The following is a 288,358-nucleotide window of genomic DNA, read 5'->3' on the forward strand; positions in this document are numbered from 1 at the left end:
CTATGTATTCAGAGCCATCCCCATGCGGCCTCCGGATGGGTGGATCCGTCAGACTCAGTCCGAACTGGTGCAATTCATCTGGAATGGGCGCCGCCCGCGGATGAAACTGCGCCTGGCGATGCTGCCTCCTGAGAATGGGGGTTTGGGCCTCCCCGACCTGTTGCTGTACTACCAAGCCACACAGTTAAGAACGCTAGTGGAGTGGAGTAAATGGGAGTCGGAAAAACATTGGCTCTTTCAGGACCAGGAGGTGGCGGGTCGCACGTTGCAGGAGATCCCCTTTCTGCAGCGGAAGCATCGCCCTCCCAACTCTATGCCTCGTTTATCACGAGGACCCCTCTAGAGGTATGGGACCGGGTAAGTGTGACACATGAACAGACGTCCTTCCCCTCCCCGCTGACGCCCCTGCTTAATAACCCTGATTTTAGCCCTGGCATGGACACATCTGCCTTCGCGAGATGGGCCCCAGCGGGTTGCAGGGTGCTTGCACATATGTATACGGCGGAGGGAGTCCTTCCCTTTGACGCCTTCCGACGAGAATATGACATGCCAGAGGAGGAGCGCCTACGTTATCTTCAGGTGCGCCACTGGGCCCTTCATGCGACCACGAGGGAGGGTGCAGACCGCAAACTTCGCGCCTATGAATATTGGCTGCTCTCGAGGAAGTCGGATCGTAAGCTCATCTCTGATCTCCATTGTATGCTCCTTGGGCGGTACACTCATATTCATAACTCGGGGAAGGCACGGTGGGAGAGGGAGCTGGGCCGGGAATTTGGTAATAAAGACAGGGAGGGAATTTGCTACAGAGCCCGCCACTCCGCACATCACATGGGTCTCACCGACACCCTCACGAAAATCACCTATTACTGGTACTACACCCCAGAAAAACTTCATGAGATTGATCACACACGAGAGGTGCTGTGCTGGAGAGGCTGTGGAGGGAGGGGCAAGTTGGTTCATTTGCTTTGGGACTGTCCATGCCTACAGGACTACTGGAGCAAAGTACTGGATGAGGTGGACCTACACCTGGACACTACACTTCCAAGGTTTCCCGCATACGTCCTGCTGGGTTCTCCCAATCCTGTTACCTATCCTCTGCGCTCCCACCGGGGCAGATTTATAGCGAAAGCCCTAGGATCTGCGTTGCAAAATATACTCACGTTCTGGCGCTCGGCCCACATCCCTACCTTTCAGGGTTGGTTGCACCGTCTCTGGAACGTTCTGGGGATGGAAAAACTGTCTTTGGTGGCTAGGGGGGAGGGGGATAAATACCCAGACTTGTGGCACCCCTTTTTAGCTCTCCTTGCTACAGAATTCACAGAAGTGACCTGTCCCAGGTTCCTGCGGCTGGTCCGGCTGCCGGATGATCTTGCTACAGAGTCGACAGAGTAGTCAACAGCACCTACAGTGCGTGTGGTTTGGACAGAGGGTGGAGGGTGGGCCGGGGGGGGAACTGGAGTTCGGGGGGGCAGTTTGACGGCGTTTTTTGTTTGGAAGGATCAGGGCAAGCAGCACTGGAGGGACGGGGCTGGCTCAGCTTTTGGACCGCGTTAACCCCGTAGGTCCCTTTTTCCTCATTCCGGGTTGAGCTTTATGGGCTGGGGCTGCCCAACTATTGACCTTGGCTGGGATCTCCGGTATACATATGCTGTGTTATGGCTCTCCCTCATGATTGCAATTGTTTTTGCTGTAAAAAAGCTGTATCATCACTAGTGGCCGAATGTTGACGCCGCTCAGTGGATTACGCATTATATTGTTCTTGCTCTATGTGTGCAGCACAATAAACATACTTTAAACATAAATTGGATGGCGTCTCTATTTTCTACTGACCACAATGATGTCCTTTTGGAAGGTGTTACATTCTTTTTCTACTACACTCTGATGGATTAACCAAATCAAGGGCCGGCAGGTATCATTTTGTATTTTAGATGCCTTTTCCCCAATATATATATATTTTTTAAATAGACTCTAGTTTTTGATTTTTTCCGAATTTATGGACATGCCTGTTAATCTCTGCTCACGCTTTTTTGAACTCTGGTTTTGGTCCTATGCCTACATACGATGGACTTACCAGGGAGAGAGTGTAGTATAGCTTACGGGTCCATTGTCGACATCTGTTAAGGTAGCATGAGCTTCGCTGCCATGAGGCTGCTTTTGTGCCCGACACTGCATGCATATATTTCGTAAGAGACTGTTTGTGCCCCTTTCACATGAGAACTGTCTACTTTTCGCATTGTCTGCTGTGCTCTGAGGTTTAGTCAGAACACAATGTACAAGTTCAATCAACAATGCCCCAATGACATAACATACTACCCACAGCTGCACTACTGAAAATCGTGTACTTTAATATGGTAAGCTAAACATGTTTTGGCACACTTGGAGAGACACCTTTCCAGAGAGAAAAGCTGTCCTTGTCCTGTGATGTGAACCTCTCATCTAGGCCTTGAGGTATGGGGTCTGCTGACAAAGCCCAGAGGTCTTCTTTTTTATAATAAACTATTTCTTACAACGGAGAGTGTGGTTAGGGGTCTTAGTACTATTTTTACTGTTTTTATAAAATGATATCCCCGTTTGTATTCTATGGAATTGTGACAATGCTGACTATATTGTGCTTATGCATTTTGCTGTGAGTAACGGCAGGTGTACTGTACCATGGAGCGCGTTAGTTAAAATAAACATTTTAAACTATACTGCATCTCTGATTACTCGCATTGTGGACAAGTGTGAGTGAGCGAAAGAGTTGTCTGGCTCCCGCGATTCCCTAGAGAGAGTGACATGTTCTGGGTTGTTTAATCAATGGTAGCATTGTTGTAGTCGGAGAACAAATGAGACACTATAGCTAGTCGGTTTGGGATTTTGGGTACTAATGTGGTAGGTTGGTTCACCCCTATTCACTGAGGTCCAGTTTTCCTGTGCATAGTTCTTTATATATGTAGAATCCCTGCAACAGGAGAAAGGCCTTCCCAACAAGGCAGATCACCTGCAGTTTGAGCACATTAATGTGTAGGGAATGTTCGGACATGGATCAAAAGTTCTGTGCCATCATGTCACTCAGATTAGAACCCAAGCCATGTGAGAAGGAATCTGTGACTACCAAACCCTGAGTCTGCAGATTGTTTAACACATCCCTCCAAACCGCAGAAGGTTTGGAAGCCTTTCCTTTTTTGCAGATCCTCTTGCAACAACTAGAAAATCTCAACTATTAATAATAGACTTCTGCCTCCTCTGAAATCACTAGCTAGAGTTGTACCTCATCTACCATCAACAATATGTACAAGGCGACAAGGCTAACAGGCGCAGTACCTGTAGGCCCGGAATTTGAGTTGGAGTCGGACACATCAGAATCATTGCCTGAAAATATAAGATGCTTTGAAGAGGAGGCAATGCCTTCCTAAGGGCAATGTTGACCACCATCCCAGTAAAACTGAGTCTCTCGATAGGAGAGATAGGAGTGAGGTGACATTCATATTTAAAAGGGAGGTTTTTCCCTTTCAAAAAAAGTTAATTTGACAGGTTGGGCTGCAGGTTTAAACTGCTGCCCTTGGGCTACATTTGTAGGCCTAAAGGCATGTTTTCCCTGACACACTAGTGAATGGAACATAAAGTGCCGCAGTTCATAAGTGACATTTAACTTTTAATGCCATGAGTGTATTTTCTACACCATACACTATATACTTACAGGAGAGTTAAGCATGCCAATGGGGTCTTAGAGACAATATGTACACACTTTAAAAGTCAGAGCATGATGGTAAAGCCCAAAATGTGGATCAGAGCCCTCAACTACCGGAGAGGTTTCTGTGCCAGTGTCAAAGATTCTGCATTCACCCGACAGTCAGCCAGGTATATGGGCTTCCAAACTATGGAGCAAAGCTGCTGTCATGTAGTCACCACTAATCCGTAGGATCTGCATGTTTGTTGGACCACATAAACTTTGGGTTGGGTACCTGGACTGACTCCGAGCACCCCGCAGGATATGTTGGTCTTGAGACCAGCTAGCTCTCAGTGCCACCATAAGCCCTCCTAGCCCTACCAGGGAGCCAATGGTTCAGGGATTGTGGTAACAGATGAGAACCTCTAACTCTGTCACTCAAGCTCATTTGTTCTCAGAGAAATATACAAAGAATACAGAGTGGGATGTTTTCAATATATTTATTGAACCAACGTTATTCTTGTATAAAATACATGTGCTGCGGAACTCAATGTACAGAAGCATATGAAAGTGATTACAATCACAAGAAGGAGTAGTTTCTGTCCTGTAACTCCAGTTCTGTAGTAAGGGTATCTCTGTTATAGTCATAATCTAGTGAATAGTCCCGCCCATGTGCGCGGACCCCGGAGCAATCAAAAATAATCCCTTACAGTGTCAAAAAATGCAGAAATGCATAGACACTTAAGAGAGAATTTAAAGACAGATAATGCAGCCTAAAAAGGCTACACTGTCCAGTACTTCAACTAGAAATTCCACCATAAAATCCACAAAACAGCAAAGCCTGTACAGATTTCCCTTGCTTTACCAGCAAAATCCCTCAGGAATGATAGAGAGAAGAATCTGGACAGACAAGCCCCATAGGCTGCCATTATGTGGCTCAAAACAGGATACTGTGCCTTTAAGAGAACTTTCCAGAACTTCACAGTTTCCCAGAATGCCCTGCAGGTCCCAGTTACCTTCAGTTCTTTTTGAAGGCGGAACACGCCAGACCTGCAGCATTCCCTACAAGAATACCTCTCTCCACGGGGAGGAGGGCGGGCGCTTATGACTATAACAGAGATACCCCTACTACAGAACTGGAGTTACAGGACAGAAACTACTCCTTCTGTAGTATGGGGATCTCTGTGTATAGTCATGATCTAGTGAATAGAATGGCAAGCCCATCCCCACACCAAGCGGCGGTGGAGAACAAAAATTACGCCACTATTGTGTAAACAGATTCTGCAGCGAAGCCTGTCCAACCTGCACGTCTGCCCTGGCATCAGTGTCCAGACAGTAATGCTTAGCAAAGGTATGGACTGACTTCCAAGTGGCCGCCTTGCAGATCTCTGCAATCGGCACATTACGGAGCAACGCTGTCGTGGCAGCTTTGCCCCTGGTGGAATGAGCCTTAGGCTTAGCTCCTAGGGTCTTATTAGCTTTCTGGTAACATAGTTGTATGCAGGGCACAATCCACCTAGAGATGGACTGCTTAGAGGTCGCAAAACCCGTCCTGACCGATCCGTAATTGATGAACAATTGGTCTGACCTACGAATACCTTTGGTCTTATCCAGATAAAATTTCAACACCCTCCTAACATCCAGGGAATGTAAAGACCTTTTCGCTGGAGATGAAGGATTCTGAAAAAACGTAGGCAAAGTTATAGTTTGGCTGACATGAAAGTCAGAAATAACCTTGGGAAGAAATTTAGGGTGAGTACGCATAACAACCTTAGCAGCATGAAATACAGTATAAGGTTCATTACAACACAACGCCTGAATTTCACTCACCCTGCGGGCCGATGTAATGGCCACGAGGAACGCCGCCTTCCAGGACAGGTGCTGCAACGAAGCCTTATGAATGGGTTCAAAAGGCTCCTTCATCAAACTGGACAGCACCACATTCAATTCCCATGAAGGCGAAGGAAGCCTGACAGGAGGGAACACTTTCTTCAAGCCTTCCAAAAAGTCTTTGATCACAGGGATCTGGAAGAAGGAAGTCTGTGAAGGGCTTTGCCTGTAGGCAGTCAGTGCAGCGAGAGGAACCTTAATGGAATGAACATTAAGGCCAGACCGCGCCAAATGTAGAAGGTAGGGAAGGATGACATCTTCCTTGCACGTCGAAGGGTCAAAGTTCCTGGACACACACCAGATACAAAACCTCTTCCACTTGTAAGCGTAGGACGTCCGAGTGGAAGGTCTCTTAGACTCCTTCAGTATGTCCATGCAATCTTCGGGCAGATTTAAATGACCATATTGCACTATCTCAGGAGCCATGCCGCCAAACTCAAGGACGAGAGGTTAGGGTGCACCATCTGCCCCCGAACTTCGTGAGAAGGTCCGGCCTGTACGGCAACCGTATGTGTGGAAGGAGGGACCGGTGTAGAAGGTCCGTGAACCACCACTGTCTGGGCCATTCTGGGGCAATCAGGATCATCCGTGCCCTGGACCAGGACAGCTTGATGAGCACCGCTGGAATCAGGGGAATGGGCGGAAAAGCGGAAACAAAGCTGTTCGACCAGTTGATCCAGAGTGGATTCCCCAGCGTCCCTTACTGGTAGTACCTGGAGGCGAAGTCTCAGCATTTGCTGTTTTCGGCGGTGGCGAACAGATCCACGTCTGGAGTCCCCCACCTTGCGAAGACTTCTCCTAGTACGTCATCGTTTAAGACCCACTCGTGGTTTTCCTGAATCAGTCTGCTCAGTGCGTCCGCCTGAACATTCTGCACACCTGGCAGATGGGTAGCCGTTATCGTCAATCCTCTGGCCAGAAACCAGTGCCAGATCGTCTGCGCCTCCCGAGACAGGGCGCGTGATCTCGACCCCCCCTGCTTGTTGAGGTAATACATCGTGGTCGTATTGTCCGTCTGTACAAGCAGAGAGCTGGTCCGGAAGGATGGATGAAAAGCCTTCAGCGCCAAGTGAACAGCTCTGAGTTCCAGGAAATTGATGTGATACGTGGACTCCGTCTGAGACCATGTGCCTTGGATCTGTAAGTCTCCCTAATGCGCTCCCCAGCCCTGGAGAGAAGCATCCGTCACAATAGTCTGGGTAGGAATGTCCTTGTGGAAGGGAACCCCTCTGAGGAGATTCTTCGCTGAACACCACCACTTTAGAGACTGAAGAGCATGCAGAGATAGTCGTATCCTGTCGTCCCAAGATCCTCTCCTCTGGTCCCATTGGTCCTCCAAGCACTCCTGCAGAGGTCTCATGTGTAGCCGTGCATGAGGTGTGAGGAAGATACAAGAGGCCATCTACCCCAGAAGAGAAGACACCGTCCTCACTGTTGTAGATGGAGCGGTCATAAGAGCCTGAGCCTTCCGAAGGATCGATCTCCGTCGCTCCTCCGAAGGAGACACGCTTGCTGACAGCGTATTGATGGTGGCTCCCAAGTATTGAATGCATTGGACCGGGATCGGGACAGACTTGGCCCAACTTGTTCAAGAGAATGCACGTCTTCTGGAAGTCTGCTTGAGCTTCTGAGAAGGAGGAGGCCTTGATCAACCAATCGTCCAGGTACGGGTAGACAAACTCCTTGTCTTTCCTGAGGTGTGCTGCTACCACTGCCATGCACTTCGAGAACGTCCTGGGCGCAGATTTCAGCCCGAAAGGCAGCACTGTGTATTGGTAATGGTTGGTGCCGACTTGAAATCGCAGAAACTTCCTGTGCTTGTACGCGATGGGCACGTGGAAGTACGCATCCTGTAGATCTATGGCACAAAGCCAGTCCCCCTGTTGTAACTGAGGATAAATCTGATGCAACGACAGCATGCAAAACTTTTCTCTGCAAATCCACTTGTTTGCCTGCCGCAAGTTTAGAATGGGCCTGAACTCATTCTTGTCCTTCTTGTGAACCAGAAAGAACCGGGAGTACAGGCCTCTTCCTCTTTGAGACAGAGGTACGTCTTCTATCGCCCTTTTCCATAACAGGATATCGGCCTCCGCCTGCAGCTCGCGCAGTTGATACAGCGAGCTGACCGGAGGGATCGCTGGAGGAGGGCTGGTGAATCGAAGACTGTATCCATTGCAAACAATATTCAGCACCCACTTGTCCTGAGTACTTTTTCTCCACTCTGCCAGAAAAAATTGAACGCTTCCCCCCACCGGAGCGGGTAACGGATGACGGGGAAGTAACCGCTCAGGGTCGAGACCCGGCCGGGCCCTTGTTCGCGGTAGAGGACTGCTGTCCACCTCTACCCCGCTGGTGTTTCTGGAAGGGTCTTCGGAACTGCTGTGTTGTTGCTGCTGCTGTTGTCCCGAAGACTGTCCTCTTCCTTTCCCTTGCGAGCCAAACCGCCGTTGGAACTGGCGGTAGGGTTTCTTGTCCTTGGGCTTTTCCAAGCCCACAGCCGTCAGGGTTTCTGCCTCGGCCTTCATCCGGGCCATTTCGTCATCTGCGTGTTTACCGAAGAGCGTGTCCCCGGAAAACGGCAGATTGGCCACTCGCTGTTGCACCTCAGGCTTGAGTGATGTAAGCCTGAGCCACGCATGGCGGCGTTGGTTGATACCGTGGCAGTAGCCATGTGGAGCCAACAAGGAGATATCCGCGGCGGCACTGATGGCCTGGTTCGAGACCAGCATCCCCTCCTTGACGATTTCCATGAAGTCCTCCTTCCTGTCACGCGGCACAAGTTCCGCAAACTGCTCCATGGAATCCCAAAGCACACGGTCATATCGTCCCAGTAATGCCGAGTCGCTGGAAGCCTTCATCGTGGTGGAGGAAGTCCCACATGCCTTCCTTCCCGCCGAATCAATCAAGCGGCTCTCCTTATCCGGAGGCACGGTGGAGGACGGGGATGTAGAATGTTGTTTTCTGGCCGCCGTCACTATCACTGAGTCGGGTACTGGGTCCATCCTCAAGAAGGCAGGGTCCGAGTCCGGTGCCCTGTATTTCTTCAAAAGTCTGGACGGGGCAGCTTTCACCACCGCAGGTGTAAGAAACAGCTCTTGTGCCGGTTCAACCAGTCCTGGCACCAAAGGCAACAGAGGGCGAGACAGGTGCTTCTTGTGCAAAGCCTCGAATATCACGGACGTCGTAGTTGTTGGAGCCGTCACCGTGATACCCAACTTCGCAGCCCCCCTCAGGAGAACCTCCTGCAATGTACCGATGTCGTCGATCGGAGACACCCTAGTCTCCGGGGAATCGGACAGAGTAGGTGAATATGAGCGGGTCCTAGAAGTCGTACTGGACCTGGACCTATGCCTCCTATGGCGCCGTCTAGAATGGGTGGGGGACCTGTGTCTGCTCCTCGACCGTTCTCTCCGTCTGGAGCGCGACCTCGATCTCCTGGGTCTCGGACGGTCAGCCGGAGTCTCTGGGACGGCCGACTTGGGTTTACGCGGTTCCTTAGATCTAGGAGTCTTCTTGGGAGGGTCGGTAGCCTGGGCAACGAGACCGACCTCGGCGGAACCGGTGGAGGCTTGTCAGGCGCAGGGGCCCGTGGCCCGGCTGGAAGAGCAGGCAGCAGAGGCAACGGAGGAGGGGTAGGAGCCCTCGGACGCGGAACGCTAGGCAACGGAGGAGGAGGTGTCACAGCCTTCTTCGGAGTATACACCTCCGAGTGCACCAATCCCAGTGACCCAATATCCTTCCTGGACTGAGGGGAGCCCCCCACAGCCCTAGGCCGCGCAGCACAGTCCCTCGACGCCGACGAACGGTGATAAGACGCCGAACGTCGGTCCCTCGACGTCGAACGTCCCTTCGGCATCGACCGTCTCCTCTGTCTTGGCGTCGAACGCCTGCCATGTCTCGACATCGACCCAGACCATCTTGACGACGATCCTCTGTGCCTCGACGGCGATCTCTTTCGCCTCGACGGCGACCGCGACCGCCTTGACGTCGCCTTCGAATGTCTCGACGTCGACTTCGTCTGCCTCGACGTCGACTTCGTCTGCCTCAACGTCGACCTCGACCGCCCCGACGGTGATCTCTTCCGCCTCGGCAGCGACCTCTACCGCCTCGACGGCGAACGCTTCAGTCTCGCCGGCGACCGCATCCGCTTCGACGGCGCTCTCGACGACAAGGATCCCCTCGACGACGATGATGTCTTGTCTATCGACGGTGTCGCCTTGGCGGCGTGCCGACGCCGGACCCGTCGACGCCGAAAGCTCGACGTAGAAGACAACGATGAAGATAGTGTCCTGGGGGTCGACGGCGGCCTATGCAAGTCCCTCGACGTCGACGGGCGACGTTTTCTCGACCCAGAGCCCTGGGGAGATGGGGAGCAGGCCTTGGACCTCCCTCTTGACGTCGTGGTGGGTGCCACCGACCCCGACGGAGAGTGGTAATGTGTGCTGGACTTCCTGCCCCTGGGAAGCCCCCCAGAGGCCTCAGCATGGGCAGATGAAGGCCCTCCAGACCCACCTTGCGCCTTCAGTCTTCTTTCTTCGAGCCCCTGAAGCCTGATCTTCAGTCTGTCCTTCAGGGTCCTGCCAGTGAAGCCTTGGCAGATCTCACACTCTTCAGGGATGTGGGAAGAGGGAAGGCAGAGGATACAGACCTCATGAGGGTCTGACTTGGCCTTCTTCCTGGAGCACTCCGGGCATTTGTCAAATAATGCAGGCATTATGGACAACAAAAGGGTGCAAAAAACCAAGAAGTCACCAAAAGTACTTTAAAAGTACACAAAATCGAATTTAGTGAAAAAACACTAACAAAACCCTTGAAAAGGGAGAGCTCAATGCTCCAGGGTCCTGCTTGCAGGAGCCGGAAAAAAGAACTGAAGGTAACTGGGACCTGCAGGGCATTCTGGGATACTGTGAAGTTCTGGAACGTTCTCTTAAAGGCACAGTATCCTGTTTTGAGCCACATAATGGCAGCCTCTGGGGCTTGTCTGTCCAGATTCTTCTCTCTATCATTCCTGAGGGATTTTGCTGGTAAAGCAAGGGAAATCTGTACAGGCTTTGCTGTTTTGTGGATTTTATGGTGGAATGTCTAGTTGAAGTACTGGACAGTGTAGCCTTTTTAGGCAGCATTATCTGTCTTTAAATTCTCTCTTAAGTGTCTATGCATTTCTGCATTTTTTGACACTGTAAGAGATTATTTTTGATTGCTCCGGGGTCCACGCACATGGGCGGGACTATTCACTAGATTATGACTATACACAAAGATCCCCTACTACAGAAGAGTAAATAGTAGATGCAGTTCTACCATGGTGCTAAAACAGTGCATATATGCAGGCATATAATACAAGATAGTAATCAGGCGCACTCCTACTATGTAAATCCTACTGTGTGTGTGCCTAGAGTGTGTGTAGGTGTAAAGCCAAGTATCCCCCAATGGATAATCTAACCTCTTTACCTGGCAGGAGAGAAAGTAGGCCCCCCATCTTGGTCACGATGTGAACACCCCTCATGGAGATGTCGGACCGCTGCATGGTGAAGTCTCAGCATGCAGGGACCCTCTGTGTGAGCTGAAGTGCCTCCACTGCTAATCCTATGAGATGCTGATTATTTATAATAAAAAGCATCCTAGCGATGTGTGCATAGATGAGCAATGTTATGGATATGTAGGCAGCCCTGTCACCTCATGGAGGAAGATAGAATGACATTTGTGCGTAAAAGCCTTGTATTTGGTGTTCTAAGCATCATGATAATGTTATGCGAAGCCATGTGTAAACAGTAGTTCCAGATAATCTAATCCAACATGGTCACACATGTAAATATGTACAAAAGGTCATGGCAGAAATGTAATTGTGAAAAAGAGGACAATGTAATAAATGAGCAGCTTCGCAACATGGGCCTAACCTGGGCACATAACACTACCACAACCATCAGGACTTTGGAAAAGATGAGCAATATTGTCATCAGTTTGAACGGAAGACCTGCCTGCGATCTGATATTGCTGGGACCCCACTGTGAAACTCAAGTAGAAACTATTGGCAAAGAAAACTGGAAGAAAGAAATGGGTGTCTTGGAGTTCCAGGGATATCAACCAATGTCTAGAGTAGAAGGACAACAGGACCGGCCTCAGGGACAGCATCTCAAACTTGTCCTGCTGGAAGAAGCGGTTCAGAAGATGGATATCCAGAAGAGGTCTCAGGAAACCATCCTTCTAGGATAACAAGAAGCAAAGGGAGTCGCTAGTTATATAGCTCCCTTTTCCTGTGGGCAACTAAGCACACTCTAAAAGTAGGTGGGTGGTCTGGTGGTGAAGATAAAATGGGAAGGTCATAGCCCAAGCAGATCAGTTGGAGCACCCACCCTTCCAATGTGAACACCTCCCACTTAGTGACAAAATGGGAGACCTTCCCCACACCACTAGGTGATGACATGAGGAGAGGTTAGGAGGGAGGAGAGGCAACAGAGGACAGTGGGGACTGGATATGCTGTAGATACCTTCTGGATCCATCCCTCCCTCGAGAGGAGTGGTGCATCTGCTGAGGTGTTTGAACAAGCGGAGATGGTTGCTGTTCTTGGGACTACAGTACCCTTGAGTGATTAATAAAATTCTGATGTTGGGAATTCTCAGTAGAAGAGTGCTGGCCCAAAGGGCAGGCTGAAGCTTGTTTATGTTCTTGAAGTATTTCAAGGAAGAGTCTATATTGTCTTCAAATAGCCATTCTCCATTAAAGGGCATGTCCATACATATAACCTGGAAATCCTCCAAAAACACAGTGTGTTGCAGCAGCATGACGGCTCTACCCAAATACTGGGCTACAGTTTCCGCAGAGTCTATGTCACATATCAGGATCTTTTGTGATGCATCCTGGCCATCACTCCCAGCTCAGAGAATTGCTTCTTTAAGTGCTTGGAAGACTGACAAATGGCAGTTATGCCAGTCCCAAAAAGGCATAGACATAGCGCCCCAAAAGGCAGATGCCATTAGTTCAGAATAGAACCAAGTGACCGGTAGTGAAATCTTTCTGACCCAAGGAGTTCCCTTTCTTGAACTCTATCCAGAGGTGCCATGTGAGAGGAATTTGGGTTCTGATTTGAGGACAACATCTGAACTTCTAAGGTCTTCTCTGATGGGCCGGAGGAATATTAAAAATTTGGGCCACCCAGAGCAGACCAATGGCATCTGCCGATTTGCCTAGGGACTGCCGGGCTCCATAAAGGCTTTCCCCCATGCATCTATTAAAGGGTGTACAAGAGTCTCCTTAAATGGTAGTAACAGCTCAACAGAAATTGTGGACGGTGGCAAGAATTCACTCAGAATGCTAGACTTTACTTCTGCAAAAGGTAAAATCAGTTCCAAGGACTCCACTGTCTGAATAACGGTTTTCAAAGACAATGCCTTACCTAAACTAGAGTCTTGGTAACCAGGTTTCTGAAAGGGCGTTCTTCCTCAACTATTGGCCTAAATATAAGAAAACCTCAATAATGTGTTGTGCTTCAATAAGGGTGGAAAATGGGCTGGTTACTGTGCAACCCCACTATACCCACATCGTGGGAATTAGGAGTGGTTTCTTACCTGTAACTCCAGTTCTGTAGTAGGGGTATCTCTGTTATAGTCATAATCTAGTGAATAGTCCCGCTCATGTGCAGGGACCCCGGTGCAATCAAAAATAATCTCTTAAGCGGTCTTCTTTGCAGTACTGCATAGACACTTAAGAGAAAATTAAAGACAAATAATGCAGTCTATACATGCAAGGCTACACTGTCCAGTACTTCAACTGGTGGAGAAGTGTGGCTCACTGGTTAGAGCAGGCAGACCCTGAAGCAGAGGTCAGACCCGGGACCAGGGTTCAACTCAAATGTCCACGGACTCGATAATTCTCGCTTCGGTGCCTGACCTAATCATGGGTTCACACTCTGCAACTCTGGGCATTAAGCTTGCTTAATCTCCACAACGGCCCCCCCGCGGCGGGATGCCTGGCTTTCACCTTGGGGATGCCCTGTAGGGGCTATCTCACAGGGAAAAGCCAGGACGGGTTCCCAAGGCAAGCGCGGAGATACCCCTTCGGGGGTCTATTCTGGCGCTATATAAGAATATAATAATAATAATAACTAGAAATGCAAGGATATTCCCAAAATATCCCACTTTAGACCTGTTTGCCAGGTTTTACCATGGAGAACACTTCCCCCCTTCACCAAATCCTTAGAATGATAGAGAGGAAGGACAGGACAGACAAGCCCCCATAGGCTGCCATTATGGGGCTTAAAAAGGGATACTGTGCCTTTAAGGAAACGTTCCAGAACTCTCCTGGTATCCCAGAATGCACAGCAACTCCCTCCACTTTCAGTTCTTTTTGGAGGTGTATCAGCTAGACCTGTAGCATTCATCATTTCATCACTTTCTCCACCGGGGAGGAGGCGGGCCGGGCGCTTATGATTTTAACAGAGATACCCCTACTACAGAACTGGAGTTACAAGTAAGAAACTACTCCTTGTGTAGTAGGGGATCTCTGTGTAGTCATAATCTAGTGAATAGAATGGCAAGCCCATCCAAAAACAACCCGGCGGTGGAGAAAAAGACAACACCACTATTATGCGAACAGATTTCGCAGCGAAGCCTGTCCGACCTGAGCATCTGCCCTGGCATCAGAGTCCAGACAGTAATGTTTAGTAAAGGTATGGACTGACTTCCAAGTGGCATGCTTGCAGATCTCTGCAATGGGAACATTACGAAGCAAAGCAGTTGTGGCTGCTTTGCCACTGGTGGAATGAGCCTTAGGCTTCCCCCTAAGGTCTTATTCCCTTTCTGATAACACAGCTGGATACACGACACAATCCACCTAGAGATAGATTGCTTTGAAGTAGCCAGACCAGTCCTAACCGAGCCATAGTTGACAAACAATTGGTCGGACCTGCGAATGTCTTTGGTCTTATCCAGATAGAATTTCAACACCCTTCTAACATCCAGGGAATGAAGAGACCTTTCTGCTGGAGTGGAAGGATTCTGGAAAAAAGTTGGTAAAGTTATTGTCCGATTAACATGAAAATCAGAAATCACATTGAGAAGGAACTTAGGGTGAGTACGTATAACAACCTTAGCAGCATGAAACACAGTATGAGGTTCTTGCCAACATAACGCCTGAATCTCACTCACCCTGCGGGCCGATGTAATGGCCACGAGGAACGCCGCCTTCCAAGACAGGTGCTGCAGCGAAGCCTTGTGAATAGGCTCGAAAGGTTCCTTCATCAGCCTGACAGCAAAACATTCAGTAACCATGCCGTCGAAGGAAGTCAAAGAGGAGGGAACACCTTCTTCAATCCTTCAAAAAAATCCATAATCACAGGGATCTGGAAGGAGGACGTCTGCGAAGGGCATTTTCTGTAAGCAGTCAATGCAGCCAGATGAACCTTAATGGAGTGGAAATTAAGGCCATTCTGAGCCAGATGCAGAAGGTATGGAAGGATGACATCCTCCTTGCAGGTCGTAGGATCATATTTCTTAGACATGCACCAGATGCAGAATCTCTTCCATTTGTAAGCATAAGAGGTCCTACTCGATGACCTCTTAGCCTCCTTCAATATGTCCATGCAATCCTAAGGAAGATTTAAGTGGCCATATTGCACTATCTCAGGAGCCATGCCGCCAAACTCAACGACGAGAGGTTGGGGTGCACCATCTGCCCCCCCCCGAACTTCGTGAGAAGGTCCGGCCGACACGGCAGCCGCCAATGAGGCAGAATCCAGCGATGAAGCAGGTCCGTGAACCACCACTGTCTGGGCCATTCCGGAGCAATGAGGATCATCCACGTCCAAGACTGGGCCAGCTTGATCAGCACCACCGGAATCAGGGGAATGGGTAGAAAAGCGTACAGAAAGCTGTTCAACCAGTTTCCCCAGAGTCCCCGGTTGGTAATACCTCGAGGCAAAGTCGCGGCATTTGCTGTTTTTGGCGGCGGCGAACAGATCCATGTCTGGAGTACCCCACACGGCGAAGATGTCTTCGAGCACCTCGTCGTTTATGACCCACTCGTGGTTTTCTTGCAGCAACCTGCTGTGGGCATCCGCCTGAACATTCAGTACACCGGGCAGATGAGTCACCATTATCGTCAGTCCTCTGGCTAGCAGCCAGTGCCAGATCGCCTGCGCCTCCTGTGACCTGTGACAGTGTGTGCGATCTCGAGCCCCCCTGCTTGTTGAGGTAATACATCATGGCAGTATTGTCTGTCTGTACAAGCTGGTCTGGAAGGACAGAAGAAAGGCCTTTAATGCCAAGTGAAAAGCTCTGAGTTCCAAGAAATTTATGTGATACGGGGACTCCGCCGTAGACCACTGTCCTTGGATCTGCAGATGGTCTGAATGCGCTCCCCAGACCAGGAGAGACGCAACCGTCACGATAGTCTGAGTCGGGATATCCTTGTGGAAAGGAACCCCTCTGAGTAGATTCTCTGCAGAGCACCACCATCTCAGGGACTGTTGGGTGTGAAGAGACAACTGAATACGGTCGTTCCAACACCCTTTCCTCTGGTCCCACTGGTCCTCCAAACATTCCTGTAGCGACCTCATGTGTAGGCGCGCGTGTGCAGTGAGGAAGATACAAGAGGCCATCGATCCCAGTAGAGAAGACACCGTCCTCACTGTTGTGGATGGAGCAGCTATGAGAGCCTGAGCCTTCTGAAGGATAGATAAGCGTCTCTCCTCCGAAGGAGACACGCTTGCCGACAACGTATTGATGGAGGCTCCCAAGTACTGCAGGCACTGCACAGGAATCGGGACAGACTTGGACAGATTTATGTGCAACCCCAGACTGTTCAGCAGGACGGCCGTCCTGTTGAAGTGACACTCCGCTTCCTGGAAGGTGGAGGCTTTGATCAACCAATCGTCCAGGTAGACAAACACTTTGTTCTTTCTCAGGTGCACTGCTACCACAGCCATGCATTTTGAAAAAGTCCTGGGTGCAGACTTCAGTCCAAACGGTAGTACGGTGTACTGATAGTGATTGGTGCCGACTAGGATGCGCAGGAACTTCCGATGTTTCTGTGCAATGGGCACATGGAAGCACGCATCTCGCAGATCTATCGCGCACAGCCAGGCTCCCCTCTGCAGCTGAGGATAGATCTGGTTCAAAGACAGCATGCAAAACTTTTCCCTGCGAATCCACTTGTTTGCTTGTCGCAAATCCAGTATGGGCCTTAACTCCTTCTTGTCCTTCTTCTGTACTAGGAAGAAGCGTGAGTAAAGACCCTTTCCCCTTTGAGACAGAGGAACGTCTTCTATCGCCCTTTTTCTTAACAGGGTATCAGCCTCCGCCTGGAGCTCGCGCAGTCGGAACTGCGAGCCGACCGGTGGAATTGCTGGAGGCGGGCTGGTGAAACGAAGACTGTATCCATTGCAAACAATAAACAGCACCCACTTTTCCTGTGTAATGTTTCTCCACTCTGCCAGGTAATGTTGAATGCTTCCCCCCACCGGAGCAGGTATCGGATGAAGGGGAAGTAACAGCTCAGGGCCTAGACCCAGCCGGGCCTTTCGTCGCGGATGAAGCCTGCTGACCACCACGGCCCCTCTGTCGATTTTGGAACATGTGCCGCTGAAACTGCTGCTGTTGTTGTTGTCCAGCCTGGCGACCTTGCCCTCTACCTTGCGCCCCGTACCGTCTCTGGAACGAGTGGAAGGTCTTATTCTGTTCCTTCGGCTTTTCCAATCCGACAGCCGTCAAGGTCTCCGCCTTCATACGGGCCATGTCCTCGTCTGTGTGTTTTCCAAACAGGGTCTCACCAGAGATTGGCCACCCTCTGCTGTGCCTCGGGCTTCAAGGACGTCAGATGCAGCCATGCGTGGCACCTCAGGTTGACCCCATGGCAGTATCCAGGAGGGATGAATCCGCAGCCGAACTGATCACTTGGTTGGAGACCATCAGTCCTTCATTAAGGATTTCTTGGAAATATTCCTATCCTCCCGTGGAAGACGTTCCATGAACCATGTTAGGGACTCCCAGAGGGGCCGATCATAACGTCCCAACAAGGCCGAGGCACTCGCGGCCTTCATAGACGTGGCTGCCGTCCCGCAGACCTTCCTGCCTGCCGAATCCGTCCAGCGGCTCTCCTTGTCAGGAGGCAGTGTCGATGAAGGGGTGGTTGCGTGCTGCTTCCTCGCCGCCGTCACAATCACCGAATCCGGCGCAGGGTCCTAGCGAAGAAACGCAGGGTCCGTGTCAGGGGCACCAGACTTCTTCTGCAGCCTGGAAGGCGCTGCTTTAGTAACCGCAGGGGTGAGGAAGAGCTCTATGGCGGGTTCCACCAGCCCTGGGACCAACGTCAACAATGGGCGAGACAATTGCTTCTTGTGAAGGGTCTCAAAAATACCGGAAGTCAACGACGTGGGCGTAGTGAGCGTGATGGCCAGCTTAGCCGCTCCTCGCAGCAACACCTCCTGGAAGGAGACAATGTCGTCTATCAGGGAAACCCTCGTCCGAGGGGAGTCCGACAGGGTCGGCGAGTAGTCCCTGGCACTGGACAAGTCCGTGTGGCGGGATCTAGATCTGTCTCTACTATGGCGCCGTCTGGACCTCGTAGATGAGCGATGGCGACTCCTTGCCCTATCTCTCTGCCTTGAGCGAGACCTCGATTTCCGCGGCCTTGGACGGTCTGCGGGCCGGAAATGAGGGCGCTGTGGAGGCCGAGCCGGGAGCCTAGGCTGTGGAAGCCCCGTAGGTGGCGTTGGTAAATGAGGTAGCGAGACAGACCTCGGCGGAGCCGGTGGAGGAGGGCGGTGAGGAGGAATCTGAGGTTGTGGAGGAGGAGTCGGGGTACGCGGAGGAGGATCCATGGGTAAAGGAGGAGGTGTAGGCAACCTCGGTTTGGAAGGCGAGTAGACTTGAGAGTACTCCGAGTCCCGGAGACTGTCCCACTCTCCTTTTCTTCTTCTTCTGACCAGAGGGGGGCGATCTAGAGGTCCTCCCCCTCGTGGACGAGCGACGGCGCTGCCGCGACCGCGTGCTCGCTGAAGCCAAGGACTCCGTCCTAGTCCTCCGTCCTAGTCCTAGAACGTGGAGTCTTCCTCCTCGACGCTGAGGAACGAACGTCTCAACGCCGACGAGCGCTTGCTCGCGTTGATTGCCGTCTCTTCAACGTCGACGAGCGGTGCCTAGACGTTGATCATCTCCTCAACGATGGCGATCTCCTCGGCGTCGACGACCTCCGTCTCGACGCTGATCTTCGTCTCAACGTCGCTGACATACATGTCAACGTTGATTGTGACCAGCGGTGTCACCTCGACGGCGAGCGCCGGCGTCTTGACCCCTCTCGACGTCGATGATAGCTCGACGATGAACCAGTCCTCGACGTCGACCTCGTCGGAGGTCTCGACGTCAGTCCCCTCGACGTCGAACGTTGACAGCGTTTCGACCCAGAGCCCCGGGGAACTGTGGTCATTCCTTTCGACGCCGACGTCAAGGGTATCGGCAGAGGAAGGAGCCCCTTCATGCCCAGACCCACCTTGTCCTTGCTGCCTCCTGAGCTCCAAGCCTTGGAGCCTGGTCTTCTCCCTGTCCTTGAGGGTCCTTTTAGGGAACTGCAGACAGATATCACACTCCTCAGGAACATGCGAAGAAGGCAGGCACAGGATGCACACCCTGTGGGGATCCGATTTTGCCTTTTTCCTGGAGCACTCAGGACATTTATCAAATAATGCAGGCATATGTGATAAAAGAACAGCCAAAACAGCAGAGAAATTCCATCCAGATGAGACAAGGCAAAAACACGTCGAGTGAACATACTCTAACACTTTTAAAAGTGCACACTTAGTAGAAAATAAACCCAAAAAAGGGAGAGCTCAATGCTCCAGGGTCCTGCCGAAAAAAATAACTGGAATTGGAGGGAGATGCTGTGCATTCTGGGATACCAGGAGAGTTCTGGAAAGTTTCCTTAAAGGCACGGTATCCCTTTTTAAGCCACATGATGGCAGCCTATCGGGGCTTGTCTGTCCTGTCCTTCCTCTCTTTCATTCCAAGGATTTAGTGAAGGGGGAAAGTGTTCTCCATGGTATAACCTGGCAGACAGGTCTAAAGTGGGATATTTTTGGAATACCCTTGCATTTCTTGTTGAAGTACTGGACAGTGTAGCCTTGCATGTATAGGCAGCATTATTTGTCTTTAATTGTCTCTTAAGTGTCTATGCAGTGCTGCAAAGAAGACAGCTTAAGTGATTATTTTTGATTGCTCCGGGGTCCCCGCACATGAGTAGGACTATTCACTAGATTGACTATACACAGAGATCCCCTACTACAGAATAAACATTACAATACAATTCCTCCCTGAGCACACTCCAAATCAGTATGTTGCAAAACACTTATATAGAAATTTTGATCCTTAAGCACAAAAGTACAATAAATTTTAGACACAGCCAAATACAACAGTATTCTATGATTCGATCTTTTTTACAGTTTTCTCAAATATTTTATAATTACATTACAAAACTTTCTTTCTGCTAATCCAGTATAGGTGTTGACAACTGTTCCAAATTCCAAAAAAAGTATCTTCCAAATTCCAAAATAAATCCTTTTTCATGTAGTTTTGAGTTTATCCAAAAAGAAATATAAACAAGTCCAACAGGGTCAATCCTTGGCAATTCTAATCCTGATAATGTTTCAATAAAATAGTTGAGTATTCCAAAAGTACATTTGAAAAATTCAGTGTTCCAAGTAATTCGAATAATTCAGTGTTACCAGAATACAGCCACTTCCAAAAATGCAGCCAACACATGTTTCGTCATGCACTCATTTGTGCAAACATGACTTCCTCAGGGCTGCAACCAAACCAATATAACTTTACTACACCTTTGTCTAAATGATTATATAGTACACTTCAACATCTAAACTCAAGTCAAGAAGAAGGATCAGAAAGACCCACCACAACACCAATAAGTGTCAGAAAAAGTATAGCAAGAGTAGGCCTCACTTTCCTATTCACTCAATCACCCTAGTGCACCAAGAATCCAAAGGAAAACTTAAAATAAATTTCAATCTTACTATTTACCGTTAATGAACACGTATTCCTAGTTCAGTAAATCCTGTGTGTATAGCCACGGAGGTACATATACTCATCATATTCAAGTAAAGTAAGATCATACCAATCTTTAAGTCTCTTATTAATATTATTTGTCACTGTTTGTAAAGGGTTCACTGTCCATCGTTCGTAGTATTTCTCATCATTAAGTTGAGTTAAAATGTCCTCGTCATAATCTATTTTATTCATCACAACGATGTTTCCACCCTTGTGTGCCATTCAAACAATTAGTTCAGGTTTGTCTGTCAAAGCCTTCAAGGCTTCCCTTTCTTTCCTCATAAGATTATCTTTATAATGAATTCTAGTATCTGTTAGTTCTTTAACAATCAATCTGTCTATATCGAAGTTTACCGCTTTAAAAAAAAATCTATCAAATTCCTTGATGTAAGTTGAGGAGTCCATTTAGACTTACTTTTAAGCCCACTACCTACACTGGGGCTCTGAGTAACATCCAAATCTTCAAGTAACTGTGAACTAGTCACAAGGTCTTCCTCCGTCTCTGTTAATGATAATAGTAATATTGTATCATACATTTCTTGAATTGTAAGATTGCTGAATTCTGTTCTAGCAATAACAGGTCTGACTGAAGAAGGTTGGTTTGCAAAATGTTTCTTTATTTTAAGCATTCTAACAAATTTGTATAAATCAACTTGTCATGTACCAGTCTACCTTCGAAGATGGGCAAAAATCCAAACCCTTCTTCAAAACTGAAATCATATCTGTCGATAATTCACACGAGGAAAGGTTGATAATCTCAATTTCTTTAGTGTTAATATTAAAAGTATTCAATTCTTCCATGAGCGGGTTCTCATTCCTTGTCTTATTTTTAGTTCTTCCTTTCCCTCTTGTTCCTCTCCTTGTCTTTGTCCACCTGTATCCCGAAATCTCCCTCCTGTGTCTCGATGTCCTATTCTCATCCTTCGTACCTCCTGTAAAAAACTATTCTCTACTGGTACCACCACTTGTAAATCTCCTGTATCTTCATTTTCACTACTGGAGACATTACTAGAAGAGGACTGTATATCACTCACACTAGCAGTCATACCCTTTCTAATCAGGGCCAGTTCTTTATTCATTAAGTAATCAAAACGTCGGGCAAATTTGAATATACGTCCTGTTTTGTAATCATTTTCATCACGTTTAAGTTTTCTGGCCTTTCTTCTTTTTATATCAGCTTGTAAGTTACTTAAAACCTCATCAAATATCATATAGTTTTTTACAGTAGGCTCAGGTAAGTTTAGTTGTTTAATTTCATCTTCACAAGTCTGAATTTCTAATAGAAGTTTAGCTATTTTTCTTTCTGCCTTTTCTAATAATATGTTAATCAAGTTCCTAGAACTGTTAGTCAGTTCCTTTTCCCAGAGATCAAGAAGATCTGGTTCCAAATCTTCATAAGTTGGCACAATTTGTGACCTAAGTCCCCTAAGGATTCTATTCAGTGCAAGGTATTGCTTGAGAGTTGCGGCGTCCCACTATTTGTTAAGTTCAGCTCTTTTGAGCCTTTCTAGTTTCATAAATTTAGCTCTTAATCCCTCTGTTTTAGGACTTTTACTAGTTCCAACTGCTGTGCCTATGGATGATCCAGCGCTTAAATTACTGAATAATTCTTGATCTTTCTTATCCCTATTAATCTTGGTCCTCTGTAATGTGTTGTGCTTCAATAAGGGTGGAAAATGGGCTGGTTACCTTGCAACCCCACTATACCCACATCGTGGGCATTATAAACATTACAATACAATTCCTCCCTGAGCACACTCCAAATCAGTATATTGCAAAACACTCGTACATAAATTTTTATCCTAGAGCACAAACGTACAAAATAATTTAGACACAGCCAAATACAACAGTATTCTATATTTTGATCTTTTTTACAGTTTGCTCAAAAATGTCATAATTACATTACAAAAATTTCTTTCTGCTAATCCAGTATAGGTGTTGACAACTGTTACAAATTCCAGCATTTCTAGCCTGAAGGCTTCGACGAGTGCGGATCGTTTGAACAACTAGGAATGTCTCGTTCCTATGGTGCTTTCTGGAAGAAGATCTCTTCCCTGAAAGGTGATTTAGCCATGACAGGGAGTCTGCTTGGGGTATCCTAGTAGGCTTTAGTCAAATGTAACTTGTCTCTCGGTCCTTGCTGGCCTTCAGGTGCATGGAGGCACAGGAGACTTGACATCATATTGTTACACGAGACACCAAGAACAGTTGTCATGAGGAGTTTGGGGGAATAGAACATGGAATTCTCGCAAACAAAGGCTATCACCAGATATAAAAATAGGACCTTCAGTACCTACCATCAGAACACTCTTGAATCTGTGGAAGATTCAGAAGGACTGCCCTGCTGCAAAAAAATGACTGCCTTGCTGTCTGAAGAAGGAAGAGTGGACTTGCTTGCCTTGATCACAAGCTACCCAGAGTTATTCCGAGTGCCAGTTGGCTTACTTCTTTTATGAGCTAGAGGCTCACAACAAGCTTCCAAAGACCTCCCTGCATCTGCCCAGCACCAACTGGACCTGCCTTGCTGCTAGCCTCTGGGGAGTTCTGATCCCCCCAAGAGGTCCCTCCCCAGGTCTTGGGCCCTTGACTGGCATTAGTGATAACTCCTCCTTAAGATAGAAATCCTCGTTTTAGGCTTCTCGCGACCACAAAGTAACATCTTTGTGTTGAGAATCAACCATCCGCGGCCAGTGCAGACGCAAAGCTCTAGTGGGACCAGCTCTTCATAGGGACATTGACCGTCAGCAAAGATCACGCAACGCAAAGCTCCTGCAACACCTGGCTTGTTGTACTACAGCAATGACCGCACGTGATGCTGGACATGCTCCCAGCACCAAAAGCCTCCACTTCACAGATCTCTACAACATGAATGAAACTCCTTGTGCCAACCTTTGAAGTGATCTTTTCACTAACCTGGTCCCTGTAACAGATGCATGTTTTCCTGACTTGCAAAGAAGAGCTGTGACCACTGACATCAATTTTGTGAACAACCATGTAGCCATGGTAAGAGCAAAGGGGAGGAGGGAAAACTGGAAGTGACCCAACCCCCTGACTGTGGAACTATAGGATCGGCACATGAAAATACATGTACTGCAAGTCCAAGGATACCATCCAATCTCCAGGACGCAAGACCATCAGAACTTGTGTAAACATCAGCCTTGCAAACTTGTCCTTTCCGAGGAAGGTGCTTAGAAGCATGGGATCAATGATAAGTGTCACTCCCCCTCCACTGGTCCTTATTGGAGACCAATACATATGGGGAGTAGCATCCTGTGCCCCTCTCCACCTCAGGTGCGACATAAATCACAAAGCTGATGAGCAGTGTCTGAATTTCTTTTGACAGGGTAGCAGCATGGTCCTCTGGTGTCTGGCCACAAACTGGAGAAAAGTCGGGAGGAGCCGGCAAAAAGGGCAGATCATAACCAAACTGAATACCCTGAACATCCCACTTGTGAGAAGAGACTGCATGTCAGCTGGGTAGGCACAATTGGATCCTGTCCACTACTGGTCCATATAACCTTCTGATGGGAAACTAAAGCCGCAGGGCTGCAGATGGTGAGGATGAGGAGTACTTCCTGTGTGGGTGGCCACAACCTCTGCCATCACCTCTCCCTCAGGAGCCACCCAAATGCTTGACAGGCTATGGGGGCTGCCTCTGGCAGGATGAAAGGCCCCTTGGATAGCCCTGGAAAGTCTGGTACTGCTTGCAGAGCTGGCAGGTGGGCAAAGCAACCTATACTTCTGTTATCCTTACCACACTATGGAGCCTAATTCAACTTCTTACCAAAAAGTCTGGCAGGTCCATCAATGATGTCTGGAAGCCCTTCAGATAATCTAGTAACAAGCATCCAAGCGTGTTGGAGGACAACCATGTTGGAGTACAAAGCGCTGCCAAAACAGTTCACAATGTTGAGACCAACTCTCAGTATGTATGTGGCCCCATGAAGGCATGACAGAGGGTAAGATATTAACAATGTCCTTGAGCATACTTGTGCCCAATAGGCCTTCAGAGTTTAGAAACAGTAGGGTCAAATTAGTGAAAGAGAAATATTTTCCCTAGGGGAGTCAAGCATTTTGGACTCCCTATCCAGAGGAGCAGTATGAAGAGAAGTAGGGCCCACCTTACTTGCTAAAGCACGCATCAAAAGGATTTACAGTCAGATGCTGCATCAAAAGGCAAGGTCTTCAGCAGCAGGCCTGTGGTGCCAAGAAACTAGGTGGGTTCACAGATGGTGTAGAACAAGGTTTGATCCAGGGTGCCACAAAAACCTTATCAAGGATATGCTTAATGGCAGGAAGAACTCAGTCTTTGATGGCCCAAGTTGTAAATTGCAGTCAGCAAGTAGACCTACATACAACCACTGCAGAAAATGCACTATCTTCATTAAGAGAGCCAATGGCAAATTCAATTCAGCTTCAGGGAAAGTGCCCACACCTCTGGCACTCTGAAGGTCGAGGCAGAGGCCAGCAGTGGCATATTGAGGGATGGATTATCCACCTCCTCATTTTAATTTGTTGTAGGGAACCTGCTCGAGTCCATGGCCACATGAGTCAGTCAGAAATGAAAAATGGCATCCAACCTCCAATAGCACTAGTGTCAAGACAAGCGAACAGTTTCAAGTCATAGGTTGCTCTTTATTTATTTAATAGCATATCACAGACTGCAATCTGGATGAATTCAGCTCTGAATCCAACACCTGCATTGGAACAAAGGAAGATGCTGTCCTCAACAGGTGCGGCTTGCGATGCTGAGGTGTAGTCTGGAGAAAGTGACTGGCTGCACAGGCTCAGCTGTCCCCGGGAGAGAAGCAGTTGATAGAAACCCAACTTGGAGGCCACAACAGATCCATGTGACCCCCCAAAGCACACCAGAGGGAACCAGAACAACTCAAAGCTCAAACAATGGATGTTTAAAGGCCTCAATCTTCTGCAGAGTTGACAATAGCCTTACAGATTCAGACACATCAACTCCAACCTTGGAATCGGGTCTGAACCGGACAATGTTTCAGCGCTGACTGTGCAACTTCTCCATAGACTGAGCCACTGGGACGGGGTTGAATCCGGCTTGGCCTTAATGCGTTTGCATTAAGACTTTCATTTCAACCTCATCTTGGACTTAACCAAGGCAGCAATCATGAATGGTCTTGAGGATCAGATCAGCCCCCCCCCCACCCCACCATTTCCAGTGCTCAGCAATGTAAAGCATAGTTTCAGGCTCTCCGATGGCCTCTGGAAGCATCAGAGAGCATTTGTTCCAGGACTTCAAATTGCATTTGGAGCCAAGGAACCATATACGGGCACAGTGTAGACCCTTGACTGACATCTGCTTCTTAGAGGGGTATCATGGCTTACATCCTGTGGTCTTAGGGGTGATATTCCAGCACACTGTCAGAAATATAATTTTCAAAAAAATGGTAAAACTGAAAAAGTGGGAACAGAGCTCCTGATCTGTGTGTAAGGGTGACCCTGTGCTGCCATACCTTGATATGTCGAAGTCGGTATAGAGTCCAATGGCAGTAGCTTCTGGCATGCAGGAACGAGTGCAGACGTTTTCCCAATCCAGATGGTACCTTTGGGTCGAGGGATACGAAATGAGAGTAATCTGTAATGAGAATTAGCAATCAAAAACACATAGGTTCAAATAACCTGTTGCACAAGTTACTGCTTGTGTAACAATGTATCTGTAAGAGACATTAATTAGTGACAGATTCCTAACCTTAGAATATCCCCAAGCGTCTGACTGGATCTGGAAAGTTTTACTTAGCAGTACCCCTGCACGTCAGTAGGTGGCGTCCTGCGGTTCTGCGTCCGTCGCTGGCGTCATATGCGCCGAGATGATGTCACAGAGACTACTTAGGCGCCACCATACGCGCTGATGTCAGTTCTATACACGACTTTCTGCGTCAGGAATGCAGAGCCATGCAAGAAACTGACAACTGGTGCATTGAAACTAGGGCCCTAAAAGGGATGACCTTAACCTTAGTAGTCAGTTCGCAGAACGGGGAGGATGGGTGGGATGGTAAGCAATCTATCACTAACTAATGTCTCTTACACAAGTAGTAACTTGTGCATCTGAAAGAGACATGTTAGTGATAGATTCCTTACCTTAGAATAGATACCCCAGCAATACCAATCCCAGAGGTGGGTCAGGGAACGAGATTACACCAGAAAGTCACGGAGAACAGAACGGCCAAAGAAGCTGTCTCTCCGGACTTGACTGTCAAGGCAGTAATGCTTAGTAAACGAGTGCAACGAGGCCCACGTATCTGCCTAACAAATGTCCTGCAAGGGAACGCCGCGTCTCAAGGCATTAGTAGCTGCTGTCGCCCTGGTAGAATGTTGAAACGAAGACATTGTTGACCATAACAATGTGCCAGCCGCACTCCTTTGCGAGAAGATGTCTTCGATGAGTTTAACTCGAAAAGTAAACAAATGTAATTCCAATAATTCTATTCGTACGCATCCAAGCAGTCTATGCGTTTTTATTCTCAACAAAATTCAGTCCTTTCAACTGTTACATCACAGTTTCAATTTTTCAAATGCATTATCACTGTAGTTCTGTTTGACACAACAGTGGTATCCAAATAATTGGTCTGTTCAAGTTCAATCCCTATGCATTTCATGCCACAGCACTTCTTCAGGGGATATACGTAAGATCTACAATGAAAATGAGAGTGTGTAAATGGAACGCAAGTAGACTGGCATGGTTTCACTTAAAGTATAAAAATCACAGCAGGTACTCATGCACATCGCATGTCGTGTCGTGTCTTATGTCTGTTGCATGCTGGGTAAATGGTGAAAAATGCTACAAGCAAGTGTAAGACCGTGCAGGAAAATCCCCGGGTGAGTGAACATGATTATCGTGTGAATCAAAGGTTGGCCATACTGTCCAGTCGTGTTATAGACCCTGTGTTGTGAGCCTAATTAAAGTAAAACTCTGGAGTGGAGAACAAGGGTGAAAAAGTACATGAAGTGTGCATATAAACACCAGTGCTCATCTGCTGATTAAAAGTATTCCCGTCCGCGGTGGAATGCGTAAACATTGCAAAGTGCAGTTCAAATTATCCCGAGTGTTAAAATAAAAATCATGCTCAATGGTATCTGAGCTCTTACCGATATACGGCAATTGGTGCGGGTTCAGCGGTGCCTTCGCTGTAACACGGTAAACAGTGTGAAACGCGGCGCATGCGTATAACGCCGCAAGACTGTAAACATCAAAACTGGACTAACCCAAAAGTGTGTGCGTGGGCCAAGAAAGTAAACAACAGACTACGGTGCAGGTGGTCCCGTGTTGAAGTGGTATTGTGAAAAAAGTGATTAAAAGGAAAACGAAAAATCTGGCGATGATTTACTTTTAATATACAATATGATGATGTGATATGCTGGTGTGAATACGGTACTGTAAAATAATCGAGAGGTGGCGACCATCTTGTGTAGGGCAATACCAGGTGTATACAACGAGAAGGTAGTAAACAAGTCCTGGGAGCAGGAGTGTAAGTGTAGTTAAAAGAAAATGTGTTTAAACCACAGATGATGTCATATATTGGTTGTCTTCCTTTTTGACATGTGAGAACAGGGTAAAAATGTTATATCGATGATAACCATCTGTGAATAAAAATAATGACATAATGAGGTGAAACAAACTATAAAAAGCAACTGCGGTCATTTAACCCCTTGGGGTTACATGAGTCCAATTTTTTGATCCAATACATCTCGCGCTACAGTAATTTCTTCCTGTTATCGATGCCTTGTTTTGCAGAAACAACCTCCAATACCATGAATCTGATTTGACTAACATTGTGGTTGTTGGCGGCAAAGTGTGTGGCTACTGGTGCCTTCGTTACTTTATTCCTGATGGTGCTTTTTTGTTCAGTCATGCGGGTCTTTATTTTCCTTTCCGTTTTACCAACGTATGGGAGTCCACAGGGACATTTCAATAGGTATATTAAGTTCCTTGTGTCACAAGTAGCGTTGGTGTGGAGTTTGATCGGCCTGCCTGTGGACGGGCGGTTGAGGATGTTGCCACGTATTATGTTGTTGCAATGTCCAGAGTTCAAACAAGGGATTGTACCAGTGTAAATTACATTGTGATCACGGGGTTTAGCCTCAAGCATGTCCTTCAAATTTCTCGACCTTTGGTAAGCGAACAGTGGTTTAGTGAAAAAGCAGTTGAAATCTGGTTCATTCTCAATCATTGACCAATTTCTTAAAACGATCTTTTTAATCTGATAACTCCTGCTGGAGAATTTGGACACAAACACTGGCCTGTTCGACTTAGTATCCCTAGTGTGAATTTTCAGCTGCTTAGTCCTGTTAGTGGCCCTCATTCTCTCCTTGGCTTCATTAAGGATCATATCAGGATATTTCCTCTCTTTAAATTTCGTCACCATTTTGGTTTCATGCTTCCGGTAGGTATTATCATCAGATGATATCTGTTTGATTCTCAAAAATTGAGAATATGGCAGATGGCACTTAAGGGACATTGGATGACAGCTGTCGAATAGCAGAGAGTGATTTCTATCGGTACTTTTGGTGTACACATCAGTGTGAAACCTGTTGTTGCTGTATGATACCAAAAAATCAAAGTATGGGATTGCACTGGTACTGACTGTATGGGCAAACTGAATATGATCGTCAATATCGTTGATGAATAATATGAATTCCTCAATCTCATCCGGAGGTCCTAGCCATATGAGAAAAATGTCATCAATGTAACGCCAAAGTTTATGGCTCTTATCCTTCCATCTGGGGTTTGTTAGAATATGATCAAGTTCCAAACGGTGCATGAAAAGGTTAGCGTAGCTGGGGGCCGCACAATTCCCCATTGATGTACCAGCTATTGTTGAAAATATTGCTTGTTCAAGGTAAAGTAACTGTGGTACAGCGTGTAATGGAGCAGTTCCAAAAGGAACACTTTTAAATCCTGTCTGAGGTTGTGATTGACTAGGAATGATTCCACTGCTTCAATGCCCCTATTATGTGGGATCGAAGTGTAAAGTGCACATACGTCGATTGTGTATAGAGTGATGTCCATGGTTTTATCGAGGGATGTGTCCTCTAACTTGGTTAGAAAATCTGTGGTATCTCGTGGATAGGTGGTCATTTGTTTCACTAGTGGTTGTAAATGTTTGTCCAAATATTTGCCTGTAGGTTCATGTATTGATCCTCTCGTAGACACTATGGGACGGAATGGCAGTTTCATGTGGTCCTTGTGAATTTTGGGTAGCATGTGTGGACTCTGGCTCCTTGGGTGTTCCTGGAGTAGGAATTTCTTGTTTTTTTCTGTGATGGTTCCCATCTCCACTGCTTTATCCACAATGGTCTTTAGTGTCCTGGCGAACACCTCCGTGGGGTCCTGGGGTAATACCATGTATGTTTTACTATCATACACGTGATCCTTAACACTCTGTAGGTAGTAATCTGAGTTCATTATCACTAGTGCCCCACCTTAGTCTGCCTTGCAACATGTTATCTTGTGATTGTTGACGATTTGATTGACGGCTTGTGATTCCCTGTTAGTGAAGTTGGATCTTCTGGTTGTAGGTCTTTTAAATAGATCCCTGATTTTTTTCATGGTAATGGTCTCATAGGAGTCTAAGATCTTGTGACGACTGGTGCTAAGAAAGTGCTTTTGCTCCTTAAACTCAATAAGGTGTCTTCTGTTTCTTCCGTGGGTTTGGGAATGACGTTGGTGACAAAATGCTTTAACCCGAGGTTCCTCATGAATTTAAAGACGCTGACTTCAGTCTCCAATTCGTTTGACCGATAAGTAGGTACAAATGATGTGCCTCGTTGAAGGGTGGCTAGTTCACATTTCGTTAAAGTTTCCGAGGATATATTGATAATCAGGTTCTCTTGCTGCGTGTTGACTGAGCGATTGAGGAGACTGGTGCTCTTTGAGCCTCTGCCCCACCGGGTTCGATGTTTGGGCTCTGGCCTCTCCCTAAAAAAGGACTCTCTGATGTTGTAGTGTTGGAAACATTTGTTGTGTTGTCTCTGTTGCTGGGTGCTTCTCCCCTGCGCTTCCCATTCCTTTGTCCACCCTTGTGTGGGGAGTCAGATGATGTTGTGCTCCCTTCGTCCGAAGAGGGGTTGTTGAAAGGTCTCTGCTGTCTGCGTTGGACGTAGACTTACGCCCAATTGTACACCTCACCCAACTTGTAATCGATGGTGTCACAGTTGTATTTCCTGATTTTTCTGTCATTTATTTCTCTTGTGTATTTATCCAATTGGAGGTTGATATCCACTAGAGCTCGGTCCAGTTCCTCCTTGGACAAGTTAGAGTCTAGGTTAGGAATTATTGGAATTACATTTGTTTACGTTTTGAGTTAAACTCATCGAAGACATCTTGTCTCACAAAGGAGTGCGGCTGGCACATTGTTATGGTCAACAATGTCTTTGTTTCATAATTAAGCTCAACTCCCCCAGGTCAGAGGGAGCAACCCGCAGCACCCGAACATTTCAGTTTAATTATAATTAAAGTAATTGATCAATGTGAATACACACAGAGTGCCACACACACACTTGACATTGATGCCCTGGTAGAATGGGCACGCAGCCCCACAGGAGGCTCCTTCTTTGCCAACGAGTAACAGGCTTTGATGCAGAGAACGACCCACCGAGAGATGGTCCATTTGTGCACGGCCCAACCTTTTTTGTCACTGATGTAACCAACCAAGAGCTGGTCATCCACCCGGAACTGCAGTGTGTGCGTCAGATAGAATGAGAGCGCACGCTTTGGGTCCTGACGGTGGAGCCTCTACTCTTTCGAAGGATGCGGAAGTAGAAAGAAGGTGGGCAAAGAGATGGTCTGCCCAATGTGGAAGGGCGTGGCAACCTTTGGCAGGAAAGAAGGATGGGTCCTTATAACCACCTTCTTCGTGTGAACAGAAAGGAAAGGAGGTTTAGAATTAAGAGCCTGGAGTTCACTCACTCTTCTGGCAGAAGTGATAGCAACCAGGAAAGCAGTCTTCAAGGTGAGAAGATGAAGCAGACAGTTATGAAGGGGGTCAAAGGGAGCGCACATCAGATACGTCAAGACAAGGTTTAAGTCCCATTGAGGCATGATGAACGGCACAGGAGGAAACGTGTGCGTGATGCCTTTGGTTAACAACGAGGGACTTAAAAAGATAAGGCTGATCTGGAAGCCGTAGAAAGGCGGAGACGGCAGAAAGATAACCTTTGATATTGCCCAGAGCAGAGCCCTGCCAGGTCAAGGAAAGAAGGAACAGAAGGACTTCAGAAAGAGGGGCAGAAAGGGGATCCACATACTTGGCTGTGCACCATGCCGCAAACTTGTCCCACCTGCAGGCATATACCGTTTTCGTGGAAGGACGCCTGGCTGCCAGAATGACATCACAGACTTTGGGAGGAAGATCAAAAGCTGTCAGCTGTCGCCGCTCAATCTCCACTCATGGAGGCTGAGGCTGGGCAGGTTCGGGTGGAGGTCCGTCCCCTGCTGCTGCGACAGAAGATCCTTCGAAGAGGCTGTCGGATAGGGGGATCGATCGCCATGTGGAGTAGCTCGGGATACCAGTCTCTTTGTGCCCAATCCGGAGCCACAAGGATGACTTGTGCCCGGTTGCACTGAATCTTCTTCAGCACTCTGAGCAGAAGTGGTATAGGCGGAAGGGCGTTCAAAAGACCGCAGCTCTACTCGCGACGAAAAGCGTCGCCGAGCGAGTGCTGCCTTGAAAATTCAAATGTGCAGAACTGACGACATTGCGCGTTCTCTTCAGGGGCAAATAGATCTAACCAAGGCTCTCCCCACTGCTGAAAGAGACCTTGCGCCACGACGGAGTTCAGTGTAGAGAGTAAGGAACCCAATATGCCCTTGGAGGCTTGGGCAACTAAAATATTTTAGGTCAAAAGCACTTACAAGGGATTTTATTTCAATTCTAGAAATAACAGTACAGGTGAAAAGATAAGCACAGAGAAAAATAAATGTATACAGTTACACACAAATGCAAAGAGTCTGTGTGCTCAACTCCCTGGGGTCTACCGTTGGGACCCCCAATAATCCAACAAATCAAAAATTCAGCAGAAGGAGCACCGGTTTGTCACAAATATTTAGGTTCAAATGTTGATTTCCAAAGATTTTTTATTGTAGTAAAGTTCATCCAATATTTCATCTAGTTCAAAATCAATCCAAAGTAATGAAATATACAGAACTCAATACAGCCGACCCGTTTCGTCCGGAATGGACATCATCAGGGCTGCAAAATAAATATTTAGAAAAAACTATATCAGTCGAGCGTTATAACATGAACTTCAGATAGTATATACTGATAGCTTTGTAAATCAAAAATCGTGATATCACATCCATTGACACCTGCCTATTTACCATTCTAATAAAAACAAAGGATATTTACAGTAGAACATCGTTATTGTAGATACAAATCTTGACAAAAGATTAAAACAAAATGTAATTTTTACTTAACAAGAGAGCTTACAGACCACTTTCATGTATCTAAATAAAACACTGCAGTGGCCTACCTCAAAAAAGAACTGTAAATAGACAAAGAAAATGGTGATCTGTATTCTGTGTTAAGATCCTGTTAAATACGACCTCCCCATTGGTTGTATGATGGAACTACCACTTGAACAACTACAGTCTAAACAACTACTCCTTAACCACTCCTTAGTCTAAACCACTACAGTTTTAACAACAACTATCTTTTACAACTACTATGCCTTTACCTCGCTTGCCTTTACCCCATTAATGTATCTATTTTACTGGTAAGTATAAACGAGTGTGTGTGTGTGTGTGTGTGTGTGTGTATATGTATATTCACTGAAAAAAACATAGATTTGACACCAGTTATAGTTAGCTGGAAATGTTACTGACATAAAACCATTGAAATTCCCACGTTATAGTTAGTTTAACTGCCCCAGGAGTAAACTGCTCACCCCCCATCTTGCCCCATGATGCTAATTTTTCAGTTGCACTTTTACAGCGCCAGGATGCCCGTAGGGTTGCAGAGCACTTTATAAATAGCATAAATAAATAAATAAATACTATAACGTGCGCGCCTGCAATGCGCGCCTGCAATGTGCGCCTGCAATGCACTGCTTGTGGAGAAGTGTGGCTCAATGGTTAGAGCGGCAGACCTTGATGCAGAGCGCTGGCCAGGGACCAGGGTTGGATTCCCGCCTCGGCGGGATCGGGCTGAAATTCCTCTGACCGGATATTCTCGCCTCAGTGCCGAATCTAAGCATGGGCCCCACGCTGCAACTCTGGGCAATAGCTTGCTTAGTCTCCACAACGGCCCCCGATACACAAGGGATGTCTGGTTTCACCATGGGATGCCCAGGAGTGGACACCTCACAAGGAAAAGCCAGGAGGGGTTCCCTTGTGGTAGGAGTACAAGCGCCGGGATGCTTACGGGTTACTGTTCGCGCTATACAAATACAACACATTTACATTTACATGACGTCACATATTACATCACTCATGACATGGTCAGTGACATCACTCATGACATCACTGATGACACCATCCAGTGAATGTGTGTCTTTCTGAAAAATAAATATGTTTTATATATGTATATGTAAAGGTCGATGGAAGAATAAATGTTTAAATAAGTGTCTAAATGGATGTTTTTTTTTTAATTGATTGGTTAACTGCCTTATTAAGTGTATCTTAGTGAATACATATATTAGCGAGTAATTTTACTGAGTGATGTCACTGACAATGTAATGAGTTATGTAATATGTGACGTCATCAGCAGTGCATTGCAGGCGCGCTTGTTATAGTGAGTCCAACTAACTATAACGTTGGAATTTCTATAGTTTTATGTCAGTAAAATTTCCAGCTAACTATAACTGGTGTGAAACCTATGGTTTTTTCAGGGAATTTCATAGGTTTTTTAAATGCTAATTCCTAACTATATATAGGGCCTTAAACCTATGAAATGTAATATTTTTTATTATGAATCCTATATTGTATATTTATTTAATACTATTTTTTGCATTTTTTTTTGCCCTGGTGCGCTCCCGGTGCGCGCCCCGGTGTGCGCACCGGAAAGCGCAGTTTTCCGGCGCGCCCCGGGGCGCGCACCGGTGAGCGTCCCATTAGCGCTATTGCCGCAAACGAAAACATCATCGTGACGTATCGCGTAGCCGCGTCCGCGTGATACACATGGCGTAAGCGCACCCGGAAGCACTCGAGCGAATACGATCGCGCAACGTAAGCATCCGATGCGCTTACGCGACGTGTCCCGGGGCACGCCGCGTAAGCGAGTCGGGTCATGTGCCTGAAAATAACACTTTTTATGGGAGCAGAAAAGTTTTGGTTTCCAAATGATGAAAGACCGGGTCATGTGACCTGAAAATAACACTTTTCATTGGTTCAGGACAGTTTTTTTTCCAAATGATGAAAGCCCCCACCTTTTTTCCTTATTCTGACTTTGTCCTTTGGCTGAGGAAGACCTGTTTGGAGATCTTGGAGTAATATTTTGTACTTTAAAATGGCTACAGTAGCAGCAGCAGCTGGAGCATCTGCACCACCACCAAGAGGACCACCACAACATCACATTGGTGGTCAAGAAGAAGAAGAGGAGGAGGAGGAGGGGAGGAGGTGGCTGCCAGAAGACAATACCCCATACAGGCCAAAGCAGCACATTGTATGGGAGTTTTTTTCCATCCCAGAGGGCAAGAAGAAAGTGAATGCGCCAAAGGTGACTTCCCAAATCTGTGCCATTGAGCTTTCAAGGGGGAACCCTAATAAGAAAATATTCATTTGGTAATAACACCATGATTCGGCACATGCAGCGCAAGCATCCCAACAACTATGCTGCGGCAGAGGTGAGAGAACTGGCCAGCAACCTTCCTCAATCTTCACCCAGCATCTCCAAATGAAAGCAACCTACTCCATCGGGACCAGAAACAAGGGAGATGGTCCCAAACATTCAACAAAAGTTTGGGCAATACAAGATCTCTTGTATTTTTTGTGATAAGACCATCACCTATGGTGAGCAAAGCATAACGCTCATCAACCGTGCTGGTGACAACCACAAATGCCCCAAAAATCCTTAATTTTTTCATGATGTTTTTTTTTTGCTCCAGTAGAGCCGTTTTCAATTCCCTGTTTTTTGTTTCTCCCCATGAAAATAACAAAAAAAATATAAAATAGTTCATAAAAGCCAAAAAAAGTACAAAATGTTCAAAACAACAGTAAAAAAAATATAAAACAACCCCCCGCGCAAATCAAATTATTATTATTTTTTTTATCCCCGGGGCCCTTTTATAGCCCCCACATCAAACCTAGGAGGTCAAGGGGGGTCTACTCTGCCCCCTTATGGTCATTTCCCCCTTTGTTTTTGCCACCTCTTGTGTCTCGATCCTACCGAGACACAAGATGGCGGCCGCTCCGGACTGTTTGGAATGTTGACAGACACCCGAGAGCCAATCAGCTTTCCGAACGCGCGAACACGCGTAGCGCTCTGGTTAGCGCCCCGGTGCGCGTACCGGGGCGCGCTTATAGATATATATATTTTTTCGAACGTAAATTACTCAAAATCCACTGGAGCACATATCGTGAGACATAGCAAAGGCACATCGGGCTACCAGTCCCTACAATTTTGCCAAGTTTGGTGGAAATCCATTCAGCCGTTCGGGCTAAAAGTGAGGTCGACCGCCCTATGGAAATTAACATGGGGAAAACACGTTTTGGGACTCCCCTTTTTTCTCGGCCCCCGCTTGACAAATCCCCCCCAAGCTTTCAGGGAAGAACCGGGGTGCCGCGAGGCAAATTTGAGGAAATTTTCAGGCAGATTCCTCAACCGGCGCCAAAGTTATTCACAATAGAATGTTGAGATTTTCTATTGAAAATAATCCTAACTATCACTCCCTACTGGCGACCGCCAGTAGGTAAGTAGGTTATATATATATATATATATATATATATATATATATACATATATATATATATTACCTACTGGCGGTCGTTTCTCTATGGAACTTTTGAAAATTCTATGTCTAATAACTTTGGCGTTTGTGGACGGAATCGGCTGAAATTTTCAGAAAAATGGCACATTTTGTTTCTGAGCAGCCCCTGAAAATTTGGGAGGGTTCAGTCAAGGGGGGGCCGAGAAAAAAGGGGGGTCCCAAAACGCGTTTTTCCCATTCATTTTTCCATAGGGCGTTTGGCCTCACTTTTAGCTTGAACGGCTGAATGGATTTGCACGAAACTTGGCAAAATTGTAGGGACTGTTAGCCCGATGTGCCTTTGCTGGGTCTCAATATATGTGCTCCAGTGGATTTTGAGAAATTAATGTTTAAAAAAACAGATATATCTGTGACAGCGTCCCGGATAGCATACCAGTTCGCGTGCTTTTCGCGTAACGGAGCTTTGCGAAGCGAAGCTGATTGGCTCTCCGGTGTCTGTCAACATTCTAAACAGTCCGGAGCGGCCGCCATCTTGTCTCTCGGTAGGATCGAGAGACAAGAGGAGGCCAAAACGAAGGGGGAAATGAAGGAAAGGGGGCAAGGTAGACCCCTCCTGACCCCCTAGGATTGATGAGTGGGATATTAAAGTGCCCCGCGGGGCAAAAGAAAAATAAATTGCGATTTTTCGCGGTAGAGGCGCTTCCCGGTACGCCAACCGGGCAGCTAACCGGCAGCGTAACGGGAGTCCGACATCTTGTGTTTTTGGAGCGTCCGGTTTGCGTACCGGGTAGAGTTCCGGTAAGCGTAACAAGGGGAAAACCAAGAGAAACAGTAAAATAAAATTTAAAGGAATAGATTTCCACCAAACTTGGCAAAATGGTAGGGACTGTTTGTTTGATGTGCCTTTGCAAGGCCTCAAGATATGTGCACGTGTGGATTTTGTCTAATTAAGGTTAAAAAAAATATATAGATCTGTAAGCGTGCTCTGGCGCGCTTACGTTACGGGTTTTGTTTGCGCTGCAGAGACGATACGTCACGTTTATGCGACGCGTCATGAGGCATCTCACGTGGCTACGTGATACGTCACGTAATAAAGAATATATTTTACAGCTATAGATATTAGCTTTTAAAAAACCAATGAAATTCACTGAAAAAAAACATACGTTATAGACCATATATAGTTGGGAATTTGCATTTACAAAACCTTGAAAATTCACTGAAAAAACCATAGGTTATAGACCATATATAGTTAGGAATTAGCATTTACAAAACCTTAAAAATTCACTGAAAAAACCATAGGTTATAGACCATATATAGTTAGGGATTAGCATTTACAAAACCTTATTTTACTCGCACAAAACCATTGAAATTCGCATATATAGTTAGTTGCACTAACTATATATTGCGCACCCGCACTCCACTGCTGATGTCACATATTGTGTGAGATATCGAGTTCATTTCCATAATTGCGTATCAAAATCATTACAGTCTCCATCTCTATTGGTTCAATTATCAAGAAAAATGTGTGCAGTTAGAATTTTTTTTCTAAAGTATTTTAGCAAAACATGCCAATTCTAAAGTGCCTACCTCAAAGGGATACCAAGTGTTCAATAAATTCAATCTTCACCACTAGGGTATATAGTCTGAGAAAGAATAACGTAAAGGGGGAAAAATAAAGTATACAATATGTTATCTACCTCAAAGATTCAAATATTTAATTATTTTTAACAAAAGTTACCACCTATCCCCATATCTATATTCACCAAATCTCACTCAATCAGAAAACATGAGTTTGAACACTATCGAAAAATATTTTGATATTTCAAGATTCCCAATCCATGGTCCCTTATAACAACATACTCATATAGACCGTGGCAATTACTAGTAATCATGAAAAAGCACAAGTCTCACCTTAAATATAAAACCTATATACCTATCCAGGCTTGGATGCAACCACAAGTGTTTATTTCCCAGTATTAAATCTGTATGCAATAAGAGAGTCACTAGCCATTTGAGCTCATAAGTCTGGTTGTGGCCTTGAAACCACCCCTTAACAACCAGTCTATCTAGAAGATCAAGCTTACCTTTCAATTCAAAGTATATGGTATAACGCTCAAGGAAGTTCTCAAGCAAAATTATTAGCATTCATTTGCAAAAACAAAAGGTCAATCAATAAACCAAAGTATCATTAATTCCTAAACGGCTATGACCTTAACTAGCCCTCTCTTATCTTTACCTCAATTGGAGCAAGTAATCCTCCATGCGTGATCCAGGCCGGCAACACTGGGTATGTGAACATCCACTACGCACCAGTCTGTATATTGCTGATTCCTTATAAACAAAACACTGACCAATCCACGGCTATGTCGAATCCCTCCACAAAGAACGTATAGTTTTCAGCCCGGTCCGCAAAAGTACAAACGTTTACGAGTCTCCAATGAAAAGTTATTAGGATGTATTTCCTGTCCTATGACAACTAATCACCCTGCTCCCATATCAAAACCAACGTGGTTCCCTTTCTTGTCCTATACGTGATTTCTACTTCAGTTAGCGTGGCGGAAATACTACCTTACGCACCAATCCCTGTTCTTGGAAACCCCTCATGGTGACCCATGGCGCCTATCACATGTATGAATGATACTTACGCATTGTTATGTGCGCATTCCTATTAGAAGGGAAAAAGAAAAAACTTGGCCGTGACAAAAAGTAGCTGTAAGTCTTTGCATAAATGACAAAGCAAAAAAAGTTTTGAATATTACATGAATATAATTATAGATGGAAAGCCGCGGTTGCCAACCCATTTACCTCCACCATTATATCCCTGCAACCAGCGGCAAAGAATCTGTGTACTGATGGTCATGAATTATTAACGTAACTCCCCCGAACATTTATATATATAAAAACAAGTATGACTGTTTGTCCTTTATGCATTACTAAACCATTCATCCGATCGCCATGAAACTTTGGGAAGTTGTTGAGTACACTCCCGCGAAGGTTTCTGTCAAAATATATATTTTTTTTAATCGCCCCCAGGGCCCTCATAATCTTTCGAACACTTAAATAGACAGCGAATTTGCAAGCATTGTCGACAGTTATGACCCCGAAACGGAAATCGATTGGTCAATCTACATCAGAAGCACGAAAGAAAAAGGCATTACAAGCTTCAGAAACAGACGAGCAACGGGAAGCAAGATTAGAAACTGTTTGAATACAAACTGCTCCAGCCCGTTCTTCTCAAACGAACAAGCAACCAGAATCAAGATTGGAAGCCAATCGGGGACACACTGTTCAAGCCACACTTAGAAATGTTTTCAAAAATAAAATGAATACGTTTCAATAACAATGACACAATGTAAATTTAATGTTATCATAACGAGTTTCCTTGAATTTCCTTTTTTCTGAGATCGCAGCAACGCGTGATGGGTAAGCTAGTATTTTTATAAATAACAATCATGTAAAACGTGATGCAGTTTACTGAACGGGTTATGTTCCTCTATTATTATCACAAGTAACGGACTAAATGAAATGTAATGGGTCAGAATATTAATAAAAAACAGCATCATCAAATTATTGGAGCGTTTATAAAAGTACATGCCCAAGTAATTCTAGCACATATCTTTTTTGACAGCATTAAATTCTAATGTAATCACACTCTATATAGAATAACATGAGGCACTTATATCCAAGCACAATGATCAAAGAATATACATAATGGCTCACTCTAAATTCGTTTCCCTCTGTCACCTAAACTGACCATCTATACACTGAAATTTCCAAACATGCCGAATGACATTCCACTCACGTTTCCCTCAAGCAACTTCCAACCAGGCTTTGGACTGTCATATTTGTTTGTCATTATCTTCTCGTCTTCCGATCTAGTGTTATTAAAAAAATGTCAAAATTGAAATCTAATTCAAACTACCCCATCAAAGGCAACAAAGACAATAAACTGTCAAATAAAAAGTGAGACCGGTGAATACAAATAAAGTAAACAAGACTACACTGGACTCGGGTCAATCCAAATACGTGCATTTCAGAGTAAATGTTGTAACTCATTATCAGTGTTAAATCCAAAATGAACCATTCTGCATCTGTTAATCCATTTGGCTTCCTGTTGTCTGAGATCTAATTCCCAGTCACCACCCCTTTTCAGTGGTTTGACTTTCTGGACACCATGAAATGTAATCCTCGTTTGCAAATTATGTTCTTTAATGTGTTGATACAAAGGTGATCGCTCATCCTGATTGATGATTGATCTGTTGTGTTCCTGAATTCTAAGTTTTAACATGCATTTAGTACTGCCTATGTAAACCTTGCTGCAATCACAAATCACTGCATATACCACTCCTACACTTTTGCAATTGATAAATTCTTTGATGACGTATCTCAGATTATTGTTAAAATTGAAATCCTTGGTTCTGTTTAATCTTAAACTGCAAATTCTACAGGATCCACAGACAAAGAAGCCCATGGGTGGTTTCGGTAGCCAATTTCCATCATTGACACATTCAGGTTTCAAGTAATTACTGGTGACCATTTGTTTGATGGTAGGGCTTCTCACGAACACAACTTCTGGTTTTTCACCTATCAATGGCATAAGAGATGGAACACTCTTCAGAATGTTCCAGTTCCTGCCCAGAGCTTTGAAAATGCTCTCTTTCTGTGAATAGTACTTAGTCACGAAAGCTAGGAGTTCCCTAGATTTGTCTCTGTGTTTTTGTACTAAAGTGGACTGTCTACTTATATTCATAATTCTTGATCTTGAATATAAGTAGATCAGTAGAATTCAAGGAGTGAATGTTTTTGATCATTTGTGTCGTTTTTCCAATATATCTTAAGCCACATGGGCATTGAACACAGTATACAACGTTACTGGTATTACAGTTAGAGAAGCACGTCAACGTAATCGTGTCACCAATACGCATTTGTTTGCCACGATGTTTACAAAAAGTTCATTCCAACTTGATGAAAGGCAGTGTACCATGGATAACCAAATGCACTGGCATAACTGCTTGTTCTTGTTTGGACTTTGGAATTCATAATCACTGATAATTATGATTTAATGAATGAATGGAAGCAAGACAGCTGCTTTTAACAAGTCCAAATAGACTGGTAAAATCTCTCCACGTCCTTTGGCACTAAAACCGTTTAGTCTCTCTCAATTAGATGACCTAAATAGGGATATATGTCAACCAAATAGAAACTGTGACATTTTCATTAATCCAGTGATATATTAAGGTGGTGTCTCTCTAAACCTCTACAGAGCCCCTATCAACAATTAAACTCTTTATGAATTTTGCTACCCCTCATGGATTTGACTTAGGGTATTATTGAACTATAAGACGATTATTATCTTAGCTGTTATTTGCATGATGTTTAGCATCGAGTGGACTAAGTCCAGGATGTGTTTCTCGTAAACTACAGATATTTCACAGATTGGATGATTGAATCAATTTCCCCCGAAATTGATTGGCTCATTGAAATATCGTCACCTTTTTGACTATTTTGATCTCTTGATCAGGTATGTTCATAAATTATCTTTGAACACAATATATTTATGATATGGACGCAAGCTCACCGGATTTGATGGCATCCATATATCTCATCTTTTAGTGTGACTCTTGCCGTCACTGCATGTGGATTGGACTCCACATTCACATTCATGATAAGGCTTTATCATCGAATTATTGATTTTATAAGTAAGCATTGCTCTCTATACCCAATTGAAAGAATGTAGGTGGGTGTGGATACGCACGGAGCATGTTTTCACCTTGAAATTTCACAATGTATATGAGTGCACAAATATCTTGACATAATCTAATTGTCACATTATTTTTTTCTGCCCACGGGTATCTTATCTCAACTGTATGAATGTATGTCTACACTAAAAATCTTGTTTACTAAAATGTTGTTGTAACTCATTGTATTATGTTTGTATAGTGTTCATAAGTATATGCAATGTCTGTCTTAAAGATGGTCAGACGGATTGATGCCACCGAGACCGAAACGTCGACTTTAACATCTATTTCTGAGATATTTGTTGATATTTAGTGGCTATTATTTTCACCAGGAAATATGTCATTATCAAGTTCATTGGAATACATGTTCTTCATGATTATTTGGATTTGACCTCTTTTCATGATTTTTTGCTGATTTAATTTTCAATTTTGTACTGCTTTTTAATGAATAACTGATATATAAACAAACTGATTTTTCTAAACAAATAAGATCCTCTCGTGTTTTTGTGCTCTTGAATTTAATTCATTGTTGTGGTCATATGACACTTGGGTGGTTGTTCTTATGATACTTCCCTACAGAAATACATTTTTGAGAACAGTCACTCATTGAATTCTACTGAAATAAAATCCCTTGTAGGGACTTTTGACCTAAAATACGTCCGAGTTCAGACGCCATTCGTGATTCATCAATCACCGGCAGCTGTGTTCGTCCGCCCTGGTGTTCAGAGAACCTGCCATGTGTTGAACCACCAAGGTAATGCCTTGGTGTTTCAGCCATGTCCTGAGGCGCAGCGCCTCCTGACATAGGGCCCACGACCCCACACCGCCCTGTTTGTTGCAATACCACATGACGGTGGAGTTGTCTGTGAATACCTGCACCACACTTTCCCGTGACAGAGGGAAGGAATGCCTTCAGGGCAAGCCGGATCGCCCGCAGCTCCAAAAGATTGGATATGGAGCCCGGACTCCACCGGACCCCAGAGGCCTCTGATCTTCGCCTCTCCCAAGTGGTCTCCCCATCCCAGGAGGGACGCATCCGTCACTGTGTGCTCCGGTTGGGGAAGTAAGAGGGATCTGCCATTGACCCAATCGCGATTCGTGAGCCACCACTGCAAGTGTCGTGCAGTGCCCTCCGAGATCTGGATGTGATCAGACAGGTTGCCCCGATGCTGTGCCCAATTTGTACTTCAGGTCACACTGAAGAGCGCGCATATGCCATCTGGCATGTTGCACTAGCAGGATGCAGGCCATCAGGCCCTGGAGCCTGAAGTTCATCCTGACCGAAACCTGGGATAGAGGCTGAAAGATCGGAATCATAGGCTGAATATCCCAGACTCGCTGCTCAGGAGGATAAACCCGAAACTGTGTTGAATCCAGAACCGCTCCAATGAAGGGGAGCTTCTGAGAAGGACTCAGGTGAGACTTCGGCACGTTGATGGAAAACCCCAGAAAATGCAGGTCAGCCGTAGTCTGAAGGTGGGTGCCGACTGCACGGGGCGAGCCCGCCTTCAACAACGAGTCATCGAGGTATGGGAAGACTGACAGCCCTGACCTGACAGGTGAGCTGCAACCACCGTCATCACTTATGTGAACACCCGAGGGGCCCTGGTAAGACCGAAGGGGTGCACAGCAAACTGAAAATGCTCCTGGACTACTGTGAACCACAGGTAACGCTGGTGGTCCGGCAGGACAGGGATGTGAAAATATGGGTCCTGCAAGTCCAACGCTACCATCCAGTCTCCAGGGTCGAGGGCAGCCAAGACCTGAGCCAGAGTCAACATCTTGACCTTCTCCTTCCGGAGGAAGAGATTGACATTACTGAGGTCCAAGATGGGGCGCAAGCCCGTCTTGTTCTTCTTGGGGACCAGAAAGTAGTGGGAATAACAACCACATCCTACTTCTGGCCCAGGAACGCGCTTAACAGCCCCCTTGGTCAAGAGGGCCGTGACTTCCTACTGGAGAAGCACCAAGTGATCCCTCGACATGCAGTGGCACAGAGGTGGCATGGCTGGAGGGAAGGACTGAAAGGGAAGGGAAGGGAATAACCCCAGCGGATGATCTGCAACACCCACTTGTCCGATGTAATATCGTGCCAGTGAGGGAGGGGATGACGGATACTGCCACCCACCGGTGTAGGGTGCTCCACAAAGCTTGGATTAGGAAGGTTTGGAGGTAGAAGCAGCGGGGGTGGAAGTGGACTGACCCCCACACTGATTACCAGACCCGCCCCTGTGGAAGCCGAATCAGCGCTGAGGCTGGTTCTGCGCAGGCTTGTTGAAGGAACGTGCCTGAGCGCCCCTTCCGTTGCCACAAAAGGAACGAAAACCAGGAGTGGCTGGGCTCTTTGTGGAAAGACCTAAGGACCTGGCCGTGGCCGCGAGTCCTTAACACGCTCCAGTGCACTGTCGGCTTTATCGCCAAAGAGGTGAGTGCCATCAAAGGGCAGGTCCATGAGTGAAACCTGGACATCGGGCAAAAACCCAGTAGAACGCAACCAGGCGTGGCAACGCAGCGCCGCAGTCGTAGAAATCGCACTGCCCAACGAGTCAGCAGTGTCCAACTCACACAGAATAGTGAACTTAGCCGCATCCTTACCCTCAGCCACCGCTTGTGAAAGAACAGCCTGAACCTCCTCGGGACACTGAGGCAGCACCTGAGCCATGGTATCCCACACCGCATGGGAGTAGCAGTCTAATAAGCAGGCGGTGTTCACAGACCGCAGCCCCAAGCTGGCCGGGGAGAACAACCGCTTACCGAACTGTTCCTGCTTCTTAAGAGTCTTATCCGGCGGAGCCATGAAAAAGGCACTCAGCGACGTCGAGGCTTGGATAACCAGAGTCTCAGGCGTTGGGTGGGTGGTGAGGAAGGCAGGGTCATCAGGCACTAGACCGTGACGCCTGCCGACATTCTTGTCCACAGGGGCCCCTGTGGCCGGCCGCAAAATTACCCAACAGGATGACGGTGAGGGAGTCATTGAAGGGAAGCAGCGGCTCCGACGAGGTAGACGCCGTCTGGAGCACCTCAGTGAGGAGGTTGGTTTTGAGGGCCACCATAGGAAGGTCTAGGTTGAAGACCTCAGCAGCCGACTGAGCACCATCGAGTAGAAAGCGCCCTCCTCCATCGTGGGTGGATGAGAGGCAAACACCAGGTCAGAAGAGACATCAAGGTCGCCTGCATCCTCCAGATCGTCCACCCAGTCCTGCTCGGAGTCTGACTGACGGGCAAGAGGGCCGCAGCAGCAGAGCCAGAGGAGGGACAAACGGCGTCAGAAACGGTGCAGTGAAGAGCGCAGTCTCCCAATGCGGATCCCAGGCAGGAACAAAATGGTCCTGGAACGGGGACAGGGGCGAAATGAACAGCACCCACTGCGGCACCGACGGCGGCGCTGGAGCCGGCAGTACCGACGCCGTGGCGCCGGGCCCGAGCCAACATCATAAGATCCTGTGGAGCCAAAGTTGGAGCCACCTGCGGCGCCCACGGGCCAACAGGATCTGGACACAGGACCGCAGGCCCTGAAGGCGCACCGGCAGGAGCCCGAGACCTAAAAAGGCAGTCCATGGTGGCAAGAAACTCTTGCACCTGTTCGAGAGTCGCTGACAGACCCGGGAAAGGTGGGTAGGCCTCAACACTCCCAGGGTCCAAGGGAGCTGCAGACCCCCTGTCCCTGTCCCCCGCATCAGAGGACCGACGGGAGGACGTCGGAGAGCAAACACTCTTCTTCGACTTTTTATGTCGTCGCTTACCGGAATCCGAGGGCGAAGACTTGGAGCCCGAAGAGCGACAACTGCAGCCCCGTGAGTGGTCGCAGGAACGGTTCAAGGACTCTGAGCGGCGTCGGGACGAGTGCCGGACCTTCAGCAGCTTCCTGCGCCGCTCCCTCAAGGCCTTCGGGCCGTAGCCCGACAGGCCCGGGAGTCGTGGTCGGTCTCCAGGCATTAGAAGCAAATATCATAGGGGTCCGTCACTGACATATTGCGACGGCAGGCCCCGCAGGACTTAAATTCAGGCATCCCTACTCGCACCAGAGAAAACCACCACGAGACAAAAGACTCAAAAAATGACTAAAGTACGTGCTCAATCCAGATCTGCGCTTGCTGGTGCGAAAAAAAAAGAACTGACGTCAGTGCGCATGGGTGGCGCCTAAGTAGTCTCTGTGATGTCATCTCGGCGCATACGACGCCATTGACGGACACAGAGCCGTAGGACGCCACCTACTGACGCGCAGGGGTACTGCTAAGCAAAACTTTCCGGATCCAGTCTGACGCCTGGGGATATTATTTTTTTTATTTTCATTATTGAAGGTTTTTTCACATATAGCACAGCACAGCACAGCATATAGTGTAAGAGAAGAAAATAAATAAATAAAAAAAGGTACACACATTGTTTATTTATCCATACAGAATAAAGTGTTCCCAAGTAGAGAGAAAAGTGAAGATGATTTAGCATAATCAGTCGTAGATACCATAAAGGAAAACTCTTGCTCGCATATTCCATTAGCACAGAGCGGGATCTACCCGTATATCGTTACTAGCACCCCTCCACTATACCTCCACCCTATCCCCTTTCCACAGCATCAATGGTTTCCAAGTCTTCTTACCTAATGCCCTACCCCTTTTACCTTTCCTTTTATATATCCCTTTTTCGAGATTGTAAACCGCTAAAAGACTAGCAAGCTAATGCTGCATAGCTGGGGGAGTCTTTTCCAGCCATGTCCTAGCGAGCAACAATCTTAAAACAGCCATAGCTAAGAATAGAAATTCTTCGTACATACTATTATATTCTGTTGCTACACCTAACAACATTAACTCTGGAGTAAGGACAATGTTGGCCCCTGTGACCGGTGATAAGAATTGTTCAATAATTTTAACCAGCGTATACAATTGCGGACATGTAGAAAAGATATGTATAATGTCAGCTTCTGGTGCAGCACAACGAAAGCACGTTGTCCCTGAAGTGCCGCCCCACTGGGCTATTCTAGCCGGGGTATAGTGGAGCGAGAAGAGCGTTTCGTAATGCTGAGATTGCAGAGGGGCTGAACACAACACTGTACAACCTAACTTCAGGGAATCTTGGAATCTAGCCATCTCGATCCCCAGCTTATTCGCCCATTTACCACCATGCTTCTCCATATCATCTGGCTTAGTAGTAACTAGATTTGCGTATACACTGCGGATCGTCACCACCCCTCCCGTTCCTATCAGGTCCAATATGCAATTGTTATTAAATCCTGCCACTCCCCCGTATATTACACAAGAAGCTGCGTACCTGCAGGTATTTTCAAAAAACTGTTCCTACTTATATTAAACTTATCCAGCAGTTCCACAAATTGAACAATCCCCTGGGGGCCCATCAAATCACCTAGTTTTCTAATCCCTTTCCCTGCCCATTCTGCCATGACTGAATCTGAAAAGATTTCTAAGGGGAGGGATCTGTTTTTATAAAGCCGAGTATATCTATTATATCTTCCTAATCCCACTCTCTTCAAAAAGGCCTCCCATACTTTGTATGCAGCCTGTACAGTCTTGAATCGTGTCCTTTTAAAGTATGATGAGTCCAAACGATTAAGAAATGCGTTCTCTGCTTCAATCCCGAGAACAGTAGCATAGACCTTGGTGGAATTGGCTGTGATCCTTGGACCAAGCCCTCCCCCTCCTATCAATCCCTGAATATATTGTATTGTAGCCGCCCAATAATACAGTCTAAAATCTGGGGCCCCCCATCCTCCTCTATCCCTGGGGAGAGAAATGAATCTATATGCCCTCCTTGTCTTTCCATGGGCCCATATAAACTTATTCAGAACCGCCTCTAACTTGCTAAACCAGCTTGATTAAAAAAACAATGGGATTGCCCTAAAAAGTATAAAAACTTTGGCAAAATAATCATTTTGATCACATTCGCACATCCTACCAGAGTTAAATGTAAGTTGTTCATTCGTACCAGATCTGAGGATACTTTGGCCACTAGAGGTGACATATTGATTTTGACAAAGTCATCTAAATCTGCGGTGATCTCCACCCCCAAGTATACGGCAGATTTCACTACCCAGTGATCACTGCACACAGCATATGAGTTTTTAACAATCTGGGTCTTCTCCCTATTTATTCTGTATCCTGAAGCCTCTCCAAACCGCTGGGCTTCCGCTTCTATCGCTAGGATAGCTAGTGTGGGATTAGAGGAAACGATTGCCACGTCATCCACGTAAGCGAATGTTTTGAATTGCTTGTGGTTTATGGTCACTGCCGGTATGTTGATTTTGGCTGCTAACCTCCTAAGCAGGGGTCCATGTACAGGGCAAATAGTAAAGGTGAAGAAGGACACCCCTGTCTAGTCCCTCTGTGGATCTGCACCGAGGCTGTGCACCCCCTGTTGACCTTTATCCTGGCCGTTGGCCCTGCGTAAAGTGCCTGAATTGCTTTAACGTATCGTGCACCTAGCCCATATCGGATAAGTACTGCCCATAGATAGTCACAGAAAGCCCTATTGAACGCCTTCTCGGCATCTAAAAAGAGAGCTGAGATAGGATCCCCTGGGACCCCTGTGGCGTCAAACAGGGTGATTACCTGCATGACATGCCGCGTGGTTCCCTTCCCAGGAATGAACCCATGCTGGGTGTCACTAACCAAGCCCTCGATCGCTTTTGCTAGTCTGTTGGCTAATATCTTAGAGTACACTTTTGAGTCGGCGTTCATCAAGGTGATTGGCCTGTAAGATCCTGGGGCTGTAGCGATCTTCCCTTTTTTTTAAATGACAATGACATCTGCCCCTCCCCAAGACATTGGGATCGAGTTCCCCTGTTGGGCCTGCTTCAGCACGTGCAACATCTCACTGATAATCACCCCTTGAAATGTCTTATAAAATTCCACTGGCAGCAGATCCGGGCCTGCTGCTTTCCCAGCTGGAAGATCACCTACTGCCTTAAGCATTTGTTCTAAGCTGATCGGGGCTTCTAACGTGGCCTTATCTTCATCCGAGAGGTGCGGAACGTTTTCACCTATGCTCTGGTCAAGATATTCCATTATACCTACTCCTCCATAGCCATCTTCTAAATTATATAAGTCTGCATAGAGCTGTCTGACAACATCTCTGATTCCCTCTGTATCCCTCCTAAGGGTCCCTTGATTATCCATGATCTCCTTATTCTCCCCCGATGCCAATTGCTGTCTGGTTCGGATTGCCAGGATATGCCGACTCTTTCGCTAAGTTCAAACGCTTGCTCTTTCTTAACTAAATATTTCACTGCTGCCTTGCTGCTGATTTCCTCTACCACCTCTGCTTTCAGTTGAATGATTTTAAGTAGCTTCATCTCCAGTGGCGCATTCTGCTGTATTAAAGAGCACAGCTCTTCCTCTGCTTGTACAATTGTCCTAACTAATTGTTCCACCCTAGCTCTTTCCTGCTTCTGTTTAGACAAAGTGTAACTCAACGTTTCCCCCCCGAATTGCTGCCTTGAATGCATCCCAGACAACCCCCGCTGACGCACTCTCCCTATTAAACTCCCAGAACTCTTGTATCCATTTATTCATATGCACAATATGGAGTAGTTTCTGTCCTGTACCTCCAGTTCTGTAGTAGGGGTATCTCTGTTATAGTCATAATCTAGTGAATAGTCCCGCCCATGTGAGCGGACCCCGGAGCAATCAAAAATAATCTCTTAAACTGTCAAAACATGCAGACCTGCATAGACACTTAAGAGAGAATTTAAAGACAGATAATGCAGCCTATATCCACAGGCTACACTGTCCAATACTTCAACTAGAAATTCCACCAAAAACCACAACAGCACAGCCTGTCCAGGGTTTTCCACAGAGAAAACCTTGCCTTTAACAGCAAAACCCTCTGGAATGATAGAGAGGAAGGAGTGGACAGACAAGCCCCATAGGCTGCCATCATGTGGCTCAAAACAGGATACTGTGCCTTTAAGAGAACTTTCCAGAAGCCTCACAGTATCCCAGAATGCAGTGCAGGTCCCTTTCACCTTCAGTTCTTTTTGAAGGCGTAACACGCCAGACCTGTAGCATTTCCTACATGAATATCTCTCTCCACCGGGGAGGAGGGCGGGCGCTTATGACTATAACAGAGATACCCCTACTACAGAACTGGAGTTACAGGACAGAAACTACTCCTTCTGTAGTAGGGGATCTCTGTGTATAGTCATAATCTAGTGAATAGAATGGCAAGCCCATCCCCACACCAAAGTGGCGGTGGAGAACCGAGAAATAACACCACTACTGTGCGAACAGATTTCGCAGCGAAGCCTGCCCAACCTGAGCATCTGCCCTGGCATCATTGTCCAGACAGTAATGCTTAGTAAAGGTACGGACCGACTTCCAAGTGGCGGCCTTGCAGATTTCTGCAATCGGAACATTAAGTAGCAAAGCAGTCGTGGCAGCTTTGCCCCTGGTGGAATGAGCCTTAGGTTTACCTCCTAAGGTCGTATTAGCCTTTTGGTAACACAATTGTATACAGGACACAATCCACCTAGAGATGGACTGTTTTAAGGTAGCAAGACCGGTCCTGACTGATCCATATTTGACAAACAATTGATCTGAACCACGAATATCTCTGGTTTTATCCAGATAAAATTCCAACACCCTCCTAACATCCAGGGAATGTAGGGACCTTTCCGCTGGAGATGCAGGATGCTGAACAAACGTAGGCAAAGTTATCGTATGGTTGACATGAAAACCAGAAATAACCTTTAGAAGAAATTTAGGGTGAGTATGCGTAACAACCTTAGTAGCATGAAATACAGTATAAGGTTCTTGGCAACACAACGCCTGAATATCACTCCCCCTGCGGGCCGATGTGATGGCCACGAGGAACGCCGCCTTCCAGGACAGGTGCTGCAACGAAGCCTTATGAAAAGGTTAAAAAAAGGCTCCTTCATCAATCTGGACAGCACCACATTCAATTCCCATGAAGGCGAAGGAAGCCAGACAGGAGGGAATGCTTTCTTCCAGCCTTCCAAAAAGTCTTTGATCACAGGGATCTGGAAGAAGGAAGCCTGAAGGGCATTTCCTGTAGGCAGTCAGCGCAGCAAGATGAACCGTAATGGATTGGACATTAAGGCCCGACTGCGCCAGGTGTAGAAGATACGGAAGGAAGACATCTTCCTTACACGTCGTCAGGTCATGGTCCTTGGACTTGCACCAGATGCAAAACCTCTTCCACTTGTAAGCATAAGAAGTCCTAGTGGAAGGATGCTTAGCCTCCTTCAGTATGTCCATACAAACTTCTGGTAGATTCAAATGGCCATATTACACTATCTCAGGAGCCATGCAGCCAAACTCAAAGACGAGAGGTTGGGGTGCAACATCTGCCCCCTGAATTTTGTGAGAAGGTCCGGCCTGCAAGGCCGCCGTATGCGAGGACGGAGAGACCGGTGAAGCAGGTCCGTGAACCACCACTGTCTGGGCCATTCCGGGGCAATCAGGATCATCCGCGCCCTGGACTGGGACAGCTTGATGAACACCGCCGGAATCAAGGGAAAGGGTGGAAAAGCGTACAGAAAGCTGTTCGACCAGTTAATCCAGAACTCATTCCCCAGCTTCCCCGCAGGCAGTACCTGGAGGCGAAGTCTCTGCATTTGCTGAAGACTTCTCCTAGTACTTCGTCGTTTATGACCCATTCGTGGTTTTCCTGAATCCGTCTGCTCAGCACTTCTGCCTGAACATTCTGCACACCTGGCAGATGGGTAGCCGTTAGCGTCAGTCCTCTCGCTAAAAACCAGCGCCAGATCGCCCGCGCCTCCTGCGACAGAGTGCGCGATCTTGAACCCCCCCGCTTGTTGAGGTAATACAATGTGGTCGTATTGTCCGTCTGTACAAGCAGAGAGTTGGTCTGAAAGGACAGAAGGAACGCCTTCAGTGCCAAGTGAACAGCTCTGAGTTCCCGGAAAATGATGTGATACGTGGACTCCATCGGGGACCATGTTCCTTGTATCTGCAAGTCTCCGGAAAGCGCCCCCCCAGCCGTGGGGAGACGCACCCGTCACGACAGTCTGTGTGGAAATGTCCTTGTGAAAGGGAACCCCTCTTAGGAGATTCTCCACTGAACACTACCACTTCAGAGACTGAAGAGCACGCAGAGACAGTCGTATCTTGTCGTCCAAAGATCCTTTCCTCTAATCCCACTGATCCTCCAAGCACTCCTGCAAAGGTCTCATGAGCAGCCGTGCGTGTGGTGTGAGGAAGACACAAGAGGCCATCGACCCCAGTAGAGAAGACACCGTCTTCACTGTTGTAGATGGGGCGGTCACAAGAGCCTGAGCCTTCCTAAGGAGAGATAATCGTCTCTCCTCCGAAGGAGACACTCTTGCTGACAGCGTATTGACGGAGGCCCCCAAGTACTGTATGCACTGGACCGGAATCGGGACAGACTTGGACATGCTGATGTGCAACCCCAGCTCGTTCAAGAGAGCGCACGTCCTCTGGAAGTGTGCCTGAGCTTCCGAGAAGGAGGAGGCCTTGATCAACCAATCATCCAGGTACGGGTAGAGAAACCACCTCGTTTTTCCTCAGGCGTGCAGCCACCACTGCCATGCACTTCGAGAATGGTCTGGGCGTAGACTTCAGCCCGACAGGCAGTACTGTGTACTGATAATGATGGGCGCCGACTTGGAATCGCAGGAACTTCCTGTGTTTGTGTGCAATGAGCACATGGGAGTATGCATCCTGTAGCTCTATGGCACCGAGCCAATCTCCCTGTTGCAGCTGAGTATAAACCTGATGCAACAACAGCATGCGAAATTCCTCTTCTGCGAATCCACTTGTTTGCTTGTCGCAAATCCAGAATGGGCCTGACTCGTTCTTGTCCTTCTTGAGAACCAGAAAGAACCGGGAGTACAGACCTCTTCCCCTTTGAAACAGAGGTATGTCCTCTATCGCCCTTTTCCTAAACAGGAGATCGGCCTCTGCTTGGAGCTCGCGCAGCTGAAACCGCGAGCCGACCGGAGGAATCGCTGGAGGAGGGCCGATGAACCGAAGACCGACTTAGACCCAGCCGGCCTTTGTTCGCCGAGGAGCAACAAGCTCTCCCGCGTATGCGCACAATATACTTGTAAAGCATTAAATAGCGGCCCGGGACCACCGGCAAATCCTGGGAGGAAAAACGCCGCTAGAAAGGGCAGAATGCCTCAAGCTGTTCTCCATGCCCCAAACCTACTGCCGTCCAAAAGTCTCCGATTCAGACTTCATGCGAGCCACTCACTACTCCCATGGCAGCCCAAGGGTTGCCCAAAGAACGGGAGAGTAGAAGCACACTGCGTAGCCGCAGGCTGCAGAGACGGCAGGCGAATAAAAGTATGGCAACGTAGGACAAACCCACAATACCTGGGGGTCGGCAGGAGAGAAAACTCCACTCCGACACCGATGCTTAGATCCGAAACAATCAGGTCCATTAGACCACCTCTTGTAAGGCTTCCCTCCTGTCTCTCGGCAGAGGAACCACAAATCGGTAAAGAAAACACCCCCACAGAGGGATCTCACCACAACGGTCCAGCAACAGCGGGCCACAGCACGAGGTCTACATGCCGCCCCCCCTGCGACCAAGTCAAGAGCACGGTCGGAGCCAGAACCTCCTGTCAGTGGTAGTGGACGAAAGTTAAGACCCGCCAACCAGTAAAGATTCGGAGAGAGACACCCCGTACTCCTGGAAGACGCTTCCCTGGCATCAAGGCACGGAGGTTCGCAGACTGAGGGGCCAAAGGCCCCTGGGGTGGTAGGCGGGAGAGGGAACCGAGAGGATTCTGAACATCCCCGGTGGTCTCACCAGTGGTGGTTGAGCAGGAGGCAACCTAGCAGATGAGTAGGTATGCAAGTACTCAAAACTAAGCAAAAGGACCAACGTCCCTCGCTTACACGTGGTGAGTAACCACAAACTCCCCATCAGAAGGGTTCCTCGATGCTGATCAACTGCTCTGCGACGTGAGTGGAAGGTGCCGGGACACAAAGTCCCCTCCTACGAAGAGAGGCTCACCACGGAGCGAGGCCTGGAACAAGACCCAGGCGTCAAGAGCCGGCAGTATTCTGCGGCTGTAACTCATGACGTCGACCTCACAACGACATCACCATCACTAAGACAGTGACTGTCTCTACGACAACCAACACTCAGACGTCAAAATGTCACTACGGTGTCAAACACGGAGACGCCGAGCCATCCCTAATGGTGACGTCCGGACCCAACGGAAGAGAGCAGCCCAAGCCCATGACGTCGAGCATCACTGCCCCATGACGTCGAGCATCCCTGCTCCATGACGTCGAACATCACTGCTCCATGACGTCGAGCATCACTGCTCCATGACGTCGAGCATCCCTGCTCCATGACGTCGAGCATCCCTGCTCCATGACGTCGAGCATCCCTGCTGCATGACGTCGAGCATCGCTGCTCCATGACGTCGAGCATCGCTGCTCCATGACGTCGAGCATCGCTGCTCCATGACGTCGATGCACTCCATGACGTCGAGGCACCCCATGACGTTGAGGCACCCCATGACGTCGAGGCACCCCATGACGTCGAGGCACTCCATGACGTCGAGGCCGAGGCACTCCATGACGTCGAGGAACTCCATGACGTCGAGGAACTCCATGACGTCGAGGCACTCCATGATGTCGAGGCACTCCATGACGTCGAGGCACTCCATGACGTCGAGGCACTCCATGACGTCGACATCGGGGCACTCCATGACGTCGACGTCGAGGCACTCCATGACGTCGACGTCGAGGCACTCCATGACGTCGACGTCGAGGCACTCCATGACGTCAAGGCATTCCATGACGTCGAGGCACTCCATGACGTCGAGGCACTCCATGACGTCGAGGCACTCCATGACGTCGAGGCACTCCATGACGTCGAGGCACTCCATGACGTCGAGGCACTCCATGACGTCGAGGAACTCCATGACTTCGAGGCACCCCCATGACATCAAGGCACCCCCATGACGTCGAGGCACCCCACAACGTTGAGGCACTCGAGGCCCTTGACGGCCCAGACGCAGCCCGGAACCGCGTCATAGCTCAGACGTGCCCTTACTGGGGATAACCCCAGAGATCACAGCATGAGACTCGGTAGAGGACCTACCCTCTCCTCACCCAGAGGCTGAAGATGCCTTCAAACTCCTCTGTTTGAAACCTGGAAGCCGAAGCCCCCTGGAAAAGAAGGTACAGAGAAGACAGGTGTCAAAAGACACAGGCAAGCACAGAGTACAAACCCTGTGAGCTTCAGCTTTGGCCTTCAGTTCAGCTGCAGACAAAGCACTTGTCAGACTAGAAATAGTCTAAAGACAAGAAGACTACAGAAATTCTGCCAAAAAACACAGCAGAATGCAGATAAAGGCCAAAGACGTCGAGTGAAGCTACAAAAATCCAAAAATATCACAAAAATTGTATAGAAAAAACTCAAAAAAGAAGAGCTAATGCTCCAGGGTCCTGCTAGCAGGAGCCGGAAAAAAGAACTGAAGGTGAAAGAGACCTGCACTGCATTCTGGGATACTGTGAGGCTTCTGGAAAGTTCTCTTAAAGGCACAGTATCCTGTTTTGAGCCACATAATGGCAGCCTATGGGGCTTGTCTGTCCACTCCTTCCTCTCTATCATTCCAGAGGGTTTTGCTGTTAAAGGCAAGGTTTTCTCTGTGGAAAACCCTGGACAGGCTGTGCTGTTGTGGTTTTTGGTGGAATTTCTAGTTGAAGTATTGGACAGTGTAGCCTGTGGATATAGGCTGCATTATCTGTCTTTAAATTCTCTCTTAAGTGTCTATGCAGGTCTGCATGTTTTGACAGCTTAAGAGATTATTTTTGATTGCTCCGGGGTCCGCGCACATGGGCGGGACTATTCACTAGATTATGACTATACACAGAGATCCCCTACTACAGAAATTCTGTATCCTTCAGGAGTGCTCTTTCAAATGTCCAGGCATTATCTCTGCCTGCCACCCCCTCCAAGTTTACCGCCAGGACCAGAGGACTATGGTCTGATATAATCCTTGGATATTTCTGGATTCTAGATCTTGCCACCAGGGAGTTTGAAATTAAGATCCTATGTGGTGCGGAGTAAAACGTGGTGCCATCTACCGACGGGTGAAGCCCTGCCCACACATCGCAGAGTGAGTTATTTTGTGTCATGGCTGTGACAGCTCGAAGTACTCAACAAACAGCTGGCCACCTTCCTCGAGACGAATGGATCCCTCGACCCATCGCAGTCCGGATTCCGTGCCAACCACAGCACCGAGACCGCCCTCATCGCCGCCACCGACGACATCCGAGCCCTGATGGACAACGGGGAAACAGCGGCCCTCATCCTCCTAGACCTCTCTGCGGCCTTCGACACGGTCTGCCACCGCACCCTAGTGCAGCGCCTCAGCAACGTCGGAATCCAGGAGAAGGCGCTGGAATGGATCGTCTCCTTTCTCGACGGAAGAACACAAAGAGTCCGCCTACCACCGTACAAGTCAGAGGCCACCAAAGTCATCTGCGGCGTCCCTCAAGGATCCTCACTGAGCCCGACTCTCTTCAACGTCTACATGAGTCCCCTCGCGGCCATCGCACGCCAACACAACCTCAACATAATCTCCTACGCCGACGACACCCAGCTGATCCTCTCCCTGACCAACGACCCCGCCGCCGCCAGAGCCAACCTGCACGAAGGGATGAAAGAGGTAGCCGAGTGGATGACGACGAGCCGCCTGAAGCTGAACACAGATAAGACGGAGGTCCTCATCCTGGGCTCCTCGCCCTCCGCCTGGGACGACTCCTGGTGGCCCCCCGCCCTGGGCTCCGCACCCAGACCGACGGACCGCGCACGCAACCTGGGTTTCATCTTGGACTCCTCCCTCTCCATGACCAGGCAAGTCAACGCCGTCTCCTCGTCGTGCTTCAACATCCTGCGCATGCTTCGGAAGATCTTCTGGTGGATCCCCACAGAGACCAGGAAGACCGTCACCCAGGCCCTCGTCACCAGCCGACTGGACTACGGCAACGCACTCTACGCCGGAACCACCGCCAAGATCCAGAAGAGACTCCAGCGCATCCAGAACGCCTCAGCCAGACTCATCCTCGACATCCCACGACACAGCCACATCTCCGGACACCTAAGAGACCTGCACTGGCTCCCGGTCAACAAGAGAATCACCTTCCGCCTCCTTACCCACTCCTTACCCACGCACACAAAGCTCTCCACGATCAAGGCCCGAGCTACCTCAACAACCGCATCAACTTCTACGCTCCCAAACCCCACCTCCGATCTGCCAGCCACGCCCTCGCCGCCGTCCCACGCATCCGCAGAGCCACTACAGGAGGAAGGTCCTTCCCCTACCTGGCCGCCAAGACCTGGAACTCCCTCCCGGCCGACCTGCGCCTGACCCAAGACCTGGCTGTTCGAGCAGTAGCGGCACCCCCCCCCCCCAAGCGCCTTGAGACCCTACGGGTAGGTAGTGCGCTCTATAAATGTCTTTGATTGATTGATTGATTGATTTTCCTGCCAGCATATCCCTGCCCTAGTTGTAATCCACTGCCAGAGGGCATGCTAATATTCAAATCCCCACAGCATATAATTGGTTCTGGCCAGTGCGCTAGTTCTGCGTCAAGGTATTCAAATATCTCTGGGTCACCCTCGGTGGAGCAATAAACCGAGGCAATTGTGAACTTCACACCCTTATGCATTATTTCAACTATCACCCACCTGCCCCACTGGTCTTCAAGTTTCTTAACCACTACGCTATCCCTCCCTTTGGCCAGTATCGCAACACCCCTTGTCTTAGACCCCTGCCTTGTGCATGCCAGGAGATTGAAGCCCAACTTGTCTAACAGGAACGTCCTCCCTCCCTCGACATGAGTTTCCTGCAAGCATATCATATCTAGCTTCATTGTTTTAAGCACTGCGGTCACCCGAATCCTTTTCTGAGGATCATTCAAAGCGCAGACATTAATTGAGGCTATTCTACAACTGATCTAGAATACAACGAAATGTTCCTCTGTGTACCCGTCTATCTCTAATGCTAAACCAAGAAAAAAACATATGCCGTGCTGCTTGTGCTGTGTGCCCCCCATGCACCCCCATATCTCCCTCTTCCCCCCTGCTGCCCCCCTCCCTTGCCCTCGCGCCCCGCCCTCCAATTGCTCCCCCCTCGCCCCCACCTGTTGAGACGTCCTGGGCCATAGGGCACCCAGGTGTGTGTGTCAGTTAGGGTAGTGCGCCTCAGTCATGCCCCGTGGCTCGGTTTTTGAGTAAGTACATCTAGGGTAAATAGAATACTGATACCCTATTACTCTTTGAAAGTGAGTCATCCTTTATGCTAAAGTATATTTTCCCCCTTTGTTTGACACTCAAGACCTAGTTGATTTGATCAGATTGTTCTTTCATGCATTTGTCCCTGTATCTTCGATTGTTCGTTTTCAAGATTTTTTTATAGTTTTCCAATGTTTTGCTTAGTTCTCTCCGAGATGTCTTTCAGGTTAGACTCGGCTTGGATTTCGCTAATAAAGCTTCTAGTAGTGCCCATGTGTATTACTTTCAGGCGTGCCGGGTTTTGTAGGAATACAGTTGCTCCGATTTGCTCAAATGGGGTAATCAATTGCCTCATCCTCCACCTCCGTTCTACTGTAGCGTGTGCGAAGTCCGGGCGCACGAAGAAGGAAAAGCCTTTGAATTCTTTTTTATTTGAAGGTCTAGCGATATTGTAGATAGCCTCTCTTAGTCTAAAATTCCCAAAGTTGACCAGCATTGCTCTTGGATATTGGGGTGTCTTATGGGTGTGTTTAGGGAGTGCCAAGGGGAAGCGATGTACTCGTTGAATTTCGCTATTCATGTCCCAAGTTTCAAGTTCGGGAAAAAATGTTTTTAACAAATTGGTCATGAAGAGCCTTGGATCATTTCCCTCAGCGCCTTCGGGGATGCCAAGAAAGCGAAGATTATTTCTCCTGCCTCTATTTTCTAGATCTTCCACTTTTTGCATCAAATCTTTGATGATTCCTTCATGCTCTTCTCCTTGCGTTTGAAGTTTGCAGACGTCAGTCTCTAGGTCTTCTGCGCGAGTTTCCACAGACGCCATTCTGTTCGATATTTCAGAGCATGTTTGGTCTACTTTTTGGATAGCTCCTTGGAGTTTTTGTATGGCAGCGAGGTTCCTGTTGCTGTCATTCTTAACATCTTTGTGAAAATGCTTGATGGAGCTCAGTGATGGCTCCCTTGATTTTCCCGTTCCACCGCTATCTTCATTTAGCAGTGTGGTATTTTCTTCCAGATCCCCCATATGGTGACTGGACGATTCCGGATCTCTTGTGGTTTTTGGGGTTGAACCATTAAGTGTGTGGTTAAGCCTTGCTTTAGCATGATCCGTGTTACTTCCGGGGTATGTGGTTTCATCAAAGGATGTTTGGCAGTGCCTTCTATGCGTTATTCTTTTTTTCTCCTGTCTTTTCTTAGGAGTGGTATTTTGAGCAGGTGCCCCTGCGTCCCCAAAACTGTACTGTCAGATACCTCCAGGGTTGTTACTACTGGTTTATGGCTTGTATTTATTTCACTACCCTCACCTGCATCTGCCGCCTCATCTGTCTCACTTGCCACGCTAGAGATGGAAACCCCTGTCTCATAGATGTCCGAGTCAGACTCCTCAGAGGATATTTCGGTCTCTGGAGGTTGGTTATTTCCCGGGGAGGATGTTTGCACCATATGTGAGGTACGTTTGGGGCTCGGGGGATCGTTTGAAAGTGAGGGCGAGAATTTGCTTGGTGCCGGGGCTTTGCATTTCCAGTTGATCATTATGGCCTTTTTTGGCATCTGATGTAACCTGTTGATGTTTTTTTAGAGCTTTTCCCTGATCGTCCTTGGGAATTGGGCTGAATATATTCGATATCCGGGGTTGAAAGTCTGCCTGTTGACCAGTGTTTTTTGCTGTCGCTTTCAGGTTTTTTTTTATAGTCTGTAGCCTCTTTGCTTTTTTGGCCAATAGTTCGAGATTGTCATTATCGTTATCGAAGTCCTCCGTCGCCTTGTTCCTTTCCCTTGCTTTCTCTTTGCCTTTACCTTTGTCTTGATCAATATCTTTGTCCACCACTTTTCCCAGTTTGTGATCCAGGTTTTGGTCTGTCTCTTTCTCAGTGTTTTTATTTTTATTTGTGTCCTTGTCCTTGGCTTTAGTCTTATCATTGCAGCTTCCGTTATTTCTCTCTTCGTTGCTTTCTTTTGCTTTGGACCCTCTGGTTTCAGGCCGATGCTATAGGTCTTTTACTTTCCGCATATTGTTTGAGTTTTGTTTTTCCGAGGCTTCTCCTGGAGGTTCTCGGTGTTCTTGTTGTGTTTCCTGATCCTGATCCGTGACATGCACGGCTGGATGCACAGCTGGATGCCCAGCTGACTCTAATGTTTGATCAGATGTTTGTTCTCTAATTTGCTCAGGTATTTGTCCTGCAGCCCCACAAAAGCCAGCCATTTCGTATGGTTGAGACCGTGCCTGTACTGTGATCTGCACGTATACTTGTGCACATGTATGTGTCTGTGGCCTTTTTAGTTTTGCTGCAGGTGATGCGGCAACACCTTTAGTTTTAGTTGTAGCTGTAGTAGCTGTAGATGCCTTTGCTTTTGCCACTCGAGTTCCTTTTGCAGCTACTAATACTTCGCTCACTACTATCACTTTCACCTGCTCTATTTTCACTACTTTCCCAGAGTAGTTGTAGCCTAGATTTGGCAGGGCTTTTATTGATAAGGCCTTAGACCAGGCTGCCCGGGGCTCTATTGTTGCATACCCCTGAGTCCCGCCTGTAGGCGGATTTACCGGCTCCCCCAGCCCTACTGCGGCCCCCCTTTTCTTTAAAAACACACTCTTGCGCTCTTGCCTTCTTGCACTATTCCGTTCCTCAGGCTTTTCAAGGGCTGTCAGAAAAAATACTTGGTTTAGCTCGTGTATCACTGTGTTTTCGCCGTGTTCCGGACACCGTAATTCTGTGACTAACCTGCACTGTCTGAAAGTCCTGTGCCACTCCGTACAATTATATTATTTCTGTTCTTGTAATCTGGTGTTTAAGGAGGGTTTTTTAACAACAGGCAGCGCGTATGCGGATGTCAAGGTGCTGATTAGCTATGAGCCCCGAGATTAGGCCCTTGAGAGTGAGCCCAGAGAAAGTCGGCTGAGTGATTGACTGTTTGCCTGTCTCGGCCGCCGTCAGCGCAGGGCAGTACAGGAGCGGAGAGACGGATGACAGAGAAAGCGTGGTTGAGCGGTACTAGAGAGGTTAGTTCAATCCTTGTTACAAATCACTATTACTCTCTTAGGGCTCTTGTTGTCTCGTTCTTTTCTTAGGGATGTGTGGTGGCGCTGGAGTTGGAGCAGATGTAGCACATATAGCGAAGATATAGTGAAGCAGGCTCGCTATAGGGCTGGCAGGGGAGAGAAGTGAACCACGAGCAGAAATTACGAGAAGATGAGCGCAAAAAGCCGTACTCACAGTTTACTCATGATTGCGCTACCTATCGCCCCCTGTCTCTCCAGCCCCCCCTGGGCTCTCCGATCTTGAGTCCGAGTCCAAGTTCGAACTCCGGAGCACACACACAATCCCCCGCGCTTTCACTGCTTCCCCCGTGCCTTTTCCGATTTTCCGAGCCGCTGTAATGCTCCAGGCTCCAGGCTGCTGAACTGCTGCTCCAAACGCGCAATCGGTCTCAAATGTAACCCAGTTTGTTGCTGAGACCGACAGGCAGTTGCCAACTACCACAGTACTTCTTGCCAGTTTTGTTTTCTCTTCACGGCATCAAAAATCGTCTTCTGCTGTTTAACTAGCAGTCATAGTCTTAGATCCGACGATGCAAACATTGCCACAGGGTTTTTTTTTCCACCTTTGACTCTGACCAGGGCCCGGGCTCACGGAGCAATCACCGACACGTCTGCTCACACTGACGCCATCTTCTCAACGCCTGATTGGAGGATCTGAGAGATCCGCCAGGGGATAGCTGTCTCTAACACACTAAATACTATAGGATCCAATCAAAATAAAAATGAATGAACAAATTACCTCAGTAACGCATTATCTGGTAGAGACAATATCTAGCTGCAGATTCTTTAACTTTGAATTTTCCAGGCATCAGACTGGATCCAAAAATGTATGTGCACCGTCTGGTAGCTCGGTTCAGTTTCACGTGACATCACCGGCATCAGTTGTGATGCTGCAGTCATCTATATAGGTGCCTCCCAGGCATGCGGACGTCTGTTACTTATCACTTTCCAATGCCAGAAGAGCAGAACCATGACGCAAATTGACTTGTGGTGTGTCGAAAATAGGGCCCTGAAAAAGGGAACAAAACTACCCCTATAAATGAGTCCTTATAGCGGGGAGGCATAAATGGGTCTGTAAGGAATCTGTAGCTAGATCTTGTCTCCACAAGATAATGTGTTACGGAAGGTAAGTAACTTGTTCATCTGACAGACGTCTAGCTCCAGATTCCTTACCTTTGAATAGATACCCAAGCCATACATCCTAGCAGTGGGCTGCGGACAGAATTTCTAGACTAAAAGTCCTGTAGGACCGAACCAGCGAAATGCCCATCCCTACCAACCTGACTGTGCAGGCAGTAGTGCTTTGCAAAAAAGTGCAATGAAGCCCACGTTGCAGCATGGCAAATTTCCAGTATTGATACTCCCAGATCCAACTCCGTGGTTGCAGCCTTCCCACGTAGAATGGGCTTGTAAGCCATCTGGAAGCTGTTTTCTAGACACAGCGAAGCAGATGTTAATGCAGATAACGACCCAGTGCGAAATGGTTTGCTTCTCCGCTGCCTGACCTTTTTACGCTTCCACAAAGACTTGGTTGTCCCCCCAGAACTCTTTTGTGCAGTCAAGGTAGAACGTCAACACTCTTTTTGGGTCCAGACCATGGAGATGCGCCTCTTCCTCTTCCTTAGAGAGATGCGGGGGAGCAAAAAAGGTGGGCAACGTGATCAATTGACCCAGGTAGAATGGAGTCACCACTTTTGGAAGGAATGAGGCACGGGTGCGTGGCACCACCTTATCCAAGAGCGTCATACAGTAGGGAGACTTGGATGACAAAGTCTGCAATTTACTCACCATCCGGGCAGATGTTACTGCCACTAGAAAGGCTGTCTTGATGGTAAGAATCCAGAGGGGACAATTATGTAAAGGCTCAAAGGGAGCACAGATAAGATATGTGAAAACCAGACTGAGCTCCCATTGTGGCATGTTACAGGTGTAAGTGGAAACATGCACAAGCCCATTTAAGAGCCCATTTACAATAGGGGATTTGAACAAGGAGGGTTGGTCCGGCAGTTCCAAGACAGCAGAGAGAGCAGAAAGATAACCATTAGGAGTACCCAAAGCAGAGCCCTGCTGGGCAAGTTTAAGTATAAAAATAATATTAGACAAAAAAGCAGAAACAGAGTCAATAGACCTTGCAGTACAATAATTTACAAACTTTTGGTAATGGCAGGCGTATATCTTCTTAGTGGAGGGCCACTCGGCAGTCAAGATTACATGACATACTTCGGGAGGAAGGTCGAATGCTATCAACTATCACCGCTCACGCCACGCAAGAAGAGTAGAGTTCAAAGGTTTTGGTGGAGGACCCTCCCCTGCTGCGACGACAGATGATCCTCCTGAAGAGGTAACCTCCTGATGAATAAGCTCTGGATACCAGACACTCTGTGCCCAGTCTGGAGCCGCAAGAATAACTCTACTTGAGAACTCTGGGCAGAAGTGGTATGGGCTGAAAGGCATACAGATGGCCTGAGCTCCACTTGTGAGAAAAGCGACGTCGAGATAGCCGCCTTGGAAACTCCAGAGCGCAATACTGCTGACATTGCATGTTCTTCTTCGGCGGCGTACAGATCTAACCAAAGCTCTCTCTAGTGCTAAAAGAGACCTTGTGCTAACTCTGACTGGAGACACCATTCGTGATCCGCTAGGTATAGACAGCTGAGATCGTCCGCCCTGGCGTTCAGAGAATCTGCCAGGTGTTGAACCACCAGGGTCATGCCCTGCTGTTCCAGCCATAGCCAGAGGCCTAGGGCCTCTTGACAAAGGGTCCATGACCCCATTCTGCCTTGCTTGCTGCAGTACCACATGGTGGTAGTGTTGCCCATGAACACCTGCACCAGCTTTTTTTTGTGTTCTAGCTTTCCCTTGGCAGAGGGAAGAAATGCTTTAAATGCTAGCCACATCCTTGAAACACTAAGTTTATGTGGAGCCCCGACTACGTCGGAGACCAGTGTCACCTGATTTCCACTTTTCCCAGATGGCCACCCCATCCCAGGAGTGATGTATATATCACTAATGTGAGATCTGGTTGAAAAAGGGAGACCGGTTTGCCTCTGACCCACTTGCGGTTCATCAACTACCACTGCTGGTCATTTGCATTACCCTCGGAGATCTGAACCACATTTGAGATTCCCCTGATGCTGATCCCACTGGAACTTCAGATTCCACTGCAGAGCCCACCTACGCCATCTAGGATGATTTACCAACAGGATGCAGGCAGCCATGAGCCCCAAAATCATTCTCACAAAAATCCAGGATAGAGGCTGAAACACCGGTATCATAACCTGAATATCCAGGACTTGCTGTTTGGGAGGATAAGCCTGAAACTGCAATGTGTTCAGCACAGCTCAGATAACAGGTAGCGTCTAAAAAGGAGTCTGGTGTGATTTTGCCACGTTTATAGAGAACCCTTGCAAATGCAGGAAGTCCACCACAGTCTGGAGTTGGGAGACGCCAACCGAGGGTGAAGGTGCCTTTAACAGCTAGTCGTCGAGGTAGGGTAAGACTGATACCCCTAACCTGTGCAGGTTAGCTGTGACCACCGCTATCACTTTGGTAAACACCCAAGGGGCACTGGTAAGGCTAGAGGGAAAGCACGGGGAACTGAAAGTGCTAGTGACCTACCTTGAAAAGTGAGTAGCGCCTGTGGCCCGGCATGATGGGGATGTTAAAATACACACCCAGAGCGAACGTGAGCATCTTGAACTTCTCCTTTTTTAGGAAGAGACGGACATTCTGGAGTTCCAGAATAGGATCTAGACCTTAGTTCTTTTTCGGTATAAGGAAGTAGCGGGAGACGACTACCTATTTCTGAAATTGGAACCTTCTCTATAGCTCCCTTCTCCAGGGGAGCTGAATTTCCCTCTCAGAGTAATAACAGATGATCCTCTGCTAGCCGTTCTTGAGTTGGTGGTAAAGGGGGAGAAAAAGAAAGAAAGGGAAGATAATAGCCATCCTGAATGATCTGCAAGACCCCTTGTCAGATGTTATGGATCTCCAAAGATGTTTTTGCATTCTCCCTCCAACTGGAGTGGCATGGTCTTGCAGAACCAAACTAGGGGGCCTATTATGATTGCGGAATTTCCGCATCCTCCGGGCCGGCAGAAGCCACCGCCGGCCCGGAGGATGCGGAAATTCCGCAGCGGACCCACCACCACATTAGGATGGCTGGTGGGTCATGGTTTCAGTCCGCAGCTTTTCCGCCGCGGTCGGCTTACAACCGCGGCGGAAAAGCCCTAATATGGTGGCGGTGTCTTCCAGACACCGCCAGCCATATTAGGATTGCTGCCAAGATATGCTTTTCCGCTGCGGGTTTTCCGCCGTAGAAAAGCATATGGATCTTCACTGCGGAGGCCCGTTGCGGGCCTCCTAGGTGAAGGGGGGTGGGGAGTGCACATGGGGGGTACCTATGGTACCCCCTGCAATTGTATGCAGAAAGCGGCAGGCACCGCGCGGTGCCTGCCACTTTCTACATACAAATGCAATGCGTGCATTTTTAACATTGCTGCAGGTGCAGCTTGAAGCCGCACCCGCCGCAATGTTAAAAATAGAGGATGTGACCGCCAGGGTAGCGGTCACATCCTAATTCCACAGGAGGGAACGCCGCAGCCCATGCAGACGTTCCCTCATCCTTGGTGATCGCGGACGGACTCAAGTCCGTCCGCGATCATAATCGGCCCCTAGGAATGCTTGGACCCTGCAGCTACCAGGGGTGAGGGGGGCTGGGTGGCAGACAACTTCTGGCTACCATTCCCACTAGGCCAAAATGCACTGCGCCCACGTCCCCAAACAACTTGGGGTGTCTGTGCAGGATGGGAGCTGGGATATGACACTGTTGATAACCCCTTCCATTGCCACAAAAGGGGCAAAAAGTAGACTGGCCACAAGGTGTAATTTAGAGGCCCAAGGATCAGGCCAAGATTCCTTGAAGTGCTCCAAAGCTGAATCCACCTTCTCACCAAAGAGAAGAGCCTAGTCAAAAAGCATGTCCATGAGGTTAGCCTGGACATCACATGAGAACCCAGATGTTCTCAGCCAGGCGTGATGCCATAAGGTCACCATAGACGAAAATGCTCTACCCATCAAGTCAGTCGTTTCTAAACCACACCTAATGGTCAACTTTGCTGCATCTCTCCCATCTTTGACTGCCTGAGAGAGCACGGCCCGGGCCTCACCTGGGATCTGTGGTAACACTTAAGCATTCGTTTCCCTTTAGGTGTGCGCTCAATAAGCATGCGGTCTTTACCGACTACAATGCAAAGCTGGTGGAAGAAAACCTACTCTTCCGCTGTTGGTATGCTATTGTCCTGTTAACAGGAGCCCTTGTTCTAGGCTTGGACAATGTGCCTAGAAGGACATCAGTCAGAGCTTCATTAAAAGACAAAAGAAGTTTGAATGATGATCGCCAGGTTGAACCACTTCGGTCAAGAGATTAGTCTTGACCTGCACCGATGGGAGCTCAAAGTTGAGGACCTCTGCTGCACTCCTCACCACCATGGCATAAGATGCCGCCGCCTCCTCCATAGGCACACTAGGAGTAGAGAGCATGCCAGGATCTGGAGATGTGTCAAGTGCACTGGCTTCTCCAAGGTCCTCATACCAGTCCAACTGTTCACATGGGGCATTCAACTGGTTTTACAAAGGATCCAAGGACCCCTCCCATGCGTGAAACGTCTTGAAAATTAACAGGCAACAACATAGAACCTCTGGGCTCCTGACACTGCTGATGGACGTTGATCCGACTCAGAGTTGTCCATTTGGACTTCTTCTTATGCCCCCCCCAAGTGTTCAGAGGACCTCGAATGTTAAGAAGAGGTCTTTGGGCTCCTGGTGCGGTTCCACAAACTTCTCTCCCTTGATCGGGACCTCAGAGGAGTCATGCTTAACTGTGTCAACTGCCGGGCCTCAAGGAGCTTCATGGAAAGGTCCCGCAGGGCCTTTGGCTCCATGGCCCGACAGACCGAGCACAACTCCGTGTGGGAGGCAAAACAGCTTGAAACTTACCTGTCTAGAGGTCATCCGTGACAACAAGAAAAATCTCTTGACAAAATGTTGAAACCAGTCTGTCAAAAAGAGACTGAGGGGTAGCTCTTCTCCGAATCAGAACTCAACTGGTGCGGAAAGAAAAGAACAGACATTACCGCGTCTGAGTGGTGCCTTCATAGGTGACTGCGACATCACAACAGACGTCAGACGTCACGTGGAGCCAAATGGACGGCACGCAGGAGTACTGCTCACACAAAAGTTTCTGGATCCAGTGTGATGCGTGGGAAATCAAAGATAAGAAATCTGCAGCTGGAAATCTCTATCAAATAGAGATGTTTATACCTATTGCCAAAGGTGTAGAAATCTACATTGAGTTCAACTGTAAAAGCACGTGTGTAGTAAAGTGCCTGAACTTGTCCTGCAAGAGACCGAATGTCACTAGTGGGACTCCCATTGACAGCAACATTCTCATTTTGCAAGATTGAAATGCACTGTTTTTTTCTTCATTTAAAACTCCATATCTCTAGATATATTTATCAGTTTGTCTTTGTTTTGGTGACAAAATTATATAAAAATCTGTTTTAATATTTATAAATTGGTGTCGGATTTCTTTTGAGTCCTGTCAATTACTTATTGTCCATGTTGGCGCTCTGAAATGCTAAACAAATGTTCCTTAAGTAAAACAGGACTGCTCTGTGCCACGCTACCAGGACTGAGCTAGGGATTTATTTGTGTTAATCCAAAGGACCTAAAGGGGGCATTGTGAGATTATTACAAGGTAAAGTCGAACCAGCCTCCCTAATAATAACCAAAGTTCCTAGAATGTGAAATGATGATTCAATCATTATTTTATAAAGAATAGAACATGGTACAATTCTAATTACATGTGTTCTGCAAATGACATGATAAAAATCAGTTTTATAGCTTTGTAATGCAAACTTATTTTGAAATCCAGAGTGATTTATGGGACAGCATATATAAACCTAGATAGTAACTTTCAGAAGTTAAATGTATTGGTTACTACAAGTGTATCAGACATTATATGACAATGCGTTTTGGAGTTTACAGTCCCCATATTATCAGAATATGTTGGTGTGTTTCTATAATAAACTTGTAGGACTTTAGCATGACTGGCCACAGTGAGAAACATTCATCTACAAACACTATTGATGCATTAGATCCTTAGTAAAACAAGCTTGTCAATGGGTCTAACGTTGTTGGCCACTGACCCAGATTTAAACACACAAAACAACCAAGAAGCACTATGGTTTAGTCACATTTCACTCTTAAACAATTAGGAGCCCAAGGGGGAGTAAAGGGATATGTGCAGGTCGCCCCCACTCTATACCATATCAACAACAGAAGACCTGTCCCTATATTATGTAGAAACAACTGTTTCCCATATATCTTAACAGACCCCTTTCGTAAAGTGTCAGTCAACAGTGAGTAAATATTACCCTCCTGCTTAATTATGCCATTATAGTCATGAGCTCAAATCTAAAAATTGTCTATAACTGTGTGTGGTACTGCTAACAACTAGGCACTCATCACCAATTCGAAAGAAACAACTTTAAAAAAAAAGGGGGAGTGGGAGTTGGCACTGCCTCACGGGAGCAACACCCACGGAGGAATAAACAGACTGATACTCGTCTGTGTCCTCACGTTATCATCAGCATCTGCCAACTATAACAAAGGAAGGGATAACAAACAGTGCAGACAACATAAACCAAATCTGTGCTCTGTGTAAGTGACCCAATGCGGTGCGACCACTCTGATCTCAAAGTGTGACACCACCACCGTTTAAAAAGGGCAGAGCTCCACTAGCTAAATTACTTTTATTCAGTGCTGTGTGCCCGCTCTATTCAAACTAAACGCACATGTTTAATTGCCGTGATAGATTTGCCAGCAATTTCATCAGGGTTTTGGGTCTCCGCGTTCTCTGCACGTCAATTCTCTATTTATTGTACCAGGTAGCAGCTGTATGCAGGTACTGAACAACTGCCCTCGGTCAGTGCGGTATTTGTGCAGGTAATTGGCATCCGCTCAACCCCGACACAGGGGTTGAGCGGAGGCCAATTACCTGCACAAATACCGCACTGGCCGAGGGCAGTTGTTCGGTACCTGCAACAAGGCTACAGGCACCAGTTTGTGCTGATTTTTCTACGGGGGCGCTGGTACATAAGCATACAGCTGCTACCTGGTACAATAAATGGAAAATTGACATGCAGAGAACGCTAATATAGGGACAGGTCTTCTGTTGTTGATATTAGTCACATTTCAGCCTGTCCAAACTGAGAACGTACCATTGTTGTCATTTCAATATTTGAAAAATGATGGTTATGTAAACATTCGCATGCGAAATGTAAACTGAGATTTATCAAACTTATTTGTTGTTCTCAGTTACAAGTCCTTTTTCTGTTATTACTATTTACAGTTTGGTGTTCAGTACAACACAATTCCAAACTTTAAACAGAACTGTCATTTTTCACACTCAACATTGAATTACACGCAGCAAAATCAACCTCTGTTGCCTTTGAACCTGGTTCTAGTTATCAATAATGCTCTCAAAAAAGACTCATGCAGGATGTAATTAAAGCTACTAAATAGTAGCTGGATTTTTATTGTAGGATTAAAGGCAATACAAGAAAAAACTGAAAGAATGAAAATCATCTTCAATTTGTACAAACAAGAGGTATGAAATATGTACAAGTAGCACTAAAATGGAATGGTTAAAGCACGTGCCAGAATAGTTTTGACTGAAATTAGAACAGTGAGCTTCTGTAGATAACACAATTAATACATTCAGTATCATGAAAACGAGTAAAAACAAATAAATTAACCAATTTACAAACGATGCATTACAGATTATATTAATATATAATATATAATATATAATTATATTATATATAAGAACCTCTTTCAATCTTTCATTTTTATGCATAAAACATTGTCTTGGAGAGACCCTGAAGATGATCAAAAGACAAAACAAGAGGTACTGCAGTACAAATAAATTAAATAAGGCATATTAGTGTAATTACTTCTTTCAAATAAATATGTTTTCCCTAACACCCCTCAATAACAGATGTTTGGTCTCTCTCTCTAATGTGAACAAAACAGTCTGGTACCAGAATAACTCTGCCTAAACATCATTTAACAAAAAGATTGCTAAATTTGACTTAATAATAAAAAAATGAACACAGAATGGGGTGATATTTTTGTAAATGAGATTTAGTTTAGGCCACAATATTTTTGTGAACAATATTCTGATAGGCAACCCAATAAAAAAAAAAGAGTATTCCTAATTGTAACCTAATACAGGTTGCCACAAACGGTTCATATCTCATGAGATCATTCAACTTTTGTGTGCTCTTGATACCATCTATCCAACAACCAGTATTTTCCAATTCAAAAACTTACATTTCGAAAATCTGTTTTCACATTTAGTTTTAGTTTTTGAGAGTCCATTCGATAGGCAATGCTGTAATTAGGTACTTTATCAAATGACAACTGTTTCTAGGTACTGGATTACAAAAAGTAATCAGCACCTCCAGCGATTTTATGACTGTGTGTTATTATTAACAAATTGCTAATTCTATGCTGAAATCCTAGAACTACACAGGTCCCTGACATGTCGAGATGATATTACAGTGAATAATGAAATTACAAGATGATGGAAGTAAAACATGGAAAGAGGCTTCTTTAAAAATGGACAGAAATCATTCCAACTACTGTGTTAGAACTAGAATTGTTACCCAGAACATTCTGCTTGCAGAATGCTTACACAAAATTAATTTTCTAGCTGTAAAGTCTGGCATCTTCTGGATGCTTTGTGCAGGTGCATCAGAAAGTAGTCCACTCTAAGCATCAACAACATTAAACATTGTGCAAGCTAAGAGTCAAGCGTAAAAGGATTAATAAGCCTAAACAACATACTGCTAAAATCTGGCTAGGGTGCAGACTTCCTTCTCCTGAAATGAAAGATAACAACACAAGGTCTATAAAATTATTGCAGAAATATATAGAAAAAATTAATATTGCAAGCACCAACGCATCGAAACTCAAAAAAGCGACTCAGACGAAAATGCTGATTAGCATTTTCTCCATCGAATATCCAGAGAATCGAATACTTTGTGTAATAATGCTACACATATAGTTACATTAAATTGCACATCACTTCGGAGGCAGTCGGAACTCTAAAGTAGGAAAGTAGGAGATTCTGAGAAGGTTCATATGATCTGGAACAACACTAAAAATAAAAAGCAAGAAGCCACCAGATTCATGCTACAACTCTCACTCAAGGTACAACTCTGAAAAACGGTTGGTGATGAAACCAACTGAACAAATAGGACTTCGACTTAAGGGGTTCACTTGAACTGAACATGGCTTAGAAGATAAAACATGTGACAGAAATTTGCACATCTAAGTTCTTTGAACTTCGGATACTTCAAGTTCTACAATACTGAGTGGTTGTTTCGCATCACAAGAATAGTAGGTGAAACCATTTTTGGACACACTGGGCGAGGGACAGACTTCCTACTGGTGTCCGACTTCAATATCAAAGTTTCTTGTCATTTTAACCTGTAACCCACTTGTTCCCATCAGCATTACTACTGCACATAAAGTCAGAGCGAAGAAGAGGGCAAACAACATGAATGGATATGTCCCCTCCCCGAATCAAAAACTAAGCACAGCTGTCTCCTTGGACAAGGGTGGTTGGCTACATGAAATGTATTTAAATTGCGACAAACAGTACTAATCGTTCTAAAAGAAAAGTTTTCACAACATTTTAAAAAAAAGGTATAGTCTAACATTCTGAAGTCTAAGACTAGATGAAAAGGAAAACTGAATAGGCCATCCTTTGTTATGGTTTGATGGTAAGGATACAAGTAACAGGACGTATTGGAGGAAGTCTACAGTCACCACATCATCAGGCAAAAAAAAAAAGAGGGCAGCATATTGCTCAAGTAATGATGCGTAGACTAGAAAAATATGACTTTAGAAACTTACAAGGTGTCTCAAGTACAAAGCTAGATTTATATCAGTGAGCAACCCAAAATACTCTTGAGGGCTTGGGTAAATATATGGAAAGGTAAGGAGTGCCTTCAAGGGAATTTATTTTCACAGATAACTTGGAAGTGATTTAAAGAAACGTAATCAATGGTCCTCTGATGGAATTAATCCCAAATGTAACTTTGTACTGATTATATAAAAGGTACACACTGTTATACAACATAAAACAAACACAAAAGAACAAACACTAGGCGGGTGTATAGAAAAATATTGAATTTATCGTTCAGTTAAAAGGTAATCAATTTGAAATACGCCTTTTCCTTATCTGTCCATCAAATTGAGAATTAGGAAAGGTGTCATCTGGACCTACAGAGTCATATATTTGTTTATTTTCAATGTACCTGTAGGCCTGCATATATATATATTTGTATTTCAAATTGATTACCTTTTAACTGAACGATAAATTCAATATTTTTCTTTACACCCGCCTAGTGTTTGTTCTTTTGTGTTTGTTTTATGCTGTATAACAGTGTGTACCTTTCATATAATCAGTACAAAGTTACATTTGGGATTGATTCCATCAGAGGACCATTGAATTGTCCTTTTAAGTTTCTTTAAATCACTCCAAGTTATTTGTGAAAATAAATTCCCTTGTAGGCACTCCTTACCTTTTTAAGTACAAAGCATCCTTCAAATGGACAATAAAAACATCTGAAACACAGACGTTTCTCTTTCAGTGAGCTGTCAACCATCTAGCAGAGAGAGTAGAAAACACATGTAGGCATTTGTAAGCAGGATCTATTAAGGACGCTGACAGGCTAACTTTTTCTTCACCCTTTTAATTTCTAGACCCTCAATGAGACTAATGAAAAATCGAAAATGGTGAGTAATAACATTCTCAATTACTTTGATTTAAGAAAAATAGGCACACATTTAGCTTTATTGACTATGGAATTGTTTAACTAAGAAGGCTTAAATAGAATGAGCTACAGCATAAACATTTAAATAAACCACAACCAAGAAAAAAGTAATACCCTGTTGTGTTTTTGGCATGGCAACCCACAGATGAAAAAAATATATTTTCCAGAATATAGCATCTAAACCTTCAGTTGATACATTTAGAAAATAAATTAAGGAAATATAGATAATTAACTGTGACAAACAGGTGCAAAGGCAGCCACATATTCCCATTAAAAACCAACAGTTTCATAGTGTCTATCGACACATGGGAAACGGTTTATGAAATTTTGTCAAGAAATATTTATACTAGAATACATTGTTAGGTGAGGTTTGAAACTCACAAAAAATCTGCTTCAGAATAATTGTTTTAGAAAATTTAGTTGTGCACAACACTTGTCAATACAAGAACTCAGTTTACCAAATGAAAGGAGGAACTCTTAACCTAAGAGAGCAATGAAAGGAGAATTCAATAATCCAGAGTTGTATTTATTTAGTTAGCATGTCTCATTTAGGAAGTAGCAGTTTAATTGGAATATTTTTTGTGATCCATTGCATGCGAAATTTGAAAACTCTGCGTGTGACTTACACTAACTGCAGCTTCTAGTTCCTTTTGTCTTGCAACAAATACAATAAGTTAGGGAGCACTTAACACTCACTGTAGCTTTTAATTTCCACATTTGTACATACTACATTTTACTGAAGTCCAAAAACTGCAGTTGAAGCAAAACAGTGTTTGGTTTAACTTATCTATTAAGGGAGATACTGAATTATAACACCGGATTAGACTTGGTTGGGCAAATTATTCAAATTCATTAACAAATGGCTCAGTGAATTATAAAGTTCGAATTTACAGCTATTGGCACGTTTTATTTTACTGTCTACAAATGCATCATTAACACATCAGTTATTTCCCTTAACATAAACCCTGTTCCTGCAGACTAACGATCTTCGTTTAATATTTTAGGATCACTAAAAAAAAATGAGGTTTATTTCACAGTTAGCAATCAGGTATAAAAATAAGTGCAGGCTCTGGAGACACTGTACTTTCTTTCCAGGTGTGACAAAATTGCAACAAATAAATATATGAAAATTGTTTAATCATCGAGTTGTATCTATTTTATATTCCATATTTATGTACAATATATTCTACCTTAAATTACATTACAGAGGGGATATAGATAAATACATACTGTGGAGAACATGCAACACAAATACAACAATACTGCAATTTGATTGCACTTATGCAATCAAAATGCAAGCAAAAATGACAAAAGCAGATTAAAGGTGTAGGATAGCATTTCCCCTTTTCTTTGCCTCTCATGCAATGATAGTACTGCACTGCAAATTTCTTTGTGTATATACAAAAAGCAGCTACTCAAGTGTTTCTGTGACCCCTTACAGTTGTATTACCATTTGAAGATGTACATTCTATGCCTTTGAACGGGTTTTCAACATTCCATCTTTCCATATAAATTACAGCAAAGAAAAAACATAATTCCAGGCAAAGAATATTTTAGATTTTTTGAATAATTTACCAATGCACGTGTACCATCTGCATTTGTGAAGTAAAATGCGAAAAAAACATCTTAAAGTCCAAGCTAAAAAATAAGGCACAATAAAAATGTAGTTTATAGATTAATGGGATTACATTTCAATGTATTCCAAGTAGATTAAAACAGGTCACTTCCAATGAGAGCTGCAAACCTGTTTCAGAATGCCAATAGTTAAAACATAAAATTGGATATCGTATTCTATATAAAGCATGTACTCAAACCCCATTTTGAGTCCTTTAACTTGATGTATCAAATGTAAATTTTTGATAAAGAACTTTGACCAAACGTAGCACTTAAGTCTAAACGAAACTGTGAAAACGATATTACATATATCATACTTTGAAATGATATTGCATTGATTATTATTGTGTTACCTAAAATGGTGCCTAAGAAATCTTAAGAGTATTAACAGATGAAAAACCAAATACATAAAATCTAGGATCCATTGACCATTTAACCTATTAAAATGTAAAAAAGGCTTTAGCTTGCTTTACAGATAGACTTCTGAGTTTTAACTTGGAGGCGATACATTAGAAAATGAACAGGTTCATTGTTTGACAGATGTTCCATTAGCAGGTCTCTAGGATACAAATGATGTTTAGGTTAGACAAAGAATTTTTAGTGGTTATTATATGGTTATGAGATGCAAGAAATGTATGAATGTTTACTGACATTACTTTAATTTTTACTTTCAAATTATCTGCATGATCATTTTTAAACAATCATGTTCATTCTATATTACTGTTTGTTACTGAATAGAAAAATCCCCATTTTGGGAAACCTTTGAAATGAAAAGGTCCTTAAATTATAATCTGACAAATTACGTAATGTAAAATGAATGGCCACAATAGCAGGAGATACCTACTTCTACACAAATCTTGGTTTATAATCTATCTAAAACTCCACTCTGGGTGTATAAGATTAGGAAGCACCCTTTTTAATAAGCTGAAGAAAAAGACTCAAGTAAATATTCAAGGAATGACATCCAACAAAAAAATACTCTGGACTTCAGATGCTCATTTACACAATAATGATCAGTAAGCTAAAACTCCTGATCCGAAATCAATGTGTGAAAATGTATATCTGATATTAAAAGTTATTGCAAATATGTCTTAGCAAGCAGTTTTGAGGACTTAACATTGGAGATATTTGCATGTGTCTTCGGAAAGCAATATTTAGTTATAAGAATATACAGGCACAGAAAACTTTGAATAGCCTTCCAATTATACTGTCGGTAAGCTTTGAAAGCTTACCTCAGTTCCATTTATACTTTAGCCTCCAGGTTAACCACTTAACATAAGCGAAGTTCTATCACTTAGTAGAAGCAGATGTAAAATACACCATACAACCTGCCTTTCCAAACCGGACAAGAGAAAACTGAGGCAAAATATGACTTGTGGTTTGTCCCAGATGTGGCTCAAAATGTGCCTATGAAGTATTAAAATTAGTTATTGGGTTTAAACTCCTATGTGGCACTGCATCTCCAGTCCAAATTCTGTATGAAGTTGCCTCAAATGTTTCCTTTTCCCCTTCTGTACGTTACTCCTTGGTTTCTTCATAAACCAAACAACGAGTTTTATAAGTGTTAGTTTGTCCCTACATAATTTCAATGCAGCACAAACAGGATAGTTAGAACAGATGAAACTTCGAAGTGTACTTGTGTGCTAGCTGGATAGGAATACTAAAAGAGATGTATTCTTGATAGTGTTATGTCCAATGCCTTAAAAAAAAAGCCTTCAGCAGCGACACAAAAATACATGAACAAAGTATTTATCCGGGGGGTTGGGGGGGGGGGTTGTTCTTTCATGTAATAGAGGTGTTACATTACCAGTTTGTGAACTAAAAGATATAGGGTGCTTACAATTATAAAGGCATAATCGATGTGCAAGTACAGTGTGTTTCAATATACAGATAAGACATGTATTATTACATAGTTTGCTATCTAAACAATAAAAAAAAATACAGTGACATCACAGTAAACATATGTTCAGGTATTGTTATGTTAGCCTAACAATAACTTGAAGTATAGGCAAAGGTAAGAAATACCTTTTGTAGTACCACAGTACACCTGCGATTGTGGCTTCCAAGCTGAAGAATAGCAACCGCTATTGTTATTCAAGATAAAAAGTCAGTTTCAAAATGCTGCCAGGAGAAGGCCGAATTGCTCAGGTTTAGATCAGTTGCAGAGTGGTGCCAAAATGAGGCATCTTGCAGTAAATAAATAGAGGAAATAGATCTTTACTTGGGGACATGCGATGCCCAATGCAAGTTGTGGAAGGCAGTTTCCAAAACCTTTTCACAAGACAAAGCATGAGAATAAGTAAACTGTTTCGGAATAGTTCAGCAACAGCACAGTTAAACTCCAAAGAGCAACATTACAAAAATGTTCCACCATGAAATAACAATCAACACCTCAGTAGAGCATTGCAAAGAAAGCTATGTGGTTTTGGACGGTTTCTCCAAGCTCAACTTCCAGTTAATGCTTAAGGTGCTCAAAGATGAAGATACTGTCCAGCTTCTTACTTTGGCTTCACAGGTGTCTTCTTTCATGCAGCATCTCAAATATTTTAATGCATTTGCAATATTATGAACATTACATTGTACAAATTCCATTAAATATATACCCCAATACTTTAATCTGAAGGGCACAGTCGGTGTTAAAAATACTGTTGTGCAACACTGCATATGGAACTCAACTAATGATATCCATAAACTAATTAATAGCTAGGAAAAGTAGAGATGAGCACCGGTGAGAGAATACAATGAATTCCTTTGCTGAGGAAACCTCAACAGCTTCAAGTTAAATCCTGTATAGGTTGGACTGGCGTACTAATTGTATTAAGGATGAAAGTAGTACAACTAACACATCTTCAACATTCCACTCGCTAAAACACATCTTTAAACACTAGTCCTATTTAAATGCTGTGCAATTTTCCTTTACAGTCCAGCTTTAAAAGAAAATATACTAGATGCGCTCCAAACAAGCCTGAAGTATATCATTTGACTACCCAGAATAAACATAAAACTAGAGGGGATATTTAGCGCTGGTGTTTTCCCAAAAATTTTGTACGACTAAACAGGAATAATACCTTGCCCCTTAATACTATTTTTTAATTAAGTACAATTTCCTCCAGAAGCGTTAAAGCATTGAAAGAATCAAGGGCATTCTGCAGATGACATATTTCAGGAGAAAGTGTAGGGTATACGTTTTCTCTAGTCGGCGGTCTCATTAGGAGAATAGTAGACCTCCAAGTTTTCAAGCACGGCAATTTTCATGAGTTTAACCACAATTTTCATAAGAGAAGAATTTACAGCATTTAAAAGCTGGCGATCCTCTTTGGTTCCCTTTAACATACACAAGGATATTTCTATCAGGGATATGCAATTATTCTGCCAAGGACATCTGGTGCTCTAGGAGAAGTTTGGCAACCCGAGCAGAGCACCTACAGCTCCAAAGTAGCCCTGTAATTAAGAAAAAAAACAAAATGAAGATATAATTTTATTGCAAAAGCCAATCCCACATGGAACAGATATTTATTTTTATCCATCAAAGCCACTATCAAAGGTCTAAAAGCAGACCAAACATATGAATCAGAAGAACAGAGCAAATCATGCAAATCAATATTAATGGAGAAATGGCAGATTTTAAGCCATTGAACGAGAATCTATAGGAATGTATGTATTTTGTTTAAACTTTGTACTTTAGAACATTTGTGATCAGGGCATATTTTATCAGTAATGGTTGTAGGCTAGTATCCGGGTGGGGCTATAAAGGGGAAGAACTGATCTACTGAGAATAAACTGAAGCCACATATTGGGGTTTCATACACAATTTGTGCAATTAATTATTTGTGGTGCAAAAACACAAATCCAGCTAGTGTGCAAGGTGAGAATCGCAAACTGCTACATCATTACAGTGTAGGGAAAAGATTTTTCTATTTGTTTGCTTGTTTAAATATGGGGTGAGGGAGACTTAGGAACTTCTGAATTTCCACTAGAGAAAATATGCAGATTTACAATTAGGTGAGTGCATGTAAATCTGAGTTTTCTAGATTTCCACGTTCAGGCTCTATGAATACCAATAAACAGTTTGTTTATTAAAATCACACGTAGAAGCATACAAATCTGGAAGTCACTGTTTTGTTATTTGGTAGCTGAGGCACAAATCTTCTCAAGTTCACATTTTTAGTCTAATAGGGAAAGCAGTATGAGAATTCTGGTCAGTAAGTGACTAAGAGACTTAATTTAATCACTTGAAGCACCACTTTTCCACTCAAATTGTCATGAAAAATCAGTCATTTGCAGACTTATTCAAGTGTAAGTGGTTGGATATTTTAGATAATACTTAACTAGGACTACTGTCTAATCCCTAGACATTTAAAACAGCATCTGAAGGGTGCTTCCGGTCATATCATACCTCATGTTCTAGGAACAATGCCTTCAGCTGACCCTTTGACCAATAATCCAGTGCATACGCCAATAGCTTCATGGACAATGTATTGATTCGCAGAAAGTTGCCCACAAAAACGACACGACTGATTTTCTAAAGAGAAAAAAAAAGATTTAATGTAAAGTTGTAGATGGTCATGGAGTACAGTGAGTTTCATAAATCAACAGTAAGTTGTATTTGAATCAGACGTTCAGTGCAGTGCAGTTCCAAAAGGATGCCACATGACAAGAGACTTGCATAGTGCACAAATTATGAGAGTTCAACTTTATAATTCTAAGGGGCACTGCTTCGTCGAATAAACTGCAGTAATACATGATCTTTTTTCTGATGGTTTTCACTCATTATGAATTTGTAGGATTGAAATACTACCATGACATGGGATACTTCTGTGAAAGAAAAGATGTATCCCAAAACATTCTACTAGTTTCAATCTGAACATGAGATTCATCAATTATGATACACACATAAAATAGGTTCTACTAGTATAACATGATTAAGACCAAGGCATGTGCCAAATAGTTCCGGCATTGGCTGCTGACCTTTACGCTTTGCCAATGATTACTTTGTAAATAGGTTTTGCAGAAAAAAAAAATCAAAAAAATCACACAAGGGGCATATTTCTAAAGTAAAAGCACACATTGCACTATTACTCACTGGCACTGAAAGGCACTTTTTATAGTCAAGCCAATCACAGTGTGCAAGAGCAGAATGCCATTACAGACAGTGAGGTAAGTCAATGGCTTACGTGGACTGACGCTTTGTTCAATGCTGTACTGTGGGCACAAGGAAAATGTAAATAACAGTAGATAAATTAATTAATGAAGCGGGCAGACTAAAAAACCCTGTAAGGAAGGAAGTGGTGCATAATATTTTTATTTTAAAAAGGCGACAGACCTAAAAAAAAAAAAAAGAAAATTGACCTTAAACATTGTGCTCTACAAAGAAAAACACAAACAATGAGCAATCTCAGTTTGCATTGAACCAAAAATAAACGGAGAGAGTCCCCGTTAAGACAAGTAATTCTTTTACTCTAGATGAGGCTGACACAATTGCACAAGTTACTACTTGTGTAACGATATATCTGTAAGAGACATTAGTTAGTGATACATTCCTTACCTTAGAATATCCCCAGGCGTCAGACTGGATCCAGAAATTTTTTGCGTAGCAATACCCCTGCGCGTCGGTAGGCGTCGTCTGTGGCTCCGCGTCCGCCGTTGGCATCGTTAGCGCCGGAATGACGTCGTCGGAGTACGTAGACGCCGCCCATGCGCGCTGACGTTAGTTCTGATACACAGCTTTTCCGTGCCAGATACACAGAGCCATGATAGAACCAACACTGGTGCCATGAAACTAGGGCCCTGAACGGGGATGACCTTAACCCTAGATATCGGTTCGCAGAACGGGGAGGATGGGTGGGTCGGTAAGGAATCTATAACTAACTAATGTCTCTTACAGATATATTGTTACACAAGTAGTAAATTGTGCATCTGAAAGAGACACGTTAGTCTAGATTGGAGCCTTGGAATTCGATCTCCTGCAGGTTCAGCAGTCAAATAGCGCGGAGATACTCCCTCGGGAGTCTATTCAAGCGCTCTACAAACCCGCAAAATAAAATAAAAATAAATAAATAGTGATAGATTTCTTACCTTAGAATAGATAAACCAGCAATACCAACCCCAGTGGTGGGTCTGTGAACCAATAATCACACCAGAAAGTCCTGGAGGACGGAACGGCCAAAGAAGCCATCCCTCCGGACTTGACTATCCAGGCAGTAGTGCCTTGCGAACATGTGCAGCGAGGCCCACGTAGCTGCCTGGCAAATGTCCTTTAAGAGGACTCCTCGGCCCAAGGCAGTTGTTGTTGCCGTGGCTCGAGTGGAATGAGCCCGCAATCCAGCATGGGGCTCCTTTTTGGCCATGTCCACCGCGAAATGGTCCTCTTGTGTACCGCCTTTCCCTTCTTCGCGCCCACGTAACCAACAAAGAGTTGGTCATCCACCCGGAACTGGCGTGTGCGATCTAGGTAATAAGAGAGCGCACGTTTTGGGTCCAGACGGTGGAGCCTCTCTTCCTCTTTCGAGGGATGCGGAGGCGGAAAGAAGGTGGGCAAGGTAATGGACTGCCCGATGTGGAAGGCCGTGACAACCTTGGGCAGAAAGGAAGGTCTTGTCCGCAACACAACCTTGTCCGGATGAACAGAGAGGAAAGGTGGAGTAGAAGAAAGAGCCTGGAGCTCACTCACTCTCCTGGCAGAGGTGATGGCAACCAGGAAAGCAGTCTTCAGGGTAAGAAGACGGAGAGGACAGTTATGGAGCGGCTCAAAGGGAGCACACATTAGATACGTGAGTACAAGATTCAAGTCCCACTGGGGCAGCACGAAGGGAACAGGAGGGAACATGCGTGTGATGCCCTTCAGAAATCTATTTATAATGGGGGACTTGAATAAGGAAGGCTGATCAGGTAGCCGTAAGAAGGCGGAAAGAGCAGAAAGGTACCCCTTAAGAGTGCCCAGAGCAGAGCCCTGCTGGGCAAGGGAAAGAAGGAAGAGTAGAACTTCAGAAAGGCGTGCAGAGAGAGGGTCCACAGCCTTTGCTGTGCACCATGCCACAAATCTGTTCCACCTGCAGGCGTATATCGACTTTGTGGGGGGACGCCTGGCTGCCAGAATGATATCACAGACTTCGGGAGGCAAGTCAAATGGCCGCAAGTGCCGCCGCTCAATCTCCAAGCTTGTAGGTGGAGACTGGACAGGTTCGGGTGCAGGACCGTCCCTTGCTGCTGCGACAGAAGGTCCTCCCGAAGAGGCAGACGAATCGGGGGATCGACTGACATGCTGAGTAGCTCGGGATACCAGTATCTTCGTGCCCAGCCCGGAGCCACCAGGATAACCTGGGCCCGGTCGCGCCTGATCTTCTTCAGCACTCTGGGCAGAAGTGGTATAGGCGGAAAGGCGTACAATAGACCGCAACTCCACTCGCGACGAAAAGCGTCGCCGAGCGAGTGCCGCCTTGGAAATTCCAACGTGCAGAACTGATGACATTGCACGTTCTCTTCTGTGGCGAATAGATCTAACCAAGGCTCTCCCCATTGCTGAAAGAGGCCTTGCGCCACGTCAGAGTTCAGACGCCATTCGTGATCCATCATGCACAGACGGCTGAGTTTGTATGCCCTGGCATTCAGAGAGCCTGCCAGGTTTTGAACCACCAGGGTCACGCCCTGATGTTCCAGCCACTCCCAGAGGCGCAGAGCCTCCTGGCATAGGGTCCACGACCCCACCCCGCCTTGTTTGTTGCAGTACCACATGGCGGTGGTGTTGTCCATGAACACCTGCACTACACTGCCCCGGACAGAGGGGAGGAATGCCTTCAGTGCTAGACGAATCGCCCGCAGCTCCAACAGGTTGATATGGAGCCGGGACTCTGTCGGAGACCAGAGGCCTCTGATCTCCGCCTCTCCCATGTGGCCTCCCCAGCCCTGGAGGGACGCGTCCGTCACAACCACGTGCTCCGGGTGGGGTAGGGAGAGGGATCTGCCACTGACCCAGTCTCGGTCCGTGAGCCACCACTGCAGTTGTCTCGCAGTGCCCTCCGAGATCAAGACATGATCGGACAGGTTGCCCTGATGCTGGGCCCACTAAAACTTCAGGTCCCACTGCAGAGCCCGCATCCGCCACCTGGCGTGATGCACCAGAAGGATGCAGGAGGCCATCAGCCCCAGAAGCCGCAGCGAAAACCTGACCGAGACTCGAGATAAAGGCTGAAAGATGGGAATCAGAGCCTGTATATACGAACCCGCTGTTCGGGAGGGTAAACCCGAAACTGCGCCGAGTCGAGAACCGCTCCAATGAAGAGGAGCATCTGAGAGGGACCGAGGTGCGACTTCGGCACATTGAGGAGAACCCCAGCAAATGCAGGTGGTCGGCCGTAGTCTGGAGGTGGCTGACGACTGTCTGGGGCGAGCCCGCCTTCAACAACCAGTCGTCTAGGTAGGGGAAGACTGACACCCCTAACCTGCGCAGATGAGCTGCGACCACCAGCATCACCTTCGTGAACACCCGTGGGGCGCTGGTAAGGCCGAAGGGGAGCACGGTAAACTGAAAGTGCTCTTGGCCTACCATGAACCGCAGGTAACGCCGGTGGGCCGGCAGGACGGGGATGTGGAAATTAGAGTCCTGCAAGTCTAACGCTACCAGCCAGTCTTCCGGGTCCAGGGCAGCTAGCACCTGAGCCAAAGTCAGTATCTTGAACTTCTCCTTCCGGAGGAAGCCGTTGACTTTCCGCCGGTCCAAGATAGGGCGTAGGCCCCCTTTGCCCTTCTTGGGTACCAGAAAGTAGTGGGAGTAACATCCACACCCTACTTCTGGCCCAGGAACGCGCTTGATGGCCCCCTTGGCCAAAAGGGCCGTGACTTCCTCTTGCAGAAGTTGCAAGTGATCCCCCGACACCCGGTGGCATGGATGGCGGGGTCGCCTCGAAGGGGAGGGAGTAGCCCCTTCGGACGATCTGCAGCACCCACCTGTCCGACGTGATAGTGAGCCAGTGGGAGAGGTGATGGCGAACCCTGCCTCCCACAGGCGTCACATGGGCCTGAAAACTCGGACTAGGAAGTTTTGAGGCGGGTGGACTGGCCTCGCCGTGGTACCCGAGCGCCGCCACAGCGGTTTCCACGGCTGCCACCGCGCTGTTGAACATTCTGCGGCGGGTGGCTGGCAGCACGTGCAGGGCGCCCCTTCCGTGGCCACGAAAGAAGCGAAAGGCACCCGTTTGCTGGCGTGGAGCCACGAGACCCAAGGGCTTGGCCGTAGCCCTGGAGTCTTTAAAACGTTCCAGCGCATGGTCTGCCTTGTCGCCGAAGAGGCGACGGCCATCGAACGGCATGTACAGAAGTGTGGCCTGGACATTGGCCGAGAAGTTGGCGGACCTCAACCAGGCTTGGCGTCGAACCGCCACCGTCGTTGCCATTACCCTGCCCAGTGAGTCTGTTGTATCCAGCCCACACCGGATGGAATAACGCGCTGCATCTCGGCCCTCCTCAAGGGTTTGGGCGAGTTTAGCCCGGACCTCCTCCGGGCATTGTGGCAGCACCTCTGCAACCGTGTCCCACAGAGTGTGGGTGTAGCGGCCCAAGAGACAGGCGGTATTTACAGCCCGCAGCCATAAGTTTGCAGACGAGAACACCTTCTTCCCGAACTGTTCGTATCTCTTGGATTCCCGGTCGGGTGGGGCCGACGGGAATGCGGTCTGGGAATTGGAGGCCTGGATGACCAGGCTCTCGGGGTGGGATGGGTGGACAAAAAGCATGGGTCGCCCGGGGCCGGGCGGTAGCGTCTGGACACGTTCCTATCCACAGGCGGGCTTGTGGCGGGCTTGGACCAAGTGCCCACAAGAACGTCACATACGGCCTCATTGAACGGCAGCAGAGGTTCGCTGGAGCTTGACTGCGGTTTGAGGACCTCAGTGAAGAGGTTAGTCCTCATGGTCGCGACGGGGAGCTCAAGGTGTAAGGCCTTGGCTGGCTTCATCAACACTACACTATATGTAGACCCCTCCTCCGAAGCCACAGTCGGAGGGGAGGCAAATCCAGTGTCTGGCGATGTGTCAAGACCACTGGCCTCCCCAAGGTCATATGTCCAGTCCTGCTGAGACTGGCACTCAAGTGCCAGAGGGCCCTCAGACCCCTCCCAATCTTCCTCGTCACCCGTTACCTGAAAACAGGATTAGTAGACTGGGCCTCCTCGTGGAAATAAAAATCTCCAAAGGCCGTCAGAAGCGGCGCCCAGCGGCGCCAGAGTCGGACCGTAGGGAACATTGGGGGCGGCATCCACAGCGGGCGCCCGGGGCGACACCGGTGGGGCCGGTGCCGGTGAGGTCGCCCGGCGACGACCCGGATCCGGAAGCGGATCCAGTGAGGTCCTGCGGCGCCAGGACCAAAGTCGCCGGCGCCGAAGCACCCGGCGGCGTCGTGCCGAAGCACCCGACCCGCTAGGGCCTCCAGTCATGACCGTTGGGCCCAAAGGCGCCACAGAACCCGACTGAGGAGGGAAGGACCTCATGGCCATGAGGTACCGCTCAATCTCCTTCGGCGTCGCGCCGTGCCCAGGGACCCGAAGGTGTGGGGCAGACGGCGACGCTTGCAACTCCCGCGGAGCCGCGTGGGCGGTTTCGCCCAAGCCCCCGGCTGCACCGTGCGAGCGTCGGGGTGGGTCGGAGGAACGATGACGTCTCTCCGACCTCTCATGCCTCTTACCTGAGGACTTGGAGCCTGACGAACGGTGTCCACTACCGGAGCTGCGATGACTCCGACCTCACGACCTGTCCCTCGACCTCCCGTGGGACCGGGGCCGGGACCTGGAGTGGCGCGGGGCCGACTGCTGGAGCTCGAGCCGCTTGCGGGACCACTCCCGCCTAGCTTTTGACGTCAGGGCCCGGCAGTCGGAGCAGGTGCGGTCGTCGTGATAGAGGCCTAGGCACAGGCGATGGGGGTCCGTGACCGACATCAGTTGGTCGCACTTCGAGCAGGGTTTGAACCCGGGCATCCCTACCTGCACCGATAGAGTCCAAGACTCGAAGAAAAAGAATGATCAAAAAGATCAAAAGTTTAGTCAAAAAATGACTAGGGGTAGAGCTTCTCCGGATCTGCGCTAGCTGGCGCGGAAAAAAGAACTGACGTCAGCGCGCATGGGCGGCGTCTAAGTACTCCGACGACGTCATTCCGGCGCTAACGACGCTGACGACGGACGCGGAGCCGCAGAAGACCCCTACGGACGTGCAGGGGTATTGCTACGCAAAAAATTTCCGGATCCAGTCTGACGCCTGGGGATATTCTAAGGTAAGGAATCTATCACTAACGTGTCTCTTTCAGATGTGTTGTTTTACAAGGAGACCGGTGCCCATGTTTCAAGTTTTTGCGTAGCCAATATGCCTCGCTTTCCAAGGTATGTACTGAGCGTTTTTCTGCAAAGTATGGTTTACAAAAAGCAAAAGAAAAACACATTTCAAAATAATGGTAGAAAAGCAAACATATTTCTTATTGTATCTCCAAACCACAGATTGGATTAAATGTTTTCCATCTCATTAAATGACATGGTATATTTTCATATACTTTTCACTCTGGAAACTCTCAACAGATTTTAAAAAGAATAAGGAAGTGCTCAAATATAAGGGGAAATGCTTGTTAAGGTTTACTGTACTTTCCACCCAATTCAGTCATTTGGTCATCTGCCATACCCAAGGGAGCAGATTTATGGGCCTCCGGGAGAAGTGACATGCTACGTACACCTACGGGTTCATACTCCAGCTGAGTAAGTGCAGCAGCTGTCCCTACTCCCCAACACCATAAAAGCATTTCTGGCCGCTGTGTGCTTTCATGAAATGTGTGTAAAGCTGGAGATAAAACAACCCATAAAGTCTGCTATTCAGTTATCCCCCAGCAAGAATATCCATGCTCCTGTGTTTTTATAGACAAGATCGGAGAGGCAAGGCGAAACAGCATGTAGGGGACAAGTACTTTGGGGGAAGATTTTCGAAAAAGAGCTTGAAAAAATATGCACTCTCATAGAATCTTGAATGAAAAAGAAAAAAGCATTTCCCTAAATGTGAGCTTTGGAAGCAAACAAGCAAACTAATCAAAAGAAACGTAGAGGCTTTGCGTCAGGGGAGGGACAAACAAATAGGAGGAAGGCAATTAATTGGACAAGAAGCAGGAAAAGAAAGTGCTATCTAGTAAGCAAAACCGAAAAATGAACTGAACAGCTTTTCTGCTGCAAAAGATTATTTTGGTTCCCATTTAATTATACATTTGAAGAAAAATGTTACTGAAGACAAGCTTAGGAAAGATATAATACCCATTATAAAAAGTAGTAAAGGAGGGCAGGGTTGGAAGGGATAGAGAGGCGCTTGGAAGTTGCTTCCTATTGGTTCTTCCTTTCCTTTATTGATATGAATATGAATATTGATACCTTGTCCTACGATGCCAATATTAGCTGTTAAAGCGCTGAAAAAGATACATATACATTTATAGGTTTACATTAGATTGTAGTTTAACAGTTAGAATTACAGTACAATAAGAATAAAATAGAGGTTTTAAAACAATTGCAGACATGCAACACCACCAACAAATAATTTCTATCAAATGCTTCCATATTGATTATTAAACAAATTAAATGATAGCTTCGAGGAGATGTATCTCACAAACTTCTGTGTAGCATGAGATTACATTAAGATCTTTATGTAACAAGGTTTCAAGAGAAATCCATCATAAATAGAGTAGTCCAGTTAATGCAATCCCACTGGGTGCAATGCAGACGTAACAAGGGCCTGACTATTGCAAGGAGGTTTTTAAAATCTGCGTTTGCTCCCAAAAAAGGAGCTCACATTGTTTTGGGGAGAGGACTGAGGAAATTAGATTGAGACCAAAAGTGTAATCAGTGGGCAAAGGCTATAATATATAATTAATGATACACCAATATCCTGATCACAAGTCAACTGTGAAATAATTGTAAGGTCTGTACTAGATTCTTAACTCATTCAGACCACAGAAGCACAAAAAGGGTTGCAAAGATCATGTTATGTTATTTTGTTTATTTACCTAGGCCTTGCTGAATAGTCCTTACCCACACTTCTCATCATTTTTTTCATTAATAACATACACATTTAAATCAAATTGCTAATTCAATATGTGACTAATCCATAACATGATGGTCATTTGAACCACTCTAAATATTTTACAGTTGTTGATGGAGCAACTAACTTACGGTGAAACACTTCCGAGGTAAAACGTGTCTGCAGTCGATAAAACTCATCTCATTCATAGCCCTGTACAATGCTGCTTGAGCAATACCTAACAAGACAGCACTGTAAAGAAGCCGAAAGCAATGAGAAGTAATCCAACTGTTTGCAAATTATCGGTAACACATTGTGCAAAAGCAATACATGTCCATGTTTTTCTGTTGGATTGCAGCGGCGAACATATTAAAGTGGGTCAGCGATCAACAATAGTAAAAAGTTAAAAGTTTCAACGCAAGTAAAAGAATCTCTGCCATTCATTATAATTGCTGTCTCTTGTATTAAACTTCCAAGTCAACTTTTTAGTAACAAACCATACACTTATGTACACCGAAAAATGAATATATTGAATATATATGACCGAAAAATGAATATATTGAATATAGATGAGTATATATATATATATATAATGTGATCAAGGGCTCCAGGGCCCGAAACGCGTCATGGCAGTCATGAGGGTGCACAGATGTAAATAAAGACGCTTTGAAATATCCTCATTGGGTCCGTCTTCGTTATTTGGCGCATACTGAGTATCGAAGTTCCAGTCATATATATATATATATATACACACACACACACACACACACACACACACACACACACACGCACACACACACACACGTTGTATCAATAATACATTTAATAGTCAATTTAAAAATTATTGGGATATTTCACAATCTGCCTACTTTTGTAACATACTTTCCGATAGAGACTTCTAACTGCAGATTCCTCACATTTTGAGTATTCCCTACACTGGATCTTGAAACTATTGAGCAGTCCTGCACTGACAGCGGCTTGCTCCGGAAATGACATGTGCAGCCCATATAGGTGCCACTTCCGCACACTGACATCAGTTGCTTTCGAGGCAGTTCATGCCCCCCTCCTACTACAAGTTGGCTTTGATCTGTCTGCAGTTTCTTAGACTTGGGATCTATCATCCAATTCACAAACGAGGATGAAGTGGGCATAAGGAATAGGTGGTAAGACAGGAATCTCTATCAGAAAGAGCACTACCAAAGTGAAATAAACTATTCTTCTGAAAGAGACTTCTAAGAGCAGATTCTTATTCTTTCAAAGAGATACCTGAGAGGTTCCTATTAGGAGGTGGTACAGTAAATTGGTTCAAACTAAAAAAAGTCCTGCAGGAAACATACAGGCGGAATGCCCCTCTCTGCGAACCTGACTGTCCAGACAATAGTGCTTCTCTAAAGTATGGAGTGACACCCACATAGCCACCTGGAAGACTCCAGGACAGAACTCGGTGGGCAAATGCGATGGTAGCAGCATTAGCCCTGGCACAATGAGCAAGTAGCCATTATGGAGGTTGCTGTTTGGTCATTGCGTAGTAATCTTGATGCAGAACATCACCCAGCGGGAGATGGTTTCGCTTCAGTAAGGTCTTGCCTTTTTTTTTGCTCCGGCGAACCCCACAAAGGGAGGATCTTTCAATTGGTATTCTCCGGTATGATCAATGTAAAAGCTCAGTGCTCTTTGTGGCTCCAAGAGATGGAGTCACTTCTCCTTAGAGGGGTGAGACGGAGCACAGAACGAAGGCAGGGTGATGGTATGACCAATGTGGAACGGTGCCACAACTTTCTGCAAAAAGAATATTCATGTCTGCAGAACCAACCTGACTAAGAAGAAGGCGATGTTCAGTGGGTTAACAGAGAAAGTCGAAAGCTCACTCAGTTACTGCACAGATGTGATGGCGCAAAGGACAGTTGTGGAGCAGCTCAAAGGGAGTGTACATCAAATATATGGGACCAAGTTAAGCTCGCACTGCAGCAAGACAAAAAAAAGAGGGAGGAAACATCTTACAGGTCTTACAAAAATACATCACAACTGGTGAATTAAATAATAAGAGCTGATCCAGCAACCGTAAAAAGGCAGAGATTAAAGTTTCCATCTAACTTTGACCTGAGGAAACACTTGCCAGGATAGAGAGAAAAATATCAAAACATTAGATACCTTAGCCTGGGGAGGGTCAATCTTGTGTGTACTACACTAATCCACACACTTGTCCCAACAACAGGAGTATACAGCTTTTGTTGTAAGTCACCTAACTGCTAAGATTATATCAACCATCTCCGAAGGAAGGATAAGGCTGATCAGCTGTCGCCGTTCAATCTGCAAGCAAATAGGTGGAGACTGCGAAGGCCAGGGGTGCAGAACCCTGCCCTGTTGCAGTGACAGCAGGGCCTACCGGAGGGGCAGCCTGATTGGAAGACAGATGCTCAAGCCCTGGAGCTCTGGATACCATTATGTCTGTGTCTGGGGTCATCAGAATGACTTGGGCCTGGAAGGTCCTCATCTTCTTCAGAACTCAGGAGAGGTACTTACAGAAAGGCATACAGGAATTCAGAGTTTCACCCAAGACTAAACAAGTCTCCTAGAGAGACGCTTTTGAAACTCCAACAAGCGGAACTGCCACATTGTGCTTTCTCAGCACTGGCAAACAGGCTGAGTCAAGGTTCTCCCAATGTGCGGGAGAGATCTTGCACCATCTCAGGTGCAACTGTCACTTGTGATCCACTAAGTGCCAGGGGCTCCGTTCATCCATCCTATCATTTTAAGATCCTGCCAAGTGGTTCACCACCAGGGAAACCCATTGTTGGGTCAGCCATTTCCAGAGTCGCAGTGCTTATTGACACATGGCCCAGGACCCTACTCTGCGCTGCTTGCAGCAATACCACATTGTGGTAGTGTTGTCTTCACCTGTATCAGCCTTCCCTTTGAATGCCAAGCGGATAACCCTCCGCTCCAGGAGATCGATATGGAGCTGGGACTGACATCTAGCAGAGATCTTTCATCCCCCACCTCTCCCGGGTGGCAGCCCCAGCCCAGAAGTGAGGCATTGGTCATCACTGTCAGCTCTGCATGGAGTAGGGAGAGGGGTCTGCCGCTGACTCAACTGCAGCCCAGCAACCACAACTGCAGCTTTTTTACAGTTTCTTCTGAAAGCTGTGAGTGGTCGGAGAAGTCCCTTGATGTTGGGCGCACTTTGACTTCGGATGCCACTCCAGAGGAACCATACGTCACCTGGCATGCTTTACCAGCAGGATGCCATTAGTCTCAGCAGCCTGTCAATGTCAATGAAATCCAGGACAGAGGCTGAAAGATCAGGATCATAGGTTGTTGAACTCCCTTTTTCTTGGGAAAGGCATGAAAGGGAATGTCCCTGCCCGCCGGGCCAGTGAATAACTTGGGTACCCTGCTGATGTTTAAGCAGCAGCAGCAGCTGTAGGAACATCAACCTCTACCAAACCGCGCAAAACGTTTGATGGGGTTCGTGTCACGGAAGGCCCAAGGAGCGTGCTGTGACCCTGATCTCTTTGAAGCACTCAAGAGCAAAGTCTGCCTTGTCCCCCAAAAACCGAGCAAAGTCTGCCTTGTCCCCCAAAAACCATGTCCATAAGGGATGATTGGACACTGCCGAAAAAGCTGGACGATGGCAACCAGGCATAACGACGAATAGCAAACGGCTCGCTTGATGGAATCTATGATGTCCAGCCCACAGCGGAACATAAATGTGGCAGCATCACAGCCATCCCGAATTGTCCTGATCAGTATAGGACGAAGGTCTTCCAGTATATCTAGTAGAATTTTAGCAATCGAATCCCAGAGGGCATGGGAAAATCAACCCAGCATGTAACTAACAATAATGGACTAGAAGGCCAAACTGGTAGAGGAAAATAGCTTTTTTCAGAAGATCCCCATTCTCTTGGACTCTGAATCCGGGGGAGTAGTTGGGAATATTGTTAGGGTTTGTAGACTCGCAGAGGATTGCACCGCCAGGTTTTCAGGAGAGGAGCACTGAAACACAAATGAGGGTCACCTAGAGTATGGTGGTGAAGTTTTGCAATCTTGCGATTTATTAGGGGGCCAGAACAAGATTTCGACCAGGTCCCTGAAAAGATGTCAATCAGTGCATCATAGAAAGTCAGCAAAGGCTCAATTTTGGTCTCTCAAGACTAGAGGACTTCTATTAGAACATTAGATTTGACCTCTAAGGTGGGGAACTAGGGGTCATGTACTTCGGCACTTTCCTCAGTGGCAGCACCATGGGATAAGTCCGGAATTAGGAAAGGTGTAAAAGGCCACTGGCATCCTGAAAGTCATGACAGTTTTCCTTCAGATAGGATTGGGCAATTTAATCACCTGCATCATACTCCTTATCGGAATCCTTTACGAACACAGAATGTAAGGTATGGGGCCTGCCAGCAGAGTAGGGACATTAAGAGGGTCTGAGGTGGAAGACTGCAATTCAGAACTAACCAATCACAGCCTTGGTCATTGCTGCGCCGATTCGGAGTCAGAGAGCACAAAGGCATCTCATCCTTCAATGTTGATGTAGCTGGCATCGATGTTCCGGGAACCGGCGTAGGTCGTGGGACCGGAGTAAGCACGGGTGCTAGAGAAGGCCAGGTAATGGGTTCAGAGGGTCTTAAAGGCGCCGAGGGCAAACTCGCTGGAGGTATCAGAGGTGGAGGGCCTCCTGGCTTCCAGAAGTCCACAGGAGTGCCAGAGGGAGTTGAGAGGGACCTAAAGAGTTGGAGAATGGCACTGTTGAACTCTTGGATCCGCATCTGTGTTGCAGGAAGCCCTGGAAAGTCTGGAGGTGACAGGATAAGTAGGGGGAGGAGCTCTAATGCCAACTGACTTCAGAAGAGTGATCAAGAGGCATGGAGACGCTCATGCACCTACTGAGGAATACAAGAGTAGCGGGAAGGTGAGGAAGCCCACTTGGATTTTTTTTCAACTAAACCGAAGATTTGGAGCGCAATAATCAACAATCTGCAGATTGACTCATCTGACTTCTAGACCAGGAGAGGACCAAAACGGACTCTTGGACTTAGACTGGTCATGATGTGGAGTCTTGGCAGCGTATAACTTTGTGGTCTCCAATGGTCCAAGGCACCACAGGCAGACCGGTTAAGGAGCTGTCACCGACATTTGCTAGCAACAGTCCTTACAGGGTTTAACCACGTTGGCTTGGGAAGTAACATTTTCCATGCATACAACAAAATTTGGATAGAAAAACGGTCTCAAAGAGTCGAAAGGTAGCTCTGGATCCACGTCTGGTGGTGTGGAAAAAAAGGAACTGACATCAGACAAAGAAGTGGTGCCTATATGGGCCAAGCAAGTCATTTTCGGATCAGAACGGCATCAGGGCGGATCTGCCCAGCACCAACTCTCAGCGCGCAGAGGTACTGTTCAAACATTTCGGGATCCAGTCTGATGCTTAGGGAATAAGCAAAAGGAGAGTAATCTGCAGTTAGAAGTCTCTCTCAGAAATGAAAATAATAACAATGTTCTAACGTTTTGAGCAAGAGATGCGAGCCATCTGAAGAAAATAATTATTTTCAAATATACATGAGTTTTCAAAAGAAGTTTACACAACAAAAACAATGCAATGCCAAATATCTAGGGTTTAGTCACATGCCAAGTACTGAATGCTCTATTAATGTTTGCAGTCTTGGCTAAATTATTTTATTACCCTGCATCAAGGCAAATAAGGGCAAGCATACAAGGAGATCTTCTTGAGCATTTGATGATCATCCCCTAGTTATAGGTCAAGTAACTGGCCAATTATAAAAATAAAACTTTCTTAAAAATGATTTAAACATATTTAATGTAAATTGCTTCCCTAACTCCCTCAACTGCTCCTATCAAACTAGGTCCCTATCCCAAAACAATTAATATTCAAAGTAATGATACTGAACGGCTATGTTGACTGGTTCAGTTTTAAATGTTTAAAAAAATAATGTGAGCAAGAAGACACATTTGGAGACTGGCACGATATTTTACCTCCAAATTAATTAATTTAATAAATAAATTAAAAAAACAAGAAAAATTAACTAATCATCATCTTCCATCCAGAGTTTCAATGACATTTTAATGAATATCTTAAGGATAATTGTGTCTTGATCAAAGGAAAAGGTCAGCATGAAGAACAAGATACTTACCTTCTGTAGCGCTTTTTCTGGTGGATACAATATCTGCCTGTGGATTACTCTGCTTATGAATATCCCCCTGCGCAGGCATTCTGCTGAATTTTTCCTAGTCCTCCACGCCGACGAGGTTGTCACAATGCCATGGCTCCGCAGGCGGCTCCACATGACGTACCGGAGCCATAAGAGAAATACGTCAGCGTGATGACGTCAGTTCCACACATTTTTTCCGTGCCACTGAGGCAAACGGGTGGACCGACCATAGAGACAATGTCTACATAGTACACAGTTTTCACAAAAAATACACACAGTGTAAAGTGAAATGTGAAAACAAAGAAAGCACACATTTCCTATAAACCTACACAAAGGCAAATAGAGGCAATTTGAAATGTGAAACAACCATTTTAACCAATACCTCTTTTTAAAGTATAAGAGGGTGGCGGGTGGGCCAGTGAGGAATCCACATGCAGATAATGTATCCACCAGAAAAAGAGTTACCGAACCTAAGTAACTTGTTCTTCTGATGGATACAGCTTCCTGTGGATTCCTCACCTTATGAATAGAATCCCACAGCAGTCCCACTCCCGGAGGAGGGTGTCCACCCTTCTATACTAAAAAAGTCTTGCAAAACAGAGCATGCAAAGTGGCCGTCACTCCTCACTTCGGAATCTAAGCAGTAATGCTTCACAAAAGTGTTGAGGGAGGCCCAAGTTGCGCCCTTACACATGTCCACAGTAACACCCCTAGACAAGGCAGATGTAGACGATTTAGCCCTGGTGGAATGAGCTCTAATGTCTTCAGGAGGCTCTTTACCAGCAAGAGCGTAGCAGATCCTAATGCACAAGATGATCCACCTGGATAAAGTGCGCTTGTGCATCGCCTTGCCCTTCATGCGTCCAACATAGCCCACAAAGAGTTCATCTTCTGTCGCAAGTCCTTCGTTCTATACAGATAGAAATTAATCGCCCTCTTAGGATCCAGGCGGTGAACTCTCTCCTCCTCCTTGGAAGGGTGAGGGGGAGGGTAGAATACAGGAAGAGTAATGGACTGCCCTAGATGGAAGTGAGTCACCACCTTAGGCAGAAAAGCAGACCTGGTCCTGAGGACCACCCTTTCAGCATGTATAGTCAGAAAAAGCGGCTTTGAACTCAAAGCCTGAAGCTCACTCACCCTCCTGGCCGAGGTGATAACCACAAGGAAGACAGTCTTGAAAGACAGCAGTCTCAAAGGGGAACTATGCATAGGTTCAAATGGGGAACTCATTAGAAAGTTAAAACTAAATTTAAATCCCACTGGGGCATAATAAAAGGAGTATGCGGAAACATGTTAGTAAGCCCCTCAATGAACCTTAAAACTATCGGAGACTTAGAATTCAGGTTGCCACGTTCAATCTCCAGGAATGAAGGCGCAGGCTCTGGAGGTGGGGGTGTAGAACCTGCCCCTCCGACTGCGAGAGATCTACCCTGAGAGGGAGACGGAGCGGAAGGTGCACCAAAAGGTGAAGGAGGTCTGTGTACTATATCATTCTTGGCCAATCCGGGTCAATCAATATAACTTGGGCCCGATCTTGGCGAATCTTCCTCAGAACCCGAGGAATCAAGGGTATGGGAGGAAACGCGTAAAGGAGTTGTGAGCTCCAACTCAACTGAAACGCGTCCCCCAACACGCCCTGCATCGGAAACTAGAGACTGCAGAATGACGGGCAGTGCGTGTCCTCGAGAGTGGCAAACCGGTCCACCCGAGGAGCGCCCCACATCTGGAAGATGTGTTGAACTGCCTCCGAATAAAGCCTCCGCTCGGGGTCGGCGGAGACCTGCCGACAGACTGTCCGCACGCACGTTCAGTAACCCGGCTAGTGCGCTTTACAAGTACAAATTACATTACATTAACCATCAAACAAATCGGATTGTCCTGAGCCCAGGACCAGAGCCGCAACGCCTCTCTGCAAAGACGGTATGACCATACTCCTCTCTGTTTGTTGACGTACCACATCGCGGCAGTGTTGTCCGTCAGGACTTGAACCGACTGACCACGAAGGGAAGGGAGAAAACGCCTTGAGCGCCAAACAAATCGCCCGCAATTCCAGAAGTTTGATATGAAGCAATCTCTCCTCTGGAGATCAAAGACCCTTGATCTCCATATTCATTCCCAATCCTGTAGAAAATGGGTAAGCCGGCCTCCCACTGGACCTACATGATCCAGGATGGCGGATCTAGGGCTGCTTTCCTGCATTACCAGGAGGGCTTGGGGAAGTAGAGGAGGAGGAGGAAGGTTGACGCCCGGCTCCACAAAGGACTTGTACAAGGGGTTTTGTTGCTACTGCTGTGGCTGTCTGAAACTTCGAAAGGAAGACTTCCCGAAGACACTGTATCGTTTATAACCATAACCTCTCGCCTGAGTCTGCAGACCCAAAGACTTCAAAAATCTTTGCAGGGCAGAGTCAGCCTTTTCTCCAAAAAGTCTAAACCCATCAAAAGGCAGATCAAGAAGGTCAGCTTGCACATCCGGAGAGAAACCAGAAGACCTCAACCACGCATGTCTTCTTGTTGCAATGGATGAACCCATCACCCTGGCAACAGAATCCGCTGTGTCCAGGCCAGACTGGATGACTTGGCGAGCCGCAGTCCGAGAGTCCGCCAACACCTCACTCAGATTTCCCCCATCGTCCTCAGACAATTAAGGAAAAAGCTGCATGAATGTATCTACCCAACAGACAAGTCGCGTTGGTAGATTTCAGTGCCATGCTAGCTTATGAAAAGACCTTTTTTGCAGACTGTTCCAGCTTCTTGCAATCCCTGTCAGCAGGAGCCTGCAGAAAAGTCCCTGTGAACTGCTTGGAACAAGAAGCCTGCACCACTAAGCTCTCAGGAGACGGGTTAGATGAAAGGAACACCAGATCCCCAGGAGCAGGTCTATATCTTCTGGACACAGACCTTGAAACCGCAGGAGCAGAAAGAGGGTTGAGCCACACAGAGGATTGGCTCAGTCAGTGAATCATTAAAGGGTAAGAGTTGTTCAAGCACAGAGGACAAAGAATGTAGCACCTCTGTAAATAGATTAGGCTTATACTCAGCCATAGGGAGTTGCAAATCCAAAAATTCCGCAGCCTTCCTAATTACAGAATGGTAAGGAGCAACCTCTTTCGAGGGGAAGCCTTCTGAGAAGCAAAGTCCCACTCTGGAGCAGTATCAAGTCCACTTGCTTCACAAAAATCCTCAAACACATCTTCTGTGTCATACACTTCTCCTTCCTCCCTCTCTTCTGCCTGGTACTGTTCCTCCTCCAATAATCTCTGCGCTTCTCTTCTCGAGCGCATCTACGGCTGCGGCGGCGCCACACGCGGTGTCGATGGCTCCGGGAGCAGCGTCGAAGGAGGATCCACTGTTGTAACCGTCGCCGATCGAATTCGAGAAGCTTCACGGGATGGAGCCGTGGTCTGCCCATACGGCGTCGACATCCTCGGAGCCGGAAAGTGCCAGGACTGCGTCGCTGGCATGAATGGCACAAAGTGGGCCTGTGGTACTGGTGAGGGACACCAGAATTAAATGCCATAGGACCCATGGGACCAAAGGCCCTGGCAAACACGCCACACATTACATTCAGAAAATTCCTAACTTGGTGGCGGAATTTGTAGATACTGAGCCGGTTCGAGATCCAAACAAGGCACCTCTGGAGTCGGAGCCACTGGAGCCACAGGCAGAGCAGCAGGAGCCGAAGGAATCTCAGCATCAGTCGGATTCGACACACCCTCTGGAGTCGGTGAGAATCTCGGCGTTGGTGACTGCTCCGGAGTCCCCTTGTAAGATGGAGAACGGACCAGAGTAGCCTGAGGAGACACTGGAGGAGGAGAGACAAAATCTTTTTCTCGACATCGAGGAGCTGGAGAAGGCGACCTCGACACCACAGCCTTCTACGACCGGCGCCGAGAAACAAGTCTCCTCTTCTTCTTAAGCTTTCTCTTGGAGTCATGCGACGTTGATGACTTTGACTTAGACCTTTTACGACCCCTTTTTTCTTTTCTTGCCTTAGCCATATCCAGCTTGGCATCACGCTCCTTTAGTGCCTTCGGATTCATCTTCCTACAAGAAGAACAACCCTCGACGTCGTGGTCAGACGACGAACACCAAAGGCAGTCATCATGAGGGTCAGTGATCAACATAAGACCCCTGCATTCTTTACAGGGCTTAAAGCCAGACTTCCTCAGAGCAGACATGCCAAAACAGAGACAGATACAATCGAAATAACAAAATATCCAGTCAAAAGTATGGAGAGTCGGGTTAGCGTCGACAGCACGGAAAAAAGGGAACGGACGTCATCACGCCGACTTGGTTCTCTTATGGTTCCGGTGACGTCATGCGGAGCCGTGTGCAAAGCCATGGCATTTCGACGACCTCGTCGACGTGCAGGGCTAAGAAAAATTCCGCAGAATGTTGGCGCAGGGGAATATTGATATGGTGAGGAATCCACAGGCAGATGAATCCATCAGAACAATATACCGTTGGCACAAGATCTGCATGGGTAGAATTTAAGAACAAGTTACTTACATTGGGTAATGCTTTTTCTGGTGCATACAGTATCTGCCTGTGGACTCCTCATCTTTTGAATTACCCTTGCACCAGCATTCCACTGAAGCTTTTTTCATAGCTCTCCCACATACATGATGTCACAATAGCACGGCTCCACTCGCGGCTCCGTATGAGGAATCAAGGGTAGGGGGGGGGGGGGGGGGGCATAAATTAGTTGTGAGCCCCAATCCAACTGAAACGCGTCCCTCAACACTCACACAGAAGACTGCAGAACGACGGGCAGTGCACTCTCGTGAGTGGCAAAAAGGTCCAACAGAGGAAACCTTCATATCCTAGAGACGTGACAGCAACTTGTGATCGACCGAGAACTGCCAACTGAGACTGTCCGCACATACTTTCAGCACTCTATCCAGATGATTTACAATCACGCAAATCTGATTGTCCTGAGCCCAGGACCAGAGTCGCAGAACCTCTCTGCAGAGACGATACAACCCTACTCCTCCCTGTTTGTTTATGTACCACATCGAGGTAGTGTTGTCCGTCAAGACCAGCACCGACTGACCACAAAGGGAGGGAAGAAAGGTATTGAGAGTCAAACATATCGCCCGCAATTCCAGAAGATTGATGTGAAGTGGAGACCAAAGACCCTTGATCTCCAGATCCCCCAGATGAGCACCCCACCCTAGAGTGGAGGCAACCATTATCACTGTGGCCACCGGGGACGAAGGTTGAAAGGCTTCCCTCAAGACAAGTTGCCTGATACACTCCACCATAACAGGTCCGCTGCAGTGTCTCTGGAGATTCTGACCACTTCCCCGAGATCCCCGTTGTGTAGAAACCACTGGAGTGCCCTCATGTGCCAGCGTGCATGGTTGACCAACAGTATGCAGGAAGCGAACAGACCGAGCAGGCGTATAACCTTCAGGACTGGAATAGCAGCTCCATCTTGAAACATTGGGATCATATTCTGGATGTCTAAAACCCTCTGAGAAGGCTGGAAAGCATGACTCACAGTAGTATCCAATACCGCCCCTAAGAACAGGTTGCGCTGAGAGGGCACCAGGTGAGAGTTGGGTACATTTATCAGAAAACCCATGTCGAACAACAGCTGAGCTGTTTTTTGCAGATGATGCAGCACCATCTCTGGCGACTTTGCTTTGAGCAGCCAGTCGTCCAGATAGGGGAATATATGAATCCCTGACCATCTGAGAGGAGCTGCCACCACCGCCATCTCCTTTGTAAAGACCTGAGGTGCGGAAGTAAGGCTGAATGGGAAGACCGCAAACTGGTAGTGCTGAGACCCTAAAGTAAAACAGAGATACTTACAACGCGACTTCAGGATTGGAATGTGAAAATACACAGCTTGTAAATCGATGGACACCGTCCAGTCTTCTTGCTGCAGCGCCAGAAGAACCCGAGTGGGATCAACATCTTGAATTCCTCCTGTTTAAGGTACAAATTCAAGATCCTGAGGTCCAGGATCAGTCTCAATCGCCCGTCCTTTTTGTAGATCAGGAAATACCGGGAGTAGCATCCTTGACCCTTTTCCTGCTTCAGAATCACCACTATCGCACCTCTCTGTAACATGGACAAGACCTCTTGCAGCAAATCAACAGATGGTCCTCCAAACACCAGCCCTGACGAGGAGGGTAAGGAGGGGGAAACTTCTGGAAAGGAAGTGTTCACCCATTTTCTACACGATTCAAAACCCAAAGATCTGATGTAGCAGATTTTCAATTTTGTAGAAAATGGAATACCCGGCCTCCTACGGGTCTAACATGCTCCAAGGAGGGGATCTAGAACTAGTACCAGTAGGGGGAGGGGGGGGGGAGACAGGAGAGGAGGAGGGGAAGAGACCTGTTGGCAAGCTGCTCCTCGCAGACGACCTCTTTCATTTCCTCTGTACGACTTATACAGGGGGTTCTGCTGCTGACTGCCTCGAAATGGGGCAGCCTTCCAAAATCCACAAAATCTCCTGTAACCAAAACCCTTAGTCTGGGACTGTAGGCCTAAGGATCTAGCAGTAACCCTGCTAGCCTTAAAACGTTGCAGAGCTGAGTCTGCCTTAGCCCAAAAGAGCCTGGAGCCATCAAAGAGAATATCCAGTCATGTGGCTTGAACGTCCGGAGAAAATCCAGATCCTCTTAACCAGGCGTGCCTCCATGTTGCCACCAAAGAGCCCACCATCACCCTGGTGACTAAATCCGCTGAATCAAGACCCGGCTAGATCACCTTGCTTGTGTATCAGTCAACACCTCCATAAAGTGACATCAAACATCCTCAGGCAGCTTAGGAGCCACCTCCTTGGCTGTGTCCATCAAAGCATGGATATACCGTCCTAACAGGCATGTGGCATTAGTAGATTTCAAAGACATGCTTGCCGATAAAAACACCTTCCTATCTGACTGTTGCAACTTTTTGGAAACCCTATCCCCCAGGATGGAGGGGAAGGATGCTGCCAACTGTCTGAAGCTTGAACCACCAAGCATTCTGGAGAAGGATGAGAGATTAAAAATGCTAGATCTCCAGGTTGCAGCCTTATAACGTCTTACCACTGCCTTGGAAACTGCTGGGGCAGTCATTAGCTTTTGCCACACATCCAGAATTGGCTCTGTCAGAGCTTCATTGGATGGGAGCAATGGCTCTATGACTGAAGAAGCAGAGTGCAAAACCTCAGTCAGAATGTTAGACCTGAGTGCCGCAGGGAGCAAATGCAGATCTAAAAGGTCAGCAGCCGTCCTTATAACTGTGTGAAGTGGAGCCACCTCCTGAGAAGGCAGAGCCTTGGGAGAAAAGAGCTCCCACATCCGGATAAGTGTCCAATCCACTGGCTTCCTGAAGACCTTCAATGTCATCCACAGACTCAAGAATTTCTCTCTCCTCAGCCTGCTCCTGAGAATCCTCCTCTTCCAGAAGTCTCTGTGCCTCCCTCCTGGATCGCATCTTTGGAGTCGGCGGCACCAGGGACATCGGAGCCGATTGAGGTCCCTCAGTAGCCGTCAGCAGCGCTGCACAAAGTCGTGAAGGCTCTGACTCAGAGCCAGACGGCGCAGGAGAAAAGCCCATCCTCTGCTCCTGAGATGGGATCGGCATCGAGAACGTTCGGCGTCGGGCGAGGCCATGACGGAGTCATCGGCATGAAACGGACAATGCTGGGGAACGCCCAAATTTTAGGAAAGCGGTCCCATGAGGGATGGTTAGCCGCCCTGGCAAACATGCAAAACACTACAATAAAAAAATGTGATGGATCCGTACCTGGAAGTGGAAAAGGTGGGTACAGTTCCGGAGTCGTCAGGTCTGGAACAGTCAAGAGGCAGTAAGGCAGGTTCTGGCTGTGTTGCCGGACACTCCGGAGCAAGAATTGATGAAGCTGGAGGTGCATTAATTGATTCCCTGGGTGCCAGAGAATCACTTAGCGCCGTAGAATGCACCGGAGTCACCCGCAGAGAAGGCAAGATGTTATCTTTCCCATAAAGCCGCTGGACTGGGGACAGCGACCTTGATGACTTGCCCTTCGAAAACGACGCCTGGACCCATGACGCCGCTTCTTCTTGTGTTTTTTGGACAACCTCTAGGTGTGCCGGGTCGGCAACTTCGACCTCGACTTGGTCCTCTTCTGGCCTCTCTTCTTCGTCCAGGCCATATATAACTTTCCCTTTCATTAAGAGCCTACGGATTCATCAGACGACAAGACTAGCATCCCACAACGTCACATTCCGACGACAGGCACCAAAGGCAATCTTTGTGGGGGTCAGTGATGGACATATGACCCCCACATTCCCTACAAGGTTTGAACCCTGACTTTCTTCTGCTTAGCCATCGCACTGCTACAAATACAGATCGTACTATAACAATGTTACCCTACAAAGAAATGGAGAGTTCTAGATTAACCATTACGTGCCAACAGCGCAGAAAAAAGGGAACGGACATCAGCACGCCGACAAGGTCTTTTTATGGCTCCGATGACGTTATACGGAGTCGCAAGCAGAGCCGTGCTATTGCGTCGTCGTCGTCGTCAACGTGGGAAAACTATAAAAAAAGCTTCAGTGGAATGCTGGCGCAAGGGTAATTCGAAAGGTGAGGAATCCACAGGCAGATGTATCCATCAGTAGCTTCCTGTACATTAAGAAAGGGTAAAGGACACGCACATTACTCATCTTCCATTTGCCTATAGTCTGAAAGACCTTTCATAATACAATGATGAGTAGAGATCCCATTCCCCTCACCCTCCACAGCATCATTTTGAACAATGGCACCCTGTAATATAGGACAATATTCTTGTTATTCAAGTTGTTGTCTTTTCGAGTTACTATTTACAAATCGCACATTGCTTACACTCTTGTATTTGGGAAATCTACAGGGCATTTCAACACTGCTATTACATTTCCAGCTTCTAGACATGCTCAGCGCAAAATTGGCTTACACCTATGAAGTGCTGCTGAGACTTCTGGGACATTATTTACATTAAACGGTCCCCTGCATATCAATCACACAGCGATATACTCAATTAGGTGAGAACCAAGGACTTTTATAATTTGATCTGAAAGTTGGTCATATCTGTAACTATATAATTGACAATACATACAGATCTGGTGTACTAACCAAACGTTTTGCGATTTATTTTTGGACGGGGCTTTTTCAACAGTTTTATGCTGGGCCTAGATTATAAAAAAGCATCTTCATGCATGCGAATGCTGCCGTATAGTAATTCAAAAACAAAACCCGAGCTGAAAGGGTTAAATGAAGGCAATAAAACAACATTTGAGTGCGCACAGATTTTAGTAAGACCATCAAACTTAGCCTGTGCTTCATTGTTTTGGCATACACAGCCAAATCAGGCACCCATACACTACAACTCTTCCCCAAGCCCGAGGACAATTCTGCAGTTTGCCTGTGCGGTCGCTAGTTTCTGGAATTACGCTTTTAACTGCGACAACTTTAGTAATTCCAATGTCAATATCACAGTGGTTCGGCTGAAATTCTATTATGAACACTTAGAGCAAGGCAGCACATATTCTTAGGTAAATGACATTATCTTGTGGAGCGAAATGTACTGGTGATAATCCTGTATATATAAACTGGAGCATTTGTTTAAGAAATATTTTTTAGGAAAGTAGATTTGATGATGCCTGTTATTGGCAGTTTAGTATTTTAGTCCATCTTAGTTACATTTACTTTCTTTGGCTGTATGAGATATATATTTATGTTTAATTTACACCATTTACACCCACTCTCAGAAGCATGGTTTCTGATGGTGTTTTATCAAGCACAGTTCTGGGTTGCCCTCAATTATACATATGTTTAAGTCAACCTCAATGAATGACCTACTTTGGCCTCATCTTCAGCAACAAAATTAGGTTACAATATTTAAAGATGAGGCCCTTGGTGTGCAACCTAGTAAATAGAGATCTTGGTATCTGCTGCTATGTGAGAATATAGTTCAGAATGCATATCTGTATGTCGGGTTTTACTGGCTCATTGTGTGGCATATTGACAGAGTGCTTTCCCAAACCTTAGCCATTCAAGCTATTGGTCCATCTGCACAACACTAACTACATCTGGCGATGCTGCTAGATTTTTTCTACCATCTTTATGTGAGAACATGTCTATTACATGCATGTTCTATTACATGCATGTTCTCTACACAGTTTGTGGTGCACTTACGACCTGCTGCAACAAAGATCCACAGACATAAGGCACATATACCGCTACTATTATTCAAGTCAGTGTGCCAATCTTCATTCTTGCTTTTCGAAATTTCTAGACCATTTGAGGTATCCTAGTTTTAAATTTTGAAAACTTTACAGTGGAGAATAACTGGTATGTGGAATAATGTACACTAAAATGTGGGTATCATATTCATAGCTACATGAGCCAGATTATCCTCCAAATAAATGGTGATTAATCGACTTCTCTATTAGCCCTCAAATTGAGACCTATAACGCACACATTATATAACAAATTGCTCAATGCATATTTATTTACAGTAGTACCCTTTTAAACAGAAAGTTCGATTTCATGTCAAAATCATAGACACCCATCAAAATGGCCTCAAACTTTGCACTCCGAACATTTCGCCAGATTGGGCCATAAAATCCAAGACCACTGGCATAGGTACTGAAATACACCAAATCGTCATCACGACATAATTAGGAGTAGGCATATCTTGCATAATTTGCTGTAGCAGAAGTATGCCACCAGCCTACCCCTGCATTTAGCTTATTTTTTTTAGCGCAGAATGTACCCTTGCAACTAAAAGAAAACAGAGCTGAATGCAACAGATCAGGAACAGCTGCAGCCGGTCCCACTTAATTCAAGTGCTCTTGCGTTAGACATTTTTTCTAAAACGTATTTAAATTACGCAGGTTGGAGTAATCACATAACTTTCGGTAATTTCAGAACACAAGAGTAATGTGAAATTACTGCAGTTTAATTAAAATTTCACCCAGGCTAATATATAATGACATTATTGCTCCAACAGTGGACACTCACATTCCTTTGCCAGCTAGAGTAAACAATTTAAGGACAATGGGCAGCAGTCATTTTCCTCCCTGCAATTTGGGACGCACTGGAATAGTATTGTGTACTTTAACACAATCTAGTTGTGTACCCTAAAATGGCAATTCTCCATAAAGTTTACTCGTAGCTCAGGAGGTGCTGTAATTATGCAAGCATCAAAACAAACTATTGAAATAGTTTATTTGCATCTAATATGGTCTTTGTTGCCCTATGGTCGCCCATAGAGTCGAGATGATGCAAATGATACTGCATTTCTTACTAAGCCTGTAGGTCAACCTTGTTTGGAAGGAGGAGTTCAAAATACTCGGAATAATTGCTCCCAAACGGACAGCTCCAAACTGTATTAAGCATGGGTAGCTTGATAAAAAAAACAGTGTTGTCTTTACTTGTTACACCCGGAGCCCAAATGTTTGCATCAGTATTGATAACTGGCCCATTTATGTTGCTACCAATTCTCTCTTTCACCAACTACAACAGAAATATCTATTCTTACATGCATTGTATTTTCAGATACCCGTTAAGAAAAAAAGACGATTGTGTGCATATTTCCTTTGCAACACCAATTAACAAAACACAGCACACAAAAAGATAACAATTTCCACAACCAGCACACCGGTTATAAATCCTCAAAAAAGTACTCTTAGCTGTAGTAAAGACCAAAATACTGCCTTTTTCCAAATTAATTTTTAGTTCAAGGATCTCATAATTTTTTGCAGAAGAAACACAGTGTTATATTCAGCTAAAGGTGTCAAATCACTTAACGTGCAGGGAGATAAAGCAGCGGCAAGTCAATGGGTTTGACTTTAGTAATGTGTATGCAAGTTATGTAAGACAGTGGGTTATAAGCATGCATACAGAACAGCCATACAAATAGGCATGCACGCAATGGACCAAACTGCCCATTAGGTCATGCTGGTATTTCCATAATAAGTTTCAGGCTAGGGTGATCTGTTGGGACTCAAAACCATGGTGACATGTTTGATCCAGACAGTCTCGTACATAGCAATCTAGCGAACAGATGAGAGATGCCAAGCCATGTACACAAACAGATGCAGATACAGGTACATACAGAAACAGTTCAAATACCAGATGCATATATGAACGTGTGGTTAGAAAGACGAATGAATACACAATAGACTTGCAATCCAATAGATTTGGGAGCAAAGACGCACACAGACGGGGAAAACGGCTAATAGTAAACTCTAAAACATATTAGACAATTACAATATTGCTACTTGTACTTTTTGCTATGCTGATTCCAAAGGACTGAATGGGGTTTTAGACTAAACCATTACTACTGGATAAATTACGACAGAAGTTAGAAGGACAAAATAAACAGTTTTTTAGTTTATGAGCATAAAAGTGCGCCTGAAAAAATAAGCAGCTTCACAATGTTATATTTGCTTTGACAAAATTCTAAAAGTGAAACCATCCAACAAATATTCGAAAGGAGACAGACATCGTAAGGAAAACAAAAAAACAAAAATTCAAAAACAGGTAACACTTTAAGCTATCATTCCCAATCTGTACATGGCTGAGACAAAGACTTTCCTAAAATAACACACAAATAAGATGGAAACAGATTTACTTCCTAGTGGCTTGAGGAATCTCTATCTTATTAGCGCACAATCTAAATCCATTCATTACCCAGCCACCAAACACAATGCTTAAAACATAACATATGCTTCTTGTATCTGTAATAGATAATCAATGAATTGTGTTTACACCCATGTTGACGGGGTGAAAGGAAAAAAGGGGGTTTCTTCTAGGACTGCCTCTTATTTCCAATACCAAAATTGTGAGTAACTTACTTCATTGACAGCACACATCCGGGCTATGGATCCAATATTATTAGTAATAGTCACTAAGGTGGCACGAGCTAGGTCTTCTTTGCTGACAGATTCTCGTTTGTCTTTGTAAATCATGTTCCCGAAACTGGAGGGAGAAGCAATTGAGATTTCATTAAATTAACAATTGCTCACAAATTAACAGTATTTATTAGTAGAGGGTCCCTGTAAAACATAAATGCTATCTTTCCTCTATAGTTAAAAAAAAAAGCTGTAAATCATAAATGTTTGTTACGTGAGCAAGAGATAAATCAAATGCCTTACCATGGTGAAAATTCCAACGTAAGTATTTGCTGATACGGACATGGTAAACGAATACTTAGTCAAAAAGAATTTCAATGTTACTGCAAATAAAATTAATGGATGTCCACCCAAGTGAGAATCCCACCAACGGCCAAGTACATCCCTTTATTAAAAGAATAGTAATTTCAAATAAATTAATAAGTAACCCTAGGTCTTCCTTACTCTTAAATCAAATCAACTATAGGAGACCAAGGAGTCCTACAAAGGGTGAATGTTTTCCCGGTTTTAGAGAGGACATTTCCATCCAGTGACGTACATAAAATATGACGGTGAAATGTGGAGAAAGAGGGGGAATACTGTATTCCCCCTCTTTCTCCACATTTCACGGTCACATTTTATCAAAGTGGGTGTATATCCACATCTTCAGCTTAGCACCCGTAATGAAATTACTATATAAAGGCATTAAGTGGCTGTGGGTAGTTGACAACAATGGGAAACATATTTTCTGCTACTTCAGAAAGGTGATGCAGCCATTAAGAGAGACTAATAAAAACTATACATGTCAACTGGAGGCAAGTTCTTGATATCTTGGGCAATGCAATGAATCCCAATGCAGTTTTATGGGATCTTTAACTAATAGTCCCTAGTAAAAGGAAAGAGTATTGTTCCTAAGGTACCCAACTTTCCTGCATTACAAGAATCATCTATGAATCATGAGGCTGCTATACAACGTCCCTAGTAATCTATCAGCCAAACCGCCCCGATGGGACTACACTGGCTACCCATCACAGAACGAATACAATTTAAAGCGCTATGCATAGCACATAAATCTCTGTGGGGCACTGGTCCCTAAATGCAAAAAAATCTGTTGTCATTCTATCGTACGTCACAGACCTTGAGATCTTCCAATCACTCCAAGCCACAGTCCCTAAGATTAGGAGGACGAGAACGGGCCGCAACCTGGTTCATCCGGCACTGGCAGTGAGACTGGATACATACAGTTATGGCTTAGAGCGCTGGGACGCCTTTGGGTAGCCATGCGCTGTTCAAGAATGTATAATAATAATCTATACTACTTCAACAGTTTGTAAATGCAGTTCCTTTCGCAACTACCACAGCATGCCTGCATATGATTTTCTAATGTTTTTCCATCAGATTCGTTCAGAGCAGTACAAATGGCACCTGTATTTAAAGGTCCATTGTTAAACTTAGTTATCATAAAGTATCTGCGAACTTCCACTCTTAACTAAATTAACTTCAGGCTAGAGGTTGAAATGCCAGAACATTGAAAACAAGTCCAGCTAAAGGTATAGAAAGCTACATCGCACCACCAAGGTATGAAGTTGCATAAATGAAACATATGTAGACTTAATCTTTCATGGTTAACAAACCATTGCCAGGTCGAAGCATGAGGATAGGTCAATCATTTCAAAGAAGGAGAACTAATGCCCTTTTCCATGCCTCACATACCGACTGATTCAATATACTTTTTTTTTTTATACAACTGAAGACTGTGACTAAGAAGTCTATTTTCCTACAATATTCCCTCATGTTACAAACATTAATGCAAACCCTAAATATATTTAAAGTTCATCACTCAATGGCTATTTTACAAAATAGGAAAAATTATAATCTGGCAATATCTGCTACAGAAAATGTGTCATGACAAAAAAGACTAAAGTAGAGTGTGCTTACCTTGATGCCACCGCCCACCCTGGCAATCCAAATCGTTCATAGTCTCCTCCATAGATATCTCGGACGAGCTTGTCAGCATGGGTACTTTCTCCAGCAGATGCCATTTCAAGAGCCTCCTCAAAACTTTCACATCCAGTAAGCAAACTAACCAACCCTAGAAACGTTCCTCCACCGAGGCTGAGACAGGAGGAAAATATAATTTAGCTTCCTGAATGTCTGGGTCTACTACACACAGCAATTTTCTATAACATAATGATCAGAATGAAACAGCAACGTATAAAAGTCTAACTGTAAAGCTATATATTGGGGCTAACTTCATACAATTAGACCTAATCTAATCTGGGGGACTATTAAACCAATTTAAACTGTGGTCAACATGCTTTAGACTTTTTAACCGCTGAAGTTTTAACAAGATTTGACTGCATTTGTATAGCACCAACTACCACAAGGGGTATTTTGATGCTGATTGTATCACTACCTAACTAAACAATCCCTATTTATACAGCACAGACATTCCAAAGAAGGTATCTGTAAGAGCTACCACTGCAACACATAAAATGAATTCAAACTTTTTCTTTTTACTATACAGAGTAGGAACGCAAGGGACAATCTTGGAAACAAGATATTGAGGAGTTGTCATTTAGACATTATAGTATAGTAAAAATACGGGATTCAGAATATACTTTCCTAAATGAACTGAACAGACATTCAGATCATATGAAGCACTCCGAGGTCGAAATAAGATGCAGTACCTTGAGCTACACACGTTTCGAGTTTAATTAAATTTGCTTGGTTACTTAAAACCCTTGCAATGATATTGAACAAGCAATGAAAAAGAAGAAATGCACATCAATATTAAAGAATGTAACGACTTGCATCAAGTATTTGTAGGGACTTTGGATATTTTTAAATAAGCACAGTAAATATTCATCATCAACTGAAGCTCAAACAGATTGCAAGCTAGATTCCAGCGTGTTAACCGCCCTTATCCACAGTAAAACGTTAAGAAGCAAGGAGACCATAACGCCCATTGAGGCAAAAGAGCAAGGTGCACATAGATTTAAAAGGGTATAACATAATGCAACAAGTTTATGGCAGCTGCAAACAGGTTTGTGTGAGTATAATAAAACCCTCTTCATCGGCTAAAATGCAGGCAAGTTATTATAGGAGCTGTAGGCATGTTACAATAGTTCTAGTAAAACCTATGTCATAGACTAAAGTGCAAACAATTCACAAGCCCGTTTAACCATCCCTTTCCACAATAAAAAATTAAAAAGACAAAGCAAGCAGCTGAAAAGCAAACAGATTAGTAAAGTGCAAGTTGGGTGGGTTCTAGAGTGCCAGTAAAGTACATGCTGTGCAAAATGATAGTACTGTCGGACCACTAGCAGTTAGTGAGGCCCATTAGCTAAAATGATCACCCTTTGAGTTAGTCCGTGGGTTATGGCAGAATGAGACTTCAATCTAGCCGTGTGGCTTACAATATGTGCCTCTCATAAGCCGCATGCACATTAAAAATGCAACTACCCAACAGCAATCATAGTCCAGTCAAGTGCCTTCCCTGAGAGTGGATGGTAATCGGAGTGATAAGCACCAAACTGTCCCGTATTGCCGTGTTCTTTTCCACCTTTGTGACAAATTTTACCAGCCGGCAGTTCCGCTGCGGGTTCCCTGGAGCGAAGCAGGCGAGCACATTTAATCTAATCTGGGAAAATATTAAACCAATTTAAAATTTCCTCAATATGCTTCAGACTTCTTAATATTGTTTTAACAAGATTTGATTGCAGTTGCATTGCACCAACTACTCCAAGGGGTCTGTTGATGCGGATTGTATCACTACCTAACGAACAATCATGTGTTTAGCTTCTGGCTCAAGGCTTGGAGCAATGACTATCCTCATATACACAGCAGGCAGACATTCCAAAGAACGTATCTGTAAGACCTACCACTGCAAGACATAAAATTAATTCAAACTTTTTCTTTTTACTATACAGATTAGGAACATAAGGGACAATCTTGGAAACAATATATTGAGGAGGTTTCGTTTAGAAAGTATAGTGAAAATACGGGATTGATAAATAACTTTCCTAAATGAACTGACCAGACATTCTGATCATATGAAGCACTCTGATCAAAAGAAGAAGCAGTGCCTCGATCGGCACAAAGTATTTGAGCAAATACGTATGACTACTTACTAAGAATTAGTCGGTTGCATATAGAGTACATTTTTGCAGTTGCACTAACTGAAAAATAAAATACAGTGTAGAATGTAGCAGCATCTGAGCTTCACAGTGAGAGGTGATGTTGCTACCACTTAATCCCAACTGTTGACTTTCTACTTCATTAGGAAGCAGACCTCTTTTGCTCCTGACTCGAGCCATAGAGATGTTGACACATTTGCATCCACACTCACACCTAGCATTCTATTAGTGTTTTCCTCTTCTTCCACAGAGAAGAGATGGGACAAGCACATGTTCATCCATAGAACTTCCACATTTCAGGATTACCGTCAATGGGAATACCAACGGAATAAAGGGGAATGAAAAGATGGGAAATCATTTTTTTTGCACAGAACGGGGAATGAGAGATTTCGCACCAGATATCAAAATGATACACTACAAATGATAGACGGAAAGAAAGGATCTACATTTGGTGGAGGGAGATGGTCTAAGGAGACTGGAACATAGGTTTAAAGCAGGCAGTACAGATTAAGTGAATGGCCAAATACATAGGGGAAGAGGGGGTCCACAACAGGAGAGGCAGAAGAGAGGGTCCAAGGTTGTATATCACATTATAGATCTACACATATATGGGGCCAGAACTTTGATTCCCAATATACTCTCAGTGCAAGTGTGCATTTTTTATTAACTCGATAATACAAACAATATTTCAAGTGTCAATATTATTGTCCCAATATTTGTGTAACTTGATATTTCGACCGCAATAATGTGGCAGATAACTCTCATAATCGCTTTAGGAAAGAGCAGGGTCACGGCGGAGGTAGAGAAAGAAAATATATACATTCAACAAATAGAAATTTCTTACAACATGCAGATGTAAAGAAAGTTTACAAACAGATAGATGTAGAGAGAAAAGGTTACAGCAGATAGATGAAAAGAGGAGCCAGAACAGTTTGAGTGAAAAAGAGGGCTCACAACAGGTTATTTATTTATTTAATTTATTTATTTATTTTTATTTAAAACATTTGTAGAGCGCGGCTGTCGCCTTGCAGGCATCCTGGCGCTGAAACAGAGAGTAGCTCCACAGGGGGAAAGAAGAGAGGAAAGAATGAGTGGGATGGAAACAGTGGTTTAAGCGAAATTGGGGAGGGAAGTCAAGTGATCGAGTTTAGGGGAACAGCCAGGTCTTGATGCGTTTTCTGAAAGGAAGGAGTTGCGGTGTTTGGCGGATATCCAGGGGCAGACTATTCCATAGTTTTGCTGCTGCAACTCTGAAGGATCTTCCTCCAGTCCTAACCTTGTTAAATTTAGGGACTGATACAAGGTAGGCTGTGGCTGAACGGAGGGCTCTAGTGGGAGTGTACCAGGTGAACATGGCTTGCAAGGGTATGGGTCCGACTCCGTGCAAAGCCTTGAACACAAGACAAGGTTGAGAGTTCAAACTTGAAAGTGGCATCATTCAATAGGAAAATTGTTACAGCAAGTCATGGTAAAGTAGGATCACATTAACAGGGTGACAGATTTGTTGGACTACGATCTAGACTGCTGAGGAAGTTGCCTTAACAAGAGCAATTAGGAAACAAATAGAAGAAAAAATGTGGCCTGCAAGCGGTAGAAAAAGGGACCCATACAGTGGTCGGGAAAAAGAACACATCAGTTGCAGTAAGAGAGTCAAAAACAAACACAAAGAGAGAATCAACAATTTTGGAGCAATAGGTAGATTATAGAAGAGGAAAAAATGAGGTCGTAGCTGTAAATTCTCAACAAATACGAAAAATACAGTCTGTGCAAAAGACTGAAACATAAGACAACTCTTCTTTTCAGAAGTATTAAAATGCCAAGAGAAGCAAATGTTAACTTTGTCAGTTAACTACAGTGGTTCCTTTAAACCCAAGTTCATCAACGAAGCTGACTTCAAGGTACATTTTAGAGGAACAGCTAACAGCATTCTTGAGCCCCACCGGACTGATATAACAACTGGAAAATGTAGAATATATAAATGTACAGCAAGCATTGCTAAAGCCAATAAGTCTCACCTTTTTGACCTATTGGCTTTGCCAATGATTTCTAGACAAGTTGCACAGCATCCGTGATACTGGAGTAAAATTTAGAAAACAAATAAAAAACGTAAGTCTTTGATGCCGCAGGCCACATCATTTTGTATGCAAGTGCACCACACATGCACAAACCTCTTTTCAAATACCAATCCAAGTTTGATCAGTAACTAAACAAGCATTGGCATAGCCAATAGGTCTCGACTTTTTGTGTTTAGCCAGAACTTTTGGCTATGTTGTAGAGCATTGTGGCTGCTGTGCATGATGTTGAAAAGTTATAATAAAAAGTGTTAAGCATTTTTGTTACCTTTATACAAACGAAGACGGCAATATATACAACTGAAAAACTGGATTAAAAAAAGATTTTAACATAAAAAAATGTCCTCTAGTTTTTTGGTACTTGCGCTGCTGGCAACTTCTTTCTGTCTGTTCTCATGCTTTTTTGTTATAATTTTTTTTGTTATGGGGGAGCGGGACATAAATAAAGGGGGAGGGGAGGTTGGAAAACTGTAATTTAATTAGAACATGAGCAGCGGACGGACACTAGGGGAGAATCAACAGATGCCAGATTTCAAGGGCAGACTGATGTGATGCTTAGGTGGTGCGCTGATGCAAAATGGCGGTGGTGAATGATGTTTGGTGCTCAGGTGGTGACACTATATGGTGTGGATTGGAGGTATGTTGTGGAGTTCTAGAATTGAAATATGTTGTTTGGTATGTAATTATGCGGTGTGTATTGGAAATGTGTGGAGTTGGATTGTGTGGCCTGGAACTGTGGTGTTGAGTGAAATTATGCTTAGTGAAATTGAATCATGGTGTGAAGTGCGTTTATGTTGATTGGTGGTATGTGGTATAGAGTGCATTTATGTGGAGTGCATTTATGTTGCACTGATTAGAGTGTAATTATGCTGCTGCAAATCTGCGCTTGGCCCTATAAACCGCCCTCTGCACGGCAATGCCCCGTCTTGCTTGGAGCCAGCATGCAGTTGTGGGGGTATGTCCCTGAAGTCTGCAAACTAACGGCAGCATGTTTCGAACCTACAGGCATGCTCCCTCCCTTCATCGCTCTGTGGTAACAGGCCCTGCCGGTGAGAGTCACAGCAGCACCGGATGCATCTTTCCTCTGCCTGCTCCAAAGAAGTCACATGAGTTCCCCAAAAAACATGCTGTGCTGCTACAACATGGTCACAAGAAACAACAATCTTCGCCCTTGATCAACTGCATTATCTGCAAACAAGCAGGCGAAAGTGAAACTGCCTATAATTAAAGTGCAATGTATGTGATAACACAGGACCTAGTGTGATTGCGCACACCTGGGAGGGAAGAGGAGTAGTCCTGCGCAGTCAGCCGCCAGTGTAGACCGAGTGGAGTGGAGAGGAGCAGAGACTGGGACTGGTGTTTGGAGGATCTGGGGTCGAGCTGAGGGTTGAGCTGAGGGTTGAGCTGATGGGCTGAGCTGGTTCAAGCTGCGCAGGTTGGTGCGGCTGAAGTTCTCCTTGCTCCCCCCACTTTCAGCTCTTTCGGCTTGCTCACTTTCCGCTGACGGTTCTCTCCCCATGCATTGTAACAGGTGAGCGGTGCAGAGCAAGGGGCTAGAGCCCCTCCTCCGCGAGCGGTTAGGGCCGCTCTCCCCGCGGGGAGAGCGGTTAGGGCCGCTACCCCCGTGTGGGGTTGGGGCCGCTACCCCCGCGTGGGGTTGGGGCCGCTACCCCCGCGTGGGGTTAGGGCCGCTACCCCCGCGTGGGGTTAGGACCACTCTCCGCTGCTCCCAAGTACTCAGACGATGACTCAGAGCGACCACCAGAGGAGGGAACCCAGCCAGCCACCCAAGCCAAGGGATTTATTTATCACATTTAAGATATATCCCTGCACGGCAGCAGGGCAGCAACGATCAAGAATTTACGGGCCCTGATCTTCAGACATCCGGTCCGCGTCCGGCTTTGGCTTCTGCCAAATACAAAGCAGAATTAATCAAGTAAAAAGGTGGTGAGTGGTGCAGTGAGTGGTGTGGAGCAGAGCTGACAAATATAATCTAAGAGCATGCGCTACGGTATGTGGGTCTCTCTCAACACTTGCACAGACAGCTTCAGTTTCGTATCTCCGTCAGTAGTTTGAGAGTCCAGTCCACGTCTTAGTTGCGCCCGGAGATCAGAGTGCAGACCGCCGCTGCCTGCCGTGCTGAGAGCCGCTGCAGCGAGAAGAGAACGCAGCCGAAGGCAGGGCACAGGGGAAGCTGCAGGCAGTGTGTGAGCCGCACTGAGAGCAGCAGCGGGAGGAGAACGCAGCCCAAGGCAGGCAAGGCAGGCGGCGTATGTGCAAGGCCATCAAGCTATTGAGTCATCGAGCCCTCACTGCCAAAATCGTTGATGCCGTGAGAGCGAAAACCGAAACACCAGCCGAGCCGAGCTGTGGGTGAGCCCCCCTCAGTTACGGTCTGCAGTAGGGGCAGGGGCAGGAGTCGCAGGACCACAGGACAATTGCAGGACACATACCCTGAGGGAGAGGTGTTGGCAGAGGGTAGGCACAGCGGCTGCGGAGTGCTTTTTCCCGCTTTTCTCGCGGTTTTCTAGCAAGACTCTCAGCCTTTCTGCTTCTCCCACCCAACAACCCATCAATCTACCTACCTTGCTCCCTGCTTCTCGCATTTCCACTCCAGTTCTGTAGGGGGGTGGGTGCGTGCACAGCAGTTGGGTTGTGCTGGTGCCGCGCCCAAGAGCCACGCAGGGAGGCCACACAGTAGTCTGTTAGGAGTGCGGCGTGCGCTCCAGGGACCCACGGGAGCTGCCTCACAGTAAGTCTCTATTGTAGACAAGGGCAAATAGCCTGCTAGACTGCAAAAACTGCCAAACCTGCTACCCTGGAAGCTGAACACCGCTTTCCCCGGGTGTGCAGTGTAGGGTGTGCAAAGCGGCCAGAGGAGCAGGGGTAGAGCAGAGATCAGTCGGGAATGACAGGTGTTGAGTCTTCTGTTCCCCGTCCCCGTTCCTGCGGATCTTTGTAAGTCGGGTAGAACTGACCGGAACTCTCGGGTCCCTGCTCCACGCCCCCTGCGGCCTCCGCACCTCCCACAGATTCCAGAATTGAGTGTCTGTACGCATTCCTGTACCAGTGTTTGTATCAGTGCCACTGCACTTGCACCTGTGTCCGTATCTGTGCCAGTCCCCCGCGACAGGAATTGCTCCGAGTCCTATGCCCTGGGCTAGTAGCATAGAAGGGATATATCCCAGGTCATTACAGTAAAGATTGGTGAAGGCTAATAAAGGACTGAACAGTTGAGGTCAACTGCGAGCCAGAGTGCACTGAATTCTTCACTTCCATTCCTTCAAGCAGTACCATTCCTTAAAGCAGCCCCATTCCTTAAAGCAGCCTAGTAAGCATTAAGAGAACTTTAATTATTTTGTAATGCCATCTAGGTGTTTGCACTCAAACGTAAAAGCGAAAACAGCAGCAGGCTCAGAAAGTTATCCGAGCCAGAGGAGTCCCCTTAAGCTCCAGTAAACCATTAGTCGCAGGAGAAATAGGGATCACCTTTCTTATCTGAAAACGTATCCATCGGTGATGTCAATGTTTACAAAAGCAGTAAGGAGCTCCAAGCGTGGGAAGGGACTAAAGGAGGAAATAAAGGAGGTTCAGGAAGATGAGGTGATGGACACTCCTGTATCAGCAGAGAATGAGAAGGACAGTCAGTTCACAAATTTGGAAGTTAAGGTACATCTTTACCCTGATGTAATTATTCAACAGAACAATATTGGTGGAAACCCCGTACAGCCATCAGGTGAATTTGCTGCTTTACAAATAGGAGGGGAGGGTAGCAATCTGGAAATGGAAACTGATCTGTCGGTGGGCAAAGTAGAAGGCCCCCCGGAGAATAATGTGATAAGAAAAGGACTCACCCCATTATCTCCATTGGCAGGACTGGTATCCCTTTTTGACAATTCTCAAGTCTATTCAAGAAGTATGAATACATTTGAGCCTGGTTTCTTGCTGACCAAATTGAGTGAACTGTCATTAAAAGTGCCACAGCAGAAAGAACGTAGCCTTAACTCTGGGCAGGTGAAAATGGAGGATTATAATCTACCGGATATTGCTAAACAAATGTAAAAGAAGGAATAATTAACGGAAGATAAAAAAGACAGGTGCCTTGGAGATGGATACAGAACTATCTCTGGTTTTAATAGCTGTTCAACCACATATGCCTGCTATGTATAACCTACTAGTTCATCCCATTCTGTTGATTTATTAGAACTTTCTGTTGAAAAGATATCCGTAGTATCAATGGATAAGGGGGCAGAGAACATTATGAATTCTATCAAGAATGAGCGGATGGGGGGGAACTCTGGAGATTTTTACGCATTAGAGAGAACCCTCTCTGCAATTTTATCTTTGTTAGAAAACAGCACAATAAATACTGATCATATATTGGAAGTGATCTCGCCCATACTGATAGTGGTCCAAGAAATTAATCAGATCAAGCAAGCCATAAAGAATTTAGAAAAGGTCCCCGAAGGACCCTGTCATTTATGTCAAATATGTAACAGGATGCCAAACAGTGGTGCTAAAATTGAGGACGGGGAAATGAAAGAAATGAATGTGGGATCTAAAAGTGTCTCGCTTAGAGGTAGTCCCCTAACCCCCAGTTAAACTCCATGAGAGTGCACAGCTTACCAGCCAAGGGGAAACATTAAATTCAAAAGTATCCCCAGTACCTCCACCATTACGAGTTTACTCTATTTTAAAATAAAGTAATTTAAATAACCCAAAATGAAGACAGAAAAAATGGTGGTTCCTTCCAGTAAGTTAGGAAGTAAATAGTACAAAATCTCCTCCAAGTAGAAAGGACACAGGGACTTTGGGGCAATTCACATTTAATACGGGTCAAAAGACTGGGCAAGAAAATGATAATCAGTCGATCTGTTCGAACCTGGTGTTGATCGCCCCACTGAGTCAAGAGGGCCAGGAAGAGAGTGGGATAAACTATGAGATAAGCAGAGACCCTATATTAGGAACCTCTCACCACCTTGCTTCAAGCATCCAATGTACTTTTTCACATGTACGCAGATGACACCCAACTATATCTCAAATTACAATCCCCCAACGACATTTTACTACTGAACTCTACGATTAGAAGCACACAATCCTGGCTTGCTGATAATCACCTCAAACTCAATGCTCTGAAAACAGAATTCCTGCTGATCACACCTCCCGCGAAGATCCCCATCACGCAAACCTTAACAGTTAACGGCACTCAATGTCCAACCCATCATAGTGGACTCAGCGAAATCTTTAGGCATAACCCTCGACTCCAACCTTAACATGCAGCATCATATCAGCAAGGCTACTAAGGGAGCGAACTTCCAAATCAATACACTGAGGAAACTTAAACCCTTCCTACCAGCCAAAGACTTCCAAACTGCAGTACAAGCTCTAGTAATCCCACGAATTGAATACGGCAGCACCGCCCTCTGCGGTCTCCCGTTAACCAGCACTGCACCACTGAGAGCCTCTCTAAACGCTGCAGCCAGACTCATCACTGGATCAAAAAAACACTCGCACATCACCCCTGATTTGAAAAAACTGGACTGGCTGCCTTTTGAAGCCAGAATACATTTGAAAATCGCCTGCATGACACACAAGGCTCTACATCTGAGCTCTCCCGGATATCTCACCCAGAAGCTGTCAATCTCTGGCGGCTCTAGAAACACTAGAGGCACAGACAATCTTCTGCTAAAACCTCGAAGATTCCGGAAGGCAAAAACATATAAACGCTCTTTCTCAGGAATGGCACCCAGGATCTGGAACTCACTCCCTCCTGAAACCAGACTCATCTCCTCCTTCACACTTTTTAAGAAAGAAGTAAAAGCTATTTTTATGGCCAAATACACTTGACCTATTAGCGTGGATTTGGAAAGACCCTACTCCGACCTGTATTATTCTGTTCGAACTCTATGACTATGTATTTCACCTGAATTATTGTCGCTACTAACTATCTACGCACACATTTAACTCGCTGTTCGAACTCTATGACTATGTATCCCACCTGTATTATTGATGCTACTGACTATCTATGCACACATTTAACTGTTATATTTGTATTATTGATGTGCTGTACTACTTATGTGTAACCCCACTCTCTTGCTGGCATTCCCAGCCGTGTAAAGCGCTCTGATATCTGCAAAGATCCTGTTCGCGCTATATAAAACTTTCAAAATAAATAAATAAATAATGGATAATTTAGGTGAACTGATAACAGATCAATACGTAGCTTCAGGAAGTGCCACACTCCATCCCTGTGGGCAGGATATTTTCCCAGCGAGGTTTTATTCCAGCCAGGGGACAGTCGGGGTGGGGAACCCGTTTACAGTTCATAACAGTAAATGGGGTAAATTAGAGAGAGACTTAGTCTTAGAGCAGCCTGGTATTAGACCAATAAGGAATACTGGACCAGGAGTCATGCAAGGGAGCAGAACCTTAATTGTTGTCTCACTGTTTGAAACTGAACCTATGTTATTGAACAGAAGTGCCCTTCTACAGATATTAACAGAAATAAAGGATTTGGGATTCATAACTAGTAAAGATATTGAGTCGGTCTACTTAGACTGGAGGAGCCCTCCCCCAAACTCTAGAGCTACATTTTCATCAGGGTAGTGTCTGCACTGGTTATAGCTAATGCGGACTGCTTTAGGAAAAGAGGCATAGATGTGATCCCTAGTGTACCCCCTTGCCGAATTCCCTCAGAAAGCTTAGGAAAGATTCCAGATGCAAGGGTATGGATTATCTAATAATAGGGGAGTAAATATCCCCATAAACCTTAAAGATATAGAAATAACAGTTGGAAGAAACCTAGGAGATAGAGAAATGTTTTAGCACCTGAAGTCCAATGGCCCCCTAGTGTTAATGGGGAGGATGAGTTAGCAAAGTGGAGTTGGGTTGCAGGTACACTGAATGGGTCAAAAACATCCAATTGGGAAACATCATATCCTGGAATGTGGCGGGGGTAGGAAAATCAAGTTATAAGCTTAAATCATTAGTAGAATTAGACCCCAAAATAATCTGCCTCCAGGAAACGTGGATGGGGGAAGAGTTTCAGTTTGAGAATTTTTATGTGTACTGTAGTACAGCCAAAAAATCTGTAAAAGGGCATGCAAGTGGAGGTTTAGCTATTTTACTTAGCTGTGACATAGTATGGGATCCTGTGATCTATGCGCATCCATCAAAATGCTACATTGGTGCAAAGTTGAGGATAGGGGAAGATAACTTGGAGCAAGCAATTTTTCTTTTACTGGTAAATGTGTATATTCCCCCTGGGAGAGCGTCAAATGTACTGGTTGACTCTATCTGTACTTTTGTGCAAAGGTTAGGTAACAATGAAGAATGCTCATGTATAATGAAGGTAGGTGACTTTAATGCCAAATTATCCAATAGTACAGTTATGTCTTCTTCTAATCCGGAACTGGAGGCAGTATGGGCTATCCCAGATTCTGTACGGCCGGCCCAATTAAAGTCGGATAAACAAGGCCTGTTACTTTTGCAAAATCTTTGAAGTTTAGACCTTGTAACATTAAACAGTAGATTCCTGGAGGACTCCCCCGCAGCTTACACATTTCGTGGGGCACATGGTCACTCTTTAATTGATTATATGGCAGTTTCTCTTCAATTATTTATTGCATGTACATAATTCAAGGTATCTGCCACAAATATGAGTGACCATAACATTTTAATTGTAAAAATGGACATAGAAATTGAGAAGCCTGAACTTTGGAATCAGAGGGGTGAAAATGTCTCTTATAATCGTAATAATGGTCGTACTTACTGGTCAAATAATTTGCTTCCAAATTTTAAGAGTGTTTTTGAGAATACTGCCTTTATCCCCAGTCAAGAAACACCGGTTCAGAGGTTCAAGAGCATCTTGGCTGCAATTAAAACTTTCGGAAGAAAGAAGCAAGTTTTTAGTTCTGTTCCATTAGTAATAATACCATGGGAAAAAAAAAACTGAATCAGGAAATTAATGGTTTTATTAGAGACCAATTTAGGGAGCCCACAACACACAGGCAGAGAGAAATAAGTAGGCCAAAACAGGTACAGAAAAGAAAAATATAATCGGACCAAAGGAGGGCTGAACGACGTAAAATGGGTTAGACTTCGAGAGGTGGCTCTTCCCGGGGATACTAAGAAGTATTGGGCACTGATTGCAAAAATCCGTGATGGGAGAGAGAAGTCAAAACCATTTTAATTGCAGAAGCAGAATGGTCCATATACATTTCCCAGCTCTATGCTTTAAATCTCATAGCTGGACAGACCCAAGAGGTTAGAACCACTCCAACTACGAGGGGCAATTATGGTGCACCATCATGCATGGAGATTGAGGGTTACATTAAAGGGGCAAGATATTCTAGCGCAATGGGCCCAGCAAGATGTACCAGTAGCCATAATAAAACAGGATTGTGAAGAATGGGCAAAATGTTTGCATCCGTTGTTTGTCCATTTTATACCTATGTTATGTTATGTTATAGTGCTTTTATATAGCGCACGGCTACTCGACAAGAGTGTCCCGGCGCTTTCCACTTGCAGCTCAGAGTAAAAATAACACAACAAAGCTAAAACAGAAACAAAGACAAAAAAAACATAAGAAAAGCCTACTGATTAAAAAGCCAAGTCTTCAGGTTCTTCCTGAACTGAAGCAGATTGGCCGTGCTGCGGAGCGTAAGTGGAAGCGAGTTCCACAACTGGGGAGCTTTACAGCTAAACGAACGCCCCCCTGCGCGGGCCTTCCTCACCCGCGGGACCACCGCTGTGAAAAGGGATTCCGACGGCAGGGAGAGGGTTGGACGATAGAAGGCTAATCTCCGCCTCAAATATCCGGCCCCTGAGCCGAACAAAGCTTTGTGCATCAGCGTCAGGGATTTGAACAGGATCCGCTTCCGGATCGGCAGCCAATGAAGCGTCTGAAGCAGGCCGGACGCTCGAGCTCGTCTTCGCAAGCCAAAAATCGCCCGAGCGGCGGAGTTCTGCGCCACCTGCAGGCGCTGGACCAGATAGTCAGGGAGGCCAAGAAAGAGGGCATTGGCGTAGTCAAGCCTTGAGCCAATAAGCGCCTGCACGGTAATCCGCCTGTGCTCCACAGACAGTAGGGGCAGGAATTTGCGAAGCATTTTCAGGATTCCGTAACAGGTGCCCGCCAGCCCGAGAATATGCGATCTTAACGACAGCTGGTTGTCCAGCTTGACTCCCAGATTTTTAGCAACCAAAGATGATTGTGCGGGAGGACACATATCGGACGGCCACCAGTGCCGCCACTCAGGATCGGTGACACACCCGAAGAATAAGACCTCGGACTTACTCGAATTGGCCTTCAGACTGTTCTGCTGGAACCAGTCGAAGACCAATCTCAGACAACCCCAGATACTCTCTCCATCGAACTCCTGGTCCTTATCGCACGTGAAGAGGAGTTGCGTATCGTCGGCGTAGGACACGATCTGGGCCCCATGTGCCTCCACCGCAGCCGCCAAAGGGGACATAAAGATGTTGAACAACGTGGGGCTCAACACAGATCCCTGTGGAACCCCGACTCCCAATGGCGGCATCTCGGCCGAGCTCTGGGAAACCCAGACCGTCTGGCGGCGGCCCTCAAGGAAAGATGTGAACCATTTGAGCACCGTCCCCCTGAGGCCGATGTCATAAAGCCTAGCTAGAAGCGCCTCATGGGGGACGGTGTCGAAGGCCGCTGACAGATCTAACATGACCAGCATGGCCCTACCGCCGGCATCCAAGGTCTCCCTGATGATCTCCGTGACCTCCAACAGAGCCGTTTCCGTACTAAGGTTCGGACGGAATCCGGATTGGGAGGGGTGGAGCAGATTGTTAGCTTCCAAAAAGCTCGACAGGACGCCATGGACGTGTTTTTCAGTGATCTTGGCCAGAGCCGGGAGAAGTGAAATTGGCCTATAATTGGCCAAAGCCTCGGCGTCAAGACCCGGTTTTTTCAGAAGGGGGATCACCATCGCTCTTTTCCAAGAGCTGGGGACCCTTCCCTCCCTGAGAGAGGCATTGAGGATGGGGTGGACCAACGGGTTCACCACCGCCGCCACCCCAGCCAGGAATTTGGCAGGGCAGGGGCCAAGTGGCGAGCCAGATTTAAGATTAGCCAGCAGCAGCCTGGACGCATCGCTGGAAACGGCTGGAAAATCAGACAACACCGCCACAGACGTGCGCGGTGGTCCGCAGCCCGCCCCCGGGGCGCCACCTTCCTCCTCCAGCCTCTCCCCAAAGGAGGCCTGAATCGCCTTGATCTTGTTGGTAAAAAAGCTCGCAAGATCACATGCCCATGCGTCCGAAGATACTAGTGGGGGAGAATGGGAACTGGGGGTCGTAAACTCCTTCACAATGGTGAAGATCTCCTTACAGGAGTTCGCAGATGCCTCAATCCTCCTCGCAAGGTACTCCTTCTTAGCTCCCAGGATGTCCTTGTGGTAGGCCTTCACAGCCGCCCTATAGGCGAGTTTCGCCTCCCCGTCGTATAGAAGGCGCCAGGTCCTCTCGGCCACCTTACATTGGCTACGAGCTACACGAAGCGCCTCCGTAAACCACGGCGCAGATTGCCGTATCGCCGCGGACCGGTGGGCTGCCCTAGGGGCGAGATCGTTCAGCCTTTCAGTCAGCCAGAGCTGTAGGGCCTCGGTGTCTCTTTCCAGATCACCTGAAAGGTGGCATGGGTAGTCCTCAAGCGCCTGCTCCAACATGTCGGGCGTCACTCTATGCAACGCTCTCGAGGCTGGTCTAGGCAGCACAGGGGCGCTATTTTCCGGCCGCCCATTCTCCAGCACGGAAAATCTAATCATCCTGTGATCCGTCCAGAGCACCGGCAGGGTGTCGACCTCCGCGATCGGGACTGACGAGAACACCTGATCCAGGGTATGCCCTTTCTCGTGTGTTGGGCCTGAGACAAACGGTACAAGGCCCAGGGGAGATGTAATATCCAGCAATTTGATAGCGTCCGGGTCATCCGTCACATCAAGATGGAAATTGAAGTCACCTGCCACTACACAATGCTGGGTAGACAGCGCCAGCTCGGAGATCGCTATCTGCAGGTCCTCAAAGAAGGAACCCGTAGGGCCTGGCGGCCTGTAAACCAGCAGCCCCTTAAGCGCTTGGCCCGGGGGCAATCTGAGTGTAAAAGCAAGGGACTCAGAGCCCCCGATGGAATTCAGGGGGAGAACTGAGCAGGAAACGTTCTTCTTCACCACCACAGCTACTTCGCCACCCCTTCCCTTAACTCTGTCCTGCCGGAAGATGTTGTATGCCGGTGGAATGGCAGAGAAAATGTCCGGATTGGACGACTAACCCAACCATGTTTCGGTCAGGAGAAGGCATAGGGGATTTTCCCTGACAAGAAGATCATACAAGTGCAGGGCATGACAACCTACAGACCTTGTATTAAGCAGCAGGCATAGATGTTTAGCACGAGGCCCGGTAGACCTATGGACGCTGTCCGGAGTCCAAGTAGGCGACCAGCCGCAGCCCGGGCAGTGCCGTTTGCCCTTGAATCGCCCAGGAAAAACCGAGCGACAGGAGCAGGAATAGGTCTGCATAGCACGCAGCTCGCCGAGGAATAACTAATCATCCTCTCCCACACCTGAGCGGACCAGCGTCCACCGCCGCCCCGACGCCTCCGGGACGCTCAGGCTAAGCGAAGGCGTCCACCTACTCGTCACGCTGCGCGTGAGGGAGCGACTTTAAATAGGCGCTCCAGTCAGCCCTGACCGCGGGAGTCCGCTCCAAGATGGCGGCCGCCGCCGGCTGAAGTGCCCCAAACGAAGATGGCGCCCAAAGTTGACCCCCAGGACCCGGACCCACCAATGGGGATATTCCACAATCCTGGAAGGGAAGTATACTAGTTCCATTATATTAAAAGGATCCAAAATATTCCCCAGCCAGTTTTAGACAGATTTCGCTCCTGGATGCAACCGGGAAACTGTTTGCAAAGAGTATTCTCTCTCACCTTCAAGAGTGGGCATTTGGAAATAATTATATCCCTTTGGAACAAACAGGATTCAGTAAGAATACTGGCACACTGGATAATATTTCTATTCTGCAAACTTTAACTGAAAAATATCCAGTAAGTCTTGGTGTGCTGTTATACTCTGCTTTTATAGATTTCTCCACAGCATTCGATAGGGCAGATCGGGGAAAGCTGTGGAGGAAATTGGTCACTATAGGGATACCAGGGAATCTTTTAAAGGGACTAAGGTATTATTGGGGGGAACACAAGGTCTCTCGAAGAAAATAGTAACCAATAATGGGTTGAAGCAGGGGGGCCTTTTGGCCCCTTTACTCTTTTCCATTTACATTAATGATCTGCCAGGAAGAGTGGGGCTTAGTAAAGGGGATACCCCTAAATAAATTAGGAAACTTAAGAGTTGAGCTACCTGCTATATGCAGATGATGCAATAATAACGGATTTAACTCCAATTGAACTGCAAAGACGACTTGCTGAGTTAATTAGGTACACGGAAGAGTATTATCTAAAAATAAATATTTTAAAAAGCAAAGTAATGATTTTTAGTTATCAAGGTTTTAAGGCCAGAATTTTTTTTAACTGGTTCCTGGGAAAAGAAAAGTTGGAAGTAGTAACATGTTATCCATACTTAGGAAAAATATTTTCAAACAGGTTCTCAGATAATAGACATATGGAGCATTGCAAAGGTAAAGCCATTTCACAAGCCTTTGTAATTAATCGTCTGTACAGACACTGTGGGAAAAGAAATTTCTCACATATTATTTCGGTCTGTAAAATAAAGATCCCACCAACCCTAAGCTACCTCAGTGAAACAATAGATGCACCAGAGTGGGACAAATTCGAGAAAGTGGAAGGAAAAATCTGGCGCCAAATATGTAATTTGAATCACGCCGCACCGATTGCAGCGCTTAGGCTCGAACTTGGTCTTTTTTCCACATATGTTCCATCAATGGCCGCGTGTTTAAGATGGTGTAATGCACTGATAAATAGCTCTGAGAATTTGCCAAGGGTAGCGCTGTAGAGAGAAATATTTGTAAATATAAAGCAAAAAAGTGCTATTTTTAGGGATATTTTAAAAGCATTATCAATGTTTGGTTTAGATATGGATGGGGGGGTGGTTCTTTGTAAAAGGGGTTTCTCGTGAAAGAGATATTAAAATGTGTTCAGAGAACAGAAACATTGTTTGTATTGTGGGGAGCTGTACATCAAAAATCCCCAACCTTATGTCTAATGAAATCTTAAACATGGAGTGCGCAGGGCGATTTTGCCACCGAGATTGAATTTACTCCCCCTAAGAATCGTAACATGATCTTGGGAGGGTATTCCAAGACATGAAAGGTATTGTCAGTTATGTAATTCCTGCATACAAAATTTGAATCATGTCTTATTTGTTTGTCCCGCATTACAATCAATACGTCGAAGATATTTAAGGAATTGGTTTTCAAACTATAATTTGACTACAGCAGAACAGGCCCGAAAATGTTTGCTGCCTCCCCCCCCGCACCTCCCCAATCCCCATCTGAATTGATGTGTTTTAAAATGTTCTGCTCTTTTAAACAATTTTTAAACACATTTTAAGGTCGGAAAGATCTTCTTAAATATGTAGGTTTAGAGCACTTGCACTTTATCTTGACCTTTCAGCCTTTAAGACCGATTAGTTAGGTTTACAATTGAGTATGTGCACTTTTATAAAAAAAATTCTGCTGCTAGTTACTCATTAGTAAAAAAGATCTTCTTAATACGTATGTACAGAGCACTTGCACTTTTTTGACCTTCTAGTCCTCATGATCGATTTATTAGGTTTACAATTAAGCATGTGCACTTTTCCAAACGTTTTCTGCTGCTAGTTACTCATCTTTAGGATTCCAAGCACTTTGCACATTTTTTTCTGCTGCTAAATTATCATGTATTAGACAATTTTTGCCCAATTTATTAGGTTAGAACTAAGCATGAGCACTATTATAAATCCTTCTTTCTCTTCTAGTTACTTCCCTTTAGGATCTGAAGCACCTTACTAAATCCTCGTTTTGCTGCTAAACCATTGTGTACTTTACATTTAAAAAGGCGAGTTTATGGTATTGCACTACTTTGCACTTTTATTATGCTGCTGGTTGTACAGTTTAGTGAATAGATGAATTATCTTTTTATTACGTCAATGATCTAGTACTGTACAGCGAATTTTAATTTTTTTTGTATTTTATAATAAGTTTGATCACTGAATGTTTTAGGATAGTATTAGATTAGAAATTCGTATACATTTGTAAGAATTCATGTATTACAATTTGATTATTTAAGGTTCACCCCTTCTTGCATTTGAAAACTCCAAGACCGACTGCTGCTGCTATGCTCATTCGTGCTTTTAGATGGAAATGACAACTTGAATTTACATTGGAAATTTTTGTGGAATGAAATGTGTTTTTAAGATGAATCTTTATGTGGAATTCTGCGGAATTCTAAATCAGAATAACTAAATTGAATTGAAAAAAAAAATGTATAACAGCATTTCAGTTGTTGAATTGCTTCTCCCTGCCACTGAACAGGGTGAGTCTAAGAGCGGGCCATAGAACCCCCCCCACCCCGGCCATCGATAAAACAACACAGAAACAGCATGCTTCAGAGACAGTCAGGTCGCTATCCTGTGTTGCTCGATATTTCTATCAATCCTTAAGCTGCATAAGCATTTTTTTAATGCAAATTTATATAGCGCAAACTCTACCGGTAGTATTGAAGCGCTTTACATGAGCACCGGTTACGTTACACAAGGACTCATTCAGGCACGGGGAGATTGAGTGTTTTGCCCAGAATCACAGGATGTGGGCGTGACCCTGAGGCTGGAACCCTGGTTTCCTGCACCAAAGACGGCAATCTAGCCGACGGACCACATCCTTAGGAACACACACTGCAGGCACTTACTGCTTTGCAACACAGGCAATGATGAGTGGGAACAGCACAGCCGAGCACCGAAGGTGAACACCCTCACATTAAAATAGGCTTTTAGGGGAGATTAGTTGAAATCGACTAGCGATCTGGAGGGAGGGAGGGGTGTCTGGGAGCAGACAGAGAATTGTGATCTCTGGGGGTACTGGTGCTCTGCCACTTCAAAGCTCCGAAAGCACCAAGAAGCTGACGTCAGCAGAATTTGAATGCAGTCACCAAAGTGGACCCTGGTAGCAAAAATAAGCAGCAACACTGGGAGAGGAATGGGGCAAGGAGCAATGATGGGAGAGTTGTGCGTCCGAAATCTGAAAACAAGCCAGCGAGTGGTGCGCCATTGAAATCTACTAGCCATCTGGAGGGAGGGGGGTGTCTTGGAGCTGACAAAGAATTGTGATCTCGGGGATACTTGTGCTCAGCCTCTTCGAGGCTCTGAAAGCACCAAGAAGCTGAAGTCTGCAGAATTTAAATGCAGTCACAGGAGTGGACCCTGCAAGCAAAAATAAGCAGCAGCACTGGGAAAGGAATGGGGCAAGGAGCAATGCTGGGGGAGTTGTGAGGCGAAATCTGAAAACAAGCCCACGAGTGGTGCGCAATTGAAATCGACTAGCGATCTGGAGGGAGGGAGGGGGATGTCTCGGAGCAGACAGAGAATTGTGATCTCGGGGATACTTGTGCTCTGCCGTTTCGAAGCTCTGAAAGCACCAAGAAGCTGAATTCGGCAGAATGTGAATGTGAAGCACGCTGTGGGCGCATTGTATAAATAAACGTAATTAAAGAGTGGTGCACATGTGCGCGCTGTAATGAATGCAGCTGGCATTGTGCCCGCCAATGAAAGTGAAAGGCACAGCCACAGTAACCTGATCCACATGAGGAATGCAGCGCGTGCTGCTCGCTCCCGAGCACCCTAGGCCAGGGAATAAAGAAGGTAGGGCAATCACCCGCCTTGAACCAATTGCATGATGTCTTTTTAAGAAAGACACATGCACAGGCCAATTGCGGGTTAGTAAAAAAAATTTTTTTTTTTTTAAAAGCACACCCACAAGTATGTGTTCAAAGGTCCAAAGCCCTTAATAAATGCCCCACAGAGCAACCCATGCACGATGGTTCAGGCGAGCGCTAAAAAGAAATGAAACACAGATAAGCATTTTTTAAAGGGGACATGGGGAGTAAAAGCAGCATGAGGGAGGCTTGGGGAAGAGCAAAGCTACACTGAGGAGGGTGGGGTGAACGGCAAAACACAGGAGGGAACAGAAAAGCAACAGGCAGAGAGGGCTGAAAGGGACACAAAAGCAATAGAGGGGTAGGGAGAAAGAAACAAGGATGGTACGGGTCAGGGTAAACAAAGAGGAGAAGGGCATTGTCGAGCACAAGGGAGAGGAGGGTGGGGAGAAGCAGTCCAGAACAGAGAAACGTGTAGTGCAAGGGGAGAGAACTACACGTACACTCAAATGGAGTCCTTCATATGAAAGAAAAAAGTAGTGATTGAAAAGCAAGCTGTAGAATCAGCGATGCCAGCCAAACAAAGATATTGTAAAGAGGTAATGCTCCATGGGAGGCACAAATGCAAAAGTTTAACAAGTTAGGACCTGAATAAGAAGCAGGCAAATGAGAATGACCAGGAAAGCCAACCAGTTGTAAGCAATGGGCAGGCCCCAAGCCCCTCTATTTTTTGGGTAAACCACAACATACCTTGCAAAAGACAGTGCACATGCAGTCGCCTGGATTCAACCAAAAAAGCAAAGCGTTAGGTAAACCAGTTAGTACTACAGCTTTTATGGAGAAATAGATGTGCATGAAATTTTGTTTTACATAAGACCCATCTGGTAATTCAAATGTTGCTAATGTCTTCAATTAAGTGGCATAACAGAAACAATTTGCCAGACCACTGTGCTGCAAAACTAGCATGATGACCCTTGCACTACCGTGACTTTCAGCACCATATTTTACGGAGGTGCTGAAAAGGCTTTAAAAGCCTTGCAGTCACTTTGACCTACAATGGTGGTTACTGGAAAAGGCATCATTAACAACTAGTGCTAGCTGAGGCATGGCTCTGGTTTGCCTGCTTTGCGTTTTGACTCTGTGGGTAAAGAATTTGGGTGCACCCTACTTGTGCAAACTGGAAAAACCAAACTTTCTGGTATGGGGTGCGATGTCAAAAAACAAAACAGGATTACCTGTTGCTTTGTTGTGGCGTTCGTCAGTCAGAGCTTTATTTGATGGAAGGAAGAGTTCCGATAAAGTCTGTCCCAGTTGCAAAACTACTGTTAGTACACTAGCATTGACTTCCATAGTTGGCAGTTTTAAATCCAATACCTCTGCTGTACGTATCATTATCACAGCAAATGAGACGCTTTCTTCTGCTGATGCCAAGGGAGAGAACACAGCCCACTGTCTATACATATATTATCATCATGTAAGGGGGAAAAAATCATCTTCAAAGGCTGTTTGGATCCGATAAGAGCCCGAACCTAAAATATGTTGGAGCGCTGGGGTGCAGCACCAAGGCAAAGGTACAGTTCTGTATGAGCCAGACTGAACTGGGGCAGGCTTCGAGATGAGACCTTGGTCGGGGCAGGGATTTATTCGGAACAGAGACAGATGAGACTAGAGGAACGAGGTCTTCCTTTGGCACAGGTGTCGATGTCAATGTGATGGCATGGATTTTGGTGCCAGGTTAGAAGTTGGCTCTTGCACCAGAGCGGAATCGGAGGCGAATTCAAGAGGCACAGAAGGTGCCTTGGGAGAGCCCTTCCAGGAGCAGTATGACTAGAGCCTCCCTGCTGCCCGAAGCCATACCAATGAGCTGGAAGAGTGCCAAAAATGTGCAACAACCTCATGAACGACCTCAATCAGTTGGGATATCAACAATGGACCTGGAAGCTCTGGATGCATTGGGATTAGTTGAGAGTATTGACTCCTTGGTGGGGGATTGAGAGAGAGGCTGCGAGGCACCCTTACCTGCTTGCAACTTCTCAGGTTGGGAGTGACAGGACTGGGACAAATCCCGGTTGGCCTTCTTGTGCTTCTGCTTCAACATACTAGAAAAATTGGAGAATGACAAAGAACTGTGAAGGGATCATCATCAAGAATGGAACAGGTCAGAACCCTCAACTAAGAGCAGGAGTGGAACTTCCAAGACTACTTTCAGTGTTCAGACATATAGCATCGCTTGGCATTCCCAGACTGCATTTGGGTTCATAAGGGTACACTCATCACAGGACTCCAAGCACATCTTTCGGGGTCTGTCACAGACTTTTTTTTGCCACAGCCCCTTCAAGGATTAAACAATGTACTTTTAGGGAGGGCTGTAGTCGTGCGCAGGGGTGGCACTTACATGCAGCTCCATCATTACTTCCAGGGTGCAATAACGCCAACATGGAGATGCATGGTGCCATCTACGGGTACACTGAAGCATTACTGTGTAAACATGCGGATCCAGTCTAGCACCTGGAAATATTCTACAGGAGAGGAATCTGCAGTTAGAAGTACCCAGCAGAATGCAGAACAAATATTTCATAGAAAGGAAGTCCCCGGATTCCAGTGATGGTTCAGTGGGCCGTCAGAAGTCATGAACCACTGTTACAAGCAACCAAGACTCACATCGTGAAAATGGCAAAAGGGTTTGCGTTATGGGTTTCTGCAAGATAGCTTATAGATAATTTTACTTTAAAAGATTAATTTACTGTATTGAAAGGGAAATAAATAATCTAAAGTGAATCAAAATTCCAATAATGTACCAACATAGATTTCAGCTGCGGCCTGGGTCAGTAGCGTGTATAGCATGAATATAAGAGTTTTGAATTCCACTAAACATTCACTCCATTAATTAAGTGTACAAAGTCCAAGGCAGTAATTGTTAAGAGATTAAACATCACAATCACTGAAAAGTAGAAACGGTACGTCCTGAGGCATAAACTTACTCAACATGAGGACAAGATATGCAGGATAAGGCAAACTCCCTTTTAGGATAGAAAGAAAGTAAACAGAAACAAGTTAAAATTATGAAAACTCGCCAACAGAGAGAGAGGCCAAAGAATTAGCTCTTGATTTGCCAGTTGTAGGACACAGTATCTATCTGCAGGCAGATGTCTGAGTCAGCAACATGCCTTCCATTAGCGGTTCAGGAATAAACGCAAATGCTGAGTTTAGAACAAAACCTAAATCCTGACTTCCAACATTAATGCACGAAGCATTATGTTTCAGCTGCAGTCAATTACTAGATACAGGAAGAGACAACTGGGTGACAAAGTGTTTTTGAAGGAAGGGAACGGACTTATGTTTTCGCCTTTCATCATGCGGAATATGGGCTCCAAGAGTGGATTATTTGGGATTATAAAAATTGATCAAAGTCATATTACATAAACGCGCTTAGCAAAATTCAGCAGATTATTTTCCACAAGTCACTGCCAAAGAATGAAATGCTGCAACATGCTTGGCGTATACATTTTTATTCATGCTAAGGCTACTGGAAAGGAGTGCGTGTGTTAAAGAGACGATTCAGAAAAGGGGGTGGTGATGAACAGAGTGTCTGAATTAAGCAGACCACTCTTACCCAGTCCAAAGATCAGGGCTTGATCCATCACCATTTTTTAGCTCACTGCACCATCCCAGCTCAGAACTTGGCTATATGCAAATTAGTCTGACCCTGGCCCAGTGCATCATGGGAACAGGGCAGACCAAATTACCGAGCCAATTCTTATACTGGGAAGGAAACAAGCTTCCGGGGACTGGTTTCTGGCATTTCAGCCGTCTTCGGCCCGGCTTGCTTGAATCCTGATGGTGCAATGAGCAAGGGACTCACATCTGAGTATACCCTTCCACGCTTATGGTGGACAAAAATGATTCAGAAAAGGGGGTGGTGATGAACAGAGTGTCTGAATTAAGCAGACCACTCTTACCCAGTCCAAAGATCAGGGCTTGATCCATCATCGTTTTTTAGCTCACTGCACCATCCCAGCTCAGAACTTGGCTATATGCAAATTAGTCTGACCCTGGCCCAGTGCATCATGGGAACAGGGCAGACCAAACGACCGAGCCAATTCTTATACTGGGAAGGAAACAAGCTTCCGGGGACCGGTTTCTGGCATTTCAGCCGTCTTCGGCCCGGCTTGCTTGAATCCTGATGGTGCAATGAGCAAGGGACTCACATCTGAGTATACTCTTCCACGCTTATGGTGGACAAAAATGATTCAGAAAAGAATCATTGGTAGAATTGGCTTGGTAGTTTAGTCTGCCCTGTTCCCATGATGCACTGGGCCAGGGACAGACTGATTTGCATATAGCCAGGTTCTGAGCTGGGATGGTGCAGTGAGATAAATAACGGTGATGGATCAAGCCCTGATCTTTGGACTGGGTAAGAGTGGTCTGCTTAATTCAGACACTCTGTTCATCACCACCCCCTTTTCTGAATCGTTTTTGGCCACTATAGGTGTGGCAGGGTATACTCAGACATGAGTCCCTTTCTCACTGCACCATCAGGATTCAAGCAAGCCGGGCCGAAGAAGGCTGAAATGCCAGAAACCGGTCCCCGGTAGCTTGTCTCCTTTCTGGTGAAGAATTGGCTTGGTAGTTTAGTCTGCCCTGTTCCCATGATGCACTGGGCCAGGGACAGACTGATTTGCATATAGCCAGGTTCTGAGCTGGGATGGTGCAGTGAGATAAATAACGGTGATGGATCAAGCCCTGATCTTTGGACTGGGTAAGAGTGGTCTGCTTAATTCAGACACTCTGTTCATCACCACCCCCTTTTCTGAATTGTGTTAAAGAGACAGCATAGGTGGATTTTACATTCATCATCAAAACATACTACAAAAGAAGAAATGGTTCACACTCTATCTGTTGTGGTCCCTTTCTTGTGTCAAGCAGGTCTTCTGGAGCAGGAGCTAGTGAAACCAAGGGGTAATTAACTCATAATGGGAGCAGTCAATAATGACAGAATGAAAATTGAAAGAGAGTTGCACAGATATTCCCAGAAGTCAAAGCAAGTAAATAGACTCTTGAGATCTCTGGCTCAGTGATACAATGGCTTGAACATAAAGAAAAGAAGCATTGCCAGTGCCAAGCTCAGGCTCTTGTAGAGTGAAACCGGTTTCAAAGTTTACCGAACACATAACAAGGTGCACGTTGGTACGAAGTGTAAGAGAGGGCCAAGGTGTAAGGAAACAATCCCAATTGTTCGCAAGTAATTTTAAATAATTAGGGTAGGGAGTGTCTTTTTATTAACTGAAAACTGCTGTGACCTCAATTCCCGGGAAGGGAAAAGCTTGAACAAGTGAGAGTTAAAAGCCCTGAAAAACTTACAAGGAAAATATTGGGGAGAGGGTGTGGCCTAACAGCCTCGAAGCTGGGGTACCGGGTTTGAGTCTCGGCAAAGACGCTAAAAAGCATGGAATTCTAGGCAAATCACTCTCCCCGTGCCTACCAAAATGAATGTGTCTATCTGGAACGCAACTGGTGCTCATGTAAAGCACTTTCATACCTTTTGGTCAAGTTCGCGGAATATATAATTCCGCAAAAAAACACATAAAATTTCTCTTGAAGGTGAGAAGCAAGAGAATTTGATATTGAACTTATGTTTCACTTCACGGTCCGTATTTTGCCACATGAGATTTTTTCAAGGTTCAGTCTCCTTAGTTTTAAGTAGCCCAGACAGTGGGAAATGGGCTGTTGTAGGTTTCATGTTCAAAGCATGCCAAGCAGTTTGCTCCCTTGTAGCAATTTCATGTATAGTGTCTGAATCTGCAGACAGTCAGGATGAGTAAGGTACAGGACGGCTGAAACTTCCTATACAGAGCAGAATACAGCTACAACCTAAGGCTATACACACACGTGAGGGCACTCACACAAACACAAGGATGCACGCACAGGAGCAAAATGGTTTGTAGATTGAACCTTTGTACCCCTGTTGGAGTGATGCATCTGGTGTCCAGCTCCGCTGCCTCAGACTGATAAAGTAAGGTATTATGGTACCCCAGACCACTGAAGACTACAGACCAGTTTTTAGCATGGCATTGTTGCAGGTGTTTCTCAGAGTCTGTACAGTGACAATGTAGCTGCAAGAAGCAGACACATCTATAGAATGACAGGGACATGGTAAACTGCAGACAAGCACATACAGTGTGCCTATCTCTACAGCCTGCCACTTATCTGTCACTGTACTGAAGATGTGGAGAGACAGCTAAACCGGTCTACTTATAAAGTGTATAAAATGCCTGGCTTTACAGCAGTTGGGCTTTGCTGCTCTACCTTATACTCGCCCTTCTAGCAGAGCAGGGCATGAGTTTTGAGGCCCAAACAGCAGATCATGATTTGCCGCGAATATTCTCCTTCAAAGAGGTTCCAACCCAGGGGCTATTAAAAATAAAACCAGTTAAGTTACAAGGAAATTAACTACCATTTGTGTGCAACAATACCTTTAAAAGTTTTAGAGAACAGGTCATTTGTATGACATCTTAAAGTAGGGATGTCCTTCCATTACTTTACTGGGTGTGAGAAGCATTTTGATGTTCCTGTTTTCCGGGATTATGAATGGTCTTCACTCGTCAGGCAGTCAAGCACCTATTTAGGTTGTGTCCATTTCAGAATGTTTATGTGCAAGAGCACTAACCTTTCTAGACTGTGACATGTAATTAAGATAATCCCACAACCATCAACAACTCATGTTCCCTCCAATATTCTTACCTTGTTCCACTAACTCTTTTATAGTGGTCTTTGGAATAAACGGCTAAAACACTGACCCCAGATCCAATGTTCACAACTAACAATGGATATGGATCATCTAGGTTGAAAGGCATCTTCTGGCATTTGTCAGGGTCGGATGCATTTTCAAAGTAGTAGCACTCAGCCTGTCCATTAAATCTAACAGAGTCTATATACAGCAAGCCCTTCACAAGGCAGTCCAGCTCATCTAGTTTATGTAACTGCAGGTTCCCAATCTGTAAAAGAAAAGTGCAGAATTAACCAGGTTGAGGTATGTCAACTAGAAAAGCAATTTAAGGTATGAAAATGATACAAGAAAAAGGTTCAAGTTACATTTATGTTGATCATCTACTCTTGTAGTGGGGGATCTTATTGTTAGAAACGTGCAAAATGTGATATTAACATGAAACTTTGCACAGGGCTTAATAAGGTAAACAATAAATGAAGATATAGACCTCAAAAATGCCAAAAGTTGTACAAATTCTGCATTTCAGTTGACCCCTGACAAAGTATGAGAAATTGTTAATGGACCCAGTAAGTAACTACCTTATGATGCAAATAAAAAACTATGCTGTACTGCCCTAGTACAATTTATGTTAGAGGTTTCTGAAATTGTGAAGAGATTATATGCTGTCAAAGATTAAAAAGGTCTACCAAAAAAGATGTGAATTTGTAATTATTAATAAGGAGTTTATATCTAGTACACGAAATGTTGGTACTGAGATTGATTGGGATTTGTGTGTATTGTGTCAACAAGATTTACCAGACGACGTAGTGTGTCCAGCTAATAGTAAACGATTTGTGTGTATTGTGTCAACAAGATTTACCAGACGACGTAGTGTGTCCAGCTAATAGTAAACGTTCTGAATCGGGTACAAAGGTTTGCTTGACTCTCTGCTAGCTTTTGACAACATTAAAGGACTTCCATCAATCATGAAGACACAATTGTTAAAACCGTCATGATGTAGTTGCACAACTGTTAAATTAAAACTGTGGAACATTCCATAAAACGTGTAGGAACAAATTTGACTAATACAAACTTGCAAGTTATCAAAAAAACAAATCAGTTCAAGACAGTTTTCAAGACAGTACTTAAAGGTGTACATGTGCTTCATTTATAGTTGGTGAATGGAAGATATGAGTTTCTTCTGTGACGAAGAGTCAGGGGCAGAGCTTACAAGTGTGCATACACTTGAATTGAGTAATCGAGTTCGAGATGCGAGTGGAGGGACCAACTCTCATCTGCAGTACTCCGAGACATACCAAAGCTGCATGGACTTAGTCTCTAAATACTGGGCTGGAATGGCAAAGGAGTAGTATGGAGAACAGGCTGAGGTTTAACGGCCTGGAGCAGTCCTGACTTGCCCAGCAAAAACATGACACACAACTGTGGATCTGCCTGAGTTTCATCCATTGCTGGAGAATCTATTGTCATTGCTTTGTCTAACTGGATATATAGAGCAATGGAATAGACTACTGAATTATTTACCGTCCCTCCACATTGGCAACAAAGATGAATAAACAAAAGGGCCCAGTGAGATAACGCCAGCTCGAATGCTAAATTTTGCCCTGAGCCAGCGAGCCTTTCTGAGATGATCGGAGATGATCCAGGCATGTGACTCACTTTACCTGGTACCACTCACTGTTCAGCGACAAAAGAAATAACCGGAACAAGCTATATCATTCTTTCAAAAGCACATCTGTCATGTGGCTGTAGTGTTATCACCACCACTGGTTTTTTTAAGGGGCTCCTATGACGTGGCTATCTATTCCTCACTCTAGCCAGTCTGTCAAGGTAATGCTGAGCTTTCATAAACTCTGCACCAAGCCTGCTTGCTTTTTACAGACGAACACGATAAGCAGGACTTTAAGTGGGCCGGGTCTCAAGGGGTCTGAGCACCGGCAGTTTTTAGGTTTTGCCTAGCAAATGCGTACGAAGTACACATGCGCTAGGAAAACCTTATGTTTTTCTCTGTGGGGTCGGGTATCCGCCCCCTCCTCCCATTGACTAGCTCCATAAATGGAGGCTAGCCATTGGGAGAGGGCTCTGTCCGTCAATGCCGGACCAGATTCGAGGGCGTTCCCGAGAATTTTTCTCTTTTGGCGACGTCACGCTACGTCAGCCAAAAGCCCTCGGGAACGCCCCCGAATCTGGTCCGGCATTGACGGCACCCGGAAGAAGTCCAGGTGAGTGCTTGCTTTTTTTTTTTGCTTGCTTTTTTTTTTTGCCCGTTCCCACCCCCTCTCCCGCCCTCCGTGTCTCTGGACCCTGTTCCCGCCCCCCCTACCGCTGCATCGCTCTCCGTGTCTCTGGCCCCGTTCCCGCTCCCCTACCGCTGCCTCGGCTGCCGGAGTTGCAGGAGAGCCCCACGCTGCTTGGAGAGACACACCGGCCGTGTGTCCCGCACCCGCCACCAAAGAGAGAGAGGAACATCCGCCTGAGAGCCCGGTGAGTGTAAGTGCTAATGTTTTGCTTGCACTAGGGACACGGCCCGTGGTATGCCACTGGATCTTATGCGGGTGCGGATCTTAAAGTAAACCTGACTTTGCTCCCTCCCCAACCTATCATTTCAAGCCCTTTCATCCATTCATTATAGCGATCCTGGGAACTGCCCCTCCCTCAGCCAATCACAGAATAACTGGCTCTTTCCCAGGACATGTGGGAGCTGCATGACGGGTTGTTTAAAATGCACGCGCCGTATGTTCAAAAAGGCTACTGTACATTTAATGTGTAAGTGCAAGTACGAGATAACGGTCACTGCTGCGAGGTCAAAAACTGAATGGGCATAGTCTGTCGTATTTAATATGAAAGGTGGGTTCAAACAATAACTTTCAGTGTCAAAGGATTGCACTACTGTGCAGGACATCAAATTGTGTTGCTTTCAAGGAAGCCCGCTGCATGTCTTTTCCCATGCCTGATACATACGAGTCTGACACTACCCCCTCCCGCTGTCCGTTCCCTCCCCCCCTCCCGCTGCAGCATTTTGTTACCCACTTGTAAATTCTTGTTTGTTTTTCCAGTGGTTATTTGGGTTAGTCTTGTGCTCTTAAAGAACCTACTTGATGCATCTACTTCTGTTCCTGTCTGGCAGATTACATTTGTAGACGTTAGGTGTGATCTTTAGTGGGGCTGGGTATGCGGAATCATGTACATGTTTGCAGTTATAATAGATGAGTTACAGGGCATTAGGTACTGTCGAATTGCAGGGATGAGATGTTTAAAGGAGAGATTGTGATTTTCATCCTCCATTAAGTTCCAGCCCAGATTCCACGAGCGACGAGTGAAAACAAATGCAGGCATCGGCTAAAATACGTATGACGCAACGATTTTTTTTTCAAATGAACAACTTCTATGTGTAATTGTCCTATTTCAGCTATATATTTTTTTCTCTGGGGGTAAATATGTATCCCTGTTGGGCAACCTTTTACTGTACACTGCTATAATTTTGTTGCCGTTCGTATTACTTGTTAGATGTCTCAGTGGGAGAGGCCAAGGAGGCCAAGGAGTGTATGATCATGACATCTCCAATCCATGCTTTAGGTTTCTGAAATAATTATAACACCAGTGCGTTTAGGTCTAATAGCGATGGTTTTAATGCACATAATCATTACTTTCAGTAAGGGCATACTACCATTTCGCACTGGTCTCTATTTCCGGACTGCAGTGCCCATTATTAGCAATGTTCAAAACGGCTACTGTACATTTATTGTGAAAATGCAAGTACGAGAGAACGGTCACTGCTGCGAGGTCAAAAACTGAATGGGCATAGTCTGTCGTATTTAATATGAAAGGTGGGTTCAAACAATAACTTTCAGTGTCAAAGGATTGCACTACTGTGCAGGACATCACATTGTGTTGCTTTCAAGGAAGCCCGCTGCATGTCTTTTCCCATGCCTGATCCATACGAGTCTGACACTACTTAACCACCAGCTTAGAAGTAATGTCTAATCAGGGAATCTCGAGTTTACTGTATGGTACAGGCCTTTGTTTCTCCGGGAAGTATGTGCTATATTTGTACAGTTCCATCCTACAGACCTTCCAATCAATGTTTTTTCTGCAAGAGCCCCTTATCTGGAAGGTCGTAGGCAGCGTCCTCTGTATTCCCACCCTCAGGCCATGCATCTGTGTTCTTCGGTTCATGGTTCAAGGTGTAGCGCTAACATGACCATCACAGATCTGTAATGGGGCTTTCAGCCTGCTAGGAAGGTCTGTCTAATAACACTGGTAAAAATTGTCTGAATACGGGTGTTGCCCTACACCTCAAACCAGGCCACTTAAAGTCATAGCACGAAGCACGCAGGTGTCTAGAAGTGCTGGGACCTCTGTAAATGAGTTACAAATGCGAGAATCTGAAATTGTGTCCTTTCTAACCATTTCTTTAGCACAAGAGGCTGACCTTGGTTGTTCTGGGTGTTTGGGTGTGTGTGGCTCTGGGTGTGTGTGGCTCTGGGTGTGTGTGGCTCTGGGTGTGTGGGTGTGTGTGTGTGTGGCTCTGGGTGTGTGGGTGTGTGTGGATCTGGGTGTGTGTGTGTGGATCTGGGTGTGTGTATGTGGATCTGGGTGTGTGTGTGGCTCTGGGTGTGTGTGTGGCTCTGGGTGGGTGTGTGTGGGGGGGCTCTGTGTGGCTGTGTGTGTGGGGGGCTCTGTGTGTGTGTGTGTGTGTGGGGGGGGCTCTGTGTGGGTGTGTGTGTGTGGGGGGGCTCTGTGTGTGGGGGGGCTCTCTGTGGGGTTTGTGTGTGTCATTTGCGAGAGAATAAGCTATTGGCATTGTAAATGACAATGCCATTTATTTATGTTTAAAAAAACATAAATAAAAATAATGTCAAGAGCAATGCCAATAGCTCTAATTTTAACAAAGGCAAAACCATTGCATTTTAAAAGCTTGTTTAAAGGGGGCCTCGAAACGGGTCTCTATCGGGCTCTGTTTTGAGCCCTGGCACAGGCGCTCCGTTTTTTTGCGGACTGCAGTGACAGCAGTTTGCTGTCAGTGCAGTCCAGAAAAAAGTGCCAGGGCGCACAGAGCCTGATAGAGACCCGTTTCAAGATAGCAGGCACATCGGTGTGTACGTGCTCACATTGCTCACTTCTCACTAGGGGAGAAGCTACGGCATGATGTCATGCCAGGTGAGCGGTGTAGTGGAAGGGAAATCCTTTAAAGAGTCATTTTCTTTCTGGATTTCCCTTCTATTTCTGAAACGCTAGAGCAGCAGCATTGCGGTAGGGTCACCAGGGCTTCAATTGGAAGCTTTTCCAATGTTATATGTAACCAGCCATAGTTGCAGCTTATTTATCTTATGCAACTAATAACCATTGACAAAGCCAATAGTCCTTACTTGTTGTAGGTGTAATGTGACTTGTCTCACATATTTGGATGCAATGGCAGGAACAGCAAAATACAAGTCGGGCGGCACACTATGCTAAACACAGATTTTTAGCGTAAGTGTGTTAAAGCCAAGCCCCTAATTACATTGACCACGCCCCTTTTAGAGACCCCCCCCCCCCCAGTTTTTTCATCCCACTTAAAGCCCTGACGATAAGTGAATACAGAGCTGCCAAGTGTTCCCATTTTATGTGTGACACCTTCAGCTAGTTCAGATTTTTTGTCAGCAGTACACTTCTTTTTGTAATTTTTAATTTCGTTTTTTTCTTTCAGAAGTTAAAGCATGTGAAGTGCTTTATGCTTAAAAGCTACAACTGGTTTTGTGCCCAGCACCTGAAATGGGGCTATTAAAGACATATGTGACTGACTGTACCCCAGCACTACCATCCTTTAAGAAGCAGGTAATAGAGACAGACATGTGCGTGATAAAATGCAAATTATCACCTAGACATATCTGAGACATACTGCATAATGATTAGTAAAATTATACCGAATACTTATTAAAATTAGATGCAAATGACAAACATATGAAAAGCAAACATAAGTAAGAGGTCAGAATCTAATCATGACAGTTGGCTTTTTAAAGGTCCCAGACCTACATAATTTCCACAAACTCAAAAGGGACACTGAAATTAAATTACACACTGCTTCAATACAGGAAAGTTGTTCTAGTACTTGCTACAACTGCGTGTGAGCAAGGAGATGTTTTGAGCCCATTTGCCAGTTCTGGAACAAGGCAAGGCCTGCTCAGCTCCACCGGCACCACATACCAACTTGTAGGCAAAGGGGGTAATCAGGTGATTAAAGAGATACAGCATGCCCAATAATGTGTATTCTTCTAGGAATTAAAACGGTATCTTTGACTGCAGTGCTGCTGAGTGGGTTGGACACAAAGGAGGGCTATATCTCTGCCATTAATTTCAGGGAGAAATGTAATCTGATTTATGCCCATGGTTTTTACTCTAAGGTCCCCTAGTAAGCTATTAGCAAATTAATCACGCTTCTCAATGTTCTCCATTTTATCTAGACTGTTACGGGGTGCATTGTAAACTGGAAATTCACTGTTAGTGATATAAAACCGACAACAATTTACCACGTGTTATCAATTTACAGATAGTGCCAGCATGAATCATGCAGATCACATCATGCCAAAAGGAGAAAACGTCTGCTATGTATGTGGCTGACTAAAGAGCTCAAGAATTATGACAACAAATGTGTCCATTATATTTTATTATTTTAAACAATTCCAGAAAGCACTTACAGTAAGAAATTCTTCTTCGAATTTATATGCACCACCCCCTGTGGCACAAAGAACTGTGTGCAAAGTTGAAAAGTTTTTATCTCTCCCCATATGGATAAAAGTAGGCAGGTCCTGGGTTGGGAATCGAATGAAGTGCAAATTTCCAGTTCGCCCAAACAGGGTTAAATCCTTCAGTTCAAGGTGCACGTCCCGAATTCCAGTGGAACCATAGGCAACATTGGAGGTCAAGTATTTGCGTATACTTTTCAAGCTTTCTACTTCTTCCTGTTCCTCTGCTGCTGTGATGTCGATAGGTTCAAAGTAGGTTAGTTTTACCAAGGTCCCTCCAATGTCCATGCCAAACCATGGAAAGGCTGTGGGAAGAAGCATGAATTCATTAGGCCTGAAACAATTTAAAGCAGTAATTAAAAAAATAAATGTTACACAACAATCCATCCCAAAAGGGCAACTTACACTTTCATTACAACAACGTTTAAGCAGGTTTACTTACCTTGTCAGAGACCTAATGAACAATTTTCTTACTTTCTGTAATTCTGTAACGCCTTATCTGACTGAGACTTTGGGACACAAGTGTCAAGCATTTTTGCATTTGCAAATGGGCCAATTTTCAGAATAGGCCCATTTGCGAACGCAAAAAATGTTTTTCACATGTATCAAACCCTATTTTGCGATTCGGTAACCTGTTACTGAATCACAAAATGGGTTTGCTATTCGGAATTTGGAAGGGGCATGTTTAGGGCATCCCTTCCAAATACTGTATCGCTGCATGTATGAATGTTTTGAGACCGTGAATGCGATCGCAAAACATTCACATTTACCACCTTCAAGTTGGTTGTAACCCATTCACGAACAGAAAGGGGTCCCCAGAGGACCCCTTCCCCTTTGTAAATTAATGCAAAAACATTTTTTAAGAGCAGGCATTGGTCCCACGGACCACTACCAGCTCTTAAAACAATCAAGTGATCTATTCATTTTTTTTTATCTAAACGTAACACGTTTTCTTTTAAGGAAAATGGGCTGCATTTAAAAAGAAGATTGCTTTATTTAAAAGCAATCTCAGTCATGGTGGTCTGCTGACCACAGTGGGCCACCATCCCCTTGATTTAAACAATTTCTAGGAGGTCGCAAATTGCGACCTACCTCATTAGTATTAATGAGGTAGGTCAATTTGCGTCCTACTACGAATAACTATATGAAACTCTTGGAGTTTCATACATTGATAATAGCAATTACCTAATTGCGATTTGCTGTAAATCGCAATTAGGTAATCGCAATTACAAATGTTAATACATGTGGCCCTTTATCTAGCTGCAGATTATTTACCTTAGAATACTATCCCGGCAATAGATTGGATCCGGAATTTTTAGGGACCAGTACCCCCTATAGGTAGCATCGTTCGTATCCACATGGCATCGTTGGCGTCGTCTGCGCCAAAGTAACGTTCGCAGGGCCTATGTAGGCGCAACCCAGGAGCACTGACGTCAGTTACTTTTCGTGACTTTCCATCCCAGAGTCACAAAGTACACTGACCACTGGTGTGGAAAACTAGGGCCCTGAAAGGGAAGTACCCTGTCCCTAGAAATCTGTTCGCAGAGCAGGGAGGTTGGGTGCGTCGGTAAGGCATATGCGGATAAATAGAGTCTCCACCACATAAGGCATTACCGAAGGCAAGTAATTTGTTCATTTGATAGAGACATCTAGCTGCAGATTGCTTACCATAGAATAGATACTCAAGCAATACCTACCTAGAGGAGAGTACGAGGACCAATTTCACACGTCGGCCGTACCTAAAGGGCAAAATGCCCATCTCTACGGTCCAGACAGTAATCTTTGGTGAACCTGGGCAAAGAGGCCTACATTGCTGCCTGGCAAATATCGAGGACCGGAACTTCATGAGCAGCTTTAGCTCTGGTGGAAAGAGAACACAAACCATCAGGGGGGTTGGTTATTGGCTAGTGTGTAGCTGATTTTGATGCACAGCATGATCCATCGGGAGACAGTCTGCTTCTGTACAGCCCATCCTTTCTCCGCTCTGACATATCCCACGAAGGAATGTTGGTAGTCCACCCAGAAGACTTTTGGGGGGTCAAAGTAGAACAGCAATGTTCTTTTTGGGTCCAGATGGTGAAGTTGCTTCTGCTTAAAGGGGCGAACTGCTTAAAGGGGTGAGGTGCCATGTAAAGAGTAGACAGAGTGATGTTGTGGCCTATGCGAAATGGAGTGACCACTTTCAGAAGAAAGGAAGCTCTTGTATGATTAACCAGTTTGTCTGGGCAGATGTTGAGATAAGGAGGCTTGGATGACAAGGCCTGGAGCTCACGGACCCTTCTTGTCAGATGTTATCACCACAACAATGGCCGTTTTGATGGTAAGGCATTTGAGTGGATAATTGTGTAGGGAGCACACATAAGGAAGTCATGGACAAGACTGAGATCCCACTGGGGCATAACGTGGGGAGTGGGAAGGAACAAACTTTTTAAAAAACATATGTACAATAGAGGATTGGAAAAGGGAAGGTTGATCATGCAACCAAAGAAAAGCAGAAATTGCGGATATCGATCCCTTAAAATTGCCCAGAACTGAGCCCTGCTGGGCAAGAACAAACAGGAGCAGTGGCAGAAAGGGGATCAATGTGTCTTTCTAAACAGCATGCAACAAATTCAGCTGAACGGCAGGCATAAACCGTTTTGACAGAGGAACGCATCGCTGCCAAGATAACACTACAGACGTCAGGTGGAAGGTTGAAGGCTATCAATTGTCGCCGCTCAAACTCCACACAAGAAGGAAGAGTGTTGACAGGTACGGGTTGAGAACCCTATCCAAGGGGCAGCCTGAGAACACTAGGCAGGAGTGGTATTGGGCAGAAAGGCGTTGAGGAGGCCTAAGTTCGACTCAAGACTTAAAAGTGTCTTTGAGCTTCGAGCTAGCGCCTCCTTGGAGACTCCAACGCCCAAAACTGGTGACATTTCGCATCTTCGGAATTCGTGAATAGATCTAACAAAGGCTCTCCCCTCTGCAGAAAGAGACATTGCACCACCTCTGGGTGGAAACTCCATTTGTGAATCGCTGGGTACCTTTGGCTGAATTTGTCTGCTATGTCATTTAGAGAACCTACCAGAAGTTGTATCATCAGGTATATGCCCTCTTCTAGCCATGTCCTGAGACGCAGGGTCTCTTGACAAAGGGTCCACACCCCTACCCAGTCCTGCTTGTTGCAGTACAACATGGCTGTGGTTTGTCTGTGAACACTTGCACTAGCCTTCCCTGGACGGAGGGTAGAATGGCTTTCAATGCTAATCGGACTGAGATAACGTTGCAGCGACGCTATCCACATTCCGCCGTCTACACTATCCCTAGTGCGATTGGATAAGGGACGGCTGGCGCCTGAGGATCCAGTGTAGAAAGGAGATCTCCTGTCCCCGTGAGGCCCGATTGCATGGCTCAGGGAGTAAGAGTTGTGAAACTTATAGAATAAACACACTGATCTGTGGAGTTGTCTTGGCAGGGTTTTTGGCTCTATTTAGCAGTGATATAGACTTTAATCTTGCTCACATCTAGGATAGGTATTCCTAGCTTGTGTTGGCCCTTTTAAGCCCTTTCTTCCAGACCTAGAAGAGGCCATCTATTGCCTATTGGCTTTGGCCTGTTATTTTTGCTTATAGTAGAGGTTGGATCCTGTGGTCCTGACTTTATATTACACATTGGTATGGTTTATGTAGGTATTCTGACAGAGCTAAGGGGTATTTCATCCTTCTCAGGCGTATAGGCCCAGAACTAGAGGGACTCCATCTTGATGGAGCTGAGAGGCTTGCAGAGTAAAGGTAAAGTTTATAGTTAAAGCTGTTGTTCGCTTGGAGAGAACTGGCTCAGGCTGGCCCTTATCGAAGGAATGTATTTTTCTCCACTCCGAAGACACAACTTCAGGCCGGCCGGCTGGGAACGTGTCCTTGGTACGGGGAGGTACAAGAATTTGGTGGGCGGCAGGTTACTGGCCGTAACTTTCCATGAAAGGACAAGCTTCCATATTAGCGAACTACAGGAGAGGAGGAGTGTTCATTCCAGCTTGTGTGCAGTCCAGCTTGGAGGTCAGTTCAGCTTGGAGTCAGAGCAGTGTGGTTCTTGCAGAGGAGAGAACAGGATGTCTGCTGGAGCTGCAGAATAGAGTGCAGTTCTGGAATGGAGAAAGAAGGCAGACGATTGCTGAAGATGAGGAGAGAGAGCAGTGCAGAGAGCATCAAAGAAGGCTGTCAGCTGGAGCAATTGAACCAGAGGCGTGGTGATGTGGTGACGGAGGGAGAGACAGAGAGAGCCCTGATCCCACCAGAGTCAGAGAGAAATCTTCCTTCTAATAGGTGAGGTAGTCTGAACTAGTCCCCTTTACAATTACACCTTAATCTTGTCCTTATTCCCTAGGCTATTGTATGTCTAATCTTTTCTCTTTCAGCGGTGTGTTAAAAGTTCCTGTTACCCCGCAGATAAATTGTATGTCTAATCCTTTTCTTTCAGCGGTGTGTTAAAGTTACTGCTAGTTATAGAGATCCCATAGATTTGTGTATGTTTATTTAATAATTGGTAAAATAAAAACTTCCCCATTTCTTAGTGAACTAGTGTGCATGAGTTTTTTATGATAAAGCTAGCCTGTCTTCTAACCGGTTGCTGTTGAGCCACTGACGGATCAGAAGGGAGTAGGAGCGCTTAAATCAGGGAATAACTCAATCACATAGTGTGTATATCCTTTGTCCCCATATAGTGGAGGTAACCTCATTTCCTAGTCAGGTATTACTGTTTGAACAGATGCTACCCCTGATCAGGTAAGTAATAGTGAATAATTAGGGAGATAGGAGACCTGCAACTAAGGGATAAAGTTTGGACACCATCCCATAATCCTGTAAACAGCGTCTTCTGTTCCAGAGCATAGGTAACCTTTTTCTCCTAGTCAGATGTTACAGCCAGAACAGATGCTGCCCCTGATCCGGTAAGTCTGAATAAATAGGGAGAACAGGGAGCCCTTGAGCTAGGGAATTGTTGACACTAAATAATTCGGCCATCCCATAATATTATTGTAGTAGCAGACCCTTAGTGAATAGAGAGAGAGACTTCCCAACATAGAGAGACAGAGAGCTGAAGGTATTCATAGGAAAGTGGTCGTCATTGGTAAGTGGCGTTAATGAGAGCGCTGGGGAGGAGACCAGCGTGGAGGTCTGCCGGATTGCGGGCCGTGTGAAAATGAGCGCTGGGGAGGAGACCAGCGTGGAGGTCTGCCGGATTGCGGACCGTGTGTAAATGAGAGCACTGGGGCTGCAGACCCATGTGTGTAGACATGCCGGATTGTGTGTCATATCTGCCCCAGGGTAGATTAGTCTGGGTCTGAGTGGCCGCGAGACTAGCTGATATGAATAGGATATGGTAGAAAACCTATGCATGTTTATTGCTATTTCCCCATCCTTAGGTACGAAATGTACATATATATATCCATACCCATTGTAAATACGTTCTAAGGAGGGAGGTGATTACGTTCTGGCTGGGTTAGAGGGGCCCCTAGGGGCTGATCCCATCTAAGCGGAAAATCCGGCCATTACAGGAGTCTGCCTGCAGCTTGCCTGATTTTAAAATGGCAGCTGCCGCTGACTCAGTCTTATGTGCGATACGGGCACGGCTGACAGGGTGCAGCAACGTCTAGTGTATTTTTCATCCTCCTTTTGCACACGTGTCTTTTGTTTTATTACCTTGACCATCTGGAACATCTTGAACAAAGGAATGATTCCTTCTATAGCATCAATTTTATTTTATATAGAAGCGTACGAATACCTAATGGTGTCTTGGCGCTGAGGACAGCAATAAACCCACTGTGCACCTAGCCCTGGAACAACCAGGTTTTCAAGTTTCTCCTAAAGCCAGTTAGACAACTGGCGTTCCTAAGCTCCGATGGAAGAGAATTCCAGAGTTTGGATGTTCCGTAGTGAAAACCACGAACACCCCAATGTGAAGTCCGAATTCTAGGCACTGGCAGAAGTCTTGCCCCCTTCGACCGAAGCCTAGTTGGTTGGTACCACACAAAAAGCTTCCTCCAAAATGGTAGCAGTCTAGAAATAACAATAGAAAGAGGACTGTGCAATGGAAACAAACAAGGGCCTTCAACTATACAATAAGCTATGATCACTAAGATGGTGGCCATCTTGGAATGGGCTACTATAGCTTCCAATAAAGTAAATGTTGGATTTTGAAATAACATTGGAAAATACGTTTTACATACATCCTAACCAAATGTTACCTAATCAAATAACTTCTTTTCCCAATGAAGATAATACCCTAATGACCACGAACATAAGGTACTAAAGGACAGCTAATGCATTAGCATGAACCACAGAAAGACTCGGGGGCAAAAGGATACACCAGAGTGGGACATAAGGAAACAAAAGGAGAATAGAGATATCAACAGGAACAACAGTAGACCTGTAAACGTCTTGAGACAGGTAATGGAATAGAAGATACATTAAAATGAGATCACCTCTTCAGGACCACCCCAGATAATTATTTATCGCCATCAGTAACTATGGCCGGAACCAATTTAAAATGACCAGGCAATAACTCTTACGCCATAAAGTACCCAACTAACCTATCTAAGAATGCAGCCAAAAAATTAAAACATAACCTTAATTAGAAAAAACCCAGACACGCTTATCTTGGACCCCTCCTTTAATCTAAACATAAGCATTATTGTAAATAACTTGATATTTTATTACAAAGATGCTCAACATAAAAAATATAAGCAATATCCCACATGGTACTAAACTATTGATCATCCTGTCACCAAGATTAAGAGCGGAACTAAGCATAACTATATACAAGAACAGTATTGTGCTTATACAAGCAACCAACAACGAGTTAGAAAAGTTTGACAACTTGTTTCAACCTTAAAAGAGTGTGTAGAGAACACAAGGTCTCAACAACACCTGACCACACAAGCAGTCACCCTATCTACCACCAACACAACCACCATAGACGTCATAATACCTAGAGACCCTCAACACCACAACCTACAATTCTGTTAGGAAACTCATCTTTGACAAGTGACTCACTGGACGGGAATTGTACAGAGACTGGAGAAGTATCTGTACTATACGCCAATATCGCCCAACGTCTGTACATCGGGAAAAATCAGCCCCGTTACACCAGGATATGATTATGCCCACACATAGGCCATTTAATGGGAACCCCAATTCAGCAATAAAGGATAGGGAAGCTAACACCCCTTCCATACCCCCCTCTACAACAGTACAAATAGCACCTGCACTTACGAAACTCACATCCCCCTACTAATGACAAAAAAGGAACAATGAAAAAGTCACAGATTTAAAAGACCAGGGCACAAGTACTAGTATATCACCTCCTACGCAGAGAGAAATCGAAACTCTTCAAATACAAGTAGGCAATATGTCACAGGACATTCTAAGAGCAACGCACGCTATGGAAAAAATACTAGAAATCACTGTAAGCACTCACTCCAAAGTCGGACTCATTCAAAAATCAATGCTTGATTTTCAAAAAAAGAGTAAAGGGGCCACTATGCCATTTTCAAATAGACATAATCAACCACAAAAAAAATCTTAAATATTTATCGGAGGATGAAATCCAAACCCTACTCGGGTCATATAAGTCTACAGGCATCAGCCGAGGCAAGGAAATTAGATCAATCCCAATCAATGCGAACAGACCGTCCGGGCCTAATAAAGGAAAACCTCAAACTTAACAACCTAAAACAAGTCAAGCTAACCACCAATACTCAAGAGATGAACTCTAGTAGCTCAGGGAAACCACTAATATGCCTACTGCTCAACTGTCATTCCGCAGCAAAACATGCCTCAGACATTGCGGCCCTCATCATTAGTCAGGAAGTTGATGTGACAATCTTAAATGAAACATGGCTCACGGAATCCACCTCTCCGGTAATGGATCTGCTGGTGCCTCCTCATTACAATATTGTGAGAATAGACAGACAAAAAAAGACAGGAGGCGGTATAGCCTGCATACACTGATTTGATATCAAGGTCAGCCAAATACAATCCGACCCTCTTGAATCCTATGAATACCACGTTCTTGGTATAAGAACTGCAGAGAATCAAAGGTGCAACTTGCATGCGCTCTATCACCCACCAGGCGATAATGCCTCTTTCATAGACCAGTTAATGGACATCATCCCAACTAACACTAACAGTCACACTAATTACATATTCCTAGGCGACTTTAATTTACACTGGGACGACAATAATGACAAACAGGTCAACGCACTTAAAGACTTTCTAAAAGACCTAAACCTGACTTGTTCCTTGCGATTGGTCGGATCACCATGCCATAACCTTCCATATATCCACTGTAAAAAAAAAAAAAAGAACAAGACCACGCAACCTGTCAAAATTAAAAAATGGACACGAGACACAAAAGACCCTAATAATGAGCCACTTGTAGCAAGATGTGAGAAGGATATAAATCCACCTAACAACGTGCTATACGTCAACAAACTCATTGATCACTACACCACATCAATGACGTGTATAGTCCACACCACCATGCCACTAAAACTGAAAAGAGTATCGGAAAAAGATTTAAAAAAAATGGTTTAATGGGACACTGAACAAAGACAGGCGGAAGCTGGGAATGGCAGAAAGTAAAAGGGAGACAGCATCCATCATCCCCCCAGCTAAAAACTCTCAGAAAAATCAGAAATGAATACAACAAAAGTGTGCTCAATTCCAAAAACAAATTTTTTAGATCCGTTTTGGATAAAGCCGAAAACAGACCACGGAAACTTTGAGATGTTAAAAGAACAATCCAATAAATTGGCCAAATCTGCCCAAGAAGCAACTAAAACTCAACTGAGCTACGAGGAATTCGCAACATTCTTCACAGACAAGGCAAACACGAAGATCTGAGGATGGCAGCCGACAACCTCGCTAGCCAACTACCTCCCCAGAACGATGCTACCATGAAAAGCGTGCATGATAGGTAGGAAAATAAAGCACAATGGTCGACCTTCAAGCTATATGACCAGAATACCATTGCCAAAACTCTCTTGAATATCAAACCAAATAACTACAATGACCCCCTCCCCTCTAAATGCCCAAAAAGAATCAACTATATTGTCGTCCCAATTTGGACAGAAATAATCATTGCCTCACTATCTCAAGGGGTCCTACAAGAGTGCCTAAAAACAGGTCAAGTTTTACCCATCAAAAAACCTACAGCAGACCCAAATAACTTTCGCCCAGTAACCAATATTCCATTACTTGCCAAACTTATTGAAAGATGTGTGCAAAATCAGCTGGAGCAACCACATCAATAATTTTAATCTGCTGGACGAGTGCCAATCTGGATTCAGACCAGGCCACAGTACGGAAACAGCAATCTTGCATATAGTGGATGATACGCTACAGGCTCTAGATCACAATCAAACATTCATCCTAGTTCTTCTTGACCTGTTGTATGCATTAGACACAGTAAATCATGAAAAATCGCTAGCCCGGCTTGAAGACAGGATGGGACTATCTGGAAATGTTCTGAAATGGTTTGAATCCTTCCTTCAGAACAGAACAGAACACAAAGATTCCTGGTCAACCAGATGCTATCCCCATCATGCCCGAACTCAATTGGAGTCCCACAAGGATCAACATTATCTCCATCACTATTCAATCTGTATGTCGAACCCCTTACAGAAATCCTCTGAGATGCAAACATATCCTATCAAATGAATGCAGATGACACTCCGATCTATATCAAGATATCGTCACTGGAAGTGATCAAGACAATGAATGAGGCCTTAAAAAGGTCATTACAATGGTTAACCAGCAATCATCTGAAATTGAATGCACAAAAAATGGAATTCCTATTAATATCACCGCCAAAGAATCCCACAAATGTGAAGGAATGGACGAAGTGGATGACAGCGCTAAACTGCACCCTTACACTAGTTGACTCGACCAAATCACTGGGAATCACACTTGATATGAACCTAGACATGAAGGCCCACTTCAAATCAATGGCTAATAGTGCCCGGTTTCACCTGAACTATATTAGAAAAGTGAAACCACTCATTACTACGGCGGAGCTCAAATTGGCAGTTCAGTCCCTGGTTATCTCAAGGATTGAATATGGACGCACAACACTAACAGGTCTATGAAAAATTTCCACAGCACCACTAAAAGCTGGTCTCAATGCGGCCGCAAAACTTATTACAGGTTCTAGAAAATACGACCACATCTGAAAGCACTAAACTGGCTTCCATACAAAGCCAGAATTCAACTTAAACTAGCTTGTATTACCCACAAAGCGCTCCACTAAAAAACACCAATGTACTTAGCCCAGAAAATGTATCTATCAGGGGGAAGCAGGCCGGCCAGGAGTGCCAGAGCGGTTGCTCAAACCGCCCATCTTTAGGAAGAAGAAAACGTATGACAGAGCATTCTCCGGAGCAGCCCCCAGAATCTGGAATTCCCTCCCTCTAAACATTAGAACAATTCCAAATTTGGCAACATTCAAGAGGGAAGCGAAGATCTTCCTAATGAGCAAGTTGCATCTTAGACAAGACTGTTCATCATCTGCACCGTGGTTAATAACCAGAAGTTGCATAGCCATGGCATGTATGGATACATCCTGCACAAAATGACCACAAAGACACCAAAACTAATCAAAGGCTGATGCCAACTAGAGCGGAGGTAGATGTTACCTCTGCAGATCAACAAAGAATGTAAAGATAAAATTTACAGTTAGCTGCGATAACCTCTTTAACCATTCATTACCACAATTAATGGATCTTTGTAGTACTGATGTAAAACATTCAAAAGGTACACATCGGAACCATGTTGCATGATACCACTGCGTAAACCTTTGTATTCTAAACCGTTCTTAAACTTGTTTTGTTGAAACTGGTAAGAAAGACATGTACCTGATATATAAAACCCTTTAGGTCACTTTGCGCTATATAAAACTGTATAAATAAATGAATAAATAACTCTAAATGGCTTTCAATGCTAATCTGATAACTCAGGGCTCGTGCCACGACTGCAGCTCCCTTGCACTACATTCTGAGATCTGGACCATGTTGGTGAGATTCTCCTGATACTGCGCCCACTGGTACTTTATATCCCACTGCAGAGCCAGCTTATGCTTATGGGCATGTGTCACTAGGAGGGAAGCGGGAGGCCACAAGGCCCAGCAGCCTCAGAGTCAATCTCACCTAAATCCTGGATAGAGGCTGAAACATGGGTATCATAGGCCGAATTTCCTAAACTCGCCATTGGAGAGGATAGGGCCGAAACTGCAGTGTCTAGGACAGCTCCACTGAAAGTGAGAGTATGAGTGGTAATCCGGGGTGACTTTGGGGTGTTGATAGTGAACCCCAGCGAATGCATGAGGTCTGCCGTAGTCAGGAGGTGGGAGACGACACCTTGGAGCGAGCCTGCCTTTGACAGCCAGTCGTCGAGATAGGGGGAAGACTGGCACACCTAATCTCCACAGATGAGCTGCAACTACTGCCATCATCTTGGTGCACACCAGAGGGGCACGTGTGCGGCCAAAAGGGTGCAGAGCGAACTGAAAATCCTCATGGCCCACCGTGAACCGCTAGGAATGGCAGTGGGCAGGCATGACGGGAATGTGAAAGTAGACGTCCTTCAAGTCCAATGCTACCATCCCATCTACAGGGTCCAGGGCAGACAGGACTTGAGCTAGAGTGATCATCTTGAATTTCTCCTTCTTGAGGAAGAAATTGAGAGAGTCTAGGTCGAAGATAGGACAAAGGCGCCACCATCTTCATGGGCACCAGAAAGGAGCGGGAAAAGCAACCTTGTTCTACTTCTGGCGCTGGCACTCTCTATATGGCCGCTTTGGACAAAAGAGCAGTCACTTCCTTGTGGATAAGAAATAGGTGGTCCTCCGTCAGCTTGTCCTAAGTGGGTGGCATGGAGGCAGGAGTAGTCTCGAAGGGGAGGGAGTAGCCCTCTGCAAAACCCACCTGTCCAATGTTATGGACTGCAAGCGGGGAAGGAGATTATGAGCCCTGCCACCAACTGGATGTCCCATCATCATACGTGGGCAGACTAGGAGAGTTTGGAGGCTGTAGGGGAGTTGACTGGCCCAGACAGCTGGCCACCCGACCCAGAGGGCCGGTAGGAAAGGCTGCTGCTGCCATGTAGAGGCTGGAAAGCTTGCGCGCCGCAGTGATTCGTTTGGTAAAGATACGGCCATAGAAAGCACCATGGACCTGGCCATGGACCTGCCATTAAAGCGCTACAGCGCCGAATCCGCCTGGTCTCTGGAGTGACAGGAGCCAGCAAAGTGCTTATCCATGACTGAGGACTGGACATCCCTACAAAACAAGCCCTCCTCAACCAGGAGAAGTGTTGCAGGGCCACTGTCGACAAAACCCCTCTGCCTAGCTTGTCGGTAGTGTCAAGTCCACAACGGAGGATACATCTTGCTGCATCCCTCCCATCGGCAATAGCCTGGGAAAGCCTTCGAACTGTTGCCAGCACCTGTGCAACCGTATTCCAGAGTGCGTGGGAATAGCGGCACTATTGGCACAGTGTTCGCAGTGCCAGGCTGCTAGAAGAAAACACCTTCTTTCCAGGATTGTCCCGCCTCTCAGATTCTCTGTCCGGGTGTGCAGTAGGGAATGCACCAGGATTTACATGAGATGTGGAGGCTTAGACCACAAAAGGTCTCTGGGGTAGGGTGTTGGGTGAGGAAATTTGGGTCCCCTAGAGTGAGGCGATGGCAGCGAGAAACGGTCCTGTTCACAGGAGCATGTGTTGTGCTTGGACCAAGTCCCAAGCCGGAGGTCTGCAAGTACAGAAAGAAGCTATTTTAATGGGGACACTCCCGGCTGAAGTACTTCCGTCAAGACATTAGCTTTGACTGCCACCAAGGGGAAAGCTAAGCGCCACCACTGCGAAGGAAGCTTTCTCTTCCATAGTCACGGAAGGAAGAGAAACATGCCAGTATCTGGAGAAGTATCCAGTCCACTGGCTTCACCCAGATCAAGCTGTTCTTTATAAGGCTGATATTCTTTGGGGCCCAGAGACCCCTCCCAATACTCCCTGAGTCCTATTCAATAAGAATAGGGCTCAGGCTCTGGCCTGGAAGGCTTGCCTCCAGTCAGCACCAGAGCCGGCTTTGGGAAAGCCCCTCCAGCTACAGATGAGAATGGGGGATGGCAGCACCGGGATCACTAGCTCGGCGTAGGGGAACCGGGCACCGGGATCGGAGTAGGGGGAAGGTCAAGGTAGCACGACCAGTGCCGATACAGATCCATCTGTGGATCCTTGGGGCCTGCCTGGTGCCGGGCCTGGAGTCGCTGACGTGCATCCATTAGGGGCTTCTCCCGAACCAGCGGCCCCAAAGATGAGGTGCATGGCCTCATATAATTCTCTCAATTAGGCAGGGGTCGCTCCGTCTCTCGGAAACTCAGGTCGGCACGGAGCCCGCACAGACGCTGGCTCAACTGCGGAGCTAGGCCTCACATGGTGACACTCCTTTGTCAGCCGACCGACATGGTGAAGTAAAAGCTTGCTTCAACTTCTTCTTCTTGTGGGACTTCTACTTACCCAAACGGCTCGACAATATAGAATGTAACGACAACTTTGGGCTCGACAGCTTCCAGGACCTTCCTCTCAACCAGGTCCGGGAACGTCACTACGTTGCATGTCGAGCTTCCTAAGCTTGAGGGATCGCTCAAATGTGCAGATTCAGTCTGATATCTGTGGAATATTCTATTGTTGGTAATATGCAGCTAGATGTCTCTATTAGATGAGAAGCATTCACTAGATACTAAACATTATCCATGACTGTTCATCTAAAATACTCCCTCAATGTAGATATCTCAAAGGATTTTTGGACCATGAGAGTTCAAGCATTAACTCAAGCGCACCCAAACCTTGTAGGTTTTGAGTTAGAAACTAAAATTCTAAAGGATGTAACATTCGAATTCACAGCTACTTTAAAGTGATTTTGAAAGAAATGGCTAAACGAGTACATTTATGTTCTTTATATAGGCACTACATTTCCATGTGAAAACTGCAAGTGAGAAAAACACTTCTGTACTTTGCATCTTTTTCTGTGTAGGAAAGTATTCTTCTTCCATACATCCCTACGTATACTCCTGTTTTTTGCTCTGTTTTCTCCAGTCATGTTGCCTTCCGCTCCATTTTTGTAAAGCCTAAAGACTAACACATCCATATTTTGGCAGGAAGAATGCCAGTATGGCTTATGCTCACCAAAAATATTACTTATGTGCAGATATGCATTGCCACCAAAACACGGATAGTTTTAATTCTCTTTGGAGCTCACTATGATAAAAGTTAAGACTAATAAACTGGGAAGTTAAAAACAAACTGTAATCGGCTGGACGGGGATAGGTAGGAGACGAGTCCGGGTAGGTTTCAAACAGGGCTTTATTGAATGATACAGTCTGTCCGTACAAGTAGGTCGGGTGTTAGGGCGACGAGGAGATCGACTTCTTTCTCTTCGGCTCTTTCCTATCACTCCTTCTTCCCGCCTAAGGTTGGTCCCTCTTCGTCCTCTTCTGTCGGTCTCCGTCTTGTCCCAGCCTCCACCGAAGGAGAGAAGCAAAGACAGAGGAAAGTATCAGGACAGGTTTTTACTGTAAACGTTATCAGGGAAGGGGGTGGGGGAACACACGGTGCACCGTTACCAAATGGGACAGTGAGTGAAGTGCTCAGGGGAATTAATCAAGGGTACCGGGGCTCCCACGGCGTTTACTCCACACCCACCCCGCAACTCTGTTATGCACCTCTGTGAGCCACGCCCCTCCGGGGGAGTGGCTGGGCGAAGCGTGTTGTCGTTGGCCTCCTGGCTCCGATGATCCCGCTTGTCGCCTTGGGAACCACCGGCGTCTCGATCCGTCCGTCGTCCGCTCTCTCTCTGTGGCGCTCCCCGCCGGTGAGTCCTCTGGTCCAGACGCTGCTTGCTTCTCGTGCAATCCTCTCGAGTAGTCTCCTTCTCTGCCCTCGGCTGAAGCTTGACCTCGTCCTGGAACCGTCAACGCCTTCGTTCTCGGCTCCTCTTCTCCGCACTCTCCTTCGTCCTCTCGCTCCCTTGCCTCCTCCGCTCTCCCGCTCCTCCACTGCTCCACGCCTCACCGCCTCTCCAATCCACTCTGACCGCTCCTCCGGTGTATAGACACACCTGGTCCTGGGGCAGGGAGTCTTTTAAGTCCGCCCTAGGCTCCTCCTTCTCATCTAGCATACCTGGCCAGTTAAAGGGACCCTGTTCCCATTCCTTCTCGTCACAGCTGTAGGGCTCTTCCACCCGGTGCCAAGTAGGTGCGTCCGTTTCCTGGGGAGAAAAGAGGGGGGGGTCACACGTTACGAGTCCCTTTCCGCATACCTGGGCCAAGGGTCCCCCCACATTGCTACACACCTCCCCCGCTGGACTCTTCCGTTTGGGAAGGGGATTACGCGACAGGTAGTCCGCCCCAGTGTTGTCAACCCCTTTCTTGTGGCAAACCTGAAAAGCGAAAGGCTGCAATGACAAGAACCACCGCAACACTCGGGGATTGTTTGATTTGTTCCGGGCCATCCACAGGAGGGGGGCATGGTCCGTGAACAGAGTGAAGGGACGCCCCTCAAGGTAATAAGCCAACTTCCCCACAGCCCATCTGATCGCCAAACACTCCTTTTCCACAGTTGGGTACTTCAGCTCCCGTGGGAACAGTTTGCGGCTCACGTAAACCACAGGATGGTCCACTCCATCCTCCCCTGGTTGAGATAGAACAGCCCCTATTCCGTAGTCCGAGGCGTCCGTATGCAGAGCAAAGGGACGGTTGAAGTCTAGAGACGTCAGTATTGGTGATGACGTGATCCTTCTTTTCAGGGTGTCAAAGGCCCACAGCATGGCCCCCGAGGGTGCCGTTAGTACAGCCGGCTTAACTTTGGATTGGAGTGTATCCGTTAAGGGGGAAGCTAGCTGCGCGAACTGCGGTATGAAGCGCCTGTAATATCCGATCAGGCCGAGAAACGCACGCATCTCCTTCTTAGTTCTGGGAAAGGGAGTTTCGGATATGGCTCTGACCTTCTCGATTTGGGGTTCGATCATCCCATGTCCGAGTACGTACCCAAGATATTTTACCTTATGGAAGGCCAACCGCGTTTTCTTGGCGTTAATTGTCAAGCCCGCTTGGTGTAGGGTGTTGAACACCTGATCCAGATGCGTCAGGTGTGTGGTCCAGTCCGGACTGAACACCACAATGTCGTCTAAATACGCAGACGTATATTCCTTATGTGGGTTCAGTACATTGTTCATAAGTCTCTGAAATGTCGCGGGCGCCCCGTGCAGCCCGAATGGCAATACCGTGAACTCATAATGACCGGAGTCCGTTGAGAACGCTGTTTTATGCCGATCCTCCTCCCTTAGCGGCACCTGCCAGTACCCTTTTGTGAGGTCTATGGTACTTATGTATCTGGCGTCCCCTAGTTTTTCAATTAGTTCGTCAATTCGGGGTATCGGGTAGGCATCGAAGGTAGATATTTCGTTAAGGGCTCGGAAGTCCATGCAGAACCGGCGGATTCCGTCCGGTTTGGGGATCATCACGATCGGGCTGGACCATTGACTGTTGGAGGGGCGGATCACCTTCATCTTCAACATATCCTCAACTTCTTTTTGTATTCCTTTTCTCCGAGCTTCAGGGATGCGATACGGTTTGATCTTGACGATCTTGCCAGGGGGGGTCCGGATCTGATGTTCCGTCAGTGATGTTCTTCCAGGTTGGTCTGTGAATATCGGAGTATGCCTCCCTAGCGTCGCCATTAGTTCCTTCTTCTCTTGGACTATCAGCTCATCATTGATCACTAGGTTACATATGGTATTGTTGTCCTCTCTAGTGGAGTATTCGGTGGTTAGTACTCCCGAAGGCGGTGGGCCTAACCACTTTTTGAGCAAGTTTATATGGTATACTTGAGTCTTTCGAGGGGTAATTTGCAGTTTGTAGCTGGTATTTCCTATCGTTGCGATGACACGATACGGCCCTCCCCATTCTGCTTTAAATTTTTGGGTTGAGGAGGGGAGCAGTACCAGGGCCCAGTCTCCTTTTTGCAGTCTTCTCCATCTCTTCCCCTTATCATACACAGTTTTCTGTCTCTGTTGGCTTTGTGCTAGATTGGTGTAGGCCAGGTCTCTCATTTTACCCAGTTTAGACCTCAGGTTTCGTGCATACTCCAAGGTGTGCAGGGTTTCTTCGGGGTTCTCCTGTTCCCAAGCCTCCTTAGTCATATCTAGGAGAGACCGTGGTTGTCTCCTATAAAGGAGTTCAAAGGACGAAAAGCCTGTGCTGCTCTGTTTTTGCCCTCTGATCACATATAAGGCCAAGGGTAGAACTTGGTCCCAGTCCTTACCGTTCACCTCTAGCATTTTCCGCAGCGTGGTCTTCAATGTCCGGTTGTATCTCTCTACGAGACCGTCTGTCTGGGGATGATAAACCGCGGTTCGGATCTGGTGGATATTCAATAGGAGACATACTTCCTTCATCAATTTAGTCACAAAGGGGGTCCCTTGATCCGTAAGGATCTCCTTGGGGAAACCCACCCTGGAAAACAGCTCCAGCATTTTATCTGCCACCTGTCTTGTCGTCGTTGACGATAACGCAAAGGCCTCTGGGAAGCGCGTGGCATAATCAACCATCACTAATACGTACTGTTGTCCTTTCCGGGTTGGGGGAAGGGGTCCGATCAGGTCCATGCCTACCCTTTCGAAGGGGACTCCTATGATTGGCAGGGGTTGAAGAGGCACTGCTGGAGGTCGGGTCATGTTCTTCTTTTGACAGGTTTCACACGTTTGACAGTATTCCATGGTATCCTTATAAATCCCGGGCCAGTAGAAATTACGGAGGATGTTCTGTGTTGTTTTCTCGGCCCCTGTGTGGCCGGCTACTAGGTGGGCGTGTGAGTAGAATAATACCTGTTCACGGAAGGCCACCGGAACGAGCAGTTGCTCAGGATCGTCTTTTGCCCCCTGTCTATAGAGGAGGTCGTTTTTAACGAAGAATCGGGGGTAGAGTACCGGGGTTTGTCCTTGGCTCCTTTGAGCGCTGTCCCAGGCGTTGTGTAAGGTCGCATCATTAGCCTGGGAGAAACGGAAGCTTCGGTCTAGAATCCAGGGCTCCTGAGACACCATTGCCGGCTTTACATGGGTGTTGGGTTTCCTCCCTCTGGATGGTCTTAGACTTCGGTGAAACATCTCCAGAAAGGCGGGGTTGTCAGTCCCGATAATGAGGTCTTCAGGGAGGGTGGGCAACACTCCGACTTTTACTGACTGAGGACTTCCTACGAGGGGGCATATGGGAAGTAGGGCTACGGGATATGGCCTTACATCCCCATGAACACACCTAATGAATACCTGATCCTGGGGTATAATTTGTGTCGGTATCACATGTAAAGATTGTACCACCGATTGGCGGCAACCCGAATCCAACAGTGCTTGTATGGGTGTCCCATTCATAGTAACACTCACTCTGAATGCCGGTCCCATCTCCGCAGAATACAATACGGTTCGTGGCAGGTATCCCACCTCCATGGGCTCCTCGCCGGTCTTCCTCCTAGGACACATCCGAGCAATGTGCCCCCAAGTACCGCACTCAAAACACTGCGGTCCGCTGTGTATGGGCGGTTCCGGTCTCCATGGCTTTGGTCTTACTGGATCCGGGGGTCTCATAGGTTTCTTTTCTGTTTTTAATGGTAGTCTGGGCTTCTCTGCTTCCCAAGATGGAGGAGGTCTTGGTTGAGCCCGTGTGAAGGTGGTGGCCATTTCTACTGCTTGTGCCGTGGTTAGGTTATGGTGTTGTCTCAACCACCTTTGGGTGGCAAAGGGTAGGGCCTCTAAGAATTGTTCCAAGTAGACTCGGTCCATTATCTCCTCTTTCGTGCACACCGCAGGGGTCAGCCATTTGTCCGCCGCCATCTTTAACCTGACAAACAGGGTCTTGGGCGTTTCTCCAGGAACACCCCTCTCTTTCCGAAATCGTATTCGATACGCCTCTGTATCAAGCCCCAAATGGTCCAGGATTATAAGTTTGATGTCCTTATACGATGTCTCACCCTTGGGATTGGCGACCTGGTAGGCCGCCTGGGCCTCCCCTACCAATAAGGGTGCCAGGAAGAAGGGCCATTTCGCCACGGGCCAGCCACAGGCCCGGGCGACCCTCTCAAAGTTGAGCAAGAAGGAGTCTGGGTCCTCTCCCGGTATGTATTTCTGGAGAGACACGCCTCCCATGCTGTGGGGCACTGATCCCGTTGTAGGATTCACCGTCGTTATCACAGGGTCCAGGGCATGCGCCGTCACGGCAGCCTTCATGATTTCCCTGTCGGCTTTTGCTGATTGTAGCTGTTTTTCCAACACCCATTCCAGCCGCTCTTGCCCCTTGGCTAGTTGTTGCAGGATTTCATCCATCTTGTTTATACAGACGGCTGGGCTGCCTGCATTCTCCACCACTGTAATCGGCTGGACGGGGATAGGTAGGAGACGAGTCCGGGTAGGTTTCAAACAGGGCTTTATTGAATGATACAGTCTGTCCGTACAAGTAGGTCGGGTGTTAGGGCGACGAGGAGATCGACTTCTTTCTCTTCGGCTCTTTCCTATCACTCCTTCTTCCCGCCTAAGGTTGGTCCCTCTTCGTCCTCTTCTGTCGGTCTCCGTCTTGTCCCAGCCTCCACCGAAGGAGAGAAGCAAAGACAGAGGAAAGTATCAGGACAGGTTTTTACTGTAAACGTTATCAGGGAAGGGGGTGGGGGAACACACGGTGCACCTTTACCAAATGGGACAGTGAGTGAAGTGCTCAGGGGAATTAATCAAGGGTACCGGGGCTCCCACGGCGTTTACTCCACACCCACCCCGCAACTCTGTTACGCACCTCTGTGAGCCACGCCCCTCCGGGGGAGTGGCTGGGCGAAGCGTGTTGTCGTTGGCCTCCTGGCTCCGATGATCCCGCTTGTCGCCTTGGGAACCACCGGCCTCTCGATCCGTCCGTCGTCCGCTCTCTCTCTGTGGCGCTCCCCGCCGGTGAGTCCTCTGGTCCGGACGCTGCTTGCTTCTCGTGCAATCCTCTCGAGTAGTCTCCTTCTCTGCCCTCGGCTGAAGCTTGACCTCGTCCTGGAACCGTCGACGCCTTCGTTCTCGGCTCCTCTTCTCCGCACTCTCCTTCGTCCTCTCGCTCCCTCGCCTCCTCCGCTCTCCCGCTCCTCGTTTCTCAACTGCTCCACGCCTCACCGCCTCTCCAATCCACTCTGACCGCTCCTCCGGTGTATAGACACACCTGGTCCTGGGGCAGGGAGTCTTTTAAGTCCGCCCTAGGCTCCTCCTTCTCATCTAGCATACCTGGCCAGTTAAAGGGACCCTGTTCCCATTCCTCCTCGTCACAGCTGTCGGGCTCTTCCACCCGGTGCCAAGTAGGTGCGTCCGTTTCCTGGGGAGAAAAGAGGGGGGGGTCACACGTTACGAGTCCCTTTCCGCATACCTGGGCCAAGGGTCCCCCCACATTGCTACACAAACTACACTACAACTTTTATGGTACTTAGTAGAAAGGAAACATTCCACATATCATATATATCATATAATACACATCATTCTTGAAAACATGTAAACTTATTGGTAGTAAAGAAATGGTTCACTTAAGGATTTAGGAGTTTCTCTTTGCAGGACTAATAATGTAGCACGGTCATTAAACAGATTCTTCATTAGGTTCCAAGAGTTTACTTCAACAATACCAAACAACACTCGAAGCGTCATCTGGCTATTAATGCGAACAGTGTGCACATTTCTTTTCATTAGCAGGAGCATTACAAACGTGAAGCCACATTGCACAGAAACATAGTATTGGCCATCAATGGGTAGCATACTAGACAGGTTATAAATAGGAATGATATGTACTCTGTCCTGCTCACAACCCCTCCCAAAAAAATAATTCTACATTGTGGGCAATTGGTATTTTCCCTGCTCCGTCGGTGCAAGTTCTAGTTCGCTCAATAAATTATAACTGGTGAAATTCAGTGTTTTTTTAGATTAAAATGTTGCATTTTAATCGGGATTTTCACCCAACTAAACTGTCATGTTAACCTTTGCTTTTTTCTGTGAATTTCTGAGGTTTTATAATACAAAGTATGATATTATTACCACACCAAACTAGATCACTTTAATTTTTGTTTTTACAGTGAATTTCTAGGGTGTCATTAATGTTCAAATAAGATCTTATTACTATAGCCAAATCTCATCGCACATGGCCATTGGCTGTACACGGCATGGAGTATGGTGTAGCCTGAGACCAAGCCCTCTAATCACCTGTTGGATGGTAGCCAGCAAACTCCCCCCCCCCCCCCCGACATCCACACCACATTTATTTTTTGTAATTCCTTTCTCCTGTCCCTTTGGATTGTGGCAACCCCTCAACCTCCATTTTTATGTCTCGCCTAGCGATGCAGCGCATGCGCTGATCGCTCCTGGCGAGATCTATTGTTGTCGGTTTGGCTAGCAAAGCTAGGATGGAGGCCCCGCCCTTTGCTTCTTACTGGCACACTTGCTAAATCCGTGCTTTCTATTGGGAGGGAAGCATGTTTGGTTCCCTCCCAGTCTTCCTTCAGCGGGCCTGCCCGGACAGGGCATGTGCACACGCCTGGACTCCTCTTTGGCGTTGCCTCTTTGCCGTGCCTCCACGCGCCAGGAAAGGAGATGTGCAAGCTTTTGCTGTGCCGGCACAGCGCTACGGCACACTCACTTTTTGGGTGTAGGTCTGGCGGCCTCGTTTCATCATTTGTTCACTGCTAATAGCAGGGCTCCCACACGCGCGCGCGCGTCGGGGTCAGAATGATACAAAGTGCCGCCTTAATCTCGGAGCGTTAGGCTGCTGGAGATGGATGCGCCGGGTGATGTCAGGGCGGAGGTCAGGTGTTCTGAATCAGCCCGTGGGTTACGATACAGTGTAAAGCTTGTTTAGCTTCGAAGTCTGCTGGGTCGTTACTCCTCGCGTTTCTTGAGCACGCATTGTCGCTCGGCAGGTCCGGCAGCGCACATGTATCAGGGGCCCGGCATTGTCCGTAGCTTCTGCTCGGCGTTGACCTACTCCCCTCTGCGCTAGCCCTGTGGCCTCTCTGCAGCCACGGAAAGCAGCAACGAAGGCAGGAAACGCGGGCGGAGCTGCTCCCCGCGTCCCCCGCTGTCAGCATGCAGAGCAGTCACACGAGGCGCAGCGTCCAGAGCAGGTGAAGGACCAGTGGGTTGGGGGGGGGGGGGTGTTCTGAATGTTTGTCCCCATGTTGTACTTGTATTTGCATTTAACATCTGTGCCAACCTCTGGCCTCTTGCAGCTAAACACAATATGCCGATAACCTTTCCACGCTGTGTATGTATGCTTTAGGTTACGTCCCTGTCTTGATCACATGAGACTTAACTTTTAGAGGTACACTCAGTTCTATAAATGGAAATCAGCTACTCCAGACACCCACAAATTAATTGGGGGTAGTGGAGAGGTTGACATGATGGTGCCAGTTGATGTGTCTAATATGTTCTGTTGGTATAGGCGAAGTAACTATAACTGGACAAGTGTTTTCCATTGCCCTGGCAACCCTTTGCTGGATAAATGGCCCAAAGCCATATCGTGCTAGACGATTGTCAAATATGTAGAGTTTGGGTAACATAAACCCTAAAGTAAAAAAAAAAGGTTTTTCCGAAAAATTATAGCTGTAAATTGTGTCCAGTACCACATTTTCTTTGTACGAGATCCTGCCCATGAGCGGAAGACGATGTATACATGTATTTATCATATGTCAATATAAAGGTTAAGAAGTCAGTCTCCTGTAATGCACTTTTTTCACTCTTCTCGAGCACAGTGGTGAAAACAATATTTGGCTACTCTCTAGCACTGCATGGCCTTAGTTGTGCAGGACTCCCCGCGGTAGGCACTATTTATTCAGATGGGATTACGGTCTCTTTATCGCCTTTCCCCACAGCCTGACCTACATGTTTGACAGATCAGGGATATTGATAGGAAGGCAAAAGGGGAGTGCAAAATTCTAGTATTATGGAGTGTTAAAAACAACAAAAATGTTTAGGGGAAAGTAAATATGCGTGAAATTACCAACAATTATTAGCGCACAGCAACACTTCATGAAAAAGTCTATTATATTTACATATTCATAAACAAAACGTAATTGTTAAAAACACAAAAGAACTCAAGAGGTAGTGGTCAAGCGAGAAATCCCTGCCGTTGTTATCCCCAGGAAGTAATAACATGGGTGTATCCAAAGGCGGCACCTTGAAATCTTCTGCACTGTATGAAACGGTAATCTTAAGTTGCATCAGCAGTGTTTAAAGAGCTTGCCTGCTCTTGTGGGCTGTAATCGTCACTCAGTTACTGTGCATTTCTGATAATCCCACTAATCAGGATAATTTTTCATGTTCACTGTTGTATTGCCAAGGTACCATATGCAAAATAAAGTTCTTTAATATAATAAAGACTATAATGAAGTAAAAATGGTTATCAATAGGCGAATTAACAATTGCAATACACATCAACAGAATGTAAGCTAAACCAAATTGGAAAAAGAACGAAAATAGACCGGAGAAAATAAAAGCTATCTGTTTGCTGTCTGTTCATTAATGTTTTATACTTGTTATGTTCCTTAATGTCTCATACTTCTGTAACCTCCTCTGGCGACACCCCCCGTTACATACATTGTTTCTCGGTAAGCTTTAATTACAGCCTCCGAGCACTATTGTCTCAAATAGCTTTACCCTGGCTTCTGTTGCAGGAAGGACACCTCTCACCTAACACTTTTTTTAGGTCTCGGCTGAGCCAGCACATGCACTAACAAGACATTTAGTGAGTGGGCTTTGAAAAGCCTACCACAGATTTTTGTGCGGCATACTGCGTGCGGTTACACGCACAGGCACGAGCAGAGGCGCCATCTCTCTTTCCTCTCGCACTTCCAAGCGCGAGCGCACCTCGTTCCGACCCTCTGTTTTGCTTGCCCCTCCCCCACCAATGAGCGTGTCTCGCGGCCGCGCATCTTGTTTCATGTACGTTTATGCTGTTTCAAAGCAGACAAACGTGTATACATCTCTGCAAGCGCCTCGCTCCGCCCCTCCTCCACCAGAGAGCGCGTCTCCAGACCCACCTATGGTTTTATTTAAAAAAAATATACTTTATTACAACTTATAATAAAACACTACATTCCAGCACAGCACGTCATATCCATAGCCCCAGTGCAGATCACCACAAGCCTCCTAAAAACAAAATAAAGATAACAAGCCCTAATCAACATGAAAGCACAATAGGGAAAAAATAACTTCAATATTGGTCACTCCAACACCAGTAAAGAACTATAGCTATTTCAAATATTAGGTTTCAAAAAGAGACCCACAACATTCTCAGCATCAGCTACTTCCAAAAGAATTCATACAGGTCTACGTTTCTGGGTTTTTTCTTACATTGTTATCGCCACCATATGATGCTGTTTCAAAGCAGGCAAACGTGTACACATCTCTCACATTTGCCTCGCTCCTCCCCTCCCCCACCACAGAGCGTGTCTCGCGGCAGCGCGTCCTGTTTCTTTCCCTTTCATGTCTCAAACAATTCTCTCTTAGTCTACAGTATGTACACACATAACCCCCTCCCCCGCCACGTCCTGCAACAAAAAACAACTGTGATCATCATAAGCCCACACATCTGGCAGGACAAATGTTATGTAATAACAGCAACAGCATCTGCATATACATTGCCAAGAAAAATATTATTAAAACTCCTATACTTTAGCCTGCCTTTCAGCCCCTGCATGCAGCAAAAGTGTTGCTCTACCAAGCAGACTTCCAGACCTGCCTTCGGTTTCATTTTTAAAAAGTATACTTTATTACAAGTTATAATAAAACACTACAGTCCAGCACAGCACGTCATATCCCTAGCCCCAGTGCAGATTACCACAAGACTCCTAAAAAACTAAATAAACATAACAAGCCCTAATCTACATGAACGCACAATAGGAACAAAAATAACTTCAATATTGGTCACTACAACACCAGTAAAGAACTATAGCTATTTCAAATATTAGGTTTCAAAAAGAGACCCACAACATTTCCAGCATCAGCTACTTACGAAAGAATTCATACAGGACTACGTTTCTGGGTTTTTTATTACATTATTATCGCCACCATATTATGCGGTTTCAAAGGAGGCAAACGTGTATACATCTACCTAAAATACTAGTGTCTGCCATTTACTATTATCCCTCAATCAGAAGTTTGCATCACATGCCACAACGTAGCCCTTTTCTGCAAGAGAAGCCTGTTAACCTCAAAAATTGAAAGGCCAGTAAAAGAAGACAGGGAAGCAAACTATGGTGATTGTCCGGTTTTAATGAAACAAGTCTACTTTTTGCGCCCTATGATAGTAATCTGTCTTTTTAAGAACAAAATGCCCGGAGGCCCACTTTGAAATATTTAAAGTTTGAATACAATTTCTAAAAGAAACGTTTCTCTGTTTTAAGAACCCACATATTGGCATGCTAGATCGAGCACTAGCCAGCCAGCTCCATGGAAGCCTCAGTCAGCACCACCACAGCGTCCAATACCACCACAGCATCACTAACGGCCACAGTAGCATCACTCAGGGCCACAGTAGCATCACTCAGGGCCACAGTAGCATCACTCAGGGGCACAGTAGCATCACTCAGGGCCACAGTAGCATCACTCAGGGCCACAGTAGCATCACTCAGGGCCACAGTAGCATCACTCAGGGCCACAGTAGCATCACTCAGGGCCACAGTAGCATCACTCAGGGCCACAGTAGCATCACTCAGGGCCACAGTAGCATCACTCAGGGCCACAGTAGCATCACTCAGGGCCACAGTAGCATCACTCAGGGCCACAATAGCATCACTCAGGGCCACAATAGCATCACTCAGGGCCACAATACCATCACTCAGGGCCACAATACCATCACTCAGGGCAACAATACCATCACTCAGGGCAACAATACCATCACTCAGCCCCACCCTAGCATCACTCAACGCCACCCCAGCATCACTCAGCACCACCCCAGCATCACTCAGCACCACCCCAGCATCACTCAGCGCCACCCCAGCATCACTCAGCGCCACCCCAGCATCACTCAGCGCCACCCCAGCATCACTCAGCGCCACCCCAGCATCACTCAGCGCCACCCCAGCATCACTCGCGCCACCCCAGCATCACTCGCGCCACCCCAGCATCACTCGCGCCACCCCAGCATCACTCGCGCCACCCCAGCATCACTCAGTACGGCCACTGCATCACTATATGCTACCACAGCATCACTCTGCAGCGCTACAGCATCAATCAGCATCGCCACAGCATCAGCCAGGACCACCACAGCATCACTCAAGACCACCACAGCATCACTCAGGACCACCACAGCATCACTCAGGACCACCACAGCATCACTCAGGGCCAGCATAGCATCACTCAGGGCCAGCACAGCATCACTCAGGGCCAGCACAGCATCACTCAGGGCCAGCACAGCATCACTCAAGACCACCACAGCATCACTCAGGGCCAGCACCGCATCACTCAAGACCACCACAGCATCACTCAGGACCAGCACAGCATCACTCAGGACCAGCACAGCATCACTCAGGGCCAGCACAGCATTACTCAGGGCCAGCACAGCATCACTCAGGGCCAGCACAGCATCACTCAGGGCCAGCACAGCATCACTCAGAGCCAGCACAGCATCACTCAGGGCCAGAACAGCATCACTCAGGGCCAGCACAGCATCAGTCAGGGCCAGCACAGCATCACTCAGGGCCAGCACAGCATCACTCAACGACACCACAGAACCAATCAGTGCTTCTTACACTTTTCAATTACAACTTCTCACCATGCTGCACAGCAGCCACATTTCTCTACTGCACAGTGTAGAAACATTGCAAAGTCAATAGCTCTACCTAAAACACTTATAAGGCCCCCCAATGCATAGCCGATAGGTCTCGCCTTTGGGACATTATAAGTGTTTAGTTATCCAGCACAATATTGAAGGACCGGGTTTTAGAACCCAGTGGCGTCGGGGAAACCGCCTGATGCCTTAGAGTTCCCCTGTCTTGGCAAACAGAGACACGGGACACTTCTTGACGACGTCAAAGACCAAAAGTTTATAGGCTGCAACCAGGAACAGAGGACTACGAAGCACACACGGGTGGTTCGCTAGAGACTGCACAAATTCAATGAGCGGAGCATGGTCTTTTATGCCAAAAAAATCAAGCCTTAGGCAACATTCCAAATTAGCATTGGGTTCATACAAACTGACCAAAAGAAATGTGACATTTTGAAAGTAGTGTATGACGACAATCACACTTTCCGTTGTCCAGCCCACCAGAAATGACCAAGCACATTCCAATATTCTTGTTCGCTCAGGCCGGACAAACCCATCATAAAACCCTCAACCCAAATCAGTGATTATGTCGTAAAGGAAGGAGCAGAAACAGATTGGAAGTGAGATAGAAAGGTGGGAGCAGTGTACCATAAACTTCAGCATTTCCTACCCTTTGATCTTTATCTGACCAGCTGCTTAACAAGGAACTGACTCAGCGAGGTCAGCCTCGGGCAAGGGAGTCAGTTCGGCCAGGTCACTCAGAAGTCAGCTAAGGTGTACGTGTCCCAAAGACTCGTTCGGCCGTAGTCATCGGCCTATGTGAGGGCAACCACAAAATGGCTGCCGTACACAAAATGGAAACCGAAGGTTCAAACGAAATCCTCGAATACGTAGTGTTCTCATTGATCGGTTTATGCGAAAACACTTGTACACACTACACTCGTGATTTGCGGTCTGCTGACACCAAAATCGTCTATTTCCGACGATCTTTATTGAACGGGTTCGGAACCACCGAACCTCACCCACAAACTACGGAACTACAGACCCTCCTTTTGCGCTTACATAAGCAACAGACCCAAACCCAGGTCAATCTGAATCTGGATCTATATTCATCAGATCATCGATATGTTGCTGTAGCATCATCCTATTACTTAGTACCTCTCTCTGGACAGGTCTCCTTGCACACGAAGTAGCATAAAGGCCACAAATAGCAGGAGCACACTGTACACAAAGACAGAACAGGAAAAGGATAGCTAAGACCATCCCAATGACCATCAAAATCTTACAACCCCAAGTGGATATCAATCCCCATAACCATCCCATCAACGACCAAACTCCTTTGTCCAAATGGAAAGAATCGGAGATCTTATGTAGCTTGGAAATGGACTGGAAGACTGACGGAGCATTGTCTGGAATGAAAACGCAGCAGCTCGATTGAATCAGTTTACATACTCCACCTCTATCTGCTAGTATGACATCAAGGGCAACTCTATTTTGAAGTGTCATAAGTCTATCCGACTGGAGCTCAGCAGTCAAGTTACTAAGGGCACCGGCAGTTTCAACTATGGTGGACTCAACCACTCTCGTCAACTGGCGAATATTCCTGCTGTTAGCCATCGGTCCCCAGAACGGCAGAAAACCCTTAAAGAAATCTCCCAACTCTTGCCCTGCAGTGTCTTCTTGGCTCAAGACACCTCTAGCAACTCTCGTCTTATGGTAATCTGCTGCAGCTGTAAAAGTGGGAGGCAACAGGAAAGAAACAAAACATGTGCCCGAAAAATCAGGGGGCAACCATGTATACGCTTTGTCATAGCAAACAAAGTAGGTACCCTTAGCAGCTAAAAATGCTGGGGAAGACTGGGACGTAAATATCAGTACAAACGCTCTTCCCTAGCTGAGCTCTCGGATTCTTGCCAATATCCTGCAGACAATAGCGACCCTGATGGGGCACTATCCAAATCGGTGGAGAACTTTTCGCTCGCTGGTCAACACTCAGACTAACTCCATACCCAGTAATATCCCAACCACTATATGGTTGCTTCTCATCTATCGAAATAGTTTCAACGGCATTAGTCTCTTTAACCATGTCGACTATGCCTCTAGCAACAGCACTATTCTTCGGATTGTCCTTCGGTGAACGTTAGGGATAGACACTATGGGCATAAATAAACATCGTTCTGTAAGCCCAAATCGAACCATTTAAACTAAAAGGCAAAACTAAGTACGGAATACCCTTATCAGTCGTATGGGGCATTAGACCACAGATCCAACAGTTTGTCGGTTCATCACTAACTGGTATTGGTGCAAAAGTTGAATAAAGGAATTATTAGAAAATTCCAGTCGTCTAACTACCTCATGTTCAGGCAAAGGATGAAAAGAATGAGAAGAAGTAGTAGGTGGAGGTGTAGGTTGCACAGTGGGAACAAACGTCACTTTAAAAGAAAATGTCACATAACCAATTATGAATATCATTAAACTCAATAGCAAAAATAAACACAGTATTAAAAAACTTTTCTTTGATATCAGTCTACATATCTTCTTTTTAAAAACCATTGTCCTTGCAGGTCTCTCCAACTCGAAGAAATACATCCTAACTAAATATGTGCTCGCGATGGTAGGGTGTTCTATGCTAAGGAATGCCTCTGTCAACCCAGGGCAACTCCCTTAGGCCAACCAGAACCTTCGACCTAGTGTCTCAGACTTTCGGCAACCGCAACCCTACAGCTGAACCCGGATGGCGGTTCGAAAAACAAAAATGAGTAGATCCTCGGTGGAAAGTTAACCTGCAAACAGAAAAATCATAAAAAACTTTATTTTTATTTGTCCATGACTCTCGGTCACAAATTATAGCGGCTTTTTCCAGGCAATTCTTGATCTTTAAACAAGAGTTCAGGCTCTGTAGTGTTCAATCGATTCAAAGGAGGCACAGCTTCTTGTTAAAGATCGTCACTTTGTCTCTCCGAGTTCGTACCAATCAGACGAGCATCGCTGAATGGCAAAAATCGTGGAACAATTTCGGTTTCAGAGTCTGGAAGTCCCTCCTGGACCCACTGATCGTACGGTAAGGGCAATGGTGCTCGCTTACAATGTACGCCGTGGATCCAGTTCTTCTTGCCTTGCACTCGAACTGCAGAACGTGTCGACAGTAGCACTTGATAGGGTCCCGTCCAGCGGGGCTGATCGTTCTTGCTCCGCTGAAAATTCTTGACAAACATCCAACTTCCAGGTTCAATAGCGTGGCCTGGATCCTCAGAAGCTTGTGGTAGGCTACCATGCACCTGTTGGTGTAAAACACGCAATTTAGTCGTCAGTTCGCGCAAGTAGTCAAGCAACACAGGGTACTCAATTTCGCTAAACCTGGTTGGCCTTGGTACACCCCAAACATTCGCTGGGCGGCCAAAGACCACCTCATATGGACTCAGACCCATTCTCGAATGCACAGTCATTCTTGTGGACAAAAGCGCTAAAGGCAAAGCATCTGGCCATTGTAAACCAGTGCTCGCTTGGATTTTAACTAACTTGAGCTTTAAAGTGACATTATAGCACTCGACTAAACCAGCTAATTGGGGATGATTTGCAGCATGGAACTTCTGCCGGATACCTAGTCCCTCACACACTCTCTTCATGACTTGACCCACAAATTCACTCCCATTGTCACTCCAGATAATTCTCAGCATTCCAAATCTAGGGAAAAATTCTTTTATCAGGACTTTCGCTGTGGACAAGGCAGTATTGTCCTTAAGGGGATAAGCTTCTACCCATCTAGAAAAGGAGCAAACAACCACTAAAACATATTTCAAGTTGTTGCATCTCTCCATGTGGATAAAATCTAGCTGAAAAGCCTCGAACGGATACGTAGGAGGAGCAAAATGACCAGCTGGTGTTGGAGTTGTCTTACCAGGATTATACATCAAACACCATACAGTTCTCTGCACATTCCTGCATTCTGCCAAACCGGAGCCAACAACTTACAAATCCCTTTCACGCTAATATGTGTCATGCCATGAGCCATTGTAACAACTGGAAGCACATACGCATCAGGCAACAACCATCTCTGATGTTCGGACAAATCAGTCCAACAACCATTCGAATCCAACCTACCCTTACTTTCTCTCCATTCATTCAACTCTTTCTCAGTAGCTTCAGCTTGAATGGATTTCACACTCTCAATCGTATCTTCATACATACTCTTCTCTGGAACCCATCTCGCCAGACCTGCAACATACATTCGACTCATCACATTCCTCGCAGTTTCTTTCGCGACTTCATCCGCAAATGCATTTCCGCGGCCAACATCATCCGTAACTTTCTTATGGGCACTACGTTTCACAATCGCTACTTGCAATGGCAAAGTAAGAGATTCAAGAAGTTAATTCACCAACTGCCCATGCTGTATCTTCGTTCTATGCGAAGTCAAAAACACACGTTCACGCCACAAACGCCCAAAGCTATGAGCCACACCAGAGGCATACTGGCTGTCAGTATACACATTCACTCGTTTTCTTTTCGCCAATACACATGCTCTTGTTAATGCAATCAACTCCGCTGCTTGTGCGGAATTATGTGGAATACGTGCAGCTTCAACAATCGTATGCAAAGTCGTAACAGCATATGCCGCAGTCGTATCACCATTCAGCACCTTAAAGCACGAACCACCAACCCACAAAGTACCATTACACTCTGGAAGAGGAGTATCTCTTAAATCTACTCTCCCTTTCGTTTCTTCTTCAGTTCTCAGAAAACAATCATGTTGTTCTTCACTCTCTGTCTCGACTGAAATTGGCAACAACGTGGCTGGATTCAACGTGTTGCATCGTTTAATGTGCACATGACTCGCTAACAACGTCAACTCGTAACCCGACAACCGAGCACTAGTTAAATGCTGTGTCTTCGTACGGTTCAACAAGGTATCCACTGCATGTGGAACCATTACCACGAACGTGTTGTCCATAACTAAACCAGCAGACTGTCGAATTGAAACAGCCGCTGCTGCCGTAGCTCTCAAGCAACTCGGCAACGCTCTAGCTACCGGATCTAAGGTCGATGAAAAATAAGCACATGGACGCTGCTTATCGCCAAACTGCTGAGTCAACACTGACAATGCACATCCCTCTCTCTCGTGGACATACAATGTGAAAGGCTTACTGTAGTCAGGAGTACCCAACACAGGAGCCGAACACAACGCATTGCGTAATTCGGAAAAGCTCTTCTGACATTCATTAGTCCAAGGAATAGGATTTGGAGTATCCTTAACAGTAAGAGCTATCAAAGGCTTCACTAACAAAGAAAAATTGGGGATCCACTGTCTACAGTACGACGTAATACCCAAAAACAAACGTACTTCTCTCTGTCGTAGGCACACTCATTTTCGCAATAGCTTGAATTCTCTCAGTTTCCTTCCCTCCTTCGATAAGAGGTGACCTAGGTAGGTTACTTCTGGTTGACAATATTGCAACTTGGAGAGAGAAACTTTGTGATGAAAATAGGACAAGTAGCGTAACAACGACAAAGTGGCTTCCCTACAAATCTCCTCAGTATCAGCAGCAACAAGCAAGTCATCAACATATTGAATAAGGGCTGCACCATCAGGTAAAACCAACAGATCAAGTTGTGTCTTCAAAGCTCGACTATAAATCGATGGAGTCTCGCAATAGCCTTGAGGAGCGCGCTTAAAGCGGAAACTTAGTCCTTCTAAAGAGAATCCAAAGATGTCCCTACTTTCCATGGCAATCGGGATACTGAAGAAAGCATTCTTCAAGTCGATCACCGAAAACCACGTAGCTGTAGCCGGAATCAGAGTCAACAAGGCGGTGATAGCAGGCACGACAGGAAATTGTGGAACAACAATCTTGTTCACTTCGCGAAGATCAATGACAAAACCTATATACAGGAGGCTGTGAAGAATCAGTTCTCTTCAGAACAGGCAAAACGGGACTATTGCACACATTACCCTTTGTTTCCTCAATGTCACCCTTTTCGATCAGATCATAAATAATCCCTAAAATTGCACGCTCACCATCACTCGAGATACGGTACTGTGGAATGCGCTGTAACTAAGCATTCGCCTTCAGTGTCAAAACATATGGGGGAATTTCCAGTAGGCCCACATCATTCGGACCAGTAGCCCACAATGAATCTGGTAAAGAAGACCAATTCAGGTGGAAGACTATCTTTCGATATGTACATCGGAGAGATCCCTCTCTCACCCAATGTAAGATGTACTCCTGACGGAGAACAATACAGTGTCGCATACAATCTCTTCAATAAATCCAATCCCAACAGATTCTCATTACAACCTGTAGTCAAAAGAAGGGGTGCTTCGAACTTACGAGGTCCAACAGAAAGAGACAATGGAGCAGAAATCGGATTTGTAACGGGGGCGCCAGAAAAACCTACAGAAACATTATCAAAGCCAGACAAAGGTGCGCCAGGGAATTTAGAGTGCATAATAGAACTCTTTGTAGCACCAGTATCTAGCAGAAAAGATTCTGACACACCTGATGCAATCACTTCAACATAGGGTCCACTCTGATCTACTGGAACTGAAACAAATCCCTCTTTTTGTCCATGGCTGTCCTAACAATCGTCACCATTCGCTTCATCACCTTCAACATAGTAATCATCCATATAGTACTGTGCTGTCCTACCAGACAAACCTTGCTGTTGATCAAAACTATTGAGTTCTGTGGAGGCAAAGAACGCACGTTCTGTCCGCGACCTCTACCTCCAGGCGCCTGTTGAGCACCTCTACCTCGTACACCAGAAGCACCATTCGTACGCTGTAACAAAACCGGACAACTATTCTTGTAATGGCCCTCTTCTTTGCAATACACACACCGATTAGGCCCATACGGGAAACGCTGTTGAGAAGACTCGTTCCTTTGCGAGTTTCTCGAATATTGCTGAGGTTGCTGATAATCGCGCTGACTAGTAGTACGGGGTGGATAAGCTTGTTGTAGAAGAACTTTAGTCTTCAATTCCTTAGTCTTCTTATCCGCTTTCTCTAACTCATCTTTGCGCCTATTTTCATAGTACTGGGCCGTAGCTAAAATCTGCGCGGAAGTGGAAACGGCCCAAGCACTCTCGGAATCCTTCAACTTAGTGCACAACTCGGGAAGCAAATTATGCACGAACTTATCAACAAACAATCTTTGGCCACCTTCGGTAGCCATATCCTGACCACTAGGATCTACAAAACTCACTTCAAACCGCGTGAAAAAGTCAGACACAGTCTCGTCTTTCTTCTGCTTACATGCAGACAACTTGTCCCAATTAACACGCACTTCGGGCATCAAAGTCTTCATATAGTTAATAATCCTACCAGGGAGTTGAGCAATTAGATCTTCAGGCTTAGCACCTCCAACTTGTCTATCATTCGCAGCAACAATATTAACCCATGTATCACCCAATTCATTATCATGATCCGTATGTCAAATCGCATTCCAGATAGGCTGTGGAACAACGTTGCCAAACAACATGTCTATGTCTGCTAAATTCATGATGCACGAACCCAAAGTTTGAGTGAGCTCTTTATAATATCCCACCGGATTTTTGCGCGGATCAGGTAAAGTCTGCTTAGTTGCCAAAACTTCAACACGCTTCCAAGGAACATGTACCCATACTCGCTGAAAGTGCGCAGGCGCAGCTACAATACCCAACCCTCAAAACAACGAACAAGGGCTTTGACTCACAAACAGTAAGGCAGAGTCTGATACTGAAATTAACAAAGAAGGTACCAGTACTGAGTCTAATTCGACAAAACATACCTCATTAAATTCAAAACTAACAAACAGTCAATTGCTAGTCGAATGTTGAAATTAATCCATCGTTATTTATTTCTTTTTTACAGGAAAATATTTTGAAACACAACCACAGTGAAAAACTTTTTGTATATATATATATATATATATATATATGTGTGGAGAACAATCAAAAATAGACAGAAAAAGAAAGATTTGGGGGTAAGACAAACTTCATATAATAGACGATTGAAACAACTAAGTAACCTCACTTATAAACCATCCGTTATTCAATCACACTTACACTCCTTCCAACTCACACAGAACCAAACATATAACACAAAAGACAGAAAGGGAAGCAAAAGAGGTCAATGGCTTAATCCATCAAAATGCACAACAGCATAGCATAGAAGAAAGGCTGTTTTTTTCAATACTTAATATAAAACAGTTTTTAAAAAAAAGATTGCAGATATATACAATTCTTTTGACCACAAGCCAGACAAGGTCGACGCGTTTCGAATCGGACCCTTTGTCCGATTCTCATCAGGACCAGAAACAATATCTGAAAAAGGAAAAACATTTCCTTTAGTATAAACGGGACTATTTGGATGAAGGAAAAACTGCGACCAAACAAAGAGTGCACCGCTTCCTACCTGAGTGTAGCAAGGCTTTAAAAGGTACTCTCAAGAGACGTCTGAAAACAAGGGTTAACACAGAGTTAGTAAACAGAAGTGTCAACAGGTCGTCTTGTGGGTGTTTAAACAAATGAGCAAAAGTACCTGTGCTCAGTCTAAGTGAAAAGCGTGTCTCCTGGAAAAGATTAATTTCACGCACAGCAGCAATTCGCCGAAGGTGTGGAAATATCAATATTATGGCTGAAAGACAAAAGGAAGTCCGAGCCACTCATGAAGGACTGGTTTGAGAAAAGGTTTGTTCAAGGCTTAGGAAATATGCATGTGGAAGAAACGTTTACCTGTGGTAGCCAGGCGGAGGTTGTGTTCAGCCCTATACTTATATTCAATAGAGCTGCTAGGGCCGGATGTATGACGTTAGCACGCATACTATTACCACGCATACCTTTCCAACGCGGTATTTACAACGAATACCGTTACAACGCATAGCGCTTTGAGGTGCTGGATAGTGGTAAGTATAATTTTATATTCCAACTCCAGTCCCCGTGGACACTAGGGAAGGTGTTGGATATAAAATTAAACTTATTCCCTATCCTAGAGCGCCCCCCAGCGCAATGCGTTGTAATGGTATGCGTGGTAATGCCTGCGTTGTAATGGTAGTGCGTGGTAAAAAATGCGTGCTAAACGTTGTATACCGCTAGGGCCTGATGAGAATCGGACAAAGGGTCCGAGTCGAAACGCGTCGACCTTGTCTGGCTTGTGGTCAAAAGAATTGTATATATCTGCAATCTTTTTTAAAAAAACTGTTTATATTAAGTATTGAAAAAAACAGCCTTTCTTCTATGCTGTTGTGCATTTTGATGGATTAAGTCATTGACCTCTTTTGCTTCCCTTTCTGTCTTTTGTGTTATATGTTTGGTTCTGTGTGAGTTGGAAGGAGTGTAAGTGTGATGGATAACGGATGGTTTATGAGTGAGGTTACTTATTTGTTTCAATCGTCTATTATATGAAGTGTTTGTCTTACCCCCAAATCTTTCTTTTTCTGTCTATTTTTGATTGTTCTCCACACACATATATATATAAAAAAAGTTTTTCACTATGGTTGTTGTTTCAAAATATTTTCCTGTAAAAAAGAAATAAATAACGATGGATTAATTTCAACATTCGACTAACAATTGACTGTTTGTTAGTTTTGAATTTAATAGATTTGTTTTGTCGAATTAGACTCAGTACTGGCACCTTCTTTGTTAATTACAATACCCAACCCAGCATCAGCCTGAACTGCTTCCTTCCACACCGGAGGAACCTCACGCATCGGATACGGACGCGCTTTTCTCCTAACTGACGAATCAGGCTCAAACAATCGCTCAGAAGGGGTGTTATTACGGAACGACAACAACGTCGCAACTGCACTCTCAATGTCGAGAAGACTCACAATCGTCCCCTTCGCAAACTCAGAACGTACACGATACAATTCTTCAGGAGCTTTACCTACTTCGTCAATCCATTGTTCATGGAGGAACACACACATCATTTCAAAGACGTACCGTTGCTTTAGTGCTTTCCATTGCCGGAAAACATCCATAATACCCTCAAGATCATACTGGGAGGTATACGTAACCCATCTACGTGCCATATGATCCAAAACTGTACGTTCATCTGTATCGGGCAATTGACTACGTGATTGTCTTTGCTCATTCACAGGAGACATACCCAATTGTCCCAACAAAGGAGAAAAGAAACAAGAAACAGCAGCAGTAATTCGCTGTCTAGTAGAAGGAGAAGATGGAAGAATAAGGGAAGACGGAACAATAGTAGAAGAATCCAAAATCTGAACAGAAGGAGTATTATAAACAGGCGTGCGTAGGAGTAGCAGACAAAGGGGTAGGCAAAGTTGGCGACGCCTAAGGAGGCTGTGCCAAAGGAACAGTAACCAACGGAAGAGGAGCTGGCTGTGGAAGAATTGCAGGTGGCACAACAACTGGATGTTGCACAACTACAACTGGTGGCGGTGGTGCCGTAGCATTCTGTGCATAAGGGGGTGGCAAACTCAATAGATGCGACATTAAAGGATCTTTCGCAAGATCTTTCTGTTCTTCCTGCTCTTTAGGCGGCAAAACTGGGTAGCATCTATCTACCGCGAACTTCTTCACCCTAAGCATCTGCTCGCTCTCTTGCTCTTCCTCATTATCCCTATAGGCAATAGCAGCTTGTACCATGGACATACCTCGTTCTCGTTTATTCTTCTTCGCTAATTTAAATTTCTTTCTGTTTGGCTTCTTTGCGCCATATGCGGAAAGAGTCAAACATTGCCAGCCGGGCTTTCTTCTTGAATAACTTCACTTCGAGATTATATAAAATCTCAGCTTCAAAACTACTGTAACGGGGCCACTGTAGGACACCGTCTTTTCTCGTATACTTTACCCAGATCGTATTATAGCTAATAGGGCCCACACCATACTTCACGTACAATTCATATGTAGGAGTTCCAATTGGAGGAACCGGACACGAATCCTCTAACCGGGAATCCTTAGAACAACCACAACCAAATATCTTTCCAAATCTGCTAAGACCAGGCATCTTGCTCACTAGTCTAGCTTCAAACTACAAGGGAAATCTCAAAACGATAATCTCGCAAATACACAAGTCCCTTGGCTTTGGGGCCTGCAGGTACCAAATCAAAGCGATCCACTAAAGGGATACCAAAACAAACTAAGGACTAGGAGACGCTCCACTAATACTTAACTGAAATGTCGATGGCGTCACCAGAAGACCCGTCAATCGTCTCGCTCTACAAATGTCTAAGGCTCCAAGACAGGGCGACAGTCAGGGCAGCAGTCCTTCGTAGCCGTCGGAAGGCGGGGAACCTCGCAGCAAAGACTTTCGGACCACGACGACATACAGGGGGTCGATGAAGTGGTTGGCCTTCCTCCAGAATTTTCACACGAAGGTCTCCACGATCTTCGGGCTTGGACCGGTACCGCTGAATTCGCCCCACGTTGGGCGCCAACTGAAGGACCGGGTTTTAGAACCCAGCAGTGTCAGGGAAACCGCCCAATGCCTTCGAGTTCCTCTGTCTTGGTAAACAGAGACACAGGACACTTCTTGATGATGTCAAAGGCCAAAGTTTATTGGCTGCAACCAGGAACAGAGGTCTACGAAGCACACACGGGTGGTTCGCTAGAGACTGCACAAATTCAATGAGCGGAGCATGGTCTTTTATGCCAAAAAATCAAGCCTTAGGCAACATTCCAAATTAGCATTGGGTTCATACAAACTGACCAAAAGAAATGTGACATTTTGAAAGTAGCGTATGACGACAATCCCACTTTCCGTTGTCCAGCCCACCAGAAATGACCAAGCACATTCCAATATTCTTGTTTGCTCAGGCCGGACAAACCCATCATAAAACCCTCAACCCAAATCAGTGATTAGGTCGTAAAGGAAGGAACAGAAACAGATTGGAAGTGAGATAGAAAGGTGGGAGCAGTGTACCATGAACTTCAGCATGTCCTACCCTTTGATCTTTTTCTGACCAGCTGCTTAACAAGGAACTGGCTCAGCGAGGTCAGCCTCGGGCAAGGGAGTCAGTTCAGTCAGGTAATATCCTCAAGTGTTGCATGGCTACACACGTATAAGATCCCAAAAGCGAGACCTATTGGCTATGCCAATGCTTGTTCTTTATAGCACACATTTGCAATAAAATGGGCCTGGCATTTGCGAGACTTGTAGCTATTGGCAGTGTAAATAATGCCTTTTCTGTTTTAAAAACAACACATAAATAAAAAGCGTTGTCATTTATAATTCCAATAACTAAAACTCTCGTAAAGGTGAGACCTATTGCATTGTAAATGCTTGTTTTTATTTTGGGCTGGGGGAGGTCCCAGAGGAATTATGGCTAGAGGGTTGGGTTATCTCTGCGATGCACTCATATTTTTTTTCAAAAACCTTTTCAGGGAGGGGACCAACTCCCCCAGCCTTTTCATGTTTTGGTCACCAAATCAGAGGGGTTGCTGTGAAAAAGTTTCCTTTCCGACTTACTGACTACATAACACCCCACAAACACATCTTTGCACCATAGTGCAAACGTGGTGCTTGCTATCTAGCTTAGGTTACCCTTTCAATACGAAATACTATGTAGAGGAGCGCTTTAAAACTTCTAATATGTGTGCTGTACAGGGCAGCACACGGCCAATGTGTGTAAAGTTTGGAGAAAAAAAAAATGTTATCTCCATTTTAACGTCTGCCTTGAGATCGCTTAATTTTTTGCCACAAGCTCCCATAGTTAGTTGCATCAAAAACGAGCGATGTACCATCCATAGGGTGCCACCTTGATGTAAAGCATCACCAACATTAAACTGCATAACTTTTAGGCTACTTTCTAGTGGAGATAAAGTAAATCGCATTTCTAAACGTTGCACATGACGATGTTTTGGTTGATCTGCCCCATTTACTGTTTGAAGATAAAACAAGTCTGTTAAAAATGTATATTTATAATAATCTACAATCAGACTGTACCTAGTACAAACCTTTTTTAGGTGTCCATAACAAGGACAAAACGAAAAGCTTCAGTTCATAACACCCTTGCCTTACTTCTCAAAAGGAATATATCTTGGTCACCATGAAGCCTCAAATTGCCTTATTCATTAAATATATAAACTGACTCATAAGCAGCTTTTAAATTTGCTGACTAACCATTTATAATGCATTCTGCTTTGCAAAGAAAGCTTCATATGAAACAGACCGCGTGCCACTTATGTGTTTGCTTCCAATTCTAAGCCATCCTTTCCTTTAGGCTCTTCCCTTCTATCATTCTCCCGATTTAGAACGACTCCGTTAGAGGGGGGGGTGTAGGCAGGGATTTTGTTTCTCTATTGTTGTTTGAGATATTTGGAATACACTCCGTCGTGCCCTGCACAACATAAGGACAGCTGAAAAATATATCCAATTTCTACCTTATTTATTATTTTTAGCTTTTTTCTGATGTTTTCAGATCAGAACCAAATTTATTGAACTTTATAAGTGACATTTCACTCAACTTACAATCTGGTTATATAGATTTTCAGATATTTAATGGGTGCACCCAGACACAAAATACAGGGCAGGGGGGAATTCAAGAACAAATTGAGTAGATAGGATGGACTGTGGCTCTTTTCATTTGGTAATGGAGCATTGATTGTCACCTGAGAGATAGCTCAAGCTTTACCCAATGGGTAGACCGAGATAGCTCAGCTCCGTGAAGGCTGAACTTATAAGTTAGCTACCCAGAGGCATACTTCTGCAGCCTAAAACAAAAGCCTCTATGATCAGTTTCTCTGAGTGCACTGCAAGACAAATGTAGAATTTGCATCAGCGTATGCTTGGTGCCGTTTCCCTCCAGGATGGCGTCTGTGCAAAGGCAGTACACCTGCACTTCCCTTATGAAGGCATTACACCACTTTGTCCTGCTGCTTCAGAATAGTGAAGTTTGGCAGAAAAATGCCTGTGAAACCTTATTCTATGGTCAAGCTAAGCCTGGAGTGTCGAAAGCAAAAACTCAGACATTGTGTATAATAGGTAACCAATGCAAAAGCACTGTACACTGAAAAGACTAGTTGGTGCACAACTTGTTCCAGTGTTACTCTGACAAACTGATTATCAGGTTTTCAGCGTGGAGCCTCTGATGTGCCCCTTTCGGGGTAACCCCTTTCTCTACCCAAGCTAATTTCTAGAATTAGTAAAGGCATTAAGGTACAGCCATTATACAGAATATAATCAATCTTGTCAGATTAAATTTGGAGAAATTTGTAAGAAAGTTTGCATTTTATAATGCACATTGCCAATGCAGGATTTAAAACAGCATTTATATTTTAGTGGATCTGGTGCTTGATATACTGTGTGCTTCAAAACAGAAGTGAAAGCCTGGGTGTTGTTATGATCACATATGCTATTAAGAAGCACTATTTCTTTCTGTTGAAGTGACCTCTTTACAGGACACCGTGCATCACATTCTATGTGTTCTGGATCGTGAAGGAACATTTGTTTCCTTTGCATGCTAGATCATCATTCACTGCAAAGGTATTTCAAGGCAAGTACCTTTTTGGTCAGTTGGTCAGGTGGCTTACTGTATTGTACATGGTTCGGTCATCTTATTTGAGACCAGCTCAATACGAGGCAGGCGACATTGCTTCCAACTTATTGGTACTCATTTATTCAATCTCAGGATGAATGCAAGAAACTTTAGGGAACAAACTCTAGACTTGCCAGTCGCACATCCCAAAATCAGGTTATTTTGCCCACTTCGTTCAATATTCTAAGACATGTACACATATGCAGCCTCAAACAAGCATATGTTGCAACTTACTGATGAGCAGAATGAAAAAGTACCTTTGGTCAACAGTCACACAGGAGCGTCATTCTGGAGAAGGAATTAAAAATATTTACTGAGCTCATTGTCATTTCACAGAAGGAATTTTTGGAGAGTTGGTATAAGTGTTTGGGAAAACTGATTATTGAATTTTGTACAGTAATGTGTAGAACCTGCTTTTTAATTGTCAAATTACTTATTTTCTTGCATTGGCTCCAAGGGTAGCTCCGTCCCATTGGTTGAAATGTTAGCCCCACCTCAATTAGTTGACCCACTAGCCCGTGCCAAAGCTCAAGTCTAGTTGAAGGCAAAACAACTTTTGCAAAGCATTCTTTTCTTGCCCGTAGATCGAAATTTGCTCTAAGTAAGGAGTTGTGGGTGGACAATGATTCAACAACTCAAAAAACATAGCAGATGACATTAAGGATGCCTGATATAAACCAAGTTTCAAAAGGAAAAATGCATAAGCTGACTACCGCAAAATGGATAAAGAAATTGGTTAACAGAAACAGGGAATAAGCTAACCAAGTCAACTTAAGGAACTATTAACCAAAGATTATGTAATCTAATGTTGTTATCTCATGCGAAACAATGAGAAAGACAAACAAATGTTTAACTATGACTGTGTCTACCTACATGACTAAAGCAAAAGTCAAATCAATTCATGAAACAGCACCAACAAGTAGGTCTTGGAAATTTGTGCTAGTGAACAATCCTGCCATCAGACTTCGTATTTAATGATGTCCATTTCTCAGGGAGGCTAGGGTCTCATGACTATCCCATGAAGGCTTAAAAAGGTAATGTGGGTGTCTTTCTGGTTAGGATCTGAAGAAATGAAAAAGCCCCAACTACATCGAAGTCCTTTTAATGATCAGAATTTCAGAACCACCAAATTGTGATATTTACTAACCAAAGTGGTCTAAATGTTTTCCAAGTTATCCATTTGCTCACGTTTTGGCAGCTTTAGCCAATCAAGCCAAAGTCTCAGCAAGTTGTTCAGTATGCAGGAGCATCCAAAAGGCTGAATTCAACTTTTCCCGACGTGTTAAATTTGATGTCCAGACTGGTATCACTCAATCACAATGCAAAGTAATTAAAGGTAATCACTGAAACAATGGCCAAGCCTTGCTTACCGTTTCCTTTGTAGGGCCCACGACACAGAGTCACAACAACAATCATCTTCTCTATTCCCTACATTAGATGATTTCAGCCAGTTCTGGAATGAAGGAGCCCTTTCAGGGGTAAAATATTCCAGTGCCACGGATCTCGAAATCAGATTGTTTTGAACTACTGTTACTGAAGGTTACGGTGGCCCTACTCTCCCACTTTGTCTCGCAGACTAGAGTACTCCCTTTGGAATTCGTACAGAGATCTGGGAATTTGCACTTCATGCGTAGATTTGAAGGCATACACATACAACATTAAAATATACCACACATTGGGCAGTTAAACTTATTCACTCCAGTCTCTATATGTTGAGAAGAAGAAGGGCCAGATGTATGACCATGGAAATAGCGCCTCGCAAATTGCAAGTTTTTTGCGACACACTTTGCGAGGCGCTATTTCCAATGTACAACAGTGTTTTTCACATTGTTAGCGATTCCAAATGGGGGTCGCAAATAGAGAAGCTCATGAATATTAATGAGCCTTTCGAATTTGAGACCCCATTGGGAATGGCAGGCCCTCCCAGATATGGTGGCCTGCTGGGCTCAGCAGACCATGTCTGGGACTGCTTTTAAATAAAGCTGTTTTTTTTTTTAAATGAAGCCCGATTTCCTCAAAGGAAAACGGGAATACATTAAACAAAAAAAAATGACAAGTTTTTGTTTCATTTTTTAAGGGCAGGTAGTGGTCCCTGGAACCACTGCCTACCCTTACACAAGCATTTGCAATGAAATAGGTCTCGCATTAGCAAAGTTTGAAGTTGTTGGTATAGTAAATGGCATTGTTTTTTATCTATTTGTTTTTAAAAGCATCCGTGGTGCATTATTTATAATAGTTTTATGTAGCACTATGTTCCAACATTTTAGATGTCGCAGCGCTAAAAGTGACAGCTGTTACAGAAAACGGCACGTTGCTTTAGTAACTGGGTTTTAAGAATGTAATGAATAAACGTCTGTATTGTAGAAAAAAAGGCCGCCATTGGAAATAACAATGCCTTTTAAAAACATAAATAAAAGGCATTGTAATTTACAATGCCAATAGCTTAAACTCTAGTTACTGCGAGACCTATTGCATTGCAAATGTTTGTTTTACTTACATTTACTTGCCTGACAAACAAAATGCCTCCATGCTTTTGAAAAGAGTCACCTGCTTTTCAAATCTATATCACCTTCCAAAATACTGCTCATTATCCATTTGCCTTAATGAGATCACGCTCTTAAATACCTAACTTTATTCCCACTTTTGAGTTAGGGGCTTGAACGTATGCTGTTTGGGACAGCAGTTATTCAGTGTGGTCACTCTTCTGCCAGAGAATCTGCGACATAGCTTACATCATGACAGAGTCGATTGACTAAAGATTGCCTGAGGCATCGCCAAAGGCAGCCCAGCTCAGATAGCAACCCACGCCTGTGGTAATCTGTTGTGCTGGTAACCCGATGGACATGCATACTATGTTGCATCCTGAATGAGGGGGTGCCATATCTTTAAGAGGGTGATCTTATTAAATTGAGTGAAGAAAGCAACATTTTTGGAGGGTGATGGTGGTTTGCAAAGGTGTAAGTTACTGAACAGAGGATGAGTTAACAGGTGTGCCCGAGCCCCCAGAGTAAAGACACATACACTTTGTTTGTCTTTAGGAATCAGACAGTCACAGACACACACAAACAAGAAACACAAAAATGGTGCCACTGAAACAGATTAAATGTCTCACACCAATGCCTTGGTGCAGTCTGCTGTCTGTGGCTGCTTGTAGTGAAAGAAAGACTCGTGCTGCCCAGGGTTTACACTGACAGCTTGTACTGCAAGGGTGTGCGTGCGTGCGCACGAGACGGGGAGGAATTAAAGTGCGTCCACCACCTCTCATTGACGGAAAACAAAACAGAGGAAAGCAGCAGGCAGGCGATCCTCCCCGCTCGGAGTCCCGGATCACTGGAGCTGCTCTGCTGGCACCAGAACGGAGCAGTTGAGGCAGCAAACAAGGGAACACAGAGCAGAACACAGGTAAATGAACCCCCAAAGGAAAGAGGGTTTAAGGATGGACCCATAGAAGAATAATCGCAATTACCGGCATGTCACAGCAATAATAGACTCAGAAACTGAGGCCGGGGGAGACGCGACCCGCACACTAGCTACCCCCCATGCTCCCGCCCCGGAAATGCTCCCATCCAATAGGAAACTGGTCTTATCGTCTTTTTACCTCGTTTTCAACAAGCAGTAAGAGTGGCTTCAATTGCCGTTTGGCTCCCTGATTTACAGGTTTTTGCAGACCGTGCACAGGGTTCGATGCATCCTGTAAGCAGCACCGCCCGGGAGTAGCTGCGCGAGAGTTAACTGTGCCACCAAGGGCTTCCAAGGAGCCTCGATAGGGCGTGCATTCTGCAGTGTGGCAGCAGGGGCGTGGAGCTGACGTCACATGCACTCACTCCCTCCCTCTGCCTCTTCCCGCTTCGCTGCAGGATGAAACTGAAGTCCTACGATGCGAGTATTCATTTCCACCCCGTTTCGAATTGTAGCTTTAATGGCGAACGAAGCACGAGACTCTGAGGTGTGTGCTCTGCTGTTAGAAACAGTTTCCGACATGTAGTTTGATGAGATGTTTATAAGAGTGCACACAAGGGCAGAAGAGAGGCACATAGTCGTAGTTTAATGGGAATTATCAATGCAACAAACACAAAAAAACAAAACTTTGCTGAAACTTACCGCAGAAAGAGGAATAGCAGTGTGAATACGTAGTCTGTCGTTTGTATGCCACAAGTTTGTCGTGTATGGCGCAGGTCCGTTGTTTTTGCTAATGCCCGATGCATGTTGTTTAAATACAGCACCTTTAGCACGATAGCCATCGGGCACAGCCATAAAATGGACAAACACATGGTAAAGGAAATGCATGGCGATGGTGTGAAGATAAGTAGGTGCTACTAAACAGCATGTGGTGATCGTAAATAGCGAGAATCAGTCCCCTTAACCCCTTTAGCGCGCCGCAAATTCCGCCCCAGTGCGGACGATCTATTGCGCGGGCGGGATCGGAACGTTCAGCGGACGTGCGCAGCACTAGCGAGGTAGTGCACCCAAGGTCCGCTGAACGTTTGCCGCACTTAAGGAGTTTATGTCGGAATGTAGAACACAAAGCTTTCTTGCCTACAATTTAAAAATGTTATACATTATAAAATATAAACATGACTTGCTAAAAACTTTGCCGAAAAGACGCTTAATAGAAAGTAAAATAGCATATTGTTTAGTATAGTTTTGCGTATTTGTACGAAAACACGTTTGCATTACTTTGCATTATAGGCAAAACGTATTAGGAGTATAGCAGAATGGATTTCTATATGCACACTATAGCTATGGAAGCTTGTTGAGCAACTAGTAGCGATAAAAAATGTTTTTAAATGCAACACAATATACACGGTGTTAAGGCAGCGGTGCTCTTAGGGACAATGCACAATAGCTTGCACACACATGTATAACAGCACTAAATTATTGCAAATTGATAAGATTATCAATGTAAGTAGAATATGGTGCATGGAGCACAAACTGTATAAAAACGGCAACAATTGTAGAGATGGTAAGTTCGATCTTATACTTTGCTTAAAAGCTTAGTAAGGATAGAGCTGCAACGCTTGGCTTTGCAGTTTGATGGCAGGTGTAGCAGGAGTATAGCAAAGGGGTACATACTTGTAGTTTGATGTAAAGACTAGTAAGGTATAGCGGAGGGATACAAGATTATAATGTGATAGGAGTGATGGTAAAGCACAATATAGGGTACTGAGGCAATAATATAATATAAGTGAAGGTGGGAGCAGAGCAATGAAGCACAAGCTTTTGGCGCGAAAACTAGACAGAGCAGAATAGCATGAGGCCGTAATCTGCGAGGAGTTATGGCGCAAGTAGAACGTAAACGTTACAATTATAGGTTAGGAAAAGTTGTAATGAGAGTAGAGCGTAACAGCATACAGCATAAGAGCAAAGATGTTTAATTTAACCACACAGGATATACAGTGGCAACAACGTGGCCGCTGAGGAAATGTACGCGAAAGCATTCCTGGTTTCACGAACTTCCACGGGATAGGTTGAGAGATTTATTTATTTAATGCGTTATTATATAGCGTGGACTTTACCCACTGAGGGCCCCGGCTGAAGGAAACACGACTGAGCCTGCCGCGCTTGCAGCGCGTGTGCGCATTCAAAAAAAGAAAGTGAAAGTAACCTTGAGCCTAATTAACGCGCCGCCCCGCCAACAAGCTGTACACACTTTAGAAGAAAGCACGTCCACACACCCCAATCGTCGCGTGCCCCGGTCTGTACCGCATGAGGCAAGTCAATAACAATAGATCTCGCTGGCAACAGCGTTCGCGCTGCATCGCTAGGCGAGACCTAAAAATATTTCCCCTGCATTTGCAAAAGAAAACGGGGTCCCATGGGGATGCCTTCCATGTTGCGACCCTATTACCACCCTGAAGAGGGTGGTAATTTGCGAGTGTTTTGCTCTCGCAATTGCAGACGCAAAACATTCTTACATAGGGTTGCGCTCGCTATTAGGAAGGGAAAGCCCCTTCCTAATAGCGAGTCGCAAAACCCTATTTTGCAAGTCGTAATTTCTCGCAAAATAAGGTCTATACCAGAGGTCTTCAAACTTTTTGATGCCGAGACCCCCTTGTAAAACCTTTTTAGGCGTAAGGACCCCCTTATGACAAAAGATTCTAGAAACTGGTACTCCTCATCATCAACAACTATCGACAACCATAAATGCGCCTGTTAGACCTCATCACATCCATCCATCCATCATTCATCCACCCACACTTTCACACATCCATCCACCCTTTCATCCTTCCATCCATACGTCCATCCTTTACCTATCCACCCATCTATTCATCCACCCACCTTTTCACACATCCATCCATCCATCATTCATCCATGCAACCTTTTACCCATCCATCCATACATCCATCCTTCATCCATCCACCCTTTCATCCTTCCATCCATACATCCACCATTTCACCTATCCATCCTTCATCCATCCACCCTTTCATTATTCCATCCATACATCCATCCTTTCATCCATACATCCATCCTTCATCCACCCACCCTTTCATCCATACATCCACCCATCATTCATCCCCCCACCTTTTCACACATCCATCCATGCATCCATCATTCATCCATGCAACCTTTTATCCACCCATACATCCATCCTTCATCCATCTACCTTTTTGTCCTTCCATCCATACATACATCCTTCATCCATCCACCCTTTCATCCATCCATCCTTCATCCATCCACCTACCCTTTCATCCATCCATCCATCCATCCACCCATCATTCATCCCCCACCTTTTCACACATCCATCCATACATACATCCTTCATCCATCCACCCTTTCATCCATCCATCCACCCACCTTTTCACACATCCATCCATACTTCATCCATCCATCCATCCACCCTTTCATCTTTACATCCATCCACTCATCATTCATCCACCCACCCTTTCATCCATCCATCCACCCACCTTTTCACACATCCATCCATCCTTCATCCATCCATCCACCCTTTCATCTTTACATCCATCCACTCATCATTCATCCACCCACCTTTTCACACATCCATCCATTCATCCTTCATCCATCCATCTACCCTTTCATCTTTACATCCATCCACTCATCATTCATCCACCCACCTTTTCACACATCCATCTATTCATCCTTACATCCACCCATCCATCCTTCATCCTTCCTTCCATCCATCCATCCATCCACCCACCCTTCATCCTTCCATCCACCCATACATCCATCCTTCATCCATCTACCTTTTTGTCCTTCCATCCATACATACATCCTTCATCCATCCACCCTTTCATCCATCCATCCTTCATCCATCCACCTACCCTTTCATCCATCCATCCATCCATCCACCCCATCCACCCATCATTCATCCCCCACCTTTTCACACATCCATCCATACATACATCCTTCATCCATCCACCCTTTCATCCATCCATCCACCCACCTTTTCACACATCCATCCATCCTTCATCCATCCATCCACCCACCCTTTCATCTTTACATCCATCCACTCATCATTCATCCACCCACCCTTTCATCCATCCATCCACCCACCTTTTCACACATCCATCCATCCTTCATCCATCCATCCACCCTTTCATCTTTACATCCATCCACTCATCATTCACCCACCCACCCTTTCATCCATCCACCCACCTTTTCACACATCCATCCATCCTTCATCCATCCATCCACCCTTTCATCTTTACATCCATCCACTCATCATTCATCCACCCACCTTTTCACACATCCATCCATTCATCCTTCATCCATCCATCTACCCTTTCATCTTTACATCCATCCACTCATCATTCATCCACCCACCTTTTCACACATCCATCTATTCATCCTTACATCCACCCATCCATCCTTCATCCTTCCTTCCATCCATCCATCCATCCACCCACCCTTCATCCTTCCATCCACACATACATTCATCCTTCATCCACCCACCTTTTCTGTGCCTCTCTCATGGGGGTGGGGTCAGTATCTCTCTGTGTCTTCTTCCTTCTTCCTCTCTCATGGGAGGGCATCTCTGTGCTTCCCTGCTTGGGGAGGGGGAGGGGGGGGCAGACAGGCTGTATAAACACCTCACGGTGAAGAACAGTTTCAGGCACATTTCTCCTGCACAGGCGCCAGGTATGTGGGACTTGAACCAATGACTGTAATGTCCTTCTGCTGTTTGCTATGTGTGTTTGTAAAGCGCTCTGATACCTACGGGTTAAGCTAGCGCTATATAAAACGTTAAAAATAAAAATAAACCCCACAGCTAAGTCCATTGATTGAACTCAAAGTGCTACAGCCTCCTCCCCCAGACACCCCCCCCCCCCCACTCCCCAGCACGTGTAAGTGAGCCCGGCTGAAACAGCTTCGGGACACACAGAAAGGCACACCCGAGTACTTCACAGGTCTTCAGAAGACCTTTACTTGTTAATGAGGCGTGAATTAGGCCTCCACCGTGATCACCCGGCCTCAATCAGCCTGACGCCAGGAACTGCTGCATGCTCCAACAGAATCTGCGACCCCCTTCCCAGGACTCCACGACCCCCCTGGGGGTCGCGCCCCACAGATTGAAGACCTCTGGTCTATACATTGCCCACGCTGTTTTTGCATGCGCAAACGGGTTCGCAAACCAGTTTGCGCATGCAAAAATGGTCGAACATCTGGCCCTAAATGTGTGTAGCCACCTTGTCCCACTCTAGCTATACTCTACCTTAAGGTGGTTATATAGTAAATAAGCTACACTGCCAGGAATGGCTTTCAAACATCAAGGGAACCCAGTTCAAGACTGGAGTACATGAATGGGTCTTTAAAGTCATCTATTGTGAACTACCCTACCAGCCTAGGTGCCTGATGCCTCAAGGAACTTATAGATACTTATGGCCTTTCTCATACCTAAGCACCCTTTTCTTTTTTCTTGGCAATGGCAAAATACTTTTACAGAAAGACAAGTGACCGTGTCAAACCGTTGTTAATACTAGCACTTCGATAAGAAGTCAAACATAGATATTAAAAATATATATATAACACAGCGAGAGTCTGTAAGCCATAAAATTGTTACAAAAGCATTTAGCCTGGATAGTAAAAGACACCCGGTCTTGCTACAGCTGGATTTTGACCAGGTCACTGCCGGCAAAATTGCCCCTATCAACCCTTGGCACCTGAGGGACCCCACCGTTAGTTAAAAAAGATATAGTTAGGGCTATGGACAGGTACTTCCAGGACAACCAGGGAACGGTGGAATTCCCCTCGCTCCTTTCCATGCAGCCTCCGCTCCCCGCGCCTGGGTCCCTGGAGGAGCAGAGGACGCGGCGGCAGACAGGGGACCGGGGTCCGCTCTCCAGAGCTGGGGGAGGCTTTTACAGCCTGCGCGAGAAGCTCCGCCAGCTCCTAAGCAGCCATTTTTAAAACTCTGCGAGAGGCGGGGAGAAGTTGCTGTCCCTCCACTGATAACGGCCTGGAAGTCCCATTACACATAGAATTCATCCCCTCTCTCTTTTCCATGCAGCCTCCGCTCCTGGCGCCTGGGTCCCGGAAGGAGCAGAGGACGCGGCGGCGGCAGGCAGGGGACCGGGGTACCTCTCCAGAGCAGGGGGAGGCTGTTACAGCCTGCGCTGGAAGCTCCGCCAGCTCCTAAGCAGCCATTTTCAAAACTCTACGAGAGGCGGAGAGGGAGGCGGGAGGATGCGGCGGGAGGATGCGGCAGGAGGTCCCTCTCTGGGCGGCCAGTGTTCGAGCTGCTCGCCCGGCCTCCGCGCGGCCATGGTGCTCCCGTAAACTGCTCACACTGTCTGCTGCCTCCTGGGGCCGGCGGAGCTGTCCTCCTCCAGCCACAGCACAAAGAGCGGAGGAGGTGCAGGGAGCAGCCCCTTAAAGGCGCAGGAGGAGCAGCAGCAGCAGCAATACACACGGGCTGCGGACTGACAATACCATGCCCCTGTAGCAGCTTTATCGTAGCGCTAACCCTGCGCTGTGCCCGTTAGCACTGGTCCTATAGAACTGATCTCAGTGACGTCACTGCCCTTTGGCTATACATCACAGGCCCTAAGACAAGCAAGCCCTCTGTGGGGACTGCTCCTATTAACATATAGGGGCAGTACTAGCTAATCAGCTTTATAATACACTTACTTGAACTTGACCACCATGTTTCTCCGAGGTCAAACGGAAATACCTCGGAGAAACGCCCAGTCATTTTCGGACTGGGGGTTGTGTTTTTCTTTCTCTCCTCTTCCCATTGGCTGGAATGTAAAATTCCAGCCAATGGAAAGAGGAGAGAAAGAAACGAAAAAACACACCCTCGAATCCCAAAAAGACGGGGCTTAAATGGAAAGACGCCCGTCTTCTCCAATGGCTGGCCAGCATGTATGAGGCCATCCAATGGAGAAGAGGGGCAGGTTCAAGCCCCACTCTGAAAAACATAAGATCTTGCCGGCGAGACTGCGCAAGCGCAGCCTACGCAGGCCGAGACCTATAAAGGTATATGTTATTAGACTCTATTTTTGTGAAGCAAAATGTTTGTGGTGTGAAACTGAGGTCAAAGTTGGCAGATGCATAATTTAGAAAGCCCTTCATTTTTAAGTCGAGCCTAGAGCAGCGCAAACGCTGTAGCTCGACTTTTAGTAAGGGGGTTTTCAAAGTGCTACCACAATCTTTTTCCAGCCTCTAGCTTGCAGCCACGTGCGCAGCCGCCATGTGGCTTTTATGGCTCATTAAGCCTTGCTCTCCCAAGCGAATTGCCCTGCCCCTCCCCCACCACAGAGCACGTCCCTGCCATCACTTTTGCTTTCACGGACTTGGGTGAAGGCTGGGTTTCTTTAAGAACAGCACCAAATAAAATATTAGCAAATGCTGTAGAAAGAATACAACTGAAGCAGCACTCCATGTCCAGTACATTATGTGAGCAGCTTACCCAACTGCAAATGCAGCAGTTCCACTACGCTCACCACAGCCCATATTTATATTTACCACATCATGCTTTGGCATTGAAAGAACGCTTCATGCTGTTAATTAAGCGAAACATAAAAATGAAGTTCCTTTTCATCAGAAAAACGACTCTGCATGTTTGACTAGCTCGGGTTGCAATTGTTGTTCATTGATCAGGAGGTTCATTTTGCGAGAACTAGCCAAGTATAAATCAATAAATAGGGGCAATGGCAAGTGACCCACGTTTCTCAGAATCTTACTATCTGCGGAGAGCTGCGTTGTTTTCAATAGGTCCTTTTAAAAACAGCTCCGCAATAAGAATTTGCACTTTGGCAGCATCCTTTCATCAGTAGGCCTGCTGCGTACCGAGCGCGCGCTCCGTCACCTCCGTGCGCAGGGAGCACGTTTCGTATATGTAGCCCATTTGTTTGAAGCTATGACTTCCTTAGTTAGCCTTCCACGTTTTGGAAGTGTGCTGCTGTAGTTATTGACCACGCTCTTGTTCTTTCCAGTGCTGTCAGCGCCCTTTGTACCTTTCGCAAATTGGCAGCCATGCTAGTTCGATAAAATGTTCCCTTCCAGGCAGCTTACCACATTTATTTCTCGTCAGAAACCTTTAGCGGTTGATTCAACATGGCCAGCTAGCATCTCACACGTGGGCTGCTGGTTTGTCAACATACATCTTGTTTTTTTCCCCCAACTACTCAATATAATTTTTTTTATTGATAATCCAATTTGCTAAGTGAGAAATCACGTGCATCTGTATGAGTACAGCAGCCTTGCCTTCAAATTTGTTTTTCTTTCATTCAGTCCTACGGGTGCCCTGGCTACTTAATGGTGGCAGCTCTGCTCTAAAGAGTTATGTTGGGAAACCGAAAATGCCATTTGGGAGTCCTTCTCTCTGCAAACTCTTGTGAGATCTTGAAAAACAAGCATTGGCACAGCCTAAAAGTCACGCCTTTGGGACCTTATAAGTGTTTAGCCATGCAACAGTTAATGTTGTTGAAGTAAGGATATTGTGATGCATAGCTAAACACTTATAAGGTACCAAAAGCGAGACCTATTTGCTTGTTATTATATTCACCTACAATCATACAAAATAAAAATATCTATGCTGCCAAGATCAGAACCAGTATGTGAATAGGCATTACAAAAAGCTGTTTTTAAAAAAAGTATGTGTGAATATTATCCGGTCATCAGTAGCTATTGTGAAACTAAGGAGGCTGGATACTAGTTACTAAACAAACGAGCCTATATCTTAGCACAGCGATCCTATCAGCTAATTTCTTATTCCCTAGAGCTTCTGTGCCACATCGTCATATATATTTGATGCAGACCCACTAATGTATGGCCATTTTACAACTTGCATATAATGTCTCTTCTTTCCTTATTTCAATGCCAGCATGCAGAACTTGTGAATTCTAGCCTATACATAATGTAAAGTCCAGTAGGCCCTAAGACATATTAGGGCGTAAGCTTCAGCAAATGCTGCAGCAATATTTGCTTTCAATGTTGAAAGTCTATTTTTTAAAATGTTTCATGGAAGGGTGATGTGCACACCCTTTGATGGATTGCTGAAAACAGTAACTTTTATTCATAATAATCATGTGGCTATTTGCTATGGTATGCTAAATGAGTATTTATAAAATATGAATACACCTCGAGTAAAAGTGAACAATCACATTTTACAAACACAAACGCGAGCCTTAAATACACTGTCCAAATGAAAACCAGTCATTTTATGAACCTCAGTATGATGATAAAGTAAGTTAGGGACCAACACACAAACTCTACCACAACAAGCATAATGTGGAGATCACACTGAACCCCGTCACTGGGCGAAGGGTTTAACTTACAGGTGGTTAATAAAGAAAAAAACTTCTTAAAAGTGGAGGAAGTGTTACATTTGTAGAAAAACTAAGCTGCTGAATTTCCCGCTGAATTTCACATTTTCTCCAGAAATTGAAAATTCACCACTACCAACCAATTCAAAATCATGGCATATGTCAAACTTCCAGAAATTAACTGAGTTGATGTGTTAGGGAGTGGGATTGTCAACAGCAGTGTACGAATAAGGAAACTTGTAAGCTTTGGCCGAAAATGCAAAAAAGTAAAGGAGCCTGGTCTGTTGATCTGAGGTAAACCAGCATCTTCACCTTATTTTATATCATGTTTAGAGTCTTCAGCTAATTTAAAGTTCCAAATACTAACAGAAAAATGTGTGAGTGATAACTTGAAAGCACTATGCACATAACAATTTTTTTAGACTGAGCAAAACATGAATAACATTTTTTTTTGTTGGGGGGGGGGGGGGGTCATTTACAGAAAAAATACAGCACATACAGCCGATCTCAGTAGTTTATTAGTGTACACAGGTCGCATAATTTAAAGTATTTGCAAGCATGTGTTTAAAATGCAATACTATATACACAGTATGCACTACTAGACTTTTACGTTTGATCATACGGGTCATTGTAAGTATCGATTTTCTGACAATCTAAAACAAAAGTTATTTAATAAATCATTTTATGTAGCGCTGATGAGTGTATTGTGTCATTGCAAGGCAATTCCTGGCAAGATCTCGTTGAACTGTTACTGCCATTAAACTGATGGTGAAACAGTCTTGTGTAACATGCAGATATGCAGTGTGAGAATTTTCTTGTGTGAATTTAGACGTAAACTGTTTATAGTTAAACTATTATGCAATACGTAACGATCCTTATATGAAAACATTCTTATACAAACTTTTGCAGAACGAAATTGTTCTTACTTGAGACCCGTTGGGGGTTATACAGGATGCACAAAAAAGCTGAATAGATAAAACATGATCGTATTTGTATGGAATAAATTATTTAAAGTAAGCAACCAAAAGTGTGTCTCATAATCACATGCAACATATCAGACAGTACGTATTGAAAATGCCTGCGATGTGTTCTTCAACCAGATTGTCACCGTGTCGTGCGCACTGACAGCATAACAAGGAAGTACCGACGACAATGATCATCCAACAAATATGCATTAATTTAGAAAACGATGTAGATTCGGTAAAGATATGGGAAACGTGAATATGGCCATAAATATTCACAAAACACACGCACAAAAGCAAACACGAAATGCAAAAAAAATTAAAGATAAACCACTACATGACCTGAAAAGCAATAGAGCGTAACGATTAGTGAAAGTACAGGAATAAATCACTCTACGGCAAAGAAAATCGCCGGTGGTATCGGGAATAATTACATTTATACTTGGTTTGTTAAAATTATCAGGCACTGCTCGAGACAAGAAAGAAACTTACATGGTTTTTTAGCATCCTTGATCTTCATATTTCTTTTCAAAGAAGCAGCTCTTCAATTGTTGATGTTGTGAGTAAGCGGACGGAGGATAGACTGCAGGCTCAGTGATTAATTGGCAATTCGTGTTTAAGGCCCCTCCCTCCTCCCAAAATAATAATTAATTGTGCATTTAACCAGTTGGCTGATAGTGAGATGGGTGGCACTTAAATGGCAATGACTAGGTGACCACTTTTCAGGTATTTTTACACGACACTGAGGGAATTCAGTTTAACGTCCGTCATTCCTCGTTGGTCATTCAACGGATCGGACACCATTTGTCCGTAATTAAAGCACTTCCGGAAAGCATAACAGCCATACCTCCCCACTGAACAAATTCTGTGAGCCCTCTCTGAGTGGGAGGTACTGTTAATTGCAAGGTGACCTAGGATTGGAGCACCAGAGTCACGTCAGCCAATGCTCGTGCGTCACGTTGAATTCAAACGTCCTGATTGGTTGTAGAGTCCACACGAGCTGTCTGAGGAGGCAAAGGCGGCCCCCTGCATTTGTATTGTAACACCCAGCTTGGGACTGGGACTGGGCTGGGAGTCAACGATTTACTCGTGATGAGAATGAGATAGTTATTGACACAGTGCGCTGACATTCCGTCTCGGGGAGGGGGAGCCAGGATTTCCGAGTCTGTTGTTCGTGAGGGGAGGAAGAAGTGGGCAGGAGAGCATAGGCAGCTCGGATAGCACCCCACGTACAGAGCGGACTTTACCCAAAGGTGTCAAAGCGCTTCACAATAGAACCACATACGTTACATTAGGAGAATTTTTTTTACATATTTACACGGTATAGATACAAACGAGAAAGAAGAAAAAGTAAAATAAAGCAATAGATGGCAGTCACACAAAAAACAACAAGCATTGGCATAGTCAATAGGTCTCGCCTTTGGGACCTTATAAGTGTTTTGCCAGACCAATTGGCTTTTTGCCAATGTGTTTAAATATGTTGTAGAGCAGTTTACCTGAAGCTATGCACGCCTAGGACAACAATGCAATTACCAACTCCTGGCCTAAGAGTAAGTCGCATATACCCACCTTATACCACACTTCACTACCCATGTATACTCACCACTTGCATAGGGGCGGATTGGCAATGCGGGCATTCGGGCATGGGCCGAAGGGCCAGTGTCTCCGTGCCCTCTGTGGGCCGTTTTTTTTTCTCCCCTTTCCCAGCCAAACAGTGACGCTGCTTTCATTTTTCGGTCTCTGTCTCCGTGCTCTCTGTGGACTAGGAAAGGGGAGGAAAAAAACGGCCCACAGAGGGCACGGAGACAGAGAGAGAGAAAGGAATGCAACTTCACTGTGCGGCCGCAGTCACCCCCTGCCCTGCAAAGCAATCACGCTGAGGGTGGCTGGGGAGGGGGTGATTGAAAAAATCGGCCTCCCTGGGGGCCTTTGAGCCATTTTCACCTCGGCCCCCGTGGGGCCCACGCAGCACATAAAAAGGTGTTAATTTTAACACCTCGCCCACAGCCCTTCACTTTCAGGGCATAATGGGGAGGAAGAATGGGTCTCGCTGTGATCTTTGCAACTTGCACCATCTTTACATGACCCAGCAGCTGTGTTTTGTGCTCCCCTGCCAGGACATTGCCCTGAGGCCTGGAGGGTTGGGGAGGGCTGATTAATTTACTAGTTGCAGGGGCCTTACCGCTATTCATGTGCTCCTGAGCTGAAGGGCTGGTGAGGGCTGAGTAGGTTAGTAATAGCAGGGGTTTCCTGCTTATTAGGTGCTCCTTCCCTGGATGATTCGAATAATTTTGTGACAGAAAGGGGCCTTGCTGTTTTTTTAGTTGCTTAGCATGGCGCCATTGTCACCTTGGCCCTGTGTCCTGTGCAAGAACAGTATCCTCTCACTTTCATTCCTTGTCTGTGCCAAACAACTCAAGTATTTTGGGGGCCCTGGCACAAACATATTTTTGGGCCCCTGTTCATAACAGATTTGAATTTATAATCCAATTTCTGCTCTGTGGTGCACTCTTTCAGCTGGTCACTGGGCAGTGCACTACCATACTTGGGTCAATTCTTAATGTATTTACATCTAATATTCCAGGACATTGACGTGTGTAACCAAATGGTGTTTCATAAAAGGGCACGCCCCTTGAATGTGGGCCACGCCCCTTAATTGTGGGTCACGCCCTTTGAATGTGGGCCACTTTTTCCGTCAGTGCCCGGGCCAAATTGTGATCCCAATCTGACCCTGCTTGCATAGCACTTGAGCCACCCACCCAGTGTTCAAAGCTATAAACCGCAAAGGACACAGAGCTATCCACCCCATGATTATCATTGCACACACTGTGTGGGAAAGGCAAGGGGCAGTCAGCCCCTTTGATTACAGTTCAACCTCCATCCTCACGCACATCGCACCACATTGTGGCCATATGAAGTGATTGTGATATACTTTCCCTTTTAAAGGCAAAATGATACACTATAGCTACACTTAACGTCTTAAGAGTTCCAGATTGATAGGAGGATATACTATCTGTATATTCTCCCCTTGCCTAGCTGACAAGTTATTTAGTGGCTGGGAGAGAGCAACTGTGAAAACGAAGGAAGCAGTGTTTGGAAAGGTGAACAAGAATGTTTTTCCTGTGTAATTAATTTGTTTGAGTTATTAAATGTAGAGTAAATTAAATGTTACTAAAGTATATATAAACAAATTTGTACTTTTTTGTTTTAAGTATAATCATTTTTATTCTTTCTCCATTAATGGATTCCATATATTTTTATTTATTTTTTTAATTTTTATTTTTTTTATTTATTTTTTGTCCTCATTAGCCACTATATCGTTCCAGGGATACTCTAGCTGCAGGAAGACGATCGCTACTGTGCCATCACAAAACCAGAAATTGGCTTCACAACATCCTACAGAGCAGATCTGATGTCTCAGTGAGGAAGAGCCCCGCACAAACTATCTCCATTCAAACCCATTATTGGCCGATAGTCCAGTAGCATTGTGGCATGGGGTGCCTCCCATTGGACATGGAAACTTTGGCTTAATCATCGGACCCGGGTGGGGGGTGGGGGGGGGCGGGGGGAAACCCTGGGCTTTTCAGTTGTCCCGTCTCCAATCTATTAAAAAGTTCCAAAATCTCAGACTTCGGGGGCTGCAGGCTCTAGCTAGATCTACTTTCGATATTTCGTAAAGCGACGACAGCCACTCTGCATGGGTCGGCGGATTTGCATTAACCCAGTTTTTGCATAGTTCTCTTCTTGCTATAAGGATAGCATAATATAAAAATTCTCTTTCTAACCCCTTGATGTTACTGGTTAGCCCAAAAATGACTAACGACCAGGAGAGAGAAATAAAAATTTGAAGCATTGAATCAAGTGAAGTCTTAATTTCTTGCCAGAATGTCTTGACATTCGGACACTCCCAGAACATATGTAAGTCTGAGGCATCTGGGAGGGAGCATTTACTGCAGCACTTCCCTGGTTGAAACTTGGAGAGCTTTTTAGGGGAATAGTACGCTCGATGTAGTGTAAATAGTTGGTTACGCCTCAACCAGGCGGGTTTAATGATTTTGTAGAGAAGGCTAAAAGATTCTATCCATTTCTCTTCTGCCTGAGATTCTCCCTCTCCAGCCCACAGTATTAACGGGCGGCTAAATTCTCCGTCTGCTTCTTCCATAATGTTCCAGTAGAAAAAAGCTACTTCTTTCCCTCCATAGGGTTTCTCAACTAGGTTTTTTTCTAATATGCTAGCTCCGCCGAATTTGGCCTTTTTCTTTACTTGAGTACGCAACCAGCTGGTCAATTGTAGATATACATACCAGGATAATGGTGAGGTTACCTTTTCTGAGAATAATTCCCAATCCAATAAGGATCCTTCTGCCACTAAGTCTCCCCAACGTGTTATTCCTGCTTCCGACAGTGCGGCTTTAACCATGTCAGTGTATTGCGTGGAGAACACTGAAAAGTCCCAGATTGGTGCGCAATTGGAAAAGTACGCTATCCCTGATCTAGACCTAATTTGAGTCCATTCCTTCAGAGAACTATGTAAAGTCTTTAATCTAACTTTCTTGAAGAATCTCTGATGTCCAAACTTAAATAAAAAACCGTCCAATGGGAGAGTGGAGCACAAAATCATTGCTTTGAACATGCGGCCGTTTGGGTTATCTAACGGGGTCTTTAATAGCATTCTAGAGTGGGTCAGATGGAACGCCCATGCATAATATTCAAGGTCTGGTAAAGCAAGACCGCCCTTTTCTCTCCTCCTTCTTAACTTCTTCCAAGCCAGCCTAGTTGACTTAACGCACCAGATGAATGAATTAATATTTTGTTGGCATTTGAAGAGTGACTTGGTATCGAATGTTAATGGAATACAGTTCAAAATAAATGAGTATTTGGGGAGGATGGTCATTTTCACCAAACTGGTTCTCCTGTAGATGGAGAGAGGGAGGAAAGACCAGGACTTCATGAGTGCTTTAGATTCACGGGAGATCCTGTCCAGATTAGACTGGGACAGGAGATTTATACCATGTGTGATTGTTATACCCAGATAGCGGATTGAAGGTCCGACCGGAAGCTGAAGATTTATGATGTTCCAGGCCTTTATATCTGTTTTTCCGGCATTTATTTCATAGCCGGAAAATTTTCCAAATTTCTCAGCTTTTTTGATTACTATGGTGAATGCCTGGGCCGGGTTCGTTGTGTAGATGAGAATATCATCGGCATATAATCTGATTTTCTTCTCCCAACCGGAGAAGGCAAAAGGCCGAATATTGGTGTCCTCTCTGATAGTCTGGGTGAATGGTTCAACATAAATGTTGAATAGAAGAGAGGAGAGAGGACACCCCTGTCTTGTCCCTCTACTTATTTCAAATGAGTTTGTACGTGTGCCATTTATTAGTAGGCTGGCTCTCGGGTTTTTGTAAAGTAGTCCTACTGCTCTGCAAAATTTAGGGCCAAATTGGAACTTCTCCATAACTGCAGTTAGGTAGGACCAATTGACCCTGTCGAATGCTTTTGTTGCATCCAGTGTTATCGTGGCGAGAGGCAAGGCAAAGGTTGACGCGATATCTATCGCTCCGACTAGATCGTAGGTTAAATCCACCAGTTGTCGGCCTCTGATAAACCCCTTTTGATCCTGGTGGATAATTGTACCAACCTCGCTTCCCAAACGTGCAGCCAAAACAGTTGAAAAGATCTTATAATCATTATTGAGAAGCGAGATTGGACAGTATGATCCACAGTCAGCAGGGTCTTTGCCTGTTTTTAGGATTAAGGTGATATTTGCCTCTCCCCAGGAACTGGGTGGTGCCTCCCCCCTATGTAAGATGTTATTAAAGAGGTTAGTTAGTGTCGGGGTGAGAATTTGATTAAGCACTCGGTATATCTCGCCCGGGATACCATCTGGTCCTGCAGCCTTTCCCAATTTTAGATGTTTAATGACTTTTTCAACCTCCGCCTCGGCAATTTCTTTCTCTAGGTTTTCACTCTGTGCCATAGACAGCTTACGAAGATTCACCTTATCCAGCCACTCCGTTCTTTCCCTAATATTGACGCTGGTCGCGTCTGTATATATATTTTGAAAGAAGACGCTGAAGGCTTCGACTATTTCAAGATCTGTTTTTCTGCTATCGACTTCCCCTACTAGCCTGACTTCTTTAATATGGTTCCTGGACTGGTCGGCTTTTATTTTCCAGGCCAGGAGCTTCCCTGCCGATTCGCCGTATTCAAAATGAGAGAGCTTACTGGCCTGCCATTGTTTACTCAGTCTCTCCTGCAATAATATATTTAATTTGTCTCTTAGCTCCCTTTTCTTTTCTAGGTTCCCCGGTGGCTCTGGGTCTGCTGACTCTAAGAGGGTCAAGTCTTGCTCTATTTTTGATATCCCCTCTTTATATTTCTTTTTTCTGTAGGATGCCCGATTGGTGATATGTCCCCTTAAATATGCTTTCCAAGACTCCCACACATTAACCAGTGAGGCGGACTCTATATTCCACTCTAAAAAAGAGATGGTTTCAGATATAAGAAGTTCTCTTTCATCTTTTTCCAATAAAATGGAGCGGTCAAAGGACCAAGAAGCATGGGTGAACCGCTTATCTAACGTTATAGAAAAAGTAATGGCGGAATGATCGGAAATGTGCTGGGGTAAATATGTTAAGTTTTCTATGGAGTCTTTTATGGAGAAGCGTAATAAGGCGTAGTCGATGCGTGATTTATGTTTATATTTATGTGTCGGGATCTAGCCCAGCGCGCCTGCCCAATGTACTACATTTCCCAACACTCACGGGCTCAGGACTACATTACCCAGAATTCTCGGCGGGAATCACAGGATATCTCCGGGCCAAGCCGGAAGACCGGTGCTAGTGATTCCTGTTGTTCAGAGGTGGCGGCTGCTCCTTTGATCTGTGGGTCCGAGAGACTTCGAGGGTTTCCTTGTACCTGTAACGGGAGCCGTATTTTCTGGTAAACAGTAGCGCGCTGGCTAGCGCGTTCATTTTTGCTGACTTCAAGTTTGCTCGTAGCAAGATATTAAGAACTACGTTGGTGTTGGTTTTTGCCTCGCGGCGGCGAGGGAACATTGCTATTGTTTGAGGGCGCATTGCACTCGTTCATGGAGGATTCCTGGGCGTGAGTGCTTTACAGTAATACGGATATTCAAGTGGCAGAGTGCAGGGGGGGAATTTAGGACCTCCGCACTGCCGTCACGATCCTTGGTCTGGGATTCTTTATACCTAAAACTTGGGGAGTTACAAATACCAAAGCGGAGTGTGGTAGTGAAGGAACTACACACTGCCGTGTTTGGTTATCTTGAGTGTACAGTGAAAGGAAGGAAAAATATTGTCCTTTAAGAATGTGACGGAGTGAACCTTTGACAAACTCATAAGCACAGGGGTGCTCTTTATTATCACGTTTACTTTGGAATCAATTACAATTCCTTTGTTAGCACAATGGGGTATGTGTAAAACTACGTTTAAGGCTTTTAGTTATTTGCAGCCATGGCTTGTTGGTAATGCCTTTACTCTTGTGTTGACCAGGAAGGAAGGAAGACGGGAGATACAGCGATAGGGTGGTGTAGAGTCATTCATTTACAGGTGAAGTCATGGGGGAATGGAATTAGTGAGAATGTTTTTTTTTTTTTTTTTTTTAATTTTTTGAAAACCTTTATTTAAATCAGAACACACAGCTATTCAGCCTAACATCCCGGAGGCAAGGCAGCAGGGTTACGAGGAGAGAAGTAGTGTCAAACAATTAAAACATAATCATCGAAGGTTAAAATTTTTTTTTTTAAATGAAGTTCAACAAGAGGGCGCCCGAAGGCGCGAAAGTGGCAGCGGGAGCAGTTTGACGCTGGGTGTCAGAGATGGGCTGGGGAGAGGCAGGGAAATATGCAGCAAGGAGAAGTTGCCAGAATGGAAAAGCGGAGGGGGGGGGGGAGGCAGAAGGATAATATAATACAGTAGAGCTCAGTTGGCGTCACAGGTTAGGGAGACACATTATCGTGTAGGCTGACTGATTCAGGCGGTAAGCACACATCTCCCCTGTACTCATTCCACGCTCCCCAAATTTTAGTCCAAGTTCGAGGTCTCCCTCTGGCCACATAGACTGTCTTCTCCCTGAACATGCACCAGTCCATGTTAGCCTTCCACTGCACCAGCAGGGGGGCCGCGGATGCACCCCATTTCTGGGCTATGTCCCTCTTAGCCACCATGTTCCCAAGGGTAACCCATCTAGTCTGTGCAACATTATGATCGGAGGGCTCCCATACGTTCAGGAGGCATCTACGGGCCTCCGCTTGGGCAGCCACGCCAGTCACCTCCTCCATAACCCGGTGCACTCTCCTCCAGTAGGAGGCGATTACCGGGCATTCCCAAAGGATGTGCAAAAAGGTTGCAAGAGCTCCGCAACCCCTACGACAGAGACCGTCAGGCGAGAAACCCATGCGCATTAATCGGGGCCCTGTCATATACACTCGGTGCAAGATCTTAAATTGCACGAGACGAAGACGGGAAGAAATGGCAGCCTCCTTAGGGGAAGAGACTGCGCTCTGCCAATCCTCATCATCCAATTCAAGGCCATCCGCCACCCACTGGTCTCTCAAACTAAGGAGGAGGTCCGTGCGCACATTGATCAATTTTTTATAGGAGAGGGAGATTGCACTATCCGGCATGTGCCCGTCAAGTATCCTGTCTTCCAGAGGGGAGCTCTCAGGAATGACGCCGTCCGGCGGAAGGGCCGAAAGCAGCGCGTGTCTCAGTTGAGCATAGCGAAAAAACTCCGTCGCGCCCAGCTGGTATTCAATTTGTAATTGGGGGAAGGTCTTAATTGAACCCCTGGAGAGCATATCATCAACCCTGCTGATGCCGATAAGGTCCCACTTATCAAACCCCTTGGTGTGCCATAGTCTACCCAGGATGTCCGAATCAAAGAGGGGGGTGAACCTCGTGAGTCTGCCCTGCCACCCTTGTGCCTTAGTAACCGCCCGCCAAATGCGGATCGCCGTACGGGAAGGGCCCGTCAACCGTCGGTCAAAAGACTTCGAGTATAGGGCCCGGTAGTAGTTACCCCCGCCCATCAGCCATCTATCCATGGCATATCCGGGGCTTTCCACAGGGCCATAAAATCCGTGGTTGAGGGCAGCAAGTTGCGAAGACCAATAGTAGCGGCGCACATCTGGGAGGGCGATGCCACCGTCGTACCAGGGGAGTGTGAGTTTGTGGATGGCAACACGGGGTCGACCATCCCAGAGGAGGGTCCGAAGGAGGCCTTCAAGATCACGAAAATAGCGCGCCGGGACCGGGTCCTGGGCGTTTTGGAGTGCGTATAGGAACCTGGGCAGGGACATCATCTTGAACAGAGCGGCACGGCCAAGAAGGGAGAGCGGCAGTTTACGCCAGCTGTCCACATCCCGCCGCAACCGCTGGAGAGGGGGGAGTAAGTTGTTATCATACCTCAACTTGGGGTTACCAGAGATGTAGATGCTCAGGTACTTGAAACCGCATGCGGCAATCTGAATGTTGCAGCCTCTAGGGAGTCGCGGAGTATCTCCTTTGAGGACATATAGGGAGGACTTGGCCCAGTTGATAACCAGGCCAGAGTACCTTCCGAAAAGTCGGAGCACATCACAGGCCACGATAAGGGACCTGCAGGGGGAAGTCAGATAGAGCAGGATATCATCGGCATACAGGGAGACCCTGTCCTCGAAGCCAGGGGCCCATGTAATGCCTCGCAGGTCGGGATGCACACGCAGTAAAGCCGCAAGCGGCTCAAGGGCCAAGGCAAACAGAAGGGGCGACAGGGGGCAGCCCTGTCTAGTACCTCGACGTAGGGGGAATGACGCCGACAGGCGGCCATTGACCGTGACATTGGCCATCGGGTCCGCATATAATAGCTTCACCCAGCGCACAAAGACCGGCCCAAACCCGAGCTTGGCAAGCACTGCCCAAAGGTAAGGCCACTCGAGAGAGTCGAAGGCCATAGAAGCGTCAAGGGACGCGAGGACAGCCGGCTCCTCGAGAGTATGGGCCCTAGCCATGACACCATGAAGGCGCCGCAGATTGAGAGCGGTGTTCCGGTGGGGGATAAATCCCGACTGGTCGGGGTGCACGAGGTCGCTAATAACGCCAATTAATCGGTTGGCGAGCAGCTTGGCGAGGACCTTGGGTTCCACGTTAAGGAGAGATATAGGACGGTACGATCGACAGACGTCCCGTGGCTTACCCTCCTTGTGAATGACCACGATAGTGGCCAGTCGTTGATCCAGGGGGAGACAGCCCCTCTCAAAAGACTCCAAGAACATTTTCCGGAGGTGCGGGGAGACCGCATCCGAGCGAATTTTATACAGCTCCACCGGTATGCCGTTAGGCCCGGAGGCCTTTCCGGTCCGTAGGGAGTGGATCGCAAGGTCAATCTCGTCGGCGGTGATGTCCCTATCCAAGTCCGCTCTCTCATCCTCGGAAAGGCAGGGTAGGTCAATATCCGAAAGGAAGGCCGATGAGTCCGCCTCCGAAAATTCCGAGGCAGACTCATAGACCCCCCGAAAGTAGCCAGCGAATGAATCAACGACGGCACTAGGGTCCGTAAGGACCACGCCGTCGTCTCCGAGGAGTTCGGGCACCACACGGCTGGCCATCTCCCTCCTGTCTAACCAGGCCAGCAACTTCCCAGCCTTATCGCCCACATCATAGATGCGGCCCTGCTGTTCCTTGGCCAGGGCAAGTGCGGCATTCGTGGCCAAAGCATGGTACTCCGCCTGTTTCAGCGAGAGGGTATGCAAGACAGAGGGGTCCGGTTCGGGCCCCAGCTGGGCCTCGAGACGCAGGACCTCCTGCTCAACCATCAGCATGTCAGAATCCCTAGTCCGGCGGGCCTCAGCGATGAGCGCCTGGGCCTCACCCCGGAGCACCGCCTTGAAGGCCTCCCAGAGCGTAGTGGCCGACCTCACTGAGCCCACGTTCTCGGAGAAGTAGAGATCAATGGCTTTGGCCAGGAGGGAGCGGGTTTTGATGTTACGAAAATACCACGGATTGACCGCGGCCGGTCGCTCCGACAGGACCACCCCAAAGTCAAAGGAGACCAATAACGGGGAGTGATCCGAAATGCCCCGCGCCAGAAAGCGGGCTTCGGAAACAGCCAATGCGTCCGAGGCCAATGTGAGGACATAATCAATGCGAGAAAGGCTCCCGTGTGCACCAGAGAGAAAGGAAAATTGACGGAGCGTGGGATGTAGAAGTCGCCATCCGTCTACCAGACCCATGGATTCGAGAAAGGAGGGCAGCCACATCTGCGGACTACGCAGGTCGCGGGGCGGTTGACGATCAAGCAGACCAGAGCAAACTGAGTTAAAGTCACCCCCCACTATCAACCGGCCAGCCGGCATAGACAAGATGGCACCACCAAGGTCCTGGAAGGTACTAGATTGAAGCCCCGGGGGGACGTACACAGAAAACAACGTAAGGAAACGCCCTTCCCACCTACCAGCCACGGCGGCGTACCGCCCCCTGTCATCAATCAAGGTGTCCTCTATCTCTAGGGGAAGGGACGCACGCACGAGGATGCCCGCCCCCCGGGAGCCGGAAGAGAACCCCGAGTGCACCACCATTTTGCATCCCTTGCGATTCAAAGCCTTACAGGCGTTGCCCACCAAGTGCGTCTCTTGGAGAAGAACAATATCTGGCATGTGACGTTTGATCAATTGTATCACCACCCCTCTCTTAATTCGGTCACCCAACCCGTTAACGTTCCAACTGAGAATTCTTAACATTCTACCCCCCATCCCCCCACTGCCCGCCCCACCCAATGCCCAAATGCACCCGCATCAAAAACAGTTCAGGAGCACCAATGACCCATTGCCACACAAGAGAAAGAGAGGAAAAGACAACACACAAAATAACTGTCCCCAACAGACCCCCCACCCTGCACCCCTGCAGTAGACTAAAAAGCCCCCCCAACCAGCAGTGTGCCTGTCGCCCCATTAACTACTCTACGAAAGACCCAGAGGAGTAAGGAATCCCCGTGAAAGCGTCCCGCCACCCACCATGTAAATAAAGGAGAGATCATTAAGTAAACAAAGCACCAGTCCGGCGGCCATTCGAGGCGGGGGTAGCATCAGCCCCTAGTTCAGTCTTGCCGCTCCGCTCCGCCAGAGGCGCCTCCAGCTTCATCCTCCTGTTCATCACGAGCAGGTGAAACAGTGTCCAGCCATTCACTGACATTCTCAGGATAGTCAAAAAAGAGTGCACGTCCCTTGTACTCAATACGGAGTTTCGCGGGGAACATCATTGAGTACTTGAGACCCAAGTCTCTGAGGCGTCTCTTCACCCCCGCGTAGCTCAAGCGCTGACGCTGCACAAGCCTGGTGAAGTCAGGGTAAAAATGCACCTCCGCATTTTGATACTGAAGTGGTCCATGCGATCTGGAAGCTTGAAGGATCGCATCCCGGTCCCTGAAGTTGAGGAGGCGCGCCACAATCGGGCGCGGCGTCGCTCCCGACTTCGGCGGGCCTCCCGGTACACGATGAGCACGTTCCACTGAGAAGAAATTACTCAGTCCAGAGGGCGCCAAATGAGTCTTAACCAAGTCCTCCACAAATAGGTCAGCTGCGTCATTCTCGGAGCCCTCCGGTACCCCTACTATGCGGACGTTCTGCCGCCTGGCTCGCCCCTCGAAGTCTACCAGCCGCTTCGAGAAAAGATCAGCGGTCGTCCGCAGATTGCGGACCTCAGTCTGTAACTCGGAAACGTCCGAGGTGAGGCTGGAGGTCTTGATGTCGAGAGCCTTCACACGCTCGTTGGTCTTGCCCAAGTCGGCCCTTATAAGGGTGATATCAATCGCCATGGAATCAACTTTGTGGGTCAGAGTCTCGTGCTGCTGTTGCATGTCGGCACGAAGGCTAGTGATGGCACCCATGATGTCCACGAGGGTGGGGTCCGATCCGTCTAGTTGGCTAGTCGACGGGGTCCCTTTGGAGACAGCCCCTGACGTAGGTGGCGACTTGAGGTTCACGTATCGCTCCATGCGATTATGTTGCATCTGCGATTTGCCCCGACCACCTTTATTCGATGCCTTATCCGGGTCCCCTCTGCCCGCCATGATGGGTACGAGAGAACAAAGGCGAGGTGGCAACAGTTCCGGGTCCACAGCCGAAAGGCAGATGAATCAAGAAGGCAAGACCAGGGTGTAGAAGGCTCAAGCAGGAGCGCTATTGCTTCACCAACAAGGGCGGCAGGCGGGCACTACGCAGTCCAATCGTGCGAAGTGACGAAGTCCGGAGGGACAATGGCACCGTCACGGAGCGAAGTTCAGCTCGACGTAACTTTGTTCAGGAGCCACCGATTCGGAAGCCGATTGCAGTCCCCACCTCAGCAGGCCACCAGCATTACAATGCCACCAATGTGGACCAGGATTTCAGGCAGGATAGTTGCGGTGGATCGGACGGTCCACGGAGCTCCGAGCTTACGCGGCCATCTTGGTCGCCCGCGAAGCTCCTCCTCCCAGAATTAGTGAGAATTGATGAGAGTAGGGTTAAGAAATGTATTAACCTGTGTACTTTTGTCTTACAGTTTCTTTATCCCTGCTGCCCCTTCCTTCTTCTCTTTATTCTTTCTGGGTTTTTTCCCCTTTTGGGGTTTTTCCCTCGCTGTATCGTCTGAACACCCTGTGTTTCTACTTCAGGGTGTTCGGTCTGTCCGGAGGTGGAGCATTGTTGCTGCATGTGGATCCTGCGGAGTGCAAAACCTTACAGAATCACTAGCGTAAGAAATACACTCTGCCTGATTCATGTGTAGCAACAATGGCGTCTATGGAGGATGTGTTACAAGCTTTGGTCCTGGTACAGCAGGAGCTGGCCTCCTCTAAGGCAGAGACCGCAGCGTTGCGGGAGAAAGTGGAGCGGTTTGAGTGGTAATCCGTTCAACGCTTCCACTTCGTCTTCTAATGTTCAGGTTACGGTACCCCCACCCATTCCTCTGGCTACTCCTGAATGGTTTTCAGGGGATCCCCGTAAGGTACATGTGTTTATGACACAAGTTCTCATGCATTTCTCTTGTAAACCGTCATCGTTCCCCACAAACCATTCAAGGGTGGCCTTTTTGATTTCTTATTTGATAGGGGATGCAGCCGATTGGGTAGTACCTTTGGTAAAGCGAGACGATGCCATCCTGTCCAATTGGGCAGAGTTTAAGAAGGAATTTGAGAGGGTCTTTGACAGACGAGCAACTACTTTTAGTGCCGATCAAGAGCTGCTGACATTAAGACAAGGCAGGGGCGAATTGATTACATATCTCACTGCTTTCAATAGGCTTGTGGCCGAAGCGGCATGGCCAGAGCAGAAAAGATTGTCCTTGTTTTATCAGGGGTTACACGATGATTTGAAGGATGTGGTAGCACAGGTGGATCCGCAGCCTACTTCCTTTGTGGACATGGTAAACCTGGTGTTAAGGTTGGATAGTCGACTTACGGATAGGGGAAGTAACAGGAGACGGTGGGAAAAAGGAGCGTATTTTGGAGAAAGAAACCCGCGGAAAGTATCAGTAGGTACGGACAATACGCCTGAACCTATGGAGATAGGGGCACTTAGGGCACCGTTGTCTAGAGAAGAGAGGGAAGCCAGAAGGGTACAGGGCTTGTGCATGTACTGCGGAAAGAAGGGGCATTACGTTCGGGAATGTCCTTCTAAACCCAAGTCATCAGGGACTTTCAGTAGGTTTAAAAAAGTTGCTGTATCTAATACAGTACAGGAAAGTGAGCAGAAGGAAGACAGCACATCTGGAGTAGAAGGGGGACAGGCATGGAAACTCACTTCCTTGTCCTCTTTGGGTGATGAGGAAACAGAACCACACTTGGTGGTTGTGATGACGCTATAACACGATTTAGAAAGATGTCCGGTAATGGTGATGTTGGATTCCGGAGCGACTGGTAATTTTGTAGACGAAGGTTTGGTGAGACGTCTAGCTTTGCCTCATGTCTCTAGGAAGACACCGGAGGACGTGTTGGCAGTTGATGGGCAGCCATTGACCTCAGGTCAGATAACGGAGAGAACTGGTGATTTGGGGTTGTCAGTGGTGACACAAGGTTATGTGCATTCTGAAGTGTTGTCATTAAACATCATTGATGCTCCTCAGTACGAAATCATATTGGGCATGCCTTGGTTACATAAACATAACCCTGTTGTGGATTGGCAGTCAAAGACTTTTCAGTTTGTACCAGAGACATGTAAGGACCATTTAACTCCATGTGTGTCTGCTAATGTCACTGTGTTAGCCACCCCGTTTCTGGCAGCTACGGCTGCGGAAAAGGATTTCAAGCTACCTGTTGTATACTCGGCTTATAGTGACGTGTTCAGTGAGGTAAAGGCGGAAGCTCTACCCCCTCACAGGGAATATGACTGCCGTTTCGACTTAGTGGAGGGGACTACATTACCAACTTGTAGAGTATATGCTTTTTCTGTGCCAGAGACCTCCCATTTGAAGGATTACATCGAACACTATTCTCGTTTGGGGTTCATCCGACCCTCTCGCTCTCCAGCAGCTTCCCCTCTTTTTTTTATAGCGAAGGCCAATGGGGACTTAAGAGCTTGTGTGGATTATCGAGTATTGAATAAAAACACCATCCGTAATCAATACCCTCTTCCACTCATCTCGGTTTTGCTCGACCAGGTGAGAGAGGCCCGGATTTATACCCGTTTGGACCTACGTGGGGCATATCACCTGGTCAGAGTGAGAGAAGGGGATGAGTGGAAGACGGCGTTCAAGACGCGTTTTGGTCTGTATGAATACTTAGTGATGCCCTTTGGGCTTTGTAATGCCCCTGCAGCATTTCAATTTTTTATAAACGATGTACTGAAGGAATACGTGGATCAATTTGTGGTGATGTACATAGATGACATCTTGATCTACTCACAGGATGTTTCATGCCATACGAATCATGTCTGCAAGGTTTTGGATAAATTAAGGGAACATTGTTTATATGTGAAGCTGAGTAAATGTAAGTTTGGGGTGCGAGAGGTGGAATTTTTGGGTGTGAATCTTAGTCCTAATGGATTACAGATGTCCGAGAGGAGGTACAGAGCTTCTTGGCGTTCGCCAATTATTATCGCCGGTTTATCTTGCGTTTTTCCCAAACCGCTGTCCCTATCACTAGGCTGTTAAGGAAAGGGAAGTCATTTGAGTGGACAGCGGAGGCTGAGGAGGCGTTCCAAGCTCTGAAAAGAGCATTCACTACAGCACCAGTGTTGGCACATCCTGTTTTGGAACATCCTTTCATAGTCGAGGCAGACGCTTCGGATGAAGCCATAGGGGCAGTTCTGTCTCAGAGAGATGTACACACTGGTCAACTCCATCCTGTTGCCTATCTCTCGAAAAAGCTGAGCTCGGCTGAGGTCAACTATTCAATCGCGGAAAAAGAACTCTTGGCGATAAAAAAGGCTTTCCAAGAGTGGAGGCCTTATTTGTGGGGGGCATGTCAGGCAGTGACGGTTTATACCGATCACCGGAATCTCCAGTACATGTCCTCTGCTAGACACCTTACACAAAGGCAAATGCGGTGGATGCTCTTCTTTTCCGAGTACAACTTTGTGGTAACCTTTCGTCCTGGCTCGGAGAACAGGAAAGCGGATGCTCTTTCTAGACAGGGAATCCCCAAAAAACAGAGTGTGGAGGAACATTCTATCATCCCTTCCACGAAAGTGGTGTGTGTGATCAGGGCCGAGAAGTTTCTGGAGGACATCAAGGGCTCCAGGTCTACGGAGTTTTGGGTCCGTTGGGCTTCGGCCAAACCAGGCAGGAAGGTTAGACAAGGTTTACCTTTTTATGGGGAGTGCTTGTTTCTGCCTAATGAGGAGATTAGAAAGAAGGCATTCAGTTGGTGTCATGAAGCTCCTGCGGCTGGACATCCAGGGATTACAAAGACTGTGGATTTGCTTAGGAGGCATTTCTGGTGGGAATCTTTGGTAAAAGACACTACTCAATGGGTGGGTAGATGTGAAGTCTGCGCTAGAGCAAAGGGGGAAACAACAAAAAAGAAAGGCTTGTTGATGACTATGCCCACGCCTGACCGCCCATGGTCGAACATAAGTCTGGACTTCATTACGGGTCTCCCGAATGATCAGGGAAACACCGCAGTGTTGGTGGTAGTGGACAACCTGACGAAAATGGGTCATTTTCTACCGTGTGTGAACCTTCCCACAGCTAGTCAAACAGCGCAGATACTGGCATCGCAAGTCTTTCGTTTGCATGGCATTCCGAGAGTTATTGTGTCCGATAGGGGGCCACAATTTATCGCCTGTTTTTGGAGTGTGTGGTGCCATGCATTGGGCATAGAGTCAGCGTTGTCTACTAGCTTCCATCCACAAACAGATGGACAGACGGAACGTCTGAATCAGACTCTAAAAAAGTATTTGCGTTGTTACGCGAAGGAGTCTCATGAGTCTTGGGTGGAATTGTTGTGGATGGCGGAGATGGCATACAACAATGCTTCTCGAAAACTCCAAGACACTTTGTGTTAGAATGCTGCAAGATGGCTCTTACAGAAAACTACTTCCTGTATAATGACACCATGTATTTGCAATGCCATGGCACGTCTATGGGCAGCTCTTTTGCGCCTAGCGTAGCCGGGCTGTATGTGAGTAGCTTTGAGGCACAGTATATCAACAACCCGGCAAATCCCTTCCAAAAACAAATTCTGTTTTGGCGTCGTTACATTGACGACGTCATACTGATTTGGGAGGGAGATATGGAGAGCTTGAAAAACTTTCACAATTGGATAAACGCATGTGATGAGTGGCTGAAGTTTACATACACAGCCAATAAAAAACATCTAGATTTTCTGGATATCACCATTTACGCAGAAGGGTCCACTCTCCAAACAAAAACTTACCATAAACCAACATCTAAAAACAGTTTACTCTCCTTCTCAAGCTATCACCCTAGACCACTTAGGGAAAATCTCCCCTATAGCCAATTCCTGAGGTTACGCAGGAATTGCAGCGAGACCACAGAATACAAAAAACAAGCGAATGAACTCAAGAATTATCGAAAAATGCAAGAAGAGAGCACGTAATCAAAACAGAGACGGACTCCTAGAACCTGCCATACATGAGCCAGACATAGAAACTTTGACATGTGTAACTACGTATGGTCCTGGAAGCAACAATCTTAAAAAAAGTGTGAACAAAAACTGGAGAATTTTGACATCTGCGAATATCAAATGGCCCAAACCCAGGTTTGCAAATAAAAGGACCAAAAACTTAAAAGATATACTTGTACATACCAGGCCCCAACCGAAAAAACTAACAGCAATAATGATGTCACCTTGGAATACCAACCCAGTCGCTGGCCATTATCCCTGTGGTTCCTGCTCAGTCTGCCACCTAACGAAGGTAACAAAGGAGATTCAACTATTACCAAATCTGAAATGGCAACTACGGAATCACACTAACTGTAACACAAGCCATGTGATCTATATGATCACATGCCCCTGCGACAAACGTTACATAGGCATGACTTGTAGGAAAGTGAAGCTTCGCCTATGTGAACACAAAAGCAACATCAAATGTAAAAAAGCAACAACCAAAATGTCAACACATTTTCTGGAGGCGAGACACACAGTAAATGACCTAACCTGGGTTGTCTTGGAAACCCTGTCCCAAAAAGACCACAATGCAGAAAACATCCTCTTCGAAAAAGAGCAAAGATGGGTGCACAGATTGGGCACAGACCGTGAAGGACTAAATGATAGCATCCCATGGGGGAGTATCTATAAGTGAAATGGAACTAGTGATACATTCAACAATAACTGGCACCAGAAATCATAGCATTTTCTAATATAACAACCCTTTAAATAATCGTAAAAAGTGCGACTTATCAATACATAAGGATTAAAAATATTTCGGAACTAACATCTTATCACAAAAAAAGACTCAGCGCAGTCTTTTGACCATGTTTTTCCCTTTTTGAGGTTTTTCCCTCGCCGTATCGTCTGAACACCCTGTGTTTCTACTTCAGGGTTTTCGGTCTGTCCGGAGGTGGAGCATTGTTGCTGCATGTGGTTCCTGCGGAGTGCAAAACCTTACATTATGATTGTGGAAAGAAACACCCAAAGTTTTCCCGGCTCTTTGTCTCCACAAATCAACCATCCCCAGGTTAAACATAGAGTGTACAAGAGTATCTGTCATTTTAATATTTACTACAGCTCTCGAACTAGAGGATTTATCTAATTTAGGATCTAACACATCCATATTATTGGGTCTGTAACTGTGATCAAATGGTTTTGTAGTGTGTTTAAGTAGGAAGGATCGTACTGGTTAGGACCATAATATCCCACCAGGGTGAATCGCCTCTAATCAAGCTGAACATTGGCTATCAGCCACCTTCCACTCGAATCCGTCCTCCAATCCGCTATCTGAGCCCTAGTTCCCTTTTTGAAAAGGAGGAAAACATGGCGGCCGCTAGCTAAGAACGGGGCACTAGCTCCGGCGCCGATGCTCTGAACTTGAATTACCTGCTGGACGGATCAACGGTGGCGGAATTGGCGTTCTTTCGGGGCGCCTGGAGGCATGCGAGGGTGGCAGCGTGGCGGTGTGGCGGCTTGATGTCTGATTGACTTTTGGCGTGGTTTGGCTCGGGGGCTCGAGCTTCGGAGCCTTTCTTCGGCGTCTTCCCGCAGTTCAGCGGTCGTGCAGCTTGGTGGCGCGGCGGCTTTGAGACGGCCAGTTACTCCGGACACTGCAAGCAGAGCAGCCGATGTGCTGGGGGCGGGTCTCGCTTCCCGCTCCACTCCGCTGGTTCGAGGCAGCCGTGGAGCTGCGGAAAAGTCGAAGGGCGGCTGCTCGCAGCGCATTCTCAAGGACTGGGAGCTCTGTGAAATGGTGCGGTAAGGGGGTTTCTCAGGAGGATGGCATGTCAGTAACATTTGATGCAGGGAAAATCAAAAAAATAAATGTAAACTCCAAGGCAGCAGCTGATAGCACTAAAGGTAGTCTTAATTACACAGCATTAGAGATAGATGCAGACAAGAGCCCTCTGATACGTCCAGATCAAGAAATAAATGGTTGGCCTGCAAAAGATCCCTGTCCCATAACAGCTCCAGCCCCGAAATTGAGTAGTATTAAGAACAAATTAAATGCCCTTTCTACGGTAGTCTTAAATCAGAATAAAACACTGACTAAACACCGATTAAGAGGAGGGATTCTGAAGGGAAGAAGGGATCCATCAACGACAACCTGGGGAAACGAAAGGGAAAGGAGAAGAGCAAAAAGAAGGTCACAGCTCCAGGGTGTAAAACTGCGGAGCCGGACTCTGAGCGGGAACTTTTGACGGAAAAGACCCCTGGGAAAGGCTCTGATACAGAAACTGAGACGGTGTCCAAGTTAGAGTCGATACAAATAGCGCAAGATAGAGCATCTATCAAGGCAGGAGCACAATCGCCATTTAACACCACTAAACTAGGGGTTGACGATCGGGGCAATAGCGCGAAAGAGTCACCTCAGAGGTGCTTAAAAAAAAAAAGCAAACCTAGAAAGGGTAAAGCTACGCTGATTACGCCTTCTTTGAGGTCATACTTCAAGACCCTACCTCAGATCCTAAATATCTATCAAGAACCTCTGGGCCCTCAAAAATTGACAGCCGAACAAAGTATATCTACCCAGACGAACCCTCCTGTATACTAAGCCCGTAAGTTATATTTAGCCACACCAAGCTTCCAGAAGTGGGTGAAATGGAACAGGCTAACAAGATAGACATGGCTGTTGCTACAAGAGATCTGAGTACTGACTTGAACACAGTCACAGAGTCCTTATCAGACCCCCTGCGGGTTAATGTAGAAAGCCCAGAAGCCTCAAGTGGAGCAGGAGACACGATTCTACTTCCCGGGGCCAACAACGGAGATGGTGAGAGCACTCTCCAACACTTACTTCTTAACATGAGAGAAGAGATCAAAACTGGTTTTGCAGAAGCCAAGAAGAGCTTTGCCGAATCTAGGCAAAATCAATCAGAGATTTGTGCTATGTGCGAAAACCTAGAGACGAAAGTAGATGGGCTTTCTGAGAGGACCGGGAGTTTAGAAAGCACTGTATGCGAACTCAAAGCCAAACTAGACCATGCAGAAACCAGAATTCAGTCTCTACGCAGAGAAGGAGACGCTGTAAAAGACAGAGTCGAGTCCTTGGAAAATTATTCAAGGAGGAACAATATCAGACTACTAAAAATTCCGGAAGGAAAAGAAGGAAGTGAAATAAAGAAATATGTTGTCTCTTTGTTAAAGGAGACTCTCAATCTAGAGGAGTCAGCAGAAGAATTAGAATCAAACATACAAAGGATCCATCAAGACCCCTTCCGATTGAATTCTGGGAGGAGCAAACCCAGAAAGATCCTTGTTAATTTTCTAAATGTGAAGGCTCGACCTCTACCTCGAGGGAACGGCGGAGCAATATGGACTCTTATCCCTCGGGAACTACTCCTCTCTCTGTCTTCCCACAGGCACCATCGGTAACGCCGATACAAGACGGACCGGAAACGACCTTTCGTGACCCCGGAAGTAGGGTCGGTAGTGAAGGACCGGAAGTGATCTCACCTAACCCTGGAAGTCATTCGACCGGATATCGGCAGGAGAATAGAAAAGCCGACGACTCGAACGACTCGGGGTTCCCAACAGCGAACTCGTGGCAGGAGTTGGCAGACCTCGGAGAACCAGCAGCGGAAGAACCGAAGGACCGGAAGGAAGAAGCAGACGAAGAAGACGTTTGGTGTGAGGACTGGTGGCGTCCTCAGGAGGTGGCTGGAGAGCGGCCGTAACTCACAGGAGAGTTACGGCGGGGCACGTGAGTACCTTGTTACCTTTTTTTCGTGTTTCCACTTGTAGCAGTGTACATAGTATAAATAGCCCTCCGAACCACTTTCACTGTAAAAACGTGCACCGACACTGTATAGAATTGCGCACTCTTTCTTTCTCCCGTCCACGCGTTCTCCTCCCGCTACCCGTCTCCTTCTCTCTCTCCGCAACCCCAAACCCGTCACGTCCCTTCCAAATCCTCTCACTCCCAGGTGTTGGTGTCAGTGTTACACTAGTTTGTTACCCCTGGACTAATCGCCCTGTTTCGTTCTCTTTTTTCCTCCGAGGGACTCACCGTACCTACATCACGGAAAGACGACCGCAGCCCAGCAGCGAACATCCCGACGGACCCTTCCCGGAGCCTCGTCCCTACAACCCACCTGGATTTTCACCCGAACCTCCTCACCCTCTGAACCGAGTTTCTTTTGTATGAACAATAAAGTTTTCGCTAATCATAGCGCACTTCATACGGCCTCCACGCCTGTTATTCCGGCCCGCCCTAAACCCCGCTCCACACTAACATATGCGATAAAGGAAAAGATACTCAATTTAGCACTAAAAGCCAAGTCACTGAAGACTTCTGACTTCTCCTTCGATGTGAGAGCAGATTTATCTAAGATCACATAGGAAAGACAGTGGGAACTAGGACAACGAATGGAAAAGTTCAGAGCTTAGGGGCCACTGTACAGATGCGGTTCCCAGCATTTCTGAAGATCATGTTTAACAACAAAATGTACAATATTAAGACTCCTCTAGAGGCAGATGAACTACTGGTATCCATCAGCGAGTTTTCTCGAACCACCTGAGATAGTATGCCAATTCAATTTAGCCTCAGATTAAAAAAAAAAAAAAAAAACAAACGAGGGAGAATAAAAAATAAATTATAAAAAATGCGTTCAATTAATAAAATAAAGAAATAGGATAATATCCCCCCAAAAAAAGGGAATAATGACTCAACTTTGCACGAAAATAGAAAGATTAGAAACAAAGGGAGTTATCAATAATCACCTTGAGAGAGAAAAAAAACAAAAAAAAAACAGATAAATAAAGAAATAACAGCCTGATTCATCATTCTCCCGTTTTGCGAGCCCCTAATAGTGATTCATAGCGAATCGCTATTAAGGACTCGCAAAACGGGATTCATGTAGAAATTGCATAAAGAAATGCGATTCCTACATAATCCTTATTTGCGATTAGTAAATTGCTAATCGCAAATAAGGAATAACTCGCCATTCATTCCTATGGGCCAAAAGGCCCATAGGAATGAATGGGGAGTATTCCTTATTTGCGATTAGCAATTAGCTAATCACAAATACGATAGCTATTTGAAGGGTGCCAGGGGTGTCCAAAGGACACCCTGTAGCACCCCTCAAATGAAATTTTACACAGGTGTTGCACACACACATGTCCAAAGGACATGTGTGTGTGTAACATGCAACTCAGAAAAATGCATTTAAAAGCATTTTTCTGAGTTTTCGCAATTTACCATTGCGGCCAGAAATTGCGAATTTGCAAAACAAAATGGGATGATGAATTGCATTTAAGGAATCTCAAATAGAGATTCCTTAAATGTAATTCCTCGCAAAATTGCGAGATCGCAATTAGCGATTTTTGCATTTGGGATGATGAATCCCAAATGCCAAAATCGAACTCGCAAAGGGCCAGATTCTCAGAATCTGGCCCTTTGCGAGCCGATTTCGGCTTCATGAATAAGGCTGTAAATAAAATAAAATGGAAAAAATATATATAACAAAATAAAAGAGGTATAATACTAAATAGCACAGGGCCACGGGATAAAAATTTTAAAGGTTTCTCCCTTCTTTTTCCCCTACCACCTCTCTTTCCCTTTTCTATCTTCCGTTAAGAGATTGGGTTCATCTCCCCAAAAAAACAACAACTATGACATTTACCTAAATAAATTGTGTTGATCATTTAACGAATAAGGGCATCAGAGGGGGCTATGTCGGTGACGTCAACCTGGCAAGTCAACTGGCCAGAGTAAGTAGGGGGGGTTTTCTAAGGGAGGGAGGGGGGTGAAAGCACAAAAAAATCCTCATAAGCAAAAGATCAATTCACTAAATTTTATCGAGTCCGGGAGAGACACAGAGTTAAGCTGGCTGACACAAATCATAATAGACAGATAGCAGCAGAGATAGTATCATGGGAGAAGCAGAACAGCCAAATGATAAAGCAAAATGAGGAACATTAGATTTTTATCATGGAATGTTAATGGCCTGCGTGTGCGAGGAAGGAGACATAAAATTATGCAATATCTTAGAGACTCCCCCGCGCAGGTCATGACATTACAGGAGACTCACCTAAACAAACAAGAGTTTACGGACATAATGAAAAAACTGAAATGGGTGGATACATTTATAAGTACGGATCACAATGCTAATATCCGTGGAATAGCTGTTATTTTCAAAAAGGGAACTAGGGCTCAGATGGATTCCATATATTTCTTGTTGAGTTTCTTAAGTGACAGATCATGAATTACATATATTTTCTCATATTGCATATATAGTAAAGAGTCCCAAATATAAAGGTGTAAAATGTAATTTTTATAGAGAAATCTGAATTCTCCTTTATCAATATAAATCTGGAAATTCTCCAAACAATATCCTTCCTGAGGAAAGAGGGTGGGGAAGCTGACAATCCCACAATGTATTTACATCATATATAATCGTAACTGTCCTTGGACGCAGCTGCTAGGGCGCTTTAACGCTAGGACAGTGGGTCACAGCAGCTAGTTTGGATTACCTCGCATGCTGTAGCACAGGACACAGCGTCTCACAGGCAGTCCGGGCAGCCTTAGTAAGTCCCTGGCTTATTCTCGCTCTGTCTGAAATTTTATGTTTGCAATAGTAATTACCAAGGGCTGGAATAGGGGCATTAAACTGCACATTGTAGGATGGGTGATACTTAGGAAAGTGTGCAGTGTAAAGGTTATCTCTTGAGCCTAAATGAAATCAATATAAACGCAGATTGGGTTTGGTGTTTCGTAAATAAGACTTCTGCATACCTCTCAATTGAAAAAGCTTTGTGTGAAGTAACTCTTAAATCGCGCATTCAGGCGAACGTAAAGGCAAGATTGAAGACGGCAGGAAAGTGGAAGGGGCGAGGTAGAGGTGGGAGGAGACAGAATTGAGGGAAGACAGGGCAAGAAAAGGAGGTGGTCGAGGAAAATGATTGACAGAGGGAGGGCATTGAAGGGAATGTAAACAAGCGTACATGCTTTAACCCCTTCCGTGCTTCGAACGTCCAACGGTCGTCGCACGCGCTACCTCGCTGGTGCTGCTCACGACCGTTGGACGTCCGAATCCCGTTAGCGCGATCGAACGTCCGCACTGGGGCAGAATGTTCGACGCGCTAAAGGGGTTAAAAACAAGCATTAGAAATGCAATAGGTCTCTGATTTATTTGAGTTAGAGCTAATGGCATTGTAAATGGCAATGTCTTTTAGCCATGTGTTATGGAGTGTATGCATGTGGTGTGTAGTGGAATTATGTGGGTTGGATTGGAATTGTAGCAATGGTGGCATGCTGCCCTTCAGATGAATATGTTTAAAAGTAAAGTGCACCATACTGCGATTGCTACAATAGTTAATTGTGGATGCGTTAACAATTGATGTGTGCACTTATGGCTGGTGGTGTGTGTGCCTGTAGAAATTGTGCACTGATGGCTAGTGGTGTGTGTGTTTGGTGAAAGTGTGCACTGCCGACTGGAGGTGTGTGTGCTTGGTGGAAGTGTGCACTGATGGCTGGTGGTGTGTGTGCCTGGTAAAAGTGTGCACAGAAGGCTGGAGGTGTGTGTGCCTGGTGAAAGCATGCACTGATGTCTGGTGTTGTGTGCCTTGTGGATGCCTGCACTGACAGCTGATGGTGTTTGTGCCCGGTGAAAGCGTGCACTGACGGATGGTGGTGTTTGTGTGTGGTTGTGTGTGTGGTGGTGAGTGTGTGGTGGTGAGTGTGTGGTGGTGTGTGTGGTGGTGAGAGTGATGTGTGTGTGTGTGGTCTTATGTATGTGGTCTTATGTGTGTGGTCTTATCCTGCGCACTCGCTCTTACTCTGCAGTCATTCTGCACTCAGTCTCATTCTGCACTCATTTTGCACTCATTCTGCACTCATTCTGCACTCACTCACACTCTGCACTTTCACTCACTCTGCACTCACTCTGCACTCATTCTGCACTCATTCTGCATTCACTCTGCATTCACTCTGCACTCACTCTGCACTCACTCTCACTCTGCACTCACTCTCACTCTGCACTCACTCTCACTCTGCTCTCACACTCACTCTGCACTCACTCACACTCTGCATTCACTCTCACTGTGCACTCACTCTCACTCTGCACTCACTCTCACTCTGCACTCACTCACACTCTGCAGCACTCACTCACACTCTTCAGCACTCACTCACACTCTGCAGCACTCACCCACACTCTGCAGCACTCACTGTCACTCTGCACACACTCTGCACTCACTCACACTCTGCACTGATTCTGCACTCACTCTCACTCTGCAATCATTCTGCACTCTGAATCTGCACTCTGCACTCACTTTGCACTCTGCACTCACTCTGCCCTCTGCACTCACTCTCATTCTGCACTCTGAATCTGCACTCTGAATCTGCACTCTAAATCTGCATCTGCACTCTGAATCTGCACTCTGAATCTGCACTCTGATTCTACACTCTGACTCTGCACTCTGACTCTGCACTCTGACTCTGCACTCTAACTCTGCACTCTGCAATTTGAATCTGCACTCTGAATCTGCACTCTGAATCTGCACTCTGCATCTGCACTCTGCACTCTGAATCTGCACTCTGAATCTGCACTCTGAATCTACACTCTGCACTCTGAATCTGCACTCTGCACTCTGAATCTGCACTCTGCACTCTGAATCTGCACTCTGCACTCTGAATATGCACTCTGCACTCTCAATCTGCACTCTGCACTCTGAATCTGCACTCTGCACTCTGAATCTGCACTCTCAATCTGCGCACTGAATCTGCACTCTGAATCTGCACTCTGCACTCTGAATCTGCACTCTGCACTCTGAATCTGCACTTTGATTCTGCACTCTGAATCTGCACTCTGAATATGCATTCTGAATCTGCACTCTGCACTCTGAATCTGCACTCTGCACTCTGAATCTGCACTCTGAATCTCCACTCTGCACTCTGAATCTGCACTTTGATTCTGCACTCTGAATCTGCACTCTGAATCTGCACTCTGCACTCTGAATCTGCACTCTGCACTCTGAATCTGCACTCTGCACTCTGAATCAGCACTCTGAATCTGCACTCTGAATCTGCACTCTGCACTCTGAATCTGCAATCTGCACTCTGAATCTGCACTTTGAATCTGCACTCTGCACTCTGAATCTGCACTCTGCATTCTGAATCTGCACTCTGCATTCTGGATCTGCACTCTGAATCTGCACTCTGCACTCTGAATCTGCACTCGGCACTCTGAATCTGCGCTCTGAATCTGCACTCTGAATCTGCACTCTGCACTCTGAATCTGCACTCTGAATCTGCACTGTGCACTCTGAATCTGCACTCTGCACTCTGAATCTGCACTCTGTACTCTGAATCTAGACTCAATCAATCAATCAGTGACACTTATAAAGCGCGCTACATACCCGTAGGGTCTCAAGGCGCTGGGGAGGGGGGGTGCCGCTACTGCTCGAACAGCCAGGTCTTCAGCTTCTTCCTGAAGGAGAGGTGGTCTTGGGTTAGGCGCAGGTCGGACGGGAGGGAGTTCCAGGTCTTGGCGGCCAGGTAGGAGAAGGACCTTCCTCCTGTAGTCGCTCTTCGGATGCGGGGGACGGCGGCGAGGGCGTGGTTGGCTGATCGGAGGTGGCGTTTGGGAGCGTAGAAGTTGACTCGGCTGTTGAGGTAGCTCGGGCCTTGGTCGTGTAGGGCTTTGTGTGCGTGGGTGAGGAGGCGGAAGGTGATTCTCTTGTTGATGGGGAGCCAGTGAAGGTCTCTCAGATGTCCGGAGATGTGGCTGGATCGTGGGATGTCGAGGATGAGTCTGGCTGAGGCGTTTTGGATCCGCTGGAGTCTCTTCTGGAGCTTGGCGGTGGTCCCGGCGTAGAGGGCGTTGCCGTAGTCCAGTCGGCTGGTGACGAGGGCCTGGGTGACGGTCTTCCTGGTCTCTGAGGGGATCCACCAGAAGATCTTCCGTAGCATGCGTAGGATGTTGAAGCACGCCGAGGAGACGCTGTTGACTTGCCTGGTCATGGAGAGGGAGGAGTCCAGGATGAAGCCCAGGTTTCGTGCATGGTCTGTCGGTTTGGGTGCGGTGCCCAGGGCGGGAGGCCACCAGGAGTCGTCCCAGGCGGAGGGTGAAGAGCCCAGGATGAGGACCTCCGTCTTGTCCGAGTTCAGTTTCAGGCGGCTGGTCGTCATCCACTCGGCTACCTCTTTCATCCCTTCGTGCAGGTTGGCTCTGGCGGCGGCGGGGTTGTTGGTCAGGGAGAGGATCAGCTGGGTGTCGTCGGCGTAGGAGATGATGCTGAGGTGGTGTTTGCGTACGATGGCCGCGAGGGGGCTCATGTAGACGTTGAAGAGGGTGGGGCTCAGTGATGATCCTTGGGGGACGCCGCAGATGACTTCGGAGGCCTCTGACTTGTACGGTGGTAGGCGGACTCGCTGTGTTCTTCCGTCGAGGAAGGAGATGATCCATTCCAGCGCCTTGTCCCGGATTCCGATGTTGCTGAGGCGCCGTATTAGGGTGCGGTGGCAGACCGTGTCGAATGCCGCGGAGAGGTCTAGGAGGATGAGGGCCGCTGTTTCTCCATTGTCCATCAGGGCTCGGATGTCATCGGTGGCGGCGATGAGGGCGGTCTCGGTGCTGTGTTTGGCTCGGAAGCCGGACTGTGAGGGGTCGAGGGATCCGTTCGTCTCGAGGAAGGCGGCCATCTGCTTGTTGACGGTCTTCTCGATGACTTTGGCTGGAAACGGGAGAAGCGAGATGGGGCGGTAGTTCTTGAGGTCGGTGGGGTCCGCTGTTGGTTTCTTGAGTAGAGCGCTGAGTTCGGCGTGTTTCCAGCTTTCGGGGAAGATGGCGGTGTCGAAGGATGTGTTGATGATGTCTCGCAGGTGGGGTGCGATGACAGCGTCGGCCTTGTTGAAGACGTGGTGAGGGCAGGGGTCGGTTGGTGATCCGGAGTGGATGGAGTTCATCGTGCGGATGGTGTCTTCTGTGCTGATCGGGGTCCAGGCGTGGAGGGTGGTGGTGGGGGGGGGTGGCAGGTCGGTCGTGGTGTGCGTTGGTTGGTTGTTGAAACTGCTGTGTATGTCCGTGATCTTGTTGTGGAAGTATGAGGCGAGGGAGTTGCAGAGGTCTTGCGATGGGGTGATGTCGTTGTTTCCTGCGCTGGGGTTGGAAAGCTCTTTCACGATGTTGAAGAGTTCCTTGCTGTTGTGTGCGTTGTTGTCCAGCCGGTCCTTGAATGCTGTTCTCTTGGCGGCGCGGATCAGCTGGTGGTGTTTCCGGGTGGCCAGTTTGTAGGAGGTCCTGTTGTCCGGTGTCGGGTCCCTTTTCCAGACTTTCTCGAGGGCTCGGCAGTTCTTCTTGGAGCTCTTGAGTTCGTCGGTGAACCATGGGGCCTTCTTGCTGCCGGGTCTGCTGGGCGGGGTCCTCAGCGGGGCGAGTTCGTCCGCGCAGTTGCTGATCCACTTCGTGATGTTGTCGGCGGCCTGGCTGGGGTTCGCTGAGCTGGCAGGAGGGTGTTGGCTCAGGGAGGTGGCTAGCTGGTCTGCTGTGATCTTGTTCCAGCTTCTGCGGGCGGCCTGTTGCTGGTGTTGGTGGGTCGTCGTTCTCTTGAAGGTGAAGTGGACGCAGCTGTGGTCCGTCCATTGAAGCTCTGTGGTGTGGCTGAAGTTGATGTCTGTGCTGGATGAGAAGACGGCGTCGAGTGTGTGTCCGGCGAGGTGGGTGGGGGTGGACACCAGTTGCTTGAGTCCCAGGTTGGCGAGGTTGTCGAGCAGGGTGCTGGTGTTGTGGTCGTTGTTGTTCTCCAGATGGAAGTTCAGGTCCCCCAGGAGGATGTAGTCAGCGGAGGGGAGGGCATGCGGGCTGACGAAGTCGGCGATGTCCTCGCTGAATTGCGTGCGTGGTCCAGGGGGTCGGTAGATCAGGGTGCCTCTGAGGGTGGTGTTCGGGTTGGTGTGGATCTGGAAATGCAGGTGTTCGGCGCTGAACAGGGTGTTGTCGGTGCAGGTCGTGAGCCGGATGGTGTTCCTGTGGATGATGGCGATGCCTCCTCCCATCTGGTTGGCGTTTCGGTCCCTCCGGACGATCTTGTAGCCCTCTGGGATGGCGATGGCGATGTCGGGAGCCGAAGAGGCGTTCATCCAGGTCTCCGTGAGGAAGGCAACGTCAGGGGCGGTGGCATCCAGGAGGTTCCAGAGTTCGATGGCGTGTCTGTGGACGGAGCGGGTGTTGAGCAGGATGCACTTGAGGTGGGTGCTGCTGGAGTTCGACTTGGCGGGTGCTGGTGCGGGGCTGGTCCGGATGCAGGAGAACTTGCAGGCGTGGCAGCTGAAAGGTCCGTGGGTGTGTCGTGGTGTGGCTTGATGGCATTCAGGGAGTCGGCCGGAGTTGAGAGCGATGAGGGTGGCGGCGGAGTACGTCAGGCGGGTCGGGCGGGGTCTTCGTGGACCAGGGGTCCTGGCGCTGGTCGCGATCCGGTCGCGGACGGGCGCAGACGGGCTTACCTTTGGCGCGCCTTCGGCGCACAAACGGCGCGCCCGCTGCGCGTGACCGCTGCGCGTTCGCACGGTCGCCATTTAAGGCGAAGTGCGCGGGTGGGCGGAGCAGCTGGGAGGCGGGAGCGGGGAGGGTACAGCAGAAAAAGGGGCGGGGCTAATGGCAGTGGCGGGAAGCGGGAGCGGGGAGGGAGAGCGGCGAGGTAGGCGGGCAAGGAGGAAGGAGGCAGGCAAAACGAAGAGAAAACGTCACAGAGAAAGCAGGCACTAATACAGGGCAAAACGGGGCAAAAACAGTGGAAACACGATCTCGGGCACACAAGGAAAAACAAGCACCAATTACAGACAAAACGGCCAAAAAAACGAAGAGAAACGTCACAGAGAAAGCAGGCACTAATGCAGGACAAAACGGGGCAAAACAGTGGAAACACGATCTCGGACACACCAGGAAAAACAAGCACAAATTATAGACAAAACGGCCAAAAACCAAAGGGGAGCGCTCAGGGCAGCAGCGAGGACGGCGCTGATGCAGAGGCAGGCACTGGGGGCACACGCAGCAGCTGGTGGCCGTGCGGCGCGGGGGTGTCCCACACTCTGCATTCTGAATCTGCACTCTGCATTCTGAATCTGCACTCTGCACTCTGAACCTGCACTCTGAATCTGCAGTCTGCGCTCTGAATCTGCACTCTGAATCTGCACTCTGCACTCAGAATCTGAACTCTGGATTGTTCAAATATACCACAGCATTTTTCTCCTGGAAGGGCTTAATAAGTTGTCTGAGACGCCATCTTCTTTCAACTGTCCAATGACAGAAATCAGGGCGTACAAAATAAGATATGCCATCTTTGATCCGGTGCTTATCAGGTGTAACCTACTCTGATATAGCTTGTCGCAACAAAAAGTTCCCAAAATATACAAGAATTGCTCGTGGATATTTGCTTTTGGTGGTTGTCGCTTTTATAGATATAGGAATCCTATGAGCTCGCTGCACTTCATAGCTCCAATCCCATGTGCTAAGTTCAGGAAGGGTATCACGGAATAGTTGAATGATGAAAGAGCGACAGTCTTCGCCCTCCATTTTCTCCGGTACCCCCAAAACGCGTAAGTTGTTTCTACGGAGACGATTTTCGTAATCTTCAAGCTTCCACCTGATATCCTGAAGCTGTGTTTCATTGCTTCAATACGTTCATTTGCAGCAGCCGCTTCTGTTTCATTTATGACAATCCGATCTTCGATATCATTTAGTCTTTCAGTAAAGGCACCCATTGTCTTTGAGAGCTTGCGAACCACGGTCTGAACCTTCTGTAGACCAGCTCGAGCTTTACGACTGTCTTTGGATGTCTCCTCCCGATGCGAAGCTATAGCCTGTAAAACTGTTTCCATCACTTGTGTCAGAGTAGCTTCTGTAGACTCTGTAGACTCTGTCTGTTCTGCAGCTGGAAATAGTGCTTTTGTGGCCGGGATCTGAGGGTGATTAAGGGCCAGAGCAGTTGGAGTATAGTCCCAAGACAGTTCATTAGCTCCGTGATGTGCAGCTTTCTTCTTTTTAAGTATAGTTCTTCTTCTTTCGCGTCGTTCTTTTGGAGGATTATGGTCTGTTTCAGAGCTTATGTTAGTGTCTATATCATTTTCACCTTCATCCAATTCCTCAAGTTCATCAGTGTCCTCGGACCAACTAATGTCTTCTGAGAAGGAGAAGAAATCAGTTATATCTCTATCAGCTTCCAATACCGCATTAGTGTTTGCTAGATGACCGATATTTTCCAGCGCATCATCATTTGATGTTATTTCTTGGGTTGCTAGACATTTTGCAGCCTCTACCGACTCTGTAGCCTCTGCAGCTTCCTCTACAGGCTCTCTGTGAACTCTATGAACAGTCCCTTCTACACTCCGTCGAGGGTCGTTAGTGATTTCTTCGTTATTGATATTATTCTCGTTGTCAGGTAAAGTGGAATCTTTGGATAACCCAACAGTCTCAGAGTTATTGATATGATTTTGATCATCCCCATCATCCACAGTATTACCCACAATGACGGGAGTTGGAGCAGACATGCTTATTGGACTCACCGAGGGATTAGTAATCTCTACCAAATCACTAGGAGCGTTGCCAGCCCCCTGATTATGAAGAGCTGGTACATCAAGAGAGGCAGGTATAATATGAAGTGTCTGGCTTACCTTCATTAATACTGGTACAGATCCGTTCGTTAATAAGTCAGATGTAAGCCCTTCAGTTTGTTCCAGCAGCCCAGCCGAATCTGATGCTTGTTGCTCATTGCTGATCTTTGTTAAACTCGCCTCGTCTGACTCCTCGAGGCTACTTCCAGGTGTATTTACCATGTTTTTCTTGCCATTGCCTTTGCCATTGCCTTCCACAACCTTTTCAGCTATTAAGCTAGTCCCATCTTCAGTAGTTACAGGGGAGAGCTGAGCTTGATTGTTTTGTTGCAATTGGAGTGATTTTGACACTTGTTTCTGGCCGGCTGCACGTTGCAACATAGTAATCACTGTTGCAGGCTTTGTAGCTAAGGGGACAGCTAGAGATTTGCTTGAAGCGGTCTTTCGGGTGGGTGTTCTATCGGATACTGTTTCAGTGCATTCATGCTGCTCACCCCGAGTAGTACCTCGTCTGACCACAGCTTCTTGGTCTCGTATAGCCTGCCGTGCAGCCCTTGTCTTGGCAGCTGCAGAGGCAAAGGCCGCTGCGTTTTTCGGGGCCATTGTGTCCTCTAGGCAATGCGGACAAAGCGTGTTAGTAGAATCGGCGGAATTAGCAGGATGACTCTCAGCTTCTGAAATCAGGCGTGAAAGTCCGGCGGAATCCGCGGAGTTCCGCCACTGTGAAGCCCAGTGAGCTCCTGCTGCAGGGCGGCTGGCTAGCAACCGCAGCACCGAGTAGCCGATTACCGAGGCGAAGAGGGAGAGCGTCGATTTCGCTGGGATCGGGCGCTCTGTGAGTACACTCCTCGAGCAGTCTCCCTCCGTTATTATCATCCGTGAAGCAGAATCCAGGCACAGCATCTTTGTTAATCCATTTGAATGCGCATTACTTCTTGTCTAAAGAAAAACATCTCGGCGTTCTCATAACTCATTTCCAGGTTAGTGTATCGGCTTACCCTGCAGCTCTGGTGAGTGGCTGCTAACAGCGTCTAGCCTGACGCCGCCATCTTTGCTCAAGCCAACTTATTAAGCCCTTCCAGGAGAAAAATGCTGTGGTATATTTGAACAATCCAGCAAAACTAAAAATAATTTACAAGGGTCAAACTAACTTTTTTACATCCGAGATCAAGGCCAAAGAGTATCTCGAGAGTCTATGAAAGATCATAGAAAGCATAATTGGACAATAATTTGGTGATATTGTTCAAGTCATGTGATTTTTTATTTTGACTCAGTTGGCTCTATTATTTCCTTAAGATATTTGCTTAAGATATATCTATAATAATATCTATGGAGCTATATTTATAATAATTTCTATGGAGCTATATTTACTCATCTATGCCACATTTTCATTATTTCTTTCTCTATTTTTCTCTTACTTCTATATCACTTTAGAATAAGTCACTGATTGCATGCCTCGTTAGCTCTGGTGGGAATATGCTAATCCATCATCACAGACTCTTATGGAGTCTTTTTGCTCTTTTTGGGAGGTCAGGGGCGGGGTAGGGGGGGAAGGACAGTGGGGGGACAGGGTGGGAACCAGGAGGTGCTGGGTGAGAGGGGGGGAGGGGAGGGAGGGAGAAAACACAAAATGAGCAAATTCGTAAATACTAAAGGAACTAAGTCAGATAAGCACCACTTAAAGCATAAAATAAACAAATGGGGAAGTTGAATATTTGTAGCTGGAATGTGGCAGGACTCAACGATAGAGGAAAGAGAGCTCAATTATCGCAACTAGCCTCCCACAGCTCCTGGGATATTATCTGTCTACAAGAAACTCACATTCCAATAGGAGAGATTAGTCAGCTAAAAATACCAGGCTATAATTTATTAGCTACAACTCAACAAACCACAAAAACTAGAGGGGTTTCAATATTAGCAAAAATAAGATTAGGTCCCCCAATACGGAAAAAAGCCGATAATCATGGAAGATGGGTCATTGTTCAGTTAACTCAGGGCATAACCATCTGCTCTGTCTATGGGCCAAATATTGACGACCCTACACTATACATAGAACTTGAATCAGAACTAGCATTGTGGCCAAGAAACTTAATTCTTTGTGGAGATTTTAATTTAACATTTAGCCAATTTCAGTTTCATCAGGGTCATTATAAGTATTCCGGCCGGAAGCCAAAGATATATAGAGCAGTAGCAAACTTAACTCAGAGTCATAATCTTCTGGATATATGGGCTATTAAAAATGGTAGAGACCCAGGATACACTTATTTTTCGTACCCTCACAAAAAGTATGTACGTATTGATTATATCTTTGCAACTGCTGATATTGCTCAGAATTCTCTTGCCTTTAAAGAACCCAAGACAATATCTGATCACAACGCTATTTATGCTCTAGTAGAAATACCTGGATTCAAAAGAGAGTACCCACAATGGACATTTGACCGTAAGTTATTGGCTAATCAGGTATATATAGAACATATAACACAATGGACAAAATAATTCTTCGAAATAAACCAATATAGTGCGTCACGGAATAGTGTATGGGACAGCTTTAAGGCGGCATTAAGGGGAGAGACTGCCACTTATGTCGCCAGCCAGAAAAAAGAACGACAAAAAACTCACGTACAAATTCTTAATAGACTAACACAATTAGAACTTACCCATGCCAATCAATTACGTTGTGGAGAACAGGCTGAAGACACGCTAAGAAGGATGTTAATACTTAAGGCAGAGATAAACAATGATTTAACACAAAAAGCAGCAGAAATTTATCAAACCAATCGAAATAAAATGTACGAAGCGGGGGAGAAAATAGGAAAACACCTTGCCTTAAAGACTCGTCAAACTCAATCTCGTAACACCATTCAAAGTATTGAGGTTAATGGACATAAATATACCACTCAAAAAGAGATAGCCAATTGCTTTCAAGAATATTATCAAACATTATATCAAAATGAAGATAAGCACTCGATTGATGAAACTAGAGGGTTTTTAACTAACTGGCTCAATGAGACTAATATGGCACAGATTATTGATAATGACACAAAGAAAGAACTTGACAAAGAAATTACACGTATAGAAGTAGAGCTGGCAATATCGGAATTAGCTACAGGTAAAGCAGCTGGGCCCGACAAGATACCCTTAGACTTATATAAAATATTAGGCAAAGTAATAATCCCATTTCTCCACGATTTGTTTTTGGGTGTTCAATGGCATGGAATCCCCCCGGAATCTTGGAAACAAACAAATATTGCTGTTTTCAAGAAGAAGGATAAACCCCCGGAACTAACAACCTCATATAGACCGATTTCACTGATTAATTCAGACTCTAAAACATACGCCAAAATATTCGCCAATCGCTTGGGTAAAATTATTGAAAGATTGGTATCTCCCTGGCAACATGGGTTTATACCAGGCAAAAGCACCACTGACCATATACGTAGAGTCATAGCCTTGTTTGATATAATGAAAGTAGAGAAAGGTCAGATGTCGCTAATCCTTTTAGACGCCGAAAAGGCTTTTGATCGGGTCTCATGGCAATTTCTCTGGGAAATACTAGCCTTTAATAACATCGGCCCGGGATACATAAAATCAATTAAAGCCCTTTATGTAGATCCAAAGGCAAGAATTCTGACAGGGGGCTGCGAATCTGAAAATATTAAAATCCAGAGAGGTACGCGACAAGGGTGTCCGTGCTCCCCACTTTTATTCGCACTGTACATTAACCCATTAATTATTAAACTACTAACTTCGCCAGCAATAATACCCATAAAAACCGGCATCTATAATACCAAAGTTCTTGCATACGCCGATGATGTTGCGGTTTTAACAACCAATCCCACGGAGGCCTTAGCCGAAATAGAAGCAATTACTAAAACATTCGGCCTCTATTCGGGGTACTCATTAAACCAAGACAAAACAATGGTAGTATGCACCGATAATACAGTATACATAAGCCAATTTAGAGTTAGAAATGCCAAATATCTAGGAGTTAACATCTCGTCTAATACTCACGATATCAATACTTTAAACTATGATCCTCTAATCACAAAGATAAAAGCTGACCTACTCAGAGTAAATAATTTACATCTCTCTATAATTGGTCGGAGCAATTACATCAGAATGACAATCTTCCCAAAGATACTTTACCTTTTTCGGGCAATCCCTATTTTATGTGATAATGCTACCATCAAAAATATAAATCAAACTATATCATCATTTATTTGGAGCTATGGAAAGATAAGAAGAGCATTACCTAAATTAACATTATCAAATCTGAGAGGAGGACTAGCGATACCAAATATAACTTACTATATGTGGGCAGCTATATTACAACAAATGATTTTTCTAACAACAACCAGATGTAATGATCAAAATAGACCACCACATGAGATACCCTCTATATATGAAATAACACTAGGAAGCACTGCTAGAGGACTATTACTAAAACAAATTGAGCCCTCATATTTCAAAAAGATTAAATTTAAAATTATAACTGATGCTTTTAAAACTTGGATCTGCAGTATTAAAATGCTTCAAATTCCCAAATATTCGAAATATACACCCCTATGGCACAGCTCAGTAATACCTCAATACCTCAATGATAATATAACCAAACGATGGGAGAATCTAGGTATAGTAACCATTGGTGACTTTTTAAACCAAGATGGAAGTATAACATTTGATGAATTGATCGTTAAATATCAAGTATACCCTTCCGAATATTTGAAATTCATTCAAATATATACATCACTAAAACAATATATTACAAACATAGAACTAAAAACGATACCATTTATAGACTTGATGCAAAAAAAATCAACCAGAATTAGCAGCATATATGAGATCTTTTTGAATAATCACCCAGATGATATAGAAAAAATAGAAACCAGCTGGGCGAATAAACTTAATAATCCAAATGTGGACATTGACATGATTCTGCAGCTCTCTACCAAAGCTATATTAGCCAGCAATCTCAAAGCTCAGATCTATAAAACAGTTTACAATTTATATCACACACCATCTAAATTATTTTCCTGGGGTAAGATTGAACACGATAAATGCCCAAGATGTGCACTTAGCCCTGCAAACCTGTTACATATGTTTTGTGAGTGCTCTAAGTTAGATCCAATTAAGGAAAGCGTCATTAAATTTTGGACAGAGATATTCGGTCACGAAATCAAAACTACACCAACCCTGTTCCTACTTGGCTATGATAGTTCTTTAGAATTCAATAACCCAGAAATCTATACAACTTATATAGGCACTGTCATATATAGAATTATTTTAGCAACTCATTGGAAGGATTCTGGTGCCCCAGTATTTCAGGAATGGCTGAATAGGCTACTAGCTATATATAAACAGGAAACGGCCATCTACAAAGCTAGAGGGAAAAAATCTAGAATATATGGGGATTTGGTTTGGTCATCAGTAGCTAGGTGGTATGAACGACAGAGGGACTAAAATCATCAGTTATTTTCACAAACTTACTATGGGATGCATGATTATAAAAACTCTGAGAATTGAAAAATTTTATTTTGATTATACGACTGCCACATTTTATGTGTATCCTATGCTAATTCCATATTATGAAAATCTTAGAGGTCATTTTTTCTTCTTTTCTGTTTCTTTTGATTACTAATATGTGAAATTCAACATCGGTTTGACCTTGTATTTTCGAACATGCTCTAATAAAATTTAAAAAATCAGAATCTGAACTCTGAATCTGCACTCTGCACTCTGAATCTGCACTCTGAATCTGCACTCTGCACTCTGAATCTGCACTCTGAATCTGCACTCTGCACTCTGCACTTTGCACTTTGAACTCTGCAGTCTGAATCTGCACTCTGAATCTTCACTCTAAATCTGCACTCTGCACTCTGAATCTGCACTCTGCACTCTGAATCTGCACTCTGCACTCTGAATCTGCACTCTGCGCTCTGAATCTGCACTCTGCACCCTGATTCTGCACTCTGAATCTGTACTCTGCATTCTGATTCTGCACTCTGAATCTGCACTCACAATCTGCACTCTACACTCTGAATCTGCACTCTGCACTCTGTCCCATCTGTCACATCTGTCCCAAGGTAAGAGCCTGCTAAATCTCTGTATTAAAGGCTTATCATCCTATTTGGACAGGAACCCTCTTTCTTTAGGTGTCAGTGGTCTACATGCCTTTGTTTTCTTAGACTCTGTCGGTAATCCTATGCCTTTTTCTGTAAATACTGACGCCTTTTGCTTTAGGGAACTCCAAATTCTCTTTTATTCTGCTCAAATGATTAAAGTCCCTCAGTGTTAAAGAAATCTCCCAATCCTATACAACCACCTTCTGCCAAGGGGAAGTACTGCCTCTAATCCACGCCTGCCGAAAATCAGGTTTGCCTATGAATGGAGTCAAGGGTGATGGATAATGGGAGAGTCCCTTCTTAATCACTACTGAGTCCCAATAGGCTATCACAGCTCTCATAACTGAAAAGTATTCAAACCCCAAGAGCTATGCTTTTTGGGTAGCTAAACGACCTTACAAAGATGATCCCCAGCAGCCAGCGGACCCATGCAGCGCTAGGCCTTTTTGCTTTGTTTTCTGCTCCATTCAACCATATATCACAGTTGAGCTGCGTGGTTGTAATATATTATATGAGGGGCAATCAACCCCCCTCTGTTGTCTACTTGAACATTCTGTGCACCACAAATTTAGCTTTCTTCACTCCCAATATAAAGTTGTTTAGCATGCATTGAACTTCTTTTAGCACTACATTCAGAGGTTGAAGGGGTAGAGTCTATGCTAATTGTAAAAGTCTGGGCAAAGCTGTAATTTTCACAGTTCTATTCTCCTCAGTCCATAGAGACCTACCCCCTGTATGCCACTCCTCTATCTCTGATTTAAAGGAACACAAAAGCTCAGGCTATGTCTTTTGTGCCACGTCTTCCAAAGAGGGGGTATTTTAGTTACCAGGTATTTGATGTGTTTCTCCATCCACAGAACTTGTCTTGAATTTTCCATTGGCCGCAGGAAGGGAGCAGGTTTAGTCATGGCTAAGTAATGTATGCGCACACCAACTAATCTCATTAGGAGTTTCCATTCCCCAGCACAGGAGGGGGTGTGTGCGGGCCCGACGGGTGGCTGCCATTGTTATGAGGAAGGATGACCACTCGAACCTTTCTGTACTCGGCGAAGGTCCGAGACAGGGCCTTTTAAATCCAGCATCAATGCTCAATCATGCCTCGTGTGTTCAGCTGTCTAGATAACGCTTGTGGTGCCTAGGGCTGCTTCTCGGCGCAGAGCAAGTCTCTGCGTGACTCTAGTGGATTCACTTTTTTTGTTGGCATCACTGTTTGAGTTGCTGTTTGTCTCTCTCCTTCTTTTTGGTTAATTTTACGGAATGCGAGAACTGAACTCCTTGCATATAATGTGGCGCTCACAAAGAAAGAAACTGCCAAATATGTGTGGGGAAACGTAAACAGGGAGAGCTCCGTGAAATGGATTACAAAAAAACGAAACGTGCGCCCAGCATCTGTCTTCAATTACCGCGGCCCCTGACAGCTGGTAATTGAAGAAATATGGCCTTCTGCTGCGCGTGTCCGCACGGAATATGCAGGAAGCATAGCAACTCAACAGCCTATGGCCTATTGCATGCTGTCTTCTAAAAAGACAGGCATGCGAGGCCCAATTGCCATGCAGCTGGCAACAAAAACTCGCAAAAATCACGAGCTTTCAGGAATTCGGTAGGTACAATTCTCGAAGCTCTCAGAAAAGGACTCTTAAGCCACGCCCACTTCGTGGGACGTAGGCCGAGCCCTAAAAAGGCGTGCAGGCTGCAGCAGTAGGGACGTCAGAGAGGGAGGGAGAGGCGGAGGGGTGCACCTGCAAGTGGTGCGCACGCGCTCTTGCGAGAACCAGGCCATCTGTTCTGCATTATCATGCACACGTCAGGGCACGATAATTTAAAACAGATGGTGCCTGTGCGGGTAACCGCAAACAATAGGCCACAAGCACGAGCGTGTGGTCAGCTTTTTGAAGACCCCTTACTGTAAGTCTCGCCAGAGCAGCGCATGAAAAGGTATGTATTAGTTCTGGAAGTGTCTTTGGAAGAGAAAAGATTTAAGGTCAATTTTAAAGGTCCAGGTAGAGGTGGTGATTTGACGTAGTGGAAGAAGCGAGTTCCAGATTCTAACCGCATTACCTGAGGAGGATTGAGCCATCGGTCTTTCCCTTTTGAAGGTGGGGGGGCTCAAGCAGTAAATTTTCAGCATTATGAGTCGGTCTACAGCCTCCAGAGATTTTAAGTTTATTTGCCAGATATCAAGGGGAGGAAGTGTGCAAGGATTTATGGGTGATCACAGCCAGTCTTGTAGATTGATCTTGCCGCGATGGGAAGCCATTGAAGAGAAGACAAAATGGGTGAGATGTGGTCACTTCTTTTGCCCACAAAGACAAAATGAGCCTCTGAATGGAGAACGGATTTAAGGGGGGAAAGGTGGGATTAGGGGAGGCCAGCAATAAGACAATTGCGACAGTCCAATCTAGAGAGAATCAGAGATTGGACCATGGTTTTTAGGCCTTGCTCAGAAAGAAACGTCAAATCCACCAGAGAAGTCGCAGTTTGTATCGCTTATTCCTTGCAATGGAATTGATGTGGGAGAATAGATTGAGCCTTTTGTCAAGAATGACACCAAATGATTTAGCGCTGTCGACAACAATAGGTTTCTTGTTGAGTAAATTCAGTTGATCCATCCAAGATTGAACAGGAGGAGGTGAGAGTGAGGTACAGAGGAGGAGCAATTCAGCTTTGGAAGGATTCAGAATGAGTTGATGAGCTAACATCCAGTTTTGAATAGAGTTGAGAATAGAGTTGAGGATTGAGACATTGTTTGGGGAAGACATCTTAAGGTAGATTTGAGTGTCATCCGCAAAGAGATGGTAAAGGATCCCAGATTTACTTACTAGATATCCCAATGGTTCCAAATAAACATTGAACAAAGCGGATGCAAGGATAGAACCCTGAGGGATGCCTTGAACTACCGCCAATGAAGACGAAAGACTGTTCGCTATTTTGATCATGTGGGATCTGTCCGAGAGGAATGAGGCAAACCATTTAAGTACTGTGCCTTCCAAGCACATTCTCTGTTCAAGAGTGTTAAGGAGAGTGCTGTGATTAACAGTCTCAAAGGCTGCAGAAAGGTCTAGAAGAATCAGAAGACAAGACTCCCCCAAATCGAGTACACGCAGCGCATCCTCGATCACTTGCAGCAGGGCTGTTTCGGTGCTGCTGTTTTGAATGAAACCAGACTGGAAAACGTCAAGGAGATTATTATCCTCAATATGTAGGGAAAGTTGTTTCGCTCCACATCTTTCTGTGATTTTCGCAAGAAAAGGGAGGTTGGTGATGGGGCAGAAGTTGTTTAGGTCGTTCGCATTAGCGGAGGGTTTCTTAAGAAGTGAGGTAACCTGTCCGCTTTTAAGGGCAACAGGAAGGAAGCCTTGGCTGAGGAAGAGGTTAACCAGACTGGTCCAATAGGAAAGAGTATGGGTGCATGTTATATCCGTTGGTCTCTAGTTGGGAATTGTATACACCTTTGTCCAAATAGGGACCCTTACTTCTAAGTCAGCATAAGGAGATTAGACTACTAGATAACCCCTGCTCACCCCCTTGGTTACTTGGCACGAGCAGACAGGCATATCTCAGAGGCAGTGTGTTAAGCATTTGTGAATATACACAGTAATACAGTGAAAACACTACAGATGGACATAACACAGGTTTTTATAAAAATAAGTATTCTTTATATAGACTTAACACAAGACCTCAAATGACAAAAATCCACAATACTATACTTAAGATTGACTTAAAGATTGTAAAAGTTATTTAGTTCAAGTTGGTGATAAATGCGAGAAAGTTCTCAACAAAGTACCTGGATGCGTACCGAAAAATGATCAAAAGGCTTGCAAAAGGGGAGATGCGTTGGTTCCGTGATCCAAGGGAGATGATGCATCGCGCCTCAATGCTTGCGCAGAGGTGGGGGTGCGTCGTGATCCTTACCGGTGCGGGGATGATGCGTAGATTCTTGGTTTGCGGTCCAGTTGCGATGCGCAGGATGGCGCCTCGATGCGATGTGACAATCCTTATGCGATGCGAGAAGATGGCGCCTTTGATGCGACGATGATGCGTAGACGCCCTGGCAGCCTCTGTACTTTGGAGCCGAGACAGGCCCTGCGACACGCTTTTCTGGTAATGCGATGGCGACTCTCTCGACTGCTTCACGTTTCTCCGGTCCTGTGACAGCAGGCAGCTTTGACAAAGACACGCTTCCTGGGAGGTGCGGCAGTGGCACACTTCTATGGCGATGCGATGATCTCAGCTGCAACGGCGTCTCGCTTCGTCTCATTGCGATGCGCTTCCAGCTCCAAGCGACACGCAGTCTTCTGCAGTTAGCATTCCCAGCAAGGAAATTCAAGGGGGAGCTGGAGATGAAATATTTTGTTCCTCAGACTTCAGCAGGAAGCAAGCACAAGTTCAAGCCCTTGGACAATATTCTGTAGATGATGAACGTCCTTAAAAAGTTCCTTCTCCTTTCCCTTGGCAATAAAGAAACCACTGCAGACCAACCCAACAAACAGCACACTGGAAGAGCGGCAGTCGATACTCCTGCAGCTTCCTTGGTTCTTCTCCTTTGTAAAAGGTTTCTTGTTCCCAGAAGTGATCTAAAGTTCTTGGGTCTGAGTCCCAATATTTATACACCCAAATCCTGTGTTCTCTGAAGGCAGAGAGGCCTCTGCCTAGTACAAACCATTTCCAGAGCACTCTGTTTACAGGACTCCTTCTTTCCTTTCACAGTGCACGGCAGAAACATCAGATGCCCCACAGGAGGTGTAGCCAACATTGTGGAGGGAAAGCACAGCCCTGGAGCACTTTGTTGACATGATTCCTTCTCTTCTTTCACAGTGCAGGGCAGAGACATCAGCCGCTACCCATGGGGTGGAGCCAGCATTGTGGAGGGAATGTCCAGCCCTGTTCAGGTCCCAGGTGCAACTCCTCCCTCCCATCTAGATGCAGATCTCCCTATTCACCACTGGGCTGACTCATTCCGTCTCTTGGAATCCCCCAGCCCTGTCACTCAAACACCAGACAAGGAATGCACAGCCTAGCAGAGGCAGGCGTTGGATAGTTAGACAAGAAAATACCTACTTTCTAAAAGTGGTATTTTATCATTCTGAGTTCAGGCATACTAAATTCGAATTTCTACCATGTCCCCTGAGTCAGTTATGATTATAAAATGTAATAATCTAACTGTCCATTCTGGCCTATGGAGAACAGGTAGCCTTGCAATAGTGAAATATGAAAATGGCTGTAATTCACTATTAGGGCAAGCTACAAACACAAGGGCATGTCTTACCTTATACTAACAATGCACACTGCCCTTGGGCCTATCATAGGGGTGTCTGATATGAAGCAAAGGGAAGGTTTAGGGACTGGCAAGTCAGTGCATTGGCCAAGTCGACATGGCAGTCACAGACTGCACACAGGCCTTGCAATGGCAAGCCTGAGACACACTTTACAAGCTGCTTCTATGGGTGGCACTACCAGTGCTGCAAGCCCACCAGCAGCATTTGATTTACAGGCCCAGGGCGTACATGGTGCACTGTACTATGGTCTGACAAGTAAATCAAATAACCCAATCATGGAATCACTAATTAATACATCAATTTAACATAGGAAGCACTTGCACCGTGGCACTGAATAGCAGTGGCTTCAGTCCCAAAGCAGGTAACTAGCAAAAGATATAAAAAACAGAGGAGGCAATCAGTAAAAATGGAAGGGAGACTCACGCCAATGATGCCAGGTCTAACATGTGTCCCCTCCAGCTAAAATGTGGGAAGAGCTACCCATCCCCTTGGGAGTTCTCTTCACTAAGGCGGAAAAATCTGAACAGACCATCAGCGTTGGCGTGTTCTGTACCAGGGCGGTGTTCCACGGTAAAGTCCATACCCTGTAGGGAAATGGACCACCTCAACAACTTTGGGTTCTCACCCCTCATCTGCATTAGCCATCTGAGGGGCCTCACGCTCAATTGCACTCCACCTCTGTTCCTGTGGAAGTAACCTCCTACTGATGAAGGCTACAGGTTGTTCTAGGCCCTGTCATTAATCTGTGATAGAACAGCCCCCACACCATGCTCTAAAGTGTCTGTTTGAACAATGAATTCTTTTGAGAAGTTGGGTGCCTTAGCACGGGTGCTGTGCACATGGAAGTCTTCAGTGCGTCAAAAGCTTTCTGACAGGTGTCAGTCCAGTTCACTTTCTTGGGATGCTTCCTTGGAGACAGCTCAGTCAAGGGTGCAACAATTTTGCCATACCCCTTGACAAACCTCTTGTAGTACCCCGTGAGTCCTAAAAAGGCTCTCACCTGTGTCTAAATCTTTGAGGGTACCCATGCCGGGATGGTATCAATCTTGGGTTGTAGGGGCGCCACCAGGCCGCTCCCTACCTAGTGACCCAAGTACACCCCGGAACCCTGCCCGATCTGGTGCTTACTTGCCTTTCGCAGTGCCATCAACACTTCCCAGAGATGGCGCAGATGTTCTTCTCAATTGGTGCTGAACACTGCAATGTCATCCAGGTAGGCGGCACTGAAATCCTCCAGTCCAGCCAACACTTGGTTGACCAACCTCTGAAAGGTGGCAGGGCATTCTTCATCCCAAAGGGCATAATCCAGAATTAGCAGTGCCCATCTGATGTGGAGAATGCTGACCTCTCTTTGGCCCCCATCAGTCAAGGCGATGTGCCAGTACCCAGACGTTAAATCAAACGTGCTGAGGTACCTTGCAACCCCTAACCGATCAATGAGTTCATCAGCTCTGGGGATGGGTGGCGCGTCAGTCCTGGTGAATGAATTGAGTCCTCGGTAGTCCACACAGAACCGGAGTTCAGGTGTGGCACTAGGCGCAACAGCCTTTGGAGTACCACCAGCACAAGGGCTGACCCAGGCTCAGCAACCTTAGGCTCGCTAAACAGGAGGCCGTTCCCCCAGTAGATCCAATGAGATCCAGACTGATCACCTGCTGCCTGTTTTGTGGCCTGTTGCCTCAAACCCTCAAGAGAGGGGCACTTCTTCTGCTCTGCACAAAATTCCTCCCTGGAGGGCCCCCCTTCTTGCTACCAATGGGTCAGCTCAGGTAGGTTCCCCAGTTCATAAACTTGCGCCCCTGTAGGTTCTAGGGCATCCCCCTCAAGGTCTGCCTCCTCCTGGACTGTGAGAACAATAGGGGCTGGTTTCCTGCGCCCCCTACCTCTTCACTTTAAGGCAGGTTCCTGGGCCATACTTTCAGGCTCCAGGATCTCTTGAACACCCTTGGCTGCCATCTATCGAGTGGTCACACACGCCCACTCAGGCAGACCAAACATCTCTAAATGAGCCTTCTTTTCCACATTAGACAAGGGGAGCTTTGTAAATCATTGCCTAACAAACAATTAACAGGCATGGCTGGCCTCACACCTTCTTGAAGAGTACCAGAGACCCTCCCACTCAAAGGGAACTTGAGCCACATTGCAATGGCTCTCTGTGTTGTCAGCGGCAACAACAGGGAAGAATGCATTGGGGACCACCTGCTCTTCAGACACCAAGTGACACTTGATAGCTGTCACACTGGCTCCGATGTCTCTAATATCCTCCACTCTATTGCAATTGATGGTCACCCTACTGAATGTACCTTTTAGTGTTATAAGGCAGCTGAGTTTTTGGGACATCTCAAAGTCTCCTAATGAGGCAAGGGACATTTCTGTGGGATCTCAACCACCTTGGGCACCCTTCTTCTCCCCTCCCAGGGCTACACTGGCCATCTGATGGGGTGGTCCACGGGGTGGCACATACTGACTCTTTTGGGGACACTGGGGATAATACCAACGGTGTCCCACGTGCTTACACTGAAAGTAGGTAACAGGCCCCCTATGAACAAATTTACCTGTCAGGGGTTCTGACATCGTCTTTGGGGGATGCTGGGAACCCTTACTGTTGTTCCCTTGGGATTTACTTTGGGACCCTTTCTGGATTTCCCTCTGTTTACCCTTGTCCCCCCACTCTTCTGCTGGGGACCCTGCCCACCTTTTTCAGAGTCTCCCACATGACCCTGTGAACCCTGATACTGACCTAGCGGTCTGCCTCCTCAGCAACATTCCTAGGGTTAGTTAACTTGCTATCAATAAGGTGCTGGTGTAGCTCTGGAAAACAATTAGCAGACAAGTGCTCCCTGGCAATCAAATCATAGAGCGCTTGAAAATTATCCACTTTGCTACCCCTCACACAACCATCCATAGCTCTGCAAAAGTAAGATACATATTCTGCCCAAGTGGTTCCCTCCAACTTCTTACAATTCCTGAACCTCAGTCTATAGAGTTCTGGAGTCAAACCATATCTTTTCATCAGTGCTTCCTTCATGTGGGCATAAGACATCCTATATGGCCGAGATACCCGCCACCCCCTCTCAACACAATCCCCAAGAATTGGGAAACCGGAAACAGTTCTTGAACTTTTGGAAGGCGGGAAGGGAGTCACCCTTCCCGGCCGTATTTATTAAAATATGAAACAAAATTAAAACATTAAAATAACAGTTTCATATTATGTACAATTTCATTTCCACATTACGATGTTTGGCTAACCTTAACAGATCTCTAATACAGAGGTTCTCCTAGCCGAACTAACATCCTACAAAACATTTGACTTGAAATTGTACATCCTAACGTTAAGGGCCAACGGCAAGGTCGTAACCGGTGTCAGATCCCTAAACCAGACATACCCCCCTCACTTGTGAGAGGAGCGACCGCACAGAGGCGTACCTCAAGTGCATCTACCAATTTCCCTTTGTACTTGACGGGGGCCCCAATAAACTCGACGCCATTTAACGGTCGTTCGAGGACTCGTGTGAGGTGTCTAAAAGGTAGCGTAAACCCCCTCCCGCACCCCACACAACTTACCCATCTGCCGTCGCAGATGTCCTGGCCCCGGGAAATTCCCCAGGAGGGGCCGTAGCCCCTCCTATCCAGGAAGGGGCCTTGACCACCTTTCCTTTCCTTCCGGCGGCCTCTCCTTAGACAGGACCGCCTCCCCGTTGAGGGGCCAATTGGCCACCTCCCCCACGCGCTCCCATCCGTAATGGGTGACGCCCCCTCATAGGGATCTTCGAATTACTGCTCACCGATCATGACCTTACCGCCCGACCAAAATAAATACGACAATTCTACCTAATTTACTAAGATTAAAACGAACATGACTTATTACAAGCATGAATACTGATCAACATTAGTGCAAAATTACTTTATTTGCAAAACATACTGAAAATAACCATTCTTTATTGCATATCCAAAAAATTTCACGACGATCATCACAACCTGCAAGAAACAGAGTTACCAGATCAAAACTTTATTCAAAACAACTAGCTGTCCTCAGGGGCTGGTGGGTGGGTCAAAATTGGCTCTTCGTTCCGTCTCGAGCTCACGTGCAGCGGGGAGGTGCAGCTTCAGAGCACAGGAACAAGAGGATGCTTTCTTGGCTTCCGCTCCTTTTATCCGTCTTCAGGGTGGGCGTAAACCCGCCCCCGCCTGCCTCCGAGGGCGTGGCCGGCCGCGTCGGTGTCTAGGCCAGCCCACTCTAGGGCGGGAAAAAGGCGCGCCCCGGCTACGCCGCTTCGGGCATACCAGCCGAGACACGCCTCCCGCCCAAGATGGCTTCCCGGGGGGATCGTGGTACTCCACCATACGTTCGGGGGGACCGAATGGTCGCCCCTTTCCATATGGCCGAGATACCCGCCAACCCCTCTCAACACAATCCCCAAGAATTGGGAAACCGAAAACAGTTCTTGAACTTTTGGAAGGCGGGAAGGGAGTCACCCTTCCCGGCCGTATTTATTAAAATATGAAACAAAATTAAAACATTAAAATAACAGTTTCATATTATGTACAATTTCATTTCCACATTACGATGTTTGGCTAACCTTAACAGATCTCTAATACAGAGGTTCTCCTAGCCGAACTAACATCCTACAAAACATTTGACTTGAAATTGTACATCCTAACGTTAAGGGCCAACGGCAAGGTCGTAACCGGTGTCAGATCCCTAAACCAGACATACCCCCCTCACTTGTGAGAGGAGCGACCGCACAGAGGCGTACCTCAAGTGCATCTACCAATTTCCCTTTGTACTTGACGGGGGCCCCAATAAACTCGACGCCATTTAACGGTCGTTCGAGGACTCGTGTGAGGTGTCTAAAAGGTAGCGTAAACCCCCTCCCGCACCCCACACAACTTACCCATCTGCCGTCGCAGATGTCCTGGCCCCGGGAAATTCCCCAGGAGGGGCCGTAGCCCCTCCTATCCAGGAAGGGGCCTTGACCACCTTTCCTTTCCTTCCGGCGGCCTCTCCTTAGACAGGACCGCCTCCCCGTTGAGGGGCCAATTGGCCACCTCCCCCGCGCGCTCCCATCCGTAATGGGTGACGCCCCCTCATAGGGATCTTCGAATTACTGCTCACCGATCATGACCTTACCGCCACAGGCCGGATAGTTGACCGGCTATCCGGACCCCCCACAAAACACTCCTACCTAAAGGTCATGCTGCAAACCCTTTAACCAGGCTAAGAAGTCTCCTATGAGTAACTCGTTCCCCACCTGGGACAAATGAACACCGTCCCCCAAATACATACTGTCCCCTTTGATACAACCATGCGAAACAGAATGCAGTGTATTTGAACGAAACAATCTACTCACTTTGTTATTTATCTTCCTTACTGAATGATTCAAAGCAGTAACTGAAATAGCCCCCCGCCACACTTTCCGTGGGATCATATGGGACCATGCAATTGTGCACCCTGGAACTCTTCTTGCCAACCAACTTACCGTGGAAAGCATCGCCTCAAGAAGAAGTCGTCTACCAGTGGCCACGAGATCGTTACCCCCAAGATGGACTATGATTATAGACGGCGGTGACCTCGTCCGCTCTAACAAACCCTCAAAAAAGAATTGAAACTGGTCAATACAGAGCCCGCCCTTACCGTAGAAGGACACCCTGTACCCGTATTCCCCAGCCACGTGACTCATATCACCTGCTTTGAATACGTCCGCGGCACGCCTCACGTATGAGTGGCCCACGACCCACACCTCCTTTTTCACAGCCGGTAATGTCTGACCGCTGGCCCCCTGGTGTCGGGTCGACTGCACAGTCCGCCCCGCCTCGTAGGCTTGCGCAACTGAAAACCAAACAAAAACAAGAAGCGTGAGTACATCATTACAGCTTCACAACATGTGCAACCGCACATACCTCCTATAACAGTTCGAGGACCAACGCCCCACACGTTTTACTTGTTCGACATTCAGACCCCTGGCTGTAGCTTCCGTCGCAGCCCCTATCCGAAAGGAATGGGTCCCAAAGTCGCCGGGGTTCAAGCCCGCGGCAGAAATCGACATCGCAAGCACCCGCTGAAACTGAAACCTCGTCAGTGGGGTGGCGTCAGCGTGTCTTAACAAGGTCCCCCCCCCATGCTGCCACCCTCTGCGCTAAAAATTCCTCCACGCACCTAACAGGGCACATAGCAGACCCGGGAATCCTCTGTATGATTACGCAGTCCCCGATTGCATCCTGATCGGACTTGGACCTGACAAACGAGACCGTCATTGTTTCCTCCCTGACCTGAATGTGTTCCCGGCACAGTCCCCCCATCGTATCCTGCTTGTTCTATGCCACTAATTCGCTTACCCGCATAGCCCCATGGAATGCTAATGCAAATGCGGCTCGGAACAACACTGCTTCGTACTGGGTTGAACATGTTACCGGTAGCACGGATAATAACAGGGCCAACCTATCCAGACCTATCGGGTGCCTATCGTCTACTCTGCGACCCTCAAGGCGTTGCCACCCACGTAGCGCTTTCTGCACAACGAAAGACGCTGTCGGGTCCTGGATCCCATGAGCCCTTGCCATAAAGGAAATGGCGGCCCGATGCCTCTGAGCCGTAGCTACTGACTTGCCTGCGTGACGTAAAGAGAGCAGGAATCTCACTACACACTCTTCCAGACCCCAAAGCTCCCTCCCGGCAGTACCCAAAAAGGCCCAATAGGAACGGAACGCCCCTTCATATGCCTTCCTCGTCCTGGGTGCTAAACTCTCTCCCACGAGGTCTTGTAGTTCGGGGCACCGAGAGACCAGAGAGCTTCGGGAAAGGGTGCTGCCACCGGGTCCGCTGTGGGCAGAAAACCCCAGAAGGCCTGCATACGGAAACGAGAGAGTGCATCAACCGCTTGGTTCATCACCACCGGCACGTGTCGCGCCCTAAACAGTACATTCAGCTGCATGCACAACAACACAATTTCTTTTAGCAGTCTCAGAATCAATTTGCAACGTGCTGCCTGACTATTGATACACTCAACCACGGTCATGTTATCAGACCAGAACACCACAGAGTGATCCCTAAACCCTTCTGGCCATGTTTTCAAAGCCACTAGAATAGGTGTGCTGTAAGACCGACATTTGATTCTTACAGTCCGGTACCCCCTGAAAATCCCCCACTGGGATGCGGAAACCATATGAAAATCCGTTCCGTAACACCCCAGCGGAAGCATGATCTGGGTATTCGCTGAGCCAAGGAATCATTGCCATGGTATCAATCGGGGTTGGTAAAGGCGCCCCTCGGACTATGTTAGACCTGTTTGGCGCCTCCCTTACCACCGTTATCACCCGTTTTGGCTCTGCACATGGACTCAGGATGGGATGACTGCCCGCACCCCCCACACTCATGTCTGAATTTGCATGACCCCTGGGGCCTGGTACATTTGCCTCTGTTAAAATTCCAACAGATCCCCCTCTTACCTGTGTTGCCACTCGGCTTCGAGTGGAACTCGTTCCCTGCACCCGTCCGAAAGGGCGTCCCAGAGTTTTGGCGGGAGGATTCCCCCCCGTTACTCCCTACTAATGGCACCTTCAACATCCCTGTACTCTCCATTTTTTGCCAAGACACAGAGTCGTAACAATCCCAAGACAACAACGGGTTGTGTTCTTTAGCTTTTCTAAACAGATTATCATAGCAGAACCACTGATTGCCCCCATATGCCACAGAATACTCCATAATACGTGACTGATAAATGGGTAACTCAGTCAACAACTCAGGCCTGCGCTCCCCCATGATGGAAGTAAAAATTCCCCACGCTCTGCCCCAAGTCCCAATGGTCTCGTCGACCTTAAAGGCGGCCATTTTTGCGCGCCAAACACTCGGATGCATGAGCTCCTTTTGACTCTTTACATGCTCGATCTCGTAATGGTCAGTAAGCAATGAAAACATGTTTACATATTTATCCGCCCAAATCAATTCCTTGATTTCTAGTGGGACGTGCTGAGCAATCTTCTCCTTTCGAGAAGGTGCAGAGTCCCCCCCCGCAATCGGCAATGGCCGCTTACCTGAAGTAGACCCCACGCTTGTCGCCGAACTTGGGCCTGCTGTACCTCCAACCGCCGGGACCTGTGGGGGAACAGGAGATGGCGTCTTCGCAGCCTCCCTAGATTCCCGCAGTTGCCTCATAACTGCCCGGGCGTCGTCAGCCGTGGCGCCCTCGCTATCGTTTCCCAACCACGCTGCCAATTGTGCCGCTAACTCGGGGGGCACATCCTCCCTGTTCGCAGGGGTGACCACCACAGGGATTGGATTCCCCTCCTTCGGCGCCGGGGTTGGCTCCTCTCGCAGAGCTTCGGGAACCGGGGTCTCCCCCCCAAGTGCTCCCCTTCTAGGCCTCTTGCTTTTTCCACTGGGAATTGTTCCTTGTAAAGGCCGTTTCGGTCCTCCCTCCCCGTCCTTAGCCTCAACCTTTCTCTTCAGATCGGCTATCTCCTTCATGAGTATGCGGAGCATCTCCTCGGTACCGACCCGCTTTCCGACCTTCCTGGGCATTCTTAGACGGGATATCTGTAAGACAAAAAGAGAGATTACAACGCTCAAAATTGGCTCTTCGTTCCGTCTCGAGCTCACGTGCAGCGGGGAGGTGCAGCTTTAGAGCACAGGAACAAGAGGATGCTTTCTTGGCTTCCGCTCCTTTTATCCGTCTTCAGGGTGGGCGTAAACCCGCCCCCGCCTGCCTCCGAGGGCGTGGCCGGCCGCGTCGGTGTCTAGGCCAGCCCACTCTAGGGCGGGAAAAAGGCGCGCCCCGGCTACGCCGCTTCGGGCATACCAGCCGAGACACGCCTCCCGCCCAAGATGGCTTCCCGGGGGGATCGTGGTACTCCACCATACGTTCGGGGGGACCGAATGGTCGCCCCTTTCCATTCTCACTGGGCAGGTCTAACAAAGTATCCCTCACGTCACTCACAAAGCGGCCCCACAACAACGCTCCCCAATCCTTCTCAGGGACCCAGTGGGCCAACATTGCTATTTCATAGGCTGCAAACCACTTCCCAATATCTTCATTCTTATGGAAATCTTTGATGACATCCTTGGGAATATATACCCTGCCTTCTAAAGGCACAGATGGTGCGCTGCCACCAGAGGGATTTATCTCTAAGCCCTTCACCTTGATCACTAACTCCCTCAACATCCTCTCATGTTCCAGTCTCATTCTCTCTCTCTCCAAGGACAATCAGTTATCCTCTACTTCCATCTGACTCTCCATCTTATGCTTAGCCATCTCCAGCTTGTGTGCCCTATTTTTCTCTCTGTCTTCCAACTCTCTGGGGGACAGGTCTTTGGAAGAGATACTACTGCCAGGTGGGGACGGTACCCCTCCCCTGGCTGGAAACACTGGCCTATCCAGTTGCCCATCTGTATCCCCAACTGGCTCCACCACAAGATCAGGGGCATTTTATGCTTCTACGCAGGTACTCAGCGCCTTTTGGTAGTCATCCTTTTTAGAAATGCTTGGTGTAGCAACTTTCAATTTCTTGCAGAGATGATTGAGCTGTTTCAAAGTGTAGGTTTCCAACCTCTCTTCCTCAAAATCAAGATCCATAGATGCAACAGATGCTGGTCTACTCATGGTAGTAAGAATTGGGAGTTTTCACGAAAAAATAACAGTCCAAGGAAATAATTCTACCAAAAAAGTATGTGGTCGTGTTTGGTCTGCTCTCACTAGTAATGTACACCAATTACTGTATATGAGTCACAAATACAGGTCCAAATCCTCACCGCTGACCACCAATGCTAGATCTGGGGGTCTCTAGTTGGCAATGGTATACACCTTTGTCCAAATAGGGACCCTTACTTTTAAGTCAGGATAAGGGGATTACACTCCTAGATAACCCCTGCTCACCCTCTTGGTAGGTTGGCACGAGCAGACAGGCTTATCTCAGAGGGAGTGTGTTAAGCATTTGTGAATATACACAGTAATACAGTGAAAACACAACTGATGGACACAACACAGGTTTTATAAAAATAAGTATTCTTTATATAGACTTAACACAAGACCACAAACAACAAAAATCCACAATACTGTACTTAAGATTGACTTAAAGATGGTAAAAGTTACTTAGTTCAAGTTGGTGTAACGCAAAATGAACAAAAATCTTGCAAAAGGGGAGATTCATCGGTTACGTGATCCAGGGGAGATGATGCGGCGCGCCTCAATGCTTACGCAGAGTAGGGGGTGCGTCCTGATACTTACCGGTTGGGGGATGATGCGTAGGTTCTCGGTTTGCGGTCCAGTTGCGCAAGATGGTGCCTCGATGCGATGCGACAATCCTGGTGCGATGCAGGAAGATGGCGCCCTTGATGCTACAATGCGACAATGATGCATAGACGCCATGGTAGCCTTGCGACTTCTCTGTACTTTGGAGCCGCGACAGGCCCTGTGAAATGCTTCTCCGGTAATGCGATGGTGACTCTCTCAATGGCGTCACACTTCTCCGGTGATTCGACAGCAGCCAGCTTCGATGAAGACACGCTTCCTGGGAGGCGCGGCGGTGGAACGCTTCTCCGGCGATGCAAGGATCACAGCTGCGGCAGCGTCACGCTTCGTCTCGTTGCGACACGCTTCCAGCTCCCAGGGATACGCAGTCTTCTGCAGTTAGAATTCCCAGCAAGGAAATTCAGGGGGGAGCTGGAGATGAAGTCTTTTGTCCCATGGACGTCCGCAGGAGGCAAGCACAAGTTCAAGCCCCTGGAGAATATTCTGTAGATGATGAAAGTCCTCAAAAAGTTCCTTCTCCTTTCCCTTGGCAATAAAGAAACCACTGCAGGCCAACCCAGCAAACAGCACACTGGAAGAGGGGCAGTACAAACTCCTGCAGCTTCCTTGGTTCTTCTCCTTGGTAAAAGGTTTCTTGTTCCCAGAAGTGATCTAAAGTTCTTGGGTCTAAGTTCTAATATTTATACCCCAAAATCCTTTGTTCTCTGAAGGCAGAGAGGCCTCTGCCTAGTCCAAAACAGTTCCTGAGCACTCTGCTTACAGGACTCCTCCTTTCCTTTCACAGTGCATGGCCGAAACATCAGACGCCCCACAGGAGGTGGAGCCAGCATTGTGGAGGGAAAGCACAGCCCTGGAGCACTTTGTTGACATGATTCCTTCTCTTCTTTCACAGTGCAGGCCAGGGACATCAGCCGCTACCCAGGGGGTGGAGCCAGCATTGTGGAGGGAATGTCCAGCCCTATTCAGGTCACAGGTGCAACTCCTCCCTCCCATCTAGATTCAGATCTGCCTATTCACCACTGTGCTGACTCATTCTGCCTCTTGGAATCCTCCAGCCCTGTCACTCAAACACCAGACAAGGAATACACAGCCTAGCAGAGGCAGGCTTTGGATAGTTAGACAAGAAAATACATACTTTCTAAAAGTGGTATTTTCAAACACAGAATGTTAAAACCAACTTTACTAAAAGATGTATTTTATCATTTTGAGTTCAGGCATACTCAATTCGAATTTCTACCATGTCCCCTGAGTGAGTTAGGATTATAAAATGTAATAATCTAACTGCCCATTCTGGCCTATTGAGAACAGGTAGCCTTGCAATAGTGAAACACGAAAATGGTTATAGTTCACTATTAGGACATGCTACACACACCAGGGCATGTCATTTCTTATGCTTACAATGCACCCTGCCCTTGGGCCTACCATAGGGGTGTCTGATATGAAGCAAAGGGAAGGTTGAGGTATTAGCAAGTGGGTGCACTGGCCAAGTCGACATGGCAGTCACAGACTGTCACAGGCCTTATAATGGCAAGCCTGGACACACTTTACAAGCTGCTTCTGTGGGTGGCCAACCAGTGGTGCAAGCCCACCAGCAGCATCTGAATTACAAGCCCTGGGCACACATGGTGCACTGTACTAGGGTGTTGCAGGGATTCTGCTCAGTCACAGAACTGTTCTCAGAGACTTAGGACCTCAGTGAGTTAGGGTGTGCCAAAACTCACCTTAGTACCCACAATCCCCTACCAGACTAGCATCAGTGTCACATTAGTTCTTCATCCTATAGCAAAGTCACCAATGATTAGACAACCCAGAACATGTGACTTAGGATACTTCAGGTATGGTGGGAAATAAGAGCACTCTTTCGTTATACTCTCATACCAGTCCACAACAGGGAGTAAAGGGAGGCACGAGCAAGTTTAAAATGTTTATTGTAACGCCGTGATCTCAAATGCAGCATTTTAGCTAATACAAGCAGACATATGAAAAGAAATAATGTTGTCTGCATAGTTAATATTCCATAAAATACAAAGGGAGAAAGCATGTTATAATGATAAATGGAAACATGTTAAATATATACCTATAATTCACCCTCCCTTGTTAGTAGGTTATTTTAGAACTACAGAAGGTCTCTTAGGCTTGCATAGGAGACTCCATACCTCAGAATTTAGCAGGAGTGAATCACATCGAATTCTGCACAAGCTCTCAGCATACAAAAGTTCTCCAAGTGTGTTCAATCATGCCTACACAGTGTATTATTAAAGGCACCAGTATCCGAGCTGCCCGCAGCTACATATATGTTATGTCTAGAACGTGCGCTGATCAGTTCGAACAAAAGCAACGGTGTTGATAACCTTGAAGGCCTCGGCACTCACTGTTTAGACTATGCTTAGTCTAGCAATGTGGAAAAACAAGTTATTCTCATGTGAAGCAAAACTCTCAGTCTAACGTGAAACAATAACTAATGTGTGTGTCGTGTGCAACAGAAAGCAAAAAGGTAAAATGGCATTTAAACTTCTAATAAACTCATGCTAACTTAACACTGTAGAAATGCAAGGCTCAGCCCCACTACACCCTCCCTTGATTGGAGCACGGATAAGAAATGTGGGCAAAGCAGGAACGCAGAGTTCAAGTTCGAGAGATAGAATCAAGTTCAAATTTGCCATAATGGAAAAAACAGGAGTAAAACTCAGAATTTTGAGGAAAAAAAAATAACCTCAAATTAGTAATCTCTTTCGGGCATAGCAAAGCCAATAGGCCTTAAAAAAAATAGCAAAAAAAATCTGATGTCCAACATGTGAATCCAGTTTCGAAAGAGAGAGTGCAGGAAATGCACCTCACTCCAATAGTGTATATGCACAGTACATTGCAACAGCCTTCAACAGGAAGTCATTGTTCTCATCCGAAAACATTTCTGCCATCCTATTCAATAACGGGAATGAACATGCATGTTCCCCAATAACCGGAGCCTCTAGTACCATCAGAGGACAACTCGGATTTACTTCAATATAACTGCAAGTCAAGAATTCATGCGCCGCTGCAAAAATATTCCAACATCCCAGGATTCCATGCATCGCTGCAAAGGCCATAATACCGCCGCCAGAACAAAGCAATTCATGAGCAACTAAGGGGCTCATTAGTTGATCATAATCTGCGTTGGGAGACACCGTACTGCAGAGAGACAAATGCAGAACCCATTCGAAATCGCAGCTCAGGCAATGAAAAACAGGCTGGACGCATGTGAAAAAGGAAAATCGAAACGATAACCCATAAACTGCACTCAATGTAGCAAGAGGCAGCGCTCCATGGAAATTAAGCATTTGGTTGCTGAGCAGCAACAGCCGGGGCAAATCGTCTTGTGGCACAGGATGTGCATCCATTCTGAAATAAGCAAAGCAGTAGAAGTACTCCGCCAACCAGAGCAAGCATCAAGGAAAATCCACCAAACAGGCTGGAGAAAATCGAATGAAAAAATGCTGGGAACACACCGAATATAGGGGTCGATTATGATGGCGGATGGATTTGCCTCCGCAGGGCTGGCGGGGGCAATCCGTCCGCCATTCTCCCTGAAATGACCCTCCACCACATTAGGATGGCTGGGGGGTCCACGGCGGACGGCGAGACCGTCTGCCGCTTTTCCGCCGGTCGCGAAGGCGACAGGCGGAAAAAGTGCTCACATATGGTGGCGGTGTCTGCGAGACACCGCCAACCATATTAAGATGCTGGCGGTCTAATGCCTTTCCTCAGCGGTATTGCCGCTGTGGAAAGGCATATGGTCTTTTCTTTGGGGGCCCGTTGTGGGCCCGCAGGTTGAAGGGGGGGTGGGGGGTGCACATGGGGGGTACCTATGGTACCCCCCTGCAGTTGCATGCACAATGCGGCAGGCACCGCGCAGTGCCTGCCACTTTGTGCATGTAAATGCACAGTATGCATTTTTAACTTTGCGGCGGGTGCTGCTTAAAGCACCACCCGCCACAATGTTAAATATATGGGATGGAACCGCCAGGGTGGCGGTCACATCCTAATTCCTATGGAGGGAATGCCGCTGCAGACGGTCCCTCCTCCTCGGGGTGGTCCGCCATCATAATCGACCCCTTAGTTTGGAAAGAAGTTACAAGGCCACTACTTACAATTTTAAACAAGCATTTGCAATGCAATAGGGATCGCATTAGTAAAATTAGAGGTATTAGTATTGTAAATGACAACTTTTTTATTTATGTTTTTGCAAACGTGACACCTATAGCATTTGTAATGCAATATGTGTTGTATTTACATGACTTAGATGTATTAATATTAAAAATAACAATGGGTTGTATTTTTTTCAATATTTAATACTTAAATAAAAGTTATTGTAATTTATAATGGCAATAGCTTAAACTTTTGCCAATAACTTTTTGGAAGATTATGTTTAGTGTATTTTATTCTGATGAAAATACAAGAACAGAAGTGAAATATTAACATTTTATTGTGACATTTGTAATAAAGTTTGAAACATTGAGAGAGCATATTTGAATCAGTTGTTGTTGAATGGTTGCACAGATTGATGCTGCTGTGGTGGCTCCGATTGCTGTTGTGGAGGCGACGAGTAATGCTGTGACGTTCAGTGATTCTGTGGTAGCGCATAGTGATGTTGTGGTGCCCCTGAGTGATGCTGTGGTGATGCGATGGATAGTGAGGGCGATTGATAGATAGAGGGAGGGCGAAAGATAGATAGAGGGAGGGCGAGAGATAGAGGCAGGGTGAGAGATAGAGGCAGGGCAAGAGGGCAAGGGATGGAGTGTGGGCGAGGGATGGAGTGTGGGCGAGGGATGGAGTGTGGGGCGGGCAAGGGATGGAGTGTGGGGTGGGGGAGGGATGGAGTGTGGGCGAGGGATGGAGTGTGGGGCGGGGGAGGGATGGAGTGTGGGGCGGGGGAGGGATGGAGTGTGGGGCAGGGGAGGGAAGGAGTGTGGGGCGGGGGAGGGATGGAGTGTGCGCCGGGGAGGGTTGGATAGAGTCAGGGGAATGGATAGATGGATGGAGTGTAGGGATGGATGGATGGAGTGCGGGATGGATGGATGGAGTTGGGGGATGGATGGATGGAGTGGGGGGATGGATGGAGTGGGGGATGGATGGAGTGGGGGGGATGGCTGGATGGAGATGGATGGAGTGGGGGGATGGATGGAGTGGGGAGGATGGATGGAGGGAGTGGGATGGATGAATGGATGGAGTGGGATGGATGGATGGATGGATGGATGGAGAGGGATGGGTGGATGGATGGATGGATGGATGGATGGATGGATGGATGGATGGATGGAGTGGGATGGATGGATGGATGGATGGATGGATGGATGGATGGATGGATGGATGGATGGAGTGGGATGGATGGATGGATGGATGGATGGATGGATGGATGGATGGAGTGGGATGGATGGATGGATGGATGGAGTGTGGGGATGGATGGAAGGAGATGGATGGATGGAGTGGGGTGGATGGATGGATGAAGTGGGATGGATGGATGGACTTGGATGGATGGATGGATGGATGGATGGAGTGGGATGGATGGATGGATGGATGGAGTGGGGGTGGATGGATGGAGTGTGGGGGATGGATGGATGGATGGAGTGGGGTGGATGGATGGATGGAGTGGGATGGATGGATGGAGTGGGGGGATGGATGGATGGAGTGGGATGGATGGATGGATGGAGTGGGGGATGGATGGAGTGGGGGATGGATGGATTGATGGATGGATAGAGTGGGGGTATGGATGGATGGATGGATGGAGTGGGGTGGATGTATGGAGTGGGATGGATGGATGGATGGATGGATGAATGGAGTGGGGGATGGATGGATGGAGTGGGGGATGGATGGAGTGGGGAATGGATGGATGGAGTGGGGGGATGGATGGATGGATGGATGGATGGAGTGAGGGGTGGATGTATGGAGTGGGATGGATGGATGGATTGATGGATGGATGGAGTGGGGGGAAGGATGGATGGAGTGGGGGGATGGATTGATGGAGTGGGGGGATGGATGGATGGAGTGGGATGGATGGATGGATGGATGGATGGATGCATGGAGTGGGGGGGATGGATGGAGTGGGGGAATGGATGGATGGATGGATGGATGGATGGATGGATGGAGTGGGGGGTGGATGTATGGAGTGGGATGGATGAATGAATGGATGGATGTAGTGCAGGGAAGGATGGATGGAGTGGGGGGATGGATGGATGGAGTGGGGGGGATGGATGGATGGAGTGGGGGGGATGGTTGGATGGATGGAATGGGGGAGCCGAAGGCAAGAAAAAAGGAGTACAATCAGGGAAGCAGAACGCAAGAAAACAAGGGCAATCAGGGGAGCAAACGGCAAGACAAGAAACTAGAGAAGTAGTGCCTATTCCGAATCTCCCTACAGCCCAAAAAAATTAATGAGAGCCTAGATGTAGGTGCAGAGATTATTATATGTGCCTCTACGTGGAGTATCATTTCAAGCACTATGTGTAAGCCCAATTTCTTCAACAATAGCCTTATTACGTGCAAAGCTCATATTGGAAGGTTATTTACAGAAAGAGGAGTTCTGAGGGAAGTGTCCTGTGCTGCTCTCGTGGCTGCTCGCGTTGCGTGAATGGCATGTTAATAAATGTGTGACTGAGTTTCTTCAGAAAATTACTGAAGGAACCAGTTGAGACGTTTTTAATATAAACATTAAGCACTTTTTGTTCCAATGCTTAAATAAGTCAGCACGATTTCCCTTTTAAAGAATATTTCTTTTTTTAATCATGGTGACCCGGCCGCAGACATTTAGCCCCATAAGCACCGACCATACCCTTGTATATAACCCCCAGCAATTAAGGGTGATGCAGGGTTGGTAGAAACAACTCATGCAGCATAAACACAGGCAGGGCAAAACAGTGGTTTCACAGCAGAATCGGCAGTCTGAAAACCGTAGCAAGGCACAGGGGTTGGGGGACGGGCAAGCAATGAAGAGACAGGAAAAATTAAATTGGGGAGGGGGGCAGGAATGATTGGAAAGCTCGCAGAGGAGGAGAGATAAAAGCTGCAAATGCAGTAATAGAGTGATAGATAGCAAATAAAACTTTGCTCAGGGTACTTTATCAATAAAAAAAAATATTAATCTAAAAAAGTTTGATTGCAAAGAGTCTTGTCCAGCTTAATGAGTGCGTGTTGCAAGCCGTTCAGTAATGCCACATTAAAGGGCTTAAAAGTTTCCCCTCTTCTAGGTAAGGACATGGATGGTTGTGCACTCTATGCGCTGGGAAGGATGGGTTGAGCGAAACATTGCATTCGTGCTCGGAGGGTGGGGGAGGGCTCAACACCAATCCAGAAGGTGAGAGCGCTCACTCCGTGGGCTCCTGTGGTGACCTCAAACAAAACAAGTGCAAAGGAGGAACAGCTTGTAAATACAGGGTGATGCTCTAGTGATATTTTGTTGATGTCATGCATAGAGATTTATTGTCCCAGCTCTAATGTTCTGGGCGCAGCAAAGCTGATTTTTGTTGTTTGGTGGTGGGGTATGAATGGGAGGATGGCACACTAGGAAAGGGTATTTTATTTAGACGAGTGTAGAAAAACAGAAGGCGGTGTTTCTTGTTGTAGTTTTATTATGCACCGATCCGGTCAAGTGGGCATCTTGACCTATTCAGAACAAGCTCTCGGCATTGTGTGTGGGGCGGGGGAGCGGAGCGGACCCTTTGAAGTCTGATGCCGAGGTTCAGACAGCAAATGATATTGGATGTGGCTGGTGACGTGCACGCGCCAGTGGGCTGAAGCGCTACCAAAAAAAAAAGCGGATTGTATGGAGGCACGATGCGCGTGGTTGGGCGCTTTCTCGCCATGCAATTCGCTTTTTGGGAGCACTTTGAAATGCCCCTTTACTATAGTCTCGCATAGCGATTGCTAACGCAATAGCCAGGACGAGACCTAAAAAGGAGCAAGGCTGGTTTGGCATAAACTAGTGGTTTAAACCCTATAAATAATGTATGGATTCAACCTTTGTACAGCGCACTGATACCCTTGGGTCATGCAAAAAAGCAACAGGAGGGAGGTAGAGTACAGAGGTAGGATTTTTACTCCACGGGCACTCTTACATAAACAAAAGGAATCCTCCTCACAGTGGAAAGGGAAAAGGGAAAAATGTCTGCCACAGGTGTGGGGACACTCAGTGTTTTGTAAAATAACCCTTATTGTAGGGGGCATTTTGGTTAACTGGACAGTTGACCCCAAGGGACATCATCATTCAAACCCTGGGTGTGTGTGCCCAGGCGGAACACCCATCGTTGTTCTTTCTGAAAAATACTTGTTTCCGATGGCATGTGTTCAATTACAGTCCATTTTAAATCGTTCACACAGTGTTGTTCTTCCAAGTAGTGAGTTGCCATCTTAGTTGTGGACTTCAGGCAGCGTCGTAGGTCGCAGCACGCCGCATCCCGTTAGAGGGGTGCGAAGACCCCTATGATGAAGCATGACACCAAGGGGCCTGTTGGTGTGTGAGGGGTATTTTACAAAACACTGAGTGTCCCCACACCTGTGGCAGACACTTTTCCCTTTCCACTGTGAGGAGGATTCCTTTTGTTTATGTAACAGTACCCTTGGGTCATTTGCACGCTTTCTGAAACACTCTAAATAAAATTAAAATAAATAAGGATGCCGACCCTACGAAAAAAAAATGGTAGCCAGTTTCTAGGAGTGCATTACATTTGGGACTGTTGGAGGTTTCTTGGGTGCTTCTGGAAAATATTGTGAAGTCCTGAAAGTCGTAAATATGCTCCCATTCGAGGCTGTCGACCTGTAGGTGCAGATGTATGACTTTCTTTGAGGAAACAAGAACCCATGAACAGAATGTATTTTTGCTATAATCTCACCCGGTCGGTTTCTTTCTCGAAAGTTGCCCTCCTTTGTACCAGTTATTATTCAAAGCATGTTAACGCACAACTCTGCACTTATTTCGCTGAGTGGTACAAGCAACCGTTTTTCAGAAGTCCCATTTCCTAGGTCTTAGCATCTTTATCCCACTTGCACGCAGAATGATAGCACTTTGTGGAGCATTTATTTTTCAATAAGGCACAGATGTGCCAATGAACATAAAAAAATGCCTGCAGTCAGCATGAAAGCTAACCCCACTTCCTGTGGACTGCATTGATTTGTTGTTGAATTTGCAAGTCGAGTGCATTGGAAATACTCCACATAAAGCGCAAACTCTTTTAAAAAGAATTCCCGATTCAGCACTTGTGCTATGTATTTAACTGCATACTACAATGCTATTATGCTCACCCGCGTATAGCTTTCTGACATGATGGCTGCTTCGCAGATGAATATGTGGAGAACAACTTAAAAGGCTCCGTATTTGCTGTGGAACAAAATAGGTGCTGGAGAGATGGTAACAAAATACAGACGCATCGAGTGGAAAAGGCCTCTCGCTCTCGAATTTTACAGGGGCTCCTATGAGGCCACAGATAAACTGATGGGGGGCCAGTGTTTACGGTCGGAGGGGAGATTAACACACAGGCGGCAGAAGAAGAAAGCGGAGAAACTTCGGGGGTGGCGGTGGGGGGGGGATTGGTGGCCACGAAAGTGAAAAGTAAAGGCACACGCACGCACACACACACACGCTTTGACATACACAGGCAAACACACACACAGATGCTTTCACAAACACAGGCAAACATACACAAGCATGCACACACAGATACACACGCCCAGGCACGCACACAGACACAGATGCGCATACACGCCCAGGCATGCACACACAGGCCAAGGTACGCACACACACACAGATTTTTATTTTATTTTATTGTTAAAGTTTTATATAGCACTAGATTGACCCGTAGATGCGCACACATATACAGGCACACACACATAGGGACGCACACATCCCCAGACACAGATGCTTTCACATACACAGGCAAACACACACACACACACATACACACACACAGATGCTTTCACATACACAGGCAAACACACACAGATGCACACACACACCCAGGCACGCACACACACACACTGATGCACACACACACTGATGCACACACACACAGATGCGCACACATACACATGCACAACACTGAGCTTTGATGTTCGCTACAGAGTTGTTTTCCAATTACTGAAAACTGGTTGAATACTTGTTACAATCAACAAGTAGAAACCCTTAGTGCACCACAGCTGGGATTCCGTCTTGGATGCAAATTTCTTTTGCAGCACATCGGGATGTCGTACGCCTAAGATGGAACGGAGAAAGGGGTCGTCTCTGCGTCTAAAATGCAGTGGGCAGCCCTGCGCCTGAGTGAGAGAGAGTAACCCGTTCTGTGTCCGGGATGTCGAAAAGACCACTGCGAGAGAGCATGTTTAAGTGTCTTTTGCATGCCGTTCTTGATTTACATGTAACAGTTTAATTAACAGGACACATCTTTAATCTATACCAAAACCAACAAGAAGAATTAGTTCACAAAGGAAATTCATACGCTCACAGCGGGCGTTTGCGTTTTTCTGTTGGCTTTCTGTTTTTTTTGTGTGTGATCTAAGAACCAAGTCCAATTCTAATTTTCAAATAAAACCAGGCCCAATCGACAACAACGCCGTTACTGTTTTCAGGGACAGTTAAATGAAATCCAATTGGCTATTTCACAAAAAAACACCGAGCTTTGATGTTCGTTACAGAGATGTTTTCCAATTACTGAAAACTGGTTGAATACTCGTTACAAAAAATAAGGGACGAGAATGCCAGAGAAAGCAAGAGGAGAAGAAGAGTGATGGCATGGTTATGCGGGGTTGAAGGAGAGGGACTGCCGACGCATTCACTCTTCTAAGAGTGCATGCTGAAAAGTTAAACAAGCTCTTGGCATTGCTGTGGGGAGGGAGGGAGGAGAAATGCGAGGCACAGCCTGGCGGCCGTGAAAGTGAAGTGAATATTTAGGGGAGGAGAAATATCTGCCTGAGGCCGAGCGCACACTGGGGGAAGCTTCAGATGCCTGTGGGAGTAAGGCTGGTGGCTTTGATGTGCACGTGCTTTTCACAGGCACTGCATGAAATCGCCCAATAGTTAAGCTCTGGTTAAGCCCCAATATCTCTTGCCAGCAATGCGCAAGCACATTAGCAGGCGAGCCCTAAAAAGTGAGGCAGCCCTGTTGTCGAGGAGGCGTTAAAGATAGTGTGAATTAACTCCTCGAAATGCAGAGGCAGGTCGGTATTTAATAAGGCATGCACTTCTGTGTGGGTGTTTGCCACTTGAAGGACAAATGTTTAACGGGCCGAAGTAAGGGCGACTTCTTTCTGGGACAAAAGAGCTCTTATTCGACTCATCTTGTTGAACTCTGCCTTCAAGGTCGGAATCGACGGCCAGATGGAAACATCCAGCTTCCCATGTGGAGGAGGAAACATTATGTTTTTACAACAGACTACACGTTGGGATACCGTAATGATGTAAGGAATTCCAGCTAACATCCCACAACAATCTTCATTATTTAAAAGTATATAACTACCGTTTGCTAGTAATGTGAATGTGGGTGTGATAGCAGGCGTTGGTGTACCTTTCAAAACACAGGCTAAATTAGGCGCATTCTGGTTGCACGAACCATGCAATTGGATATTCCCACACACTAACGAGTTGTCCGGTGTTGTTGTGCAATCTTCACCATTCAAATAAACCTCTTTTCCCTCCCTCAGGCACCTATAGATAAATGGAAGAGACCAAGCTTCATGGAGATAAACGGTACCCAGAGGTTCATACCTGCCAATTGCATAATACTTCATGCAAGCTTCGAACTTGAACAGAGGGAAAGGTTATGTTATTAACCCATGTACGAGCCACACAGCAGAATTTGTCTCGGCCACAGAAAACGGAAAAGGTTCTAACTTCTCAAAATGTAACATAGAAAAAGTTGCATCTTTCATAGACATAAACTGCTGTTTGTCAGTCAAATTAAAAGGGGCAAATAATGAGGACGTGTTCATGTAGTCCCAAGGCATTTTCCCAGCCTTTAACATTTGTAAAGTCCATGCAAACTGCATAATGGAACGCAATTGATTCTGCCCATCAGTAAATCAGTAAAATAAGTGAATTGTTTTAAAAAGAGAATTTGAGCTGCCTTCCATAGGAGCGGGACAATGTTCCCATTGTGTATAATTAACCATATTCCTCCTTGTGTTTGCTTATGCAGGTAGTGATTGCCATAGTGTTGATAACAGAACAGATCACCATAATTAGCAGAATCTAAGTACAAATCCTCAGCATCAAAGGCAGCATAATATTTCAAATCTGAAAACACAGTCTCTACGGCTTGAACATCCCAATCATCAGAACGTCTATTTTGTTTTATCACATCCCCCCATAGAAACTCTTTGGACATTTGATACATTTATAACCTCTGTGAGGCCATGGATTTGAAACTTAACAGCATCCCAGACAATACCATCTAAGAAGGGCCAAGCAGTTATGTTAACAAAAGTCATATCCCTCTTCAATCTGTGTGATGAGGAATGGGGTGCCAATGTTCCATTAATATGTTGAATACCAGTCCTCTCTTCAACGTAGTGTCCATTCACAAGACGAAAAAAATACACCACAAATCCAATTGACATGAACAAAAAAATTGAAAAAAGAACTAACCAAATGTAAGTCCAAGGAGGAATCAAAAATTGTTTTTAAACCATGTTGCAAAAACAGAAAGTTTTGAAGGAGACTTCGAGATGGTAGAGTTAGTGTCAAATGAAAATCTGGACTCAGGGCCAAACAGGTTTGAAAATTGGGCATCGATAAGTCTGTGGGGTAAGTATACTCAGTGGTACAAAAGGGGGTGGTAATAGACGGAGCATCTGAACCATTCAAACACTCACACCCAGTTAAAAGATCTGGGTTTAATCCATCACCGTTCTTTAGCCCACTCTGCCACCCCAGTTCAGACATGGCTATATGCAAATCAGTCTGACCCTGTGCCTCATGGGAACAGTCCAGCCCGAACTGCCAAGCCACGCCTTCCCTGGACCGGAAACAAGCTTCCGAAGACCGGTTTCTGGCATTCCAGCCGTCTTCAGCTCAGCTTGCTTGAATCCAGTGGCAAAGTGAGCAAGGGACTCACGTCTGAGCATACCCTGCCACACTTATGGCGGCCAAAAGCAGGACAAAAGGGGGTGGTAATGGACGGAGCATCTGAACCAATCAAACATTTACACCCTGTCAAAAGATGTGGGTTTAATCCATCACTGTTCTTTAGCCCACTCTGCCACACCAGGTCAGACATGGCTATATGCAAATCAGTCTGACTCTGTCTCTCATGGGAACAGTCCAGCCCGAACTGCCAAGCCATGCCTTCCCTGGACCGGAAACAAGCTTCTGAGGACCGGTTTCTGGCATTCCAGCCGTCTTCAGCCCGGCTTGCTTGAATCCAGTGGCAAAGTGAGCAAGGGACTCACATCTGAGCATACCCTGCCACACTTATGGTGGCCAAAAGTCGTACAAAAGGGGGTGGTAATGGACGGAGCATCTGAACCAATCAAACATTTACACCCTGTCAAAAGATGTGGGTTTAATCCATCACTGTTCTTTAGCCCACTCTGCCACACCAGGTCAGACATGGCTATATGCAAATCAGTCTGACTCTGTCTCTCATGGGAACAGTCCAGCCCGAACTGCCAAGCCATGCCTTCCCTGGACCGGAAACAAGCTTCTGAGGACCGGTTTCTGGCATTCCAGCCGTCTTCAGCCCGGCTTGCTTGAATCCAGTGGCAAAGTGAGCAAGGGACTCACATCTGAGCATACCCTGCCACACTTATGGTGGCCAAAAGTCGTACAAAAGGGGGTGGTAATGGACGGAGCATCTGAACCAATCAAACACTCACACCCAGTCAAAAGATCTGGGTTTAATCCATCACCGTTCTTTAGCCCACTCTGCCACCCCAGTTCAGACATGGCTATATGTAAATCAGTCTGACCCTGTGCCTCATGGGAACAGTCCAGCCCGAACTGCCAAGCCATGCCTTCCCTGGACCGGAAACAAGCTTCCGAGGACCGGTTTCTGGCATTCCAGCCGTCTTCAGCGCGGCTTGCTTGAATCCAGTGGCAAAGTGAGCAAGGGACTCACGTCTGAGCATACCCTGCCACACTTATGGCGGCCAAAAGTGATACAAAAGAGTGTGGCAGGGTATGCTCAGACGTGAGTCACAGGGTCAGACTGATTTGCATATAGCCATGTCTGAACTGGGGTGGCAGAGTGGGCTAAAGAACGGTGATGGATTAAACCCAGATCTTTTGACTGGGTGTGAGTGTTTGATTGATTCGGATGCTCCGTCCATCACCACCCCCTTTTTTACCGCTTTTGGCCGCCATGAGTGTGGCAGGGAATGCTCAGACGTGAGTCCCTTGCTCACTTTGCCACTGGATTCAAGCAGGCCGGGCTGAAGACGGCTGGAATGCCAGAAACCGGTCCTCAGAAGCTTGTTTCCGGTCCAGGGAAGACATGGCTTGGCAGTTCGGGCTGGACTGTTCCCATGAGGCACAGGGTCAGACTGATTTGCATATAGCCATGTCTGAACTGGGGTGGCAGAGTGGGCTAAAGAACAGTGATGGATTAAAGCCAGATCTTTTGACTGGGTGTGAGTGTTTGATTGATTCGGATGCTCCGTCCATCACCACCCCCTTTTGTACCGCTAAGTATACTCAGTCTCATCAAGTTGAGCATCAGGTGGGGTACTCAACAAAGTACTTGAAATTGCAGGCATCTGAAATGCGACGTAAGGCCTGTTGTTAGGGGCAGGAGCCAAAACAGAATTTCTCATTATTGATGGACAGGAGACCGCAGGTGTCATACTAAGAAGAATCGGCCACTCTGTGTAATTTGAGATTGTCAATGGAGATGAACCTTTTTTCCTTTCGACCTGGAAATGGTGGTAAAATGGCTGTTCTTGTGCCCTGCATGCCAAGCACAGGAACTGGAGCTCGATATGAGGGACCAAATTCTTTCTTGTTCTCGATCTTCTCTCGGACCAGTTCTCCAACTCCTGATAGCCAGCCAACTACCGGAATCTGCAACACAACATCAGATGTGCAGGGCAAGTGTTCCTTTGCAAGACTGTCTCTACTCTATTGTAGTTTCTGTAAAACATCACAATGTTCATCTACGTCAAAGGGGGAAGCAGCCGCCGCCTGGTCTAGACCTTCAATCTCCGGAATGAACATTTTGATACCAAAGAGCATCTCGTATGGGTTCCGCCCACCCAGAGACCTTCCAGGGAGATTATTAAGTGCACGCTGTATGCTATTGAGATGGGCCAGCCAGTTCCTGCCGGTACCTATAACCCTAGCTGTCAATGATTGCTTTAAATCACGGTTCATTCGCTCCACAACACTATTACCCTCAGGTCGGTATGGAGACGAAAATTTGACTTGGACCCTCAATGAACTCATGGCATCCTTGTATGCCTTAGAGGTGAACGCTGGACCCTGGTCTGAATGGAAGGTGCAACACGCAAAAATTCCCACAAAGACACGCACATCTCTAATGACAGTTTGTGAATCAGCACTCCGGTGGGGCCACACCCATACAAAGCGTGTGCAAGAATCAACTGGAATTAAGATGTACTTATACGCAGTATGAGAGGAGAAAGGACCACAGTGATCCAAATAAACACAACCAAGCGGTTTATTGGAAATGTACAACTGTGTTTGGGGCAGACATGCAGCAGATGAAGGCTTGATCTGCTGACAAATGTCACATTGAAGGACATAATCAAGCGTCTGTTTGTACAGTCCCCGCCGCCAAAAGCGAAGTTGTAGCTGAGATACAGAAGCTGAAAAGCCTGCATGTGCGGACGCAACACCCTCCTGGGCAGCTGTAATCAGTGCTGACCTGTGGTCCGCATTGGGAATCAGTCTGTCACCAACGTCTGGTATTTTCACATAAGGATCTTTATATTTTCACATAAGGATCTTTATCAGCACGTAAGTGATAAGAATACTTAGAAGGAAACCCCTTAGGATATTTACTTCCCTTCTCAGTAGCGGCAATTCCTGCCAAGATGTCATCATCAATCTTACTTTTGGAACGTGTAACTGCTGCAACCAAATATGCCGAAACTGCTGTCTACGCGGCCTCATCGGCCAAACTATTGCCAACAGCTTGAACTTCCACACGCTGATGACCAAGAGTATGAATTACATACACAAGTGGCAGGTGCTCTTTAAGTTCAGCCACTCAAACCCAGATCATTTTTGTGTTTTATTGTGCTACCTTTGGAGTCACAATAGTCGTTTTGAGTCCAAAAGAACAGATTGTCATTATAAGACTGGACACAGTAGTAAGAGTCACTCACAATAAGAGTAGTCACACCAATGTCTGCGTACTCCAATGCAAGCATCAGAGCACGGAGCTCCGCTAACTGGGCAGTACAGGCCCCTAATGTCTGTGTATGCACGACATCGGACTTAAATTCCCCATCCACCATGGTACCAACCACAATAGCGCAAGCTGAGACGTATGCGTGCTTAGACCCATGCCAAACTCGCACAGAACCATCAGTGTAAATGATACAATGGAAATCTTCCAAAGGGCGCTTAGTCAAAGGGGCAGGATGAACAAATTCATACTGAAAATACTCCTGTGACCGTAAGAAGGCATAAAAAATAAACGTGACATCCGGAGACGTCAATGATGTCGCCCATTGTATCCACAAAGCTTTAGAATTCGGTACACTGGCTTTCATCACTGCCTCCAAGGCAGGATACGGAGGTTGAGGCTGTGGCATAGAACGCAAGGGAATATCATGCTGGGGAAGAATTTATCCCAACCACAGTGAGTGCGGTACAATGCAGGCGCAAGGGCCATAGCCCACTTTTCTGCAAAATTCAGCGCATGCTCCTTCGACACTGTGTGCGCAAAATTAGGGAGGATCACCTCCTCTCCTCTAGGAGCTGTGAGAACAAAAGGTGGGGGACAGTCAGCCTCCGCTAACAAAATATCGCATGTAGTTGTAAGATTTTCCCAAAATACCCCTTTTATGGCACGTTCAATGTCACCTTCAATTAAAAGGCCAATTTCAAATAACCTATCAGGAGGAGCTACTCTACCATCAGCTGTCTCAACAACAACAAATACATTTGTCAGTCTCTATCACCTTCAGTAGTGGATGCAGGGCCTCTCGCACTATGGTAATCTCCGCCACGCTGTCCAACAGCGTCAGCGCCCACGTCTGATTCCGAAGCTGCGTTCTCACTATCTGTGGCATATCTCGCTGTTAAAGCGGCAACTTTCTTTTTCTGAAACTGGGGTTTTTTCTGTGAAGAATCGTCCTGCTTGCCTTTTCCATCTTTCGGGTGGGGCTGGTCGCAACTCTGCTGGCCGGCCCTTCCTCTGCCGCCGCCTTCCACACCAGACACTGAGGCAGATGTGTCCTGTAAAGAACGAGGAGAAGGTTGATCAGGAACCTGAAATCGATTAGGTGACTTAATGTGATCGTGGGGTGTAGGCGGACCGGAATAACAGGCGTGGAGGCCGTATATAGTGGGCTATCTCTGAGCCAGTTTTATTGTCAATACACAGCTTTCAGTAATAGGTCAGGGGGGGGGGAAGAACAGCGCAATACAGGAAGGAAGGGTCCCGATGTTGTGCTTGCCCAGACGTCGAGACGATGGTTCCTCGCGAAGAGATGGGGCTTGGCCGGAAGTCGGGTTGATGGCTTCTTTCGAAGTGGTCTAGTCGGCTGGTCACCGGGATGATGGTTCCTCGGAGGTATGGGAGGGAGAGAGAGAAAAGGGACGTTAGTCCGACTAGCTAGGATAGGCTGGTGCCTTATACCTTCACTCGGGGTGCGGGACTTGAAGTGAGCGTGAGGAAGGTAGGGGACGAGTCTAGAGGGGGAAAGAAGAAGATTAGGAGGGCAGAAGGGTGACGGAGTGACGGGCAAGTGTGGGGGTCTGATATACAGTTATGCGCGTGACTGAAAAACGGGTACTATACACAATATACAGTGCTGGGTGCAAGGTGTGGGCGTGATTGCTTTATACACTGCTATTTACACTCTCGATACAAGGGGATCGGTACTCACTTGGCCCGCCGCAACTCTCCCGCGAGTTGCGGCCGCTCTCCAACCTCCTCCACCGGACTCCACCAGTCCTCGGTCCAGACTTCTTCTTCTCCTTCCACTTCACCGCTCTTCTCCTCAGGTTTGCCGCACGCTGCCTCCTGCCACAAGTCCACCGCATTGAACGAACTGCTGTCTTTGGTCCTGGCTTTTCCACACTCCACCTCCAGGTTGGGGGAGGGACTTCCGGGGTTACTGGAGAGCCCTTCCGGGTCACGATTGGCTCCTGTAAAGAAGGAGAGAGGGGTGTAGTCCGGGTTCCTAGGGACGCCACAGGATCGGATGGATAGGTCCGGGACCTTGCGGGAAGATGCTGCTTTGACTAGGTAGGGGACGTGGCCCTTTCACATCCCCTTCCCCTAGCTGTCCTTCTTGATCGGGTTGGAGGGAGAGGGCATCGGGAGAGGTAATCGGCATTTCCCTGATCAACGCCTTTCCGGTGTAAAGTCCTGAACCTATAGGGCTGTAGGGATAAGAACCAATGAAGGACGCGGTCATTGTGTCCCTTGTTACGGGCCATCCATTCCAACGGGGCATGGTCGGTATACAGGACAAAGTCTCGTCCGTCCAGGTAGTAGCGGAGGCTTTACATTGCCCATTTGATGGCCAGAGCCTCTTTTTCTACTACGGCGTAGTTCATCTCCCTGGGAAACAACTTCCTGCTCAAAAAGAGGATGGGTCGTTCCTCCCCGTTGTGGTCTTTCTGAGATAGACCCCAAGCCCTGTTCTGATGCATCAGTCTGGAGAATAAAGGGTAGAGAATAGTCCGGGCTGATGAGCACAGGACCAGACATCAGGGACCGTTTAAAGTTGTTTAATGCTTGTAGCACAAAGGGATCAGAGTGCCTCAGAGCCTCTTCTGTCTTTGTAGACTTTTTCAAGAGATCGGTTAGGGGTGCTGCGGTCTGGGAAAAGTTAGGGATGAATCTCCTATAGTACCCCAAGAGACCTAAAAATGGGCGGAGCTCTTTTCGTGTTTGGGAGAAGGGGATTGACTGTATGGCGGTGATTTTATTGTTTTGGGGTCGGATAACTCCCTCGCCTAAAAGATAACCCAGGTACTTGACTGATTGGGCAGCTATGGTGGTCTTTGAGAGGTTAATGGTGAACCCAAAAGAACCCAGGGAGGAGACGACTTCTTGTAGGTGGCATAGGTGTTGGCCTTAGTCGTCACTGTAGATGGTTATGTCATCCAAATAGGCCCCCGCGTATCGGGAATATGGCCGTAACACCTGATTCATGGCCCTCTGAAAAGTGGCGGGGCGCCGTGAAGGCCGAAGGGCAACACAGTGAACTGATACAGTCCTTCGGGCGTAGAAAATGCTGTTTTCTTTTTGTCCTCATCTCTCAATGGGATTAAGCATGGGCGGAAAATCCGTTCCGCTCGCGGATTTTGCGGATTTTCGGTAAATTCGCAATCCGCGAACGCTCGCGAATTTACCGAAAATCCGCAAATTCGCACGCAGCGGATTTTTTTTTCTTGGTGATACAATTTTGCGGTGTAAGTTCGCAATTGCGAACATGTAGGTGCGGCGGGCAGCAACAATCTTGCACTCGCGAAATTACAAAAATTGCAATTCTGCACAAGAAATCTACTAGCAAGCAGCATAGACCTTCTGAAAATGATGATTTTTATCAGAATAACTCCTCAGGTTGACATTTGCCTGCACTTTTTTGGATTTCAGGCCTTTTGATTTTCTTTGGATAACTTTTGGATTAGAAATCAACTTTCTCATATAAGCTTGTTTGGGACATTACAGTTGCTGTAATGCTGTTCTGCAGAAAAACGAGTTTTGCAATAGTGAAAGCATTCAGCAGGTTCAAAAGTTCAAACTCATCATTAGTAACCATTCCCTGTAGTGCTTCCTGACAAGGGCCCCTCCAGAGTTCAGTTGCTAGTTGCAACAATTGTATGACCCTGCTCTGACCCTCACAGCAGGCTCATAGAATAGCTACAAGTAGGCCACAAAGGTCCTGGAAAAAAAAATTGCACTGCAACAGAAAGCAAATTACAGATAAGGAAGCAGGTGCCAGACTGGAATTTTAAAACAGTGACACATTAATAAATCAACCCCAAATTAATTCATGTCAGTTGAAGCAGGCAGGTGTGCTTGCTTTTTCCCCCCATAATTTACAGTGATGATGAACCAGAGGGTGGCATTGATGTACCAGAGGGTGGCATGGGTGAAACAGAGGGTGGCAGGGGTGAAACAGAGGGTGCTGGGAACCTGTGATGATGAACCAGACGTAGAAACAACATAATCGTGACCGTTGCGAGCCGACATGTAAGTTCGCAATTGCGAACTGGTACAAAACCCTCGCGAACTGGCAGAAATCCTTGCGAGCTGGCAGAAATCCTTGCGAACACAAAAAAAACAAAAACCGCAAATTCGCGAGAATTCACTGATTTTGCGGATTGCGAGTTCGCAAATTCGCAAAATTCACGAACGCCAGATTCGCAAAATTCGCCCATGCTTAAATGGGATCTGCCAATAACCCTTGCATAGGTCGAGCGTGCTGATGTATTTGGCCTTCCCTATAAGTTCAATCATCTCATCAACACGAGGCAAAGGGTAGGTATCAAAGGACGAGATCCTATTAACCTCGCGGAAGTCAATGCAAAATCTGATCGATCTGTCAGGTTTTGGCACCAACACAATGGGCGAGTTCCAACTGCTGATAGAAGGTTCTATGATCCCCATACGCAGCATCTGGGCTATCTCATCCTTAATAACGGCTCTGCGGGCCTCAGGGACCCGATAGGGTCGTTGGCGTACCGTTTTACCGGGTTCTGTTAGGATGGCATGCTCAATAACAGAATTGTGGCCAGGGATAGAGGAGAAAACCTGTTGTAGAGGCCTCAAGGTTTTACGGAGTTCTTGTTTCTGACTTTCCGTCAAGTCTGGATCCATACAGACCTCATAGGATAGGACGGTTTCTGGTTCTGTGCCGGACAGAATGGGGCGAGGGCCTACCCATTCTTTTAATAGATTTACATGGTAAATCTGGGAGATTAGCCGGGTAGGGTCTGTTTCTATCTCATAAGTAACCGGCGTCACCTGTCGTAGGACCGAAAAAGGGCCCTGCCATTGACCCAGCAGTTTGTGGTCTGAGGATGACATCAGGAAAAGTACCAGGTCTCCAGGGTGAAAGGACCGTGGTTTTGTGCCCTTATCATATTGTTGTTTCTGGGTTGCTTGAGCGGTCACCATGTTCTGCCTCACAATGTCCTGTATTTGTCCCAGATGGGTTCTGAGGTTCACCACGTACTCAGGGAGGGCTCAGGTTTGTTCGGGTTCGTCCTCCCAGGCCTCTCTGGCCATGTCTAACAGAGTTCGCGGGGGACGCCCATATAAAAGCTCATAAGGTGAAAACCCTGTGCTGCTCTGTACCTTGCAGCGGATCGCAAACAGTGCTAGGGGTAGCATCTCCTCCCACCTCTTGCTCTCAAGGGCCAACAATTTCTTCAAGGTGGTCTTTAGTGTGGCGTTGTAGCGCTCAACAAGCACACCCATTTGGAGATGGTAAGCGGAGGTCCTTATCTGCTTAATACCTAGCTGGGAACACACCTGTTTCATGAGGGTGGACACAAAGGGGGTCCCTTGGTCCGTCAGGATTTCCCTAGGGAAGCCTACCCTGGAGAAGATCGAGATCAGTGCTTTGGCTATATTCTGGGTGGTGGGTTGCCGTAGGGGTATGGCTTCAGGAAAACGGGTGGCATAGTCGACCAGGACTAAAGCATACCGACACCCGCTTCTGGAGGGTAACATGGGGCCTATTATGTCCATCCCTACCCTGCTGAAGAAAATGTCAATAAGGGGGAGGGGTTGAAGAGGTACTCTGGGGGGCCGATATCTACTGTTCTTTTTGCAGATCGGGCATTCACGGCAGTACTGTTTTATCTGCTGGTAGACGCCTGGCCAATGCAATTTTTCCAGGATCGCCTGCCCTGTCTTCTCATTGCTAAAGTGGCCCCTGAGTAAGTGACTGTGGGCGAGAAACAACACCTTATCGCGGAAGGGCCCCTTGATTATCAATTGTGGTGGTTGTCGGGCCCCCCCCCTTTTCTATACAAAGGGCCGTTCTTTTTATAGAAGTAGGGACCTACTTGTAGGGGGTCTTCATTGTCCAGGGCACGCCCCCACGCATCCTGTAGGACGGGATTCTCCTGTTGTGCAGCGCGGAATTCCCTGTCTGTTTCCCAGGGGTGTTCTTCCAATCGAATGGGAAAAGCTGTAGCGTAGTTCCTCTTCTCTTTCTTCTTTTGGGTTTTTGTTTTGTAGGGTCTGGTTGACGTTTCTGTGGATGGATGGCTGTGGGGAAACAGGGCTTCCGACCACCATTTCTCCAAGGAGTCTGTGGTATCATGGAGAAGACGGGGTAGACCTGAGTAGTCAATGCCCAGTATTACTTGCTCCGGGAGGTTGGGTACAAGACCAACAGTCAGCATGCTTCCGTGGTCCGTGGGGTGTTGAACCCGAATCCGGGCAGTAGGGTACAATTTTGTATCGCTGTGTACGCACTGGAAGGCTACCGTACCGGTAACTGGTCCCACCGGGGTTGGCAGCTCTTGGGGTCGGAGTACGCTCTGTCTGCAACCCGAATCAGCAAGGGCTAGAACTGGGTGTCCATCAATTCTCACTGAGCAGTGGAATTTGGGAGGGGTGGTTTCCGCAGTGAGGCAGACAAAGATCCGGGTGAGACCTACCTCCATCGGTTCTTCTTTCTGGGGGCGCACTCGGGCAATGTGCCCATATCCCCCGCAGTGGTAACACTGAGGTCAGGGTGGGGTGGTCGAGGCATAACAGGGTAGGGGAAAAGAGGAGCGGGTTCCGGTTTCCTGGGTAAGGGAGGTCTCAGGCCTGGTTGTGGTTAAGGGTTTGGGGTCGATGGGTGTTTTCATCTTTCAGCTTCTGGAAGTCCTGTGCCCCACCGGTAGGCACTGGCGATCTCTATCGCGTTCTCCAGTGTGAGGCGGGTGTGTTGGCAAACTCATTTTTGTGTGGAAGGATGTAGAGATGCCAAAAACTGCTCCAGGTATATTTTGGAGAGAATGTCTTCTTTTGTGGCCGTGGCGGGTCGCAGCCAGCGATCGGCCAGATCTTTGATGCGAAAAGACAGAGCCCGAGGGGTTTCTTGTTGCCCTTCTCTGGCCTGGCGCAGCCTCACCCTATAGGTTTTGTCGTCTATACTCAGGCGTTCCAGGATGCACGTTTTGATGTCAACATAAGGGGTCTGTCCCTGGATATTGGCTTGTTGGTATGCTGCTTGTAACTCGATGGTCAGTAGAGGACTCAAATAGTGACCCCAACGGTCTGGGGGCCAGGCAGCGGCTTGAGCCAGACGCTCAAAATTGGTAAAGAAGAAGTCCGGGTCTTCTCCAGGTACATACTTTTGGAGGACCACTGAGGGAAGGGAAGTGACTGGTCTTTGTTGGCCTAGTACGTCGGTGAGCTTGCCCAACGCTTGGTCCTGGGCTGCTCCCTGGCCTTTCAGGACATCGTGTAACTGTCCCTGGTCGTCCTCGGCCCTCCTGAGGAACTGTTCCATCAGCTTCCCCAACTACTCCTGTGTCTCCACCAGTTTTTTTACAGCGGCCTCCATGCTTCCGGACGATCCCACTTCTGACACCACCTGTGATCATGGGGTGTAGGCGGACCGGAATAACAGGCGTGGAGGCCGTATATAGTGGGCTATCTCTGAGCCGGTTTTATTGTCAGTACACAGCTTTCAGTAATAGGTCAAGGGGGGGAATGAACAGCGCAATACAGGAAGGAAGGGTCCCGATGTTGTGCTTGGCCAGACGTCGAGACGATGGTTCCTCGCGAAGAGATGGGGCTTGGCCGGAAGTCGGGTTTATGGCTTCTTTCGAAGTGGTCTAGTCGGCTGGTCACCGGGATGATGGTTCCTCTGAGGTATGGGAGGAGAGAGAGAGAAAAGGGCCGTTAGTTCGACTAGCTAGGATAGGCCAGTGCCTTATACCTTCACCCGGGGTGCAGGACTTGAAGTGAGCGTGAGGAAGGTAGGGGACGGGTCTAGAGGGTGAAAGAGGAAGATTAGGAGGGCAGAAGGGTGATGGAGTGACGGGCAAGTGCGGGGGTCTTATATACAGTTGTGCGCGTGACTGAAAAACGGGTACTATATACAATATACAGTGCTGGGTGCAAGGTGTGGGCGTGATTGCTTTATACACTGCTATTTACACTCTCGATACAAGGGGATCGGTACTCACTTGGCCCGCCGCAACTCTCCCGCGAGTTGCGGCCGCTCTCCAACCTCCTCCACCGGACTCCACCAGTCCTCGGTCCAGACTTCTTCTTCTCCTTCCACTTTACCGCTCTTCTCCTCAGGTTTGCCGCACGCTGCCTCCTGCCACGAGTCCACCGCATTGAACGAACTGCTGTCTTTGGTTCCGGCTTTTCCACACTCCGCCTCCAGGTTGGGGGAGGGACTTCCGGGGTTACTGGAGAGTCCTTCCAGGTTTCCGCTCGTCGCGATTGGTTCCTGCAAAGGAGAGAGGGGTGGAGTCCGGTTTGCTAGGGACGCCACAGGATCGGATGGATAGGTCCGGGGCCTTGCGGGAAGAAGATGCTTTGATGAGGTAGGGGAAGTGGCCCTTTCACACTTAATCATAGCGCGGTCGCGCAAGTCATAAGAGCGCTCAGTAGACACATGCACTGGTGACGCAGGACGGGACTTCTGTTTCTGTTGTTGTTGTTTTACCTGTTTTTTGTTTTTGTTCCAATTTTGTTTTGGAGCTTTGGGTTGATCGTCTTTGTCAGACTTCGACCCCTGAGTCTGTTTTTTATCTTTAGCAGAAAAGGGCTTGACACCTAAACTATTATGGCCTATGGTCTTATAAGCTGCGGTAATAATTCTCGGTAACTGAGGGGGTTTATCTCCATCGAGGACCTCGCGCAAGGCATTAGACACTTGGAAGTTTACCGCATCTCCCTTAATATTAGAAAGGACGAGATCGGAAAGTAAATCAAAGGAGCAAACGAGTCTCATCCCCAATTCAACCGCAGCCTCAGGTCCGTGTTCATCCTGAACGCGTTTGATGACAGTCGGCAGGACAGCCATTGACAGAGTGCCAAAGCACCTTGTGTGCACCGCTGCAAAAATTCTACCCCATGACTCGCAGTCACCAGCGTCGGGCACCAAGTCCTTGGGCAAACTAATTGTAAGAATTCTGTGTTTTTCTACAGGACTCAAATTAGGAAAAACTGCTTCCAGCTTGTCGAATTTCTCGGCAAGCCAGAAAGGCATATCATCCTTATCCTGGGGACGCTTGCACATAGCCGCATTAACCATGACGGGACTAAGTTTCATCCCGCTCGGTCCAGCTGGGAGCGCCTCAACACCAGGGGCCCTCCTTGGAAATTGCGGGTAATATATTGAACCAAAGCCCTAATAACTCCAATTGCGGAGGTGTATCGGGGACTCAAATCAGCAACGGGGGCTGTCCCCGCACGAGGATGCAGGGTAAATTCCACCAAAACAGGCCAAGAAGCGCCTGGAATGGACAAAGGACCTAATCTAATTGCTGTTAAACTGTGGGGAAGGGTGCCATTAAACCAAACACGGTGCTGCCATGCAGAAATCAGAATTTCCTGTGTCCTATATGGAACATATTCCACGGGCACGACTGTGTGAGTGTAAGTGTTAAACACCTGAGTAGCCTCATCCACTGCTGGAAATGTCACCCATGAGTAGAAGATCTCAAACCGGTAAGCTACCTCAGCACTCACCACCAGAATAACTGCCATGCCCTCCAAGCCAACGTTATAAGCCTGCAAATGATTGCGGACCGCAACGTGACTATGCTGTGGTATGTCAACGTCAGCCATAACGACACAGTGAAGAAAGATACAATGCAAAACAATGTAGCACAACTGGGTAGTAATTCAAAAGGAAACCGTTTTGAAAGATTCAAACTTGAAAAGACATATATAACTATAGGTAGGTTTATCCGTCACCACCGTTAACCGGAAACAATATTGAGGGGGTTAAGGACTGATATAAGCACTACTCAAGCGTCATGAAATAAGGCCACCAACGTATGGGCACCATTTTCCAGAGATTCTGCTCAGTCACAGAAATGTGCCCAGAGACTCAGGACCTCAGTGAATTGGGGCGTGCCAAAACTCACCTTAGTACCCAAAATCCCCTACCAGACTAGCATCAGTGTCACCTTAGCTCTTCGTCCTATAGCAAAGTCACCAATGATTAGACAACCCAGAACATGCGACTTAGGATACCTCAGGTAAGGTGGGAAACATGAGCACTCTTTCGTTATACTCTCATACCAGTCCAGAACAGGGAGTAAAGGGAGACACGAGCAAGTTTAAAATGTTTATTTTAACGCTGTGATCCCAAATGCAGCATTTTAGCTAATACAAGCAGACATATGATAAGAAATAAGATTGTCAGCATAGTTACTATTCCATAAAATACAAAGGGATAAAGCATGTTATAATGCTAAATGGAAACAGGTTAAATATATACCTATATTTCACCCTCCCTTGCTAGTAGGTTATTTTATAAGTACAGAAGGTCTCTTAGGCTTGCATAGGCAACCCCATACCTCAGAGTTTAGCAGGAGTGAATCAAATCAAATTCTGCCCAAGCTCTCAGCATACAAAAGTTCTCCAAGTGTGTTCAATCATGCCTACAAAGTGTATTATCAAAGGCGCCAGTATCTGAGCTGTCCCCAGCTGCATATATGTTATGTCTAGAACTGCGCTGATCAGTTTGAACAAAAGCAACAGTGTTGATAACCTTGAAGGCCTCAGCACTCACTGTTCAGACTATACTTACGAGGCAAGTCTAGCAATGTAGAAAAACAAGTTATTCTCATGTGAAGCAAAACTCTCAGCCTAAAGTGAAACCATAACTAACGTGTGTGTGGTGTGCAACAGAAAGCAAAAAGGTAAAATGGTGTTTAAACTTTTAATAAGCTCATGCTAACTTAACACTGTAGAAATGCAAGACTCAGCCCCAATACACGGGTCTGACAAGTAAATCAAATAACCCAATCATGGAATCACTAATTAATACATCAATTTAACATAGGGAGCACTTGCACTGTAGCACTGAATAGCAGTGGCACAGTGCCCAAAGCATATAACCTGCAAAACATATAAAAAGCAGAGGAGGCAATCAGTAAAAATGGAAGGGAGACTCACGCCAACGATGCCAGATCTAACAGTGTAGAAATCAATGGCAATGTCACTAGGGATGGGGTCAAAAGTATGGTTAGAGGGCTTTGTTTCGAGGATGCATTTGAGGAGGGTATCTTCAGAGAAGATGTAAAAGTCCTGTCAAATGACTAAGGATTTGTGCTCCTCTAGGGGGGTAGACTGAATGACCTGCTCCACCAGTGATTTAACTTTTTCATCAAAATAAGTCTTCAACTTTCTTTGGAGAATCATCAGGCTCGATGGTTGAGGGAGAGAAGTTTGGATTTTTGATGAGGTCAAATAGTGTTTTGGGTCTGTTTTTGGCTGAGTCGTGGAGGGTTCTGAAGTTTGACACTTTTTCATGGAAAATGTGTTTGTGGTATTTTAATCTTACTGAAAGTAGAATAGAAAGATTAGTGGTGGATGGAGATTGTCGCCATTTTTTCTCCAGGATTCTCAGGTTCTTCCTTTCTTCATAAAGGGATTTAATCAACCATGGTGCTGAAGGAATAGGCCTTTTCCTTTTGCTTTGAAGTGGAGCGACATTATGAATTTTGACTGCAAGGACAGAGAGGCATTGGGAGGTAGGATCGTTAACATCCCCATTAGTGTCTAACCTTGGAAGTGATAGCAGCATCACAAAGAGTGTCAAGGCCAATGTTTTTGGTGTTACAGAACCAGGTAGTAGTCCCTTTAGGTTGACCAAGAGTTATAGGGTGTGATAGGTGAAGAGACAAGGGGATGAGGAAGTGGTCAGACCAGTATACTTGAATAGGGATAGCAATAGTAATCATGTCTGCTTTGGCTATAAAAAGGTCCAGAATTGAGCCTTTAGAGTGTGTTGTTTCACTGCAGTGTTGGATAAGATCATTTGCTGGGAGAAAAGTGGCAAGCCTATTGGTAGCTGAGTCTTCCAAAGAGCCCCACTGAAGATTAAAGTCTCCCAGGAAAATCTGTCTGTCACTTTGAGAGTATTGGTCACTGATGAAGTTAGTGAGTTACTCCAAAAAAGAAGGGCAGTCACCAGGCGGGTGATAAATGGCATGAAATCTGAAGGGGGAGCAGTTTTGCACTTGGAGCTCCAGAGACAGGCATTCGAGGTATGGAAGGAGCTGTTAGGAAAAGCCTTCAATTGAAGGGAGCTTCTGAAGATGATAGCAACACCTCCCCCCACTTTGTCTGTTCTGTCATTTCTAATTAATAGAATAGGCGGTGGGTAACAAAAGATCAAAAATAGTATGAGAGGTGTGATTGGACCAGGTCTCAGTGAGGAAGAGAGTATCAAGACTGTGGAGAATGATGGTTTCAGAAATGTTCAGTATGTGTTTAATTGCAGATCTCAAGTTGAGGAGCAAACAGCGCAACTCTGATGAGGTTGTTTTGGAGACGGGGCGTTTGGGCTTTTAGGGGTGATAGGGATAATGTTCTTTTAAGAGGGTGCCAGGGTAGAATAAGGCTGATGTTTAGGTCTGACAGAAGAGATGGTCCAAATAGTGCACAGAGTAGACTTACTTGAAGAGCAGAGTGAAAGGGGGTGGCATGAGAAGTCTTGTAACTAGCCAGTAAGTTAACAATGTCTGAAAAAGACTGATTGTGAATGGCTTTTTTGGGGCGCAGGCGCAAGGTACTCCTCAGGAGTTTGGAGAAGTGAGTATTTGCCAAGGGAATTGGGTTGTTTGGAAAGGTCTCTCTCTTAGTGCATAAGAGAGAGAGTAGGGCTCAGCACGGAATGTTAGGTGGCTTGATGGATACAGGAGGGAGTGCAATTGGCGAGGGAGGGCAGGGAGAGGTGGGGGTGCGGGGTGAGTATTGGGGTGCAAGAGTAAAAGGTGGAGATAGATGGTGGTTGAGAGAGGTTATTGGTGCATCTGAGGTGGAAAGAGAGTTATCTTTGCTGATGTTGAACAGAGGAGAAGAATTGAGATCACATTTAGAAGGAGATAGGTGAGGAACAAGGAGGGAGGGCAGAATACGGGGAGGGCATAGAATGGCAGGAGGTTTACGTAGAAGAGAGGAGAAGGGGCTGGAAAGGTCCCGTAGGCCTGGAAAGGTGAATGTGAAATGAAATGAAATGAAAAATTGCATTTGTATAGCGCATAACCGCCCTGGGGCCTCGCAGTGCTTGAAGATAAAATGGTTTTAGCGCAGGCTCGGGGCAGATCAGAGAGATTTCGCAAACAAATGCGTTTTTAGGGCCTTTCTGAACGAGAGGAGGTTGCTGTTACCCCGGATGGCAAAGGGGAGGGCATTCCAGAGTCTGGTCGCCGAATGGGAAAAAGAGTGGCCACCCCAACGGGCTTTGTTAATTTTAGAGGAGGTGGCCAGCTGCAGGGTACCAGACCGAAGGGGGCGTGTTGGAACATAAGGCGTAACCAGAGGGTGCAGAATCGCTGGGCCTACACGGTGGAAGGATTTGTGCATGATACACAGAGCTTTAAACTGCACTCTGGCAGCCATTGGGAGCCAATGAAGGTCCTTCAGAGCCTTCCTCGCCGACTGCCGATGGGACAGATTGAACAATAGGCGGGCCGCACTGTTTTGTGTGACCTGGAGACTCTGAAGGACCGAAGCCGGTGCTCCCAGGTAGAGAGCGTTCCCGTAATCCAGGCGAGAGAGAATGAGGGCCTGGACCATGATCCTCCTCGCCTGGAAAGGGAGCAAAGGGAGCACCCGCCGGAGCATCCTCATTAGTCCGAAGCAAGTGGCAGCAGTCTTAGTAGCCTGGACAGAGAAATCAAGGGCAGTGTCAAGCCAGATCCCGAGGCTCTTTATCTGGGACTTGGGCGCAGGAGGAGCGCCAAGACATGGTGGCCAGACGGGTGCAAGAGCAGACGGGGAGGGATTTCCAAGGAGAATGATGCCTGTCTTCTCCCCATTAAGCTTGAGACAGGAAGCTTGCATCCAGCTGGCAACAGCCTCTAGACAGGGGCCTAAGGTGTTGGATGATCCATCTGCGTGGTCTAACGAGACCACCAGCTGCGTATCATCCACGTAGGTGACTATACGCACACCAAAGGGATGGACTATCCTGTCCAGAGGTTCCATGTAGGCGTTAAAGAGGGTCGGGCTCAGGGAGGAGCCCTGAGGGACCCCACACCTGAGAGGATGTTTAGGAGAGACTGTCTCGCCCTCAAAGACCCGGAAAAAGCGCTCACTCAAAAAGGAGGTAAGCCAGTCCAGAGCTGCGCCCGACACGCCCATGCCCGCCAGTCGGTATACTAGCGTGGCATGGTTCACCGTGTCGAACGCGGCACTAAGGTCTAACAGGATAATGGCCACCTTTCCTCCCCGATCCAAAGTCGTTCTTGCTTCCTCTGTGACCACCAACATGGCAGTTTCTGTGCCATGTTGAGGGCGAAAACCTGTCTGGGAGGCACGCAACAGACAGTTGGACTCCAGATAGTCTGTTAAGATATTGTTGGTATGCCTTTCCAGCAGTTTACTCAACCAGGGAAGCAACGAAATGGGGCGGTAGTTGGACAGGTTGTTCTGGTCCAGGGAGGGTTTCTTGAGAAGCGCCCTCACCATGGCACACTTCCAAGCGAGTGGGACCGACCTGGACACAATGGAGGTGTTTAAAGCTTCCAGGATCACAGGACGAATAACGTCCAGTGCCTTGACAAGGATCCGGGGGGCGTGCCGGGTCATTGGGGGAGCCAGAAGAAACTTTGGAGATTAATCTATCCAGGCTGGCGGCATCAAGAAGCGGAATTGTGTCCAGTTTGCAGGGAACCGAGGAGTCAGCTGGCCTAGGAGGGACGGAGGGGACATTGACTGTAGGATTACTAAAAGATGAATATATGGTCGAGATTTTCTTGGAAAAAAAGGCAGCTAGCTCATTACAGCGGTCTTGTGCCCCTTCAACAGAAGGACGCTCAGCCGGAGCTGAAATTAGGGACTTAGCTATCCTAAAGATTTCTCTAGGCGCATTTGCTGCAGCACCCAATGTATGGGGACAGGCATGAAGCAGAGTGGGGGGATTGGGATAGAGGGTAGTTGAAGAAAGAATATGGTTCTGCTAGGTCCGGCAGAGGGAAAAGAAGGGAATGCCAAGGGGCAATAAAGGGTTGAGAAGCATTACTGGAGGAATGGGAGGATGAAGTGAGAAGAAAGGGGTTTGTGCAGAATTCAGGGAACAACGAGAGGGGGAGAGCTGGTAGGAAGGAAGAGAAGGGGGAAGGGGGAAAGTATGGAAAGTTAACCGGGAGATCAGGCTTTAGGAAAGGTGAATTAAATATGGGAGTGGTGAGCAGGACTGGGGGGAGGTTACTTTGGAATACCAGGATGGTGCAGAGTGGAAAAGGAGAGTGTTAGCCAGAGGTGTGGCTAATGTGTTTAGTGGAAGTTCACATTTGGAGGGGGAAGAATGAGCAATGTGGAAGCAGGGGAAGGAGGGGGCAAAGGATCGGCCTGTGCCTCCAGGGAGAGCGGCCTATTGGAGAATAAGGTGGTCAGGGTAGGAGATAGGAAGTAAAGGGAGGAGCTTGATGAACAATCAGGTGAGATCACAGTTGCAGGGGTGGGGAGTAGGGAAGGGAAGAGGTGGTCAAAGAGAGAGAAATAAGTGTCTTTAGCTTGAAGCAAGACTGTACCATTGTTGTATAGTGAAATAGTGAGTGAGCCATTAAAACAAGTAGAGGGGGAGATTTTTAGCTGCTGCCCATGTGGGATAGATGAGGAGGAGGTGACATTGAAGGAGTTATAGAAGCTGTTGGACCAGTATGGGATGTTGTGAGTGAAAAAATGAAGTCATTTTTGAGCCTTCAATAACGACCATTATGGAATTGTTAAACAAAGAGGGAATCGGGAAATTGTTCAATGGTGTAATGCTTGAACCATTTTGCTGAAGCTTTAGACAAGTTAGGCGGATAAATTATTTTGAAACAGTTAACTCCAGACTTAACTTGAGTGGTTGCCATGTCAGGTAAATGAGGAGGAGGGTGGTGGGGGAAATAGGAAGGTGCCACTAGGGTAGCGCCCGCAAAAATAAGTAGAGAAAGAAGAGTTGGTTGGAGTGAGCAATGAAATTGGACACTGGCACGCAGTGTCGGATGTGGACAGCAAATAGGCTTGTGCACCAAACTCAAAGTGACACTCATTAGTGAATTAAAGATCTGATAATTTGTCCCATGTCTGCAAATTAGAACAGTTTTAAACTTGTAAAGCTACGTTGCACAAGTGTTTTACAAGGTATGGAATACATTGACTTTGAGCTTGCTGCTGGCAATGTTTGCTTTTATATCCGGGAAATCAACAGTAAACATGGTCACAAGTGTTTTTTGCAAGGTATGGAAGACGCTGTATGTGAGCTTGCGCAGGCAATGTTTGTTTTTATGTAATGGAAATCAACATTAAAACCGGCCTAGTAGACCATAAAATAGGCCCACAAACAGTAAAAAAAACACAGCCCTCAAGCTGACCTGTCAGATCAGCCCATCAGGCACTTTCTGATTGCCATAAGCCATGCCGACACTGCTGGCACGTCATGCTTGTGGGAGCCTGACAGACAACTCTATCGAAATGTGCTTCCACTTCACTGATGCTCAGCCTGCCCATGGAAGACAATGGGGTTTCAGTTGTGTTCGACGCATGTTGCTTTTCTTTCATTTGTTGTGCTAAATAAGTAGAGTAGCCAGATTTTGAAAACCTCCAAAAAACAGATCCGAGACGTTCCACAGGAGTAAAAGGTTTCATCGGCTGGGAGGCACGGAATGCCTTAAATGCCATTAACCACAGTAGGAATGCAGAAATTGAGGCATTATGAATTGAATGCTACTTTTACACACAGTATCATGTCGAATTTTCATTGATTTCGTCTAGGGGCTTCCAAATCATTCTGCATTAGGAATCAGGAAAACTCACTAAATTTGTTAAAATTACACTGTACAGAAGTTGAAAAACTGGGACTATCCTGACAAATCTGGAACGCCTGGTCACATTATACTGTGTTGACACGTGTACGATTCGGGGAAAACAAGATGAAAACAGTAAATTTCCACTTTGTTATCAGAGGCAGTAAGCATCCAACAAGAGGTGTGAAAACACCCCAGGACATCAGCGACTGTTCCAGGGACCCTTTTTTGCGAGGGGTGTGAGGGGCTGAGTGCCTCTAAGGTAGCTCTTGGCACATGGCCTGGCCCTCGAAGACCCGACCCGCTTCACTGTGAAATTATTTTGTAAGTTGGCAGGTATGTGTCGCAGCGCGGCTCCAAAAATTCTTCATAAAACCATCACCTTACCCACAGAGCTACCCACTATTTTCTTACAACTGGGCCCATCATTCTTACCTTGCATTCATTCACTCATCTAATCTGCTCCGTGGATTCAGTAAATGATCCAAACAAGAAGTCGCAGTGCTATAGTGGAGTGTCTAGACTTAGTTTATACATTATTTACAACTGCAGTTTTATTTCTAATATCATGGTTTCTGTAAGAGGAAATTTTAGAAACACCCCACTATTCATTTATTTTATTTGATCTGCTAGTAAAAGTTAACTATGGATAACAAGACCAGCTTAATTCTCCATTTATTTAATTTGTATTTAAAGATTTAGTCTCCTAGCATGACCTCTACGTTTTATTAAAATGGAAATGATTCAATTATGCAATAAGTCCTGAAAGAAAAGTTAAATTTTCAATAGCATTCATTTATTAGTATAACAGACTTTAAAGAAATAAAAGGCATATTACCCAAACATAGAGGCGAAGACATCACTATAGAATGCAATAATTCCAAACGAAAACCTCTCTGTCTTTCTCCCTCTCTCTCTCTCTGGACTTCGCCCCCATTCAAAAGTTAAAGTCGAGAAAAATGTCAAAGTCCCAGCGCCGTAGAAAAATCGCGCAGACAGACAGCATCTCGGGGTGCACAGATCAAATCAAAAGGCGAGCTCTCCTCAATGTCCCAAACGTCCTCTTTTCTACCCATTTTCACTAACCTATCTATCTAAATATTTAACTATTAAGTCCGTGATTGGTCAATTTAGAGTCGGATGAGCATCACCTCATCGTCTTTCATTATAATTTTGTGCATAGTCATCTTCACATTGCAGCAAACTATGGTGTTATTGTCCAAACATTAACTTCCTTCGAAGTGTCCTTTAAATTGTCATTTGTTGTTCTTTTCCCACGGACAACATGCTGACTTCACTGTCTTTTGGCTTAGGCCCCACAAAATGGCCACACTGTCCTCGACCCATACTGATAAGTCACAGGCAGCTCACATCTCGATTTGGAGCTTGCGCACTTCCATCGCCATTTCGGAATTTTAGTTAGCGTCCATTTTTCTTTTACTCAAATTAGGAACTATTACAAAAACAAACACAAATAAGTGTAAATTTACAAAATAAAGCCCTTTCTGTTTAACTTCCCCTTTCTAATGATAACCTAGTTAGTATTTACCTAGCTTTAAGCAACATATATGCGTTGTTCGACTTACCAATCTTCATGAAATCATCCACAAATAAACGGACAAAATCACATTCATGCAATTCTCAATTAGATTATAATAAATACGTACTCTTTATGACATAATACACGACAAATTAGTAAATTATGCTTTGCAAATCCATGCAAATTAGTATCCCACGTGTATTTGTGTGTGCATTTTACTCTATGTTGGTTAATTTCAAAACCACACATTTAGGGGTCCATTATGATGTCGGGTGGTGGCACCACCGCGGTGGTGGCGGGGCAGAAAACAGCTTTTTCCGCCCGCGAGCATCGGAACTCACGTCCGCCACATCAGGATAGGTAAACATAGGTCAAATCCTGTCCGCCGCGGCGCGCTGTGGACCGCCATCAAAGTGCGCCCGCCACCGCGGCGGAGGTAGCCAATTGAGACTCTCCGCCGTGCCGGGTGACATCCGCCCCGCACGACAAATCAGTATGGCTCAAACAAGCAGACGCACCGCAGCGGAGACGCCACCCAGCCTGAGCAGGCGGAAACTCGACAGCGGACTAAGACAGCCGAGACCCGGTCCTGAACGCCATGAACCCAGCCCTCCATATGCATCGGGTGATGTTCCTCCTACAACACTATCGTAAGATTGGCCGCCGCGGACAATGTCGCAGGTACGCAAATACACAAAAGCAACACACAACATACAGGCCGACACAGGGTCCAATCACCACAAAGACACCCTGCTGAGGTCACAACACATCCACAAGGGCACCCACACATCACCCACCTCACAACTATGCCCCCCTCAGCATCCGGAACACACATCGACCGCCAACCAGCAGCAACGTCCCGGTCACGTCACCTCCGCAGTCAACATATGCGCACTATGCAGAAGGCAGGGCCACTCCAAGGCATGGGCAGGGCACAAACACCACAGGGACACACCACCCCCAACCCCACAGCAACACACCCCATCAACCCACAGGCCAGGTGCCAACCCCGTGCCCCTCCATGCACACCAACAAGCACTGCAACAACAAGCACAATACACACTCTCTGCACCACACAACACACAACCAGGGAGACAGCCACTGCAGGATTGGCTGACTAGGAACACACAACACCACTGCCACACACACTCAAGGCTCACAATCCTTGCCAGCACATACACACACACACACAAACACACACCCTGGGTGCAGCCACAAACACAATACACACACAGGGATGCCTCAACAGATGCCTGCACAAGAACAACACACAAACACTACAGGAACCCATACTGAACTCTAACACAAACACACATACCCTGTCAGCCAAACTGGGGAAAATCAATGGGAGCACAGACACAACAGGAGTACACAACAACATCACTCAAGAACAAAACACACACACCATAACACAAATCACACAGAAGTGCATCTGGACAAACACACACTGCCACATCATACCCACCACAGATGCACATGAAACCTCAATCAACAAACACCACAAGACATCAGGGGATACACATCAGGCAATGCCAAGGCCACATACACACACCACTGCATGCACAACAAGCAGTGTCTGCATAACAGCCATGATTGACACAACCGCATCACACACACCACAAATCAGCACTGCACAAATACAACACTACACCCAGGAATTGAAGCAATACCACACCCTACATCCACACATCCAACACAACAACTACACATGCACGACTCTGGGATACAAGAGCACAGCCACCTCCACCAGAGCACTGGCCAGCACATACAGCTGAAGTGCACATGACCACTACAGAATGACAAATAGCACAAGGAAAGCACACATAAACCATTGGGGCAATGTCCAGAGTGGCCCAAGAACTGCACCACAA

General features: G+C 46.3%; 1 protein-coding gene across 2 annotated transcripts; it reads right to left on the reverse strand.

Moving 5' to 3' along the window:
- Positions 1-74,493: 74,493 nt before the first annotated feature.
- PANK3 (pantothenate kinase 3) lies at positions 74,494-198,436 on the reverse strand. 2 transcript variants are annotated; one of them, XM_086931416.1, is made up of 7 exons: positions 198,060-198,436; positions 142,508-142,860; positions 135,848-136,101; positions 108,984-109,160; positions 107,010-107,133; positions 79,388-79,513; positions 74,494-78,432 (listed from the first exon to the last, which is right to left on the reverse strand). In XM_086931416.1, the coding sequence occupies exons 1-7, from the start codon at positions 198,085-198,087 to the stop codon at positions 78,382-78,384; spliced, it is 1,113 nt and encodes a 370-aa protein (XP_086787542.1). In that variant the 5' UTR covers positions 198,088-198,436; the 3' UTR covers positions 74,494-78,381. The 2 variants fall into 2 exon arrangements, with proteins under 2 accessions (XP_086787542.1, XP_086787543.1); XM_086931417.1 differs by lacking the exon at positions 198,060-198,436 and adding an exon at positions 157,311-157,434.
- Positions 198,437-288,358: the final 89,922 nt, after the last annotated feature.

This window comes from Lissotriton vulgaris, chromosome 7, assembly GCF_964263255.1.
Source record: "Lissotriton vulgaris chromosome 7, aLisVul1.2, whole genome shotgun sequence".
Classification (NCBI taxonomy): domain Eukaryota; kingdom Metazoa; phylum Chordata; class Amphibia; order Caudata; family Salamandridae; genus Lissotriton; species Lissotriton vulgaris.

Bases quoted from the DNA above. Each gene is read 5' to 3' on its own strand.
- PANK3 (XM_086931416.1), bottom strand. From the start codon at position 198,087: ATGAAGATCAAGGATGCTAAAAAACCAT. The intron at 109,161-135,847 runs GTAAGAATATTG...CTCCTGTCTCAG, and splicing joins AAAAGAGTTAGTGGAACAAG to CCTCGGTGGAGGAACGTTTC. The intron at 79,514-107,009 runs GTAAGTTACTCA...TTTTCTCTTTAG, and splicing joins GGATGTGTGCTGTCAATGAA to AAAATCAGTCGTGTCGTTTT.